The 288,358-nt window shown below is 37.3% G+C and overlaps 1 protein-coding gene and 2 pseudogenes across 1 annotated transcript; 1 reads left to right on the top strand and 2 right to left on the bottom strand.

The window, feature by feature from the left end:
* Positions 1–67,598: 67,598 nt before the first annotated feature.
* LOC143679141 (olfactory receptor 10AG1-like) lies at positions 67,599–68,560 on the bottom strand (annotated as a pseudogene).
* Positions 68,561–95,915: 27,355 nt separating this feature from the next.
* LOC143679140 (glutamine synthetase pseudogene) lies at positions 95,916–97,043 on the bottom strand (annotated as a pseudogene).
* A 17,792-nt stretch (positions 97,044–114,835) lies between these two features.
* Positions 114,836–274,165, top strand: LOC143680355 (BDNF/NT-3 growth factors receptor-like). Its single transcript, XM_077156833.1, is given in 13 exon segments — positions 114,836–114,930; positions 154,225–154,299; positions 154,413–154,484; positions 158,961–159,029; positions 161,829–161,845; positions 161,848–161,901; positions 161,904–161,978; positions 185,102–185,238; positions 185,762–185,894; positions 188,892–189,191; positions 212,788–212,814; positions 215,660–215,760; positions 273,989–274,165. Coding segments are annotated over 13 exon segments (1,332 nt in total).
* The last annotated feature ends 14,193 nt before the right edge of the window (positions 274,166–288,358 follow it).

Genomic DNA, 288,358 nt, shown 5'->3' with positions numbered 1-288,358 from the left:
GCTGACAAGCACCTCCCCTCTCTTGGCAAACTCAGCATGTGGACTCACTGCTCCCCAGGCCCCGTGTGAGACCGGCCCCAAGGAGTGCAAATCTCCTGGAAACATGGGGCAGAACTCACTGGACCAGCCAGGACCAGCATAAGGGGAATGAGAAAACCTGCTTGACCCCAAGGGGAGGAGAGAAAGGAGATGAAGGAAGGATTCAGTGGCCAAGAGGTTTCAACTAGTCTTGATGATATCCTGCCGGTGACTCCTAGGCATTCTATGGACAGCCAATGTTTCTTTTGGGTGGAGTGGAATGGCTGCAGGGAATTACCTCAAACTGTTGAGTGCTGTTTCGAAAGCCCTGACTCTTGAAGATGATCATCGAAAGATTCAACTTTCACAATGGGACTGTGCTTTTGGCAAATCCATTTTTTTCCTGCTGTTCCTTCATCCAGGGTATGGATTGATGTGCAGAAATGGTGTGGAGAAGGAATCAATAAATAATAGAGAGCAGGAGAGGTAAAGCCAATTGTGTATTCGTATATACCAGTGGTGAAGGAGAAGGAGGAAGAAGGGGTATGGCCTGTGTGAGCTGTTTTCTTCCTGTGAGTTCTTCTCGAGGCCTACAAAATGATCACCGTCCTAGCTCCACACCTGTGTGAAGGGACTGGGAGTCGTTGATTAACCACCTGGATGGAAGGCACTGGTGTCAGTGTTTAGGACGAAAATAATTTTCCAAATTCTTAAGAGAGAGTGCGGTTGATAAATAGAGATTTATTCCAAAGTCCTGGCTTTCCCCGGACTGGCACCCTTAGCCCAGGTGTGGCCAGTTTGCAATCATGCGATTCCTCACCTAGGCGGTACTGGTAATGAGTTGCCCGTCACCATCAGTTGAATCAATACATCTGAAAAGAGATGCGATCTGCAGGCAGTCTTCCATCCAAACCCGATCCGCACCTGACGGTGCTTTGCTGCGCAGCTCAACCACAAGCACTCGCACTGAGCCATTTTGGAACTTGGGACTGCGGCTACCCCCTGCATCCCCAGTACTCAAGGCTTGGTAGCGCTGGGCTGCCTTGCCGGTCTTTACCGAGGGTCCCTCCCCATCCTGTTGTGCTTCTCCGGACTCAGGACCTTGTTCACTACTGCGTTTTGCCACGTCGCCCTCGTTCGGCATCCTGCCGGCTCCGTGGCACATCGGTTGTGCTAAGAGTGCTGCACCTTACCACCCTGCCTGCAGCCCTACTCTCTGGGGTCCCTTCCAGCTTCCTAACGCCCCCTGCCAGGCCTACTCCCGCCACTCTACCCACCCCCCACACCCCACGGTTACACCGCTGACTGGGCACTGCTTCTCCCCACCACCGCTCCCAACGCGCCAACGCCCCCTGCAGCTTGACCCACTGAGCTTGGTGCTGCACCCTTCTGGGTCAGGCTCTATCCCAGGACCTGGGAAGCGGTTCAGCAGGAAACCGATCCCTGAAATAGCCACTTCACACCCAGCAGAATACCAGGCAGTCCTTCACACAATAGCCCTTTCTCTTCTGTTCCACCTCCGGTCTTCTCTGCAGCCGGGGATCCTCGTGGCTCTGCTGCCCTCAGCTCTGGCAGGAATGCCCTGCCAGCACCCCATGTGTTTGCAGGCCGGTTGCGCTCTGGGTGTTTGGTGTTGGGCAGTCACCCCCCCCCCGCCACGCCATCATTCCCTGGCAGCGGAAAGCAATGCCTGAGAGCTCGCCACGTTGACTGGTCTCCGCCTGCCTTACGCTCTGATACGTTGGAGCGGTGGGGCTCCGGACCTTCTCTGGCGTTCCCTGATCTGCATTTGCCACCAGTGCCACGGCGGCCTGGATCTGTGCAGTGGGCAGGGCATCCTACTCAGCTCCCCCTCCCCTGGCCCTGACCCCTGATTGACTGCGGCAGACCTTTGTGAGGCACGGTGTGTGGCCCTTGCGTTTTAGATATTTTTTTAATTTTTGAGTTTAATTTTTTGAATGCCAAAAACACCAAATAATCTCAAACATTCTTAACTTATGATCATTCTCTGTCATACATAATCAGTTATTCACAATATCATCACAGAATTGCATATTCATCGTCCTTATCATTTTGTGGAACATTTGCCTCTTTTCAGAAAATGAAATAAAAAGAAAACAGTAAAAAATTTATACTATGATACCCCTTACCCATCCCTTTCATTGATCACTAGCATTTCCAACTAAATTTATATTAACACTTGTTCCCCGTTTTATTTATTTTTTATATGGTCTACCTGTCTGTTGACAAGGTAGATAAAAGAAGCATCAGACACAAGTGTTTCACAATCACTGAGTCCCTTTGTGAAAGCTATATCATTATACAATCATCTTCAAGAAGTATGGCTACTGAAACACAGTTCTACATTTTCAGTCACTTCCCTCCAGTCTGTCCCTTACCTTCTGCCTGCCATTCATCGCCTTTTGTTGCTGACAGTGGCCTCCCCTCTGTTGATCATCTCAGCAGTCTTTGGAACAGAGAGATTACTATGACTCTATACAAAATGCTCCATAGGTATTTTGCACTTCCAATGAGTTCTGTTATTTAAAAAATTCAGAATAGAATTGATTGAAGTTTTTTTCCTGTTTGATAGGTTCCTAAATTGAATGTATCTCTATTTAAATATCCTTGATACATATCCTTTTGTGCTTCATTAAATATTTGATATTGGGCAATAATTTGTCCATCCGTTTTTCAAGCTCATACTTGCATAATTTACGCATTGTTTTGGAATATATTTTCCAAATTCTTCAGATGTTTTGGATAATGGTTCATATGGTGTTGAAGACAAGGCAAGAAATATCACATGAAAAATGCCATGGATCAGTACTTTATCATGTACCTATACATTTGAGACAATCTCAAATTACTGGAAAATGCCAACCTGAAAGAGACTATTGAGGATTTTGAATAAAAAAATTCAATTCAAATGGCATTTTTGTATCCACCTTTTTACAATTACATTTAGTGTGCAAGAAGGTGTTTAGTATTGGGTCACAACTGCAGAATAAAGACATGATAATCTTATAGCACTGCATCCATACAAAATCTGCTTCACTTATTGAAAAGTGGACTACGCGTATTTATCCCTTGACACATAATATCCTTTCCTTTTCTGATTCTTTTACTGAGACATATGTAGGCACCTTATAGTCTGTAAAGTATACAATCAATGGTTCACAATATCATCACATAGCGGTATAATCATCATGATAGTTTTTGGAATATTTGCATCACTCCAGAAAAATTAATTAAAAAACAAAAGAAAAAATCCACATACCCCACAGCCCTTATCCCTCCCTCTCATTGACCACCAATATTGCAATCTACCCAATCTTTTTAACCCCTTAACCCTCCCCCCACTTTTTATTTTTTACCTTTTTTTCTGCTTATCTGTCCATTCTAGGGCTAAAAGGAGCATCAGACAAAAGATTTTCACAATCACAAAATCACGTGGTAAATGCTATATAGTTGTATAATCATCTTCAAAAATCAAGGCTACTGGAATACAGTTCAACAGTTTCAGGTACTTCCCTATAGCCACTCCAACACACCATAAACTAAAAAGGGATATCTATATAAAGTATGAGAATAACTTCCAGGATAATATCTTTAGTCTGTTTGAATTCTCTCAGCCCCTGAAACTTTATTTTTTCTCATTTCTCTCTTTCCCCTCTTGGTCAAGAAAGCTTTTTCAACCCCATGATGCCAGGCCTTGGTGAATCCCAGGAGTTGTGTCCCACATTGCTAGGGATATTTACACCCTTAGAGTCTTGTCCCATGTAGGGATGAGGACAACGAGTTCACCTGCTGAGTTGGCTTAGAGAGGGAGGGTAGATTTGAGCAACAAAAGAGGTTTTCCAGGGGTGATACTTAGAATAAGTTTCATAAGAGTGAGCCCCAAGATGGAAGGTTCAGCCTATTGAATTCATTGTCCACACTTCTTGTGGGAATGTCAGGAACACACCTGGGGAAGTTTTATAGTTCCTCCTTCCTTCCAGGTCTCACAAGGATAATTTGGAAATAGTATTATATCCTCTCTCCAAATTACTCTAGAACATACTGGGACATCACAGTAACATGTATAAAGCAATCAGATCTCACTCTGTATTCAAAATTCCATATAATTATGGGGTTCACACAAACTGACCATATAAGTTACATTAGATAATGCACTATGAAAAATTAAATTTTGTGCAAAATATTCTTTTCTTTTGGTCTCACATTGAAGTTGAAGCTTCAAAATATAGATCATATAATCCTTTGCCCTGTAATGTGATTTACCTCAGTTCTTTCCAGATAACCTTCATTCACACCTCTAGTTGAAGCTAAATGTCAACAAGTGTGGGTTTGGGGGAGGGGTATAGGATTCTTTGTGGAAGACAGTTAAATGTCTTCATATAGATTATGATGGCAAAGGCATGGCTATTTACTTAAGTTCAATTGTATGATACATGAATAAAGCTGTTTAAAAATGAACAGAGAAACAAGTTCTAGAGAAATTTGTGCAAAGATTATCTATTCATTGTTGGTAGGAATGCTGAGATATCAGCTCCTCCAGAGGGGATTGTGATGGTGCCACTAGAGGTTAGGGGTGGGATTAAATGTGACCTTGCAACCCCTTTGTGGGTATATAACTGGAGGAACTGAGAGTAGAGAAATGAATGGACATTTTCATGCTGATATTTATGGTAGCAGTGCTCTTGACTCACAATGGAGGGGGGTGTCCTAATGTTACAATGACTGAAGAATGGAAGAAGGAACTGTCTTTTTTTACAGACAATGAACTACTGAGCAGTTACAAGAAGAAATGAAATGTTGAGGCATACAACCATGTGAATGAAACTCAAAGTCTGTATGTTGAGTGAGATGTCAGAAACAGATAGACAAATGTGCTTCATTCATTTGGATGAGCTATAATATACAACCTCAGAGAACTGAACTTGAGAGTGTGGGTTTTGGTTTGAGGACTATTGTAAAAGTTCCTAGATTGTAAGATCTTACAGATGTCACATATATTTAGGAGTTGTGACTCTTATTTCTAAATTCTGAGATGCTGAACTGTTTGTATATAACCTGATCATCCCCTGAAAATTTGGGTATTTATGTGACACTTGAGACTCAGACTTTGAGCACTGAAGCTTTAAAAGTCAACATTTCCCCATTCAACAGTTGTTTAAAAAGCTGAAAACAATGACATGAATTTCACTAGAGATATGAATGAAGGTGATCTGGATAGAACTAAGATAAATCAGAATATTGGGTGAGAGGTATACGGCACATATATTCAAAGTTCAACTTCATTGTGAAACCAAGGGGAGAGATGTTAATTTGGTGCAAAATTTATATTTTGGGTAGCACATAATCTCATTTAACTGGATGGTAATTTTACTTGAACACTATAATAACATGGAATCTTGAATAGGGCATGAGATCTTATTGGTTTGTTCAGGTTGGTGTGATGCTCTGAAATATCCCTGAGTAATTTGGGCAGAGAATAAAAAAGTCTCCTTGGGGAACTTGGGAGAAAGGAGGAAACATTAAGCATCCCCATCTGGGGAATTCCTGATATTCTCATAAGCAGGGGAACAGCTTAATTGATATGCTGAGCTCTCAATCTTGGGGCTTGACTCTAGGAAGACAAGGAAAGGCTGAGATTACTGATAATTATGGCTGGGAGTCACCCCCAGAGAATTTCTTTTGTTGCTCAGATGTGGCTTCCCTCTCTAAGCTAACTTTGCAGGTGAATCCACTGCCCTCCCTACTATATGGGACATGACTCCCAAGGATTCAAATCTCCCTGTTAATGTAGGACCTGACTACTGGACATGAGACAGGACCTGGCATCACAGGATTGAGAAAGCCTTCATGACCAAAAAGGGGAAGAGAGAAATGAGGCAAAATAAAATTTTAGTAGCTGGGAAATTTCAAACAGAGTTGAGAGGTTATCTTGGAGGTTATTCTTATGCATTATATAAATATTTATTTTTTAGTTTAGAGTGTATTGGAGTGACTAGAAGGAAGTAACTGAAACTTTTGAACTGTGTTCCAGTATACTTGACTCTTGAAGATAACTGTATAACTATATAGCTTTTAAAATGTGACAATGTGATCATGAAAATATTGTGTCTGATGCTCCTTTTATCCAGGATATAGACAGATGAATAAAAAAATGAGGATAAAAATAAATAATAATAGGAGGGTAGGGTAAAAATTGGGTAGATTGTAATACTGGTGGTCAAGTAGAAGGTGGGTAAGGGGTATGGGACATACGTGTTTTTATTCTGTTTTGTTTTTGTTTCTTTTTTCTGGAGTGATGCAAAGGTTCTTAAAATGATCACTGTGATGTTCACACAACTGTGTGATGATATTGTGAACCACTGATTGTAAAATATCTTTTGAATGTATGTGTGTGAAGATTTCTAAATAGAAATATTTGAAAAGACCCACCTGGGAGCATGCCTCAACTGAAGTAACATAATAAAAAATCCCCACCCACAATAACCCTACATCCACAGGAATGGATTAGCTAATCTTTTCTGTGGTATATACAGCTTCAAACGATCACAGGCCAGTTCACAAATAGTTTATTTTTATAGAACTTGTGTCTATTTTTTATATCAGTTCTTGTGGTAGATATTTTAAACTCTGCCACTGCAATTTTGAATTTATGTTTTCCCATAACTATTGTCAATGATTGATTTGCATGGTTTCAAGCCATGCCTTTTGTAATTTGGCATTCACTGGGTGATAAATTGCTATCTGGTAACTACAATAGTAGCTTTGGAGCCCAGTGAAGTTAAAGCACATATGATGAGGAAGTGCGGAGCAATAACACTCTAAGCTACACATGCAATTTAAAAAGTTGCATATATATATATATATATATATATATATATATATATATATATGAGATAGGTAATTAATATATAAAGTACTAGAAAATACTATATACAATATTAGAAAATCACTAATTTTTATTTCATCATATTGTAACATGGAAATTGCAAGTCAAAGGAAAAACAACACCCAAATAATTTTATCTTATTTATTTCTTCAACATGAAACTAGTATGCATTAATATTCTGAAAACATCCATGATCTCAGTGTAAAGTACAAATAGTAAATTGGGAAATATATATAAAACAAATTATAATAGTGTTTAAAACAACTGACAATATCTATATCAGATTTAATATGTACAAATCAAAAGGAAAATCTAAAATCCATAAAAAAATGCAATTCAAAATCAAACAAAGTACGTGAGTCATCAATTGAGTGAATATTAAATTAAAATTATCCATAAGCATTTAAAATAACTGGAATTAGCTTTTATAGAAATGAAATAAAAAGTAAACAACATTGACGCAGTAATCACACTCATCAAACTGAAAAATATAAACATTTCTCAATACAGAATGCAATTAGAATTTATGGAAATGAGTATTCCATGGACTGGACAAAAGGGGTGATTAAGACTCATAGCCTTTTCATATTTAAGTCTGGGAGATGTAAAGATAGATTAATTTCTTTGAATTTTAAAGCATGAAGTCACATATCAATGATTAAAACCACATATTTGTTCTGATTGTAAAGAAGTGTGACAGTTATTAGATGTTAAATGACATAAAAGTTTGATTTTGAATTGTCACATGTCTATACACATAGTCCCCAACAAAATGCAGAGTTCACTATTTTGATTGTTTTTTTCAAGTTCCTTTCCTATGCTTGTCCCAGCTTCAATAGTATATTAATGTCATATGTTTAAATTCCTTACAGACTATCTGGAAGAATCTGAAAAGGAACATGACCTTATTATCACTGCAAAAACTGCCTTCTTTATTGAGTAGGTTTGGGGCTGCCATTTAACCAAGGCTAACCCAATCCACTAAAAGCCTAAGCTATCTTCTTCTTGGGGAAGGAGTTCAGCCTCTGTCACCCCTGGAATGAATTCTGAGCTTCACTGTTGTGTTCTGGGTCCTAAGAGCCAGTCTTCCACAGGGAAGAAAAAGGTCACCTAGCATGCCATATTGTAGAAGGTCTAATCAATAATACACAGAGGCCACCTGAGCTAGGTAAGTTCCTAAACCTATTACTATGTCAGCTTGGAATGTATCTGCTATGGCAGAACATGGACCACTCACTGGTATATGACCTTAGGCAAATAGTGCTCATGGGGAATAGGGGGCTTTTTCCAAGTGGCAGAGGTAGTACTGAAGACCAGGATCTGGGACACTTGCTGGGCCCAGTGCAGGTTCTCAACTGTCCATTTGGGTGGGCATTACAATTACTCTCCCACTCACTGCAGTTGCCAATGTATGGTGATTTTTTTTTCTTTTTTCCCACCATCACCCTGTGCTCCTGAACCAGAAGAGGAAGCATGTAACTGAGAGACTGACCTGATGAGTTCTCACGGACCCCACATTCCAAGGACATCACCTTGTGTCTTCTAATGCATCACATGCTTCCAGGCTAAGCATGCTTATTCAAGATCTTGAAACTGGCTTAAGCCCCACTGATGCCCTGGATGAGTATCTGCCTGCTTATTCCCCTCTGGGCTAAAAAGAAGACTCTATGAGTTCTGCCTAAGAAACTATCCCTGGAGCTGATTTTCATCTTCCTTGAGTTCTCCTTATTTGACATGTTTTCTGATTCTATAGACGGGATGAGAGATGAACGCTTGTACTCAGACATTTTATGAAACCTAGCCCATCCTAGAAACCCAAGGAGCTGATATTGCAAAAAATTTTGTCTACAATATTTCCCATTGTGCCAGAGTTTTAAAAAATGAATGCAATTCCAATGGGCTGGCAATGGTGGCTCAGTGGCAGAGTTCTTGCCTGCCATGCTGGAAAACTGGGCTTGATTCCCAGTGTCTGCCAAATCAAAATAAATAAAAAAAATAAAATGAATACAATCCCATTGTACCAGAGTTTAATATCAGTGAGAATCCAGGTCCTTACCTAGGGGATTCTGTATTATCCCACTTACCCCAGCCCATGTGTCTCCTCAATACAGAAGAGTAAAATCTCACATGCTCTAGATCTTGAGATGTTTCTGTCTTTGAATTTACTTGCCTTAGAATTCCCCTCTTCATCTGTCTTTGATTCTGACCCCAGAGAAAGAGATGACCTTTATGTGACTCTACTCTGAACACACAGAATCCCTAACCCAAATTTGACCCTTACTTTTGGATCATTCTCTAAGCCAAGGCTTGCAACACCAGTACCAAGGATGAAGAAGAATAGTATGGTGCAAGGGAATCATTTTCCAGGATTTCTTAAACCCCCCTTTGGAAGTTTTAAGCAGTTTTCTCTTCCCTCAACAAATTAAGACCCAACCAAAGACACATGACTGTGTCCCTGTCTTCCTGCTTCCCTCCAGTTTCAATACAAACAACATAAATTCCTACATCTCCATTGGATGTAGCTCTCATTGACTGGAGAGAGAGTACCTTGTCTTTTCTTTCAAATGATTTCTTTTCTACATTTGAATGGTATCTTTAAATGAGTTGTATTTACACAGGGGCTGAACAGTGTGTGAGTAGGTTGGGTAGAGAGATAATGAGAGTTCAGATATTAAGTTACTATTCTCATCTAAAAACCCCAAATCATTATCTCTTTTACAAGGCCAGAGTAATAACACATACTGGTGGGATGTAGACTCTTATATGGCAAGTTATGGCTCTCTCCTATTGGCTGAAAAAGTACTTGTATCTTGCCATTCATCAGAGACTCATTGGATTTCTGTACTGAATGTCTCTGGCTGTGGTGATACTGAAGACCCAGGAGTTAAAATATGACTTATATAGGACCCTAGCCTGGGAAAGAAATGAGAGCAGAACTAGAGGTCCAGAGGGGTGGAATGTCAGGGTATTCTTTCTGTCTGATCTCCATTCCAGTTCCCACCCTGAATGAGTTAAGACTTTGTCCAAATTTCTAATTTGTCTTCTACCATGAAATGAGAAGTGGGTGTCACCCAAGGGGTGAGGATACAGAATTGCAATGGCTAGCCACAATGCTTTCCTCTAAGTCAATGAAATACATTTATCATTAACCATATCTTTCTCTCAGGTAATTTTATTCTGCATAAGACAGGAAATTGAAATTTAAAAAATTAGTGTGCATCAAAACCATTAGGCAATTGATCTCTTTAACTCCTGCATGCAAACCCTTGAAAAAAAGAAACTATGCTGAATTTGGAAACAGGTTATCATTTATCTTCTCTAGGGTTCTCTAAGAAACAGAATCAAACAGAAGATATCTGTAAATATATTTATAAAACTGTCTCATGCAACCATGGGGACATAAAAGTATAAGATTTGTATGGCAAGCCATAAGCTGGTAGCTCCAATGAAGGTCTTCAATGAACTCTCAGGAGAGGTGGGCTGGCTGAAGCAGGAAGAGGGATTGTCTCTTCTTAATCCTCCTTACAAGCTTTCCAGTGGTTAGATTAAGGATCACTCATTGCAGAAGACTCTCCCCTTAGCTGAATGTGAATGCAATCAGCTGTGGATGCAGCCAAAGTGGTCATGATTGAAACCTGACCATCCCAGTCCACCCCCTTGTCAACTTGGCAGCTATGCACATCATCTTAAGCCATACTTAATCTCTAAATAGAAAACAATAACAGACACATTTTTCCTCACCTAACAATACTAAATGCCCTGTGTACAACAGGAAATGCATTAAATCTTTCCAGAATAGGTTGCAAATGGTAATATTTCACACCTAAACTTGATATCCTATAACTTTAACACCATAATATGAACAAAGAAGCTTATGTCATATGATAAAGGGGATAAAATAAAGAGGAAAATAATAACACTTGCTTCATTTCTGTCTGAGACTACATCAGAGGTATCCTTAGAGTCCACAATCCTACCAACAGTCTCTTCAAAGCATTCTAGGCCTTCTCTATCAGGCTCCCTGCAATTCATCCAAAATCTTCTCCTCATCCATTTAAAAAGCCGTTCCAACATGTTTGGTATTTGCAAACTGCAGTAGCACCCCACACCTCTGTTCTAATTTGCTGTCTGCCAGAATGCAACATACCAGAAATGGAATGGTCTTTAAAAGGGGGAATTTAATAAGCTATGCATTTACAGTTCTAAGGCTGAGAAAATGTACCAATTAAAACAAGTCTATAGAAATGTACAATCTAAGGCATCCAGGGAAAGATACCTTGGTTCAAGAAGGCTAATGAAGTTCTCAAGTGAGAGGGCACATGGTACACACAGTCAGGGTTTCTCTCTCATCTGGAAAGGCACATGGCAAACATGACATCATCTGCTAGCTAGCTTTCTCTCCTTGCTTCCTGTTTCATGAAGCTCCCCAGTAGGCATTTTCCTTCTTCATTTCCAAAAGTCACTAGCTGGTGGACACTCTGCTTCTCATGGCTATGTCATTCTGCTCTCTCAGAATCTTCCTTATTCTCTAAAATGTTTCCTCTTTTATAGGATTCCAGTAAACTAATTAAGACCCACCAGAATGGGTGGAGACATGTCTCCACCTAATCCAGCTTAACAACCACTCTTGATTGAGTCACATCTCCAGGGAGATAACCTAAAGTTTCAAACCTACAGTACTGAATAAGGATTAGAAGAAATGGCTACTTTTACAAACTGGGATTAGGTTTAAAACGTGTTTTCTAGGGTACATACATCCTTTCAAACCAGCACACCATTCCATTTTTGTATATTGCATTCTGGCAGCTTGCTAACTGGAACACATAGTGAAAAATGCACCCTATCATTTATCACCTTATTGAGTGCAAAAGAAAAGCAGAGACTTCTGAAAGCTGTGATACAAAAAGCAAAGAGTTATGTACAAGGGACTTAGTATAATATTGAATGCTGATTTATCAAGAAATCATGAAGAAATGACAACAGTGGGTTGAAATACTTAATATACTGAAAAGAAAACAGCTGCCAACCAAGAATTATATATCAGGTGAAACTTTCTTTCAGAGAGGTAGGAGATTTCCAGTGCCTGCCCACGAAAAAAAAAAGGTAGGGGAGATTAAGACATTTCCAAATAAACAAAAGCTGAGGCCCCTAAAGCAACTTTAAAGAGAGTTATTCAGGCTGAAAAAAGATACTAAAGAGTGGTACAAACTTGCATAAAGATATAAAGATCTGTTATACACTATGCACTGGCAGCTGACCAACCTGACCAGCTCTGTAATCAGACTCTGTCAACTGATCAATTCAAGCCCCACTTTATATCTGTGTTATGGGGTGATGCTAAATGATCTCTCAGACAAGTGGGATGAATGGGGTACTGCTTATTGTCAGCTCTTAGCAGGACCCCAGTGAACAGATTGCAGTGATTGCAGGGGGAGATTTTCCAAGTCCCTCAGAGAGGCATTCATATTAAACTGGTCTGTCCATCAAACCATCAGACCACCAAAGCTGAACTCAGATGTCACCCCAGTGACCAACTAAAGCACAAGCTACATCTGAACATCAGGCTAAAGCCCACATAGTCAGCATGCACTTGGCTGCCTCCTCTGGCTCTTGGTGGGGAGAAAATCAATATGTGCCTTATCCCAGAATTTCATAAGTCCAGGAAAAGAAGGGGAATGCCAACCACTGTCTTTTACAGATCCTGCTCAACCTTTCTTTTTTGGATGTCAGCATTCCCCTCTCTGCAATCACAAAAAGAGACAAGAAGTCCCAGCTCCAGAATAAAGCTTTAGAAACCCCTTAGATCTGGATGAAGCTCCAAAGCTTCTGCTGCTGTTATTGTCCCTACAGTTAGAGAGTTGACCACCCTGTAATTCCAAGAGACTCAGGTATCAGCTCACCCTCTACCCACACCTCCTTTTCCTGGCCTCCACAGCTCCCTCCCCCTCTAGGTCTCCAATTGCAACATTTTCTTTTGGACCCCCAAAGGCATCTTCCCTTCTGGGCCTTCACCTTCTCTATTGCTGCCTGGCATGCTCACATGCACTGTTCAGGGGGTTGCATCACATCTTCTCACTGCTGCGCTTCAACCAGAAGGGGGTGGGAGTGATGATGCATCATCTGCCATGACTTGAACAAGAGCAGGAGCATCAAGGAGATGAGCATCCTTGTGAGCTTGGGGGATTGATCATCCCCTTTGTCTATCTACAACCTTCTGTAGGTTACAAAGTCTCCCCCAGGACTACTTTCATAGGAAACCATCTCTTGGCTAGAAGCCAACAGTGGGAGGAGAGAGATAGTCGTTATAGTATCACAAATGTACAGAGAGGTTCCTATGGCAAGCAACCTTATCACTGGTTGATGCTCAGGGGCCATGCAGGTGTGGGGGTATGCCCCAGTGAGATTCCTCCAGCTCTGAGGAATTCTCACTCCCAGACAAGCAATGAGTCAATTCTTCTTTGTACACCATTCACCACCCTGTGGTATCTGCTCCATAGACCCTGCCCAGTATGCCTACCTGACACTTGTGTCCCATGTTCCTAAGTCTTCTTCACTCTGGAGGCACTTCAAGCCTTTACCAACCTGAGAACCACACCTGCCTGCACTGTTCATCTCCGTAATTCAGATTCACTTTTGGACTCACAAGGCTGGCCTCAGGGGATACCTACTCGAGGCACTTATGCAAAGCACAGCCTTGGGGTCAGTTTGACCTGGATTCAAACACACAGCTGGGCCAAATGCACAGCTGACCATGTACATTGTGACAGACAGGGTAGTGTCCACTTTGCTCAGAGCCTTAGTTTCTTTGAATGCAAAATAGGGTCAGTTCCCCAACCTCCTGAATGTGTTACGGATAAATTCAGAGGAGTTGATGGTGCCTAAAGAGGAGACCTGTCTGGCTGAATGAGTACATTACTCAAACCTCTGACAGCAGGCTTGAATGACAATAAGGTAAGACAGTGGCTCTTAGTCCCATGTTTGTGGCTGGAATGGGTGAGCTTGAACTGTTGGTGCTGGTGGCTCATCTCTAAAATTCCATAGATTCACTGAGTGTCAGGGGAAGTCTGTCACAACAGTAATAGTGTCCAAACTTTCTCAGGCCTGTTGGTAGGGCCCACCTCCCAGGTCTCCATCCCACTCACTCAAACACCAGCCACACCTTCATCTAGGGACAGACTGGACATCTGATTCAGGGATCTTCTATTTCTTTTTTTTTTTTGCATGGACAGGCATCAGGAATCAAAATCAGGTATCTGGCATGGTAGGTGAGAATTCTGCCACTGAGCCACCCTTGCACCACCCTTTTTTTCCCTATTTTTTTCAGGGATCTTGAAAGCAAGCACAGGAGGATGGAGGAGGAAGAGGAAGAGGAGGGGGCTGCCTGGCTTTCTCATCTGCCCAGAATCACCAGTGCTGCCTGTCACTAGGTCCACCCTGTCATCTGCAGGGGACATCTGAGAACTTGGCCATGTAGAAGGTGAGGAGATACTGGTAACAAACTTGCCACCACCTCTCTTGTCACCAGGATTTCCACACCCACTTGGCCAGTGCCAGAATTGCCCCACCTGGAGGTACTCTGGGTGGCCCCATGCTCCAAGGGCTATGAGTGACACCGAGAAGACCACTGGTGTGTGGCATGTGACCATTGGGATAACAGAGCCATTGGTGCATCACATAAGTGCATGCAGCAAATCAGTGTCATGCCCACCTTTGCAACTGGACTACAGCCACCAGGCATGTCTGCCCCGCACATGTAATCCCTTTAGTCAACCTAGACCACAGGGCCCATAGGTGCATACACTCCCTGGAGCTATGCTGGGAGCAGTGCCCTAGAGCCCACATCTCACACCCATGATTGGCTTGGGTCGAGTTTGGAACTTCTGGAGATGCTGTCCACCCATTCTGACCTGAACCCTAGACCCGTGGGCTCAAACAACAGTAAGACCAAAGCATCCTGCAGCATGGCCCTCCACTAATGACAGGTGACCTTGGCATTGGCACAATCTCATAGTGACAAGATACAATGAGCTCTGGGTCTGTGGGATGTGGGTGGAGGGTGAGGAAACTGTGCCTTGAGCCCAATAACCAGTCACCACCTACATTGCCTGGCCAAGGTAAACAGCCACAAGAGCCTTGGATCATGGAGGAATGGTCAAGGCTGAAACTGAGGTTAGATTCCCAGATGAATACTCCACTCTGGCACTCTCCAAAGGGTGAGAGGTCGTGGGAGAGCCACCAGTCCACACCAACACCCCATCCACACAATGGGAACTTGGCACATCCTCCCTAAGCACATAATTGAGCAGTTCCATGTCCAACTATTTAGTATAAAATTAGGAAACTGAGACCCAGAGAGAGGGAGAGATTGGCCCATGACTGAGAGGTGGGCAGAGTCCAGAGAGTAAAGTAGGGTTTCAGCTTCTAAGCCAAGCTCAAATTCTCCCATGGAGTTTTCAGCACAAGGAGAAACTTCCAGAGCTTGTCTTTGGGCTGGGAGCAAAGAGTAACATCAGACCACTTATCTGATAGATTTTAGTCTGGGAATATTCCTAGAAATAGTTGACTCCTTTCTTCTTTTTACAGCTCCACCCCACAGTCAATTTCAGGGAATCCTCTTTTAGAAAACTGAGGGATGAACACAAGGATTTCAATTTCCTTGGGATCAGAGTTTTTGGTAACTTGTCACTGCTGTCCCCTAACTCAATTGAAGAAGAGGACATCAGGCCTGCCCTCAGCCATCCCAGCATTTTTACATTACGTACACTGAATTGATTAATGGAAAGTCAAATAATTGTATCACTAGAGCCCTATGCCCCAAGGCAACCACTAGAGCCCTATGCTCCAAGAAACTCTCTTCTGGATCAATGTCTCTACTGAGATACTAAGATTTTTTGGGAAAAAATTATTGAACAAGGACAATGCCATGAGACTATTGACATTTGTCATAACTACTCCAAACAGATGGGATTCAGATCCAAGTCAGTCTGTCTGACCTATAACCATGAGGTTCCCCATGCTGTCATGGTCAACTGAGTCAGGAAACCCAAACCAAGACCAGCCCCTCTCCTAGCTGGTTCCAGGCAGAGTGATAGCAGGAACTGGCTCAGCCTTTTGAACAGTGGCCTGTTTCATAGCTGCACTAAGCCAAAGCATCCTTTCTTCAGAAAATTTTAGCAGACTCTGATCCATTTTGCATGTCCCAAACTCCCACTCCTAGCTGATAACTTTCTAGTGCAGCTCCATTGCTGACTAGGAAATTTGTATTTCTCTTAACTGTAACTCACATGCTTTGTTTCACTGATGCTGTATTCTGAAATTGCACCCTATAACTAGCAACTGCTGAATGATCTTATTCATATCCCTTTGTCTGTTTTTACAACCTTGAATTTGGGTGCACTTGCATGTAAGCTACTGAGTTTGGGGGTCCATGTATTTCAGCCCTTTTTGATTAATTTGTCAGCTCAGAGCCAAACACCTCAAATTCCTAAACTGTCTTGCTGAACCAAGACAGCTCTAATCAAAATTAACCCACCTGACATGTGGAGTAACCAAAATATGGACTCACTTTATGCATACTCAGCAATTAGACTATCTGTGACCTTGTAATGTAAAACACCCTTGCTTATAATCCTAAGCTTGTCTACTTTTGTTTGAAAGATATGAAACATTGAAAATTTCTCCAGTTCAGGGGGTCATATTTGTGGAATCTGTCCTTCTGTCTTCACAAGGCTAGCTTTAGCTAAATAAATATTTTTTCTTGTCAAAATCCCACTGTTTACAGATGGAATCAGCACATCAGCAATTACTAACTTTTGGGCTGAAACAGAATGTCCCCATTTACTCATAACTTAATGCAGCATCAAGCATCATGTCAGTGCCAGAGCCTGACTCAGCTGCTCCCATTGCTGGGGCCCCAGCTATTCAGAGAGGGCCCTCCTAAGACCATTCTGGTTGCTGTGCTTGCACAAAGGAGCTGTGGATTGCCCCGAGTTCCTCATCAGGCCCAGGCTTAGGTCTCACCTGGTCGATTAGGCCTCATCCTTAATCCAGGGCAGTTGTCACAACTAACCAGAATCTCCATATTGATCTCTTCCTCACTTCTGTCCAGTGCCTCAAGAGCCTCTCCCTCCTCTTCATTTTCCTCTTACTCATCTTCCCCATAATCATCCATCAGCTGCTTTTCAACCTTGTGAGTGTTGGAGGGCATATCTACAACCAGAAGAAAGCAAGGCCGTGTATGTCTAATACAGGGCTATAAAGGAAGTTCTCAGGGCCCCACAAGGAAATGTCTTAAGGGGTCTGGGGAGTTTGTTTAAAATTTCAATAAAAATAAAAAAAAATCAGGTGTCTTGGTGCAAGCCTTTGAGAAGCTGCTTTTGGATGTATGGGGTAGAACCTGAGAATCTATTGTAATGTGGTGACAGGGGAACCTGAACAGTCAGCTTTGAAATCCACTTCCCCAGAGAGGCATGGACAAGCTATACAGGCTTCATGGATGTCTCAGGAGGATATGCACCATTCTGTATGACTGCTGTGTCCTGGGGAGGGGTCCTGTCAGGGAATGAATAATGCATGTGACAAAAATAAAAGGGGTCCCATGAGAATAAGTCCATTTGTAAATAGGGCATTTTGAAAATGCTATTATTACTTTAGATGTGGACTCATTTATGAGTCGAATCTTTGAAAATACAATTTAGATGAGTTCACGTTGAATTAGTATAGACTTTAATCCATATGACTTAAGTTCATATAACCAAAGAAATTTGACATGGAACCAGAATTAGGGAACCAGGAGAAACCAGAGAGAAAGCAAGTAAGGGATTATCTTGTTATGAAGACAGAAGTGCATCTGAATGCCATAACAGAATGTTACAATCTCTGGGAGAAAACAAGTTCTGCTAACACCTTGAGTTTGGATGCCCAGTCTCCTAACTGTGAGTCAATAAATTCCTGTTATTTAAGTCCACCAGGATTTGGTATTGAAGTATTTCCTCCAAATTAGCCTACCACCATGTCAACAGGGCTCCAGGATAATAGTAGTGGATTACACCTGAGAAAGAGTCAAGATGCAGACTATTTAAGAAAGAGTTTATAGGTAAACCCAAAAATAGCAAGGCAGACACAAATAAGAACACTAGATGAAACTGAGGCATCCAACACCTACAGTTACAGCACACATTAAGCATCATCTAAATCTCAAATGGATAAAGAACAAACCTTACACAAAGGTCAATTTACCTCAGTTATCTTTTACTCCATTCATTATTTCTGATTTTCAACAACAAGAAAATTGTAAATCATGCTAAAAAGTAAAAATAACAGTCTGAAATGACAGAGCTGTTTTAATGAGTTAAAACAAACCAGCTTCAGACTGGAATTTTGTAATTATCAGACTGGGAATTTAAAATAATGATAATAGAGAAATTGTTGAAAGATGGTGGCTTAGTGAGTTGTGGAATTTAGTTTCTCCACAGAGCAGCTAGTAAATAGCCAGGAACAGTACAGAACAACTGCTGGGGCCACATAAGTGACCAGACACACAGTATACACCAGTCTGGACAAGCTGGACCAGCTGTGATTCCAAACAGAACCCTAAGCCCCCAAGCTGTGGAGGCCAGCAACCCTCCCCCATGGGCATGGCGGTCTGGTTCCCCGAGGTGAAAGGAAAGAGACTTTACTACAACAGGGGCTTGGCTCAACCAAGCTCCAATTGCAGAATTAATTAATAAATTCTGACTACTGAAAATAGGCCCCCAGCTCAGATAAACCTTGAATAAGAGCTAAAGGCACTGGGAGTTTTTGCCCCAGCAGAGAGAGGGCAGGGATGATGAAAAACAAACAAACAAACAGAGGCCTTTTTGTCTCAGACAGCAAAATATACTTGTAAAGGGCTGGAATCTAAAAGAAGGGGGGAACACAGCTGGAGATACATAGAGTAAGGTACTAACTTAAGCTCTTGATTAACAGACCCAACAAACAGGGGTCCTGCTCTGAAAAGGAATTTTTTTTGCTTTGTTTTTACTACTTAACAGCTTATTAGATAGAACTGCAAGGCATCTCAGACCCCAACAACCTAGGGCATGGGTGGAATTAGGCTTGCCTAAGAGTCAAAGCAGCAAAGAGTCAAAGCAGTCAAAGGTCAGGTGAAAGGAGTTAATTCCCTGGAGGATGTGCCTTCCCAAGGAGAGGGGTGGGGCCCAGTTCAGGTGGAATCAAGGAATTCAGACCCCAGGGACTGGAAAACTGAAGCAATTAAAGCCAGCCCACCACCTGTCCTGTCTCAACTATGCCCCCAGAACCATGCCCGCAGAGTCTGCTGAAGTTAAAGGCACCACATCAGTTTATGCTGGTGGGAAACTGCAGGCAGACAAGCACCACATACTGGGCAAGACAGGAAAAACACAGAGTCTGGAAGCTTCATAAGAAACTGTCAACCTGCTGGGTCTCACTTTCAGGGAAAACTGATGCAGGTGACTCTTTCTTCCTGAGAGAAAGCCAGTCTGGTCTGGGAAAATTTGACTGGGGTCTATAATATATAAGTAAACTCTAAAGAAAAGCTCCAAATAGGCAGGGCAAGGAACATAAAATAAAGAACTGAAAAATTCTGATAAGTTAAATAAAGCTATGCTAGAGGTATAAAATAAGCTGAACTGAATGTCAAAGAAAAGATAGGGAACAAAGCCATCCAACAAGAAAATCCTAGGTAAAACAGTGAAATTTTTTCAGAATAAACTAATTAAGGAAATCAAATACCTAGACACCAGCAAAAAATAATGTGTCATACTAGGAATATCAAAGATATGGCCCAGTCAAAGGAACAAACCAACAATTCAAGTGAGATACAAGAGTTGAAAACAGTAATTTGGGATCTCTGAAGAGAGATGGAAAATCTCAGCAAAAATCAAATCAGTGAGTTGAGAGAGGATATAAAAAAGGCAATGGGCAAGCAAAAAAGAAGAAACAAAGTCTGAAAAACAACAGAACTGCTGTGGCCATGTCAGTGACCAGACACACAGTATACACCTGTCTGGAAAATCTGGACCAGAAGCAAAAAGACAAGGATGTCCACTGTTACCACTTTTATTCAATATTTGGACATTGGAAGTTCTATTCAGAGTAATTAGACAAGAAAAAGAAATGCAAGACCTCAAAATTGGAAAGGAAGAAGTAAAACTCTCACTGTTTGCAGATGATAAGTTACCATATGTCAAAAACCCCCAAAATCCACAGCAAAGCTACTAGAGTTAATAAAAGAGTACAGCAAAGCAGCAGGTATGAGATCAACACTCAAAAATCAGTAGTGTTTCTATACACTACTAATGAACAGTCTGAGGAGAAAATAAAAAGAAAAATTCATTTACAATAGCAAGCAAAAAATAAAATATTTAGGAATAAATTTAACTAAAGATACAAAAGACTTATCCACAGGAAATGACAAGAAATTGCTAAAAGAAATAAAAAACCTAAATAAATGGAAGGGAATACTGTGCCATGGATTGAAAGACTAAATATAGTTAAGATGTCAAATTCTACCTACATTAATTTATAGATTTAATGTAATACCAACTGAAATCCTGAAAACTTACTTTGCAGAAATAGAAAAACCAATAACCAAATTTATTTCAAGGGCAGGGTGCCCTGAATAGCTAAAAAATATTTTGAGAAAGAAGAATGAAGTGAGAGGTCTCATAGTACATATTACATAGGCATATTATGAAGCTACAGTGGACAAAATAACATGGTACTGGCATAAAGATAGATATATTGACAAGTGGATTCAAATACAGTGTTCATATATAGACCCTCTCATCTATGGACAATTGCTCTTTAATAAGGCAGTTAGGTCAACTCACCTGTGATAGTGCAGTCTCTTCAATAAATGGTGCTTGAAGAATTGGATGTACATAAGCAAATGAATGAAAGAAGATCCATATCTCACACCTTATACAAAAATTAATGCAAAATGGATCAAAGACCTAAACATTAGAGCTAAGACCACAAAACTTTTAGAAGAAAATGTAGGGAAATATCTTACAAAATTTGTAATAGGAGGAGGTTTCCTAGATCTTGCACCCAAAGCACAAGAATTGAAGAAAGAAATAGATCATTGGGAACTCCTCAAAATTGAACAATTTTGTGCATCAAAGAACTTTGTCAAGAACGTATAACCCCTAATGTTGCCATTTTGCATTAGTGTGCTAACTTTGTTACAATTGATGAAAGAATATTAAAATTACACTATTAACTATAGTTCATAATTCATATTAGGTGTATTTTCCCATAAACTTCCCTGTTTTAACACTTTTTATTTGTGTTGTACATTTGTTGTAATTCATGAAAGAACATTTTTATACTTTTACTATTCATAGTCCATCACTTGTAATAGGGTTCTCTATATTATATAGACCTGCATTTTCACTTTTAATTCTTATTCTAGTAACATATAAACTACCTAAAATTTTTTCTCTCAATCATCTTCACATATATAATTCAGTTCTGTCAATTATGCTCACAATGATGTGCTTCCATCACCACTATCTGGTTTCCAAAACTTTAAAAGCAGCCTATTATTGAAGTGAGTATAATAAAATCTCCAACTATTATCATAGACTTTTCCCTTTCTACCATCACATCTATGAATTTTGCATTGCGTAATTTTGGACTCAATTGTTATTGCATATACATATTTATAATTTTTTTTTTTTTTTTTTAGAGAGGGAGGAAAGGAAGGAAAGACAGAGAAGGAAGGAAGGATGGAAGGAAGGAAGGGAGGAAGAAAGGGAAACATTTTCTTGTTTTATTATATTTTGTTTGTTTGTTTGTTTTTTACATGGGCTGGGGCCGGGAATCGAACCGGGGTCCTCCGGCACGGCAGGCAAGCACTCTTGCCCGCTGAGCCACCGCGGCCCGCCCATATTTATAATTTTTATATCTTCCTTTTGAATATAACTTTTATTATGTATAATGTACTTAATTTTCTCTTGAAACCTATTTTTTTTTTCTTTTTTTAAGGAAAGACAGAGAGAAGGAAGGAAGGAAGAAAGGGAAACATTTTTAAACATTTTCTTGTTTTATTGTATTCTGTTTCTCCGTTTTTGTTACATGGGCTGGGGCCGGGAATCGAACCGAGGTCCTCCGGCATAGCAGGCAAGCACTTTGCCCGCTGAGCCACCGCGGCCCGCCCGCTTGAAACCTATTTTGATTTAAATTCTATTTAATCTGATAAATATCATCATCACTCCTCCATTTTCATTATATTTTCATGTTATTTTTTTTAAACCCTTTTAATTCCCTCTTATTGGTGTCCTGGTAGCTGAAGTGATATCTTTTACACAGCATATAGATGGATCCTGCATTAGTCAGGGCTTTCTGGAGAATCTGTACTAAGATATGCATAAATCAAGGGATCTCTTATAGGAATTGTCCCCTGCTACAGTGGAGATTTGCAAATTCGAGTTCTGTAGTTTATTCCACACACTAGAAATTTCAGAAAAGTTGATTTTGAAATCTGACATATCCAAAATCTTTCGGCAAGGCACAAGCTGGTAATTCCAAAGGTGTTTATGCAGTATGGTCTAACAGAAGCAGGCTAGCTGAAGAAAAGGAAGAAATCTTCTGAAATATTCAGTTCTACTTTTGTAGAGGGAAGTCTCTTTTCTTGATTGTAGGTCCACTCAGCTACAGATGCCATCAACTTACTAGTAAGGTAAATACATCTAAGAAATACCCTCACAATAATAATCAAATCAGTGCTGGGTTTACCAAACAACTGTATATCATTACCTAGAAAAATTTACACATGGCATTGACCATCACAGTTACTATTTTATCACAGGGGGTTCCCCTTTATAGTTAATGTGCTTGCTGATAAAGAATTATTTACTGCTGTCATTTATCTATTTATTTTATGGGTGCTATAAATATTATGCTTCTCAGTTTCTCCATACCTTACTTTTTCAAAAAATTTTAGTAGTGTTTTTTGCATAAAATTATGAACACTTTCTTTATTTTTCATATGCATACACAATTACTCACCTATATATTTATATTTTAGTGGCCAATTGCAATTACATGTAAAATTTTAATTTGTAACAGTTTAGATTGAAAAATACCAGTTTAATTTCTGTAATATGCTTTTGCTTTTCTCATGTACATTTTAATCTATATTTTATAATTTTACTGTCACAGATTATATATTTTATCTTGAAATGCATTTTAAAAGAGATTTGCAATTTTGTCTATGCATTTTTATTTCAAATCATCTAGGAAAATAATTTATAAACCAAATAAAAAGTGCAATGATTCTAGCTTTTATATTTATATATGTTAATTTAACAGTGCCCTTTATTTTTTCTTATGGTTTCAATGTATGTTGTCAAATTTTCCCAGCTATAAAGGCAAATACCATACAATGCATTAGCTTAATGACATAAATTTATTGCTTCAAAGTTGCAGAGGACAAAAGACTTGCTTACTCCTGGTCATTTTTGTTCTGGCAACTGGGCAATTCTTGGGTTTCCTTAGCTTTTCCCCGTCTCAGAGCAATTTTTTTCTTTCCCTTTTGTAATGCATTGGATAACAAGATCTGCTTTGTCCTTTGGATTTCTCTCATACCATGTAACTGTTCCCAAGTGGTCCAAAATTTTGATTGACAGTCTAAATATCCAAACCCACTTATTGCAGAAAAAAATTCTTATTGTTTACCTCACTCCAGCAAGCCACACCAGGATTGTGGACAGCAGATACCACAGATTCTTGTCACTCTGTTGGGGGATAGGATAGCAACTGAGATTAGAAAGGCAAAATTTACTAAAATTGAGAGCTTTCATTTCAGCCTTTCCTTGATGGTGCAGGTGATGCAGTAATGTCCATAGTTCCAAAATAATTATCTCAGGAGGTCTCTGGATTTTTCAGTAGTTGCTTTAGGGGAAAAAATGATTCCTCAGCTTTCAACTACAATCTTCCCACAATTACCTCTTTCCATTTTCAATTTGTCTTTCCAGTTTGCATTTTGATTGGCAATGTATGTGAATTTCAGTAGTTTTTCATCTACTCCTGCAGGTGGCAGTGTCAGTTGTTTATTGAATTAAGCCATCCAAACATACACTTAACATAAGTGTAATGTGATCCATTGTGATTTTTTTGGGAATAATGAAAATGTTCTAGAATTGATTGTGGTGATTAACCCATTTTCAATTCGGATGTATGAATCATTATCAATAAATTCATTCAGGATTCTTAATGGAAATCTAGAGTGTTCTCCAACTGAGATTAAGACAAGTAGGACATCTCACTTCTCCATAAGAGTGGCAGGATTCTGGGTTTAATGCAGTGAAAAGTGATGTAAGAGCCAGAGATTAATAGAGTCTCATAAGAGGTTAATCTGTTGGTGGTAAAATACATTCTCAGTTAGTGGTAATTAATGTCTATATTGCATAAGAAAACATGAGGTCAAGTGGGGGTCCTAGTTCTACATAAGTGACAGCATGTTTTGAAGAAGCAGCTTTTATCATATCCAATACTTTGAAACTGGTTTAAGGGTAAGGAATTAGGTTTGTTGGGAACTTTGAAGTTCAGTTTAAAATCCAAAGACTGATCCAGGTGGCTCATGCACACATGGAAAAAAATGGATTTTTATATTTAGGGATGTCTAGGGAGATTGCCAATCATGGAGCTTTCTGCAGGTAACAGATGTCCTGTTCATCTCTGGGCTCTCAGAAGGGGTTATCTTTTGCTGAGGAATTACTCAACACAAAAAGAGATGTTACCATCTCAGAAAAATTTAGTACATATTGTCTTCAATATCCACTTAAAGTTAGAAATTTCCTTTCTAAAATAAGGAGTAGTTCCCCCCTTAGACAGTCATTCCCTAAATAATGGATGGTGATCTGGCAAGTCATAATTTACCTTTTGGAAATTAATATTTCTTTCCTGTAAAGCCTGAGAGAAAATAAATGAAATCATTTTTACAGGCTTCCTTAATAAGTACATTTAAAAAGCATGGGTTTTTCTTGAAAGAAGATACTTTTGTGGCCTTGATGACACAATGAGTGTATGCAATATATTGTAGTAATGAAATATTTATGCACCTGGTTTCTCAGGTCACTCAACCTAACAGTTGGCTGCCTCTGAGTACAAATATGAAGATCTGTACCACCAGATGAGGAGAAAATCAAAGAACAGTTGCTCAAAGTCAAGGTCTCATAACACAAAATGACATCATTTGATCTTTTTGAAGACCCCAGGAAAGTTTGTTCAGGTTGGTGCATATATGACAAGAACCACCATCTCACTTGCCTATGAGGCCAACTTAAACAGCAGGCTTATGGGGCCTATGCCTGTCATTTATCCTTTGGTTATTTTTCCTAAGACTAATGACACTCTTAGACAATACAACACAAAACAGTAACACAAAAGAGAACAAAAATGGATAATAATGTATGGCATGATTCTGCCAAGTATGGCAAATAAATGGAAACCAATCATCAAATCTGCCTTTCAAACTTAGAATATATAGCTGAGGAAATCAATACAAAACAAGAGGAGTTGAGAACAAGTGCAAGTTAGCATGTAAACAGAATATGATAAGACACATGCAACAAGGGGACTGCACAAATACCATACCTGGAGAAATACTAGGGGCCGTGGCAATGGACATGCAGCCCAGATGTCATAGGGATTTCATTGTAACTGGGAAAACACATGAAGATCACACAAAGAGAACATCAAAGACAATTTATTCAGAGCTTATTACAGCATGGCAGTCTGTCACCATCGATTACACTTGGAAGAAGTTGAAATGCATGCAGAGCAGTGGGAAATGCTAGCGTATAAAAATTCAAAGCTTTTTTTGAATTGCACGGATTGGAGGTTTTTGGCATGGGGCAGCTGGAGGCAGAATAACTAGACATGGGACAGCCTATGTGATCAGTTAGGGAAGCATATTTGGATTTCTTTGATTGGCCCTAATTTGTAGGTCAGACAAAAGTTATTAGCTATTGACCAAATCCTGGCTATTTTGGCTCTATTTCCATCAGAATTGTGGTTTACTTCCTGTGTTGATTAATGAATATAGTGGTATAAATTCCTGGATGGAATGCAGAAGATAGTTGTTCAAAGATCTATATCAGGGTATGACCTGGATATTATCACTTTATATATTCAGTCTCTTACAATTTAGTGGAACTAATGTTGTGCTGCAGTGGCAAATCATGACTTTCTGCTTTCAGAATGTTCATTGGTCTTTTTTTCTCAGTTTCACACACATTCATAGACCCACATTCACACACACTCAAAGGGAAACTTAATGCATCTTTACAGATAATTTTTAAAAGGAAAATTTTAATTCTTTGAGGAATTCACTGATGTTTTTTAATGCTATGAAGGATAGAGAATGCAAAGCTGAGGCTAAATGTGAGATACCTGATGAAAACAATAAGCAGAAAAATATGGCAGAAGTAAATTACATGTTCATATGTATTTTGTTATGATAGGTTTGTATAAGCAAATGTGTGCATCAAGGTAGATCATTATATTTTTAGAACTGATACCATATTATTTTAAAATTTTCAATGAGTTCAAATTCATTGATTTTCAATATTCTGCATTTTCCCTATTCTGACTGTCAGGGACTTTTGCCTGTAATTCAGCCACAGAAGTTAGGGGAAACAAAAGGGACACAACTATCCATGGTAACTACCCCTGAGGTTCTTCTTTTTTCTTTAGTATCCATTCATTTCTGTTTTCTCATACTCACTTAATCCTTGGTTACTATGAGTAAATTTCTCCCATTTGTTCAATTAGCTTGTACAACACTTGATCTTGTTTTTAGATGATATGTGAGAGAATCAAATCTTCAAAGTTCTTAAGCAACCTTTAGCTGCTAAAGATGGCATACATCTCAAATTTAATAGAAAGCAAACATTCAGACCAATCCCTACACCATAGGGTCAGGTGATGAGAATGGTAATTTGGAACCTATATTTGTATAATTTATACTCTGCAAATATGCATCTCAGTTCTGGAATTAGGTAACATTTGAAGCATACTGGTTTATAGAGTTTTTTGAGTTAATAATTGACAACAGTACCTGGTTTCTCAGAAAATGTGCTCTCTGTGCTTGATATTTGTGTCTGCTCTAATTCTTCATTCATATATATATATATATAGCCACCTTTGAAAAGACCTCTCTTGCTGAGCCACTAAAACTTAGTCATTTCTTAACCCAGTCCACTACTGTGCTAGTAATAGTGAAGTCAGATGATTCAAATTTTTCCTGATTCTTTTCTCAATGAGATCACATTTTACTTTAGTCAAAATTTACTGAGGTATACACTAGATTTCTGCTTATCTTTAGACAAATATTTCCCAATTCAGTAACTTTTAAACAATGAATCTCTGTCACCAATACTAATTTGGTTAACTGAATGGCAATTGTTTTATCCATGCTCATGGTTCAGCTCATAAAATGTCCAACCAGTCTGGTAAATCCTCCAAATTCCTTCTCCATAAATTCAGCTCCTGCCCCAATATTCTTGCCTGCCACTGTGTACTAACTATTCTCTTCATCTAATTTCCCCTGCATACATGACTCTTCTGATAACTTCTCTCTGTCTATGTCACTCCTGGATTACAGCCTATTATGGATGCTCCACTGTCTACAGGATAATGCCTAGGCTCATTAATGCTGCACAGGGTGCTTCATCACAGTTGGTCTTTGGCACCTTCACCCAGACTATTTCCCATCATCTGGAACTCCTATGAATACCTTGTACAACACCCTTACTTATAGCCCATAGAGGCCAATAATTAATGATGCCTGAAGGTTTTCCTACTGCTTACTACTACAGAACCTGAATCCCTGTCTAGATATTTTCAAGAATCAGGGGCTGCTCCCCCAAACCACCCTCTAAACATATTCTAATCACACACACTCATACATTCATGTACCTTCTCTCCACATGCAAATGCTCACAGCACACAGATATTCCAAATGGATATATAGCTTCTGACTACACACAAATAACAACACATATAGAGTCACTGGACATTTTACCAAGTACCACACCTCTATATACTATCTAACCATATCAAACATCAGTAAAACTCACATGGATCCTGAAATGACCATATACTTCCTCATAAGACACAAGCAATAAAATCATATACCCACACACCTTAACACTACACTGAAAACTTGCATAAATCTCACAATATCCACACACTCTACACATATATGCAAACACTGCCAATTTACACACACATTCACATGAAGAGTTACCAGGATGTGGGTGTATGGTCCATGATCATGGGTCCTCTCACATCTCAGCATCAGCATAGAAATCCATATATTGGTGGGAGAGGAAAAATGTGGACTGTGGATAGGTTACAGTCTCATAAAGTGCATCTCAGCCTTGCAGAGTTAGTTGTTTCAATGGTACATGAAAAAATAGGAGAAGATAAGCATCTGGAATGATGCATAAAAATTAAGTGAAACAAACACATCTTCAAAAAGAATAGAGTGTTTGGTGGTTTGCAACTGTGTGTAACCCAGAAAGTTGTGCTTTTAAAACTAAATTTTCATGTAAGTAAGATATTTTGGTGAAACTACTTAAGTGAAATTGTGATCCACCATTTTCAGTGTGGGTGTTTTTTTCTCATGATACCAATTTTTAAGTTATTTAAAAATATTTTTATTGATATATCTTCTCATGCATAGAGTCCATATATGATGTACAATCAATGGCTCATAGTATCATCACATAGTTGTGTATTCATCACCATGATCATTGTTAGAATATTTGCATCACTCCAGAAAAAGAAATAAAAATAATAAACTCATACATCTCATGCCCCTTACCCCTCCCTCTCATTGACTACTCACTATGGGTCTTAATCCTCTTGCTGGAGTCCTTTATAAGGGAATGAAATTCAGGCAAAGAGAGGGAAAGCCAGGAAATAAGAAGCTTAAGGCAGCAAAATGAAAGTTTAGAAAGGAGGGGCCAACAGACATGGCACTGTGTCTTGCCATGTGACAGAGAAATCCAGGAGTTCTAGTAACTGGTGTATAGGAGGAAAGCATCACCTTGATGATGACTTGATTTGGACATTTTCGTGGCCTCAAAACTGTAAGCTGGAAAGATAATAAATTCACATTGTAAAAACAATGCATTTTATGTTATCTGCTTTGAGCAACTTTGCGAATTAAGCAGAGGGATTCTAACCTGGCTCTGAGGTGAATGCATTTAGGATTCAATGTGTTTCCATTTCAGAGTGGTGATGGAGATTTTTTTCTGGAAAAGCAGACATTTTTTCTGGAAAAATTCCTATTTAATTGCCCCTCTACATAAAAATAAATGATATAGTCCCCCCAAAAATAAAAGGAATAAACAACAAGGTCTCAAACAGGTACTTGTAACAAAATCATATAAGCATTATTCTCAATAGCCGAAGGATGGAAACAACCCATTTGTCTATCACCAAGTGAACAAGTCAATAGAATATGATGCATAAATATAATGGAACTTTATTTCTCCAAATAAATAATGAAGTTATGAGGCACAGAAATTATGGGGTAAAAACTTGAAAATGTACTTGATGAAATAAGCAAGACAAGAAGGGCAAATATTGTATGATTTCACTGATAAGACATAACTTGAAATAAATTTTCAGAGATAGTAGATTAGAGGTTATCATGGGGAAAGGCAAAAGTGACTGCATTTCTTTTAAAAAATATTGTATGTGTATATATGTAATCTATATCATTAATAATAAAAGATGTGCCCATATGAGACTATTAACTAATCCTAAAGAAAGGCACAATGAGTCTAAAAGTAAGGAAAAGTTAACTGTGCAAATGCCAGCAAAATTTGAGGATGAATTAGTAAAATAATTGTTTATGCATAAATTTAGAAAAGAAAGCACAGATGCTTCAAGTCAGTATGGTTTCACTATGAACAAGTGATGATTAATACAAACTTCACTTTTTTATATGGATGGCCAATACAGAATGAAGGCAAATACCTTCATGGCTATCACACACTGGGCCATGTCCAGGGAGAGAGTGGACTCAGCTTTCTGCTCCTCAAGAAACAGTCCAGTGGAAACAATGGACTGCATGCCTGGAAAGGCTGAGAGTACAGCCCCGCGTGCAGATAAGCTATGTCTTGTGTTTCTACTCCACTGCTCCCCAGGCCTATGGTCTGGGTAGTGTACTGTTCCTCTGACCTTTCTTAACCTCAGACTCTTCTTATGTAGAGGGATAACAACTAAATATGAGCAGGCATTGATGTTGACATGAGATATTAGCAGTGATAGAAAGTTTCTTGTTTACAATATATTTACCTAATTCTAAAATGTGATGAGGTGTAAAACAATATTTTTGTATTACTATGTCCTGAATGTGTTATGTAATAAGAGAGCAGTTATGCAAATAAGTGCACTTAGGTTCTTTAGGTCAGGATAAGGCCCCAAAGGGATGATCGCAATGGGGTTAGTCTATTCACCTTGGTTCCTGGGACTGTCTACTAGTTCAACACTTGCCCCCATCACTCCCAGTGTTGCCAAGAAATCTGGATGATATTGGGTAAATTTCTGAGAAGAAAAGAAAAAATTTTCTCTGTGAACTCCAAGTTGCTTGGACTTCTGAGGATGATCAAGAATCTAGATTTACTTTTCCCATTCATGTTCTCAATTTAAATCCCATGTTAATGGGTAGTAAGGTCAGTGACATAGTCACATTTTTTTTAGCATTTAAGTTAATAAAGAATGACTTCAAGATGAAAACTCTTTCCCAAAGTGAAGTAAAATTCTCAGATGAGAAGGAGACAATATCTAAGTCCTCATTGTCAGCATTATTTCCATTGAAATAAATTTTACTCCTTTTATCTTTGAAATTTCTACTATGACTCATGTTATTTAGAAGGGTACCTCTCAATTTCCAAATGTATTTAGTATTTTTAGTTTTTATCATTGATTTCTAGCACAACTACCTTATATTCAGAGAACATGCATTCAATTTAATTCCCCTGAGATATAGTGAGAGTAATGTTGGCCAAGATGGATTAATTTTGGTAAAAATGACATATGTACTTAAAAATAATATTTCTTCCACAGTTATATATAATAACCTCACTCTCTCTATATGTATACATTTATGTGTAGATATAAAATGTACTTATATATAGATATTTCTCTGTGAGATTTAGATGTTTTGATGTTCCTATCTCCTATTCATTTCTGATTTTTTGACTGTTCCTATCAATTTCTGGGAGAGAAGTTTGATAATTCTCCACTCTGCCTGTGCAATTAGTGACTGCTTGCAGACGTGCAATTATTTCCTTTATAAGGTTTACAGCTAAGATTAACCATTGAAAACTGTGATATCACAAAAGGAGGGAGGCAAAGAGAAAGGGGGAGGGAGGAAGAAGTCTGTTGGGAAGGTTCAAAAGTCAGAAAGCTTGGGAAGTTTCCACAGAGAAGATATCTTTGGGAATGGCACATGGTGGTGGATCCGGTGGGGGGAGGGGCATCCTTAGAATGGAGTCGCGTGGGTGTCCACTGTGATGTGCAAGGAGCAAAGACAGGGGATTGGTTGAAGGAGGTGACGTAAAGCGTCTAGCTTGCTAAGGGAGCTGCCAAACAGGAGAAACCTCGAAGTAAAACGGTGCCCCTGTCCAAGACCTCCAGTTTCTCTGGTGAGTCCAGATTATCTTGTTTCATATATCCTCCCAACCTGCTTACCTGTTGATTTACTGACCGCCTTACCTACTGAAGTGAACCCCATCCTCTCTCCAAGCTGGGCCCTGTCCCTTATTCACATGCCCAAATTACTTACCAATGGCCCCTGTCCCTTTTTCCTACAAGAAAACCTCTCATCCTTGCCCCTCGATTACATACACCTAAATTCTGCCCCTGGCCACACCCTCGCTTCATCCCCTTTCCTAGGACTCCAACCACAGACCCCGCCTCCCATTCTCCCATCCTCTCTTGGTAGCACCTACAGGGTTCCCCAGGGGGCCAGAATATTTGATTACCCTGGTGACGCTTCTGGCTTATCCTGCTGGGGTCTCCAGGTCATATATTCTCGAACATAAGTCATCAATGAACATAGCTGCTTTCTTCCTTTTTATTGGACTGTGTTTCACATTATGATTTAAATCAGGTTTTTCTTGGGAGATTTGAGAGGGGTCTCTTTCCTCTTGTATACACAGGACCTCAGCTCTGGTTTCTTAACCAGCACGAATTGACTCTGACCCAATGTGTGCAGGCAAATGTCTGTGTCCACCAGGTCCTGCTTGTTCCACATTCAGGGAAGGTTGAAATATTTGAAATATAAAAATAAAACTTTATGGTTTTAAAAAGAAAAGAACTGTACATATTGTTAAGGATATTGAATTGTATATTTTAAATTGAGGATTTGTATGGTCCATGAATTATCTCTCTGAACCTGTTTTATGAAAAAAGTAAGGAACTGTTTTTTGCTCAGAGTCCCAGACATTACACTTACACATGGAAGCTCTGAAGAAGGTCTTTGTTCAAGTATGTGAATACATCCCATGCGTACTTGCTTCTTTCTTAAGTATATTATTCATATTTCTCAAAGTGTGACAACACTGGAAATGGTTGTATCTTATAATTGGTATTTTCACCACTGCATGAAAAAATATCATTAATTTATCTTCTGTGCTATGTTGTTTCTTTTGTGGTATTAGCAACTTTTGGGTCATACATTTCCTTATATTCCTGGGGGTTGCCTCAGGGGCATTCCTATATGTAGTTCTGAAAAGAAGATGAAAAAATATGGGTAAAATAATTTCCATTTTGGATGTAGTAGCAGTTTCTATTGATCATGCTCTAAAACTCAAAATGATGACAAAAATTGAAAAAGTATATAAAAAGGAGAGGGAAAGCATTGGAGAGCAACCAACCCAAAGAAGATTTGAGCTGCTATATCCCTGAGGCAAAGGAATCACAGTGTAGTGAGCAAAACCTTCTCAGTCTTCTGAGGCCCTTTCCAGTTGTAGAGGTGGGGGCATAGAATCAAGAATGAAAATGGCAGTTGTGCTGAGCTGAGGAGGAAAGGTTAGCATTTAGTCATGGCAAAGTGAATGGAGTTTCTACTTACAGGGAGGATATGGCAAACAAAGGCATGGAGTTAAATAGAAAAACTGATACATTACAAAATAAAACCCATCAAAACAACCAAACCTATCAAAAGGCTGTGAAAGTAAAGAACAGTTGAATAACATTTAAGTGAAGGAAGAAGCATAGGTAGGTGAACTGAAGAAACCAGGCATGTCTTGCCTGGGGGAGTTTGCTTGGTCTGTACACTGAGATGAGGATTCCTGTAGGCAAAAGGCCCCTCCTAGGGGAATATAAACCAGTAAAGCTTTGGATGTGAGGTGGAACCTGGGAGAATCACAAACTCATTCCTGGGTTTCCCCATGGGAAATTTCAGAGGACTGGGAGAATAAAGGCAGCTGTTTGCTTCCTTAAAGTGTTTTGCAGACATGACTCCCATTCGAGGTCCAGAGTGTGTTCAGGAACAGGACAGACAGAGACAGAACCTTGTACATGTTCTTCAGGCTGCCACCAGGCAGGTTGAAAGGTGGTCCCTGTTCTCTCCAAGCCCAGGACCAGGAACCCACACAGGAAGCAAAAGCTGCCTCTGCACCACATGGGGAATGGGTGAGGGAAGGGCTCATAAAGGGCTATGAGGTTTTCCTACCATTTTAAAGTTGCCTTTTTCTTTTATTCTGCATTCCTTTGGTTGCTGTAAATCTTTGACTATTTCCCAGAGTTCACAGTTGGTTGCTTTGGCCAGTATCTGCTTATCTTTCAGTGTTCCTGTTGGGAGACAGGGGTTTGGACTTTTTATTCAGCCATCTTACTCATGTCACTCCCTTGTCAGACAGCACATCCCATGCTGCAATGTAGTCAGAAAACGTGGTAGGAAAACAGTAAGATTTGTCACTGTTATTTTGCCAGCATCTGTTTTCAGATGAAGAAACTTCCTATAGCATTTCAATTATATTTATGAGAAATTATTGCTGAATTACAAAAAAATGGCTAAAGATTTTAATGTTTTCAAGTTAATTTTAGTAATTTATGGTTTCCTAAAAGGATGCATTTTAAATATGTAGATTTTTAATTTAATAAGATGATGCAGCCTACAGTATATTTTGTATAGTTCTTTTAATCTGTTTTCTCTGTCTTTTCTAAGTCTTGATTTTGAAATTTATCTTTAATTGTTTTAGAAAGTATTGAAAGCATTTCACTGTTCTCTCTGCCTATTTCAATCATAGATGTTCAATTTTTTCTGTCATTTTTCTTGGTTCAATCCAATCATCTAGTTTTCTGTTTGATCATCTCCTCCTACTTTTTTTTCACTTTTGTCAATGAAACCCTCATTCCTGAAAGTCTTAACCTTGTCATATAGTTTAATGGGAGCACTGAGTAGCCCATAATACATATAAATAAATGCATACAAATGCATACAAATAAATGGTTTCTTCTGGGTTGGATGTTTATAATGAATGGATTTATGACATGGAGAAAGTGACCAGCAGGAGATGAGTTCTTCTTTCCTTTGTAAGACATGTAGTTTGCCAACTCTTTACCCAAAAGTGAAAGGTCACCTTAGTGTTTCAAAGCATCGAGAAATACATGATACCAACTGAAAGATTCTCTCGTTCAAATCTAGCCTCCAAACCAGAGAAAGGAGTTGAAAACAGAGAGAGAAGCTAGAAAAACTCATGAGATAAGTAATGTTTTATATCTTCTGGCATGCAACAGATTATCAAGGTGGGATGTGGAAGTCACCAATGATCAGAAAACACCCTTTTATTCAGACAAAACCATCACAAAGGAGTCACTTCATGCAGATAAAAGTCTAATCCATTCCCTTTAATTTTAATATAGGGGGCAATTTCTTGATGATCTTCATTCTTGTATTCTTGCATTTATTTTTCATAGATAATTAAATTATCTTTCTCTAATTCATCCTTGAGCATGTGGATAAGTTCACCCATTTTTCATTTTCCATCCCTACCCTGGCATGAACATCTGTAAAAATCCCAGTGACCATTCTGAGGTCAAATCATTTTATCCCACTTTTGGTAAACATGGTATTAGGATCAGATGGAATACATCTCTGCTCAGTGTGTATGTGTACACAATGTTTTGCTAGCCTTTCTCATGAGGCACTTTTTACATGGCTTTGTCTTACCTAGAAAGTCACAACTCTGTAAGAAAGAGTCCACTGACCTGCCTTGCAGAATATTTCCTTGCAGGGTAATGGTTCTTATTTACTTGTAGTCACTGAATCCCTTATGCAAAATTCATTCTAAGGCAATATTCTACATCCTTTTCTAATTTAAGGAATAATTCCTTGGTATGGATGATGTACAAAGTAAACTAAAGCATCAGAAGGGTAGGTTTGGGGACCTATATATAAAAATTCATTCAAAGGTTGAAGGCCTCTGATTTTGTGAAATATTTGTGAATATGTAGGATGTGATACCACCCAAAACAAAATATGAAGTTAATATGACCTATATCTCAGTGTCAAAATTTAATCAAATATAAATATCTTCCTTTCTTCATGTATTTCTGTTTTCTTTCCCTTTACAAGGTTCTTATATTCAAATTTTCCTCCGTATGAAAGTGCATTTTCCCTCAGTCTCCACTCCTGTTTTCAAAATTTATATATTAGAAAATATTATCTCCCCTCATATTATATTTCAAACTAACATTTTGCATGGTTTCATTTTCATTAGGCAGTACTTACTGATTTCTTATAGTGTCCCTCATAAACTGTCTGAATTGTAGTTTCATTGATCCTGTCTGATCTAATCTAGCTAATGGCTCACTTCTTGCTTCCACAATGACTTTCAGTCAGTTGTCTGAATATAAAATATATACCCATGACTTATTAGGGACCAGATTGTATTGCTGCTTTTGTGTATTTCGTCTGTATCTTTAAGGAAAGCACTGAGAACTGCTGCTCCTTTTTAGACAGGGGATGCTCAGTGATCTTGTGTGTTTATCAAGAGCACATACTTCACTCCTGTCAGCTGTGAGGGATGATGATGAATGTGCTACAGAGTTCAGAGGTATTTTTCTAAAGAGGTTTTCATTTGTGTGAACTTTAAGCTTGGTATATGGATTAGTAACAATTATGTTGCAAATTTAAGAATCTCCTAAAACACTTGCAGACTCCAGTTTTTGTGTGAATATGTTTGCCTCTTTTTGTTTTGACTATATATCCCAGGAATTTTAAATTCTTTTGACACTACAATTTAATGGTTGATGCTGATTGGTTTAGGTTCAATACTATGAGATGTCATGTTGAATCCTTGCCAGTGTTTGTTAAGAATAGTGCTTAGAACTAACCAAGGATGTTACATTTTTAGTTACCTTATATATAAGGTCCTCTGTAATGTAAATCTTTTATGTACTTCAAAATCTGACATTATGTTACCTCATTTAGGTTGAAAATGAATGTGGGAAGAATACCTCAATAATTTTAGAAAGTTTTGCTTAACAATATTGCATATTAAATTTTTATTTGAATATTAATCCCAGTATGAGGTAATAAGAGCTGCCTATTACTCTCACTTTAGCCATACTTACTTTTATTTATTTTTTATGTTTGCCACGGAATTTTGATTGCTAGTTTTCTCCCTTTCATTCATACAGTTTGGGTGTATTTTTGGATGTGTTCTGAAAAATTATGTCCAGGTAATTCAAAATTATATTAAAGAAAATTGCACTTCCTATTCAATGTAAATTTGGATTTATATTATTTTCTCAATCATAAATCAGCTTATAAGTTGAAGAATTAAATTATATTAACTAATTTTTCAAAATATTTGCACTATTTTTTTAGGAAAATAGTCTAACAATTTGTTATCAAATATTTTTTCCCAAAACTTATTCAGCTATGTGTTAGATAGTAAACTGCACCTATTATATTAGTATATGCAATTTCTTGAATTTTGACATGTGTATATATCTATGAAGACATCACCATAATCAAGAAAATAATCATATCCAATAAGCCCAAAACAGTTTACATCCTCTATTTTAAACATCCATCCATTCTTTCTTTTCTGATATCCCTCCCTCTCAGGACCTGAAGTATTATTAATAATATTGTATGTTTGGGAATCCTACAAATTTCTAATTATTACATTATTAGGGCAGGATTTTTATATCAGCATAACCATTTTGAGGTTTACATTTATGGTTTAGTCTATTGATACATTTTGTCCTTTCCATTCCTGAATAATATTTCTTTGAATGGATCTGCTAAAATTTGTCTATCCTATGCCTTTGTAAGAAACCTGAGGCTTTTTTCCATCTGATCTTGTTGATTGAAGCATAAACTCCAAAGTAGTACCTCTGCAGGATTCTCCCAGCAGTTGGTTATGATTTTCAACTTCAGGCTGAACTTCTAAAAGTAATCAAACACCTAGCTACTTAATATCACATACTTTTTTTTAACTCTTGCTCAAAAAAGACAAGCAAAAACATTGTGATGTAGTGCTATGGTTTTGCTACTTTTCCAAATTTTATTATGGTGTACTAAAGCAACATTTTCCATTAACAGTTTATTAAACTTAATCACATACCTTTATATCCATCTATCAAGTCATTATATTTTTAGTGCATTTCAAAGTAAATTGCAGACATCAGTAAATTTCAGGAAATACTTCTAAATACTTCATCATCCTGATTATTCACTAGAGTTCAATATTTATTTACAGAATTTTCTTTAATGTGAAATATACATAAATATGTAAATATTAAATGAATATTCATTGAGTTTTATCATATACATACACATGCATAGTACTTTCAAGATATAAAACATAACTTCCACCCAGGAAGTGCCCTCACCCTCTTTTCATTGAATTCTTGCCCATATCATAGCCTTATTTTGCTTGTTCTAGAATTTCATGTAAGTAGAAGCACATTATATATAGCTTTTTGTGTATGTACAAACTCTCCACTCAAAAGGCACAGACTGGCAAAATGGATAAATAGCATGATGGAACTATTTGCTTTTAAAAGGATACTCACCTGAAATTAAAAAACACAAGTGGATTGGAACATAAAGGATAAAAATCATGCAAGCAGTAAATAAAGAGTGTTGGGATAGCTATGCTAATATTATATAAAATACACTTCAGGAGAAAGTTGTTACAAGAGAAAAAGAAGGACCTTATGCACATATAAACAGATCAATTCAACAAAAAGATATAATAATCATAAATATATATAAAAGTTTTGTAGTGAGATTCTACAATTGTTAGAAATGGAACACAGGCTCATGCACACAACAGGAATTTTCAGCAAACGATTTTATATTAGTGGCACAAACAGAACCAATAAGAGGGGGACAAGGGGTCCACAATCATGGCTGAAGTGGCTGAAAATTGCTAAAGGTCGGGATTCACGGATGGCAACTTTGTACATCCCATTTCATATTCAGGAAGGGAGACCCATATATGTGCTACCTGTACAGCACAAAGAATCCAAAATAACAACTAACTAGAATAACAACTAACTACACAGCCCAGTCCAAAAGATGAGGGGGAAGGTATCCCATTGCAGCTTGTCTCCTGGGATAGCCAGAGTGGTTTGGGTTGGGGTCAGTCGCTCACAAAATCACATGCCCTCTCTTTTTCAGAGAAAAGAGGCAAATCTATACCATTTGAGTGCGGTTTTTATCCACTTTGGGGAAGGAGGTAGTGTCACTGAGAATCCCTGCCTTTATTAGGATATGGGGCAGTTTGACTCAAGTTTCCATGCACAAGTTCTGTGTCAGCCTCTCAAAGAGTTAGCAATTTTCCCTGTCTGTTAATGGCACACAATAAAAAGAAAGAGGGGATAACTAAAGATCAGAGGATAATCATTTAGTGTGTTTGTGACTTCCCAGAGAAGAGATGAGAGTTGGTGATGTGTGGATGATGGCTATTTAACAGGTGTCTGTGACTTTCCTAAAAGTCTACCCCTTGGCCTTTCAGCCAGTTACAGCCCAGTCATCTGCCTAATTTTCTGTAATATAAGCTTAACTTTTACCTAGGACATGAAAGAGGAGATGGATTAAGCCTGATGGCCCATCACCTTCAACAATGTTGACAGAACATGCTTGGGAATATGGGCAGCTGCAGCAGATTAAGAAGGCTTCATTTATGCACACAATTACTCCAAGCTGGGTCATCAGGTCTGTCTGACATACTGTCATCCTTGACACCTTGGATTCCTAGAAATGGCAGAGGAGGTCGCACATGGAATCTGTTTGTATGCAGTGCAGCCAGTGGGCTTTCCATTTGGATTTTAGTTATTTCTTGTTCTCTGTTCCCTGAGGCATTAACTCATAAATGACAGGAGATAGTAGTCATAGAAAAATATGCTTCCATGTTGGAAAATGAGGAAGTTTAGGGCAAGATGATTATCAGACATTATTTTGGCTAGTGTATTCCTTCCAGGGAATTTCTCATTTCAGCTTCCAGAGGGACAAAGACAGACAGTCCATCCAGTAAGAGAGTTGTCAGGGTGTAAATGTCAAATCTCCTTTCACAGGTGGCCATTAAATTTCTCCACAATCCCAGGTGCCTGTGGTTGATAGTAGAACTCGAAGTTCATAAGATATCTCCCTACATTTTCCTCTAACTCTCTTATGGTCTTAGACCTAATGTTTAGATCTTTGATCCATTTTGAGTTAACTTTTGTGTAGGGTGTGAGATATGGGTCTTCTTTCATTCTTTTGCATATGGATATCCAGTTCTCTAGGCACCATTTATTGAAGAGACTGTTCTGTCCCAAGTGAGTTGGCTTGACTGCCTTATCAAAGATCAAATGTCCATAGATGAGAGGGTCTATATCTGAGCACTCTATTCGATTCCATTGGTTGATATATCTATCTTTATGCCAATACCATGCTGTTTTGACCACTGTGGCTTCATAATATGCCTTAAAGTCAGGCAGTGCAAGACCTCCAGCTTTGTTTTTTTTCCTCAAGATGTTTTTAACAATTCAGGGCACCCTGCCCTTCCAGATAAATTTGCTTATTGGTTTTTCTATTTCTGAAAAATAAGTTGTTGGGATTTTGATTGGTATTGCATTGAATCTGTAAATCAATTTAGGTAGGATTGTCATCTTAACTATATTTAGTCTTCCAATCCATGAACACGGTATGCCCTTCCATCTATTTAGGTCTTCTGTGATTTCTTTTAGCAGTTTTTTGTAGTTTTCTTTATACAGGTTTTTTGTCTCTTTAGTTAAATTTATTCCTAGGTATTTTATTCTTTTAGTTGCAGTTGTAAATGGGATTCATTTCTTGATTTCACCCTCTGCTTGTTCATTACTAGTGTATAGAAATGCTACAGATTTTTGAATGTTGATCTTGTAACCTGCTACTTTGCTGTACTCATTTATTAGCTCTAGTAGTTTTGTTGTGGATTTTTCCGGGTTTTTGACGTATAGTATCATATCGTCTGCAAACAGTGATAGTTTTACTTCTTCCTTTCCTATTTTGATGCCTTGTATTTCTTTTTCTTGTCTAATTGCTCTGGCTAGAACCTCCAACACAATGTTGAATGATAGTGGTGATAGTGAACACTTGAGAAAAATGTGTATCCTGCTGTTGTGGGATGTAATGTCCTATAAATGTCTGTTAAGTCTAGCTCATTTATAGTAATATTCAGATTCTCTATTTCTTTATTGATCCTCTGTCTAGATGTTCTGTCCATTGATGAGAGTGGTGAATTGAAGTCTCCAACTATTATGGTATATGAGTCTATTTCCCTTTTCAGTGTTTGCAGTGTATTCCTCACGTATTTTGGGGCATTCTGGTTCAGTGCGTAAATATTTATGATTGTTATGTCTTCTTGTTTAATTGTTCATTTTATTAGTATATAGTGTCCTTCTTTGTCTCTTTTAACTGCTTTGGATTTGAAGTCTAATTTGTTGGATATTAGTGTAGCCACTCCTGCTCTTTTCTGATTGTTATTTGCATGAAATATCTTTTCCCAACCTTTCACTTTCAACCTATGTTTGTCTTCGGGTCTAAGATGTGTTTCCTGTAGACAGCATATAGAAGGATCCTGTTTTTTAATCCATTCTGCCAATCTATGTCTTTTGATTGGGGAATTCAGTCCATTGACATTTAGTGTTATTACTGTTTGGATAATATTTTCCTCTACCATTTTGCCTTTTGTATTATATATATCATATCTGATTTTCCTTCTTTCTACACTCTTCTCCATACTTCTCTCTTCTGTCTTTTTGTATCTGACTCTAGTGCTCCCTTTAGTATTTCTTGCAGAGCTGGTCTCTTGGTCACAAATTCTCTCAGTGACTTTTTGTCTGAGAATGTTTTAATTTCTCCCTCACGTTTGAAGGATAATTTTGCTGGATATAGGAGTCTTGGTTGGCAGTTTTTCTCTTTTAGTAATTTAAATATATCATCCCACTGTCTTCTAGCTTCCATGGTTTCTGCTGAGAAATCTACACATAGTCTTATTGGGTTTCCCTTGTATGTGATGGATTGTTTTTCTCTTGCTGCTTTCAAGATCCTTCTTTCTCTTTGACCTCTGACATTCTAACTAGTAAGTGTCTTGGAGAACGCCTATTTGGGTCTAATCTCTTTGGGGTGCACTGCACTTCTTGGATCTGTAATTTTAGGTCTTTCATAAAAGTTGGGAAATTTTCAGTGATAATTTCTTCCATTAGTTTTTCTCCTCCTTTTCCCTTCTGTTCTCCTTCTGGGACACCCAGAACACGTATATTTGTACGGTTCATATTGTCCTTGAGTTCCCTGATCCCCTGTTCAAATTTTTCCATTCTTTTCCCGATAGTTTCTGTTTCTTTTTGGAATTCAGATGTTCCATCCTCCAAATCACTAATTCTATCTTCTGTCTCTTTAAATCTATCATTGTAGGTATCCATTGTTTTTTCCATCTTTTCTACTTTATCCTTCACTTCCATAAGTTCTGTGATTTGTTTTTTCAGTTTTTCTATTTCTTCTTTTTGTTCAGCCCATGTCCTCTTCATGTCGTCCCTCAATTTATCGATTTCATTTCTGAAGAGGTTTTCCATTTCTGTTCATATATTCAGCATTAGTTGTCTCAGCTCTTGTATCTCATTTGAACTATTGTTTTGTTCCTTTGACTGGGCCATATTCTCAATCTTCTGAGCGTGGACAGTTATCTTCTGCTGCTGGCGTCTGGGCATTTAGTCAGATTTCCCTGGGTGTCGGACCCAACAAGGTTGTAAGATTTTTCTGTGAAATCTCTGGGTTCTGTTTTTCTTATCCTGCCCAGTAGGTCACGCTCGTGGCACACGTTTTTCTGTGGGTCCCAGCAGTAAAAGGTGCTGTGGGTCCTTTAACTTTGGAAAGCTCTCGCCGTCCAGGAGGTTCACTAGCCGAAGTGGCTTGGGAGAGTGCCAGCCGGCCCGGGGTCCGAACGCGGGGAGGGTCGCTGGCCACCGCTGTCCGGGAAAGCGCCCATCCGAATTTCCTCATCGGCCCGGGGTGCCAAGCGTGGTGGGAGGGCGCCAGCCACAGCGGTCCACCCGGGAGAGTGCACATTCCCGGGGAGTCACGGGTTTGGAAGGGGCCCCCCCATCACCGTTCTCCGCGGCCTGGGCATTTCCAATCCAATTCTCTCAGTTGGTCTGGGGGGCTGCGCGTGGTGTGGGCACCAACCGCCGCGGTTTGAGGGACCACATGTCCAATTCTCCCAGCCGTCCCAGGAAGGGGGAAGGGAGTGACTCTGGCCACTTGCCGCCCTGCCCAGTGAAGCCCGTGCCCCTCAGTGATCTCACCAGAGCGGGTTCTCTCAGCCAGCCAGCCATTCCAGGATGGGGTATGCTGTCTTTTTTTTATCTCTGTCATGGCTTTGGGAGCTGTTCTGTATCGTTTCTACTCCCCTAGTAGCTGTCCTGGAGGAGAAACTAAGATCCGCGTGTCTTACTAAGCCACCATCTTCTCCGGAAGTCCTCCCACAAAGTACTTTTTGCAGGCTTTAATACATATTGAATTTTCCAGGAATGTAACTTTGCAGGAGGCTGGAGAGTCTCCAGCCCGAGCTCCTCCTGCTGCCGGCTCTGAGTCCAGAGTAGGACGAGGCACCCTCCGGCCTCCTCCCCCTCACCACTTCCCCTTTCCCCCGCAGGGGCCCTGGCCAATTGATTTTGAACAAGGGTGCTAAGCCTACTGAATGGGGAAAAATAATCTCTTCAACAATTTTTTCTGAGAAAAATGGATTTTCATATGTAGACAACCACTAACCCATACTGTAAACAAAACTTAATTGAAAAAAAGGATCAAAGATCTAAATATCAGAACCCAAACTATGAAACTCCTAGATTAAAACACTTTCAGCATCTGGTATTAGGCAATGGTTTCTTATTCTTTGTATCACCAAAAGCACAAGTAACAAAACAAAAAATAAATAAATGTTTTTTATCAATATTAAAACTTTTGTGCATAAAATTACTTCATCAATAAATTAAAAAAACACCTACATGTTGGGTGGACATATTTGGGAGTCATATATCTGAGAAGGGTTTACTATACCAAATATATAAAGTAATCGTACAATTCAAAACAAATAAAGCAAATAATCCGATTAAAAACAGACAAAATATTTGAATAAACATTTCTGCAAAAACCACCAATGGCCAATAAACACATAGAAACACGATAAATGCATAATTACGCTCAACATAATTAGACATTAAGAAAATAAAAATCAAAATAATGAGACACCATTTCACACCAACTAGAATAGCTATTATTAAAAAGCTGAAACTAACAATAGTTGGAGAGATTATAGAGAGAAAAGAACACTCAATCTTTATTGATGGCAATATAAAATTGTGCAGCCACTGTGGAAAGAGTTTGAAGCTTCCATATGACCTGGAAATCCCAATTCTTCTAAGTATGAACAAGAGACGTGAAAGTGCACAGTCATAGTTATATATTGACATCAATGTTCATAGTGACATTATGCACAATTGTCAAAGGTAGAAACAATGCATGTATCCTAAGATAAATGGACAAATGAAATGTGGTAAATACATAATGGCTGAGACACCTTCATTATGAAGGGCTCTTTCATTCTACCAATACATTTTCCCCAAAAACAGAGGTCTCTGTTTCAGAGACCAATTTGATGAAGAAAGTTTTATGAATACTAACATTTTCAGATTACCAGTTGCAAATATTTTCTTTGTAGTTACTATTGTGCATGTTTTCTGTTTTTTCCTTATACTTCCTTGCCCCTATTTTCTTAACATTTTTATTGATATGTAATTCTTATACTATGCAATTCACCTATTTAAAATGGACAACTTGATAATTTTACTATATACACATATTTATCTACCCAGAAAAATAAAATTCATACCTCTTAGCAGTTCCCCATACCACCAATATCTCCCTCCAAGCCATCCCCTTAGCAACTATAATATGTTTTCTTCATAAATAATTTTGTTTATTCAGCAGATTTCTTAAAAATGAAATCATGCAATCTATTGTTACTGATACCGTTCACTTGCATAATAATGTTTTCAAGGTTCAACATGTATCATGTATTAGTACATTATTCTTTCTCATTATAAATTAATATTCCATTATATATTCCATTCCATTTTAAAACTTATTACAAAAGTACAGTAATCAAAACATGGTAAGTCATAAACACAGACATATAAAGAATGGAATTGAATTGATGGTTCAGAAAATTGAATTGATGGTTCAGAACCCTCATGTATAGCCAATTATTTTTTAACAGGAGTTTCAAGGATACACAATTGGGAAAAATACTGTGTAACAATGTTTCAGGGAAAACTGGATATCCACATACAGAAGAATGAAGTTAGTCTCTGAACTCACACTATATATTAAAATTGATTCAAAAGGAAAAAGAACATAAATTGAAGAGGTAAAATTCTGAAACTCTTCAATGAAACCATAGGAAATATTTATCATGACCTTTAATTCAACAATATATTATATGATATGACACCAGAAACTTGAGCCACAAGGGAAAAGAAGACAAGTTGGATTTCCTCAAAATGAAAAAGTCTCATTCATCAAAGGCCATTATCAAGAAAAGATATTTCATTTTTTATTGTTCAAGCTACTGCATGGAAATATACATGATTCTGTGTATCAATATTGCATTCTTCAGCCTTGGCGAACCTGCATATTAGATTTAATATTGCATGTTCTAATTTGCTAGCTCCTGAAATGCAATGTATCAGAAACAGAATGACCTCTAAAAGGTGAATTTAAGTGGTTACTAGTTTACAGTTCTAAGGCTGAGAAAATATCCCAATTAAAACAAGTGTAAAGACATGTCCAATCAAAGGCATCCATCCAGGGAAAGACACCTAAGTTCAAGAAAGCTGATGAAGTTCAGGGTTTCTCTCTCAAGTGAAAAGGCACATGGCAAACACAGTCAGGGCTTCTCTCCCAGCTGGAAGGACACGTGGCAAATATCGCACATGGCTAATATGGAGTCATCTGCTAACTTTCTCTCTTGGGTTCCTGTTTCATGAAGCTACCTGGGAGGCATTTTCCTTCTTCATCTCCAAAGTTCACTGGATTGTGGACTCTCTGCTTCGTGGTCCTGCATCATTCTTTGCTCTCTCTGAATCTCTTTCATTCTCCAAAATATTTCCTCTTTTATACAACTCCAGAAACTAACCAAGATCCACCCAATTGGGTGGAGACATGTCATCACCTAATCCAGTTTAACAACCACTCTTGATTAAATCACATCTCCAGGGACATGATCTGATTATAGCTTCAAACATACAGTACTGTATAGGGATTATTCTGCCTTTATGAATTGGGATTTAGATTAAATCATGGCTTTTCTAGGGGACATACATCCTTTCAAACCAACACATTGCATTTATTGGTTCCTTAAGATTTTCCATCTACAAATCTGTTTTTTTTCTGTGAGTAGAGATTATTTAATTATTCCTTTTTGATGTAGAATCTTTTTTCACTGAACAGAGCCTGCAGCAATGTTTTGAATAAAAGTGGCTAGAATGGAAATCCTTCTCATGTTACTGACCTTAGAGGAAAAGCATTGTCTTTCACCACAGATTTTGATGTCATGTGACTTTTATGTTGTCATTATCAGATTGAGGGAGCTAGTTTCAGATTGAGGGAGCTAATTCTAATTCCTGCTTGTTGATCTTTAAAATTATGAAACAAAAGTGAGATTTTGACAAAATAATCATCTGGGATTTTTATTGAAATTGGACTGAATGCATAGATCAGGTTGAGAAACACTGACACATTTGACAATAATGGGTCTTTTTATCCCTGGATATCCATCCATTATATCCATGGAGATATCTCCATTTATGTAGATTTAACTTGATTTCTTCCATCAAAATTTCATGGTTTGTACATATGGAAACTTTAGTATTTTGTTAGATTCATTACTAAGCATTTGTTTGTTTGATGCCAATTTAAATGTCATTTTGTTCTTAATTTTAAATTCTAATTGGTATTTTTTGTAAAGAGGAAAGCAATAGAATGTTTCTGTTTACTTTGTATCCTAAAACCATTCTATAATTGTTCATTAATTCAATGAGCTGTTTTTTAAAACTATTTGGAATTTTCCACATAGATAATTTTGACTTGTGCAAGCAGACTTTTATTTCTTTCTCATAGATGTGTATCTATTATTTCTGAGTCTTCTCTTATGGCATTGGATTATCTTTCCAGCATTATACTGAATAGGAGTACTGAGAGAGTTATTATTTGTTGCTCCTAATTTTATGGAGAAGGCCTCTAGCATCTCACTGTGAATCTTTCAACCTACATGTACCCTAGAAAAAAATTGTTCTTAAACTTAATCCATTCCTGTGGGTGTGTTAAACTGGAACTTTTGATTAAGTTATTTGTTTAAGATAACTTAGCCCACCTCAACCAGTATGGGTCTTGCTTGAGTTACTGGAGTCCTTTATAGTCACAAGGAAATCTTGACACAGAGAGAAAACTACAGGAAGGATGAAGCTAAACATCCACAGAACCTGGAGGATAATGGACAGACCAAGATATCCCACCATGTTCTTTAGCATGTAGCACACATGTAGTAAACCAAGGTTTACTAATAGGTAGCCCCTGAATGGCATAGTCATCAGGAAGAAAGCATCTCCTTGATTACTGCCTTGATTTAGGCTTTTTCATAGCCACAAACCATGAAGGAATAGATGCCTGTTGTTGAAGTCTACACATTTTGTGCTATTTACTTGAGCAGCCCAGGAAACTAAAACATGCATCATTACGTATGACAGTAATGATAGGTTTTTATAGATATTTTTTATCAAGTTGAGGATATACTCCTCTATTCCTAGTTTACTGATGACATTTAATATGAATGAATTGAAAATAGGTTTTAAATTATAAGAATTTCATGAAATCATACCCATTTCCAATGAAATAGAGAAAATTCATTTCCACATGGATTCATGCCCCTTTTTAATTGCACTGTTATAATTTTACAGATTGCGCCTTCTTACATTACTCATTCCAAAATATTTTGTTATAATGATTAGTTTATGTAAGTGTAAGTATATTATCAAAGCTACAAGAAGAAAGTGTGTGTTTATGGAGTTTCTTATATTAACCTCACTTATCATTTCTGATTTTCTTCATTTCTTTCTGTGAATTTATGTTACTATTTTATGTCATATTTACTTCCAATGCAGCTTTATTCCCATGTCTAGTTATTTTCAGACATGTTTCATTTCTATATATTGCAAGCCAATCCTCTACATCACTAGCAATAATGTGGCTGCAAATTCCACCCACAATGAGATAGTTTTTCTTATGAATTTAATAAAACATTATAAATGAATAAATTCTCTACAAGTATGTGTGTATATGTAAATGGAATGCTTCTTGTAGAAGTACAAATTTGCCATGTGCTTTCAGAAGACAAATCATTGGCGTCTACATAAATTTTAAATCTATTTTATTAATTATCATGAAATTTTTTTTTAGAAAATCTTCACACATATGAACAAATTAAATGTCCAATAACTTTATTCATAATTTACTCATAATATGAAATATATAAGAAGATATTTAAAATATTGTACACATATATTCTGCAATATATGCAAACATTAAAAAGTACTGATTAAGCATTTTAATCAGTATAATGTTAATATAAAATAAAATATATCTTAAACTATATTGGAAGTTCCAGAAATACGTTAAATGAACAATAAGCAAGTAAACTATAGAATGATAAGATTGCTATTATATCAAAATATGTTTTTTGCCCCTTCATGTCACAAATTCATAAGGAAATGACATAAAAGAAATACAGTACAATGTTTCATAATTTAGGCTAGGGAAGAAAAATAGGCTTGAGGAGACCAAAAGAGGAAATTTAAGTTTCTACATTTTTGGTACATTGTATATATTTTTTTATGATAGAAGGAACTATATTCTTTAGTTGATTAAAAAAAGAAGTACTCAAAACATGACATAGTCAGTTTTTTTCAGATACAAGTTCATGAATTTAATTTGTTCCATTTCCTGATGAATTAAAAGTTTCACAATATTCTGTTGAGAGAAGAAACTAGATAAATTATTTCTGCTGTTGATGAGATAGGATCATAACAGGAAACCAATTAGGTAGATAAATTAACTAAATTTGAACCTAATTATTAGAACTTCAAACCCTCAGTGCCCATGATGATATCATTTTCAAGAAAATGAAATCATTTTTAGTATTATTGGTCAATACACTGAAGTAACTCCAATTTAATTAGGTAAATTTCAAGCTCACACAAAATTCAAGACCCATAAATGTATCCTGTGAAACTCTGCTTGCCAGTGAGAGAAAACTGAAACTTGGTAAAATTGCAACAGACAGCAAGAGGCAGCCAAATCAGTAACAGTTATTTATCCAGTGCTTTATTCTTGTTTTGGAAAGTAGCATTTATCAGTTTCATTCTTGGGTTTAAGTTTCACAGCAATTTTTAAAATGTATCTCTGAAATTAGAGTGACTGTGCTTTTCTTAGGTAAACAAATTTCCTGAAACCTATGAACATCTGCAGTAAGTTTCCTTTTGCTGTTAATCTATTTGAAGTAGGTCTCTTGATATGTCCAAGTAGGAAAATTTATTTTACATGCTTAATTCCATCTTTTGAATGAAAATAAAACGGTGCTTATTTTATTATAATTTTGGTTTTTTTAGATCCATGACAGTCATGAACCTTTATTGAATAAAATTTTTTTCAACTCAGTTTGTTTCTGAACAATTAAATCAGATAAAGTATACTTTGTGGTGCATTTGCCATTGTAGAGAGTCTTAAAAGCCAGCTAATGTGGAACCTGAATAACTTGAATATGTAGAACATATATTTATTTGTCATAAGCAATATAATTTGGTAAATGAAAAATCTTGTAGAAAAAATCTTTGTCATCTTCCTCCTCCAACCAACTCCAGTTACCTATCCTATAATAGAGTACAGAAGAGAAATAAGTGATAGCTGCAATTCCTAACATTTTACAAATATATGAGTAAAAAAGTTCACAGGAATCTATCACCATTCAGATATCATTAACACTATTCAAAGAAATGTTTCTACATTTCTCCTATTCTATCAAAGACAAAGGAAACTCTCACCTATGTAGTGGTGAGGGAATCTTTTTTATATCATGCATAAGTTGCAGATTACTATACAGTAAATAAATCTAGCCTATTCTTCATAGCCATCTTAATAAAATTTACTTTGCAGGTATCAATTATGTATGGTTTGCAACATGTGATTAGGGTGAGGCAGGCACTACTCTGATGCCCTTGAAGGTGTTTCTTAATGGTAGCAGAGACCCACTGGTAGAAGCAGTAAAAAGATGAAGATTCTAAGGATGTAATTTAATTAGGAAATTATCACTTTTCTTGTTTCTACAGACAGACTCAGCATGCCTGAGAAATTTACCAACATAACAGAATTCACACTCATGGGATTCCCTAATGACTGGTTCCTACAGACTCTATGCCACTCTCTTTTTCTTAATGTACCTGGCAGCACTGATGGGGAATCTTCTCATTGTCACCCTTACTAGCTTTGACCAGAATCTCCAAGTTCCCATGTACTTCTTCCTGAAGAATTTGTCCCTAAATGATATCTGCTACATTTCTGTCACTGTTCCCAAATTCATCATGAACTCCCTGACCAAGAGCAATTCCATCTCCTTCCAAGGATGTGCCTCACAGGCTTTTTTTTTGTTATTTTCTTTGCTGGTACAGAATATGCCCTGCTTATAGTCATGTCCTATGACCACTATGCTGCCATCTGCCATCCTCTGCACTATGGGGCCATTATGAGTAGAGACTCCTGTTTGCAGATGGTGACAGCATCATGGCCCAGTGGATGTGTCTATGGCTCCATTCATATCACAGGTACGTTCTCTGTCAGTTTTTGTAGACTCAACATAGTGTATCATTTCTTCTGTGATATTCCATTATTGCTTAGACTTTCCTGTTATGGAAAGCATATTTTAGAATATATGTTTATTATTGCTAGCTTCTGTTTAGCATTTGTATGTTTCATTTTCATGATTGGTTCCTATGTTCACATTTTCTCCACTGTTCTATGGTTTCCATCTGCTCAAGGCAGGTTTAAAACTTTCTCCCCCTGCATTCCCCACCTCAATGTGGTGACATTGTTCCTCTCCTCTGGATTTGCTGCATGCTTAGGTTCCTCGTCAAAATCCCATTCATCACTGTACCTCTTTATGTCTGTGTTATACTCTCTATTTCCTCCCACCCTGAATCCTGTCATTTACAGCTTGTGAAACAGGGATTTGAAGGTGGCCTTTGTGAAAATGTTTAGTGGAATAATGGCCCCAAAGATGTAAAGGTCTAAAATGTCTATGATTCAGTTAACTACTATAGTATAAAAAATTATTTGTGTATAGTCACTTATTAAAAATTATAATTTATGATTCAATTGTGGCTGCTACATGGGATTTTTCTTTTTACAATATCTATTTCATATGAGTTTTTAGGACTACCTTATCAGTTTCTAAGAATTGTCAATCCCTTTTTATATCAACAAGCATCAGGCTTAGGGAATATTTATTGTTCAATACATTCATGTTTACCAATACTAATCTTCTGCTTTGAAAAATTCATGATAGTTTCCAAATTGGTATGTTTTGTTTCAATTCCTGGGAGTGTTTTTCCCCATTTTATTCTTGCTGGAATTAAAATGAAAATGAATTTTCATGATTTTTTTTCTCTTTCATTTGTTTATATTGCTTTGGGTATTTTCATAAGCTCAGGATGTTAAGAGTTTTATACTAATATTAGTTCTCTAGAGTAGCATAAGACACATTACTTTCAAAGTAAATTTTGAGATAAATTATGAGCATAATATATTTTTAGCAGATGTTAACAATCATCTATTATGTAGTGATAGTTTTAGGATAAGTGATATTAGATGTCAAATGGCACAATTGTCATCACACAGTGTAAGCTGAGAAAGACTATATTATGATCACATTTTTAGATATTTCATCATCAAATTTTGTATTTCCATATTTTTTTTTATAAATTTACTTACAAACTTAAACAAATCTACTATTAAATTAAATCCTCTGATAATTTGTTCTAAATTTAAATGTGATTCTTTTAAATTTAAAATTCTGGGTTTTAATTTACTTTTCCAACCTTGACTTTATTTATTCTCATTTATATTTACTACTAATTTCTTTCTGAATTTTGATGCATTTTCATGGAAAACAATTTCATGGAAATTTTTTTTGTATTGAGGCCTTTTGACTTGTTTTATCTGCCCACAGCAGTAGTCAGATAACTCATTCTTGGATTGATATTCCCTCTTGCATTATTGTATTGTTTCACTTCTCTCAGTTTGCACCCATGTCCCCAAGAATAATTTTCTAAAGTAAGTAATTGTGTAAAGGCCCTTACTTAGTTTAAACTGTAGCGAAATACAAACTAAGACATTCTATCAATAAATTTCTTAGAAAGTACATTTTTTTCACATCATAATGCTATTTTTAAAATATAAGTAAATAGACAGTTATAGATGTACTCATTGTTTTGAAATAGATTGCTACTATTTTAGTAGTTATAAACATTCAAGTGATAAACTCTTCTCAAAAGTTAGCTATATCCTAATATTTTATGACACTTAATTTCTATGAGAATTTCCATTTTAGTCCATATAAACAGTTTTACTCTCTTGGTAACAAGTGCAAACTGACCTCTGGTAACACGCCTCTATTTTAATATGCACTGGCTGTAGGTGAGTAACCCTTTGTCATCACCTCCACAGACAGCAAGGAGAACAGCCCTGTTAAAATTTGAATTTATTTGATGGTAAATAGGCTGCTTGCTGTTTTAAGTTGGATTTTTTCATTGTTTTGAATTTTAAGATTTTTTTTAACATATTCAATTGCTGTTTTAAAATATTTGGGGGGATTTTGTCTACACTCTTTGGGAGGAATAGTTATGAAACAATAGCTCTCTATCAGCTTGTAAGTATTTTCAATTTTTACTGGCAAATAATTTTGGTAAGTTCTTCTGATACTGCTTCACATTTCTCTTTTATCAGTAAAGGAACTGAAAGAGATTAAGATACTAATGAGTGTTAATTGGTCTGAGGAGGTGGCTTCAGTTCAGATCTCAGATTCCATGGTTCTTATTTTGAAAGGACTTTTTCTCCAATATGTCACTTTGTCTGTCCATTTTAGTCAGGCTTGGAGTGCTTTTGTTCACAAATGTCACAAAAAATAGGCAGTTTTGCATGAAATACCCAAGAGTCCAAACCATCAGAAAAAGGAATGTTTCAAAAATCCTTCTTAGGTAACTGCATTTCTTATCCTGACCTCCATGGGAATCAATGACTGGTTCCATGTTGAGGTAAACCATAGCATGGAGCACCTCTCTCATATGCCAGAAACTAAGAATTTTCCAAATCATCAATTTCAGACACCTGTGTCCTGAAGGGTTCAGTTTTCAGCTTATCCCTTTCCCTCAGAATTGTACCATTAAGCTTGAAGGAGAAACCAGACCATACTTTCTGCATTTCTGTTGGATATCTCCTCAACTAAATATCCAAGTTCATCACTCAAATTCTGCCTTTCATTAGACATCAGAACTCAATTTCATTAAGTCATCTGCCACCTGAAAGCAAAGGTCCCCATTCTTCCAGATTCCAATAACACATTCATCATTTCCATATAAGGCCCCATTGGAAGTAAATTTAATATCCATTTTTCTATCAACAGTCTATTCACAGCAATCTAGGCATTTCAATCAAGTACCTCACAATCCTTTCTGCCCCTCATCTTTACTCAATTCCAAAACCATTTACACATTGTTGGTATTTGCAAGAACAACCCCGACTCTTCTGGTACTAAGGTCTGTTTAATTTTCCTAATCTGCTAAAGCAAATGCCATGAAATATTTTAGCTTAATGGGAATTTAATTCTTGGTTTTGAGGCTACAAGAAAGTCCAAATCAAAGTGATGTTTTCTCCCCAAGACTGTGGGTTTAGAGATTGGCTGTGGTGATCTTCGGTCCCTTAGTTGTCATTGTCACATGACAAGGCACATCACAGTGTCCTGAGATTCTGCTGATGTTCAACTTCTGGCTACTATATCTGTGACCTGCTCTCCCATTACAATGCATTTATATCTCTTATAAAGGGCTGAAATAATAAGATTAATTCCCATCCTAATTGAGGTGGATCACACATTAGCTGAAGAAGCCTTATCCAAAGGTCACATTTACAATGGATTCAAATCTTCAGGAATAGATGTTTTCCTGCTGCCTATGCTGTACATTAATCATCAGTATTTTGCTGATTTTTTCAGCCATGAGAAACTTCACCAGTTTTTTTAGATGTTAAATAAATCAAACCATATCCTTTTATGCTTTATTGTTTGGCTTTATTCATTTCATTAGTACAAAAGTGACTCATTTATAGTGTTAATGTGTAGACATATTTTTTCATTTTGTTTGGTGCATGTGTTTACATTTCATGAATATACTGCAATTTGTTTTTATTGACATTTCCACTATTTCCTATTTCATATCTATTATGCATGGTATTACCATGGGATTTCTGTATATGGGTATGACAATTTGGATTTCATATGGATTTCCTCAATGATTTATAAAATTGACCTTTATTTTTGAGATAATTGAAAAGATCAAAATTCACTAGAATCCATTATGTCAATCAAATGAAGGAACATACTACATCACTATATCATATTTGAAAAGCTTAGGTTCTCCTGGGAACACCATTTAAAATATATAATATTGTATTGCAAACTTCACCTGAGGTAAACTCTGATGGTCTTTTTGTAGAGGTAGAATTTTTAGCTCAATCCAGTTAGTTCTCATATTACTTCCTAAAAATCTGATTTTTATCTCGCTTCTCTTTAATACTGGAATTTTTGTTCATAATCAGGATACAACCCACTTATGTGTGGAAAGGGTGAATCTGCCCCACATGTGTACAGGGCAGGCCTTCTGCCCATTTTTCAGGAAGAGTGCTGGCACCCTACAATTCTAAGACAGTAGACTCTGTGCATAAGTTATTGTCAAGAATATTGCCACTGCCTCATTGTTACATGAGGTTGGAGCCTAGGCCCCAGGGTTTGCAAAGAGTCTGACCACCATCCTAATGCCCTAAGAGGGAAGATTCTGTGCAACAACATTCAAAGAGTGCCTGGCTGCCACCCCAGTTCTTGGAGAGGGTGAAGCCTTAACCACAGTACCGTAGGAGAATAGGGCTGCTTGGCAAGCACTTGGAAGGTGTGGTGCTGCTTTATCAAGCTCAGAGATTTCTTAGACCTTGAAATCTAATCGAGTATTCCCTGAAAGGTTTCAAACTTGTTTCAGACCTATGACTTTGATTTTCCTTCCATTTCCTCCCTATGGGAATGGGAATACTTATCCTATATCTGTCCCCCCATTGTGAATTGGTAGCGTACTGTTCTGTAGGATTCACAGGTCCACAGGCAGAAAGGAATTGTGTCCCAGGTCAAGGTACACCTATAACCAATTTTGGTAAGACTTTGTACATAGCATTATTGTGAAATGTCTTAATAATTTTGAGATACTGTGATGGAAGGAAACAATTTTCACATAGAAAGAACATGCCTTTTGGGGTCCAGAGGGTGGGATGTGGTGGTTTGACGCTGGGTGTACCCCAGGAAAACATGTTTTTAAAATTAATCCATTCCTGTGGTGTGAACCCATTGTAAATAGAACTTATGGATCAGACTATTTTACTTAAGGTGTGACCCACTCAATCAGGATGGGTTTCAAATCTATTATTGGCATTCTTGATAAGTAATGGAATCCATACAAAGAGAGAGAGAGATGAAGATGTAGCTGAACAACAACAGAACTTAGAGATACCACCATGTGCCTTGCCATGTGAGAAACTAAAGACCATGGGGCACCATCAGCAACCCCATAGCACTAAAATCTTTGGTGAAAAAACATTACCTTGATGTCACCTTGATTTGGAATTTCTTTTGGCCTCAAAATCATAAGCTAATAAATTCCCAATGTTCAAATTGAAACATTTCTTGTTATTTGCTTCAGCAGCCTAGGAAATTAAAAAAAGAACCATGAGGTTTATGTGATTTCTTTCTCCAGTTTGACTCACTGTTTCTCATAATCTCTACCTTGCAACTTAATTGCATTCCTTTATAGTACTAACCAGTGAGGATTAGAGGTCCCTCTGAGTATAAAATACCCAGCCTCAGTTGTGGTTACATGGAGGGGGGGGAAGCATATTGTGGCACTGACAGACCAGGAGATAAAATCAGACCTGGTATTCCCAAGCAGTGGAGACCAAGGGGAAGAATTGAAGGTACCAATGACAGAGGGTCATATTCAGAGCTGTGACTGCATTGTCATGTGAACCATCAGATACTCATGTAATAACATCATTCTGTATAGATAAATATTTAATTTGAAGTTGTAACTGTATTTATGCTTTTGGATATCTGATATTCATGATGACCAGTCATTTAAGATTGTGTGTAATGTTAAGCAGAGTTACTAGATAGGCATGCCTAACTATATCTGTGTGCTGAAAGTTAAGGTCATAGTACTATTTCCTTCTAGCAATGTGCATTTTCATATTGGGTGCAAATAAAAATAACAATTAATTAAAATAAATATATTGATTTTTGTCAGAAAAGCAATTTATTACAAGAATTAGTAGATAGGGCAGAAGCTTTTCTGAAGAAGATACACAAATGGCTAATAAAAAATGAAAGGATATGCAGCATCATTAGCAATTAAAAAAATACAAATCAAAACCACCATGAGTCATCACTTTACACCTATAAGGATGGCTATTACTAAAGAAAAAAATAACAAGTGTTGAAAAGGGTTCCAAAGACATTGGAATTCTAGTGCACTGTTGGTGGTAATGTAAAATAGTGCAGCCACTGTGAGAATCACTATGATGATTCTTCAAAAAGTTAAATATAAAACTAACCTTTGAATCAACAACTACACTTCTAGGTATATACACAAAGAAAGTGTAAACAAAGCTGCAAATAGATTCTTTTATACCAGTGTTTATAGAAGCCCATTAATAACAGTGAAAAGCTGGAAATAATGCCAATGCCCATCAACAAATGAAAAACAAACAAAAAGTAGTACCTGCCACAGTTGAATATATTCAGGTATAAGAGAAAATGAATTATGAGAAATGCTGAAACATTATGTCCAGTGTAACAAACAAGGAACATAAGAATGAACATTGAATGATATCACTTATAAGAAATGTCTAGAAAATTTGCAGAGATAGAAAACAGATAAGAGGTTAACAGGGGGTGGGCATGGGATAAAAGAGAAGTACCTGTTTATAAAGTAAACATAAAAAAATAAAAACAAATAAAATAATAGTTTCATCAACAAATCATGATGGAACATACATATACAAAACAATGAGGTTGGAGCTCTACCTCATACCATACAGAAAAATTTAATTCAAAATGGACCAAAGGCCTTAATATAAAGCAAAAACAACTCTAGAGTTCACTGTAAAGCATAGAGAAAATCTTTATGATCTCAGATTAAGAACAAACAAACAAGCAAACAAAAAACTTATATGAGGTGAAGTTTATCCTTAAGTGTCCTGAAAATATTTCTGTAGCTAATATGGTTTTGTAGATGAAGTTTCTCTACATCTCTCATGATGCAGAATAGACTAAAAGTCATAATAACAACTAAATAAGATTCTTTTGAGTATGAAACCAGGACCTATGAAATAATAATTGCATTATATTCTTTGTTACTGTGTCACATATTCAGGCATTTCTCAGGTATTCACACTAAAGATAAATTAACTTAAAAAATACTTAATGGATTACTATAAAGAAAAATTCAAACATTTCATATAGGAATATTTGGAGATGATATCATGTTATCTCATGGCAAAACTAATATTGTAAAAGTATATTATAGTTCTTTAAAATTATGAATTGCATTATCTTTATAAATATATTTATTTTTATATTATCTGAATATAATTTTAATTCTAAGCAGAATAAAGATTTTGGAGTTAATGGATCAAATCAATAGTTACAATCAGAAGAATTAAGTGTAGTAGTATATAGTAATATTACAATTTACAATTTAAATTACTTGTATTTGAAAATTGCTAAATGAGGAAAATTACTTGATAAATACTGCAGAGAAATTTGAGACACAAATAAACAGTGTTTCTCAAATCGAAACATAAAAATCCAGTATTTAATCTTTTGTTATGAAAACATATAGAATGTGAAATTTGCCATTGTAACCGTTTACATTATAAAAATCAGTTGCATTAATTACATTTGTAATGTTGTACTGCCAACACCACGTCCATTATCAAAACTTTTTTATCAACCAAATCATGAACTTTCTACCCATTAAGTAATATATTGGTCATTATTCATCCCTCTAGCTCCAGAAACCACTAACCTATTTTACTTTAATGAATTTTCTTATTTACATATTTTAAATAAGTGTAGTCATGTAATATTTTTCTTCTGTGCCTGGCTTCTTTCACTCAACATAGTTTTATATTATTCCACCATAAAAAATTAATGAAGTTCTAATAAATTCTACAGCATGTAAATCTTGAAAACTCGAGAAAATTAAGTAAAGATAAACATTTATAATAAGGAGACCGTATGCATATTATTATCTGTTGGATCTGTAATGGTATCAATTCTGCTTGGAATGCTTGGTTAAAGAACCTGTGAGGTTGTCTGGTCTTGAACTTTTATTTATTGGTAAGTTCTTGATGAACTGCTTCAGTTTGTTTGCTTGTGGTTGGTTTATTGGGGTCTTCTGTTTCTCCTCAAGTCAGTGCGGGTTGCTTGTGTGTTTGCAGAAGTTGTCCATGTCATCTAGGTTGTCTGGTTTGTTGGCATGTGGTTACTCATAGTGACCACAGGATTTTTGTTTGTTTCTTTGGGGTTGGTGGTGATGCCCACCTTTCATTTCTGGTTTTGTTTATTTGCTTCTTCTTTTTTTGTTGTTTTTTCAACCTATCTGAAGATTTGTCAATTTTGTTGATCTCTGGGAACAAGTTTTTTTTTGCTGTTATTTTCTCTCTCTTGCTCTTTCTTTTTGTTCATTTCATTGGTTTCTGCTCTGATTCTTCATTGTTTCTTTTGGCTTGCTTTCAGATTGGGTTCATGTTCTTTCTTTGGTTAATTCAGTTATTCAGTTAGGTCATTGATTTTGACTCTTTCCTCCTTTTCAATGTAAGTGCTTATGGCTGTGGATTTCCCTTCCAATGCTGCCTTTACTACATCCCATGGGTTTTGGTGTGTTGTAATCTCATTTTCATTCATCTTGAAATGCTTGCTAACTTCTTTTGTCATTTCTTCTTTGAGCCACTGGTTGTTTGGGAGCATGTAGTTTGGCCTCTGTGCATTTGTACATTTTCTTGTCTGCATTTGTTGTTGGTTTCCAGCTTCACTCCATTGTGTTCAGAGTGGGTACTTTATATGGTTTCAATCTTTTGAAAATTATTGAGAACTGTTCTGTGTCCCAGCAGAGGGTCTGTCCTAGAGAGTGTTCCATCAGAAATTGTGAGGAGAATGTGTCTTGATGGTTTGGGATGCAGTGTTCTGTGTATGTCTCTTGGGTCTAGATCATTTGTCCTCTTATTTGAGTTCTCTGATACCTTGTTGAGCTTCTTTCTGGATGCTCTATCTATTGAAGAGAATTTTGTGTTGAAGTCTCCCACTGTTGTTGTAGAGATGTCTGTTGTTCCCTTCAGTTTTGCTTGTATTTGCCTCATGTTCTTTGGGATGTTTGTGGTTGTTATTTCTTCTTGGTAATCTGACAGTTTGTTATATACTGTCCTTCTTTTTCTCCTGTAACATTTTTGCATTTGAGGTCTGTTTTGATTAGTTTTGGTGTAGCTACCTCAGCTTTCTTTTTTATTAAAAAATTTTGTTTGTTTGTTTGATGCTTGTATAGATTGTCTTTTTCTCACCTTCCACAGTCAATCTGTTTGTGTCTTTGGGTCTAGTATGCATCTTTTGTGGACAGAATATGGGTGGATCATAATTTTATATTCATTCTGTCATTTTATTCTTTTGGCTGGGGAGTTTAGTTTGTTGGCATTTGAGGTTGTTATTGCAGAGGCAATACTTCCACTGTTTTGCCCTTTGGCTATTGTTTGTCAGGTCAAATTATTTTCTCTCTTTCAACCACTTATTTATCTTTGCTGATTCTCTGCATTTCTGTGCCCTCTTCTGGGTCTCTCTCTCACCTATTCCTTTCAGCTGGTGGGGCTCCCTTTGGTAGTCTTTGTAAGGCTGGTCTCTTATTAACAAATACTCTCTATTTCTGTTTGTCTCAGAATGTTGTATGCTTTGTGTTGTCAGTTGTTTCTCTGGGATCCTGCTCAAATTTTCCATTTTTTCCTCCATCTGTTCTTTTATCCATCAAATTCAGTTACTCCATTTTCTGTCTCACTGATGCTCTTTTTTCCTACTTCAAAACTGCTTCTGTTTGTTTCCAGTATATTTTTATTTTTATCTACAGTGTATTTTATTTTGATAATGTCTGTTACATTTTAGCCTTTCAAAATCTCCTTTATGCTCTTTTAGTGTCTTCTTATTTTATGTTTTCATACACATTTCCCTTCATTTATTTGAATTAATTCAGTAGATTTGTTTGCATAGCTTTGATTATTTTTTCCATATTCTGTATGTCCTCTGAATTATTCTATTTTTTATTTCAACTTCTTGAGTTTCAATATTTTCTGTGATTTTTTTGTTGATATCTGTTCATCTAACTATCTTGATGAATCTATTCTGAAGTTTGATTTCTCTCTTTATCTAGGGTTTAGTTACTGCCTGAATTTGTTTTAGGACACTGCTTTGACAGTTTGGCCATCTGTTCTAGTTTGCTAGCTGTCAAAATGCAATATACCAGAAACAGAATGACTTCTAAAAGGGGGAGCTTAATAAGTTGCTAGTTTACAGTTCTAAAGCCAAAAAAAGTCCCAATTAAAACAAGTCGATAGAAATGTCCAATTTAAGTCATTCAAGGAAAGATACCTTGGTTCAAGAAGGCCAACGACATTCAATGTTTCTCTCTCAGCTGGAAAGGCATGTGGCAAACACAGTCAGACTTTCTTTCTCATCTGTAAAGGCACATGGTGAACACAGTATCATCTGCTAGCTTTTTCTCATGGCTTCCCATTTCAAGAAGCTCCCCCAGATGGATTTTCCTGCTTTATCACCAAAGGTCTCTGGCTAGTGGGCTCTCTGCTTCTTGTGGCTATGTCATTCTTCACTGGCTCTCTCTGAATCTGTTTCGTTCTCCAAAATGTTTCCTCTTTTATAGCAGTCCAGTAAGCAACTCCACCTTCAGTGGGTGGAGACACACCTTCAGGGAAATCATCTAATCAAAAGTTACCACGCACAATTGGGTGGATCACATCTTCATGGAAACAATCAAAATGCTCCCACCTAGCAATACTGAATGAGGATTAAAGGGCAAGCTTTTCTGGGGTCCACTAGAGATTCAGACTGGTACACCATCCATATTTTTCAGCCAAAACATGGTTGGATACCAATGCAGGGCATGTAGACCAGCTCTGATGGGCCTGGGATAGGATCTGGAGAGGCACTGAAAAGCCCTTCAGTTTATCTGTTCTTTCCAGCTTGCCCAGCTGATGGTACTGTTCAGTGACATGCGGGTTTGAAGCTGTTATGTACCCCAGAAAAGCCATGTTTTTTTTATTTTTTAACATCCAAAGCTTTAATTTGACAACCCATATAAGAAAGTTCTGGGACTATGTCCCAATATAAGGGACCTATTAATGAAATGTAAATAAACAATATTGTAAATGGAACTTTGAAAAAATCAACTGAAAATAAAGGTTGGAGTTTATTTTTCTGATCTTTCAATTCACTTCCACTGATCTATTTGTTTGCCCTTCTGCAGTACCATGCTGTTTTGAGCACTATTGCTTTTTAATAAGTTTAACATAAGGAAGTATGAATATTCCAAATTCATTCTTCTTTTACAGATGTTTTTCCCTTGGAGTCCCTTATCTTATTGATAAATTTGTTGATTGACTTTTCAATTTCTGCAAATAAGGTATTTGATTACACTGAATCTGTAAATCATATTTGGTAGAACTGACATTATACAATATTTAGTAATTCAATCCATAAACATGGAATGCCCTTCCATTTATGTGTGTCTTTTTAAATTTCCTTTACTAATATCTTCTTTGTTTCCATATCAAAGCCAATTACATCTGCATTTAAACTTCTTAGCTATTTCATAATTTTACTAGCTATTGTAAGTGAAATTACTTCTTTATTTCACCTAAACATTGTTTATTACTAGTGTATAAAAACACTAATGATTTTTGCATATTTATCGTATAACCCATCTATATTGCTTATTTACTTATTAAATATAGGTAGACTTTCTGGGTTTCTTCAAGTTTTAAATGTTTTTAGGAACATGTTACCGACAAATAAGAATAATTTTAATTCTTCCTTTCCAATTTGTTGCCTTTATTTCTTTTTCTTGCTTAATTTCTGTCTAGAATTTCCAGTACAGTGTAGTCACAGTGGGTATCCTTGTCTCATTGCTGCTCTTAGAGAGAAAGCTTTCAGTCTTTCATCACAGAGGATGATGCAAAGCATGAGCTTTTAATACACACTATTTAAAATGTGGAAAAATTTCCTTCTACTCCTAGTTTTACAAGTGCTTTTATCAAGAATGGATGATGGATATTGTCAAATGTCTATTCTATACCAATTGACATGATCATATATTTACTTTCCATCATTTTATTAATGTGCTGTTTCTAGGAATTTCTCCATTGCCTCTAGATTATATAATATGTTTGCATAAACTAGTTCTTAGTAATATCCTTGCTACTGTTAGGTTCGTGTATCAAATTGACTAGGTTATGATAACCAAATGTTGATAAAGCAAGAACTGGTTTGATTAATATAATGGAAGTATTTTATGGATTTAAATCATTAGTTAGTTGTTTGTACTTATCAATGATTACATCTATTATAAAAACAAAGGAGATTGCCACAAGAAATTACAAATCTCATCCAATCTTTTCAAAACAAATTACTGATTCAGCAGTCAGAAAGGAGAATTTTTGTCCCTACTTAATCCAGCCAGCTTCTTCTGGGAAATTCACCAAGACCCTCAATGGATTTCCCAGTTTATGACATGTCTTACAGAGTAGGGATTGGCCAATCCTGCAGTCTCACAAGGCAAAACCTATGCAAAATTTCTTAATATTTTTCGATATATGTTTTAGTCTGTGTTCTCTAGAGAAAAGAATCTGAATGTATATAATTGTATGTGTACAAATATATGTATGTATATGTACACATACGGACATATATGGACATAACACTGATAGAACATGGCATGAATGGCAACAGAGATGTACAAAATATCTTCAGACATGGATACTCAAATGCTTGTAAGAGGCAAGACTCAAGTGTATTTGATATCTTAAAAGAGTTTTGTGGGGTTAAAAATATGATGTTGACTGGTCATTAATACATATTTTGTATACAGTTGTTAAATAAAGAGATGAGGTCAAGGCTTCAAATTCCCAGTTTATATGTTACATGAAGGACTAAATGTTTCTATGTGTGGCCTGAAAAAATTTCTTATTTCCTGTAGGCACACCCATGATATTTCTGAAAACCAGACCAAGAGCGTCATTGTTCAAGTGAGACATAAATCAAATTGTAAATTAAATTCCTCCATTTGCATAGTGTCTACTTATAAATTGAGGGCATAGATTGGGAAGTATTTTGATCCTGAAAATTGGAAAGGAGACATATGGGCTTACAATGATGAGAGTATTGACTTGACAGCCTAGATTCTGCTTTGTGCTCATTTCTATATAATGGTGTGCCTGAGGAGTCAACCACCTGAACTCTAGTCTTCCCTGAGGAGTCAGACATTTTGTTCCCATCTGAAGATATATAAAATGATATATCTGTAACTTTCTCACCACAGAAAACAGCCCTCTCACCTCCATTTGAAGGCATAAACTATGTTTCATCTGATGAAACTCTAATGGAATGCTCTGAGGTAGTTGGCTTGAATGACAATTCTAAATCTTCTCATGATACACCCCCACCATTCCTCTTTTCTTCCAGGCCTCTAACTAGACTGAAATCCCCATAGGCCCTGAAAAGGGAGGTACAAAGTGAAGGTAGGCTACACTCCAAAGAACTCTATGATTTATCCAATGTCTATATACATAAATCTGGGGACATTTTGTGGGAATGTTTAATAAGGATATGGGAATGGTGGAAGGAGCATGAAGTTGGGTGAGGCTGAATTTATTGATATAGGCCCATTGAGCTAAAAGTCTGGATTCAGTGTTGTAACTAAAGGGGTTAGAAAAGCTCTAATGGTTTTTTCAGTGGTTGGCTGAAGCATATGCATATCAGCAGCAATTTGGCAAGTGGCCAACTATGGTAGTTATGTTCATGTGTCAACCTGACTAGGTTAATGTGCCCAGTTATTGGAAAAGGAAACAATGGTCTGATTGTTACTGTCAAGAGTGTTTCAGGAATATAAATAATCAGTAAATTGTTACATCTATGGGTAATTACATCTATAATCAACAAAGGTGGCTGTGTCCAGCAAAGACATAAATCTAACCCCATCAATTGAAGGTCTTAAAGGGGGAATTGATGATATTAGCAATCAGAAAGAAGAATTCCTTTCCCTACTTCAGCTAGTCAGTTTATCCTGGGAAAGTACTCTAATCCTTCATTGGAGTTCCCTAATTGCAGCCTGCTATAATGAGTCAGAATGCATTGATCCCCACTGTCATGTGAGCCAGTTCCTATAGTCAATCAATTTTGGTCTATCTATCCATCCACATGTGAGCATGAGTGTGTGCATGAGTGTATGTGTATATTAACAGTTCTGGTTTTCTGGATGATCCTATTACAATCCTTTTCATTTATGCTAGCTTGGTGTTTCCCCCTTCCTATTTCTGCTTAGAGTTAATTCTGTCTTCTTTTCTCATTGTCAATCTAGTTAAATGTTTGTCTATTTTGTTGATCTTTTCAAAGAACCAATTGTGCTTTTCTTAGTTCTCTTTATTGTTTTTATGCTGTTAAGTATAACTGTTCTAGTATTTTTTATTTCCTTCCTTTGTTCCCTTTCAGTTTATTTTGCTTTTCTTTTTATAGTTCCTCTAGTTGTGAGGTTAAATTTCTGAATTGAGTTACTCCTTTTCTTTTTTAATGCAATCATTTAAAGTCATAAGTTTTCCTCTCTGTAATGAGTTTGCTACATCCCATTAGTTTTGGTATGTTGCATTTCATATTCATTAACGTTAGGTTATTTTCTATATTAACTTGTGATATCTCCTTTTACCCAGTGAATTTTCAAGAGGATGTAATTTAATTTCCATATATTAGTGAATATTCTATGGTAACCTCTTTTATAGATTTGTAGCTTCATTCCATTGTTGTAGGAGAAGATTCATTGTATAATTTTATATATTTAAATTTATCAACACTTGTTTTTTGACCTAACATGTCACTTGTCCTGGAGAATGACGTGTGTCCTAGAGAAGTGTTGGTTAGCTGATGGCTGGGGATAAGCGGCCGTACTGAGTCAAGCACACAGCACACAGTCATGAAAAAATGACTCAGGACACAACCCCCAGGGGTGAGTGGAAAGCATCTGCTTTATTGAGGAAGTGCACAGGCTTATATAGGCTGGGAGCATGCAGGGACACGTGTCGGGCTGGGATTGATCACTGTTGTTGCTAGGGTGGAGGGCAGATTTCTGGGATTGGTCACCATTGTTACTAGGGAAGAGGACGGATTTAAGGTTAGTGCCTTTGGCATGAACCACCGCCAGTTCCGGGAAGAAAGCCAGTCGTGGGTTAGGCCATTTTGTGTTGCCTTGCATCAGCCACAGCAGCCATGTTGTCAATATTTTATGGCTTCTTCATCAGGGAAGAAAGCTTCAATTTATTTTGACAAAGGTGAAAAATAAATTTGTAAGATGAAGGATACCTTTTTCAATAAATAATGCTGGAGAAGCTGGGCATCCAGAGGAAAAAGGTCAATATCAAACTAAATCTCATGGCTTTTACAAAAATTCATTCAAACTTCACCACAGTCTTAAACAGAAAATGCAAATTATGCATTCTTTTAGAAAACAATAGGAAAAAATATTCAGGATCCAGGATTATGGGAACTCTACTTAAATTTGACACCAAAAGCACAATTCTTAAAAGGAAAATTCCGTATATTGTACTGTTTTGGTTTGTCAAAGCTGCTGAAGTACAATATACTCGAAATGGGTTAAATTTAACAATGGGGAATTATTAGAATACAAATTTTACATTTCTAAGGCCTTGAAAATATCCAAATTAAGGAATTAACAGGATGATACCTTGTCTGAAGAAAGTCTGCCAGTATTTGGGTCACCTGTGTCACAGGGGAAGGCAAAGTATTGGCATCTCCTGGTCCTTTGCACCTAGGGTCAAAGGTTCAGCATCTCTCTCAGTGGCTTCCTCTTCCAGATTCTGTGGGTGAATCATTATCTCTCAACTTCTTTGAGCTCTGTACTTTTCTCTGTGAGCTTCTCTCAGCTTCCTCTTTTAATTTCTGCATGTGTTCCATCCTCTTATAAAGGAGTAAGCTATAAGTTTAAGACCCGATCTGAATGAGGCAGGTCAAATCTCAATTGAAATAAGAGAATCCATCATGTAATCCACATTAGGTCTACACCCACAAGAATGGATTAAAGGAGCATGGCCTTTCTAGGATACATTGCAGCTTCAAACTACCACATGGACCTCATAAAAATGAAATATTTTGCTTTCTGGGAGAGGATGAAAAATGAGCTACAGACTTGGAGAAATATTTGCAAGCCACATATACAATGAAAGAATAGTCTCTGGATTATGTAAAAAGAACTCTAAATTCTCAACAGTGAATGAAGAAGAAAGGTATTAGCAAATGGGAAAATACATAAAGATACTCTCTCAGATACAGGTGAATCTGCAATGATTTCAGTTATAAAAATAACCAAAAGAATATAAGCCCTTTCCCTTTCCTTCTGCCTGGAGGCTCCAATGAAATAACAAGAACATGACTCAATTATGGATGATATTTTCAGGCATAGTAGAGCAGGAAGTTTAGAACATGGTTCCCTGATGATACCAGAAATTACCCTTTAAATCTCATCCTTCAATCCCTTTGAAAAGGAGATAAATAAAAATCTATCTTGTTAAATCAATATATATTTCTTCTCATACTTGAGAAAAATTTCTCAAGCCAATAATATATGTATTATATGTATGCATTATACAATACTTATGCATTATAAATATATATGTATATTATATTATACAATATATATGTATTATATGTGTGTGTGTGTATTTTAGGACACAAAATGAGAGAGTTAATATATGTATTATAAAACACACAAATGAGAGGGCTAAATCATGTAAGAATTCTATGGAAAAATGGCTTGAGTAATTTTACATAGGAGCAAATTAGATTAAATAAATACATTACTTTTTTTAACCAATGTTTTAAGATTTTTAGATTTTAGCAATAGTTTAAAGTAAGACATAGTAATATTTCAACTTGTATTTATTTATGCATTAAATTTAATCATTCACTCAACAGTATTCATTATTTACTTACTGGAAATTCTGTGCTGTATAGTCAGAGAAGAATGCTAGCAAATACAAGCGCAAAGTTTTAAGCAGTTATTTGAGCAACTAATCTTACATATTTTCCAAAATATTTAAGCTAAGAATCTTAAAAGTTTGGAATCTGTTCATAGACTTGAATGGAAAAATGTGATGCAAACTATTATTTTATATAGGTGATAAGATTCTTTTTATAGACATGTAGCATTGAAAGTAAAATACTTTGCCTAGTATATATTTAAGCACAGTACATTTCAGGCTATGTATCTAAAATTACATCATAAGGCAATAGCTATTTTATTGCCAAAGGGGAAACATAGAGATTTAAATGCTTCTTGGATAACCATGTGACAGTCATTTAAAACAAGAACAATTAAGCTTATCACCTTATTTTTTACATAATAATTTTCTTAATGTTGCTATAACATCCTTGTTCCTAGAGGTGTATATCAAGGGATTGAAAATAGGAGTCACAATGGTATAGAAAAGAGAGAGAAGTTTATCAGTTCCTACAGAATGTTTGGATTTGGGCCTTAGATAAGTGATGGTGGTAGATCCAAAGAATAAAATAACAACCACTAGGTGGGAAGAACATGTGGAGAAAGCTTTGTTCCAACCTTGGCTCTCAGCAACCCCAGAATGGTGGAAATGATTTTGCTGTAGGAGGCAAGTATCAACATAAAAGGGACTGCAATAAAAAGCATAGCTACTAAATAGACAGGTAGCTCATGTGCAGAAGTGTCCCCACAGGCCAGCCTGAGAATGGGAGGAATGTCACAGAAGAAATGATTAATCTGATTAGAATCACAGAAGTCCAGAGAGAAAATCTGACATGTTTCCCCTATCTGGAAAGGGATAGCACCAACCCTGGAACCAACTGCCAGCTGGACACACACCTTTGGTTCATGACTAGAGGGTTAGTGCAGAGGGTTACAGATGGCCACATAGCAATCATAGGACATCACAGCCAGGAGGAAACATTCCGTGATTCCCAGCATAAGGAGGAAGCACATTTGAGTGGCACAGTTTAGCCTAGAAACATTTCTATCCTGAGTCCAAAGGCTCACCAGAATCCTTGGTAAAGTGACAGACACATAACAGATTTCCAAAAAGGAAAAATTCCCTAGGAAAAAATACATGGGTTTCTGTAGTGCAGGGTCAAACCTGGTGATTATTATTATGAGGCTATTTCCAAGTAAAATAATGATGTAAACAATGGAGAACACGCCAAAGAGAAACCTTTGGAGATTTGGAAGGTCAGAAAATACCAGGAGTACAAATTGCATCACTGTGGAAACATTGCCTCCTTCTTTCTTCTCTTCATGTTTCATTTCTAGGAATGACTTAATCAGAAGTAAAATTACTTTACTTTTCTTGTTTTCTGCCTTATGTATAATCTGAATATTTTATGTCCTCCAATTTTTCCAACATTGTATATGAAAAAAAAGTAAATGCCAGTGGCTCTACATGGCCATAAGAAAATTACTCCTTTAGAAAATCTGTTGATTCCCTGTGTCTGCCCATGCAAAAAAACTGTTGCGTTATTATATTTCCTTTTTTATGGTGATGACATAGGTGATTATCAATTTTGTTACCTATCTTAAGACTTGAAATGTCACAATCTGAATGTATGTTCATTTGTAGCAATTATTATGTTCTTTCAGTTGGCAGGCTTTTCTCTTCTCAATTATGTATTCTCTTGTTATCAATTAAAATAATTTTATTATAGTAGTAAGATTTTTAAACCACATAAAAATGTTCTTGATGAATCATACACATATAATCAATGTAAATATGATGACTTTCCTGTAGTATCTCTAAAGTCTTTAGCATTTGCATACCTAGCCTATTTTATTTTAAAAACAATAATGACTGCACCACCAAATATTATGATATGCCATTTATTCATTTAAATTGTGTCTGCATTTGTACATTTTATTTAGATTTTGTACAGGAAGTAAAAGGGAACTTAAGATTCTCTTCCTGGCCAAGAAAGTTCAAGAGGTCAGAATTAGGTTCAATTAGCATCTATGCTCATGCAACTTTAATCATAATATACAAATATTTATCTTGCATTACACACCTATTCTATAAAAGGGATATTGAACTACAGTTCATTTATAAGAGTTTCACAAAACATCCACAGCCTCATTAATATTTTTCTGCTGACCTCATCTGTGCAATTATTCCCTTCTTTGCACACAAGTGAATGTGTGTAAAACATGAGTGTGCGGGTGTGTGATAATCTTTACAATGCATTATCTTATTTCTCCATCTGGAATATAAGCTTCTGACAATATTTACATATATCTTTCTATGCAATGGATATTATATTTGTTGCATAAAACTAGATTTACAACTTCCTGGAAAAATTACAATGGAGTCAGATTGGTGGCTTTTCTGGAATAATTCATAATTTAAGAATGGACTCCAACATAAATCTCAGCCACTCTCCCTTAACAGAATAAAGCATGTATTAATTGTGTGTATGTGTGCTGTGTATATAAAGATATTAAATTCCATTTGTTCCCCTTCACAGGAGAAGCACACTACTTCACTCTTTTCAGGAGATGGTATATTATTTCTATATTAAGTGTCAACTCTTTTAAGGTTACAGTGTCACTTAATAGAAGATACATTCCTATAATTCTGGGCTGAGGATATTAATCATTGATGCTGGCCAAGAGCTCAGTTCTGAAAACAATAGATGCATACTGTCAGTAGCAACAGTCTGCAGAAAAAGTTGGCATCCTGAGGATTTTCTGTGATTGGCTAAATAAAAGCCAATAATAATTTCCTTTACTATCTACAATATTTCAGACTAAGTTCTAAAGTACTAAAGAAATTCATACTTTCTGTAGTCATTATATAAACTCTCCTAATGAAGATTTGATTGTAAGGAACATTAAAGTTAGTGTACCTCAACCTCAAAGGTGGTCAGAAAATACTTGCAAATAGATGACATTTCAAAGATATGATTTGAAGAGTCTAAGACTGTACAAGCCATTCTTCTCTTAAGGATACCATCCTACAAAATTGGAGCTATGCTTTATCATTTATGTAAGTCAATCTAAAGCTTAATATATAGAAGTTGAAGAATGCTTGTTGAATGAATCTCATCTTATGACCAGCTTGCATCATGTACCCCATTTTTATGATGAAACCACTACCTGAAGACTTTCTTTCCCCTTTGCTGTTCTATTCTCTCTTGCTTAGATCCCCTCTCTAAATATTTCCCACATTCCAAAGGGTAATGCCCTTGAAAATTTAACTGAAAAACTACATGTGAAAAACAATTAGCAAGTAAAGGTAACAACAACAGAACATCTATTCAATTATTCAAGAGCAAACAATAATTTATTCAGGTCCTTCTATTGCCCCAATTTTTATCTACAAAAAGGGAACAATTGTGTGGATATAAAATGATATTCTTATATGGGCAGGCACCGGGAATCAAACCCAGGTCCTCGGGAATGGCAGGCAAGCACTCTTACTTGCTGATCCACCATGGCCTGCCCTAAAATGAGATTCTTAATGTAAAGATTTGTAAGGTAAGAAATATAATTATTCCAATTTTATCCAAATTGTGTTTAGCTTTTAAACACAATCTTGTCACAAAAAAAGGTTCTCAAAACTTGGAGCTGTTTTCAGGGAGTTCTGTAAACTGTTCAAAACTTCTGTTTATTCAACTCAAAGAAAATGACTAGATAATTAAGCCCCATGTGGTGACCAAAAATAAACATGAAATATTTGACAAATAAAGGTGTTAGCACATTTATAAAATCATATTTAAGGCACAAAGTAAAATTTAAATTGGTAATTTCACAAACTGGCAAATGCAACTGAGAAGATTTTGTTTTCCTTGAGAATTATTCTCTAATGATAAAAATGAAAAAGGTCTCACTTCCCTAACATTATCAGGTTCATTTATTACAGTACCTAACTCTTAACATATCAGGATTTTCTTTGATATTATTAATAGATATACCCAATTCAATTATGCATAATAGTACCATGCTTGTTAATTAGGTATAACTTGTTTTTAATGAGATACATTCCTTTATTAATGTATGCAAAACACATAAATCCATGCTTAACATATGTAATCACCATATAAATGTTAACCCTTATGATGATGATGGCAAAGATAATAATCTTTGCTGTATTGATCCTTTATGTTACAGAGTGCTTCTCATTTTGTTCCAATTATTTGATCTTAAAATCATGAAAATCAGAAAATTACTAAAGCTATTTGAAAGAGTGCCTGTAATTTTTTTAAATTATGTATTTTTTAAATTTCTGGAATTAAGTATTCTTTGCTGATGCTTAAAATCTACAGAGACAAGCAAAAATAAATTTAGTATTAGACTGAAATAGTTCAGGCATACCTATTTTTATTGAAGGACATTTCATGCTTACCTTTATTGATTGAGGTAAAAGGCAAAGTTAAAACAAGGAAAATAGTGTTCTTTTAAAAGTGCTGATAATTTCTTTACTGAAGTAGATGTCATGTTCTAAAATATAGTCTGCCATAAGAATTAACAGTGCTCTTTAAGCAAAAAAGTTTCTCTGCCCTGGGGATCAGCTCTTTTCCCATGCTAATTTCTAACTGAACTAAACCTTTAAGCTTGCTACTCAAGGAGTTTTGAACAACCAAAAGTGTATCTTGCTATGCATCTACTATATTTTCTCCATCTTTCTTGATCCTAACTTCAAATGTGTTTCATTTGACACCTGGTAATTGAGATTCAATCCCATACTGAAGAGTAGTTTTATGATGTTTTATTCCAGACAAATCCTACAAGCCCTGGAAAAATTAGAACTATGTTTACTAGAGTATGATTAGAGGAAAACTTATAGGCCACATTTAAAAAATCCCTACCCTTTTCTATGTCCAATATTTTTAAGAAAAAAAAGTGATTTTGGGGGGTGCAAGGGAAGTTCAGTGTAGAATTTTCACCTGCCATGCAGGAGACCCAGGTTCAGTTTCCAGCCCATTCACTTCCCTAAAACAAACAAAAACAAAAATTCAACAAGTGGTGCTGCACTAACAAGATACCCAAATGTCAAAATAATGAAATGTGACCCTACCATACAACAAAGAACAAAAAAGGGATTTCACTTCAATTGAAGATGGTCCTCAACATAAAAGAATTCAATGAGGGAAATAGACCCATTTTAGCTACAGGTATGTATTAGTGTAATTTGAGGGTGGTGAACTCCCAAAACCTTTAACCACTTTTTCAGGGATAAGAAACTAAGAAAATTACAATACATTTTAAATTTGCAGATGAAATATTAGGATATGTTGAATTCATTCATTGATCCATTTAACACAGTTAATATAATTCTAAACAGTTCCATTTTCAAACAACATGGGGATTCACAGACTACCCCTGATACCTCTTGTAAAAGCATAAAGAACTTAGCATATAGGGGAGGTTCTGTCTACTTCCAAAGCATGTTTATCCATATATTTCCCCTGTTCAGATCTTAGAACCATCTATTCATAATGAAATTTAAATGTGGAAACCTGTGGAAGGATTTGATCTGAAGGACATCCTTTCTCCTTGAATCAAGTGTTCAAGGCTGAAATTCTTCCCCAAGAATTTGAATCTTAAAAATTCCATGTTAAGTGGGGTCAGGAAAACATTGTTTATATTTTACAACTTCGCCTACTCTTTAAATGGTTTATTTTGTCCAGAACCTAATTTTTCTATAACATACAATCTAACTCAACCACTCTGTTTGGCTTATTTGTACAATTGAAACACTGGAAGCCCAGAATAAGAAAGAGGTCCTTTAATTCTATATAGCTTGATCTAATATGTGGATACATCATGGAATATATTAAGCAGATATTCAGAAATTGCCAAAGTCCTTTGAGGGATGGGAGAAAAAATATGGAGCTATTAAACTTTTCCATCAGGAAATGCCCTGATGCTGTGTCAAAATTTAGGGACACCCAATTCAATAGGCCATTCCATGACTACAACTCATTACAGCACACTGCAGTCAGCAATCCCAGATCATGTCACAATCCTACAGTTTTATTTCTTTTTCCATAATAGGTCAATAGGCAAAATTCTGAGTTCATTGTTGAATTATGTGGTAAAGCATTCTTGTTAGATGTGTTCTTCCAGTATGTTTGTCCCAGTTGAAGTTATTCACTTTGATTTAAGGTTAACATTTCCTCAGTATTAGAGTTTTCACAATGATGAATAAGCTCATCATTGAGGAAATATTTTTCTTCATTCTGTACCCAGGGAATGTTTTATACAATGTGAAGCCTCACATATATTCCACATGTTGCTCTGTGTGTAAAGGGTTTCTCACATTTTTTCAGTAAATAACCACTCCATCAAAATTACCTCTTATTCTTCTAGAGTATTCTCTTTCTGGTAGAGGCTTTTCAATATGTTTTCTGTTTTATGATATAGTGCTGTTCAGAGTTATGCTAGTGGACACCAAAGTTGAAACACTGAAACTTGCCATCATGCTATTTAAGGATATACTATAAGTAAAGGCATTTACACATAGATTACATTACATAGAATTATACTCCTGTGTGGGTTCATTTTTTTAGAGGTTAGGGCTGTGGCTGAAGATACTTCCATAAGCACAAAATATGTATTGAATTTTTTTTACATCATCCAATGGCAGAACAATGTCAAAAGTCTCTCTCACATAGATGGCATTCATATAGTTTCTATCCAGTGAGAGTCTTCTTATGTTGTCTAAGAGGAAAGCTTTGAGTAAAGGCTTTCACACATAGATGGCAGGCATATCATTTTTCCCCAGTGTGAATTCTCTCATGTCGCTTAACATTGCAACATTGACTGAAGGATTTCCCACAAACATGACAGACAAATAATTTCTCTCCAGTGTAAGTTCTCTCATATCATCTGAGGGTAGGACTATCAGTGAATTCATTTCCACATACATGGCAGATATATGGTTTCTCCCCAGAGTGAGTTGGGTCATGTTGTCTAAGGGTAATATTGAATGAAACCCTTCCCACAGAGATAACATTAATTTGCTTTCTGTTCAGTGTGATTTCTCTCATGTTGCCTATGGTTACAATATTGCCTGAAGGATTTCCCACATACAGGGCACACATTGTGAATTTCTTCATGTCTAAGGATAGAACTATCAATGAAGTTTTTCCCAAATAAATTGCAGCCATATGTCTTCTCTACAGTGTGTATTTTCTCATGTTGTCTAAGACCAGAACTGCTTCTGAAGACTTTTTTACATAAATAACAGTCATATGATTTATGTTTACTATGAATTTGCTTATGTTGACCCCAAAATGGTTTGTCATTGAGGTTTTTTCAAAATTGTTTGTTCACACAGGGTTTCTTTTCCACATCAGTCACTATGAAGTGAAAATCTTCTGAATCAGTACTTTCAAGTGGATCCTCTCCAGTTTAAGAAATCTGCTGCTACAAATGTGCACAGAGGTGTTAAATGTGTGTCCACATATATTCGTTAATTCAATTCTCTAGATTAATCATTCAATGGGTTTTCAGTTAGAATTAATCACTTACTAGTTATATAGACATGCTAATTTCTTGTATGCAGAAAATTTCTCTTTTGTGGTGTCTCAACTGCAATGAAGCCCATTAACAAGGGAACACATGACTACCAAGCTGATAGAGAGGTTCCTTACCTGTCAGCCTTTCTTGAGTGAACGTAACTGCTTGTTGGTCCCCTAACTTTAACACTTTCACTTCATTAGAACTGTAAACTTATAACTCATCAAATTTGCTTTTAGGAAGTCATTCTATTTATGGTATATCACATTCTGGCAGCTTACGAACTACCACAGTATATCTCCCTTGATGCCATAGTTTGGACATTTTTATAACCTTACCTCAATTTGGACATTATCATGGCCTTAGAACTGTACATTTGTAACTTAATAAATTATCTTTTTATGCTGGCCACAAATAATTTGTTTTAAGTTTTATGGGTCCAAAGCCAGAGAATTTTGCCTCAGGACAGTCCATGCCTGTAGCTGACTCTGATGATATTTTTTACGGATTTTGATTTTGTATGTATTTGTATTGTTACTGAAATGGTTTGAGATCTTTTGATATTGTTATGGAATGAATGTAATTTGCAATTGGAAAGAAATTTTCTTTATCAGGTCAAAAGGGTGGAATGTGTTGGTTTAAGACTATGTACCTGTGGTAGTTAGATTCAGTTGTCAACTTGGCCAGGTGAAGGCCAAGTTCTGTTGCTGTGGACTTGAGTCAATGGTACATGAACCTTATATGTTTCTGATTACATCTGCAGTTGGCTAGGAGGTGTGCCTGCTGCAATGAATGATATTTGACTTAATAGGTTGGTGCTTAAATGAGAGAGCACAATGCAACACAGCCCAAGCAGCTCAGCATACCTCATCTCAGCACTCACAGCTCAGCCCAGGCCTTTGGAGGTGCAGAAAGAAATCACCCTGGGGAAAGTTGTTGGAACCCAGAGGCCTGGAGACAAGGCCAGCAGAGACCACCCTGTGCCTTCCCACATAAGAAAGAACCTCAGTTGAAAGTTAGCTGCCTTTCCTCTGAAGAACTAACAAAATAAATCCCCTTTTATTAAAAGCCAAACTGTCTCTGGTGTGTTGCATTCCAGCAGCTAGTAAACTAGAATAGTACCCTAGAAAATCCATGTCCTTTAATCCATATTCAATATTGCTGAGTGGGACCTTTCTTATTCTTTCCATGGAATGTGACATGCACAATTGTGGAGGGTAACATTTGATTAGATGGTTTTTTTCCATTCAGAAGTTTCTGTATGCACTCAAAGTGGTGTTGTTTACTGGAGCCCTTTATGAGAGAACCATTTAAAAAAAAGGTTGAGAGCCACAGGAACTGACAGAGCCAACAGAATGTACAGAACCTGGGGAACCCATTGAGATTCCTGGAGAGAAAGTAAGCAGAAAATACCATGTCCCTTTCCAGCTGAGAGAGAAACCCTGAATATCATTGCCCTTCTTGAAGCAAGGTATCTTTCCTTGGATGCCTTAATTTGGACATTTTAATAGACTTGCCTTAATTTGGACATTTTCAGAGCCTTAGAACTGTAAACTAGGAACTTAATAGATTCTCCTTTTTAAAAGCCATTTTGTTTCTGGTATATCACAGCTTGGAAACTAGAGCAAATGTAAGTATAGTAGGGGAAAATGCATTATTTTCTTTGAAGAACTAACATGCAAATCTAAGGTAAGTATTTGGAGATAAAAGACTAGAGCTTTCAGGAAAAGTGGGGTCGAACTTCTAATTGTTGAGAACTAATTTTTATTATTGAACAATCCAGAGGAAAGTTAGGGCTAGGACAGAAAACAAACAAAAATAATTCAGAAGAATCTTGACTTGAAAAGATAAAATGCAAAAAAAAACCTTCCATTAAAACCAACAGGGACATTTTATGAATGATTAGATGCAAAGTAAAATATACTATACAATTTGACAAAACTCTACCATGCATCAGAATCATGAGAGAAATCATAAAACATATCTCATTAAGTCTAACTCCGAGTTTCTGTTTCTGCAGTTCTTGGTTGTGATCTGAGATTCAGCATTTCTATCAAGTTCCCAAGTGATGTTGATGTTGCTGGGGTTGGTGCTACACTTTGGGAACCAGTGGTCTGGAGAATCAGGAACCAAGTGGAGAAAATCTCAATAAAGTGTAAGCAGACATTTGTTGTACACCCTAAGGAGAGTTCACAGGGAAGGTTTATATTGACCTGGGAAAATATAAATTCATTTAGAAACTCCATTTTATTTTCTGTTTATTTGCTGTTTGGCTGAACTCATGACAGAAGGTATCTGTGGGTTTATGGATGAAATAAATTAGAAGGTAAAAAACACAAAAGACCTCAAGATGTATGCAGTATAAAGTAGTAGAAATTAGACTGATAAGATAAATGAAGTTTGTATGAAAATGCTTTGAGGGATAGGAATTATGAAAGATTTGGCCCCCAATATCACTGGTATTGAAAAGATATAGGCTACTTATTTTCTTAAGTCTGTGTTTGCCCTCCACTTTATCACATTTCATTTTGATTGCCTTAGGATAATATCTAATGATTTCTAGCAGAATACAAGCTTTCAGTATTTATTCTGGAGAACCTATGCAGTTATACATAATCTACACAAATACTTTTGCCAAATGTATGTGTGATTTTATGAATGTTGGTGTTTGAACTACAGAAGAGAGAGGTAAAATTGAGAGCAGATCTGCAGATGCAGAAATTGTATTGAGAACATGAAAAAAATCTTAGATTGAAAATCGGTAACATATTTCAGGAAAAACTAACTGCTACATTCATGGACCAAACAGTTATGAAATTAGGGCTCTGAAATACAAGCACATTCCTATTTCTACTTGGCATAGCTACATATTTGGATCCTGTATAGGCTAGTACTATGTAATTATATGTAAATTAAATGAGTTTTAGTAAACAATATTATTTGTTTTTCTAAGGTACAATACTGTACTACAGTTTTAGGCAGGTGGGAGCCACCATACCTTCAAGATCAGAGGGAAGAAATAGACAAAAAGGTGAGAAGAGAACAGATTGGTGGAAAATAAAGGGATTGTTTACTACTCTCAGCCATGTAAATGATGGGGCAGCTTATTAAGAACAGTGACAATAGACATGATGGTGAAGCCTAAGGGCAGCAGGATGAATGACATGGAGAAAAGGGAATGTAGCCAAGCACCTAAGGATCTGGAGATTTTATTAGTACAAATAATTAAATAGGAGATTTTTGTTAAAAACACTTGATTCAATATCAGAAAATTCAACGAGAAGGTAAAAACATTAAACAGCTAGGAAATGCATGTAAATGTTTTGCTGCACAATTCAAATAGTCAGTTTTACTTAGAAATAACTACTAAGATAGGATAATTTCTTTTATTTTTAACTTTTTTATTGTTGTCAAAGAAATCATAATGCAACAAAATGGCAGAGAATATCTGGAAGATTTCTATTGTCTATTTCACTAATAAATTGCCTAAATGTATTAACTAAGATATGACAAATCCTTTCACAATAGTTTACTTTAGGAGACAGGAACTACTTTCTATGTCAACTACTAAAGGACATATTTTTTAAAGGATAAAAACATAGCTCTCATACAAATGTAAACAAACACATGTAAATGGTTTCAACTAATTAATGAGTAAGCCACTTCATTTAGAGTAGAAATCAAACTACCACAAATATGAAGGCAGATAAAGAATGATAGAATGAATTTCCAAATAGATATAAAATGTATCTATATACAAAACAATAATCCATTACAATACCCCAGAAAACAACTGATTTGCATTTATATGAAAAATAATTACTTGCATTATTAACAGTTTTCTACAAGTTCCAGAATTGTAAAATAGCTCAAAAACTGTAAAAGGCACAGATAACCCAGTGCATCAGGGAGGATTTTTTGTATTTTTTGTTCTTTTCAAAGTTTTTCATGCCTTTTTTACTATTACTGGCATAAGGAGAAAAGATGGAGAAATTTTGTCAGGTTTTGTCCAAGAATTATTCTAGATATTCTAAGCTGCAGTAATTAATTGAATCAGAATAATGATCCAATATTAAACTCACACTTTAAATTAATAAAACTGATAGTAAATAATTTATCCCTGGTTGTAATGTTTGAAAGATCTTAGCTGAAATTTGTACTCAGACTGCTCCAAAATCAATGCCTTTTCTCACTATATTGCAATATATAAAATGCAAAATTCCATCTAAGTAGGATGTGAATTTTGGGGCTTCATGCACATGCATTTTAAAGGTGAAGTATTTGAAACAAATATCCTTTACAGGCACACATCCAATGTAGAATTGTGGAGTTAAGTAAAATCAATGACAACCTTATGGTGTTAGTCTAGTGAGGATTCAAGTTTTCTAATAGATAATGTAGGTGAAAGCAGAAAGGGAATTTAAAACCATACATAGGAAAACAGTAAATCACTTCAGTCTTTTCTCAAGTTGTTCACTTGGTGTTTTGGAGAAATTGAAGAACTGTTCAGAGAAATAGGTAACTTTACCTCAGAGACCATGTTTTTCCTCATGAAACCCCTCATGGGGTTTCTGATATTTGGGACACCCAGATTTTGCATGATCTACTGCTTCTGATAATCTACCTTGGCAGCCATCTTAAGGAATCTTGTCATTATCACTATCACTAGCAATTATCATTGGTTACACACCCCCATGTACTACTTCCTAAAGAACTTGTCCTTTCTGGATGTCTGCATCATTTCCATCAGTGTCACTAAATCCATCACTAACCCTGGCTAATCACAGAAGCATCTTTTTCCTGGGGTGTTTTACACAGGTGTTTTTCTTCCTTTCCTACTTAGCCACTGCAGAAGTAACTCTTCTCACAATGATGTCCTATGACCACTATATTGCCATCAGCTATCCATTTCAATATGACCATCATGAACCATGGGACCTGGGTGCAGGCAGTTTCTTTGGTTTAGTAGAGGCCTCAATGCATTTCTTCACAAAGCTTTCACCTTCTCCAAACCCATGAGTATATCTCTTGATACTCATCAGTTCTTCTGTGATGTCACTCAACTCCTGGCCCTTTCTTGTTCTTATAATTTTGGAGAATTGGTAGTTGCTGGGGTCAGTTTAGCATTGGATTTTTCTTGTTTTCTGTTTATTGAGATCACTTATATTAACATCTTCTCCACCATCCTGAAGATGCCATCCAGAAAAGGATGGTCTAAAGCTTTGTCCACATTCCTGGCTCAACTTATTGTTCTGTTTCTCTCTCCTGTTCATTTTTTGCTGTTCACACCCTGTGCCAGTTTGAAAGGATGTATGTACCCTAGAAGAGCCATGTTTTAATTTTAATCCAGTTTTGTAAAGGCAGCCATTTATTCTAATCCCTATTCAGTACTTTATGTTTGAAGCTGTAATTAGATCATAACCCTGGAGATGTGACTCAATCAAGAGTGGTTGTCAAACTGGATTAGGTAGAGACATGTCTCCACTCATTTGGGTGGGTCTTGATTAGTTTACTGGAATCTTATAAAAGAGAATGACAAGAGGGATTCAGAGAGAGCAGAGAATGCTGCAGCACCACAAAGCAGAGAGTCCACCAGTCAGTGGCCTTTGGAGATTAAGAAGGAGAACACCTCCCAGGGAGCTTCATGAAATAGGAAGCCAGGAGACAAGCTAACAGATGATGTCATATTCACCACATGCCTTTCCAGATGAGAGAGAAGCTCTATGTTCATCATGTGCCTTCTCACTTGAGAGAGAAACCCTGAACATCATCGGCCTTCTTGAACCAAGGTATCTTTTCCTGGATGCCTTAGATTGGACATTTCTTGCTTTAATTGGGACATTTCCATGGCCTATAAATTGTTAACTTGCAACTTACTAAACTCCCCTTTTTAAAAGCTGTTCTGTTTCTGGTATATTGCATTCTGGCGGCTAGCAAACTAGAGCAGATTTTGGTATCAGGAATGGGGTGCTGCTGCGCTTTACAAATACCAAACATGTTGGAGTGGATTTTTGAATGGTAAGGGGAAGATTTTGGAGGAGTTGTGAGGAGCTCAAAAGAGAAGGCCTAGAATGCTTTGGAGAAACTGTTGCTAGAAATGTGAACTCTAAAGACACTTCTGATAAAGCCTTAGACAAAAATGAGGCACGTGTTTTTATAGACTGGAAGGAAAGCAAGCCTTGTTTTAAAATTATAGATAATCTGGCAAAGTCTATCAGTGGCTTTGACTGGAAGGCAGAGTTTAAAAGCCATGAATTTGAATATTTAGCAGGAGAAATCTCCAAATTAAATGTGGAAAGCACAGCCTATTTTCTTCTTACATCTTATAGTGACATGTGACAGGAAAGAGATAAGGTGAGAACTGAACTCTTGGATACAAAGAAACAAGAAATTGATGTTCTGGAAAATTCTGGGCTTCCAGGAGGGGAGAGCCTAGAGAGTGGTACCCTATGTGAGGGTTTGGCCAAACAGTCAGCCATTTCAGAGAAAGCCAGGATTGGACATGGAGTTATCTAGGAGGGGATTTGTGGAAACTCCTTATGTCTTATGTGCATGATCCAAGGCTACTGCATAGAAAGCCAATGAGAGTGCTGCGGGACCTGTATAAACACAGCCCCTACCAGCCTAGACTTGGGGGGTTCAGAGAAGGGACACATTGGAGGAAAATAACTTCAGAGGCAAATCCATGGAAGTGGGGTTCTGAAGTCAAGACGCCTTGGGCCAGCAGAGCAGACCCACCCAAGCCCATGGAGAGGGCAATTTAGCCCCAAAGGCAGAGGATGGGCCTTCCACCTCATTGCAGTGGAAGAATCATGTCATGTCAGGCCTTGCAGAGGGTGAAGCACATTCCTTGGGGTTTGGGGAGAGCCTGGCTGCCACCACATGGAGGGTTTAGTGTGTATCCCAGAAATGGTAGAGAACCCAGCAGAAGGTTAAGCCAAGAAAAAAGTGATCCCCTAAATATTTGAAGAGAGGCAGACCTCTGTGTAGGCTTTTGGAAAGGGTGGTACTGCCACTTTCAAAAGCCCCAAAGATAAATGACTCTCAGATCTAGAAATTTAATGGACTTTGCCCTATGGGTTTTCAAAGCTGTTTGGGTCCTGTGACTCCTGTGTTCCTTCCTCACTATGGAAATAGCTATATGTATCCTATGACCGTTTCTTATTTGTATGTTGGCAACAAATAACTTGTTTTGAGTTTTGCAGGTCCAGAACCAGAAGATAAGTTTACCTTAAACCATGCCTGTAACTGACTTTAATAGGAGTTTGTACTGTTTCTCACTTTGTATTTCATTTGTACTGGTATGAAATGGTTTAAGGTTCTTTGTTATTGTGATGAAATTAATGTATTTTGTATATGCAAAAACATGTGTTTTTTAGGGTCCAGAGGGTAGAATGTGTCAATTTGAAAGTATGTATGTACCCTAGAAAAGCCGTTTTGATTTTAATCCCATTCTGTAAAGGCAGCCATTTCTTCTAATCCCTATTCAGTGCTTTATGTTTGAAATTGTAATTAGATCATCTCCCTGGAGATATGACTCAATCAAGAGTGGTTGTCAAACTGTTTTAGATTGAGACACATCTCCACCCACCTGGTCTTGATTAGTTTATTGGAATCCTATAAAAGAGAATTTATAGGAATTAGTTTACTGGAATCCTATAAAAGAGAATGACAAGAGAGATTCAGAGAGATCAGAGAATGTTGCAGAACCATGGAGCAGAGTCCACCAGTCAGTGACCTTTGGAGATGAAGAAGGAAAATGCCTCCTGGTGAGCTTCATGAAATAGGAAGCCAGGAGAGAGAGCTAGCAGATGATGCCATGTTCACCACATGCCTTTCCAGATGAGAGAGAAGCTCTATGTTCATCATGTGCCTTCTCACTTGAGAGAGAAACCCTGAATGTCATCGGCCTTCTTGAACCAAGGTATCTCATCCTGGATGCCTTAGACTGGACATTTCTATAGACTTGGCTTTAATTGGGACATTTCCATGGCCTATGAACTATTAACTTGCAACTTATTAAGCTCCTCTTCTTTAAAATTGTTCTGTTTCTGATATATTGCATTCCAGCAGCTAGCAAACTAAAACACACTTATTTTTTCCTGTCTTATCAGCCTTTAACTTGCTACTGTCAGTGTTCTATACTGTGGTGCCACCCACCATGAATTTCTGGTTTCTTTGTACATAAGAGTTCAGTTCTCAATTCATCTTTTTCCTGTTACATTTTATTATAAGCTGCAAAGAGAAGCCAGGCTCGCTTTGCCACATTTAGTTTGGAAATTTTCTCAGGTAATAATTCTCAATCATAACCTTTAAATTCTAACTTTCATACAAGAGCAGTATTCAATTTGGCCAAATTATTTACCATTTTAGAAAATGGTAACCTTCTTTCCAGTTTGCAATGGCACATTCCCTATTTCTTTTTAAATCATCATCAGAGGTATCTCTAGAGTCTGCATTTCTACCCACAGCCTCTTCAAAGTACTCTAAACTTTTTCTATTGTGATCCTCAATATTCTTCAAAACCTTCCCCTTATTCATTTAAAATCCATTCTAACATGTTTGATTTTTGCAAATGGTAGCATCACCCCATGTCTCTGGTACAAAAATCTGTTTGTTTGGTTCTTTTTGATAAATATTGTTGTAATGCAATATACAAGACGTGGAATGATTTTTTTTTTTCAGAATGCTGATCTTTAATGTGGTCTAATCTATTCTTTTTTTAAATTTTTTTTATTAATCAAAAAAAAGAAAAGAAATTAACACAACATTTAGAAATCATTCCATTCTACACATGCACTCAGCAATTCCCAGTATCATCACATAGATGCATGATCATCATTTCTTAGTACATTTGCATCAACCCAGGAAAAGAACTAGCAAAACAGCAGAAAAAGATATAGAATGTTAATATAGAGAAGATAATTAAAATAATAATACTAATAAAAAATATATATATATAAAAAGGAAAAAGAAAAAAAACAAAAACAAAAGATACAAACACACAAACAAACAAACAAAAAACCATATTTCAGGTGCAGCTTCATTCAGTGTTCCAACCTAGTTAGATTACACCTAGGTATCATTGTGCTGTCCATTTCTGAGTCTCCGTATCTAGTCCTGTTGCACAGTCTGTATCCCTCCAGCTCCAGTCACCCACCATCTCACCCTGTTTCTAACTCCTTCTGGTCTCCGCCACCAATGATATATTCCAAGCTGATTCTCGAATGTCGGTTCACATCAATGGGACCATACAGTATTTGTCCTTTAGTTTTTGGCTAGACTCACTCAGCATAATGTTCTCTAGGTCCATCCATGTTATTACATGCTTCATAAGTCTAATCTTTCTTAAAGCTGCATAATATTCCATCATAGGTATATGCCACAGTTTGTTTAGCCACTCGTCTGTTGATGGACATTTTGGCTGTTTCCATCTCTTTGCAATTGCAGATAATGCTGCTATAAACACTGGTGTGCAAATGTCCATCTGTGTCTTTGCCCTTAAGTCCTTTGAGTAGATACCTAGCAGTGGTATTGCTAGGTCATAATCCATTCTGCCATTCTATGTCTTTTGATTGGGAAATTCAGTCCATTAACTTTTAGTGTTATTACTGTTTGGATAATATTTTCCTCTAACATTTTGGCTTTTGTATTATATATATCCTATCTGATTTTCCTTCTTTCTACACTTTACTCCATACCTCTCTCTTCTGTTTTTTCATATCTGACTCTAGTGCTCCCTTTAGTATTTCTTGCAGAGCTGGTCTCTTGGTCACAAATTCTCTCAGTGACTTTTTGTCTATAAATGTTTTAATTTCTCCTTCATTTTTGAAGGACAATTTTGCTGAATATAGGAGTCTTGGTTGGCAGTTTTTCTCTTTTAGTAATTTAAATATATCATCCCACTGTCTTCTAGCTTCCATGGTTTCTGCTGAGAAATCTACACATAGTCTTATTGGGTTTCCCTTGTATGTGACGGATTGTTTTTCTCTTGCTGATTTCAAGATCCTCTCTTTCTCTTTGACCTCTGACATTCTAACTAGTAAATGTCTTGGAGAATGCCTGTTTGGGTCTATTCTCTTTGGGGTGCGCTGCACTTCTTGGATCTGTAAATTTAGGTCTTTCATAAGAGTTGGGAAATTTTCAGTGATAATTTCTTCCATTAGTTTTTCTCCTCCTTTTCCCTTCTCTTCTCCTTCTGGGACACCCACAACACGTATATTTGTGCGCTTCATATTGTCATTCAGTTCCCTGATCCCCTGCTCAAGTTTTTCCATTCTTTTCCCTATAGTTTCTGTTTCTTTTTGGAATTCAGATGTTCCATCCTCCAGTTCACTAATTGTAGCTTCTGTCTCTTTAGATCTACCATTGTAGGTATCCATTGTTTTTTCCATGTTTTCTTCTTTGTCCTTCACTCCCATAAGTTCTGTGATTTGTTTTTTCAGATTTTCTATTTCTTCTTTTTCTTCAGCCCATGTCTTCTTCATGTCCTCCCTCAATTTATTGATTTGGTTTTTGAAGAGTTTTTCCATTTCTGTTCGTATATTCAGCATTAGTTGTCTCAGCTCCTGTATCTCATTTGAACTATTGGTTTGTTCCTTTGACTGGGCCATATGTTCAATTTTCTGAGCGTCATCCATTATTTTCTGCTGGTGTCTGGGCATTTGATCAGATTTCCCTGGGTGTGGGACCCGGCTGGTTGAAAGGTTTTTCTGTGAAATCTCTGGGCTCTGTTTTTCTTTTCCTGCCCAGTAGGTGGCGCTCGTGGCGCTCGTCTGTCTGCGGGGCAGTCGACCCGGGAAACTGCTCGTGGAGGCGGGGGTCGCTGGCTGCCGTGGCTTGGGGGAGTGCCGGTCCAAATTGCCCAGCTGGTCCGAGACGCCAAGCGTGACGTGAGGGCCCCGCTCTCCAATGTTCCCAGTCAGACCGGGGAGCCACGTGCGTGGAGGGGACCCCAGTCACCAGCAGCGGGAAAACGCGCACCCCTCGGGTATCTCACCACAGCGGATTCTCCCTGCCCGTTCAGCTGGAGACGTGGAATGATTTTTAAAAGGGGAATTTATAAAGTTGCAAATTCTAAGGCTTTGGAAATGTCCAAATTAGGTCAAGGCTATAATAATGTCCAAATTAAGACATCCATGGAAAGTTGCTGTCATGGTCAATTTCGTATCTCAACATGGCTAAGTGGTGGTACCTGTTTGTTCGGTTGGGCAAGTGCTGACCAGTCTGTTGCAATGAGGAAGTTTCATAGTATTAAATCATGATCACATCAGCTACATCCACAGTTGATTCCAGTTGTAATCAGCCAAGAGGAGTGTCTTCTACAATGAGTGATGCTTAATCTAATCACTAGAAGCCTTTTAGGGAGCATTCAGAAGAGACAGGCTCTGTTCCTGATTCGGTTGGCAAGCCTCTCCTATGGAGTTCATCCAGAACCTCCATTGGCATCGTCAGCTTCACAGCCTGTTCTGCAGATTTTGGACTCTGCATTCCCATGGTCATGTGAGCCAATTTTATAAATTTTATATTTGTAAGTGTTCCCTGCTGATTCTGTTTCTCTAGTGAACCCTAATGCATCTTGGTACCAAGAGTGGTTCTTAAGAAACAAAATCTTGAAAATGGGTCGTTATGAATGTTTTTTAATCTGGCTGGACCCAAAGGGCCAAAGGACTCTGGTTCCCATAATCAGAATGGCACTCCCAATCCATGGAGTGAGTTGGCAAAAGAGATAGTCAAAATATCAACATTCAATTCTCCTAATCCTTCACTTGTATGAAGCCAGGCTCTGGGGGATAATGTTTTTGGCACCTTTACAGAGTTTTGTGGAAGTAAGAGGTATGGAGATGTTGGCTAGTTGTTGTTAGATACACTGGATACATTGAGGAGTAAAAGGGATGGGGTTAAGGCTTCAAACAAGAAGCTTAAGCTCTGTCTGACATATGTAGAAGTTTATATGAGTATCCTGAAGGGAAATCTTATTTCATGTAGCTGTAGACTTGAGATCTCTAAAAATCAAACTCAGAATCTCACTGTTAGAGTAGTAACTTTTCACAATAAGCTGAAATCTCATTCTTGCATGGTGTCTGCTGTTAAAGTGACGGCATTGATTGGAAAAGAGTGGGACCTTGAAAAATGGGATGGTGACATATGGATTGATAATGATGTCAGTGAAGAGGTTGAAACCCTAGATCATGTTGAGTCTTCTCTAGATAACCTTGCAATAGTGTGTCCTGGGGACATAGCCACCCCACCTCCAGCTTGCCTTGAGGAGTTTGCCATGCAATCTTATCCTGAAGGGATTAGCCCTAGAGTGGTCAATTCTCTTTCACCAGATGAAACTGCAAATGAAGGCCCTGTAGCAAATGACTCTGAAGATATTTCTAATTTTTTTCATGACCCACCCCCACCACACCTCATTTCTTCCAGACCTATAACTAGACTAAAGTCCCAACAGGTCCCTAGAGGTGAGGTACAAAGTATCACACATGAGGAGGTACATTATACCTCAAAAGAACTGTGTGAATTTTCCATTTTATATAGACAGAAATCAGGGAAATATGTGTGGCAATGGATTTTAAGGGTGTGGAATAATGATGAGAGGAATATAAAGCAGGATCAGGCTGAATTTATTGATATCAGCTCTGTTGTAGTTTGCTAGCTGCTGGAATGCAATACACCAGAAACAGACTGGCTTTTAATAAAAGGGGGTTTCTTTTGTTAATTCTTCAGAGGAAAGGCAGCTAACTTTCATCTGAGGTTCTTTCTTATGTGGGAAGGTTCAGGGTAATCTCTGCTGATCTTGTCTCCAGGCCTCTGGGTTCCAACGACTTTCCCCAGGGTGATTCCTTTCTGCACCTCCAAAAGCCTGGGCTGAGCTGCGAGTGCTGAGATGAGGTATGCCGAGCTGCTTGGGCTGTGCTATGTTGTGCTCTGTCATTTAAGCACCAGCCAATTAAGTCAAACATCTTTCACTGCAGCAGGCAAGCCCCCTATTGACTGCAGATGTAATCAGCAACAGATGAGGTTCACATACCATTGGCTCATGTCTACAGCAACAGAACTAGGTGCCTTCACATGGCCAAGTTGACAACTGAATCTAACTAACACAGGCCCACTAAGCAGAGACTCTGAATTCAATGTTATAGCTCGAGGGGTCTGAAAAGGTACTAACAGTTTGTTTGAATGGTTGGTTGAAACATGGGTCAAAAGGTGAACAGCATTATCTGAGGTTGAAATGCCAGAACTGCCATGGCATAATGTAGATGAGGGGATCCAGAGGCTTAGAGATATTGGAATGTTAGTGTGGATTTATCATGCAAAGCCTGCTCTTACACCCCAGGAATGTCTGGAGGATGCACCTTTTACCAGAACAGTGAGAAATAAATTTGTGAGACTAGTACCATCATCCATGAAGAGCTCTGTAGTTGCACTTCTCTGTAGGTCAGATATTACTGTAGAAACTGCTGTCACTGAACTGGAATCCTTAAACACAATGGGGATGACTGGATCCAAAATTGGCAGAAATCAGGTGGCAGCATTTAATTGCCAAAGACAGCATAGACATGGCTATTATAATAGACAGCAAACTCAAAGCAGGAGTCAAAATTATATGACTCACAGAGATTTGTGGCATTGGCTCGTAAATCATGGGGTACCTAGAAATACAATAGAAGGGCAGTCTATTAAATTCTTGTTTGAGCTGTATAAACAAAAGAGTTCTAGTTCAAGTGAGCAGAAGTCTAACCTGAATTACAAAAACATGGGGTCACAACCCCTTAATCAATTTCCAGACTTGAAACAATTTACAGACCCAGAAACCTTCTAATGAAGGGGAGGCCAGGTCCCTTTGGAGGAGAATGCTGTTACATTGCCACAAATTTATACTGTTAATCTTCCTCAAAACCTTCCTCAAGAAGACTGACAACTTTTTACCAGGGTAAGATGCATTGGGGAAAAGGAAGTGATCAGATATTTCGGGGATTATTAGACACTGGTTCAGAATTGACATAATTCCGGGGACACAAAATGTCACTCTGGTTCACCAGTCAGAGTGGGGGCTTATGGAGGCCAGGTGATCAATGGAGTTTTAACTCAGATCCATCTTGCAGTGGGTCCATTGGGCCCCTGGACCCATTCTGCAGTTATTTACCTCGTTTCAGAATGTATAATTGGAATTGACATAGTGAGTAACTGGCAGAATCTCCCATTGACTATTTAGCTCATGCAGTGAGGGCTATTATGGTGGGAAAGGCCAAATGGAAGCCACCAGAACTCCCCCCTACCTAGAAAAATAGTAAATCAGAAGCAATACTGGATTCCTGGAGGGATTGCAGAGATTACTGCCACTCCCAAGGACTTGAAGGATGCAGGGGTGGTGATTCCCACCACATCCCCATTCAAAAATCCTATTTGGCCAGTGCAGAAAAGAGATGGGTGTTGGAGGATGATAGTGGATTATCATAAACTCCACCAGGTGGTAACTCCAATTGCAGTGCTGTTGCAGATGTGGTATCATTGCTTGAGCAAATCAATTCATCCCCTGATACCTGGTATGTAACTACTGATCTGGCAAACATTTTTTTCTCAATAGCTATTACTAAGGACCACCAGACAAAGTTTTCTTTCAGTTGGCAAGGTTAGCAATATATTTTCATTGTCCTACCTCAGGGTGTATCAACTCTCCAGCCCTATGTCATAATCTTGCCCACAGGGACCTTGATCATTTCTCCCTCCCACAAGACATCACACTGGTCCATTATATTTATGATATCATGTTAGTCAGACCTAGTGTGCAAGAAGTAGCAACTACTCTAGACTTACTGGTAAGGCATTTGTTCATCATAGAATGGGAAATTAATCCAACAAAAATACAGGGGCCTTCCACCTCAATGAAATTTCTAGGTGTCCAGTGGTGTGGGGCATGTCGAGATGTCCCTTCTAAGGTGAAGGATAAGTTCTTGCATCTGGCCCCTCCTATGACCATGAAAGAGGCACAATGCCTATTTCGTCTCTGGATTTTGGTGACAATGTATTTCTCATTTCGGTGTGTTACTCCAGCTGAGTTATCGGATGACCAGAAAAGCTGCTAATTTTAAGTGGGGATGTGAACAAAAGAAGGCTCTGTGACAGATACAGGCTGCTGATCAAGCTGCTCTGCCACTTGAGCCATATGATCCAGCAGATCCAATGGTGCTGGAAGTGTCAGTGGCAAATAGAGATACTGTCTGAAGCTTTTGGCAGGCCCCTATAGGAGAATCACAATGCAGACCCTTAGGATTTTGGAGTAAAGCCTTACCATCTGCTGCAGATAACTACTCTCATTTTGAGAAACAGCTGTTGTCCTGTTGCTGGACTTTAGTAGAAACTGAACACTTAACCATGGGCCAGCAAGTTACCATGAGACCTGAGTTGCCTATCATGAGCTGAGTGTTGTCTGACCCAGCATGCCATAAAGTTGGGTGTGAGTAGCAGCACTCTATTGTAAAATGGAAATGGTGTATACGAGATAGGGCCAGTGCGTGTCCTGAAGGCTCAAGTAAGTTGCATGAGGAAGTAGCCAAAATGCCCATGGTCTCCACTCCTGCCACATTACTTTCTCTTTCCCAGACCAGAGCTATGGCCTCTTGGGGAATTCTTTATAATGAATTGACTGAGGAAGAGAAAACTTGGGCCTGGTTTACAGATGGTACAGCACAATATGCAGGTACTACCTAAAAGTGGATAGCTGCAGCAATACAACCCCTTTCTGGGGTGTCCTTGAAGGACAATGGTGAGGGGAGTCCTCCCAGTGGGTAGAACTTTGAGCAGTGCACCTGGTTGTTCATTTTGCTTGGAAGGAGAACTGATTAGAGGTGCATTTTTATACTGACTTATGGGTTGTTGCTAACGGAATGGCCAGGGACTTGGAAAAACCATAATTGGAAAATTGGTACCAAAGAGGTCTGGGGAAGAAATATTTGGATAGACCTTTCTGAGTGGGCTAAAAATATGAAGATATTTGTGTCCCATGTGAATGTGCACCAGAGGATGATTCCAGTAGGGGATGATTTTAATAAATCAAGTGGATAAGATGACCTGTTCTATGGATACCAGTCAGCCTCTTTCCCCAGTAACTTCTGTCATTGCCCAATGGGCTTATGAGCAAAGTGGTCATGGTGGTAGGGATGGAAGTTATGCATAGCTCATAACATGGACTTCCACTCACCAAAGCTGACTTGGCTACAGCCACTGAACAGTGCCCATTCTGCCAGCAGCAGAGACCCACACTCAGCCCCTGATATGGCACCATTCCCTGAGGTGACAAGCCAGCTACATGGTGGCAGGTTGATTACATTGGATCATTCACTTCATGCAAGGGGCAGCAATTTGTTCTAACTGGAATAGACACATACTCTGGATATGGGTTTGCTTTCCCTGCATGCAATGCTTCTGCCAAAACTACCATCTGTGGTCTTACAGAATGCCTCATCCACTCTCATGTTATTCCACATAGCATTGCTTCTGATCAAGGAACACACTTCATAGCAAATGGAATATGGGAATGGGCACATACTTATGGAATTCTCTGGTCTTACAATGTTCCCCATCATCCAGAAGAGCTGGATTGATAGAACGGTGGAATGGCCTTTTGAAAACTCAATTACAGTGCCAACTAGATGGCAATAACTTGAAGGGCTGAGGTATTGTTCTCCAGGAAGCTGCATATGCTCTGAATCAGCATCTGCTGTATGGTGCTGTTTCTCCCATACCCAGGATCCATGGGTCCCAGAATCAAGGGGTGAAATGGGAGTGGTACCACTCACTGATACCCTTAGTGATCCACTTGGAAAATTTTTGCTTCCTGTTCCTGTGATCCTGAGCTCTGTTGGTCTGCAGGTTTTAGCTCCAAAAGGGGCAGTTCTTCCACCAGTAGAAACAACAATGATTCCATTGAACTGGAATCTAAGACTGCCACTTAGTCACTTTGGGCTACTCATGCCCCTGGATCAACAAGCCAAGTGGGGGATTGCATTATTGTCTGAGGTGATTGACCCTGACTATCAGGGGGAAACAGGACTGTAACTACACAATGGATGTAAGGAAGAGTTTTCTTGGAATATACGAGATCCCCTAGGGCATGTCTTAGTACTACCATGCCCTGTAATTAAAATCAATGGAAAACAACAACAACCCAATAAGTAGCAGAAATGAAGGTTTGAGTCACCCCACCAGGCAAAGAATCACTGCCAGCCAGAGTGCTTGCTGAGGGTAAAGGGAACATGGAATGGATAGTGGAAGAAGGTAGTGATAAACATGAACTATGGCCACATGATCAGTTACAGAAATGAGGACTGTGGTGCTGTTTTGTTACTGTTGTACAATTTAAGTTGTAAGATTTCAAGTTTAAGAATGAATATTACCCAAGGACTTGCACCCTATTCTGGAGAGATTTAATATTTTTCCAGTTATATGCAGGACAGTTGAGTATTGTTAGGTGAAAGAAAAAATGTGAGTTTTACTGTTTTTTATTTAGAAATCAGGTATGGTTTAAGGTGATATGTATAGCTGCCAAGTTGACAAGGGGTGGACTGTCATGGTCAGGTTCATGTGTCAACTTGGCCAAGTGGTGGTACCTGTTTGTCTGGTTGGGCAAGTACTGGCCTGTCTGTTGACATGAGGGCATTTCATAGAAGTAAATCATGATCATGTCAGCTGCATCCACAGCTGATTCCATTTGTAATCAGCCAAGGGGTGTCTTCTACAATAAGTGATGCTTAATCTACTCTCTGGAAGCCTTTTAAGGAGGATTCAGAAGAGATAAGCTCTCTTCCTGCTTCAGCTGGTGAGCTTCTCCTGTGGAGTTCATCCAGACCCTCCATTGGAATCATCGGTTTCACAGCCTGCCCTGAAGATTTTGGACTCTGCATTCCCGCTGTCATGTGAGACACTTTTATAAATTTTATATTTGTGAGTTTTCCCTCTTGATTCTGTTTCTCTAGTGAACCCTAACTAATACAGTTTTACCTTGGCTCAAAAAGGCAGTGATTTTCAGGGTGGCTCTCTCAGCTGGAACGACACCTGGTGATATCTGCTAACTTTTTCTCCAAGCTTCCCTGGGGGCATTTTCTTTATGCATTTCCAAAGGTCTCTGGCTGTGTGGGCTCTGCTCTCTATGGTGGCTATGTGGCTTTTTTTTTTTCAAAATATTTCCCTCTAATAAGCACCCCCACCTTGAATGGGTGGACACACATTAGCATGGAAAACAACTAATGAAAAGTTACCACCCACAATTGTGTAAGTCACATCTCCATGGATCTCACCCAGCAATATCGAATGAGGATTAATGCACATGCATTTTCTGGGGTACATAATAGCTTCAAACTGGCACCGAAGGCATGGAGGTATGTCCCAACCAAGAGCCCAGCCACCAGCTGGATGTAAGTTGAAGATTCATTATGTTGGTGTATTATAAAAAGTGGAAGATCAGTACATACCTATCATAGGCCATCACCCAGAGGAGATTGTCCACTTTCCCAAAGGAAATGAAGAACAAAAACTGGGTGAGGAAGTCTGAAAATAATGGTCTTGGTATCTGTCAAGTTGTTCACTATCATTTCGAGGGGCTGTAGTGGTAGTATAACATATTTCACAAAGGTCAAGTTGTTAAGGTAGAAATACATGTGAGAGGAAGGTGGGCTAGAGTCATAACCAGTGCCCAAGATGATAAGCATGTTCACTGTTTTTGGTGACTATATACATAGAGAGAAAGAGCACAGAAATGAGTCATTGTTGCTCTGCTAAGATGGAAAGTCTCAGAAGGGTAAATTCACTGATGGGTGTGAAATTTCTGTTTCCACTGTTCAAATAAAGTCTATAATGACAAATTACTAAGTGTGTAGACTAGTAATTTCAAACCTCTCTTATTTACAAGAAAATGTATGTGTGGATGTGTTGGAGAGAGAGTGTGTGTGTTTGTGTCATAAAGCAACATCCAGGTTTAGCTGGCTTGAATGCTTGCCAATTATACCTGCTGTTTGTGATATTCATATTTTGTGTTTATTAATATTCACATAGACATTCTCTTTGAACCAATCTCAATTTCCTTGAAGAATAAGTGTTTCTTCTTTTAAACTAAAATGCAAATTAATTTCATAAGATCTGTTTAGTTTTACAGCACCAATTATGTTCATTTCTCCATAGTAATCATAAAATAAGTATTTCACTTAATATACTTAATTTGTTTATTAATGGTAGAGTCATACTATTCAATCTGTCCCACTAGAAATATTTACTTTTAATGAGTTATTATCTTTACAATTAAAATTTTATATCCATTTTGTCAAATCTCTTTATTAACCTTTATTTCCTATGTTAGAATAACTTTTTGTTACTGATTATCACAAATCTAGGTTTCTTCATCAGGGTGAATATTGCTTTTAGTTTCATGTTGATCTCTTGATATAGAGTATGCCTGACATGTTAGATCATCTGGATCCCAGTGCTTGTGGATTGGGCTTGACACCACTTTCTCAAAGCAGCTCACACACACTGAAGGAGATTCCAATATCTCTCACACCTAACAAAACACTACATAGAGCCTCTTGCTCTCCACAGCCCTTAATGGGACTCCCAAATAAATGTGTCTGATAAAAGTATTTTGGGACTTAAAATTCTAGGTCTTCTGCTTCATGTTGATTCCTCCCTCATTATTAAGCATTTAAAAATTTGACCATTAATCTTTTCCCTTATTCTAAATCAGATTTTCCAATTTTGGATTTTACTCTTTATTATTTATTCCATCCATTATTTACTTATTATTAATTCATGTATGTCCTGTCCCTAGAAAACAACTTTTTCAAACTAAAGTTTAATAAACTACTTGGCATTTTGTGTGTGTGTTGAAATTAATACACAACATTAAAAAAGAACCTGAATGCAAGTCTACTTTTACCTCTGGACAAAGGGCAAATCTGAGAAAGAATTTTTTCATGGAATATATATTTTTTTAATTTTAATATATCAAAAGCCCTGCTTTAGTGACATGCTATCCCTACCGGAAAATAACCCTAACACCCCCTTGTTGGTAACATAAAGCTTAAGTTGACCAGCCAACTCATATTGCTAACCCCTGTGTGTAAGCACGTGTGTGTTTTAAACCAGAGCCACGAGGCTCACATCACTGCTACAGCTAAGTAACCTGCTCCCACCTGTTACCAGACCAATGCCTGGCCCATTTGGAAGGGTGGCAGGGCACAATGAAACTCCAAGTGGTAGCAAGCAAATAATGGCCCCAAATAGCCAATTTTCCAAGCAATGCCTCACCCACCCCCACTCGAAAGGAGGTCCTTATTTCTACCCAGACTACTTGCATCACATTTGCCTCCTGGTCATTAGAATGGTTTTCTCCTCCAGAAAAGCACACGTATCCACACACCCATATATATAATTTTTTGTTTGTTTTTACATTTAAATATAAAAATACTACTCTGCTTTGTGTTATAAATGGAGGACCAAGCAATAGAAACTTTTTCTTCTTAAGGTAGGGCTATCCATCAGTTAATACTCAGAGGTTTGTCTTCAGGATAGGGCATTTAGCCTCAAGTGAGGGAAGCAAAACATCAAGAGATCAAGGGCATTTTCCTCCTAATCCCCCTAACCCTTTCCCTTCTTTACTAAATCTCACCTCAAAAGGAAAGTTGGTTATCATCTTTTCTTAAAAAAATGGAACCTCCCCACCCAAGGGCAGGGAGGGTGTATTCTCAGCTAACTACAGAGTAAGTCAGGCCCCCCTCACCTTCAGCTACCCTCATGGAAAAAGTCCTGCTTTCCCTTCACAGATGCTGTGTCCCGTGTGTGCCTACTGAACAAGCACACCTGATTCAAATGGAAACATTGGGTATTGTTGCCCCTCCCTCCCTTCCCCTCCCCACTAAGGTACTACTTCCTCTGTCTTCCAAAGCTTCTGTGACTAGATCAATAGGGGCGTGGGGTGGGTGTGAAGAGATTAAGAACTTGACTCCCTCTACCCTGGCCCAAAAAAGCAAGAGTTATTAACTGGGCATGAGGAATAAAAAAGACCTTGATATTCTGTCCTTTGAGTTACAGTTAGTAGGACAACTGGGAGGGTGGAGAACCGGGAGTGGGATGAAGAACTGGGAGGGATTTGACAGCTGGAGGTTTAGTCCATTTAGTTCTTGTACTGGAAGGGCTCGTCTCTGGTCTTGTTGAGCGGACACATGCATATGAGGGCTTCTATCACTGCGAAGGGGTCGCAATTGGCAGAGGGACGGTGGTCTTCAAAGTAACCCTTCTTATCCTGGCCGATGGGCCAGGGAATGTGGATACTGGTGCCATGGTTGGCCACACTGGCAGAGAAATCATTGATGTTGGAGGTTTTGTGGAACCCATTTAGGTGCCGGGCATTGTCCAGGACCCCCATGGGGTCATAGGTGTGGATGTGGTACTGGTGCCACTTACTTAGTTTCTCGATGGACTCCTCAATGTACTTCAGACCATTGTCTTCTCGCATGGCCTTGGTGCTGAAGTTGGTATGGCAGCCTGCACCGTTCCAGTTCCCAGGAATGGGCTTAGGATCCAAGGTTGCTATCACACCAAAGTCTTCACATACATGATGCAAGATGAAACGGGCCACCCAGAGATGATCTCGCATGTCAATTCCTTCACAGGGTCCTACCTAGAATTCCCACTGGGCAGGCATGACCTCAGCATTTGTTCCTACAATCTTGATGCTGGTGTACAAGCAGGCCCGATACTGGGCCTCCACAATGTCTCTGCCATGGGCTTTGTCTGCTCCCACACCACAGTAATAGGGGCCCTGGGGCCCAGGGAAGCCATTGAAAGGCCAGCTGAAGGGGTGTCCATCTGTCCCCATCAGGGTATATTCCTGCTCCATTCCAAACCAAGGGTGTTGGTTGCTCACCATGTCCATTATCCATTTACAGGAGTGCCGTTAATTCATCTCTGCAGACTTTCAGTTGTACTTGAAAACTTCACAGAACACCAGCTTGTTGGGGTCCTTGCAGAAAGGGTCTTGGAATATGGTTACAGGCCTGAGATACATGTCACTGTTGGAGCCTTCAGACTGAAAAGTACTAGAGCCATCAAAATTCCACTCAGGCAGCTCTTCTGTGTGCTTAGGCTCACTGTCCAGGGTGCGAGTCTTACAGCACAGTCCTTCCCCAGTGCCCTCGATCCAGATATACATGACTTGGACCTTCTCGCCCTGAGGCAGCCCCAGGTAGAACTGCTTGATGCCTTTGTTCAAGTGAAAACTTGCTAAGGTGGCCATGGTGGAAGGTGTTCTGTGCAGCAGGCAGGGCAGATGGAGCGAAGGCCACGAGAATGAAGTGAGAAGAGGCTGGGTGTGCAGGTCACATGCTGAACTCTTCTCTCATTCTTGGCTCTTCCATGGAATATTCTTGATTATGATGACTTAAATTCTTAGAATGTATTTTTCTTTTGTTTTTGTTGTCATATTTTTTCTCCTAATTCTTTTTCTCAACCATGTGATTTATTAATATCCAGGGAATTTATAACAATTATTAAAGACTGCATCATCTGGCTCACTTTTTCTTCTCTATCATCATTCCTAGCAATGATTTATGTAGACTCAAAAACTCAACTCTGGATTTGGCACAACCCCAAGATCAAAGAACACACTTAAGGTACAGAGTCAAATGTGAGTTTTATTAGGACTTATGGATAGGAGAATGTCTCCAGAAATGGCAGTCTAGAAAATTAAATCAGGGTACTGGAAAATGAAAGCAGCACCCCACAAAGATGGTGGTACAAGGGGAAGCTTATAGGGGGTTAGGAAAAATACATTCCATAGGGTATGAGAGTAGAGCTTCAGAAGGTTTCCATGAAACAGGGGTCTGGAGATTTGTTATTAGCAGTGCTCAGAGGAAAAAAGAGTTTTAATGCTTTACAAGATAAATGGTTTATAACAGAATCTGCACATTCATTCATTCATCTCTGAGGAGGTCTGTTTGGACTGACTTTTATCTTCTCTCCCAAGTCATGTAGGTGGCTACATGCAGAAACTTACTGTCAGTATGGAGGGGGATGTTGGGCTCTGGGTCTCTGTAACCCCCCCATGAAGAAATTCTATTGATCACAGGGCAGAGGCAGACATTGCATCTCCAGTGCACAGCAAAGTATAACAGACAACAGAACACTAGGAGTCATACATACAGAGATAAAATCCCTACAAAGAAATGAATCTACAGATAATTGATACATGGTATGTATGTGGCCTTGTATATGATTTAAAACTTCTGAAATATTGTTCTAGAATATATATGCTACAGTGCACATTAATTAAGGCATTGGTTCCACCTTGTGTTGCAGTGAGGATATCTAAGGCCATTGTATTTTATAAAACTAATTTTCTAAGTTGTGTTGTTTATTCATATCTATATTTATATCTATATCTTGCAATTATTAAGTACTTGAAAGTGTGATTGGCTAAAGCTGCCACATATTTTTCAGTAATTATTGCAGGTCCATTCTGTGCAAAAATGGCTAAAGGATAATAACACCATGGAGCGTTTTTTATTCTATATCTTGCTTTAACCATTTCCCAATTACTAGGTGTATGGGGTGAAGAGTCATATAAGGTAGTGTTAATATAGGGCTGTGCCCATATACAATATGCTGTCCAGTTTGGATTAGTAGGGCCAAACATATTGCCCACAGGTCCATAGCCATACTTTAGGAGAAGGATATGCCTCATGTTGGTTGAAAAAAATTGCCCATTTACAGTTAAGTTACAAATTAGAGTACTAATTTGTAGCTTAACTGTAAAATTACACATTTGGGGGGTAGCCAGCCTGCATCATAAATTCCATCAAGTCATTCCATATAGACCAGTAACAGTCTGCTATTATAGCTTCTGCCATCAGCCATATTAAGCCATTATATACTGCACACCCCAATTCAGGTCAGGCTTGTTCATCTGTTCCAATATAAGGGAGAAGATGTAAGCCCTGGTCTCATTATAGGATGGTAGGTGGATTTTAATTTTAAATGAAGATTTTCTTTTCCAGATTTTCTGATGTGCTGAATTCTGCCAGAGCGGGAGGATGTTCCATGTAGTCCAATTTCCCAGGGTCATGGTTGAAGGAAGGCCAACAGCACCCAAAGATGGCAAGTCTGTGCAAACCTAGCATTAGGTTCAATTGTGGGCGTGAGTTATCACTGAATCCTTCTGTAGAAAGGTGTTTTCTAGGGTGCTATGTTTATTGGGAAAAATAAGAGTTTGAACAATATACTTACTAAAGATCCATTGCTTGACATCAAATTACTAGGCAAAGGAACATTATGAGGAGTTTCTACATAGCAGATATTCTCTTCTTGCAAATTCTGAGAGTTCTCTACTGTTACATCAACTGTTAATCTTGATATAAGAAGGGCTGCATACTCATGCATAAGGTTGCCATGGTCATAGCAGGTTGCAGATTGGTGATAAAGATTTTAATACACATTATCTTTATAAATTGAGGACTCATTATAATATTTTCAATGACTCCTATTCCTGAGGGCCTTAGGATTCTTAACTGGTGTGGCTGCATAGGCCAGCATCAATGCCATATGGCCTCATTTACCCTATTTTGTATGGCCTGAGGCACAGACAACAAGAAATAATTTTTATTTCCCCTTTTCAAATGCAATGTGTTGGGCTCTTTTACCTATATTCTCAGGACCTGCATTGGTCTATCCATCAGCATTTCAATGGGAGAAGGTACAGCAGCCTAAGGCTTTGCATTCCAGCAAATTAAGGCCTGATAGAGTCTCTTTGTTCACTGCTACAAAGATTTCCTAACATCTTTTAGCTATCCATTTAACAAACTATTCATTATTTCAATAAGGCCTGCACCTGAAGGTGGAATGTCCACATGATGTTCTGATCCAGGGTCCATGAATAGGTTATTTGCCCAGTGAAAGTGATTTCCTAATTGTTGTTTGTCTCTGTAGGTATGCTGTACAGAGTGTTCATCCTTTCCAAATGGTGGCTGTTGGCTCATGGTTTGCCTTCCTATGTGGAAAGAAAACAAAAGGCCTGTAGCCAAGACCCTGGCAGTAAAGTATACTTCACCATCTCCAAGAGTGGAAGGGGATCCACTTTCCACCTGCTCATCAGGATTTGTGACCAGTTAATAAGTCCCATCTGGTGTTGTAGCCTATGTGGTTGATGAAGGGAACACAAAGGAATGCTGGTATGTGATTGGCAGCTGGAAAACCTGGGCCAGACCCCTAACGGTTTGAATGAAACCATTGCACCACTTCCATGGCTTCAGCAGTACTGCTCTGAACACATGGACACATACATACTCCCTGAACATTTTGAGAATGGCTCTGAAAGTTTTGGAAGTGTGGACAGGGACATGATAAACAGTTACTTATCATTATTGACAGGCATCTCAGAAGACTTTCCGCAAGTCTTATCCCCAGAAGGTGTGACCTATGACTACCCATTGTTCCTGCTTCCACATTGCCACCCAGGTCATAAAGCCTTTATAAACAGCCTGTCAGTACAAAGAGTTAGCACATCTCCTGGTCCAGGAACTATTACCATCCATGCTGCTTTTTACCCAATCCATTGAGTATTTTGCATAGTGCCAGTCTCCCACCATACACTGTCAGTACTGGGTTGTACTGCCACAGCTGTCCATGTGGGAGGCTGCCCACTATTAGATCCATCACTGTACCAAGCAGACTTGGGAATGGTACCCATGCATTCTGTTGAAAGGATTTCAACAGCTTTTTTTAGGTCCAGTAACTTTAGCTTTTGTGTCATATACATAGGACACTGGTCTAAGAATCTCATGCATTTCTGCACACACAGAGCTGATATTGAAAATGCTGCACTGTAACATTTAGACTTTCCATTTTATCAGTGTACTCAGTTGGGCACTGCCAAAGTGTGACTATAAGCCATGTCTGATACCCACCTCTGAATAGGGATGGCCATTTTCAAGTGTGCATTTTTGCATCAGTCCTTCCATTTGCAATAGGGCATTATATATGGCAAAAAAATGTGTTCTAGTTTTCTAGCTGCTGGAGTACAACAGACCAGAAATGAAACAGCTTTTCAAAATAGGAATTTAAAAAGGTACAAGTTTACAGTCCTAAGCCCATGAAGTATCACAATTAAAACATGTCCATTAAATAATGTACAAATTAAGGTGCCAACAACACATTACCTTCACTCAAGAAAGGCCAATAAAGTTCAGGGTTTCTCTCTGTACTATAAAAGACATGTGGCAAACATGGAAATGCCTACTAACTCCCTCTCTGGGCCTCTTGCTTCATGAAGCTTCCCTGGGGATGGATGTTTTCCTTCATCTTCAAAGGTCACTGACTGGTGGACTCTGGCTCTTGTAATTCTGTATCTCTTTCCAAAATGTTTCTTTTAAAGGATTCCAGTAAACCATGCAAGACCTACCTGGAATGGGTGAAGCCATATCTCCATGGAGATAATCTAATCAAGCTTTCAATTTATAGTACTGGATAAGGATTAAGAAAAAAACCTGCCTCCACTTGATAGATTAGGATTAAAACATGACTTTTCTAGGGTACATAATCTTTTCAAACCAGCCAATATCACCCTCTGGGCCCTAAGAAAGACATATTCTTCCCATATACAAAATACACTTACTCCATCACAATATCAGAAAGGCCTTAAAGAATTTCAGTAACAATACAAATGCAACGCAAATAAATAAACAATACAAAATTTCATCAAAGTCAGCTACAGGCATGGTCTGTCCTAAGGTAAAATTCTCCTCTGGTTCTGGATCTGTAAAATTTGAAACAAGTTATTTGCTGCCTATATACAAAGGAGGAATAGCCATATGATAAATACCTCCACTTCCATAGGGAGAAATTAGAAAGAACACAGGGATCACTGAACCAGTTTCAAAAACATACAGGGAAAACTCCTTCAGATTTCAAAGTCTGAAAGTCATTTATCTTTGGGGCTTTAGATAGCTGCAATCCCACCTTTTCTAAGGGTCTATGCATGGGCCACCTCTCTCTGAGTGCAAACTTGGGAGACATTATAGAGACCACCTTTATCTCAGCTCCACCTTCTCACAGCAGTGGGGCCATACCTTGGCACTATGAATCCCTAGGGCACATACCCAACCCCTATATATTGTGACAGCCAGGCTCTCCCCAATCTCAAAGGAATGTGCTCCACTGCCACAAAGTGGAAGAGCCATCTTCTGCCTTTGAGGCAAACTCACCCTCTCCAAGCACTTGGACATGTCCACTCTTCTGGCTCAAGGTTCCTTGACTTAGGCTTCATCTTCCATAGTTCTGCATCTGACGTTACTCTATCTTCACATTATCCCTTTTCTGAGCCTCCCAATCAGGGCTGGCAGTGGCTCTCTTATACAAGTCCCACAGCACTCTTGTTGGCTTTCTATTCAGCAAACAAGGATCATGCACATTGGACAGCAGGAGTTTCTACAAATCCTTCTTGGGTAACTCCATTTCCAATCCTGGCTTTTTCTGAAATGGCCAATTTCCATGTATGGTTAAATCCCCATATGGGGGCACTATTCTCTGAGATCTCCCTTCCTGAAAGCCTAGAATTTTCTATGATATCAAATTTCTGGTTTCTTTGCATCCAAGAGTTCAGTTCTCAGATTATCTCTTTCCTGTCACATTTCACTATAAGCTGCAAGGAGAAATGAGCCTTCATTTTCTACATTTAATTTGGAAATCTCCTCTGCTAACTATCCACGTTCATGACCTTTAAAATCTGCCTTCCAGCCAAAACCAATAGTCAATTTTGCCAGATTATCTGACATTTTAAAACAAGTATTGCCTTCCTTCCAGTTTACAATAACACATGCTGCATCATCTCTGTCCAAGTCCATATCAGTGGTATCTTTAGAGTCCACATTTCTACCAATAGTTTCTTAAAAGCATTAAAAAACTTCTCACAATTCCTCCAGAATCTTTCCTTTATCCATTTAAAAATCTGTTACAATATATTTGGTATTTGCAAACCATAATAGTACCCCACTTCTCTGGTACCAAAATCTGTTCTAGTTTGTTAGCTGCCAGACTGCAATATGCAGGAATGGAACAGCTTTTATAAAAGGGAATTTAATAAGTTACAAGTTTACAGTTCTGAGGTCATGAAAAGTTCACAATTAAAGCATGTCTATAAAAATGTCCAAATTAAGGCTCCAATAAGATGTTGCCTTCACTGAAGAAAGGGCAATGAAGTTCAGGGTTTCTCTCTCTCCTGGAAAGGTTCATGGTGGGCATGGTGATGTATGTGTGCTTCCTCTCCAGGCCTCTTGCTTCGTGAAGTTTCCCCAGGGGGATTCTCCTTCTTCATCTCCAAAGGTCACTAGCTGGTGGAATCTGGGTGTCATCATTCTGTGTCTCTTTTCAAAATGGTTCTCTCTTTTAAAGAATTCCAGTAAACTAATCAAGACCCACCTGGACTGGGTGGAGCCATATAAACATGGATATAATCTAATCAAGCTTCCACCCTATAATGTTGAGTAGGAATTAAAAGAAAAATCTGATTCCACATGATGAATTAGTATTAAAACATGGCTTTTCTGGGGTACATAAAATGCTTTCCCAGGGGGCTGTACTTTAGTTTTTCACTTTTCCATAATTTTCAGCAAAATCCAAGGGACATACATTTAGTATGTTGCCTCTGACACAGCTGACACCTAATGCCAATATCAGTGAAGGCTACATCCAATTCCCAAGGCAGGTGTGGATCTAAGCCCACCATTGCTTTTGCCTATGCTGTGGGTTTTTTTGCATTATTAAAGGCAGCTTGATGGCAGTTATCACATTCTCATGAATGACCTTGCTAATCCAAATAACACACTTTTTAACATTTGGACTACGTGAGGACAAATGTTCTCCAATAACCCAATAACCCAAAGAGAGCCATTAGTTGTTTTGTTGTTTTCAGACTGGGGAAAATTGCACCTTGTTAATGAGAGAAGAAGGTGTATTTCTTGTCTTACCTGACCATACAACACCCAAGCATTTGACAAAGCAGCCACAGCCATGCAGCTTATCATAATTGACTGCTCACCCCTGAATTTCAAGGTGAGAAAGAGTTAGACTGGGCTTCTTTTAATGCTGAAAGAGAATTATTGGATAACATCACATCATCAATATGGTGAAATATTGTTACACTTTCAGTAATTTTCCACTTAGCAAAGCCTTTGCCATAAGACCATGGCAGATTGTCAGGCATTGTTCACAGGCTTGGGGAAGCACAGTAAAAGTCCATTACTTTCTTTCTTCAGTGAAGGAAATGCATGCTGGATTGGTTTTTCTAGGGAGATAATAAAGAAAACATTAACAACATCTCAACAAACCAGCAGTGTTCAAAGCAGTGGTGATGTTACTTTGCTTAGCTCCTGATAATATACTATTATATGTCATGTTCCATTACACTTTCATACTGGCCATACAGGAGTATTGAAAGTTTTGTATGGGTATTATTGCCCCCCACCAACTCTTTTATAGTGTTTGAGATTTCTTGGTGCCCTCCTGGAAGTGTATATTGTTTTTGTACACATGACCCTCTGAGGTGGGGTTACTTTTACAGGGGACAACTTAGCTTGTCCTTTAAGTACTGCTTCAATCACCTTGCTAAGAGAGTCATAACATTCATATTTCAACCCACAATGCTCAAGGTAATCTAGGCTTTATCTGTCATGTTCTTCATTTTCTGTCATTTCCCAACATCCAAGTTGTGTTTTACAAGTCCTACTCCAATTTTTTATACTAATGTCTGTATTAATTTCCTTTTCCTGCTGGAACAGATTACTACAAAGATAATGGTTTAAATAACAAAAGTTTATTATTTTATGATTATCAATTTCAAAAATATGTAATCGGTCAAACTGGGTAAAATCAGGATTTCAGGATTGTTTTGCTTTCTGGAGGCCATAAGAGAGAAATTGTTTTCTTGCCTTTCACAGCTTCTAGAAACCACCCACCTTCCTTAACTTTTTTTTTTTAATTGACCACATTTGAGGGTAGTCTTCTTTTGTAGGCTGCATTTTAAAGATGGTTAGAGCTAATGCATCCTCATAATCCAAAGAGTCTCATGTGGTTATTTTTTTTTTAATTTTTTTTATTAATCAAAAAAAAGAAAAGAAATTAACACAACATTTAGAAATCATTCCATTCTACAAATGCACTCAGTAATTCTTAGTATCATCACATAGATGTATGATCATCATTTCTTAGTACATTTGCATCGATTTAGGAAAAGAACTAGCAAAACAGCAGAAAAAGATATAGAATGTTAATATAGAGAAGAGAATTAAAATAATAATACTAATAAAAATATATATACATAAAAAAGGAAAAAGAAAAAACAAAAACAAAAGATACAAACAAACAAACAAACAAACAAACAAACAAAAAACTATATTTCAGGTGCAGCTTCATTCAGTGTTCCAACCTAGTTACATTACACTTAGGTATTATTGTACTGTCCATTTCTGAGTTTTTGTATCTAGTCCTGTTGCACAGTCTGTATCCCTTCAGCTCCAATTACCCATTATCTTACCCTGTTTCTAACTCCTGCTGTTCTCTGTTACCAATGATATATTCCAAGCTGATTCTCGAATGTCGGTTCACATCAATGGGACCATACAGTATTTGTCCTTTAGTTTTTGGCTAGACTCACTCAGCATAATGTTCTCTAGGTCCATCCATGTTATTACATGCTTCATAAGTTTATTCTGTCTTAAAGCTGCATAATATTCCATCATAGGTATACGCCACAGTTTGTTTAGCCACTCGTCTGTTGATGGACATTTTGGCTGTTTCCATCTCTTTGCAATTGTAGATAATGCTGCTATAAACACTGGTGTGCAAATGTCCGTCTGTGTCTTTGCCCTTAAGTCCTTTGAGTAGATACCTAGCAGTGGTATTGCTGGATCGTAATCCATTCTGCCATTCTATGTCTTTTGATTGGGAAATTCAGTCCATTAACTTTTAGTGTTATTACTGTTTGGATAATATTTTCCTCTAACATTTTGCCTTTTGTATTATATATATCATATCTGATTTTCCTTCTTTCTACACTTTACTCCATACCTCTCTCTTCTGTCTTTTCATATCTGACTCTAGTGCTCCCTTTAGTATTTCTTGCAGAGCTGGTCTCTTGGTCACAAATTCTCTCAGTGACTTTTTGTCTATAAATGTTTTAATTTCTCCTTCATTTTTGAAGGACAATTTTGCTGAATATAGGAGTCTTGGTTGGCAGTTTTTCTCTTTTAGTAATTTAAATATATCATCCCACTGTCTTCTAGCTTCCATGGTTTCTGCTGAGAAATCTACACATAGTCTTATTGGGTTTCCCTTGTATGTGACAGATTGTTTTCCTCTTACTGCTTTCAAGATCCTCTCTTTCTCTTTGACCTCTGACATTCTAACTAGTAAATGTCTTGGAGAACGCCTATTTGGGTCTATTCTCTTTGGGGTGCACTGCACTTCTTGGATCTGTAAATTTAGGTCTTTCATAAGAGTTGGGAAATTTTCAGTGATAATTTCTTCCATTAGTTTTTCTCCTCCTTTTCCCTTCTCTTCTCCTTCTGGGACACCCACAACACGTATATTTGTGCGCTTCATATTGTCATTCAGTTCCCTGATCCCCTGCTCAAGTTTTTCCATTCTTTTCCCTATAGTTTCTGTTTCTTTTTGGAATTCAGATGTTCCATCCTCCAGTTCACTAATTGTAGCTTCTGTCTCTTTAGATCTACCATTGTAGGTATCCATTGTTTTTTCCATGTTTTCTTCTTTGTCCTTCACTCCCATAAGTTCTGTGATTTGTTTTTTCAGATTTTCTATTTCTTCTTTTTGTTCAGCCCATGTCTTCTTCATGTCCTCCCTCAATTTATTGATTTGGTTTTTGAAGAGTTTTTCCATTTCTGTTCGTATATTCAGCATTAGTTGTCTCAGCTCCTGTATCTCATTTGAACTATTGGTTTGTTCCTTTGACTGGGCATATCTTCAATTTTCCGAGTGTCATCCATTATTTTCTGCTGGTGTCTGGGCATTTGATCAGATTTCCCTGGGTGTGGGACCCGGCTGGTTGAAAGGTTTTTCTGTGAAATCTCTGGGCTCTGTTTTTCTTTTCCTGCCCAGTAGGTGGCACTCGTCTGTCTGCAGGGCCCACCAGTAAAAGATGCTGTGGCTCCTTTAACTTGCCAATCCGAATCTCGCAGTCGGCCCGGAAACTGCGTGTGAAGGGGGGGTCGCCGGCCGCCGTGGCTTGGGGAAGTGCCGGTCCAAATTTCCTAACTGGCCCGAGATGCCAAACGTGGTGGGAGGGCCCCGCTATCCAACGTTCCCAGTCAGACCGGGGAGCCACGTGCATGGAGGGGACCCCAGTCGCCAGCCACCCTGGCCGGGAAAACGCGTGCCCCTCGGGTATCTCACTGCAGCGGATTCTCCCTGCCCATTCAGCCGTTCCAGAATGGGGTACGCTGTCTTTTTGGTCTCTGTCGTTGCTCTGGGAGCTGTTTCGTATTGTTTCTGTTTCTTAGTTGCTTTTCTGGAGGAGGAACTAAGACCCGCGGGTCTTACTAAGCCGCCATCTTCTCCTTCCTTAACTTTTGAGCTCTTCCTCCAATACCAAAGCCCACAATGGCAGTTTGAGTCTTTTTCACATCACAACATTCTGTCACTCACACTTCTGTCTCCCTCTTTCACTCATAAAGACATAGTTGCTTACATTGGGCCTATCCAGATAATCTGTGATAATCTCCTCTATCAAGTTCTGTTGATTAACAACTTTAATTCCACCGGCAACATCAACACTCCTTACTATATACCATAAAATAGCAACATATTTCAAGGGATTTTTAATTGTCAGCAGGACACAGGCAATGGCTGAATCAAGAAAAACATGAGAAAAAGGTAAGGAATTGCACAAAATAGCATTATCTACCATGCAAAATGGAAAGTGAGACCCAGCTCAAGTGCAGCCCTCCTTCAGAGATCTCAGGCTCCAGGGACTAAAAAATGAAAACTGCTTGAGCTTTTTCCTGCCACAGCCTCTGTCTTAGCTACATCTTGGAGGGGAGAGTCTGCTGAGAATTAAAGGCACTGCATCACTTTATGGCAGTTGAAAGGTGAAGAATAGCAAGAGCCCCTGCTGGGTAAGATAAGAAAATCACAGTTTCTAAAGGATTCATATGAAAGTTTGACAACCTGCTGGGTCTCACCCTCAGGAAATCTTAATCATGATTACAACCTCCTTCTGAGACCTAGGCCAGTCTCATCTTGGAAAATTCTATTGGGGCCAATTATATCGGAGGAGACCCTCCTTGGTGAAGGTTCCATATAGGCAGGACAAGGAGCAGAAAAACAAGAGCTGACAAATTTCTGATCAAACGGAAGCTATGCTAGAGGTCCAGAATCTGCACCAAAGAACAGATTGACACCAAAGCCAAACAATAAAAAAAACCCTAGAGAAAAGAGTGAAAATGACCTCCAGAATAAACTAAGCAAGAAAATCACATGCTTTGGCACCAATAAAAAGTTATGATTAATACTAAGAAAAATGAAAATATGTCCCAGTGGAAGGAAAAAACTAACATTGCAAATGAAATATAGGAGTTGAAACAACTAATTAACAATGTTCAAACTGATATGTGAAATCACACAAAGAATAAAATCAATGGATTGAGGGAAGATAAAGCAAAAGAGAGGTAGGATATAAAGAAGGCATTAGATGACCATAAATAAAGAACTTGAAAAATTGAAACAACAGATGGCAGAACATATAGGAATGAAAGAAATGATAGAAAAGATGAAAAACACAATGGATATCTACAATAACAGATTTGAAGAGGCAGAGAAAGGATTAGTGAACTCGATTAGTGAACTAATGGACATCTGAAATCTTACATAGAAAAGAACAGATAGGGAAAGGAATGGAAAAACAGTAGCAGGGTCTCAAGGAGCTGAATGACAGGATGAAGTACATGAATTGACATGTTATGGGTGTCTCAAAAGGAGAAGAGAAGGGAAAATGTGTAGAAAGACTGATGGATGAAATGATCACTGAAAACTTTCCATCTCTTATGAATGATATAAAATTACCAATCAAAAGACAGTATATCCCAAACAGAATAGATACAAATAGACCTACTCCAAGTCAGTTATTAATCAGATTGTAGCAGGCCAAGAAAAGAGAAAATCTTGAATGTATCAAGAGAAAAGTGATCCATCACATACAAGGGAAGCTCACTTATATTCTCTGTGGATTTCTCACTGAAAATTATGAAGGCAAGAAAGCAGTGGTATGATATATTTAAGATACTAAAAGAGAAAAATTACCAACAAAGAATTCTATATCTAGCAAAGCTGTCCTTCAAAAATGAGGGAGTGGTGAGCTATAGGTTCTGTACAAGTTAATGTTATACAATGATGCATTTCAGAGTATTTGGGCAGAAAATGAAAAAAAATGTTTGCAAAGTCCCTTGAGGGATTAGAAAGATAGAACTATTAAGTCCTCCCCCCACCCCTGGGAACTCCTGACATTTTTATAAAGCAAGAGGGTCTCCCAATTTAATAAACCAAGGCCTCAATTCTGTAATAATAAACTGAACCTATTTAGGATTAGTGTTTGAGAGTCATCTCCAGAGAATCTCTGCTGTTGCTCAAATGTGGTCTCTCTCTAAGCCTAATTCCTAGCTTCCCCACAATGTGGAACATAATTTCTAAGGGTGTAATCCTAGACCTGGCATTGCGGGACATAACTGTCCCCTGGCATCATGAGATATAACTGGCCCTGGCATCATGAGATATAATTGGCTCTGGCATCACAGGATTTAACTATGAAACATAAGTTCTGAGGATGAACCTGGCCCTGACATCATGGATAAATTGATGAAAAGGGGGAAAAGAAACAGAGTTGCAATGGATAAGAGATTTCAAATTGAGTCAAGAGGTCATTCTGGAGATTACTCTTATGCAAGTTTTAGCTACATGTTGCAAACTGCCACAATGTGGCATACACCAACTAACAGTGTTTCTGCAATTCCTGAAAGATATCCTATACTCTAAAATTGTACTTATTCAGTTTGTTTCTCAAAGACTCAAACCTCTAGATTGTTCCAATGCCAGAGAAACTCTGAAACCCAGAGATACTGAAGTTTCCAAGAATAACAACTGGTTTCATTGGTTCATCCCTTTGCCCCTTAATAACAATGACCCTTTTCAGCCTTGAAGCACTTAGAAGAATCATTGCCCAGATATTCCTCAAGATTGAGAGATAATTATCAAATGAGAAAGAAGAATTGTAACCAAGGGTTCAGGATTTAAGGGAAGATTTTGATTACTGAATCATTATATAGATAGTCCTTTTTCCTTTCTGGGGTATTGGAGTAGACAGAGGGGAATATTTGAAAGCCCTAAGGTATATTTAAGCTCCCTGGATATCTGAAATGATCGTAAAAGCCCTTACCTTGTGCCATTGTGACTGTAAGAGCCATTAAGCCCTTTGTCTGGTCATTCTCTTGTAGGACAAAGGCCCTAATGTTAGTGAAGTTACCCATTAACTACTTCCTTCTTTGTGGTTTACGGCTTTAGTACTGAAATCATAGCTCTATCTCCCCTCCTTCAGCTTATGTTCTCCTATTGAAATGGTAATGATAATACTGTCTACTTTTCTGCTTTGAACTTGCTGTTCAAAATGACCTTGCTGAAATTCTTAAAAACTTGGATTCCCTAAACTTGGGGATACAGATTTTGAGCTGCTAGGCCATCTGCTCCCCTACTACATGCATAGTAGTAAACTCTATTTTAAAAAAATGAGGGAAAATTCAAAATATTTTCAAACAGACACTGAGTGTTTGTGAATGAGACCACTTCTATAAGAAAGAGTAATAAGAATACTATAGACAGATAGGGAAAGACAGAAGAGAGTGGTTCAGAGAAGACTAGAAATGATGACTGTCATTATGGGTAAAAGGAAGGAGAATGAAAAAATAAGATATGACATACAAGTCCAAAAGACAAAGTAGTAGAAGAAAGCACTGACTTAACATTAATAACATTGAATATCAGTGGATTAAATTCCCCAATCAAAAAACATAGATTTACAAAATGGATTTAAAAATATGGCCTATCTATACAGTGAGTATAAGAGGCTCACTTTAGAGCCAAGGACAAAAATAGATTGAAAGTGAAAGGTTGGTAAAAACAAACAACAAACTGAAAAGAGTGGATGTAGCACTATTAATATCAGACAAACTATACTTCAAATTTAAAACAGTTAAAAAAAGACAAAGAAGGATGCTGTCATGGTCAGGTTCATGTGTCAACTTGGCCAGGTGGTGGTGCCCAGTCATCTGGTCAGGCAAGTTCTGGCCTGTCTCTTGCTATGAGGACCATTCATGAACAAAAATCATGATTACATCATGTGTATCCACAGCTGTTTGCATGTGTAATCAGCTAAGGGGAGTGTCTGATGCAGTGAGTGATGCTTATTCTAATCAGCAGAAGGTTTTAAGGAGGATTCAAAAGAGACAGTCACTCTTCCTGCTTCAGCCAATCAACCTCTTCTGTGGAATTAATCTGGACCCTTCATCTGAGTCAACAACTTCACAGTCTGCCCTATGGATTTGGACCTTTATATCCCCATAGTTGCCCAGCCAGCCTCTCCTGAGAGTGCATTGAGGACTTTCATCAGAATTACCAGCTTGTGTCCTGCCCTACAGAACTTGGACTCTACATTCTCTTGTTTATGTGAAACACTTTTATAAATTTTATATCTCTATAAAATAATAGCTTTAGGTGTTCTTTATTGTTGAAAGGAATGGTTTTGATTGGGGTTTGACAAACCATGAAAGGTAGTAATGTCTAGCTGAAGCTTGATAGCCTCTGAAATCTATTTGAACTCTCTCAGCCACTGATAACTTATTTGCTATGCTTCTTTTCCTCCTTTTGGCCAGGATGGCATTGTTGATCCCACAGTGCCATGGCCAGGCTCATCCTGTCAGTCATATTCCATGTTGCCAGGGAGATTTTCACACCTGGATGTCATGTCCCACATAGGGGAAGAGTAATTGTTTCACTTGCAAAATTGGGCTTAGAGAGAGAGAGACCACATCTGAGCACCAAAAGAGGTCCACTGGAAGCAACTCTTAAACAAACATATAGGTAGGCTAAGCTTCTCTGCTATATAAAGTAAGTTTCACAAGAGCAAGCCTCAAGATAAAAGGCTTGGCCTATTGTCTTGGGAGTCACAAATGTTGAGACAGTATAAGGAGTTTCTCCGTTGGTAAAGTTTAGCAGTTCCATATTTTTCCTCCCATCCCTCAAGTGATTTTGCCAACTTTTTTTTATTATCTGCTTAATATACTCTAGGATATATTTGGGCACTATATTAAGCTGTACATGATTACAGGCCTTCATTCCCATTCTGGCCTCCCTTGTGTCTGGGTTGTTTAAATGATCTACCAGGCAGATTGAGTTAGATTGTATGCTGCAGAAAATTTAGGTTCTGTACAAAACAAAGCTTTCTTCATTTAGTCTCAAAGAGTAGGTGAAGTTCTAAAATACAGACAATGTCTACCTTACCCTTGTATTCTGAATTATCTTAACCATCTTCATTCTTATCGTAATTGAAGCATGATTTATTTTTCAGTTTCTTTAACAGTTGCTGCATGTGGCAATGCTGATCTCAAGAGCTGCAGACTTTCTATTCTGTGTCTTAGGTGTTGCACAGGTATCAAAAGTCCCAGGGAAATATAGATTATACATATATAGCACAGCCTCTCAAAATCTAGAAATTGACAATTACCACTGCAGATTAAATATGACTGCTGTAAGGGCTTACAATCAAGGCCTCTGTTTTCTTATAAGTATTTTCTAAATGATTCTGGACGATATTTGTTCTTTTGTTTCAGGCTTATTTTGAATAAATGATGACCCACAGGTTCATTCACAATGTTGTATGCCTCACAACTTCATTCCTTTCTCCAGTAGAACAATATTGATTATATATGCACACTATCATCTCCCATTCTACCTTACAGTCAGTGTATCTTTCAGCCACCTCCATCCACTGGACATCATGTATAATGTCCAAAGTTAACAGTCATTTAACACTCTTAATTTTACACAATTTTTATTGCTCCAAAGATAAAAGTAACTGATAATCACACATTCATAAAATAGAAAATCCAAACTTCTCTTTAACTCTTGTTCTAACCCATCCCCATTTCTTACCCCTGGTATTGCTGTGTTACTGTTGAAATCTTCCTGTGAAAGATTCCATAGCATGCAATAGCAGTTTTATCCCTATACCCCAATATTATGCCATCTTTGTACAAGACTCATACCTCTGAAGTGTTTCTACAAGAACTCATTTATATTTTTAATGTTAATCAGTAAGACACATGGGTCTGTACAATCCCTTTCAATGATGTTCACCTTCAATATGGAAATATTACTTCAATATGGCCCTCACTTCTCTCCATTCCATTACATTTAAGTTTAGTGTCATTAGTTAAGTATTCACCCATCTCTAGATTCTGTATCTCCTTTGGTTCCCTATGTTCTCTATTATAAGCTTCTGAGTTTACCCTCACCATGATCATCAAAACAAAATCATACAATATCTATCCCTTTGTGTCTCACTTATTTCATTCAGTAATATGTCCTCAAGGTTCATCCATATTGTTATGTGCTTCAAGACATGATTTCATCTTACTGCTGCATAATATTCCATCATATGCTTACCACACTTTGTTAATTCACTCATCTGTTCAAGGGCACTTGGATTGTTTACAACTTTTGGTGATTGTAATACTGCTATCAAGATCAGTGTACAAATGTCTATTTGTGTCACTGAATAAAGCACTTTTTTTAACTTTTCAAAGAAGAAACCATGGAAAATGTTTTTACCCAGTTTAAAAAGAATAATAGAAAATGAATTCAAGATCCTATGAATTTGAAGGAGAAAGTCATATCATTTAAAAATAATGAAGGCATATAAGTTGCCTAAAGAGTGTGAAAGCTAGATCCAAGCCCCAGATTCTTTCAAGATTTAGGTAGAGTCAAGAGAAAGATGTCCTCACCTGACCCTATTCTATCAGGATGTCACTCTTTCCTCAAATATGTCCCATTCACCCCATAGAGCCCATTGAGTCACCCACCTGCCATCCTCAATGACTAACCCTTCCACCCCACCACCACATATGCTGATTTAGTCTGACTTATTTCCCTTTCTATTGAGCACTGGTGCAGAGAGTTCATCTCCACAGTGTCCCTGTGGGTAGGCATCTTCTGCTCCAACACTCTCAGGCCTGGAGGACTTATGCTTGCTCATTTAAGCCTTCTCCTAAGGATAGCTATCTGGCAAGTTTGTTGTTTACAACTTCTCACACTCTGTTCTCCCGAAACTGTCTTTCTTTTCATCATTCACAGACCTTACCTTGGAAACACCCTGAATTCTGCGACATGGTATGTAGAAGATTCTTTTACCTTCAGTTTATTCCTCAGGAGCTCCTGGATGTAAGGGTTATGAGCAGAGATATCTCAGTGTGGTTGGAGAAAGAAGAAGAGACAGGATTATTTCCAAGACAACAAAGGCAAGACTGTGAACTCAATTCTCAAAGAATTTTAGAGTGACCTGATATTGAACAGGACACCCCAGAGCCCCTTCATTCTTGAGCACTGACAAACAACCAGAGCATTTTTATGGAAAACCTATGAAGGCTGTGGAGCCCACTGTTCCCAGACCCAAATCAAGAAATGCCCTGAGGGCCAGTGAGTTTGGAAGTTCTCAACTTATCAGTGAAGAATTGTTCAATCTAAAGATTTGAGTCACTGATGAATGTCCCACTCCACCAAGCTTTCTGGGGGAGCAAGAAGTAGGGAAAACAAATATTTTTAGGGAAACCAAATCTTTTTACCATCTTGATAGAGAGTCAAAGCTCCAACTGGAGGGAAAGCCACAGAACCAGTCTCCTGGTTGTGCTGCTGAAGAGTTCATCAACTCAAATAGCTTTTCTTCTGGGCACTCTTGAGTCCCATATCCTGAGTCTATGCAGTGGAAATATGGCCACTTTTCAGGGTCCTTACTTCTACCTGGAGATTACAGAGAAGGGCCTGGTGAAGCAGGAGGACAGGGATCCTAAAGTTCAGATCTCTTGGTGGGTCCAGGACATCAATTGAAATCTAAATAGGAAAAAGAGGACCCTAAAATGCACATCTGGAGAGTACCTAGAATCGTATGGGGACTTAAAGCCCTCTCTTGCCATAGGGATAATGAGCCACCCTGCCCAGGCCAGGGGATCCACAGAGACCCTGGTACTCCATTGCACATGAAAAAAGGGGAAAAAACTCTCCAAAAGGGATTAGCCATATATTACAGGAATTTGTCTGTGGAGAAATGGGAACATTTAGCAAGATATCCTGAAACCAAACAGTGAGTTTTTCTATACCAGCGACCATGTCCAAGCCATCATCCCTCTATTTTTCCCACTGAATGGTGGCTCCAAGCAGAGCCCACCAATAGGTATCAAGAGTGCCATGTCCTCCACATTGTTGTCACTACTTCCCATGGTTATGCTTTATGGGGTTTATCTCCCCCATTCAATCATAAATCCTCCTTCATCCAAATGTCACATTTACTGTTCTTTCTACTTAAAGAAATTACTTGTTCAAATAAAAGAGTGTCAAATCACATTTGGGTGGAGATTTAGAGTATCCCAATGGCTTTAACTTAGATAAGATAAAAGGGCAGGCAGAAGCCCAGAGCCTTTAGAAGTCCACAGAAGGGGAGATAAGGACTAGGAAATAAGCTACGCCATGTTCCTTTACTGCAAGGAATCAGCACACCAGTGACCTAAGACTCAACCCAAACCCCATGCACCTGAACCCCATCACCTGCTCCCACTTCCCACCTGCTCCAACTCCCGATGCTCAAAACACTCCCACCCTGCCAACCTCTCCCATGTACACCCACCCCAAAGCCCCACTCCAAGTGCAGCTCAATCTTTCTCTCATGTTTTTTGAGCCCTACCTCCCAATCACCAGTTATAAAGGCTGCTGGTGCTTACCTGTGTACCCAGGCTACAATTGCCCCCAGCCAATACAATCATGGTGCCTCACCTCACCTGCCCTGAAATCTGTGTCCTGGTGCATCAGTTTATTGCCCACCCATCTCCATAAGTGCACATGTTCCCCAGTCACACTGACCCCAGTTCTAGGAAATTACTGACTTGCACAACCAGCCACATCTGACCCCAGCCCATGCAGGTTCAATGCCAACCCGCTGACTTAATTTTGTACATGCACACAAATGGCCCCACATCTTAGACCAGTGCATACTAGGTCCACGCCCCCAGACATGGGCACCCACACATGCTGCTGGTCACCCACACTAACATGTATCAGCATAACATCCCCCAAATGTGCCTAAACCAGTGCTGTAACACATCACTGCATTGTTGTGTCCCACCCCATAACCTGCATCTGTCTTCACATCTATCCCACAAAAACATATAAATGTTTATAAATATTCAAAGTATTTATAAACCACAAAGACAACAGAAGATCACCGTCATGGTCAACTTCATGTGTAAACTTGGCCAGGTGGTGATTCCCATTTGTCTGGTTGGGTAAGTGCTGATCTGTTTGTTGCTATTAGGATATTTAATAGAATTAAATCATGATCATGTCAGCTGTGTCCACAGCCAAGGGGAGTGTCTTCTGCAATGAGTGATGCTTAATCTAATCAAATATAAGAATCACTGGTGTCCCAGAAGGAGAAGAGAAGGAAAAAGGCCTAGGAAGATTAGCTGAGAATATAATGAGGGAAGACTTCCCAAACCTTATAAAAGACATAAAAGTACAAGCCAAAGACACTCAACAAATTTCAAATGGAATAAATGTAGATAGCCATTCTCCAAGAAATATATTTATCAGTCTGTCAAATGTGGAAGAGAAGCAGAAAATCCTGAAAGTGGCAAAAAAAACCCTACTACATACAGGGGAATCCATATAAGATTCAACTCAACTGGCACAATGGAGGTGAGAAGGCAGTGGTGTGATATATTTAAGATCCTGAAAAAGAAAGACTTCCAGCCAAGAAATCTGTATCCAGCTAAATTGTCCTTTTAAACTGAGTGAGAGATTAACATTTTCACAGACAAAGGGAACCTGAAAGAATTTGTTAGCAAGAGACTGGACCTACAAGAAATATTAAAGGAAGTTCTTCAAGTTAAAGAAAACATAAAAACAGGAGAGGAGGTCTGGAGGAGGCCACAGAATTTAAGAGTACCAGTAAAGGTAACTTAAAAGATAAAAAAAAGATAGAAGGAAAAGAATATATAGATTTGAGGAATAAAATCCTAAAAATAAAATGGTGGATTCAAGAAATGCCTTTTCAGTAACAACTTTGAATGTTAATGGACTTAACTTACCAATTAAAAGATAAAGATTGGCAGAATGAATTAAGAAATATAATCCAGCTATATGCTTCTTACAAGAGACTCATCCTAGACACAAGGATACAAATAGATTGAAAGTGAAAGGATGAAAAAAGATGTTGCACACAAGTTGTAACCAAAAGAAATCAGGAGTAGCTATGCTAATGTTAGTAAAAAGACTTTAAATATAAAGACATCATAAGAGACAAAGAGAGATACTATATATCAATTATAGGGACAATTCACTAACAAGAAATAACAATCATAAATGTTTGTGCTCCCAATCAAAAGAGTTCCAAAACACATAAGACAGACATTGGCAAAACCAAAGGGAGTGAGAGATGCTTCAACAATGTCTGTAGGAGACTTCAATACATCACTGTTCTCTATAGATAAAATAACCAGACAGAAGATCAACAAGGAAATAGAGGAGCTAAACAATTTGATAAATGAATTAGACCTAATAGACGTATATAGTTCATTACACACTAAAGCATCAGGATATTCATTCTTCTCTAGCACTCATGGAACATCTCCAGGATAGATCATATGCTGCAGGACAAAACAGGTGTTTATACATTTAAAAACATTGAAATTATTCAAAGCCCTTTCTCTGATCACAGTGGAATGAAGTTAGCTATCAATAACCATCAAAAAAATGAGAAAATTCACAAATATATGGAGATTAAATAACACATACATAAACAACGAGTGGGTTAAAAAGAAATTGTTAGGAAAAAAAGTAAGTGCTAAAGAAATCAGTAGCTATCTGGAGATGAATGAAAATGAGAATACAACTTATCAGAACTTACACACAAGCAATAACTTAACTGAGGAGTCAATTAAGGAAAAATTCCATTCAAAATAGTCACTAAAAGAATCAAGTACTTAGGAATGGACTTAACAAGGGATGCAAAGGACCTGTACAAAGAAAATTACATAACATTGCTGAAAGAAATCAAAGATCTAAAGAGATGGAAAGACATTTCTTGTTCATGGATAGGAAGGTTAAATATAATTAAGATGGGATGGGCAAGGTAGTTCAGTGGCAGAGCTCTAGCCTGCCATGTCAGAGACCTGGGTTCAATTTCAAGTGCCTGCCCACGTACCAAAAAATTATATATATATATATATATATGTCAATTCTACCCAAATTGATCTACAGATTCAATGCAGTACCAATCAAAATTTCAATAACCTACTTAGAAGACTTGGAAAAGCTAGTTACCACTATCATCTGGAAGGGAAAGGGACACTGAATAACTAAAAGCATCCAAAAAAGAGTTAAAAAATTGGAGGATTAACTCTTCCTGACTTTAAAAACTTATTATAAAGCCACAGTGGTCAAAATAGCATGGTACTGGCACAAAGAAACATTGAACAATGGAATCAGATTGAGAGTGCAAAAATAGACCGCCAAATCTATGATGAAGTGATTTTTGACAAGGCCCCCAAATCCACTGAACTGAGACAAAATAGTGTTTTCAATAAATGAACATGGGAGAACTGAATGACAATAGCCAAAAGAATGAAAGAGGATCCTTACCTTACCCCTTAAAAAAATTAAGTCAAAGTGGATCAATCACCTAAATACAAGAACTAGCACCATACAGCTTCTAGAATAAAATATAGTGAAACATCTTTGAGACATAGTAATGGGAGGTAGCTTCTACATTTTTCACCCAAAAGACAAGCAAAAAAAGAAAAACAGATAAATGGGAACTCCTCAAGTCAAATGCTTCTGCACCTCAAAATACTTTCTCAAAAAGGTGATGAGGCAGCAATGGAGAAAATACTTGGAATCACTCATCAGACAATGGTTTGATATTCTGTATACATACAGAAATCAAAATCATGCAACTCAACAACAAAAGAACATTCAACATAATTATAAAATGGACTAAAGATATGAATAAGCATTTTTCTGAAGAGCAAATACAAGAGGCTCAAAAGCACAGGAACAGAAAATCATGACCAAGAGTTCAGTGAGATACCACCTCACACCTATAAAAATGGCTGCTTTAAACAAACAGGAAACCTCAAATGATGGAGAGAATGTGGACAAATTGGGAAGCTTATGCAATGCTGGTGATAATGTTTAATTGTACAGCCACTATGGAAGACAGTTTGGCATTTCTTTAGGAAACTAAATATCGAGTTGCCCTATGAACCAGCAATAGCATTATTTGGTATATACCACAGAAGAGCTGAAAGCAGTGACATGAACAGACATTTGTACACCGATGTGCAAAGTAACATTATTCACAATTGCCAAAAGATGGAAACAACCCAAATGCCCATCAACAGAAGAGTGAAATAACAAAATGTGGTTTATACCTATGATGGAATATTATGAAGCAGTAGCAAGAAATGATGCTCTGAAGGACATGACAAAATTGATAAGCCTTGAGGACATAATGCTGAGTGAAATAAGCCAGACATAAATGGATACATACTTTATGGCTCCACTTTTATGATCATGGTAAAGGTAAAATCAGAGGCTTATAATACAGAATATAGGGGAATTAGAGATATATAGGGATGTGTGAATGGTTAGCTAATGAGATTGAACATAAATATAAGGGAAATTATAAGTTAAGATGGTTCTCTAGTGGTCTATAAGTAATGTTACCATATTAAATGAGAACAAGATTGAAAGTGGTGGTATAGACCTATGTGCCCCAATAATTAACACCAGAAGTATAAATCAGCTCTTGCAAAACTACTTAAAAGGCATAATTCATGCACAAAGAGTGTTTATGTCCAGAGTACAGGGGAAAACTGTGACTGCATGCTATGGGCTATGTTTAACCACCTACTCTTTGAGACACACCTGCTCTTTGATGACAAAGGAAGAAAGCTTTATTTTGTTTAGAACCTAAATTTTCTGTAGCAAATAATCTAACTCACTCTATGTGAACAGCTCTCTGAACAATTGGAACACAGGCAGCCCAGAATAAGGATGAGGGCCTTTTATACCATATAACTTCATATAATGCCTGGATACATACTAGAATATATTAAGAAGATAAGAAAAAAAATATTGGCAAAGTTACTTGAATGATGAGAGAAAAAATGTGGAACTAAAACTTTACCATCAGGGATTCCCCTGATACTGTGTCAGACATTAGGGATGTCCAAACCAATAGGCCAAGTCCTTGGTCATGAGGCTTACTCTTGTGAAGCTTATGCAGGTAGTGGGGAAGCTTAGCCTACCTATAGATATGCCTACAAGTTACTTCTGGAGGACTTATTTGTTGCTCAGATGTGGCCTCACTGTCTCAAACCCAACTCTGCAAATGAAATCATTGCCCTCCTACCATGTGGTACATAACATACAGGGGTGAAAGTTTCTTTGGCAGTGTGGGGGGTGACTCCAGGTATGAGTTCAGCCACAGCATCATGGGATCAACAATTCCATTGTGACCAAAAGGGGGAAAAGAAGGGTAACTAATAGAGGGTCAGTGTCTGAGAGAGTTCAAATAGAATCAAGAGGCTTTACTCTGGAGGTCACTCTTATGCAGGCTTCAGTTAGATATTGCTACCTATCATAACTTGCCAGATCCCAACCAGAACCACAGAGAACACTTAGGAAAATATGTAGGATCCTGCAATAGTCCCATGCCCTAGTGTGACTTTCCAGAAGCCTACAGCTTCCAGGGGAATCCATGGACTAGATAAGTCCTGAGGCTTAGAGGGCCCAACCTCTCCAGAGTATTGGCTTGTTCCATTTCCCTACCCTTATTGTTGGCATGAAGGGTTTAGAATGGCCATAGCCCAAATACCCCTAAAGAGTGGGATAGAAAGTTCTGATGTTATGGTGGAGCTTACAGAGAAGGTAGGATTTAATGAATGAATATGATTGCTGAATAATTGAATTGATGCATCTTTTAGTCTCCAGTATTTTAGAGAAACTAGAATGAAAAACCTAAGCTTGTGTAATTGTACTCCATACCAAACAACTAATTGTTGTGCTGTGCTTTGAAATTTGTTGTTTTTTTGAATGTATGTTATTTTTTGCAAAAAAAAAGAAAAGAATCAATAATGATGGTAAAAAAACTATTTATTCCTTCTAACTTCTTGTATTCTGGAGCATCTAGAAGGAAAAATATGATAGGATGGTATGGTAGCCCTTGACAAACTCTAGGATGTGCCCTATGACTACTTGTTAAAGAGTGCTTTGACAATGATAGCTTTTTTTCCCTTTGTTTTGTATATGTGTTATACTATACAATTAAAAAGCTTAAAAAAGATAGAAGGGCAACTTCAATGCCTATTAAGTCCCTGATTGATAAAGGCATGATAATGAATGGCCACTTCCGAGGGCCCCTATATCCACCTGTAAGTCAGTGGGAGTGACCTGGGGCAGAAAGAGCACACAGCACCTTGAAAGGGCCAGGATTCTTGCTTAAGTAAAGATTGCAATGAAAAGTTCCCATCATTAGAGAATGTTGGATTAAGGATCTCCCTTGTAATAGGGATAATCCCAAACAAGAATTAGGGACCAAGAACCTGATGCCCTAAAAGGGACATGATCTTCAAAAAACCAACCACCAAAAGTGGGTCAGCCATAGTATGGTGGATCTGTTTATGGAGAAGTAGGAATAGTCACCTAGCTGTCCTGAAACCAACTTAGTCAGAAACTATATCCCAGTCATTGCTTTTCCATCCTTCCCAGTAAGTCTGCCTCAGATCTTACCAGCAGGTGATTGATATTTCCTTGAACAGCTTTTGTTATTCTTCGCTAGTGGTACCAGCTATAGGTGGAACCAAATTATCCATTATTCCCCTTTGTTATTAGACACAGTAGCATTCCCCAAATAACTTGCTTGAAAATTGTAGTTCAATGGTTTTGAGCTGAAGTTACATGTTTCCATTTTTTATAGGGATAATGTAAGTAAATAAAATGTGATTAGAACTTGTTGAAGCAGCAGTTTACCCTATCATTTAAAAATGGAATACCTTTCAGTATCTATTTATGGCCTGGACAGTGCAGTTGTTGAACCCTAGCATAACATTTTAAAAATATGCAGAGAGATTAATTCAGAGGTTGGATATTTTTGTTGCTTTTTCTGCATGCATTATTTTAAGCTGTGCTGACATTTCTTTTTCAGAGGCATTGTTTGAAACTGTTTTATTAAATATCTTCCCATTATGGTATCTTTTCATACTCTTTACCCACTAATGTAAGCTATATTTCTCTATCTGAAATGTTTATCACACCTGCCACAAACTGCTGATAACTGGCAGCTCCTGTTATCTGGAGGTGTTTATACCTAGCAGTAGTAAATTAAATTTTAAACACAATACCATTGTTACATATAAATGGAATTCAAGAGTAAATCCTGTTGTTGGAATTATGTAACTGGCCCTTTAATTCCCAACTGCATCAAGTGCCAAAATGCATTGCAAAGGACAAGTTCTGTCTCACCCAAGTGTTAAAAGGCATGGTCTAAATAGGTCAGGTATTTTTTTACTGCACAGGTTTTGTAAAGATCAATGACTGTCTTTTTTTGAGTTTCTTGGGTGGTATTACCTGAATTTGAGGATAATGTTTGAAGATCAGCTTGATATTTTATGTCTTAATGCAACACAAATAGAATTTGCAACTTCTGCTGTCAAATCCTCTGTGTCCGATTTATTATTGGCCTGGTTAAACAGCTGTAATGCTGTGTCATTAATACATTGATTTTGGCCCTCTTACCTTAGTAAACTTTGCCATTGCAATTAGTTGTAGTGGAAAAAAATCCTGGCATTCACAAGGATTTGGTGAAAGGCATCAGCTTTTATTCCTGTGATGTTTACTTTTCCTTCCCTCCATCAGGGGTTCTAGAACTTTGGATTGTTCTTTACATGCGTTTGAGAACCACAGAGTAAATTTTGAGTGTGGCTACATAGGCCATGTTAGACTTGTTAATAAATAAGGCAGATTAATTTACATCATTCATTATTTAATGCAACTTGCAAGCTGAAGTTGAAAACATTTTGTCTTCAGAGTGAAGATATTTACAGATGTCAGCTCAGCACAGCAATTTGAAATCTTTTTTAATTTTATATCTTCAGTCTCTGCAATATGGAGATTTTTATTACATTGGTAAAACAACTGAAAAGCCTGTGAACTTCTGACACCACTTTCTTCCACCTCCCCCTCTCCATCACCCATCATCGACTGTACAAGATGTGTTTGGATTTTTTTTTCTCAAAAAAGTGATATTTCCTTATAGAAATTCAGAGCACTATAGTTAAAAGAAGAGCCTGGGCTATATGCTATTAGAAACAATTAATGGGAAACTGAGACCGTGTGCTCACAGCTCCCTTGCTCTGAGTTTAGGTCCGTTTAAATTCTTTCACTGTTTCCATCCATAAACCTCTGTTTGTGTCTGTTTAGATATTCTCTTGTAAAGAGGTTTTCTAAACTGAAAAGTTGGCTGAACAGCTGAGAGTTGAGGTCCCTTTCTCCCTAGGAACATTCTGTATAATCTCTTTGACTATTTTTGGTCATAGGAGTATAAACCCTAGAGTTTTTGTTTAGCTGGGAAAGGGAAGTTTAAATTTCTTTCTTTCCTTTTCTTTTATTCTTTTCCTTTTTTTCTTCTTCCCTTTTGACTTGGATACTAAGTAAGTACCTCCAGTTTTAACTCATTGTTCATCTTGCTGTTAGGGAATGAAGCATTGAACAATTTATTATTGATACCATACACTGACAAGACTTTATGCCTTAGGCTTACTTTACTCTTTACCACTTGTCTAGAGAGCTTCTTGTAGGTTCAAAAGTAATAGGATAGAATGTGACATTAAACTTACTGCCCCTTGGAGCAAGGCAAGTTTTTGTTTGTTCTTGATATCTATACAAGAAGATTTTGGGGAGAGATTATTTAGGCATGGACAAGCCTTTTACTTGCATGATGTGTGTGTGTGTGTGCATGTGTGTTTGTGTGTGTGAGACAGAGAGAGAGAGAGAAGGAGAGGGGGGAGAGAGAAAGAAACCTTGAACTTTGGGTTATTAATGGCTGATTGATCATTTTCATATTCCACTTGGTTGGGCTATTTTAAAACATAAATCCCACCCTGAACTCCCAAACAGCAGAGATCTAAACCTTGCAGTGGGCTGGTAATTTTAGCTCTACATTTGATTGCAGATTGATCTGCATTTAAAATAGCAAATATCCCACATAATCAGGGTGCCTTCTTACCACTTACTTTGCTCTCTGGAGTGTCCAAAAAACTAAGAAGTCATAAATATGATCTAGGAGATGAATAAGTGAATGTTGGTGAACATCATAAGTCCTGCAAATAGCACAGAATTATGTAGAGATACTAAGTTCTTAACCTTACGTATTTTTTCAAAGAAAATTATGTTATGGAAAATGGGAGTCAGAAGACCTGAGGAGAAAGTCCTATCTGCCACTAATTGATTCCCTGATCTCGAGGAAGGCTTAATGTCTCTGGGCCTCAGCTTGCCTGATGTAAAATAAGGGCTTTGGATGTGATGCTCAGACATGTTTCTTCTGGCCGTGAAGTTCCACAAGGGCTTCAATTATGAAGATAATGCAGTTTATACATCAGCTATGAAGCAGGGGATTGGTTTATGGGAATCCAAAGACCTTTGGTGTCATAGTGTCATCCATGCCATGTTTTCTTTGTCCACTCTGAACTTCCCCAAAGCATGTCTTTTTAACTGTGAACTTCTAATAACACTGGTAACCTGTTGGTGTTGCACTAATGAGTCCCAGGTCACATGTCAGTTTTCACAGGGGTCATATAGAATCAGAATCATAGAAAGAGAGTGAATCTTAGAAGTACTCTGCTCCAACCCTGCTTTGCATCAGCTAAGAGTTGCCCAAGGTTATGACTCATTAAAAGCTTTGCAGGGCTAGATGTCCTTTCTCTCAGCATTCAAACAAAACCCTACTGCCTCTACTTTAGGATGACTCCTCCTCTCTGTTCCCCATCCTCAGATTGAGCTCCTAACCCCCCACCACCATTTTGAAAATATAGTAGGATGGGGTCGAGGTGGGAAGATAAGCTAGTGCCTCTCCAAGAGGCGAAGTAATTGAGCTAATGATCCCAAAACAATAACCTTATCCTCACATGGGAAGAAATACATTTTTGTTTTTTCTAGGTTCCTGCAAGCTTTTTTTTTCCTTTTTTAATTCCATGACTTCCATCTCTCTAGGCAATTCATACACAAAAGTTGCGTTGCAAAAGAAAGCTTTGATAGGTTACCAGCAATGAGGACTACTAACTCAGTTCTGCTTTGCTGTTTTGGCTGGTTGGGGATAGAGTGAGGGCAGGACAGACAGAAGATGAGGCTAGGACCCCTGCAGTCTGCCCCAGCCAGGAGTGGTCATAGAAGTGAAGGAACCCATAGCCCTTTATACAAAGTCTGTGTTAACTCTCATGGAAGACCTGTGGCTAGAGACTGCTTATTCTTTCTTGACTTCTTTTTATCCCCCTGACTTCCCAATGCCTTGATATTGATGACTGAGCTCAGTGGCTGAGCCAGTGAACAAACTTAAGATTGTTGACTCATGTCCAGAATTCATCCTGCTGCCTTTTTGCCTGTGTCTGCTCCCAGACTTTTCCCATTTTAACAGCACTTCTGAAATATACCACTGGTCCTGTGCAGGGCTTTTCCCCAGGGACCTCACAGACACTTAATGGACATCTGCTCATTTAGGTTTAAAGCACCACTCTGAAGTAGGTGGGCAGCTTTTGATAACCTCTGAGGGATTGTCAGGTTAACTGTTTGCCTGGGGCTCTCTGGTCAAGTAGAGTATAATTCAGGATAGGGTTCTAGCTAACCTCTTGGTTAGGGTTCTGTGTGCTTAACCACAGTTGCCCAAATTTGGCCTGAAGAGCCCAGGTGATTCTGGGAGAGGTTGAGAGATTTAAATAAATGTTTAAAGGTTAAGCATCATGGTGTTGTGACAGGTAGATTGGGGCTTCATCTCGTGACTTTCCCTTCTTCCATCCCTCTGCCCCCCATTCACTCTACTGTAATCTGTTTTATTGTTAAGAGATGAATGGTTAATAATATAACAACTTCTTGAATAAAACTATAGCACAAAGATGTGAATAATCACACACTATTTAGAGTCCCTTTTTTCTAGTGAATAAGGACCTGTTGCTGTCTAGTACCTTTCTGAATGTTGTCAGAGCCCAACAATTCTCTGGATACATCTACATACAAGCATACAGAACTATAGTTATGTATGCATGATGTGTCTATAAAAATATAAAATACATATAAAACCCCACTGTGCATGATATTTTCAGATTTAGTTACCTACAATTGTAGCATTTTCCTAATAATTGAGGCTTTACTTCTTTAATTCACATGAGTTTTCATTTTGTTTTAACCATTCCAGATCATGAAGCCCATGAGTATTGTGTATCAACTCAGTGTTAGCCAACCTGGTGACTCAGAGATCCATTATATCTACCTGCCGATTCTTTGCTCAGTTCACAACCTGAACAAACACATTTTGTTATAAGTAATGAATATACGTTTAAAAACAGTTTTATTGAGATGAATTCACATATACAATCCATCTAAAGTGCACAATCATTGCCTTCTAGTAAATTCAGAGTTGTACATTCATCACCACAATCAACACTAGAAAATTTTCACCCTGGAGAGGGTTCACTATGTTACACAGTCCCATGTTTTATCCTCTGGCTTTCCTTCTAGTGACATATATGACCCTAAACTTTCCCTTTTGACCACAGTTGTACCATATATAATAACTGTTAGTTACACTCACTACAATGCACTCCCACCACCTCCATCCATTTCCAAACATTTATAATCAACTCATTTCATATTTTGCACAAATTAAGCATCACCTCCCCATTCCCTGCCCCCATTCTATCATTTGGTGGCCTATGTTCTAGTTCTTAATACCATGGGATTGCTAGTCATATTTAGTTCATATCAGCAAGGACATATAATATTTGTCCTTTTATGTCTGATTTATTTCACTCAACATAATGTCCTTAAGGTTCATCCACACATCACATGCATCATGACTTCATTCCTTCTTATAGCTGCATAATATTCCATCGTATGTATATACCCCATTTTGTTTCTTCCATTCATCAGTTGGTAGACAACTGGGTTGTTTCCATCTTTTGGCAATTGTAAATAATACTGCTATGAACATTGATGTGCAAATGTGTATTTGTGTCCCTGCTTTCAGTGCTTCTGATGTGTACCTAAGTAGTGGGATTTCCAGATCATCTGACAGTTGTACACCTAGCCTTCTGAGGAGCCACCCAACTGCCTTCCACATATCAGTTAGGTGTTTTTGAACAATTTTACATTAAAGTAATTTAAACCAAAGGGTATTAGAATTATGCCTTTCAACTGAAATCCAGTACTCTTTAAAGAAATAGGATCTTCTAAATTCTAATCTTTGTAAGAGAAGTTGCTTCTACTCAGTGGACCCCAGAGTCTTTTGCTGTGATGTGGAAGATAAGGCTGCATTTGAATCTTCTGACTCTTGCTCACCATGGGGGATAAGTTGATACGCTTCCTGGGTTTGGCTTACTTATCTCTGCAATGCATGTGCCTGGGTGGGGGAGCATTGGGCAAGAGAGTTGATGCAATAACCTCTAAGATTATGCTTGTTCTGTTTTCTGCAAGGTATGATAAAAAGCAATTCCTTTTGAAAAATAAAATAAAACACCCTCTTTTTTGTTTGTTCCTGTTTTTATTTCAAATCTCTTTTGCCACCACCCACAACTCATAGAATGCTGTGGAATATTTTCCTGGGATGTTTCTCTTGCACTTCTAGGTTTATCCTTCTTCCTTTGTGACTCTTCACTATCCTTCCTCTGTTTCTGTTGCTTTTATTCTTCTTTTCCCTACTCCCAAGTCACAGATGCATGCACTCAGTCAGGTGTTGGGCTGTGTCTTAGTTTGCCAGAACTTCTATGACAAATAACACACACTGACTCACTGGCTTAAGCAACAGGAATTTATTGTCTCATGGTTTGGGAAGCCAGAGGTCCAAAATCAAGGGGTTGGTAAAGCCTTTTCTCCTGGAGCCTGTATGGCTGTGGTGCTGGCTTGTGGTAATTCTTGAGGTTCCTTGGCTTATGTCTTTGCCTATGTCACATGGCAATTTGCTTCATTCTCTGGCTTCTTCTAGCTTCTGGTTTCAGCTGACTGTGTCTGAATTTTCTCTCCTTATAAGGACTCTATTCATGTGGATTACAGCTCACTCTTATTCAGTTTGGGCTCACCTAATAGGATCTATAAAGATCCTGTTCACAAATGAGTCCACAGCTGTCTCACCTTAATATATTCAAAGATACTATTTCTAAATGAGTTCACATACACAGAAATGCAGGTTAAGAATTGAACATGCCTTTTGTGAGGTACATGATTCAATCTCCCCAAAAACTGCAAAGCCACTTCAATAGGTTGTGAAGAAATTTTGAGTTGCATGCTCTTTTCAGGTAGGTATCCTGTGCTTATACCACCATCATTTCAACTAAACTCTTGTGTACAAGGTTAAAAAGAAGCCTTGCTTGTAGAGATGGGATTTTGGGTTCTGAATTAAATTCTGAAGTAGCAGGGTCTGTGATTTTTGGTGAGCCATTTGACCTCACCAGTTTGAGTTTCCTAATCTTAAAACTGAAGCTTGGGATCTACATGGAGGCTAATCCCTTGAAGACTCTGTGGTTCTGAATCAATCAGGCACAGCACTAGTGTTTCCTTTTCTGTTCTGGAATTCACCTTTGCTTCCTCCCCAAAGGCCATAAGAGCTTGCTTTGGTTCTCATGGTGGTTAAGCAGCAGGAGTCCTATGTGTGGGTTTTCTCCAAGTCCAACTCTGCCTGCATGGTTTTCAGGTTCCCTGTTCCTGCCATTCTTGATGGAAGTGCTTCCAGGGTTTCCCACAAATACAAACAAGTCCCATACCCCCTATCATTTTCTTAACATATACTGCCTCCCTGCCCTTTAAACAATTACAAAACCAATCCAGATATTCATATCGGATCAGAAATTCTATCGCTGTGTGTTCATGATTTTTTTCAGCCCACTCCTGGTCCATTTTTGTGGACAGTGCTCCAGAGGATTTCTTAACTGGCTTGCCTCTTTTTTCATTCTTCCCCTTCTGTGATACCCACAGTGGAAGTTTTCACCTGGATCAAATCATTTTCCCCATTAATTTTTCTTTCCATTCTAGCTGGTGTAGTTGACCATGTGTTGCCTGATTGTCATGTAGGTTAGGCTGCCTGCCAGATAATTCAGATTTCCTGCAAAACATTAGTTCAGTTCCACCAACATTTATTGTGGGCATGGGGACATTACAGGCAAATAAGATACTGTATTGAGGGCAAGGAGTCCCTAAGTAGCTTATATGTAGTGGAAGGGACAGATGAGTAAACATCTAATTTTAATATAATGTGATGAAGACCATTGGACATGTGGATAAAACCCACATTAGCATTGTGTTTATTTTGTCCTCAGCCAAATATGGTGCAATTGCAAAGAGTGTTTCCTCCCAAGTTGTGTATATAGTTTTCATTGTTTAATAGTGGGAGGCCTAGATGTAGCAATTGAATGTGAGAAATCTGTTACCTCTGCTTCCTATGGTGGCAGTAAACCAACTGAGTGTTGATGGGCTTGTGGTTTCATCCAGTCCTATTCCACTAGAGTTAGCTGTCTGCCTCTAAAATCATTCTTTATGCTTTCCTTTCTAAAAATTTTATGATGGAAAGGACAGAGCATCTTTTAACAGAAGCTGGTCACTCTACTTCAATTACAGATCCACCCTCTTATTTCCTCTATCAGTGACTTTTCCTCTCTCAACCTATATTTTTTGTCTCTTCCTCTCATTTGGCATTAAATTTTGGAATTTAAGCAGGACCTGGTATCTCCCATTTTAGAAAAGTATTCCTTTAACACTATTCTCTCTCATTCTTTCTCTTCCTCTTTGATTACTGTCTTTTCTCCTCTTCTCTTCAAAGCCAAATCTTAGAAGACTGGTTTCTACTCATAATGTCTATTTCTTCACCCAATCCAGCCTCACTCCATGGCTTTAGGAAACTCATGCTTACCAGTTCCCAAAGACTTTCATGTGTCTAAATCCAGGGCACATTTCCCTGTCCTGATTTTACTTGACTTCTTAGCAGAACTTAATTTCATTACTCATACACCCATCTTGAAGCATTCTTTTCTTTTGGCATTCTTGTCCCTGTCCTGCTCTTTCCTTGTTTGTCCCCTATCTCTCTGGCTGCTACTTCTTAGTCATACCTGTGGGCTCCCTTTTCTCCTCCCTTTAAAGCTGATGTCTCATGAGCTTCTGTCCTAGGTCTGCACCTCTTCTTGGGCTGTACCTGTGACATGCCACTTTCACTCATGACTTCAGTGGCTTTCTTCATGTTATGATGTCTTAATCTATGTCCCCATCAAATATCAGTGGTGCCTTTGGGCACTACTTATTGAAAATCCCCTCTTGGATACATTGTTGTGAGTCCCACTCAACATTTCCACAATTAAATTCCTCATCCTCCTCCCAAACCTATCTCCATTGTCCCTATCTTAGTTTCCCAGGGCTGCTGTAATAAAGTAAGACAAAGTAGGTGGCTTAAGACAACAAAAATTATTCTCTCACATTCTGGAGGCTAGAAATCTAAATAAAAATGTCAGTGTCATGCTCACTCTAAAATCTATAAGGGAGAATTCTTCCTTGTTATTCTCCCAGCTTCTAGTGTTTGCTGACGTTCCTTGGATTGTACAACTCTAGTAGCTGACTTGTCTTCACCTAGTCTTCTCTCACTGTCTGTCTGTGTGTCCAAGTTTTCCTCTTCATGTAAGGATACTGGTCATATTGGATTAGGGCCCGCCTGAATCCAGTTTGGTTTCATTTTAAATTAATCATGTCTTCAAAGGCCTTATTGTCAAATAAGGTCATGTGCTTGGGACTGGGGGTTAGGAACAGCGAATATATCACTTTTGGGAGACAATGCAACTCATAACAGATGGCAACACTGTGTCCACTCAGCAATACAAGTCATAAATCTTGACTTCTATCTCTAACTTCTACATCCACTCAATTATTAATTCTTGCCAATTCATTTTCCTAAATAGTTCCTAAATTTGTCCAATTCTCTTTATCTCCTCTGCCACTGTCCATTCATTCTTTCTTCCAACAAAGATTAATCGGGGTCTATTCTGTGTCAGGCACCAGGTACTGGGGATGAGGTGGCAAGAAAGGTTGATCTGGGCTCTTCTCTTTACAAAGCTTGCAGACTGGAAGGGGAGAAAAACACCAAGAGAGTACTTATACAAAATAATTGAACTCATGTTGTCATCATTTTTTTTTGCCTTTTAAATATTTTTATTATAAAAACTTAACATACAAACATATACTCTTGACATAAAACCATTCCATACATGGTGTACAACCAAGGGCTCACAATATCATCACGTAGTTGGTTCTTCATCATTTTTTGAACATTTGCAAAACAAATAAAAAGAAAAAAGAAAAAACTCATACATACCATACCCCTCACCTCTTCTTCTCATTGACCACTAGTATTTCCATCTACCCAATTTATTTTACCCTTTGTCCCCCTTATTATTTATTTATTTGACAACCATCATCTTTTGCCAAAAATAATGTGACAGCCTCCTAATAAGTATCTCCTCCTGCAGCCTTGCCCCCTTTCAACCCATCACCTCACTGTAGCTGCCATGGTCTTTCCAAAAGCTGATCTTACCATATACCTGCTGATAATTGATCTGTGGTTCCCCATGTCTTTTAGGATAAAGTCCAGAGTTTTTGTTTTTGTTCAGGTTTTTTTTTTCTTTTTCTTTTTAGTAGTTGTCAGCTTGTTGCTGTATAACATGGCGTGGAACTATCACATGGACTAGAAGCCATATATTAGCATAACATTCACTTTTTGCACAAGCAGATCTATAAAGAACACATTATAACTGAAATCTTGCTCAGTGATCTTGGAATTAGAGCAAGGGCACTTAATTGCGCATTTAAAATGTTAAGTGGCATTAAGCTAAGCTTGCCTGAGGCATCCATTTCCATAACGGGAGAACCTTCACAAAAGGAATGTAGAACTTGAAGTACTTTGGCCCAGACCTGTGTTCTCTGGATGGACACTCCTTTTCTTGCTTTCATTCACTGTCCAGCACCAATTCTGTTTGACATTCTTCCTTTGGAAAGGTTAATGCCTTTAACGAAGACTTGCTTGAGCCTAGGAGCCTTTTGGATTCTTTAAAATGAGTTTGCATATCTTTCCTTTGAAATGAATTTATTTCATTATATGGAATTTGTTAGCAATCAACACTTTTTTTGAGATGTAAGATTTGAATGTGGTAATGCAAACTCTGCAAAGGGATGCATCATGAAGTTATCACCTCACATAGGACCCCAGTTCAACCTTCCTCTCTCAGATGAGTGCTCTACCCATTCTTCTGTAGCTTGCTGGTTTTCACTTAACAGTGTATCTTTAAAATGTTTCTCAGCTTATGAACAACAAGCATTTTTTTAGCAGTACATAGCAGCCTATTTGTTTAACCAATCTCCTATTGAACAACTTTATCTGTAAGTTTTTTCATGTATGTGTGATTTTATCTGTCAGAAAAATTCCTAGAATTTGAATTGCTGGCACATTTGTAAGACATTTGTGATTTTGATAGACATTGCCAACTTGTCTTGCAAAGAGGTCATATCATTTTATTCTCCCACCAAAACTGAGAGTGCCCTTTTCCCTACAGCAAAACCAATGCTAGTAGTTCTCAAACTGTTTTTTGTTGATCAGGTTCCTGGGAAATAGTAACTCACCATTGTTCTATTCTGCAATTTCATAATTATGATTCAAGTTGAAAGTTGTTTATTTATTTATTTTTTTATGTAGGTATGTAGGTCATTTATATTTTTTTCTCAGTGAACTATGATGTCATATCCTGTAGTCATTTTTTTTTTCTATTGGGTCTGGTCTTTTCAAAATATTGATACATAAACTCTCTTTAACAGTAAGAAAATTTGTGTTTTATCTAAAGTTTCACTTATATTCTGATGTTGATTATGTTTTATTTCTTAAGGCAGAATTTAAAAATTTTTCCTTCTGAAGTTTATTGTCTTTTTAAAGGCTTTTATGTTGTAAGTGTGGCTTACAACATAAAAGATATATGTGAAGATAGAAAAATAAAAATATATATGTGAAGATCTCCTCTTTAAGAGCATTAAATAAGGCTACTATGTTTTCTTCTACTACTTTTATTATAATTCATGTTTTTGTACTTAAAACTTTATTCCTTCTGGATTTTTAAAATATAAGGAGTGAAGTGACAATCATTTTATTTGTTTTCAAGATAGCCAATCATTTAATCAGGTCTCTCAACACCATTTATTATAAAATTCTACTTTCCTCTAACTAATTTGATAAAACAATTTGGTTATATGTGAAGAATATCTTTCCGTTTGGGCCTACTATCATGTCATTCTTGTTTCAGTAATCAGTCTGTCTATTAATATACCAGCACCAACTTTTATTGCCTAAAAGTTGATATCATTTTATCCTACTTGGAGTACAAACCTAATTATCCACTTCTCTTTCAGAATGTCCAGAACTATTCTTGCAGGATCATTTTTCCACATGAATTTTAGGAAAGGCTTGCTTATCTCCCCCCACAATAGATCAGTATTTTAATTGATTTTTATGTTATAAAAACTTCTAACTTCTTAATAAGTGTCTGAAAAGCCCCATGTCCTCAGTTTCTAAATCATTTTTCTAGCTCACCTGCAGCATCTCTCTTTCTTCAATGCTATGATACAGCCGCTGTAAGCTTTCAGTTCCTCTACTGGGTCATACTTGACTTCTGGGCTTCACCCTGGCTTTCCCCACTACCTGGAACACCCCTGGCTTACTACTGCTGATCCTCTGGGCTGAAGCCCTGACGTCATTTCCTCTGCCTCCCCACATCTGGAATATGTGCTTTTATGACTCCCTGTTTTTCCCAAACACAGCACAGTCCATTTCTTATCCTAAGGGCACACTGTGTGCCAATCTGTGCTCCCCATTAGAACATAAACTCCATGAGAGCAGAGACCATTTGGATCTTGTTTACCACACCTCTGCACCTAGCACCATATCCTGATTCTGTAGTGTACACACACACAGATATACACACATGCACACACCTAGGTACACACACACACCTGAAAATCCATCATTTAGACTATTTTTTAGTAGGTCTCTGAGCCTCAAATATGTAAACCTCCAGCTGTGGAGGTTTCCTAAAGTCATCAGGTCAAGATGTTTGCTAAATGAATAATCTTTATGGAATTAAATAGTGCAATGTTATCCCATACATAGTAAGAAATGGATTCATTATAGAGACAGAGCATAGCTTGAAAGGAAGGCAAGTTGATTATATATCCAACAAGAAAGAGGGACAGGGAAGAAATGGGATAATGAAACAAACAGAGGAAGAGAGATGCAGAACAGGTGAGCTGTGCAGTGGAGATAAATCCAGGGAAAAGGAATCATTCCAGGGACATCTGATTGCAAAAAAACAGAAAAGTCAAATGAGGAAGATTTGTGCCATTTCTGCTATGTAATAGCTAATAAAAGATATACCTAGGCTCAATTGTAGTTTTCTGTGCAACTGCATTTATGGTCTGTTCTAGTTTGCTAGCTGCCAGAATGCAGTATACCAGAAATGGAATGGCTTTTCACAAGGGGAATTTAATGACTTTCTGGTTTACAGTTCTAAGGCCAAGAAAATGTTCCAATTAAAACAAGTCTATAGAAATGTCCAATCAAAGGCATCCAGGGAAAGATACCTTGGTTCAAGAAGGCTGATGAAGTTCAGGGTTTCTCTCTCAAGTGAGAAGGCACATGGCGAACACAGTCAGGGCTTCTCTCTCAGCTTGAAGGGTACATGGTGAACATGGCATCATCTGCTAGCTTTCTCTCCTGGCTTCTGGTTTCATGAGGCTCCCCAGGAGGCGTTTTCCTTCTTCATCTCCAAAGGTCACTGGCTAGTGGACTCTCCGCCTTGTGGTGCTGCAGCATTCTCTGCTCTCTCTGAGTCTCTCATTCTCCAAAATATTTCCTCTTTTATAGGACTCCAATAAACCAATCAAGACCCACCCAAATGGGTGGAGACATGCTGTCCCTTAATCCAGTTTAACAACTCTTGACTAAATCACATCATCCAGGGAGATGATCTTATTACAGTTTCAAACACACAGCATTGAATAGAGATTATTCTACCTTTATGAAATTGGATTTATATTAAAACATGACTTTTCTTAGGGGGCATACTTCCTTTCAAACCAGCACATGGTCCTTCACTTAAAAAGTGATTCTGGTGTGAGATTTCAGATGTGATTTATCCTTCTTGTAGTGTGGCTGGTACAGGCTATTCATTTTCCTCAAAGAACTGCAGACATCAGTGTGTCAGGTTCAATTTAATACATGTAACCTTGTGATTTTGCAACCTTATTGCATTGGGTTGATCCTAGGAATGTTTCCTGTTTCATTAGATTTACAGTACTTAATGCTATCAAGCATCTGAGAAAATTTTATGGTTATTTGCAAAAGTGATCATGAAACAACTGATAGACATACGAAATTGGAAGACTTCTAAAAATAGAGGGGGGAGGTGTATAGGCGAACAGATTGTGTTGAATAATTCAAAAATTAATCCAAATAGAGATAATTCTCACTCAAGATAAATAACATTGATTTATTTATGTTTATGCTCTACAGTATGTTCATAATATACATACAAATGAAAATAATTAAGACTCTGTATATATTTTGAAATCTTAAAATCTTAAAAAGGAATGGGCATTATAGAGCCAATGTCATGTTGAATACCGATGTGAAAAGTCTTATTTTTGGTTGAGTTATTGGCTTTCATGATAATCCTGAGTTACCCTCTGAGATTGAACTTCTTAGCCATCACATTCAGGCGTTCAGGAAATTGCTCTCTCACCAATAAAAAGTATCTTCTGGAGCTTTACTGCCTGGTGCTTTGACCATGCTATTGAGTCTTTTACTTAACCTAGCCTACCATAGAATCCACTCCCTTACTACTGTCCTTACATTAGAATTTTTTAAAACATTTTTTATTGTAAAATGTAACATGTAGACAAAAAAGCAATAAATTTCAGGGTATATTGTCATAAGTAGTTATAAAACAGACGTCAGTTAGTATGGATTACAGTTCCACAATTGTAGGTTTTTCCTTCTGGCTGCTCCAAGACACTGGAGACAAAAAGAAATATCAATATAATGATTCAGCTGTTCTACTCATTTGTTAAATCCTGCCTTCTATGTTATAACTCCTCCTTCTCTTTTGATCTTTCTCCCACTATTTGGATATTTGGGCTATGCTTATTGTAACCTTTTCCTCTTGGAAGGGGTTGTTGATAATATGGGATAGGGGGATGGAGCTAGTTGATGTTCTGGAAAGTCTGGGCCCTCTGGATTTCAGGACTTATCCTGCCTAGGCTTGGGGCTGCCGTGAGGTACAGAGTGGCTTGCTTCCTCATTCCACCTCCCTGTCCATGCACTGCTGGGGTCTCCAGGCCTCTGTCTGGAAAGGGAAGTGGTAGGCTCTATGCATTAGCTGGATGGGCTCTATGTGCAGGGAAAGCAAGTTTACTGGCTTCTGGACTCCAGAGCTCCAGGCTTCAGAGCTGTGGGCTCATCTCCCAAGCTAGCTGTGGTGGCAGGCACTTTCCTGGTCACAGCGTCTTTTTCCTGGTGAAGTCTAGACATTGCCCACTAACCTTATTCTCTGCCTCTCAATTCCACAGCTTTTTCATTCAGGACCTCCTTATATAGTGGAGAAGACCCTCTCAGGTCACTTGCAACCTGGAACTGCTGTCCTGGTTGTTTTTCTGTCACTTCTTTAGTTGTTTCTTGGAGCAGGGGTTAACTCAACCTATCCTATTCTGCCATCTTCCCAGAAGTCTCCTTTTCATTGGATTTTATATCTATAGATGTATAGATATGTATAATTCACAGAGCAATAAATTTTCTGTTGAAAAAGTCATCTTTTCCCAGGGATACCTGAGATAGAAGACAGGGATCTGATTTTTATACATGTGTGTATTCATTGCTTGATTGATACATTCATTTTATTCATCAATCAATTAAATATTTTCTTCTTCTTCCTCCTTTTTTTCTTGTATGCTATATGGCAGGGTCACATTTCATTCTTTTCCCCTGTGAGTAGCCTGTTATTGCAGCACCATTTTTTGAATTTTGCTTGTCTGTTTTTGTTGGCTTCTTTGCTTTGTTTTTTTGGGAAGTGCATGGATTAGCAATTGAACCCAGGTCTTCCACATGGCAGGCAAGAGTTCTACCATTGAACTACCCTTGTACCCCCTTAAATATTTTTTTTTACATGGGCAGGCATCAGGAACCGAACCTGAGTCCTCGGGCATGGCAGGCAAGCATTCTTACCTGCTGGGCCACCGTGACCCACCCTTAAATATTTTTTTAACATGTCCTTACACTGGACACTTTTCAGGTTCCTGGGTATTGAGCCTTAGGTCAGGCTCTGCCATTTGTATGGCCTGAAGCAAGGATATAAATGAAGGCCCCTCAGTCGGATCATGCCCACCCTTCTCTCCTCCAGCAACAACTCAAGAGGCCTCATGTGCATGTTTGCAGACAGCCCAGTTGCACATCCAAACTCCATCACCACCACCATAGACATCCACTCAGGCTCTATCTGACCCTTGTGCCTAGAAGTGTGCACATCCATGGCCTAGTATACCCTCAGGAGGACAGACACAGGAAAGAGCCTGCACAGGCCCTGGAAGTGGACACAGGGCCCTTTGTTTGGGCAGGAAATTCTGAAATCCTGGGTATGGGGTCAAGATGGATGGGTGTGATCTCCAGGTAGGAGCATCTTGTCCCTGAGGGCTCTTTGCCCCATGTGGACAAGCTTGGTTGGAAGGGTACTAGAGTGAGGCCCTCTAAAGCCTGGTGGGACCCCACGACCCAGAGCTAAGGGCACTACTGATGCAGCTGATCAAGCTTCTGCTGCATCATGATTCTGAGCTGTGATGTTGATCTGAAACAGAGGGAGTACAGGGTCAAGCTGTGGGAGTGTGCAGCAGGATAGCCATGCCGGGGGAATTCTCCAGCATGGAAGTCCATGTTTCCAATAAGGACAACATTGCTGCATTTTTCTCCTCCTTATATTACAGCCAACTTTGTGATTTTATGACAAGCAAAGCCTAGACTTATCCCCAGACGTTCGTGGGAATTGTTAAATGTCATTAGCTACCAGCTTTCACCTTTGGCAAAATTCTTTGTACAGATTTTTATGTGGCCCTTCAAAGGTTTGAATCTAAATTTAATGCTTCCAAAATCAGCTCATTATGGCTAAATAATTTTTTCACTGGCATCCTGGGAGGATCCTGAGATTGAAAACTGTGCCCAAAAGTCCCTTTCCATATTATTTCTTTTCCAAATTGAAAAATCACTGGATATGCCCATTGACACAGGTGGTTGGATTGATGGATTAATTTTTCATTTTCTCTGGGAGTTTGTGGGGAAGAGGAATGTGGGACATGAGGCAGCACTGCTTGGTGGGTGTGGCAGGTTGAGTTATAATCCCGCCAAAACACATATTCTTAATCTGCGTTCCCATGGGTGTAAACTCATTGTAAATAAAACCTCTTGAAGATGGCCCAGCTAAACAAGAGAGGCTCTTAATCAGATAACTTTAGTCTTTTATAAGCAGATGAAATTCAGACATAGTCAGAGAAAGCCACAGCTAGGAGTCAGTAGCCAACAGGAACCTGGAAGGAAAAGGAGAGGATGTCTCCATCTGATTTACAGCTGAGGAACCCAGGATTTCTTGCCACTCAGAATGCTACCAACCCCAGGACGAAACAAGTCTTCTAGCCTCCAAAACTGTCAGCCAATACATTCCTGTTGATGAAGCCAACCCATTGTGTGGCATTTATCATAGCAGACTGGGGGAACTAAGACAGTGGTTCAGCTGTCTATGAAGTTAGATCTGCTAATTTGGACTAGTTACTGAAAACTCTCTGTGCCTCAGTTTTCCTGTCTGTAAAAGGGAGATAATAATAGAACCTACCATATAAGTTTCTGTGGTTTTAAAATGTGCTGTGTGTAAGATGCCTATGACAGTGCCTGACACATAGGAAGTGCTCTACCATTTTTGTTTTGTGCTGCTTTCCTTGATTGTAGTTTGGAGGGGAATAGATCTCTGTAAGATTGGGGGAGGACTGGAAAGCAAAAGATCTACCTGGAGTATGGCACAGAAGGGAGCTGTGATCAAGAGGACAGATGTAAAATGCATTCTCTTTATTGCAACTGTGACATTTCATTCTTTTGTTTTGCCGTTGTCTTGCTCTCCAGTGCTCAGCCGATAGGGATACTAATCATTTGTGTGCTGAGCAATAATGGGTCATGTTTAGCCACTCTTATTCAGGTCATGGTCTTCCTTCTTGGACTTTAGTTTGTTAGTTCATTCTGGCTCATTTTATTCATCTAGGTTGTTTTCTAGGAGTCCCCTAGACTCTGGGAGTTATTAGTTGGCTTGTACTCAATTTTCTCTTCATTAATTGTCTTTCTCACTCTTTTTAATTGCAAAGTCTTTTGCAAATATACATCTTTTTGAAAAATGATATATCCCTTGATTTAAAAGTTTTGACTGCACATTTGTTTAGAATTTTAGATGTACTCACTTTCTTTATGCAAACTGACTCCTCTTTATTGTTTGTAGCCTTGTATGACTATCATGTTTGGGATCCCTTCCTAACAGTATCTTTGATACTGATTAATACCATAGAAAGTAATCTCTAGCCTTCTATGGAAGTGATTAAAGGTTAAATGAGAAGTGAAACCAGTGGAAATAAAATTAGACATGTCCCTCCCATTCTAGCCCTCCCTTACTCCCAGCCTATAAATGTTGGCTGAAAAATTGTGCCAACATCAGAACAGACCTTTTTAGATATCCTAAAGATTTACCATTTGAATCATACTTTTTTTTTTGACTTTATGCCTGATGTTCATTTTTCTCTATGTCAGATTTATCCCGAAGCTGGAACTGAAATAATAGTTCCAAAAAATGTCTTCATATGGAATGGTTTGGTCTGACTGGAGGCCAAGAGCTTTCAAAACTACATGCTGCTGTGATTAGTGTTGAGTTGAATGCTTCAGAGAATTCTAAGGCCTAAGGTTCATTCTTGGTGGCTCTTCCTGACTAATAAATGAATCACTGCTGGGAAAGAGGGAAACAGCTTTTGTTTTTGTTTTTTTAATAGTTTATATATTGGATCATGCTGCAACATAAAAAAAAGTCTTAGAGGAAATAATTAACTAATTTATTTATTGAAAGCAGCTATAAGATAATTCTATAGTATTAGCATCTTGCACATAATGGCCACTTGATTTGAGTTGAGTCAATATTAGAGATGCCACAAGTAATCAATTTAGCATCAGTATCTGAATGACTGATAATTATTTATACAATGAGATTAATATAGTAAAAGTGAGGGAATAGGAAATGAGAAACTAAAATAAAATAAGACAACTCCGACTAATTCAAATAACTGACATAGTTGTCATAACCAAGTGTAACATTTGTACTCAACTTCCTGGCACTGAAAAGAGAAACTCATTATTAAGAAGGAGAATGCCTACTAATTCCACAGGAACACAGCTTTGTCTGGTACTAAGTTCTGAAAGGAATTTCTTTTATAAGGACAATGAGTAATGTCAGAAAGCACAGTTTTTGTAAAAAAAAATGCAGAAGTACATTTCATTTTTTTCTTTCTGAGACAGCCAGTGAAAGTTGGGGGGCAAGTGACAAGACAGCAATTCTGCAATGAGGCTAATATGGTTCCAAGAATTTAATCTCCCAGTGCCACAATTTAAAAACTGAAGCAAACTCAGGATTTTTGATGAAGGAGACAAAAAAGTCCCCCTCGACTCTCAGTCCCAAATACCCTGTGTGCAGCCAGGCTTTGATACAAGCCAGACTGCAGATGATTTGAGGTTGTCCCCTCTTACCACAGCTTGGAAAATTTTATTCTCTGTGGCTGGGTAAAGCTTGACCCATTCCCTCTGGAGACCAGACAAGCAGATGGTGAGGCTGACATTCTTTTGCAAAGACAAAGTAGCCCGTCCTGTGTGCTTGTCCAAGTGGAATCCACCCATCCATGTACCAGGGAAAATTGCAGAGTGACCAGCAGGTAGATTTTGGCTTATGGTGAGAAAGCAGCTCTGAGAGTGCCCCAAATCATGAATGATCTGTGGAGTTCTGTCCCACAGAGCATTGCAGAGATGGTTTTTGCCTAGGAACTGGTAGCATCAGGCATGACTGGACAGCTCCCCAGTCATGGGCAGGGCTTCTCTGGGCCCCCGTGGTGCCTCCGAGCCTGAGAGGAATGGTCCCCTCATGGGCCTGCCAGGATGCATTAGCTGCCACATGTACCGCAGTCACTGAACAGGTTGACATGTGGCCCATATTAAACAATGCTAGGGTACACCTGCAAATAAACATTTAGTTTTCAACATAAACTAAGCTTCCTTCTTTTTCTTTTCCTACCTTTTTTTAAAAAATATTTTTATTGATAAAACATACAAACACAAACATTCTTAACATGCAAACATTTCATACATGGTGTACAATCAGTGGCTCACAGTATCATCATATAGTTGTATATTCATCACCATGATCATTTTTTAGAACATTTGCATCACCCCAGAAAAAGAACTAAAAAGAAAAATCTCATATATACTATACCCCTAACCCCTCCCTTTCATTGACCACTAATATTTTCATCTACCCGATTTATTTTAACCTTTGTTCTCCTTGTTGTTTGTTCATTTTTTATCCATATTTTTTACTCATCTGTCCATGCCCTAGATAAAAGGAGCATCAGACACAAGGTTTTCATGATCACATAGTCACATTGTAAAAGCTATATCATTATACAATCATCTTCAAGAAACAAAGCTACTGGAACACAGCTCTATAGTTTCAGGTACTTCACTTTAGCCACTCAAATGCACCATAAACTAAAAAGGAGATACCTATATAATGCATAATAATAACCTCCAGGATAACCTCTTGACTGTGTTTGAAATCTCTCAGTCACTGACACTTTATTCTCATTTCTCTCTTCCCCCTTTTCATCAAGAAGGGATTCTCAATCCCTTAACGTCAGGCCCCAGCTTATCTTGGGATTTCTGTCCCACATTGCCGGGTAGGTTTACACCCCTGGGAGTCAGGTCCCATGTAGAGAAGGAGAGGGGCAGGAGTTCACTTGCAGTGTCAGCTTAGAGAGAGAGGCCACATCTGAGCAACAAAGAAGGTTCTCTTGGGGTGACTCTTAGGCCTAATTTTAAGTAGGCTTAGTCTATCCTTTGCTGGAATAAGTTTCATAGGGGCAAATGCACCAAGATTGAGGGCTTGTAAGCCTCCTTCTTGACAGTGGTTCAGTATTTGGGACTATTTCTGTCTGGGGGCTCTTTATGGTTTAGTGTGGTAAAACCATGTCATGGTACATGGGAACTTGACTTCCTATTTATTTTGGCAGGTTATCATGGCCTATAGAAAATCCTAAATGTAATTTTGAAATATATAATGATATATATATATATATATATATTGCATGTATAATATGCATGAAATATAAAAGGATGTCAGGTAAATTAGTTGGAAGGAAAACCAATTATTTTCCCAGAAAAATACATACCATGTGCTTCTTGTAGGCATTTTATTCATACACTGAGTATGACATTTTATTTGGCTATGTCTGTATCTGTCTTAGTTTTTTTATTTAAACAACAGAGGAAGTTTCTAAAGGTTCTAGAATAGGTAAAAGTTGCTTTTTTGAAAAAGAAATTAGGTATTTTAATTGTAGTCTGTGTGATTTTACTTGATGAGACTCATGTTAGGGATCTATATGCTTGGAGGTGACAAATCAAAGTAGGACAAGGTTTGGACCACTGACATCTTGGAGACAATTCCTAATAAGAATGAATGGACCAGTGAGATAGCTGAGGTCGGAGTATGTGACACAACTGCAGGAGCAGCTGCCACTCAGCTTTTCTGACTGTTGCCAGGAGGAAATGCTGGGTCCAGTTGGGCAGCCTCCCTCCAACTTTTTTTTGAGAGAATATGGAAATTCAGATTTTTAAAATGTAATATCTTTCAATTTTGAAATGTTATTGACTAATAAGAGAATTTTAAAAAGCCAAAAACAAAAAACAACCTGTGTTGATTAGAGTCGACCACATGCTGTTCATTGTCACATTCAGTTGACTGGTTCATAAGGTTTATGGGCCACATTGCTTGTAGGCTGGGGTTTGAGTCCATGTCAGGCTAAACTTGCCATTTCCTGGTGGAGACTAATGCGTTTTGTGTAGAAAGCCAACCCTAAGTGTTTTTCTTTGCATAATTAATTGTTCTCATCACACATTGTGGTGCTCCTTGTTGGAAATCTATGATAAAGACTGATAAGAAAAATGCAATACAAACACTCATAGAGAGACCCAGAGTATAATTTTTCTTCATAATATTTTGCTGAATTTTTTCTTATAATTTGTATGCTGAAGAGAACTGAGACATCATCAAGTCCACATTTTCTCTTTCACAGAAGCAGAGTAAGACTCAGGCACCAGCTGGTTAGTGACCAGGCCAGGCTGTGAACCCCAGCCTTCTGCTCTTTGCTGATAATAAGTGGTATTAATTGAGTTACTCATATGTGCAAGGGCAGTTTTCTAACTTTCCCAACATCCCCATGTGCAGTTATTGTTCCTTCAATTTACAGACATGGTAACTGAGAGCAGAGACTTGCAAAGTCTCATAGCTAGTAGCAAGTGAGGCTAATGGAATAGGTTTATCTCATACAGTATATGATTTAGTATTTTCTAGGTGCTTGGATTCTTAAATTTCCAGGATATTTGGGGTATTCCATGAAACTGCAGTTCTCAGAGTTTGGCCATGTGCAGGTTTCTGGAGGTTATTTCTCTCCTATTTTTGCTGTACTTAGATATAACACGAGACCATCCCATAAAGTTTCCTTGCTTCTTTTCATCAACTCTTTTGTTTTTAGTCCCTGATTACTTGTGAATGTCCTTTATGGAGAAAGTTTAGAAATGGTTCCTTTTTGAAGGTGCTGAATTTACAAGTCCAACCTTAGCACCATGGCTTAGGTAGATCATATTCAGGATCTGTTTTGGTAGCAATGTGACCTTGCAGATATGACCTGGAATGACTGTGCCTCAGTTTCCTCTTTGGAGAAATGGAAACAATCATAGCACTCTCCTGGTAGTATTGTCGTGTTATGGCAGACAACCCCAGCCTGGCACAGTTAGCCCTCCATAAAAGGGAATTGCTGAGGTGTTTATGTCCCTGACCAAAAAAAAAGCTGGAAGTGCTGATGCTGAATGACATATACTGATGTGCTATTTGGACACAGGTTTTGGATATGGTTAGTTGGTCCATGCCTTCAGAGTTAGGGCAGTGCTCCCTTTCTTAAGAATGGAGCTACAGATTAAGAGGGTCATATCTTGAATCCTGCTTTAGCTCACAGCATTTCCCCTGGGCCTACTCATGGATTAACTCTCAGAACTCTTTAGCATTTTTTGTTGGCGAACTAAAGCTGCCTAGCTATGAACTCAGGGAACCATGGTATTTTTTAAGGTATTATTACATTTCCTTTGAAAGAAATCTTATGGTAGAGAGAATTCTATCAGAGTTCATATGTCTCAATTTCATGGATGCAAGAGGTAAAATTTGAGTTCTGTCAACTTTTATCAATGTATCTACCTATGTATCTGTCATCTGTCTTAGCAACCCATCCATCCCTCCATCCATCCATCCATCCATCTGTCCATCCATCCATCTACCCATTCATCTGTCCACCCTTCCACCCACCCATTCATCCCTCCATCCATCCATCCACCCATCATGGATGGACCTAAACACAAGAGTTGATAAAAAGAAGCAAGGAAACTTTACAGGATGGTCTCATGTTATAGTTAAGTAGAGCAAAAATGAGACAGAAATAATCTCCAGAAACCTGCACATGGCCAAACTCTGAGAACTGCAGTTTCCTGGAATACCCCAAATACCCCAGGAATTTAAGAATCCAAGTACCTAGAAAATGCTAAGTCATATAGTGTATGGGATAAACCTATTTCATGTGATGAGTACCCTTTCCAAGAAGCTATAATTAAAATGTTTTTTCCGAAATTTTCTAGAATTACTTCTTCTCTCTCTTTTTTTTCTCAAAAGAAGCCACTTATAAGCTTTTTATTAAGTCTAAGAAGAGGAAATTCTTTACTGTAAAGAAAATGTCTTAATAAAGGTCCTGCATGTCAATTTGAGACTGGAAAAGCTTTGATGCAAATACAAAACAAGATGACAAACAGTATGGACTTAGCTTATGTTTTGATTCTCTACCTGTTGAGTTTCAAGAACTGATCTCAGTGCCCTTTCTCCATTATGCCTTAACTTTTATCATTGAAAAAAATAAATAAGCAGTTGAAGAGGTGTGTGCTTGTAATCTAAAGTCCCATCTAGATTGGAAAAAAATTTCTTTCAGAATTGGCTCTCTACCCCCTAGTTATCATCTTGACTTGTTTCATTGGCTTCCACATATTTTATTTTATGTTATTTTATATCCTCACAATCTTCATTCAGTATTTAGTGTATATCTCCCATACAGGTGTATGTATATGCCTTATCTTTGCAGTGGGGTTATAGAAACTTCAAAGGAGGGTCAGGTACATCTGGGTGATTGCTTTGGAGTCAGGTCTGTGCCAGGAAATGGGTAAAGTGGGGTGATTAAGATGTCTATATCTGGTGCGCTCACAGTTCAGCTGGGGAGTCAGATAGGTTTATAGAAAAATAGCAATTGTTAGTACAAAGTATGCCCCCATTTCCTTTAATTATTAAGTAAAAATGTAAGAAGTACATCAAATGCTAAAATATGCTTTCTAGATTGATGAAAGAAAAAGGTTCTTATAGGGTCCTAGGAGAGATTTAGGTGAATTAATTGAGATGTCGCTAGAACATGGGACCCAACTTCTAGGGCAGTAGATGGTGGTGTTGGGATTTAGTAGAGGTGAAAAATAATAGTGCTGCAACTCTCATAAAATGAGGTTCTAGCAAGAGTCCTATATATGGACTGGAGAAAGGAAGAGGGGTATATTCTGGTCAACACAGGATAGTTGAAGGCCAGCAGTGATTCCAGACAAATGGTTGTTGGAGGGGAGAGCTGGTGAGACTGGGAAGCTGAGGAGTTAACTCAGGGAAATTCTGAAGAAGTATGAAATTGAAAAACCAAATGCACCAAATCACTTTGTCACTCTGTAAAGATTCCTAAACTGAAGTGAAGACAATATCAGCAGGTCAGAATGGGGGAAGCTTAGTTTTCCATGAAGGCCCAAAGCTCTGCTGATCTCATGTGAAGACTCCTATGAGACAAGCTTTGGCACATGGACTCTGGGACCTAGCTGCCTTTAACCCCACAGGGCCTGAACATTCTAGAACAGTGTGCATAGGTGAGAGGAGGTAGAGGCTGTCATGGAGAGGAAGCATGTGAGGAAGGCCTGGGACAAAATTCTGTGACTTTCCCACTGTTTCGTGGGGAAATGAAACCTTGCTTAGAGATGTGATTTATTAGGCAAAACTTGACTTTGTATAGCACCCACAGAGTTTACAAAACTTTGCCCTAATAGATGAGAAATAGTCTTTGGGGGAAAGTCTGCCTTATTGCCTGTGAGGCAAGTCTTTAGTGTATCTGTCCTGACCTTCTTCCTAACCCTGGATTGGTCCCCTCATTGCTGCTTTTCTGATGAGTGACAGAGAGATGAGGAAGCCAGAAAGGCCTGGTATTGCCAAGACCTGAAATGGAAATCACCAGTAGGGGGCAGCCCAGCATGCACCTCAGTTTTCTGGTTCCTGTCCATAGTTTGCAGGGCAGGAAGCAGAAGACCATACACTATCTTCCAGGGAAACAAGAACTTCAGCGGGGTGTAACTTGTCTACTCACTCACTGAGAAGCCCTGGGTCCAGCGTCCTTGCAGACATTTCACTTGGCTTCTTCTCTTTCTTTTCTCTTCTCCTTCCCTGCCTTCCTCTAACCTCCCCTCCCCTCTTTCCTCTCCTCTCCTCTTTCCTCCCTCTCCTCTTTCTTCTTCCCTCCTCTCCCTTCCCCTCTCCTCTCCTCCTCCTTTCCTCTCTTCCATTTTTTGTCTTGTTACAAACATTTTCTCTTTTAATAAAAATGTGGTTTAGTAATTTAATCAAATACAGTTTAATAGTTTGTTTCATTATCCCCATACCCATTTCCCTTTTCCTGAGATGATCTTCCTTGCAATGCCATTTTTAAAAAGTACTCTAAGAGATTATTTTAAACCTTGGCTTTATTTAGTATTGTATATTATACAATATATATTATAGTTATATTTATTTTATATTTCTATTCTTATGTATTTTATTATTTTAAAGACACTTTATATATACGTACCTTATTTTGAATAATATATGGTATTGTTTTAAAAACCCACACAAATTGCTTTATATTATATTTATGTTTATATATGCATATGTGTGCATGCATATGTACTTATCTCAGTATGCAATTTGGCTTTTTCTGCTCAAATATGTAGATCTGATTCATTCTAGCTTATGTATTTACCACACTTTATTTTTTTGACTGTTGAAGGACAGTTGGATTGCATCCACATTTTGACTCTTACAATGTTACAGTGAATAACTCTTGGTCATGTCTCTTTGTGTGAACATGTGAGGATTTTTCTAGGGTGAATACCTAGAAGTACAATTGCTGGATCATAAAGCATGCTCATTTATAATTTTCCAGAACATCAGCAAATTGTTCTTTAAAGTAGTTATACTAATTTTCACTCAATCCAACAATGTAAGAAAAATTCCCCACATCCTTACAAATGCTTTATATGGTCAAACTTTAAATATTTGTGAATCTGATGGGAGAGAAAGGATATGCCATTGTTGATTTAATTTGCATTTCTTGGTGAGTATCTTTTCATTTGCTTCTTGGCCATTGGATTTCCCCTTCTACAAATTACCTGTTATTAACTTTATTGTCTTCCCTTCAAGTCTTGTGAGTCCCCACTTAATGGTAGCTAAGGAGAGTTTCTTACAGGGCAAATTCAGGAGCCACTTGTAACTAGCAACTTTATTTTGAGCAACTCTATAGATGATGGCTTATGAAGGGGAATTCTTAGGATCTTCTACTGAGAAGCATTTAGCAAACTTTTAGACTAGTTCTACTGTAGGTGCTTCCACTTAAACCAAGGGAAAAATTCATTTAATTTATCCAGGGCATTTCTGCCTTTACAATGGGAGGGTATTCACTAGTGACCATTTTCATGATATCACATGGTACTTTTCATGTTTTTTTTTAGCAAAATCCCCTGTCCTTAGCACTAAGAACAGTTGTGCTTTGCTGTGGCTTATTTTCATTTCAGGAACAGAATGATTTTGCCATGAACCATATTTATCCCCTTTCTCTTCTTTACTTAGGTATTTATGACTAGAAACCTTAGAAGTAAACTTGTGACCCTTTTCTAGCAAGTATATAGACCATTCAAATATGCTTTTTAAAACCTAATTGCTAGCTCCATTGATGTCTCTACCCTTGCTTTTGTCTCCACTATTCCTTCCTTTTTAAATATATCAACTTATATTTTATGGAATATATCATGGCTGTGTATAAATTAAATACATGATAAAAATAAAATAAAGAGCATGTTTCAGTTTGCTAATGCTGCCAGAATGCAGTACATCAGAAATGGATTGGCTTTTACAAAGGGGATTTATTAGGTTATAAATTTACAGTTCAAAGATCATGAAAATGTCCATATTAAGGCATTAACAAGAGGATACCTTCATTCAAGAAAGGACAATCATGTCTGGGATTTCTCTGTCATGTGAGAAGACACATGGTAACATCTGTTGGCTGTTTCTCTGATCTGTTGTTTTTCAGCTTCTGGGTCTTGTGGCTTTCTCTCTCTAAGCATCTAAGGGACTTCTCTTAGCTCCTCCAGAGCAAACTCTGGATTTCATCTCTTAGCTTCCTTTGGCCCTCTCCAGGTTCTGGCTATTTATGTGAGTCCTTGCCTAACATCTCCCAGGGTATTTCTATCTTCATCTCCAAATGTCTGTGTCTTGGTTTCATCTCTTTGCTTTCCGTGTCTGCTCTGAGTTGTCTCTCATAAAGGGCTCCAGGGAAGCCTTTAATGGATGGTGTCATATCTCCATGGAAACAACCTAATCCAAAGGTCCCATGCAATAGTAGGTCTGCCCCCACAAGATTGGGTTAAAAGAACATGCTTTCCTGGGGAACATAAAGGCCTCAAACCAGTACAGAGCATAAATGACTAAAAGAAAAATTAATGTTCAAAATAAATTATTTGTGCCACAGACACTGGTTAAGTGCTTGTGGCATGTCATGACCCTGCCCTAAGCCTGGAGGATTCAGTGATGACCTGGGAATCCCAAAGGAGCTGAAGAGCACTGAGTGACTTAACCAGTGCTGTTTGTTAACCATAATGAGTAGACAGGCTTGCCTGGAAACCCACAGTATGGTCCTCAAGGAAACCTTACCCACATTATCTACTTTTTTTTTTTGCTGCCAGTTCCATTGGGAGGGAGGGATGGGGCACTACAAGGCAGGGCTCTCTGGAATGCATTTCTTATGTGATGTAATTTAGAAAGGTGAGGTCACTGGGGTCTCTACTGAAAATGTTAATGGCATGAAAATCTTGGGAAAAAATTTACCTAAAGTATAATAATTTCGAAACATTTCATAAAAGCCTAGTGTGAGAGTTGTTGTTTGCTCCTTATTTGGGTGGCAGGAGGAGAGAATGGAACAAATCCTTCCTGTACATCAGTATATTAAAGCACCAGCTGCTAGATGGAGGGGAGAACTGGGGTCTTTCAGGAGAAGATGCCCTTCTGTCTCAGAGGTTGCTTTCTTATGTTAACAGTAACGATCTTCCTGTGGGTCTCTTAAAAGTTATTTCTTTCTGGCTTAATTTTGTTCCCCTAGAGCATTTACTTATTTTATTTTTAAGATTTGTTTTATGAAAACAAGGGCTCAAACCCTTCTATCATCCTTCCTGTCTTTTCTTTTTGGGTGGGCGTGGATTGGGTGTGGGGAACTGTAGGTGCTGTATCCTCTCCCTAAGGTTAATGTTAGTTTCATTTTAACTTGTGTCTACAATAGCAGAGTTACATATTTATTTTCAGTGTCTCAATTGGAATAGGTTATGTATCTTGACTCTTTTTCATTAAGGGCACAATGAAGGCACTCCTGTAGTGCCTTTGTAACTCCACCTGTTGTCTGTCTGTCATACTTCCTTCCTTCCATCCATCCACCCATACATCCTTCTTCCTTTGATTATCTATCTTATGCAAGGCACTTACCAGGTGCTGTGGGGCATAATCAGATTCCAACAGGGCCTGACTATGTTCAAAGAGGTTAAGATCTAAAATAACTGTGTGTGGTACAATAGCATATGGGAAATTACATGATGTTAGTTTTAATGGCTTTTGTTATATTACTAGAGATTTTGTTTGTTCCAAGAAACAGAAATCCATTCGAACTGGCTTTTGTTTCTTGTATGCTTTAGGTGAGGGTCACATTTCATTATTTTTCCATCTGAGTATCCCATTGCTGCAGCACCATCTGTTGAATTTTTGTTGTTTGTTTGTTTTTTTCCTTTGTTTTTGGGAAGTACTTGGGCTGGAATCAAGCCCATTTCTCCTACATGGCAGGCAAGAATTCTACCATTGAACTATTCTTGCACTCCCCAACTCCGCACCATTTCTGACTAATTTTAGGTCTGTGACATCTTGTCCCAGGGCTAGCTGGATCCTAGAGCTCAAGTAGCATTTTCAGGGTGCTGTCTCATTTTGTATCACTGAGCTCTTTCTTCCATGTGCTGAGCTCTTTCTTCCACGTGCTGATTTCATTCTTTTTTCTTTTAACTTTTTTATTGTATAGTATAATGTATGTACAAAGCAAGGAAATAAAAAAGTAAAAGTTTTCAAAGCGCTCTTCAAAAAATGGTTACAGGACAGATCCCAGAGTTTGTCTTGGGCTACCATATGATCCTCTCAGAGTTTTCCTTCTAGCTGCTCCAGAATATAGGAAGCTAGAGGGCTTAAATACTTCTTAATCATCACAATCAGCCTTTTTTTCCTTCTTTGTTTTGTGAACATAACATATATACAAAAAAGCTATAAATTTCCAAGCACAGCACCACAATTAGTTGTAGAAGATTTTTCGGACTTTGACATGGGTTACAACTTCACAAGTTCAGGTTTTTACTTCTAATTGCTCTAAAATACTGGAGACTTAAAGAGATATCAATTTAATGATTCAGCATTCATATTCATTTGTTAAGTCCTATCTTCTATGTATAATTTCACCATCACCCTCGATCTTTCCATACCTCTTTTTGGGGTTGTGTGGTTTATGGCAATTCTAAATTTTTGCTATTGGAAGTGTAACAACTAATATAGGGTAGGGGGTTGGAACTATCTGATGCTCTGGACAGGCTGGGCTAGGTTTCAGGACTTATCTGGACCAGGGACCCATCTGGAGGGTGTAGGTGTCTGTAGTTATTCTAGTGCCTGGAACCCTTGTGGAATCTTATATATTGCCCTAGGTGTTCTTTAGGATTGGCTGGAATGGTCCTGCTTGGGGGTTGTAGGTTATGATAGGTAGCATGGTCTACCTGAAGCTTGCATAAGAGCAACCTTCAGAGTAGCCTCTCGACTCTATTTGAACTCTCTCTGCCATGAATACTTCATTAATTACACTTCTTTTCCCCCAATTGGTCAGGATGGAATTGTTGATCCTATGTTGCCAGGTCTGGATTCATCCCTGGAGTCCTTTCCCACATCGCCAGGGAGACTTTCACTCCTGGATGTCATGTCCCACTTTGAGAGGAGGGCAATTTCACTTGCAGAGTTGGGCTTAGAGAGAGTGAGGCCACATCTGAGCAGCAACAGAGGTCTTCCAGAAGTAACTCTTAGATGCCTAAGGTAGTCTAAGCTTCTCCACTACCTACATAAGCTTCACAAGAGTAAGCCTCATGATTGAGAACATGGTCTATTGATTTGGGTATCCTTAAGGTTTGACACAGTATCAGGGGATTTTCTGATGGTAAGGTTTAATAGTTTCATAGTCTTTCTTCCCTCCTTCAGAAGACTTTGCCAATACTTTTAGATTATCTGCTTAATATGCTGTAGGATGTTTCCAGGCATTACAATAATCTATACAGGATTAATGACCTCTTTCTTGACTTCATTCTTGGATGGACTTTTTCCTTATAGGAAATGTTTTTTTCAGTGGAAGCCCCAGGCAAGTGCCATCCTTCAGCTGTGATTACAGAGAAAGCATCAATTTAATCCTAGGGAAAATTCTCTTTGTCCTAGTTGGGGCAACATGCATGTCTATAGGTAGTCATCAAGGCCAAGGGGATGAGTGTTTTGTCCAGTCAAGGTCACCAGTCTACTTCTGTATTTGAGGGATTAGAAGTGGGGGCGAGAGGTGGAGTCCTACAGGCAATGTTCTAGGACCATGTGGGGTTCATGAAATGTGGTTCCTCAAGGAAAAAACTGGTATTGTTATTTAACAAAAGTGAAAGGAGGGGACATGAGGCTTGAAAGAGAGGAGCAGGGAGGAAAGAAGGGAAGAAAATCCACTTTGATGCTTAGGACATCAAAGGAAGGATGACCTGCTGTTCTTGGGATGTGAGGGATGCTGTGATTTTTCTTGTATCATGGTGACATCAAGATCTTGGAGGCTGTCAGGATAAGAGTGATACATGTTTGAGAGGTGGTGAGTGCATTTCCAAGTTATTTTCACCTCTGTACACAAGTGATATCTTGAAAGGGCAGGCAACCTTTTAAATTGTTAGTTTGAAAGAAGGGTGAAAGATCAGAGAAAAGTGAAACCTGAGGAACCTGTGCCCTTGGTCAATTGTAGTTTCTTCTCAGTCACACTCAGTTTTTCTCCCCTTGTTATGTTATGAGAAAATGAGGGGAGGGGCAAGGATGGGGGATGGGGATATTGCCTTGAGCTCCTTAGGAAGCTTGGATGGAAGTTACCCATTCTTTCACATTGCCTGCATTCCGGGTCATTGTTTTTTTACTCTCTCTGCTTTTTTTTTTTACATTTTAATTGTGAAATATATCATATATACAGAAAAGTGATTAATTTCAAAATACAGTTTATCAATCAGTTATAGAGAAAATTTCAAAATAAAGCATGGGTTATAGTCCCACAATTTCAGGTATTTCCTTCTGGTTATTCTAATACTAGAAACTAAAAAGAAATAGCCATATAATCCTAACTTCTCTGTTACAGTTCTTTCCTCTCATTTGATCAGACTCTCAGTCTTCATGGACATTTGGGCAATGGCCATTTTAACTTCTTCATGTTGAAAAGGGGTGTCAACATTGTGAGGTGGGGGAATGCAACTAAGTTGATGCCCTTGGAGAGACTGGTGCCTCTAGGTTTCAGACCTTACCTGGCTTGGGAACAATCTGGAGGTTTTATGTTTCTGAAAAATTAACTTGATAAATAAAACTTTTAAAGAGTCCTAAATAGAGCCTTCTGCTTTCTTTAGAGTTTTCAGGAATACTGTTGGTTGGGGTTTGGCAAACCATGGCAATTTGTAATATCTGGGTGAAGTTTGCGTAAGAGTAACCTCCAGAATGACCTTTTGACTCAGTTTGAAATCTCTTAGCCACCTATACTTTTTTTTGTTTCATTTCTATTCCCACTTTGGTCAAGAAGGCCTTATCAAACCCACAATGCCAAGGCCAGGCTCATCCCTGGGAGTCATGTCCCATGTTGACATGGAGACTTTCATCCCAGGATGTCATGTCCTATTTAGGGGAGAAAGTAGTGAGTTTATTTGCAGAATTTAGCTTAGACTCTCTGCTTTTTTACAGTTACATTGCAAATCAGAAAAGATTAGAAATCATCAATGAAGATGACGTTGAAGCTTATGTTGGACTGAAAAACCTGTGAGTACTCAGGACTTGTATATATTATCTCAGAGATTTTCTTGTGCTCTGTTACAGTCAGGTGAATGTTCACTGGTTGGTTCTAATATGCCTACAATTTTGTGTTGTCATAGGACTATTGTGGAGTCTGGATTAAAATTTGTGGCTCATAAAGCATTTCTGAAAAATGCCAACCTGAAGCATGTGTGAGTAAATTTGATTCATTTGTTTCCCAAGACACAATTCATTCAACATTTTTCTTCCCTCTGTTTGTTTTCCTTACTCTCCAAAGCTAAACTCCCCCCTTTTAAAGTCAGTGTAGCTGTGACAATAGTTTAGAAGCATTCACTTTGATTTTGTTAGATTTCTGAATAGCTGCAGAGGGGTAATTTGAACGGCCTGTTTATTCTCTTTCATCAGTTTCTGGGCCATTTCCATCTTGGACAGAGCATTAGGCCAATAGCCAGGAGTCTGATGTGAAAATTATGTCCTGATACAGCGTCTTTGATTCTTTTCCTTGGAAGCATAACATGCTCCCTGGAAGACATCAAACTTATTGGCCTTTTTAGGTAACTAAAAATTGCTAATGTTCCCTGCTCTCCATACACACACCCAATAGATATACTTTTGAATCTTCATTTTCCCAAAACTATTTGCCATGGACTGATAAAAAGGGAGAAAAATCAATCATGGGGCATGCCAAAGGTTTGGATGATTATTAATAACAGGAATAAATAATATGAAAAGCCATGTTGTTGGGTCATAGACTGAAGTCTAATGGAAATATGGGGAAATAAGAGCTACTAGATTCCTTGCTGCTAAATCCTGTAATATGATGGCACACTTAATCAATAAAGTATGCCCTTCTTGAGAGGTTTCTTCATTAAATAGAGGATCACCCAAGTAAAAAACGTCTGTGTACCCCTAAGGTCAGATTAGACTGATACCCACACCTTAAGTTTTCAGTGGGAGTTTCTGACTGAGGATTGTTGCCCAACATTCACTGACTCTTTTGGGTTTTGCCACATTCTTTTTTCAATGATACCTTCTATGCATTACAGTTTATAGTTTCATATAAGACTCTCACCTGCATTAGCATGCTTGATGTTTATGACAATTGGTAAAGAAGATCTTTGTTATTCCCATGTTGTGGAAATAAAATAGACAAGAAATTCTGAGCATATATGCTTGCAGGATACACTATTTCAGCAATGTCTTGCAAAAAGAGCATAGGAAATGAAATTGTGTCATTTCTGTAATTAGAGAATCAGCCCTTAAAGGTTTCTCCTCTTGCTTTTCTTGGGGAGAGCAGCTCCCCAACTGTATTCCACACCAGTTGTGAAAGAAATTAATCTCAGAGCACAAGGCCTGGGCACTATATCGAGATTTGTTGGTATTAGGGAAGACCTTCACTTCATAAAGTCAGTATTGTTACTTATTATTTTATGGGTGGCACTAAAAGTCCCTTTTAAAAAATAGTCTGTAAAAGTAAAATATAGAATTTTCAACAAAAATGTGGTAAAAATCTAAGGAACTTTTATTAACACATTTCACTTAAATGCTTTTGGTATCATCTCTGAAGTCGGTTTGCCTGTACAAATCTGACGTCTGCATAGGCCTTGATAGCATAAACAAGAGAGAAATTGGATAGAAAAAGAAGGCAAAATGCTCTAATGCAGTCACTTAAGTGTAATGAATGACCTCAATGGGTAAGTTCGGGTATTTTCATTATAGCTGAGCTTAGACCTAAATTACTCAATGACCACATTTCACTGGCTCTTTTACATCACTTTTCTTAGTGTTGTGATTTGTACATTAGGCTATGGTTAATTGTAGCTATATTAAGAAATTTAGTTATTATTTTTCAATGCCTCTTATATTTCCCCTATTTTATTATTGCATATTTTTATATGAATACCAAAGCCACCTTTGGTATTTTTCTTGGTGTTATATGGTAGATGATTTCAGTGGTATTCTTTGTGCCATACACAAAGTCAAATATCTCCCTTTGTCTCCTAAAGAGTTATCATTTGATTTTTCAATATCCAAAGAGCTATCATTTGAAAACTGGAAACTAAAGTGAAAACCATTGGGCTTCCCACTCACAGATAAAGCTGCAAAACCTATGTTGATATGTGCAGCCATTGTCAAATAGTAGGATGGAATGAAATTAGGCTACTACTTTGACAGCTTTGAAGATGTGGGAAAATGTCACTAAGCTTCATATATTCACATTTGAAAAAGTTTTCCAATTGCCAAAATATGAAATTAAATCAGGTAACTTGCCTTTGGGGATGACAGAGAGAGAGGAGGGAATCAAATTATGTGTCTGCCTTTCCAGAACTTAATTCCAGTCCCCTGAGTGACAACTCCAGGGAATGACTGCATCTCCCCTGATTTCCCACATGTAAATCACACTTGTACCTCAAATATCAACACAGAGGGATGAAAACGATAAAGTATTAAGGAAATGTATATAGAAACTGTTTTTCTCTACTCCTGGAGTACTCTGATCATCTCCCCAAGTTTCCTCAACCATATAGAAATGTGCAGAAGAGCATTCTATTGCATTTCAGATTTTATGGATACTCTGTCATCACTCGTCCTCCTACCCATATTTGTGTGGCCTCCAGAGCCCCTATGACTGGTCTCTGAGTTTCTTAGTCTTTAGTTCCTGCCCAGCACCAAGGATTCTGAGAAAAGCCAGTATTTGGGCTTCCAGAGGCTTTACAGAGGTGTTCCTTAGCAAAGTTCTACAATCAAACGGTAAGAGGATTGTTGCTTCTTTTCTTCCCTTCCTCCTCTTTTTTGGCTTTTGGCCCCAGTAATAAGTGTGGTTGATAAAACTCATTTTGTTCTTTGGCACCTCATCCTTCTCTGTGCTGGGCTGCTGGGAGCCTGACAGAGGCAGCTGCTTCCAGAGCCCACACTCAACTCACTGATGGCAACAACCTTCAAAATAAGCTTCCTCTTTCTTTTGCCTCCTCTTTCCTTCTTCAGGAAGAAAAGCAAGTTTGTTTGTTTGTTTTCAGAAGAATGGGGATTTCTTATTAAGCTGGAAACATCTGTGTCCCAAAGACCATGGAAAAGACAGACAGACTGACTTCAGTTTATTATGCTCCAAAGCAACTCATTCTTAATTCACATTCCAAAAGAAATGATTTATGTGGGCACATTCTACAACTTCCGGGCAGATTAGTTTTCTCATGTGGGTGAGCACTTGACACTCACTGTGAGAAAGAAGATGCAAGTGTAGAAGGAAGGGTGGTATTCTTGTGTAGGTAGGGGTTTGGATGCATGGAAAGCTCAATATAGAATTCAGCTGGGAGTTAGACACACGTTCTTAAATTATGACACACTAAATACGGTAACTTCTTTACTCATGGGCTGACGAGCCTTAGCTCCTGCATTACCTCTTAGGTTTTAACCCCTTGCTAAGATGACTGCTCAGACACAGAAGAATACTTTAACTGATGATTTCTTTGGGTACTTATTATTGAACTCCTGCCTAAGGGTTATAGCATTGGACATTTTAAAAATAAATTCAAACAGCAAACAAATTCACCAAGATTGTGGCTGAATTTCCCAGCCCACAGTCCCATAGCACTGATCGTTGGAAACCTCCATCCATTGAATAAATTTGCCTGTTTGGAGCAGGTCAGTCAAAGTCATTATTATTATTTTTTTAATCACAGACATACCATCTTTTCATTGTCTGGTTGGTTTAAATCTCAAGATGATATGCTTTCAGAATGGTTCAAGAAGAAAATGGACATCTTCCTTTTCTGTATCATGTCATCTTATGACCAAAATTCCTTCTCTGCACATGAGGCCAGCATACCCAACATCACATTTATTCCAAATACACAGCTGGACATTTTGTTTACTTGGCACTTACATGAGCAAAGATGTTTCTAGGGAATAGTTCCCAGTTAGGCCACATTGTTTACTCTGTAGGGAGAGCCACAGCTAATTTCTGTGTTTGTGTTCCTTTGCATGGCTTCCCAATGTCTTTGAATTTCTCTCCAGGTGGTAGGTTAAAAAGGGACTGAGCACTGTGTCAGCCTGTTGCAGTGCTTTTCCTTAGTGTGTTTACTCTTAAAATGCAAATAAAGACTGATTCTTTAGAGGTGTTTGTTGTGGAATTCCCCAGTTACCTAGAAGTCATATATATAGACAATCTCCGCAGAGTTTCTCAATCAATAGGTTTGTTGTATCCTATAAAGACACGTTAAATTTTGTCAATATTCAGAGAGTTTTGTGCCATGTAACTGCAAAATATCTATGACACCCTTTAGTTTTAAAGTATCTTTCCCCACTCATCAAGTTTCTAGTCTTTTATGTAGTTTCCTGTTAATTGAAAGTTCAGAGATCTGCAAGAGGTATATAAAGGCTTTGAATTGCCATATGGAAGATAAGTTTTGGGTAAAAAAGAGATTAAAAATAGACATTTTAATTAAAAAATGTGCCCTCCCTCTTCCTAAGGTAAGGCAGAATTGTAGAAGAGACTAGTGGAAAAATTAAGCTATCACTCCAGGTGTAAGAAAGAAAATATTGGATCTAAGTAAGGCATTTAAAATATTCAAACAAAATTACATTTTGAAAAACAATCTCTATTTGAATATTTTAATCCTGCAATGTAACATTTCAACTTCACATTTAATGCTTTTTATTCCTTTCAGCAATTTTACCCGAAATAAACTGACAAGTTTGTCTAGGAAATATTTTCATCACCTTGACTTGTCTGAGCTGTAAGTAATGATTTTCTGTGGCATTTGGGGGAAATTTTTCAAAGAAAAGTGTGGTTAAATATATTTTTAAAAATGAGTGATGATGCAGACCTATTTTTATAACAAAATTCTAGAAAAATCCTTTTTCAAACTGACTTCTTGTCCTTGAAATTGCTTGATGGTTTGTTTTGTTCTCATGAAAACATGATTCAATAATAAAATAGAATTCTTAATAGAAATATATTGTTTCTGATGAGTTTTAAATATTATTTTTACATAAATGATTTGTTTTCTAATGATGGTAAAGGGAACTTCACATTAAATGGTGATGTGTTCTGTCCAGGCCCTAAAGTAAAGCAAACCCATTCAAAAAGAAAATAATTGCCTCAACTCTTATTTATTGGAGGAGAGGTATCCCTTCTCCCTACCCACCCATATTTATGAGATTTTTCTTCTAGGTCTGCCACTACATTCAATATTTATCCCTCTGTCCTAATTTCGTCTGCTGTAAAGTGATAGGAAAAATATTGCAATGTGTTGATGACTAACAGCCAGCATTTCCAAGGATGCTCAATTCTTTGTGTCATCACCATGAAGCAAGCATGATCTGTCATGATTCTTATGGGTAAGGCATTCAAAAGAACCCTAAGGCAGAGGTGTCTGAGGATAGAGAAGAGCCCAGATGAGGGCTTTTGAACTATAGGCAATAACTTTTGCTTAAACTAAATGTTGCCTGGATTGACTTGTAGGGTCTTTTTACAGTAGTCCATCCTTATTCACAAGGAAATTGTACAGATTAGAAAATGCCACTAGAGTTGAGACTGATAAATTAATCAGTAGTAATGGTGGTAACAGGGCTTGGCAATTGGCAGTTATTTGGAATAAAATGAATTCAGGGAGTTGAAACACCTAGTGTTTCTTACAAAGATTAGGCATGAAAAACCAAAACAAGATATGGGGGCCAGAGTAGGATATTCAGTTTAAAAATTCTGGTCTGCACGGAAGACTGCTGATGGATTAAAGACTAGAGCTCTGATTTCAAAGTCACTTGTCCCAATATCCTCCCTATAGCATATTTAATCAATTCATTTAAAAAATGTTCATTGTTCACCTACTACAAATCAAACAGACATGACAATTGCTGGAGGATACAAAGAGAAAAATTTCTGTGTTTCGGAAGGCTGCTGTCCAGTGGAAGTGATGGAAACCTAAAAAAATAAGTGTATTGCCCTCTACCAGTCACAGAAAAAGGAATTTGCAGAGTGAGCTGGAGGAAGAAACAAGATGCCTGCCCATGTTATGTGGTCAAGGAGCATGACTACAATATTTATAGTTGAATGGTCCCTTCACTTTTTGTTTTTGCATGGGCAGGCACCGGGAATTAAACCCGGGTCTCCAGCATGGCAGGCGAGAATTCTGCCACTGAGCCATCATCATACCACCCTCCCTTCACTTTTTAATGCCTTCTGCTAATTCAATTATACTTTCTTTTAAACAAGACTCTAGCTTTTCATGCACTTAGAACACAAAGGAAATCTTCAGTGAGTAGGGCTTAAACAAATTGTGTACCTCTCCAACATTGTGTTCCATACCCAGTAGCACCAAATCTTATTTTTGTGTTGTCAGAGTACTCATAGGTAACACACAGACACAAATTAAACAAGTCTACCATGACCATAATTTCCCCAGAGAAACTCCTAGAAAAGTCTCCAGGGATGCTGGAGATTCTTAGAACCTGACCAGAAAACCACAGGAGTACATGATGTTGCAAAGCCCAGGTCCTGTCCTCAAGGAAATCTCAAGAATTGTGGTTGATACCAGATAGAGCCTATGTAACAATTTTAAATGGCCTCGTTTAAAGGCTCATTACCATAAAATCTTGAAATAGGCCACAGAGCATTATAAATAAGCATTTAAAGATTCTTTTCCTTGTGGTTTTTATTTTCCCATTGAAGGCTTCCTCTTTCACCAGTCTCTGGGCCCAGGAGTCCAGGCAGGTTCTCTGAGGCTGAAGCTGTGTCATCTCTTTGCAGTCCCCCCCACCAGGGGTTAAGCACTCAGTTCAGAGCTCAATTGCCCTTGCTCTCAGAAACCCTGAGCCTGCTGTGTGTGTGTGTGTGTGTGTGTGTGTATGTGTGTGTGAGAATGTGAAAAAGAGAGAGATTGAAGGTCAAAAGGCCAAAATCTCTCTTCTAGGCTCTCTCACACATTCACTCCAATTTTCCCATATCATTGAAACTGGACTTCAGTTTCACAATGCAGCAGGTGGAAATGTAACCTTTTGATACTTATGTTTTTTCCTTAGCATTGTACTTACAACCTTGTTTCTAATTAAGACAAAATTGTTTTGCCCCTGTTGAAGTTTGACCCTACCAAAGGATAATACATTTCTAGCCTGGTCAGGAATACATATGTGAGAGTTCCTGAAAATTTATCATTGGTCTTTTCATTTAATATCTTCCTAATTGCTATACAATAACCACAACAAAATTGCTATGAGATCTTATGGTCCCGTCTTATGAGATATCCTTTTCTGTCCAATATCATAACTATTTCTGTTCTTATCTTGCTTCTCCTGTTGTTCTGTACAGTCTTACATAACTTTGCTTCCTTTAGCTTGTATGATGATCTTTGCACATAGCAGCTCAGATAGTATTAGATAAAGGAATGAATAGTAAGTACTGTCATGCTATGAAAGTGGGTATGAGTTCCAAGCATTCCTGGCTAAAGAGAGTTCATAATTTTATAGGATTTCATTAAAACTGGTATAGTTAAAATGAAAAGAAGAGCCTAATTGGGCTTCATTTTTGTTTCATGTAGGATTCTGGTGGGTAAACCTTCACATGCTCCTGTGACATAATGTGGATCAAGATTATCCAGGAGGTTAAATCCAGTTAGAGACTCAGGATTTGTACTGCCTAAGTGAAAGCAGCAAGGATATTCCCCTGGCACACCTGCAGATACCCGATTGTAATTTACTTTTAAATCAATGAATTATAGTTGCTATTAATTATTCTAATTACCTTGTGTGGTAGGGAATCTGGAAAGATTACCTCTGCCCAAATTTTCTATGGTGTGCCACTGATGTCTTCAGGGACTGCACATTTGTGTGCAGTGTGGAGAAATCAGCTGGAAACAACTTTGTTGACTATATTTGCAAGTAGAAGACTAGTTCTGAGCAGATGATTTTAAAGTGCATAAATTAAAAATACACTGTCTCCTTTGTCAATTTATCTATCCATCTATCCATTCATCCACCTACCCATCCATCCATCTATCCATCCATCATCCATCCCTCTAAAAAATTTTTCTTAGCATGTGGTATTTTGTTGGTCACATATATGGTTGGTTGGGGCTCAGCCCCTACAGATGGAAGGATCCCATGGTGAAAAAAGTGCCCTGGCAACATGAGAAAATGCAATTCAACCCCGCACACTCCCTGAAGCTTGCCTTATTGCCTGATGACTATCTCTTGATGGGACACTATATGCAGGCCACTTGGGGTGCTTTCCCCCTTGTCTGGATTTAAAATCTCCTTCTGTTACTGTCATCCTCCAATCCTCTCCTCAGCAGTTTTACCTCCAGAAATTGAAATGGTACTGTATGCTAACATCACAGGTCCATGTGAGTGCCATTGTGTTTACAAGGAAGGAAAACCCAGTGTACTGGTTCGGATTTTATCAGTAAGGGCTTCTGTGACACACCTCTATAATAGCCACATGTGCTTATTATTCCACCACTGAAATTTTAATCAGTCAGCCAGTCCATCAGTCTGCAAACAATCATGGTTATTTTCTGGCCTCATGGCTGGTAACACAGCAGAAAACCCTAGAACACCTGGTTCTTGTCTGCAAGGAACAAAAACTTACCTGTATCATCCAGGTCATTGTTTTCAGAAGATTCTACTGTTTGAGGTCAATTTTTATTTAAGAAATATATAGCTGCTGCGTGCTCTTAATGAGGAATGTAATAAAAGACAAGGCAAGTGTTTGTTTCTTACCCCAAGGTGGCTTAGAAGACAGCACTTACCCTTCCCGTGGACCTTTCTGCCACAAATAAGGTCCTTTGGCTTCATGGCTTTGGAATGGAGGAATCAAGCTTTGTTCCATTACCAGCCTTCCTCAGCTTTCTAGCCAACACTTTAAAAAAACACACTTTTAATATATATTAGTTTCCTGATTGATAAGAGGGTGACTCTATTCTGATATAAATCCATCCCGCTGCAAGAAATTGCCTAAAAGGAAAAGAAATTCAGCACTGAGTCACCTGACCTTTTGGGCAGCACCCAAATCCCAATAACTCTGGTGACCACATTGGTTTCTGCAACCACTGAGAAGAGAGAGGAAGTGGCTGCTGACTATTGAACTGGTTTCACAAACTGCCTCATGATAGACATTTTCTTTGCCCCTGCCTCAGACAGCCCACTTATTTATTTATTTATTTATTTATTTATTTATATACTTTTTAAACTTTTTTTATTGTATAGCATATAGACAAAACAAAGAAGAAAAAAGCAATAGTTTTCAGAGCACTCTTCAACAAGTTACAGGGTAGATCCCAGAGTTCGTCATGGGCTACCATACCATCATCTCTGATTTTTCCTTTTAGCTGCTCCAGAATATAGGAGGCTAGCAGGAATAAATATTTTTTAATCATCACAATCGACTTTTTTCTTTTCTTGTGAAAAATAACATAAATACAGAAAAGCAATAAATTTGAAAGCACAGCACAACAATTAATTGTAGAACAGATTTCAGAGTTTGGTATGGATTATAATTTCACAATTTTAGGGTTTTACTTCTAGCTGCTCTAAGATTCCAGAGACTAAAAGAAATACCAATTTAATGATTCAGCAATCATATACATTTGTTAAACCCTACCTTCTCTGTATAACTCCACCATCATCTTTTTTTTTATTAATTAATGGAAAAAAAGAAATTAACTCAACATTTAGAAATCATACCATTCTACATATGCAATCAGTAATTCTTAACATCATCACATAGATGCATGATCATCGTTTCTTAGTACATTTGCATCGGTTTAGAAGAACTAGCAACACAAATGAAAAAGATATAGAACGTTGATATAGAGAAAAACATGAAAGTAATAATAGTAAGAACAAAACAAAACAAAACAAAACAAAACAAAAACCTAGAGCTCGGATGCAGCTTCATTCAGTGTTTTAACATGATTACTTTACAATTAGGTATTATTGTGCTGTCCATTTTTGAGTTTCTGTAACTAGTCCTGTTGCACAGTCTGTATCCCATCAGCTCCAATTACCCATTATCTTACCCTGTTTCTAACTCCCGCTGAACTCTGTTACCAATGACATATTCCAAGTTTATTCTAGAATGTCAATTCACATCATTGGGACCATACAGTATTTGTCTTTTAGTTTTTGGCTAGACTCACTCAGCATAATGTTCTCTAGGTCCATCCATGTTATTACATGCTTCATAAGTTTATCCTGTCTTAAAGCTGCATAATATTCCATGATATGTATATACAACAGTTTGTTTAGCCACTCGTCTGTTGATGGACATTTTGGCTGTTTCTATCTCTTTGCAATTGTAGATAATGCTGCTATAAACATTGGTGTGCAAATGTCCGTTTGAGTTTTTGCCCTTAATTCCTTTGAGTAGATTCCCAGCAATGGTATTGCTGGGTCGTATGGCAATTCTATATTCAGCTTTTTGAGGAACCACCAAACTGCCTTCACAGTGGTTGCACCATTTGACATTCCCACCAACAGTGGATAAGTGTGCCTCTTTCACCACATCCTCTCCAGCACTTGTCATTTTCTGTTTTGTTGATAATGGCCATTCTGGTGGGTGTGAGATGATATCTCATTGTGGTTTTGATTTGCATTTCTCTAATGGCCAGGGACATTGAGCATCTCTTCATGTGCCTTTTGGCCATTTGCATTTCCTCCTCTGAGAGGTGTCTGTTCAAGTCTTTTTCCCATTTTGTAATTGGGTTGGCTGTCTTTTTGTTGTTGAGTTGAACAATCCCTTTATAAATTCTGGATACTAGACCTTTATCTGATAGGTCGTTTCCAAATATTGATTCCCATTGTGTAGGCTGTCTTTCTACTTTCTTGATGAAGTTCTTTGATGCACAAAAGTGTTTAATTTTGAGGAGTTCCCATTTATTTATTTCCTTCTTCAGTGTTCTTGCTTTAGGTTTAAGGTCCATAAAACTGCCTCCAATTGTAAGATTCATAAGATATTTCCCCACATTTTCCTCTAACTGTTTTATGGTCTTAGACCTAATGTTTAGATCTTTGATCCATTTTGAGTTAACTTTTGTGTAGGGTGTGAGATACGGGTCTTCTTTCATTCTTTTGCATATGGATATCCAGTTCTCTAGGCACCATTTATTGAAGAGACTGTTCTGTCCCAGGTGAGTTGGCTTGACTGCCTTATCAAAGATCAAATGTCCATAGATGAGAGGGTCTATATCTGAGCACTCTATTTGATTCCATTGGTTGATATATCTATCTTTATGCCAATACCATGCTGTTTTGACCACTGTGGCTTCATAATATGCCTTAAAGTCAGGCAATGCAAGACCTCCAGCTTCGTTTTTTTTCCTCAAGATGTTTTTAGCAATTCGGGGCACCCTGCCCTTCCAGATAAATTTGCTTATTGGTTTTTCTATTTCTGAAAAATAAGTTGTTGGGATTTTGATTGGTATTGCATTGAATCTGTAAATCAATTTAGGTAGGATTGACATCTTAACTATATTTAGTCTTCCAATCCATGAACACGGTATGCCCTTCCATCTATTTAGGTCTTCTGTGATTTCTTTTAGCAGTTTTTTGTAGTTTTCTTTATATAGGTATTTTGTCTCTTTAGTTAAATTTATTCCTAGGTATTTTATTCTTTTAGTTACAATTGGAAATGGGATTCGTTTCTTGATTTCCCCCTCCGCTTGTTCATTGCTAGTGTATAGAAATGCTACAGATTTTTGAATGTTGATCTTCTAACCTGCTACTTTGCTGTACTCATTTATTAGCTCCAGTAGATTTGTTGTGGATTTTTCCGGGTTTTTGATGCATAGTATCATATCATCTGCAAACAGTGATAGTTTTACTTCTTCCTTTCCAATTTTGATGCCCTGTATTTCTTTTTCTTGTCTAATTGCTCTGGCTACAACCTCCAACACAATGTTGAATAATAGTGGTGATAGTGGACATCCTTGTCTTGTTCCTGATCTTAGGGGGAAAGTTTTCAATTTTTCCCCATTGAGGATGATATTAGCTGTGGGTTTTTCATATATTCCCTCTATCATTTTAAGAAGGTTCCCTTGTAATCCTATCCTTTGAAGTGTTTTCAACAGGAAAAGATGTTGAATCTTGTCAAATGCCTTCTCTGCATCAATTGAGATGATCATGTGATTTTTCTGCTTTGATTTGTTGATATGGTGTATTACATTAATTGATTTTCTTATGTTGACCCATCCTTGCATACCTGGGATGAATCCTACTTGGTCATGATGTATAATTCTTTTAATGTGTTGTTGGATACGATTTGCTAGAATTTTTTTGAGGATTTTTGCATCTATATCCATTAGAGAGATTGGCCTGTAGTTTTCTTTTTTTGTAATATCTTTGCCTGGTTTTGGTATGAGGGTGATGTTGGCTTCATAGAATGAATTAGGTAGTTTTCCCTCCACTTCAATTTTTTTGAAGAAGTTGAGGAGAGTTGGTACTAATTGTTTCTGGAATATTTGATAGAATTCAGATGTGAAGCCGTCTGGTCCTGGACTTTTCTTTTTAGGAAGCTTTTGAATGACTAATTCAATTTCTTCACTTGTGATTGGTTTGTTGCAGTCATCTATGTCTTCTTGAGTCAAAGTCGGTTGTTCATGTCTTTCCAGGAACCCGTCCATTTCCTCTAAATTGTTGTATTTATTAGCATAAAGTTGTTCATAGTATCCTGTTATTACCTCCTTTATTTCTGTGAGGTCAGTAGTTAGGTCTCCTCTTCCATTTCTGATCTTATTTATTTGCATCCTCTCTCTTCTTCTTTTTGTCAATCTTGATAAGGGCCCATCAATCTTATTGATTTTCTCATAGAACCAACTTCTGGTCTTATTGATTTTCTCTATTGTTTTCATGTTTTCAATTTCATTTATTTCTGCTCTAATCTTTGTTATTTCTTTCCTTTTGCTTGCTTTGGGATTAGTTTGCTGTTCTTTCTCCAGTTCTTCCAAGTGGACAGTTAATTCCTGCATTTTTGCCTTTCCTTCTTTTCTGATATAGGCATTTGGGGCAATAAATTTCCCTCTTAGCACTGCCTTTGCTGCGTCCCATAAATTTTGATATGTTGTGTTTTCATTTTCATTCACCTTGAGGTATTTGCTAATTTCTCTAGCAATTTCTTCTTTGACCCATTCAGTGTTTAGGAGTGTGTTTTTGAGCCTCCACATATTTGTGAATTTTCTGGCACTCCGCCTATTATTAATTTCCAACTTCATTCCTTTATGATTGAGAAAGTGTTCTGTATGGTTTCAATCTTTTTAAATTTGTTAAGACTTGCTTTGTGACCCAGCATATGGTCTATCTTTGAGAATGATCCATGAACACTTGAGAAAAATGTGTATCCTGCTGTTGTGGGATGTAATGTCCTATTAATGTCTGTTAAGTCTAGCTCGTTTATAGTAATATTCAGATTCTCTATTTCTTTATTGATTCTCTGTCTAGATGTTCTGTCCATTGATGAGAGTGGTGAATTGAAGTCTCCAACTATTATGGTATATGAGTCTATTTCCCTTTTCAGTGTTTGCAGTGTAATCCTCACGTATTTTGGGGCATTCTGGTTCAGTGTGTAAATATTTATGATTGTTATGTCTTCTTGCTTAATTGTTTCTTTTATTAGTAGATAGTGTCCTTCTTTGTCTCTTTTAACTGTTTTACATTTGAAGTCTAATATGTTGGATATTAGTATAGCCACTCCTGCTCTTTTCTGGTTGTTATTTGAATGAAATATCTTTTCCCAACCTCTCACTTTCAACCTATGTTTATCTTTGGGTCTAAGATATGTTTCGTGTAGACAGCATATAGAAGGATCCTGTTTTTTAATCCATTCTGCCAATCTATGTCTTTTGATTGGGGAATTCAGTCCATTAACATTTAGTGTTATTACTGTTTGGATAATATTTTCCTCTAACATTTTGCCTTTTGTATTATATATATCATATCTGATTTTCCTTCTTTCTACACTCTTCTCCATACCTCTCTCTTCTGTCTTTTTGTATCTGACTCTAGTGCTCCCTTTAGTATTTCTTGCAGAGCTGGTCTCTTGGTCACAAATTCTCTCAGTGACTTTTTGTCTGAGAATGTTTTAATTTCTCCCTCATTTTTGAAGGATAATTTTGCTGGATATAGAAGTCTTGGTTGGCAGTTTTTCTCTTTTAGTAATTTAAATATATCATCCCACTGTCTTCTAGCTTCCATGGTTTCTGCTGAGAAATCTACACATAGTCTTATTGGGTTTCCCTTGTATGTGATGGATTGTTTTTCTCTTGCTGATTTCAAGATCCTCTCTTTCTTGATCCTCTCTTTCCTCTGACATTCTAACTAGTAAGTGTCTTGGAGAATGCCTATTTGGGTCTAATCTCTTTGGGGTGCACTGCATTTCTTGGATCTGTAATTTTAGGTCTTTCATAAGAGTTGGGAAGTTTTCAGTGATAATTTCTTCCATTAGTTTTTCTCCTCCTTTTCCCTTCTCTTCTCCTTCTGGGACACCCACAACACATATATTTGTGTGGTTCATATTGTCCTTGAGTTCCCTGATACCCTGTTCAAATTTTTCCATTCTTTTCCTGATAGTTTCTGTTTCTTTTTGGAATTCAGATGTTCCATCCTCCAGATCACTAATTCTATTTTCTGTCTCTTTAAATCTATCATTGTAGGTATCCATTGTTTTTTCCATCTTTTCCACTTTATCCTTCACTTCCATAAGTTCTGTGATCTGTTTCCTCAGTTTTTCTATTTCTTCTTTATGTTCAGCCCATGTCTTCTTCATGTCCTCCCTCAATTTATCGATTTCATTTTTGAAGAAGTTTTCCATTTCTGTTCGTATATTCAGCATTAGTTTTCTCAGCTCTTGTATCTCATTTGAACTATTGGTTTGTTCCTTTGACTTGGCCATATTCTCAATCTTCTGAGCGTGGACCATTATCTTCTGCTGCTGGCATCTCGGCATTTAGTCAGATTTCCCTGGGTGTCAGACCCAACAAGGTTGTAAGATTTTTCTGTGAAGTCTCTGAGTTCTATTTTTCTTATCCTGCCCAGTAGGTGGCACTCGTGGCACACGTTTGTCTCACGTGTTTGTAAGGTATCCGCCTGGTCACCGATCTCCGCGGCCTGGGGATTTCTGATCCAATTCTCTCAGTTGGTTCAGGGGACCACGCGTCGTGGGGGCATCAGCTGCCGTGGCTTGAGGGGACCCTGTGGCTCCTTTATTAATTCCCCTAATGGTGTTTGGTTGGACCCAGTCCCTGCCACTGTCTAAAATTCCCTCCTCTCCCTGGAGGGGTGTCAGTCGCCGGCCGCAGCAAGCCCAGGGAATTCGCCACCGGATCAGGAAGTTGCCTGTGGGGGAGGGGCGTCAGTCACTGGCCGCTGCGGCCTGGGGAATTCCCCACTGGACCAGGAAGCCGCCTGCAGGGAAGGGCCACCGTGGCTTGGGTAGCCCTCTGATCCGAGACTCGTAGTCAGACCAGGAAGCTGCCCGCAAAAGAGGGGCGCCGGCCGCTGCGGCTTTGGAGACTTGCCTCTCCGAGACTTTCAGCTGGCCCAGGAAGGAGGGAGGGAGGCACTCCGGCCGCCACAGCTGCCACTGCTTGGGCAATCACGTGCCGCTCAGGGATCTCACTGCAGCCGAGTCACAGAGGGCCGACCTCCAGGAGGGGCCCTGATGCTTCCCACACCCAGTGAGGACTGTGTAGATGCTTCACCTCCTTTCAGTCACCGTCTCCTGCCCCTTCTCTACCCCACCCAACCCATTCTTTTGCAGGATCGCCCACTTATTTATTTATTTTTAAACCAGTCCATTTAAAAAAAGAATATATTTGACTGTATTGTCTTGCAAACGTTCAGTAAATGCCCCTCATCCTTCATGTGTTTCAGGAGATAGATAAATAAGGAGTGAGCAGGTCCTAAGTTTTTCTGTTTGCCAAATTTCAACAATTTTTCACATCTCTTTCTTTAAGTTAGTCAATGAATTGTGTGTGTGAGAGTGAGACTTTCCATCCACTCTCCAGAGAGTATGCAGTTTTATTGATTGATTAGAATTGAATAGAAATGCATGCAAATATTCACAATTAATTTAATTGTAAATGAAGGTTTTGAAAGAGCTACATTATAAAAGAATGTGCCAGATGAACTGGCAGACTTGTTTTTCTATCACTTTAGAGTTCTTAAACTTTTTTATCCTTCCCTGTTAATTTTTCATTTCTTTCAAAGGATTTAAGCATATTTGTAGTTACACAAATGGTATTGATACATTTTGCTGTAAATTTTTTCTCTGTATTTTGCATGAAGATTGTCTTCTTCTTGCTTGTGACCATTTCAGGCCAGTAGCCACAGATCTATCATATTCTTTTTAACCACTGCATGGTATTTCATGCTAGAATGTATCATAATTATATTAACTGTCCCACACCGATGGACTTTTGTATTATTCCCTATTTTTGATTACTATAAAAGTGTTGCACTGAACATCTTTGGACCTATGTACAAATGCATAGATTTCTCTAGGGCATCTGGTAGGAATCAGAATTTATGGTTTATGTAGTGTGCATATTAATAATTGGCTATACCAATTTATAGCTGCACCTCAAGGAATGCCAAGATATTAGCAAACTTCATATTTGTTGTTTCTTTAAAGAAATGGTATGCCATTGCTTTTTAGTTTGCAATTTCCTGATTGCTGTTGAGTAGTGTTTTGTATGTTTACTGGACATTTGTGTTTATTCTTCAATGAATTGCTTATTTATCCCTTTGCCCATTTTTCTGTAAGGTTTTTCCCCTATTCCTTTTCTTCTGTTAATAGTGTTTTTGCTTAGATTTTTTCATAATGGTTTGAAAGTTATAAATTGTATTTCTGTTTTTAAAAATATACTATGCCAAAATAGCTACTGCACATCTTTTAAACATATATTTTCTGTAAGTGACTAGAAATAGCCAGTACCTCTACCCACCCACCCTTCCCCCAACAAGGCAAAAAAAGATACTTTTTTTTGCATGGATAGGCACTGGGAATGGAACCGTGCCTCTGGTATGGCAGGCAAAAACTCTGGCTGCTGAGTTGCCATGGCCTTCCCAAGAAAAGATACTTTTTATTCCCACTGTTTCCTCCTCCCATTTCTGATTGTTGCCATCTGGGATTTTTATTTTTAGTTACTTAAAATTTTTGAAGATTTATTATTTCTGTGTATAACATTGATTCTTGTATCCTAATATTTTCTCTTGGATTGGCCCTCTTTTTTTACTGGAGTACATCCTCTATCACTTCTTTCAGAAAAATTTAAAAGGTAGATTCCATGCTGTTGTCTGGCTAAAAAGGCCTGTATTTTTCCTTTTTAGTGGAATTGGCTGAATATAAAATTCTGGTCTCAAAGTAATTTCCTCTTACATCTATGAAGATATTGTGCAACATTTTTTTAATTTCCACTATTGCTGTTGAAAAGCTTGATATTGGTCTGATGCTTGGTTCTTGTGAGGTAATCTATTTTTTTTCCTCTAGAAGCTTTTAGGATTTTCTCCTCATCCATATTATTCTTAAATTTCCTCACAATGTAACTTGCTTTTGTTTTTTAAATTTTACTCATTCTGCATGGCATGCAATGTGCCCTTTTAACATGAGGATTTGTTTATTCCATTCTGGAAAGATTTTCTTACTTATTTGCTCTGTGTGTTCTTACCATTTATTCTCACACTCAGGAATTCTCTTTAGATGGATATTTCAACTCCTGGCTCTATCTTCCATACCTTTCAACTTTTAAAAAACACTTTCTGTTTTGCTGAACTTTTGTGCTGCCTTATGAGAGAACTGGTCTTCAGGTTAGATGCTTTGTTTAAAGAATAGATTCAAGATTAGTTGGTTTTCCTTTTAGAAGTCTGTGAATTTTAAAAGCATATCTGTTGTCACAGATTCATTGAGTTCATCTTATTTCCACCTTTTTTTCTGGGGGGAGGGGGGAGGAATGAAACATTCTGAATGGGGTGAGAGTATCGTTCTGTGTGCTTTATCATTGTAAGTCAGCAGTTCACCAAGGACCTTGGTCCTTGCACTTACTGTGTAACTGATAATACCTTAATTTTTCATAAAAAAGAACTCCTGGGTTTTGTTCCTTTATGGGGTGGGTTCTCTCCTCCTTTAGTATTTCATCATATAGGTTTTATACAGAGAACACATTTTTGACATTATAATATACAAATATGCATGCTCTATGGTGTCCAGTGTGTTCCTTGGAAATCATAGGAATTGGATAAATGTTTGCCGAATTGATCAATTAATAAACTCATCAACCATATTATATTAGTGATTAGATCAAACCATATATTGTAATAGAATGGTGACAAATATTTAAGTTAATTAAAAAGAACCTAAATATTTATATTATTTTAACCAAATTATCCCAAATGTTAGCATTTTATAGTTCCCTTTTAAATTTCTATCATCAATATATATTGTGAGGCTCTTTGTTCTTTTTGCTTAAAGCTTCTTGATTAAGCAAGTGTGGAAGGAGGGGCTGGGAAGTTTAGTTGTGCTATTCCCATTAGCAGCACAGTCAGAATGCCTCACAATATTTTTCTAACAGTCTCCTCCTGCTGTGAATTACTGTAAATTTATTCATGCTGTGAAACATGTTATGGTCTGTTTCTCCACAAGGCTCTTCTAAACCTTAGAAAAACTTTATTAATTGCAAAACTGCAAAACATATGCATGTAAACTTTTCGTGTTAACTAGAATAATGGGGTGTCAAGAATACTGATTTTGAAGACTGAAACTGAATCACACAAGTGAAAATGAAAAAAAGAAGTTGTTTCATCAGGCTGTGCAAATTTCCCATTCCATACTTCTTTTTGTATTTTTAAATGAAATTATCACCTAGTATTTAAAATTTGTTTGCACTCAATTTCTGTATATTTGGTTGGTCTTCAGTTATTAGTCTTATGGTACATGACTTTTAATCATCTTTCTTGATTGGATGGGATTATTAAAGAATGCTGTACTTTATACTTTAATTTTTTAATTCTATTATTATGCTTTAAATCTTATCTGGAAGAGAGCTTCTTCAAGAAGTGTACAGAATGCTCTGTTCTAAGTAGACTTGGAAAATATATTTAAGAAAAACAGTACTCCTCTGAGTAATACCAAAACAATTCCTCAACTCATTTTACTAGTAACTAGTTACCATGGAGAATGATAGCCCTGCCATGAATTCAGTATGGTAGGTTCAGCTGATGGATAAAACACTAGACAGTTACTATATAAAAACTCCCTTAAAGGATCCATGGATTAAAATCAGACCTGCCTTTATTATCCTTGTAATTTTTAACTACAATCACAATTTTCCACTTTTTTTAACCTTTCAACTTTTGGGGTAGAGACCCTTTAAGATATATCAACAATACTCTCTATGAAAGTGAATGGCTGTTCATAGGTGTATGGAAGTAGAGTCCCAGTTCCATGAGTTAAATTGATTGTTTAATGATTTCTTTGAAGATTTACTTTTGGTTTCATCCATAGTTTGTAGTCAATGAGTCTGTTTAGAATATTTGTACATACTCCTTTTTTTTGTTTGTTTGCTTTAAACTGAAAGAAAAGACTGATAGCAATTCTGCTCCACTAGCATTCATAGAAGATTAAGAGGTGATGCTACATAATGGCTTTAGTGTAAGTTAGATTCGTATGAAACATTTTCTTAGTGTGTTAACTGGATTGATTATTTTCTGAAACAATTTTACAAAGTTGGCTTTAGTTTACTGCTATGTCTTAATTTTAGTAGAGAGCAGGTTTTAACTAAAATTAACTAAGGCACACAGTAGACTCTTGCTTTTCTTTATCTTTTTAGAATGCAAATGAGGCTTTTTTTTCCTAAACTGTCAGCTGTTTAGATCTTTAAGTTTAGAAGTTTTGTGGCTGTTGTCACTGTCATGTCATGGCTCACAGAAGCTTAGAAGCACAACTTCCAATTTGAACTTTGAATGCCACTTTGCTAATTTTCTGTCATTTTTGCAACCAGGTATAAAACTGCCACCTCTAAATAGGTCAGGTGCATTCTGGCTTCATTTCTGGTTGCAGGATAAATCTCTTTATGAAAACAAGAAGTAGGAAGATATGGCAAGAAAATAAAAGGGTAGAGGGGAAGGTTATGGACTTTTAATGTTTTTTTGAGAGAGAATTAAGAGAAATTTCAACTCTTCATTTGCTTTATGTCCTTTGTGAGTGTGCACAGAGAAGTGAGAGGAGAGGTGATAGCAAGCGGAGAAAAACATAATCCACATGAGTACGTGGATACACTCAGACTGATGATCCCGCACGAAGTGAGCAGGGTTCAGAGTCACTGAAATCAAATGAGAAAGAACACAATCTGGACTTCCTGGTGAAAACAAAAAAGACTCAGATTGATTCATCTCATTGATCACAAAGCATATTTAATATTCTTAAGTAGCAAAGGGTTAGTCTTCCTCAGTTATTAGAATGTGAGGACACAGACTCTGAGCCAGTGCTGGAAGGGCCTGGTCAGTGCGGCTGACCCTAGATAAATATGTGCTGTGAGGGAAGTGTGGGTGGGCCAAGGAGAGCAAGACAGTGGTGAAGGCTGTGGAAAGAGCTTGAGAATACCAGGAAAAAAATGAATGTGCAATATGAGAGTCTAAGTAAAGAGATAGAAATTTTAAAAATATACCAAACAGGAATACTGGACTGTTTCCTGTTTGGTATATTTTTAAAATATACCAAGTGACTGAAATGAAAGATCCCTGGGAGGGTTTCAAGACCAGAATGAAGCCAGCAGATGAATGAATCAGTGAGCTTGAAGACAAGATACTTGAAATGGATCAGGCTGAGAAGCACAAAGAAAGAAGGAAAATGAAAAATAGGGTAAGACAGCTATATGATACCATCCAGCATACCTATATAAGCATTATGGGAGTTCTAGAAGGAGAAGAAAGAGAAAGAGGAAAACAGATTGAATAGTTAAAGGAATAATGATAGAGGACTTCCCAAATTTAAAAAAAGATATGAATATGCACATCCACAAAGCTCAGAGAACACCAAGCAGGATAAACATGAAAAGAAAAACACCCCATGCGCTGGTTTGAATCTATTATATACCCCAGGAAAGCCTATGTCTTTTAATCTACTCTTGTGGGGACTGAGCTTTCATTGGGTGGGATCTTTTGACTGGGTTTTTTCGAGGGAGATGTGGCCCCACCTATTCAAGGTCAATCTTAATCTGCCTGTTGGAATCCTTTAATGGAGAGGTATTTTGGAGAGAGTTCAGAGATGCAAAGAGACAGAAATGCCCTAGGGAATCTAACAGAGAAAGTAGTGTTCAGAGACGTTTTTGAGACAACCATTGAACCCAGAACCAGGAGAGAAGGGCTAGAAGACATTGACATGTGCCTTCCAATGTCATGGAGGAACCCTGATGCCTGTGGCCTTTTCTGAGAAAAGGTCTCTTACTCTTGGTGAATTAATTTGGACATTTTCGTGGGCTTAGAACAGTAAATTTGTAACTAATAAATCCCCATAGAAAAAGCCAACCTATTTCTGATATATTGCATTCTGGCAGATTTGGCAAACTGAAGCATGCCATGGTATATCGATCACACTATCAAATGCAAAGGATAAGGAGAGAGTTATGAAAGCTGCAAGAGAAAAGCAACATATTCAATATAAGGGGGTCCCAATTAGATTGGGTTCCAATTTCTCATCAAAAATCATGGAGGCAAGAAGGCACTGGGTTGAAGTATTTAAAGTAAGAAGGTAGAACAATGGCCAACCAGGAATCTTATATCCCACGAGACTGACTATCAAAAATGAGGAGAGATTAAGACATTCTTAGAGAATCAAAAGCTGGCAAAGTTCACCACCACTAGGCTGGCCTTACAAGCAATGCTAAAGGGAGTTCTTAAGATGGAAAGAAAGGGACACTAGACAGTGGTTCAAAGAAGCACACAGAAATAAAGATCTGTGGAGTAAGCTTTGGGTAATTGTAAATGTTAATACCATTATATTGTTTTTTATGTAACTCCATTTCTTACTTCCTACAGGTGCTAAAAGGCAAATGTATAAAGTAATGATAAATCTATGTTTTTGGACATACAATGTATAAAAATATAAGTGGGAACGAGTACAAAAAATGGTGGGGGACAGATGGGTACAGGAAAAGTATATGTGCATACTATTGAGGTTAAGTTGGTATCAGAACAAACATAATTGTTATGCATTTTAGAGTGCTAAATTTTAACCCAATGGTAGCCACAAGGAAAGCAAACAAAAAGTATGTCTGGATATAAGTGACTCAATATAATTCAAGACAAAGAAGAAATAAAACAAAATAGGCTTTAATAGAAGTGAGAAACAAAACAGACATAAGATTTAGGCTATGTGGCAAAATGGCAGAGGAAAGTCCTGTATTATCAATGGTAACTTTAAATGTAAATGGATTAAATTCCAATCAAAAGGCAGAGATTAGCAGAATAGATGAAAAAGTGTGATGCAACTGTATGCTTTCTGTAAGAGACTTATCTTAACGTCAAAGATAGAAAAAGATTGAGGATGACAATATATACCGTGCATGAAATAACCAAAAGATAGTTGGAGTAGCTATGTTAATATAAAATAAAACAGACTTTAAGTCAAAAACAGTTGTGAGGGACAAAGATAGTCATTATGTTCTGATAAAGAGGACAATTCAACAGAAAATGTAACAATTACAAATATAAAAGTACTTAACAGCAGAGCACCAAAGTATATGAAGCAATTAATGACAAATTTGAAGGGAGAAAATTGATGATTCTACAATGACAGTGGAAGATTTTAACACCCCACTCTCAGTAATAAATAGAACATCTATCAGAAGTTCAAAAAAGAAGAGTTGAATGATATATTAAGCCTATTAGACCTAATAGTCATATATAGAGCACTACACTCAATGAATACAAAAAACACATTCTTCTTAAAAGTGGATCATGTACCAACAAATAAAACCCCAAGACCAGATGGCTTCACAGGAAAATGTTACCAAACATTCCAAGAAGACTTAATTCCAACTCAAACTCTTCCAAAAATATTGAAGAGGAGGGAGCACTCCCTAACTCATCCTACAAGGCCAACATAGCCCTCATACCAAAATTGGATAAAATTACCACAAGAAAAGAAAACTACAGACCAATATTTCATATGAATATAGATGCAAAAATCCTCAACAAAATACTAGCAAACTGAATTCAAGAGCATATTAAAAGAAGTGTACACCTTGATCAAGTGGGATTTGTCCCTGGTAGGTAACGTGAGTCAACATAAGAAAATTTATTAATGTAATACACCATATTAAGAAAATGAAGGGAAAAAATCCCACATGGCCATCCCAGCTGATATAGAAAATTGACAAAATACAGCACCCTTTATTGATAAAAACATGTAGAACACTAGGAATAGAAGGAAATTTCCTCAACATGATAAAGGACATATCCTATATGAGAAAAACCATATCTAACATCCTACTTGATGAAAGATTGAAATCTTTCCTTCTGAGATCAGGAACAAGGCAAGGAGGCCCAATGTCACCATCATTATTCAATATTGTGTTGGAAATTCTTGCCAGAGCAGTTACGCAAGAGAAAGAAATAAAGGACATACAAATAGGAAAACAAGAAGTAAAACTTCCCCTATGTGCACACAATATGATCCTATATACAGAAAATCCTTAAAAATCCATAACAAAGCTCCTAGAGCTAAATGAACTCAGCAAAATGGTGAGGTACAAGATCAACACCCCCAAATCAGTAGTGTCTCAATACACAAGCAATGAACAATTGGAAGAAGAGAAATTCCACTCAAAATAACAACTGAAAGAATCAAATATCTAGGAATAAATCTAATTAAGGAAGTGAAGGACTTGTACACAGAAAACTACAAAATATTGCTAAAAGAGGTTAAAGAAGATCCAAATAAATGGAAGGATAGTTCATGTTCATGGATTGGAAAACTAAATATTGTTAAGATGTCAGTACCACCCAAAGCAACTGATAGAGTCAATGCAATCCCAGTGAAAATTCCAACAATCTTCTTTGCAAAAATGGAAAAGGCAATCATCAAATGGAAAGGTAAAAGGCCCCAAATAGCTAGAGGTATCTTTGAAAAAGAATGAAGTTGGAGGATCTCACTTCTTGATCTGAAAATTCATTACAAGGCCACAGTTATCAAAACAGTATGGTGCTGGCACAAGAACAGACATATAGACTAATGGAAATGAATTGAAAGCTCACATTCATGGCCAATAGATTTTTGACAAGGTGTAAAGACCACTCAATTGAGAAAGACTAGCCTCTTCAACAGATAGTGCTGGGAAACTGGATCTCTGCAAAAATAGAAGGAAGATTCCACCCCTACCAAACACCATATAAAGAAATCAGCATAAAAATGTATCAAAGGTCTAAATGTAAGAGCTAAAACTATTAAACTCCTAGAAGAAAATGTAGGGATGCATCTTCAGGACCTTGTGTTAGGCAATGGTTTCTTAGACTTTATAACCAAAGCGTAAGCAACAAAATAAAAAAAAATGGGACCTCATTAAAATTAAAACCATTTGTTCCTCAAAGGACTTGTTCATGAAAGTAAAATGAAAACTTACCCAATTGGAGAAAATATTTAGAAGCTACATATTTGATAAAATATTAATATTCAGAATATATAAAGAAATCCTTCAACTTTCCTACCAAAAGGTAAGCAACTAATCAAAACATGTTCAAAAGACCTGAACAGTCATCTCTCCAAAGAAGATATACAAATGGCCAGAAAGCACATGAAAATATGCTGAACATCATTAACCATCAGGAAAATGTAAACCCAATCACTGGAAACCATTTCACATCATTAGAATGGCTGCTATTTAAAAAAATGGAAAATAACAAGTGTTGAAGAGGATACACACAAATAAGAACACTCCTTCATTGGTGGTTACAATATAAAATGGTGCAGCCACTGTGGCTGATAGTTGGGCAGTTCCTCAGAAAGCTAATTATAGAATTACCATTATAGAACTACCATCCTATTTCTAGGTATATATCCAGAAGAATTGAAAGCAGAGATGTGAAGAGAGATTTGTACACTAATATTCATAGGGGCATTATTCACAATTTCCAAAAGTTGGAAGCAACTCAAATGTCCATCAATCAATGAATGGATAAATAAAATATGAAATAGGCATACAATGTAATATTATTCAGTCATACAATGGAATATTAATCAGCCATAAAACAGAATGAAGTCCTGACACATGTGACAACATGGATGAACTTGGAAGATATCATATTGAATAAATTAGCCAGAAACAAAAGGACAGTTATATCATCTAATCAGTTATATCATCTAACTGATTTGAAATAATTAGAGTAAGCAAACTCATAGAGCCATAATCTAGAATATAGGTTATCATGGGACACAGTGGGGCTAGGGAATGGGAAGCTAAGGCTTACAATACATAGGGTTCTTATTTGGAATGAAGGAAATGTTTTGATAATGGATGGTGGTGATGTTAGCACAACATTGTGAATACAATTAACAGCACTGCAATAAATATCTGAATATGAATAGAAGGACAAATTTCAGATTATATATTGTAATAGAATTAAATTTTTATTAAAAAATTTCATGGAACTGTACTACACAAACAGTAAACCTTAAGTTAAACCATAGACTTTAATTTACAGTACAATTATAAAAATGTGCTATCATCAATTGTAACAATTGTCCTACACCAAAACAAGCTGTTGATTTGGGGGTGGTATATGGGAATCCTGTATTTTGTACATGATTGTTCTGTAAATCCACAACTTCTCTAATAAAAAAAAATCCTCCAAAATCAAATGGAAAAAATAAAACTTTTGGACATCAAAAAATAAAAATATATCATAATTTAAAGAAATATTTATGTACTCAAAGAAGCTTTGAGAGTGGAAAATTGATGGAAGTTAAATGGGTTCTTGACAGCAGAATTTCTCAGAACTTCTGATATGTAATGTGCATTTTCAGTGTTCAAGAGTTATAGCATTTCCTATAGCTTTTTTTCTGTTTCTTTAATTTAAATCCTTTTACTCCCAGAAACTCACAAGAAATTAGAGTTCCACAGAACACACTTTGGGAGAAGTTTGGTGGACTCAGTAACTGCTCAGGCCCCTGTTTGACTGAAGAAAAATAGTTGTAGAAACAAGTCTATTGAACAATTGTTCAACACCTGCTTTCTGAATGCTTGTTCTTCAGAGGGTGTCTGTAGAACTCCAGAGATGCAGAGACAGTACCACCCGGGATCTTGTTAGAAGTGCAAACTTGCAGTCTCCACCTCAGACCTACCACATTTTTGAAAACATCCCCGATGATTATTTGCACATTAATGTTATCAAAGCCCTGGTCTAAAGAATGTTAGTGATTGCACTGATGGCTGATGATTTTCCCTGAGGCCTACAGGAACACATGTCTTTCCTGAATCCAACCAGGGCAGGAGATGTTGACAAGGAGGTGTCTGTCTGTCTGGAAAGTTGGTTAGTTCTTATCTCCAGTGAGGCATCCCAAATGTGAAAGAAGATGACTATGATGCTTAGAATCAGACCTCATCATTGTGGTGCTCTTGGAAGCATTGCTGGGCATTTGCTCTGAACTTGCTCTGATTTCAAATCTTATTAAGTCAGGAAGTAGTGCCTGGCAAATGGTTTATCCTGCCTTGGCTGTCCATGCTTTCCAATTCATTTTAATTGTGCTAATTAAACCTCAAGTGATATTTCAAGTACAGATTTTTTTTCCATTATTGAATCTTTGGCCAGCATATTAATGCTGTAGAATTAATATGAGTCAGATGCTTACTCATTTGTGGACGACTTACATTTAAAAAATCTAGACTTGACCAATTTTGCACAGATTCCTTCGGAAACTGCTATAACAGAGTGATACAATTTCACTGTAAACAAATAAGACTAACTCTTCTCTCAGAAATAGACACAAAATTATTTTCTACATGACCCAGATTCCTGGATCATGGCTAGAAATTATGGTTATGATCTGTGCTAAAATGTTTATGTGCAGCCTAGGGAGGTGTTAGGGTGCAGTGGTGAAGACCCTGAGCTTTGGGTTCAAATTCCATGTCTATGTGTACTTAGGTGACCTTGAAAAACATATCAACTTTTCCAAAACTCATGTTCTTCATTAATGAAATGAGGTCAAAATGTTTGCATTCTACTTTCATTGTAAGGATTAAATAAAACAGTAATTTAAAAGCACTAGACAAGATTACCTGGTTCAATAAATGCCCAGCAAATAGCAATATTATTATTACTATAATTAGACAAAACATTTTTGAGCTGTTAATCATATAAAGTTAGGCTTGATAAAAAAATGATATTAGATTTTATGAAAAAAATTAAGATTATGACATAGCATTCTCTATTGAGAATCTCTTTATTTTAATCTTCCTGTGCTCAGAATTTGCAAACTATTGAATATTACAAAGGGTAGAAAATTCATTCCATGGGTTAGTACTTGAGGTACTAAAGGGGCCTCTTCATGTGTCATTGGTGGGTCTGACTGGTGAAGGAGGTCATCCTGAAAACAAGCCCCATGGCAGGCCCCTACCCCATGGCCCTTCCAGAGCCTGCTACATGAATCTATAAGGACAAAAGAAATGGGAGAGGACTCCTCAAAGTACAAAAATTTGGTTTTGGCAAGCCAGAAACCAAATGGATGAGTAGTCATTGAGGGCTCCCAAGTTGTCAATGGAGAATGTCAGGGAGAAACTTAGTTTATATTATAGCATTGCTACAAGGCTTGGGAAATGATAGTGAAGGTAGGGCCAAATGCAGAAGAATGCTTGAATGCTTGTAAGAAGTAGTTAAACCCATTTTCATTCTGTACAGCCTGGATGACTGCACCTCTGCCTCCTCAGCTGAAAACTAGAGGTTTATTCTTTACAGAGGATAAAATAGAGGTTCTGAGGAACTCCAGGTAGAGGTTAGGGTTAGGGTTAGTGCTAGACTGTGGAAACCATAGAGAAAGTGGGGAATTTACATACTGAATGTTGATATTTCCAACTTTTTCTGTCTCCAGACAGAATACTGGAAGAGGATGACCTAAAGAATTTGACAAGTTACTCCTACAAAAATAAGTTAAAGATAATAACATGAAGTGTGTCACAATAAAAAGGACAACTATACTGTCTTACAGTGAAGCCAACAGTTGATAAGCTTGCACAAAGTTTCTAGTACCCTGTTCTCAAAGATGTATAAACAGTGTTGGATCACCAAATGTACGAGAAAATCTTATAAAAAACTTATAACATGAAAGACAAACTCAAAAATTCAAAGAGGAATAAAAGTTGCAAGAAATAAAATATATATGGAGAGAAGAAAACTTCAAAAGAAATTATCATTAGTACCTCATAGAGCTCAGAAGAGATGTTGCATACACAAAACAAAATCAGGATATTATACAAAAGAACATCAGGCAACAAAAAAAGAGACTTGGATACTAAAAATATAGTGGAGGAATGAAAACCTCAAAAGATAGATTGACATAAAACTGAGGAAGTCTCCTCTGTGTAGAGAAAATAGACAAAAGATGGAAAATAGAAGAGAAAAGATTAGAAAATTGAATGGCCTGTTCAGAAGGTCCAATATCCAAATGATAGGAGTTCCAAATGGTATGAAAGTGTCTCATCATAATTGAATTGGAATTGCTTTTTTAATTATACAAATATTAGTGGTACATCCTACAACTGATGTTGTCTTCAGTTAGGTGAAATGTGGTAATTATTACATATTATAATGTCCAGATATAAGTAGACTCTATAAATCTATAACATATGGAAAGATGTGAAAATGGAGAGTGTATTGAATGTGGAATGGTAACGTGGGGGAGGGTTGGCATTCTGTTTGGAAGTGAGCCAAGTTCTCATCTTCCATCAAGGAAGATCAGTAGATGATGAATGTTAAAACAAGATCATCAAGGAGTAGCAATGTAAGTATGGTGTTGAGTGACCAGGTGAGCAATACCAAAAGAAGAAAAGAGATGAGTGCCTAGGAAACAGGTAGTAGAAGTGCACAGACAAGGTGGGACTACTGTTTTTTATACAGTAGGTTGAGTATTTTTTCACATAAAATTTTTTAGGATTATAGTCTCTTTGAACTAGGTGACTAGATTAAAATACAAAAGAAAATAGAATACTTTTTAAAAGTCCCCTAGATCATACCACTGACTTCAAGGAGATTTTTCTTTTTTCTACCAATTAAGCCCATTTATTCTATCTTGTCTTGGCAATTTCTTAACAAACTGGAAAGTCCAGTCATCACAGAAGTTATCACTGAATACTAGAGCTAGAAGAAATCTGGGGAGCTTTCTAAGTGAACTGCTTTGCTTTATCAAGAAGATGACATACTGAGAGAGGAGAAGTGACTCCAAGTAGTCAGTTGGAAGGAGCCAGGTCTATGGTCCAGGGCCTAAAGTTCATGATTCCCTGTTCCAATGCTTGTTCCTATTTACTGAACTGCCTCTTGATCATTGCTATATGTTTTTATCATCCTTGGTAGCTCGGTTCTTAGGAGCTCAGTATTGCATTTTGTAGCCCTTTCCCCATGGTGGGAATGTCATGAGCCAGACACTAGACAAACTTTGTTCTATTTGATTTCAGTAATAAAACACAAGGCTTTTGATGGTGAGGGGTGCACCATAAAAGATGGGTTTACCCATAGTAATGTGAAGATGGCAGGTCAGATTCTATTAGGTGGGTGGGCAATTGCAATTTAACAGCTGTTGAAGATGAATTGTCTTTTCCAACCTTGGGGTTACTCCAGAGTTAATGATGTATCCTAGTTCCATGGGACACAGCTGTTGGGGTGGATGCAGCCATGAGCAGAGTTTCTGATACCAATGAAGTGACCAGCCTGAGTTGGCAGGATCTGACATACTGTTACCATTCAGAGACCCATCTTACATAAAAATTATTGTAATTATTTGTGGTAAAAAGAAGTGTGGACAACTAATAAATGTGATTAGTTCAATAAAGTGCTAGCAGGAAAAATAAAGAAAAGCTAGTTTTTTAAACACAAAAGTATAAAAATGATGCTTTCCAGAACTTAAGTTTTATAATTTCATCAGCTAATACGTTCATTCTCCAGATTTTTCAAAATAAAGAATTTTTCATTGGAGTAAGGGTCCATATACCTTCTTTCATCATATCATAAATAGGATGACCAATTTTACCCACATTGTTTAAGTGTGACATATAGTTTTGAAACATTTTAACATTGTGGTGATTCAAGTCTCATGTCTTCAAAAACATTTTGAAAACTACATTTTCTCCAATTGTCTGGCTTTTTCAAAATCTAGGTCTGGTAGTGGATCTGATTCATAAGACTTAATGCAAAAATGGATGCATCTCATGTGTCTGTATTCTTGACAATAAAAAGCAGAGGGGAAGAGCCCAATGCCTTTTTATGTGTAAAAAATTGGATTAGCAATGGTAGAATGGAAAAAATAGACATAGTTCTATAAAATAGAATTTTTAAAATAAAGAGTTATTCTGCAATAATATTTTGAAGATGCGTGTGAAATCTTTTTCCAAATCTTATTACTGAACTTTTTTTTCTCATTAAATCTGTAGAGTTTATCAACATGACACTTCTTCAGTTCAATATAATTCAGCCTCAAAAAGTGAATAACACTTGATTTTAAAGCATGGGACTACAAAGAGTGTTCTGTTTATTGCTATTCCTTTATTATTATTATTATTGCTGTTCTTTTGATGGTGCATTTAACGATGTGTAGATGTTTCCATTTACTTTTCTTGTTCCACAGGTTTGCCATCAGCAAATTTGGCTGCCCCTAACCTCACTGTGGAGGAAGGAAAGTCTGTCATGTTATCTTGCAGCATTGTGGGCAACCTCATTCCCAATCTGTACTGGGATGTTGGTAATCTGGTTTCCAAACATATGGTAAGGCTTGTGTTTGTCTTTGTTAATAGAGAGACAATAAGGAGGTCTCAGAGTTTGGGAGACTGTATTAAACTTAGCCATGCTCATTTAATGTTTCATAGTCACATGTAGACATTTAAGGCAAGTTTTTGATAAGCATTTACTTTCTATTGATTCTTAATGAACAAAGACTAATTAATGTATTTTAGTTATGTATACCCAATAGACCGAAGAGGCTCTATGTCCCTAGTGAGCCCTTTGTGTCATCATAAGCAAGGTGAGTGACTCTCCTCCGGGTCTTTTCCCTTGGTGTAAGGTAGGTAGGAATTCAAAGAGTAAATCAACTTCACAGAGTAAGCAATTGAAACCTAGTGAAATAGAATAACTACTGATTTGCTCCTTTGCCTGTGCCCAATTCAGGCAGGGAAACTTCTCTAATGTCATGCATTTTATTTTTCCTTTAGTTAAGAGAAGAAACCCTAAATCTTGTTACTTGGGGATTGAGTCTAATAAAGATTATTTTTGTCTGTTAATTCATTTGTAGAATGAAACAGGCCAAACACAGGGTTCCTTAAGGATAACAAACATTTCATCTGATGACAGTGGAAAACAAATCTCTTCTGTGGAAGAAAATACTGTAGGAGAAGATCAAGATTCTGTCAACCTCACTGTGCATTGTAAGTAATCAGACCGGCCTGTGTGTTTAATATCAAATCTGTCATTTGGGCACCCTGGGTGCTGTTGAAGTTTGTTTTAAAAAGTATATGCAGGGCGGGCCACGGTGGCTCAGCGGGCAAAGTGCTTGCCTGCTATGCCGGAGGACCTCGGTTCGATTCCCGGCCCCAGCCCATGTAACAAAAACGGAGAAACAGAATACAATAAAACAAGAAAATGTTTAAAAATGTTTCCCTTTCTTCCTTCCTTCCTTCCTTCTCTCTGTCTTTCCTTTAAAAAAAAAAAAAAAAGTATATGCAGTGTTTTGTGCACACTTAATTAAGAAATGTTTATCTGCCTCTATCACTTGTTCTATATTTGCTTAATTTCTCTTTGCTCATGCATTGTCTCTTTCTTTTGAAGATTCTATTAGTTCATCCCGTGCCTTCCCCCCTGTCTTTTTCTGATAGGGCACATTTTGAACTCTTCATCATGCTAATAAGTTTTAGTTGAAATTCTGATAAATTTCCAAATGTTTTTTTAACTCTGTAAAATAATGGGAAGCTTTAAAATTATGATACCTAAAGTATTTGCTGTCTGCTCATAAAAACCTAATTGCACTGTTGATAACATAAAACCTCATTAGTTTGACATCACATTTCTGTGGGAAGGTAAGAGGGGTCTTGCTTAAATTAATGAAAATGGAAACTATTAATACAAATAATAGCAGAAACATTGCTATTACTATAATTTTAAATTTCTCTATAGACTGAAATTAAGATATAAGATATGAATGCTTCATATTTCAGCATATATGCATTGTTTTCCAGTATTCTAAATAGTATATCATACTGTGTTACCATCCAGATTGTGATGTTCAGTGCAGACTGGCATTCAGTAAAGATGACATATGCACTCCACATCCCTGAAAATTTCCCTGCTGGCATGGTATAAATTCATGAGGTTTGGCTTTGTTTGGATTAGGGTGTGGATGAGAAACATATGAGTGTGCATGCGTTTAAATATACATACAAATTACACCCATGTAGACACATGTCCATAGTTGGTGTCGATATGCTGCTTAGCATGCACTCCTAGTACACACTGCATTTAGTATGTGATTTTTAAAATGTGGGTGGCTGAAACCATCAATCTTTTGTTGCTATTAGAACCATCCCCATGCCCACTGGGTACTAGATTCATATTTTCTCATCATTTGGACACATCAGTGTTATCCCCAAACAAATGCCACCAGTATCCAGCTTTATAACCTTAAATCAGTACCTCCTGCAAGTTTAGGATCCTTGAGCATGGTGGTTGGAAAAAGTGGGTTCTGGGCATGGGGTTTGGCTGAGCTGGTAGGTATGGGGGAGGAAAGTGTGGTCCCTACCCACCCTGGGGTCCCTGTTGTGATTGATTTGAAGCACAGACTCATAAGTTTGTGTATTTACATGTGCACCTTATAATGGGCACAGAAACATGACCCCATTGTGTTTAAATAGAATTTGCATAGATCAAATCATACATTAAGAGTTATTTTACTTTCCAAACCATTTTAAGGGTGCTTATGACAGATATTTGCTAAAGCAAACAGCCGCACATTGTAAATTTAGATTTCACAATGTTGCATTTACTTAAGGTGAGGGACCTTGTTATACGCGTGCAGAGTTCAGAAATTCCACCTACTCATTTATGAGGAATTTTACTGGTATCTGGAAATCTTCCTATAGATTATGCAAATTAATTAGACTTTTAAAATCAGCTTTGCTACTTCTTTGGTAGGATTCTGGAAGGAGATAAGAGTGTAATGGCAGATTATCAGCTTTCTAATAAAGACAAACTTGAGTTTTGCTCAGTTAATGTCTCTCTGGTTGCAATCAGCTGAAGGGTGGACCTTTATCTCTCCAGGTTTAGCTAAATGGTAGAAGAAAGAAGTCATACAGGATATTAACAATTGACATAGCTATTGCTGGGACCCCATCCAGAAGTGAGTGTATTAGAGGACTTACTGGTTTCAGATTTTTTCCCCCTTATGTGATGAGCACATACAATCAAGAGATCATAATGAGAGGTAATAACTCCTGGGTTAGGCATTGCAAAACCCAGATTCCAGTTCCAGCTCTGCCTAGCTCTGCAACTTTGTGAGTCAATTAATTTCACTGGACTTTGGTTTCTTTGCCTGAAAAAATTGATGCTCATAGATTTTGAATTTCCTGATTCTGTAATTATCCAGTAGGACAACGTAAAAATAAATCATGATTTGGGATTTGAGATACCTTCTCTTAAGATGAGTCCTCTCTTTAAATATGCTACTTGTTAATGCTTAAACTTGAAATAATCTCTGGTCTGCTTGATCAGGTCTAGAAAAGAACCCAGACATGTAACAGATCAAAATATTGACCCTGTGCATCTAGAATCTTACAAATAGACCTTACGAATTAAATGTGATTCTTTACAATTGCATCTCTTATTGACAATAGTGAAAAAGTATAAACTTACCATATTTTATAATAATCCATCAGTATCAGTAGCAACATTCTTTACATTGATCGGGTTGATCTACTTTGGATAAGTTCTTTCAGCTCAGAGCTTTGGACAAGATTTGCAAAGTCATTTTTGTTGTTGGTAGTATCATTTAGAAAAGAAACCCTATAAAATTAGTATCCTTCATTGTTCTGGTGATGAATCTATAGAAACTAAAGTCAACCTCAACTGAACCTTCTCATTGTCAGAGCCTTGTGAATCTGTTTGGAGTTGGCTCACACTTACACTGAATAGATTTGAAAAATGACTGCAACACACTTAAGTAGAGTAGAGAAAGCAGTCCCTCTGAAGTTCTCTGTGGGGAGCTGCACCAATGTTGATAATACAAAATATTCATGGATTCCAGAATTACTGGTTATGTGTTTTCTTAAACCAAACAATGGTTGAAGAACATCCCCTGTCGATGTCACAGACATCTAGAGATGGGGAAAATTCTGAGCTTCCTGATATCATTAACTTTCTCTCTTTCAATTTAGTTGCACCAACTATCACATTTCTCGAATCTCCAACCTCAGACCACCACTGGTGCATTCCATTCACTGTGAAAGGTAACCCCAAACCAGCTCTTCAGTGGTTCTATAATGGGGCAATATTGAATGAGTCCAAATACATCTGTACTAAAATACATGTTACTAATCATACAGAGTACCATGGCTGCCTCCAGCTGGATAATCCCACACACACAAACAATGGGCACTACATTTTAATAGCCAAGAATGAGTATGGGAAGGATGAGAAACAGATTTATGCTCACTTCATGGGCTGGCCTGGAGATGGTGAGTATCTAATGTTTTTTCATCTGGGCATTATATAGGATCTATCAGTCAGCTTTTCCCAAAATGTTGTGCATAATAATAAGCCACCCCCAAACCCCATGGCTCAAAACACTATTATTCATTCTTGCTCATGGATCTGCAGGCCAGCTGGGGTGGTTTTATTCCAGATGCATTTATCGTGGGGTGCAAGATGAAGTATCAGCTGCACATAGGTCTGCTTCTTCAGTTCAGGGTGGGCACACTGTCCCTCCTGCCTCTATTCTATATGGCCAAAACAAATCATATGGCCACAGCTAAATCAAGGGACCTGGGAGAGGTGAAGGAGGCATGAATATTTTGGAATGATCATTTGATCTTTACAGGGTTACTAATTAATGTGTTTGGGTAGTTCATGAGAGAAGGGTTGTCATTATTACTGTTCTTCTTGTTGTTGTTATTATTTTGTCTAAAGTGCAAAACCATGAGAAGATGAACAGTGTTTGGTTGACCCATGGCATATTTATATTTTATTTTAGCCCTTTATCCATTTGGAACACAGAATTCTGCTTTCTCATCCATGGATGAGCAGTCAATATCCTGGAATATTTTTGCTTAGCTGGGATGAATGAGATGAATCATCTTTTCCTTTTGGATCTTTCCTTGTTTTTTCTAAGGTTGAAAGTTCCCATCCAACTGATGGTTTGGTGGGGAGAAAGGTGGCTAGCATGAGGGGTCCACTCTGTGGACAATGGGATAACTTCAGTGGGAGCCCCAATATCACAGGGACATTGGTTATGACTTTAACTACAGATCCTGTTATGCAGTGAAGTAGTCTTACCTGTTCCATCTCTTTGCCACAAGACTTGCTACCATTGCAGAGACTAAGACCCATGTTTAGTTTTGGGACCTGTACATGAATAGAATTCCTCACCATAATAGCTGTGTTAATCAAGGTCACATGAAGATTACTTGGCAGAGAGAAGGGGCAATAGAAAGTTGGAGGCCAGTGAGGCAGGGGCTGCTTGGAGAGTCTGTACCTGTGTGACTTACAGAGGCAGCCTTTCAGAGACCCAGGAAAACCACATTTGCAAAGTGGTAAATGGGAATGCAGTAATTCTCACCACATAATAATTCTCCCCATTACCCCGGCATTTGCTAAACAGCTTTTTAAATGCACAAGCTTCCTTGGCATGTTCAAAACATGATTTGAATTATAGAAATGTGATTTACAAACAGTCCTTCAGAAGCACATAAAACAAGCTCTGTTTGGATGCATTACCCAGGGACCCCTGGCAGTCATTGTCTTTCCCATTAAATCTTCCTCTTAATTGAGACTTTACCTGCATGGCTATGTTTGCTGTAGTAAATCTCTAGATGACTGTGTTTCTTGTATGCTTAAGGGAATAACAGCTTAGAGTTAAACTCAGGGTACTCCAATTTGGGAAGACTGCCTTTTGTGTGTTTAATAAATTCTTTATTTTGGAATAATTGTGGATTTACAGAAAAATGATAAAGGTAGTACAGAGAGTTGCCAGATACTCCTTACCTAGATATCCCCATTGTTAACATCTTACATTTTCAAGTTGTATTTGTCAAAATGAAGAAGCTGCCATTGTTACTTTACTATTAACTGATCTTTGGACTTTATTTGAATTTAACCAATAGCTCCTTTTGAAGTGAAAGTGAAACTTGATTCAGAGTGAAGGTCTGGAGTTTAAAAACCATCAGAAGCTATATCTGTGCTCTTTGACACATGCCCAGTACTGTCCATGTAAAGGCAGTAGCTTCTATTTTAGATGGGATTTTGATATAGCTTTCTTTTGAACATTTCTGTATGGTCTCAATATTTGATATAGCTGAACTCCTCTTATCCATGTGACCTCATTTTTGTTGATTGATTCTGTTAGTTTTTTTTTTTTTTTTAACAAACACTTCCCCTATCCCTTCTCCCCATTTGTGATGACCTCTGATCTACCTTCTATCTCTGCAGATTTTTTATTTCTGGTCATCTCTAGTAAGTGACATCATACAGTCTTTGCCCTTCTGTGCCTTGTTTGTTTTACTGAGAATATGTTTTCAAGGTTCTTCCATGTCGTGATATGCCTCCTAACTTCATACTTTCTTATGGCTGAGTAATATTCCATTGTGAATAAGCACCACATTTTGCTTATCCATTCATTTGTGGATGGACACTTGGGTTGCTTCCACCTTTTGGCTATTGTAAATAATGCTGCTATGAATACTGGTGTACAAGTACCTATTTGAGATCCTGTTTTCACATTCTTTAGGTATATCCCTAGGAGTAGAATTGCAACTCATGTGGTAATCCTATAGTTAACTTTTTGAGGAACTACATCATTTTACATTCCCACCAATGGTGCATGAGAGTTACAGTTTCTCTGCATTCTCACAAATGCCTGTTATCTTCCATTTTTAAAATAATGGGCATCTTTATGGGCCAGCCACAGTGACTCAGTGGCAGAGTTCTCGCCTGTCATGTTGGAGACCAGGGTTCAATTCCCAGTGCCTGCCCATGTTAAAAAATAATAATAATAAGCATAAACAATAGATATCTTTGTGAATATGAAGTGATATCTCATTGTGGTTTTGATTTGCATTTATCTAATGGCTAATGATGTTGAGCATTTTTTCATGTGCTTATTGGCCATTTGTACACCTTCTTTGGAGAAATGTGTATTGAAGTGCATTGCCAATGTTTTAATTGAGTTGTTTATCCTTTGTCATTCCATTGCAAAAGCTCTTTATATATTCTTGATAGTAAGCCTTCATCTGATCTATGGTTTATAACTATTTTCTCCCATTATATACGTTATCTTTTCATTTACTTGATAATTTCCTTTGATGCACAAAAGTGTTTCTATTAGTTTTAACCTAGATAGTGATGGAAAGGAATGTTTTTTGGGCATGAGAATACCTTGAAGCATCTCCAGTATTTCTCTTAAAAGAAATAATGATTTATTTGTCAAAAATAAAAATTAAGTTAAACTTTATAATGATGTTCTACCCCTCTCTCTTTCCTCTTTTTTGTTCAGTTTTTCATTTATTTTTATTAGGTCTTTAAAATATAAAATATTTGCTTTGGGGAAATACTTTTTTTTCTTTCTAAGTATTTACTCAGAGACCAGCTATGAAGGAGTAATAAATGAAAGTGGAAAAGAAGACTTGGCCCAGGGTGATAGTGGATATAAATGGCCCTAGTGGATGATAAAACAGTGTGACCAATTATAGATTGACCTTACTTGCTTTGTGTGATAGAATCTTTTTTTTATTAATTAAAAAAATTAACTAACACAACATTTAGAAATCATTCCATTCTACATATGCAATCAGTAATTCTTAATATCATCACATAGATGTATGATCATCATTTCTTAGTACATATGCATCGATTTAGAAAAAGAAATAGCAAGACAACAGAAAAAGAAATAAAATGATAATATAGAGAAAAAATAAAAATAAAAATAAAAAATACAAAAAATTATATAATAAAAAAACAAAAAAAACTACAGCTCAGATGCAGCTTCATTCAGTGTTTTAACATAATTACATTACAATTAGGTAGTATTGTGCTGTCCATTTTTTTTTTTTAGAAATCATACCATTCTACATATGCAATCAGTAATTCTTAACATCATCACATAATGCATGATCATCGTTTCTTAGTACATTTGCATCGGTTTAGAAGAACTAGCAATATAACCGAAAAAGATAAAGAATGTTAATATAGAGAAAAAAATAAAAGTAATAATAGTAAGAACAAAACAAAACAAAACAGAAACCTATAGCTCGGATGCAGCTTCATTCAGCGTTTTAACATGATTACTTTACAATTAGGTATTATTGTGCTGTCCATTTTTTAGTTTTTGTATCTAGTTCTATTGCACAGTCTGTATCTCATCAGCTCCAATTACCCATTATCTTACCCTGTTTCTAACTCCCGCTGAACTCTGTTACCAATGACATATTCCAAGTTTATTCTCGAGTGTCGATTCACACCATTGGGACCATACAGTATTTGTCTTTTAGTTTTTGGCTAGACTCACTCAGCATAATGTTCTCTAGGTCCATCCATGTTATTAAATGCTTCATAAGTTTATCCTGCCTTAAAGCTGCATAATATTCCATCGTATGCCTATACCACAGTTTGTTTAGACACTCATCTGTTGATGGACATTTTGGCTGTTTCCATCTCTTTGCAATTGTAAATAACGCTGCTATAAACATTGGTGTGCAAATGTCCGTTTGAGTTTTTGCCCTTAATTCCTTTGAGTAGATTCCCAGCAATGGTATTGCTGGGTCGTATGGCAATTCTATATTCAGCTTTTTGAGGAACCGCCAAACTGCCTTCCACAGTGGTTGCACCATTTGAAATTCCCACCAACAGTGGATAAGTGTGCCTCTTTCACCGCATCCTCTCCAGAACTTGTCATTTTCTGTTTTGTTGATAATGGCCATTCTGGTGGGTGTGAGATGATATATCATTGTGGTTTTGATTTGCATTTCTCTAAAGGCCAGGGACATTGAGCATCTCTTCATGTGCCTTTTGGCTATTTGTATTTCCTCCTCTGAGAGGTGTCTGTTCAAGTCTTTTTCCCATTTTGTAATTGGGTTGGCTGTCTTTTTGTTGTTGAGTTGAACAATCTCTTTATAAATTCTGGATACTAGACCTTTATCTGATATGTCGTTTCCAAATATTGATTCCCATTGTGTAGGCTGTCTTTCTACTTTCTTGATGAAGTTCTTTGATGCAAAAAAGTGTTTAATTTTGAGGAGTTCCCATTTATTTATTTCCTTCTTCAGTGCTCTTGCTTTAGGTTTAAGGTCCATAAAACTGCCTCCAATTGTAAGATTCATAAGATATCTCCCTATATTTTCCTCTAACTGTTTTATCGTCTTAGACCTAATGTTTAGATTTTTGATCCATTTTGAGTTAACTTTTGTGTAGGGTGTGAGATATGGGTCTTCTTTCATTCTTTTGCATATGGATATCCAGTTCTCTAGGCACCATTTATTGAAGAGACTGTTCTGTCCCAGGTGAGTTGGCTTGACTGCCTTATCAAACATCAAATGTCCATAGATGAGAGGGTCTATATCTGAGCACTCTATTTGATTCCATTGGTTGATATATCTATCTTTATGCCAATACCATGCTGTTTTGACCACTGTGGCTTCATAATATGCCTTAAAGTCAGGCAATGCAAGACCTCCAGCTTCGTTTTTTTTCCTCAAGATGTTTTTAGCAATTCAGGGCACCCTGCCCTTCCAGATAAATTTGCTTATTGGTTTTTCTATTTCTGAAAAATAAGTTGTTGGGATTTTCATTGGTATTGCATTGAATCTATAAATCAATTTAGGTAGGATTGACATCTTAACTATATTTAGTCTTCCAATCCATGAACACGGTATGCCCTTCCATCTATTTAGGTCTTCTGTGATTTCTTTTAGCAGTTTTTTGTAGTTTTCTTTATATAGGTTTTTTGTCTCTTTAGTTAAATTTATTCCTAGGTATTTTATTCTTTTAGTTGCAATTGGAAATGGGATTCGTTTCTTGATTTCCCCCTCCGCTTGTTCATTGCTAGTGTATAGAAATGCTACAGATTTTTTAATGTTGATCTTGTAACCTGCTACTTTGCTGTACTCATTTATTAGCTCTAGTAGTTTTGTTGTGGATTTTTCCGGGTTTTCGACGTATAGTATCATATCGTCTGCAAACAGTGATAGTTTTACTTCTTCCTTTCCAATTTTGATGCCCTGTATTTCTTTTTCTTGTCTAATTGCTCTGGCTAGAACCTCCAACACAATGTTGAATGATAGTGGTGATAGTGGACATCCTTGTCTTGTTCCTGATCTTAGGGGGAATGTTTTCAATTTTTCCCCATTGAGGATGATATTAGCTGTGGGTTTTTCATATATTCCCTCTATCATTTTAAGGAAGTTCCCTTGTATTCCTATCTTTTGAAGTGTTTTCAACAGGAAAGGATGTTGAATCTTGTCAAATGCCTTCTCTGCATCAATTGAGATGATCATGTGATTTTTCTGCTTTGATTTGTTGATATGGTGTATTACATTAATTGATTTTCTTATGTTGAACCATCCTTGCATACCTGGGATGAATCCTACTTGGTCATGATGTATAATTCTTTTAATGTGTTGTTGGATACGATTTGCTAGAATTTTATTGAGGATTTTTGCATCTATATTCATTAGAGAGATTGGTCTGTAGTTTTCTTTTTTTGTAACATCTTAGCCTGGTTTTGGTATGAGGGTGATGTTGGCTTCATAGAATGAATTAGGTAGTTTCCCTCCGCTTTGATTTTTTTGAAGAGTTTGAGGAGAGTTGGTACTAATTCTTTCTGGAATGTTTGATAGAATTCAGATGTGAAGCCGTCTGGTCCTGGACTTTTCTTTTTAGGAAGCTTTTGAATACTGATTCAATTTCTTTACTTGTGATTGGTTTGTTGAGGTCATCTATGTCTTCTTGAGTCAAAGTTGGTTGTTCATGTCTTTCCAGGAACCCATCCATTTCCTCCAAATTGTTGTATTTATTAGCGTAAAGTTGTTCATAGTATCCTGTTATTACCTTCTTTATTTCTGTGAGGTCAGTAGTAATGTCTCCTCCTCCATTTCTGATCTTATTTATTTGCATCCTCTCTCTTTTTCTTTTTGTCAATCTTGATAAGGGCCCATCAATCTTATTGATTTTCTCATAGAACCAACTTCTGGCCTTATTGATTTTCTCTATTGTGTTCATGTTTTCAATTTCATTTATTTCTGCTCTAATCTTTGTTATTTCTTTCCTTTTGCTTGCTTTGGGATTAGTTTGCTGTTCTTTCTCCAGTTCTTCCAAATGGATAGTTAATTCCTGAATTTTTGCCTTTTCTTCTTTTCTGATATAGGCATTTAGGGCAATAAATTTCCCTCTTATCACTTCCTTTGCTGCATCCCATAAATTTTGATATGTTGTGTTTTCATTTTCATTCGCCTCGAGGTATTTGCTAATTTCTCTAGCAATTTCTTCTTTGACCCACTCGTTGTTTAGGAGTGTGTTGTTGAGCCTCCACGTATTTGTGAATTTTCTGGCACTCCGCCTATTATTGATTTCCAACTTCATTCCTTTATGATCCGAGAAAGTGTTGTGTATGATTTCAATCTTTTTAAATTTGTTAAGACTTGCTTTGTGACCCAGCATATGGTCTATCTATGAGAATGATCCATGAGCACTTGAGAAAAAGGTGTATCCTGCTGTTGTGGGATGTAATGTCCTATAAATGTCTGTTAAGTCTAGCTCATTTATAGTAATATTCAGATTCTCTATTTCTTTATTGGTCCTCTGTCTAGATGTTCTGTCCATTGATGAGAGTGGTGAATTGAAGTCTCCAACTATTGTGGTATATGAGTCTATTTCCCTTTTCAGTGTTTGCAGTGTATTCCTCACGTATTTTGGGGCATTCTGGTTTGGTGTGTAAATATTTATGATTGTTATGTCTTCTTGTTTAATTGTTCCTTTTATTAGTATATAGTGTCCTTCTTTGTCTCTTTTAACTGCTTTGCATTTGAAGTCTAATTTGTTGGATATTAGTGTAGCCACTTCTGCTCTTTTCTGGTTGTTATTTGCATGAAATATTTTTTCCCAACCTTTCACTTTCAACCTATGTTTATCTTTGGGTCTAAGATGTGTTTCCTGTAGACAGCATATAGAAAGATCCTGTTTTTTAATCCATTCTGCCAATTTATGTCTTTTGATTGGGGAATTCAGTCCATTGACATTTAGTGTTATTACTGTTTGGATAATATTTTCCTCTACCATTTTGCCTTTTGTATTATATATATCGTATCTGATTTTCCTTCTTTCTACACTCTTCTCCATACTTCTCTCTTCTGTTTTTTTGTATCTGACTCTAGTGCTCCCTTTAGTATTTCTTGCAGAGCTGGTCTCTTGGTTACAAATTCTCTCAGTGACTTTTTGTTTAAGAATGTTTTAATTTCTCCCTCATTTTTGAAGGATAATTTTGCTGGATATAGGAGTCTTGGTTGGCAGTTTTTCTCTTTTAGTAATTTAAATATATCATCCCACTGTCTTCTAGCTTCCATGGTTTCTGCTGAGAAATCTACACATAGTCTTATTGGGTTTCCCTTGTATGTGATGGATTATTTTTCTCTTGCTGATTTCAAGATCCTCTCTTTCTCTTTGACCTCTGACATTCTAACTAGTAAGTGTCTTGGAGAACGCCTATTTGTGTCTAATCTCTTTGGAGTGCACTGCACTTCTTGGATCTGTAATTTTAGGTCTTTCATAAGAGTTGGGAAATTTTCAGTGATAATTTCTTCCATTAGTTTTTCTCCTCCTTTTCCCTTCTCTTCTCCTTCTGGGACACCCACAACACGTATATTTGTGCGGTTCATATTGTCCTTGAGTTCCCTGATACCCTGTTCAAATTTTTGCATTCTTTTCCCGATAGTTTCTGTTTGTTTTTGGAATTCAGATGTTCCGTCCTCCAAATCACTAATTCTATCTTCTGTCTCTTTAAATCTATCATTGTAGGTATCCATTGTTTTTTCCATCTTTTCTACTTTATCCTTCACTTCCATAGTTCTGTGATTTGTTTTTTCAGTTTTTCTATTTCTTCTTTATGTTCAGCCCATGTCCTCTTAATGTCCTCCCTCAATTTATCGATTTCATTTCTGAAGAGGTTTTCCATTTCTGTTCATATATTCAGCATTAGTTGTCTCAGCTCTTGTATCTCATTTGAACTATTGGTTTGTTCCTTTGACTGGGCCATATTCTCAATCTTCTGAGCATGGACAGTTTTCTTCTGCTGCTGGCATCTGTGCATTTAGTCAGATTTCCCTGGGTGTCGGACCCAACAAGTTTGTAAGATTTTTCTGTGAAATCTCTGGGTTCTGTTTTTTTATCCTGCCCAGTAGGTGGCGCTCATGGCGCACGTTTGTCTGTAGGTCCCACCAGTAAAAGGTGCTGTGAATCCTTTAACTCTGGAAAACTCTTGCCATCCGGGAGGTTCGCTAACTGAAGCAGCTTGGAAGAGTTCCAGCCGGCCCGGGGTCCGAACACGGGGAGGGTCGCTGGCCGCCACAGCCCGGGAAAGCACCTGTCCGAATTTCCTAGTCAGCCCGGGGCGCCAAGCTTGGCAGGAGGGCGCCAGCCGCTACGCCCGCCTGGGGGAGTGCATGTTCCTGGGGAGTCACGGGTTTGGAAGGGGGCCCCCCATCACCGTTCTCTGTGGCCTGGGGATTTCCGATCCAATTCTCTCATTTGGTCTGGGGGGCCGCGTGTGGTGTGGGCGCCAACCGCCGCGGTTTGAGGGGACTGCCTGTCCAATTCTCCCAGCTGGTCCGGGAAAGGGGAAGGGAGTGACTCCGGCCACTTGCCACCCCTCCCGGTGAAGCCCGCACCCCTCGGCGATCTCACCACAGCGGTTTCTCTCAGCCATCCAGCCATTCCAGGATGGGGTACGTTGTCTTTTTTATCTCTATCATGGCTTCGGGAGCTGTTCTGTATCATTTCTACTCCCCTAGTAGCTGTCCTGAAGGAGAAACTAAGATCCGTGCATCTTACTAAGCTGCCATCTTCTCCGGAACTGACAATATATTTATAAGATTTGTATCCATAGCATACAGAGAGTGACCTTTCTTTGAATTGTTTCTTTTCCCTCTTAACCTCCTTTAAAACTAAAGAAAAATAAACAGATAGTAAAAAATATAAATCATTTCCCTGCTGATTTAAAGGTACATACCATGTTAAGAATAACAGGCCAATTTTTACTTTATATTCCTACAGTATTTTTGCTGTCCTCAACTAGAAATTGATGAAGAAGTTTAACTCTCACAATTCTTTTTGATGCTGTGAAGTTTAAGTTACTGTTTTCATTTTCAGTTGTTTTGATGGGATTGTTTTTTTATTTTTTTTTATTGCAAGGTTCCTGGATTTCAAGGAAGTGGGCAACCTGGGCTTTCCCTAAAGCTGGTGTGCCTTCCACATATAGCCAGGGGAATCCCAGCAGCAACTTGGCTGTCTCTTAGAGATCCTCATTCTGCTCAGAAATGAACTTTCCATGTGATGGTTGTTTTGCTTAGGAGTTCATGGTTGGAGATATATAAAGAAGAGTTTGAAAAAATTAAAACATTAAAAAAATCACCTTTACTATGGTATGTGTGTATCTACTGGACTTAGGAGCAGACACTCGCTTGCTGCTTGGAGAAAGGATGGGTAAATGGGTCTTAAGACAACACTGGCCCAGGCCAAGAGGGCACCATTTACAAGGCATGAGGCTCTGAGTTGGGGACTTGACAGAGTGAGGCTTAGCTGGCCAAGACGCCCATTTACAGCCTTCTGAGAGTTTGTGATGATGTAGGCTGTGCCACAGAACCAGATGTGGTGCTGGTGTGGAAGAGCAGCTGTTATCAGAGCTTTAGATGTCAGCAGGACTCCACATATCAAGCCAAAGCCTTCCCCATCTGTTAATCATTGGAAACCTGGCTAGTTACTGAGGATGGGAGAAAATACTTTCCCAGGCTCTAAATGTTGATTGATCATTTTGGAGTTCATGTTTAGAACTGAGTTCAGTTCTAGCCAGTTTGCATCACAAAATGCAACTTTCATCTTTAGACTGAGTTCTAGAGAACTGTAGTATTTATTTTTCCAGCACACTGAAGAATACACCTTGTGCCAATCAAATTGCAATTGCACATCATTGTTGTTTTCCCTTGTCCATTTAAAATGTATTCACTAGGGGTAATTTCCCCAGCTCCTAGGATAGTACCTTACTGCTGGTTGTTTCAAATTAGAATTAATTAGGGAGTTTCTGTTCCCTTCCCTTCCCTCCCATTGTATTTTTCTTTTGTTTCCTTTTCTGTTTTCTTCTTTTCATTCCATTCATGTATTTCACTTCTTTTCATTTTTAATGCATGTTCCTGAGGTCCACCTTTAGCAATTCTGCTTCAGCGGCTTGAGATTTGTTTGGGCTCTGGCATTCACCTTTAGCAATTCTGCTTCAGTGGCTTGAGATTTGTTTGGGCTCTGGCATTTTTTATTTTTAAGATCTCCAGGTGATCTAGTGTACACTGATCTAGATGAAAATTCTTGACTGGCCCAAGATTTTTCTACTCAGTGTTAGCAGACAATTCTGTATCTGATCATTTTAAGTTGCAAACATAAGTCTCAAAATGGATATAGTGTGTCCTATCTTAGATAGAAATCAAAACTCAGGCTTCCTCTAACAGCAGATCTTTCTTCTCTTCTCCAAGTTCTGATTGACTGTGTAGTTTAGGGGGCCAGATCTTGCTAACAAAGCCTCAGGCCCCTTCTGCTCAGGTGGAAGAAGATGAGCATGACAGGATAGAGAGAAGTTTGCTAGCTCTTGGCTTTGGGTTCTTGGACCTGATAATGCTCAATGCTGAGACACAGGCTTTCTCTTCTGGATACTTTGTGTGTTCCCTGGAAATTCTTCTCTTTGAAATCCTCTCTCCTACAGATCTCATGACATGGGCAAATGCTTCTCTACTATAGATGGTGGCTTGTAATTCCTTCCTCAGCTTCAAGGAATGCAGCTTTATCTCATTGGGGCCCCTCTAACTCTCTAGATGACTTCATCGGAAAGAATCCATTATTTTCCACACAAGCTTTCTTTCAAGTTACTTATGTCTGGTCCACAAGGAATACTCATGGTCCGTTGTCCTGAGCTTTTGTGAGCACAGGCCCAACCCACTTGCCACCTGCACCTTGCTGCTGCCTTAGCCTTCTTCAGGCATTTGTCCTCTGAGCCTTTTACTTACTGAGAAAATAGTTCAAGTTCTTAGAGCAGTTCCATGGAAGTCCCCTGGTGGCATCTTGGCATGACAACACTTCTCCCCAAAGAAACTTCTATTAACATTCTTCCTCTTTCTCTCCTCTTGGGCACCTCTTAATGTCCCAGTGTGAATCAGAGGTTTCAAAGTACACAGATCTGGTTCTCAGCCATTTCCTTTGTGATTTCTACTTATGAGTGTCTCACATTTACTTTGTTGTCAGTTACTGAGGCAGAAAGAGTCTCATTTATCCTCTTGTTACTCTGGAATCTTGGTATTCTGAAGGCATCTACAGTCCATGTAAGCAAACTGATCTCCTCATGCAATTCCTTCCAATGGAACATTCTACACTGATGGAAATGTTTTTGTCTGCGCTATCCACTATAGTAGCCATGAGCATTTGAACTATGTTTGATGAGACAGAGAAGCTGGATTCTAAATTTTATCAAATTTTAATGTAAACAACTACATGTGGCTTGTGGCTGTCATATTGGGTGACACAGTCCTTGAGTTTGATGCTCTGAAAACAAAGTTTGGAGGGTTCAGTTGAGATACTAAAAAAACAGGAAAGATGGTGGCAACTTACATCATTGAACTAAAAAAAAATGCCTGGCAAAGAGCATCGTTTATGGTGGCTTCATCATTTTAAGGATTCTCAACAATGAAACGGATGCATTACAGGTTTCAGAGATGCAGTGTAACTTTGCAAGCAAAATTTATGTAAGGAAAGGTCGGCACATGCACATTGAGCCAACACTTACAGTGGCCTGATCTGGAAGCCTAGGTATGGAGGGATATAGCATACATCCAAGAATGGATCCTGGATCACAGTCTCAGAAAACAGCATAACATTCCTGCTGCTCAGGGTGGGAAGTTTAGCCTATTAGACAACTGTCAGGAAGGGCAGGATTCATTCTTCAAGAGATAACATTGTAGCTCCATAAATCTAAATGCTGTTCTACACCACAAAAGGCAAGCAGGGAGAGATCTGTTTTTGCTAGAGGCACAGCTGGTGCTGCAGAAGAATTTGTGGATGCAAAAGATCAAGCTGCCTGTTAGCTGGCACTCTCATCTTTGAGATAAGAAGCAATTAGCCTGGTTGTTGTCAGCTTCCCAGCTTTCTGTAGTCACACTGCTTGGTGTTTAAGTGATGATTTATCTCAGTTTAATATTCTGAGCTTTCCATCCTTCTGTAGATCAATTTAGACTCTGGAGAACAAACACTCACCATGCTGAGAGCCAGCAAAAATTTGAACTTGGGTTTCCTGAGGTTTATCCACTCTGGGACTGGCAAGTAGACCTTATAAGGCAGGTCTTATAAGCCCAGGAAGTGATGGGCTGGGGACAGCCAGAGAGCTGGGGAATACCCATATAATAAAGGCATTCAAATTCAGTTTTTTCTTTTTTTTACTATCAGGCTAAATGGAACTTCTCTGTGCTGCATTGTGCTCAGAGGTCATAGCTTCCAGTGCTTATTCTTACTCTGTCCACTGTACTAAATTATTCTCCCTTTCAAACCTCTTTTCACTTCCTTTAGTTCTGCTTATTTTTCCTGCTTTACAGATAAGGGAGTTAAGGCTTAGAAAAGTGATAAATCTGCCCAAATAAGCCAAAGGAAGAAAAAGATGGGGCTGAATTAGTGAATCTTGTCTGTCTGACTTCGTCCTTAAACCCAAACATTTCACTCCTGAGATCTGTCCATGAGTGAGGAAAAAAAAACAAGGCACTGTGCTACTCACAGCAGTGCATAACAAAGCTGGAGACCACATAGATCCTGCAAAGCTGGAGATAAGGTACATGACTGGGGATATAAAACACAAACTCTCCCCCCAAAAGGAAAAAAAAACCCAATAACCCATAAAACAATAAAAGATGTAGAAACACTAGGGCTTTCATCCCATCCTTCGCTCCTATTTGCGATTGCCTTCAACCCTTGTGGTTGCATAGAGATCAGCCTCTAATTCCCAGGAATGTCCCACTTTGGGGCAGGCCCATCCATTTAAATTATGAGCATTATTCAGATGAAGATATGTACACTAATATCTACATATAGGCAAGAAATAATATGAGGCACTTCTTTGAATATTTTTTTTCATGAAAGCTGAATGAGCAGATACTAAGTTGAAAAAGTAGAACCTTTAAGATTTTACTTTTTAATGAGAACAATATAAAATTTTAGAGGTCACTTACTGTTAATCCAATTGACTCGTTCAGATTTGGTGTTTGAATTTGGAATTTTCAGCATAGTTCAGTTCCATTGTTTAAAAGGAAACTTTGGCATCATAGAAAGGGTTTGGACGCATGTGATTAAAGCATGAGTTTCTTCCTCTACTGACTGTAGTTTTGAACAATTTTCTTTACTACTCTGAACCTGTCTTTCCTTCTCTATCAAAAGTGGGAGTCCAGTCCTACTGTAGATGTTGTAAATGTGAGTATACCTGAAAGGTCCTAATTCAGTAGCAGACACCTGGTAGGCAGGTGTTCACTCGATAAGCATCATCCTTTTTTAAGGTGGGTACAGAGAGTAAAAGCATGAAGGTTCAAATCCACATCTTGCTTCCCTTTGTGTTGATGCTCTGTGACCATTAAGGAATTTTTAGACAACATTGACCTTGCCCTTCTTATACAGAAGCTTGAGCCTACCCAGAGGAGAGCCTCAGGACTCTGCCATTTTACTATGTAAGCTTTCTAGATGTGGCCTTACCAGGAGAAAACATTAAGACCACATTTGGTTCCCAAGGAGGGAATGTAAATGTAAGGTCTCTCTTGTACCTAAACTCTTTCTCCCTTTCCTTTTCCCCATTTGGAATAGGGCCCAAAGATATGCCTCTGGCCTCCCTTTTCACTATCCCCAAAGAATTTTGCAGCCATGGCCAGAGCTACCTCTATTTTTGGCTATCCAGCTATTTTTAATTTGGCTGTATGTTTCATTGAAAAGTTGTCCTCCTTTTTGCTAACTGGGGCCTTAACTCTCATAAAACTTTTCAGTTTGTTGTAAACCAGTGCTTCCTAAAAGTTAATATGCATTCAGATCACCTGGAGATGCTGGTAAAATGCAGATTCTGATTCTCTAGGCCTGAAGAAGGGCCTAAGACTGCATTTCCAGCAAGTACTCAGTGCTGATGTCGCTGGTCTGAAAATCACCCCTTTAATAGTGAGGATGGTATATTCCCTTCAGGTTATCACTGCCCCTCAAACCTGAGAGAGCCCCTAGAAGAATTACCAGGCATCTGTCAAGATTAGCTCACTGGTAGTCCCTGAGGAAATCAAGTAGTAATAATGACAAAATTATAGAAGAGATGATGCTCAGAAAGAGTTCTAATTAGTTTTGGCTAAATGTAGGGTAAATTCAGTACAGGCTCAAGAAGGCCTGGAAGAATGAATGACAATTAGAGAAAGCAGTTGCACACACGTAGACAGAGAGGTGGGAGTGGGTGGGCATCATGTTGGAACCTGGAACCTTTGTTAACATCTGGTGTTTTAATTTCCTGGGCTGCTGAAAGCAGATACCACAAAATATGTTGGCTTTGAACAATGGGAATTCATTAGTATAGTTTGGAGGCTGTGAGAATGTCTAAATGCCAAAGATTCCACTATCTTCTATTTAGCTTACAGGCCAAAAATAAAGATTTGCCTAAGATGAAATTGATCCACTCCATGGCTGTCATTGGAATTTGATCCTACATATAGAAATGTTCCTTTGTGAACATGAAATGGAGTGTTGGGAGACTGAGTGAAGATTAGAAGTGGTGAGATCTCCTATACCCCTTTTAAAGCAGAAATTAATGATGGGTGTGGGAGTGGGTGGGCATCATGTTGGAACCTGGAGCCTTTGTTAACATCTGGTGTTTTAGTTTCCTGGGCAGCTGAAAGCAGATACCACGAAATGTGTTGGCTTTGAACAATAGGAATTCATTAGCTTATAGTTTGGAGGCTGTGAGAATGTCTAAATTGAAACATCATCAAGGTGATGTTTATTGACCAAAGACTGACTGCCTGCAACCCTTGGCTCCTCTGCCACATGGGAAGGCACACAGAGGCACCTGCTAATCTCTCCCTTCTCTTCTGGGTTTCATTACTGTTCTAGTTTGCTAGCTGCCAGAATGCAACACACCAGAGATGGATTGGCTTTTAATAAAAGGGGATTTATTTCATTAGTTCTTCAGAGGAAAGGCAGCTTTCAACTGAGGTTCTTTCTTATGTGGGAAGGCACAGGGTAGTCTCTGCTGGCCTTCTTTCCAGGCCTCTGGGTCCCAACAACTTTCCCTGGGGTGATTTCTTCCTTCATCTCCAAAGGCCTGGGCTGAGCTGCGAGTGCTGAGATGAGGTATGCTGAGCTGCTTGGGCTGTGCTATGTTGAGCTCTCTCATTTAAGCACCACCCAATTAAATCAAACATCATTCATCACAGCAGGCACGCCTCCTAGCTGACTGCAGATATAATGAGCAACAGATGAGATTCATGTACCATTGGCCATGTCCACGGCAGCAGAGCCAGGTACTTCACCTGGCCAAGTTGACAACTGAATTTAACTACCACAATTACTTTCAGCTTCTTGCTTCCATGGTGTTCTCTCTTTTTGTCCAAATTTCATTCTCTTATAAGGACTACAGTAAGAGGATTTAAACCTACCCTGGATCACACTTCAACTGAAGCAACCTCATCAAATGGTCATACTTACAATAGGTTTACAAGCACTGGAATGGATTAGCTTTAAGGACATGACTTTCTGGGGTAGGTATATACAGTTCCAAACCACCACAGATGGCAAAGTTTCCAAGTGCTTTGAAGTTCAGATATTTCCATAAACAGGAAAATGTTTGCTCTTTAGGAGCAAGTCCTCTCATCTTCATCATTACCCAAATAATTTAATGTGTTAGTCTTGGAACAAACTCAGTCAAGGCACTAGATGATAAAGTACTATTGGCTTAATGCTCCACATTCTTTAGACAGTGCATAAAGAATGTCTCTATGGTCTACTCATTCAGGAAGAATGTCATGGTTTGAGAACACACATCTACACCAGCAGTGGGAGTTAGTGACTTATGCTTCCTAATGCAAAAGCAGTTGTCACCTATACAAAATGCATGCCAGGAGCAAACTATAAATATTGGTGGAGTTTTCCTCAAAGTTTCTTACTCCATGCCATTTTATCAAAAGACTCATGGTGTCTGCATGAACTACGACTCTCTGAGCACTTAGAATTATCCTAAACTGACAGATTTAGATTTGAATTACTTCATCTAAAGAACTTAAGGAGAAGAAATTTCTCCAAATATTATACATTAAGAAAATGTAGAGACCTGTTTGGTATATTATGTGAAAGTTCTTTGGGTGATGAGGTGCAAACACAGATTGCAAACCAGCCAAGAATGCATGAAAGGACAGCTTTGTTAGATCAAAGGTCCTGGAGTGGGAGAGGGGAGACTGATGGCAGCAGAGGAACCCATTGGGACTGGGGGAGAAGCCCACGTGGGTCCTGGGCTCTTGCTTTCCTTATGACCCACAGGGGATGGGTAGGGCTTTCTCATGGATACTGGGGCTTAGAAGATTCAAACTCTACAGCATGAAAAGCAGGAGCAGCAAGGCCCTTTGGGGAAGCTGAGAGCAGCATTTTACCATCCAAGCCATAGGGAAGTACCTGCCCTGTTAGTAAATTATGTGGCATGAGAAGGCAGAAGCTTCAAGGGGCCTTTTGGAAAAGAAGTGACGAGCAGCTCTTATCATCTGTGCTGGTTTGAAACTGCTATGTTCTCCAGAAGAGCCATGCTCTTTTAACCCAGTCTTGTGGGTGCAGACTTACTATGGGTGAGGCATTTTAATTAGATTGTTTCCATGGAGATGTGACTCTCCCATCCAAGTAGGGTCTTACTTAGTTTACTAAAGTTCTTAGAGCTCACAGAGGGAGAGAGTGCGAGCTCAGAGCCAACACAGAAAACAGAAAGTTGAAACCAAGACACAGACATTTGGAGATACTAAGCTAAAAGATGAAATCCAGAGTTTGCCCCAGAGAAGATAAGTGAAGATCCACAGAAGCTAAGAGAGGAGGTCACTGGAACCAGAAGTTGAAAGAAATGAAGCCCAGGAGCCGAGGGCCAGCAGATGTCACCATGTGCTTTCTCATGTGACCAAGAAACCCTGGGTGCAATCCATCTTTCTTGAATGAAGGTAGTATCTTCTTGCTGGTGGCTTAATTTGGACATTTTCTTGGCCTTAGAACTATAAATTTGTAACCTAATAAATCCCCTTTATAAAAGCCAGTCCAAAAAAAGGGGGGGGCAGGCTATGGTGGCTCAGGAGGTGGAGTACTCATCTGCCATGCTGGAGATCCGTGTTCAGTTCCTGGTGCCTGAAAAAAAAAGCCAATGCATTCCTAATATATTGGATTCTTGCAACTTTAGCAAACTGAAAAATTATCCAAACCATGTAGAGTTGCATGCTAATTGTGGTGACACCCAGGGCAGGGCTAGCTGGTCATTCAAAAAGGGAAATTTATGACTAAGCTAGACAGGAAGACAAAGCACAAAATGTAGTTTCTTTTGTGCCTTACAAGCTCTTCTGTCCCAGCCCTTGACACCAACACACACCCTGCTTTTTCCTTAAGCCATTTTTCAGGGCCCATTTCTTGTCATGAAAGTGAAAGAAAGCAAGTTCCACCTGCTGTTCTTCCTTAAATAATCAAGAAATGCATGGCTTGGCCATAGACTTAAAATAATCATGATAATTAAGGTTTATACTTAAATGACTTAAATCTCAGGAGTACCAATGTTAATAAATTCTGCTTTTCAAGGCTCCTGGGAGGTGCCAAAGTAAATGCTATTAACCTTTCTGATTGTATTGGAGACTCGGTGGTTACAGAAAAAGTGAAGACACTCTCAATGTTAATGCTAGATAGCAAATTAGTGGTTCAGCCAGAAATGAAACCCAGCCATCCAGAACCCCACTGTTTTCAGGTCCCAAGTTCAGCCTCCATTCAGAAAGAAGAAAATAAGGACCTGGAAGTGAAAATGTGGGTTGGGACACACTGTTGACAAAGCAAAAACCATTGAGTTAAAATGAATAAATCTTTTGCTATTGCTTTCTCATATGGAATCCTTTGAACTATTTTTCAAGATCACTCTGGAGTTTGCGAATAGAATTGAAAGAGAAGTGCTTTGTTTTGCTTGTTTCTCAATAGGGCATTAGAGGGAGACTTAAAACTTTAATGGAAGGAAACAGATGGGTCTTCCTGATCTCTGTCAATGTTTTCATCTTAGCACCTGAATGGAAAATGAACCCTACTTTTGGGCTCTCCCTTCTCCCACAAATTGTTTTCATCCTACAAATGTGGTTCCTCCTTATGTTTAGAGTCTGACAGATGCAGAATTTAACTTGATATAAGTAAGATATAAAGACCCTCAGCTTAGGTTATTTTGTGTGGAATTAAGAGCTTGATGAAATGCTTTGGTTTGATATTGTTGTGGAGAAGGGTGATTTTAGAAGCCTAAATGTGCTAAGAGTCTGTCCTTATTCAATAAGGAGCTTTGTCAAGACAACCTCTGTGGCTAGAATAGTTTCTAATGTTCTTTCACTTGGAGTGCCTGGTCCTCTTCCCATAATTCCTGACTATATTTGTTAGGGCAAAAACGAAGTCACGATGAGTGTAGCACCTTAAAATGCTCTGCAAACCTTCAGAAAATAGAATCTTAACATCAGACAAGCAGAGATTCATATTTGACCGTGCTCTTCTTTTATTTTGGAAGAAGTCATTGCTTCTGTGCTTGAGATGTGGAAGTATAATTTGCTGTTTATTTGGAATGCTACTTCAGTGGGGTTTTATGGCATCCCCATATCTCCATATTTTATTCCAGAGATTCTTAACATGAAGCTTTAGTACTTGATGCCCTTTCCTGTTACCTTAATCTGAGCTTTCTTACTTTTGGGGAGCTACTGGATAGTATTGAAGAAAGCATAAATCTTTCCATATCCCCACAATAAGTGCATTCTTGAAACTGATGCTATTCTTTTCTCTTCTGTTCATTTTCTTTTCATTGGATTGTTTCCCTCAGAGTCAGTGTTTGTCTTTGCTCATTTATCTTTTTGTTCTGAATAGCTCCAACAGGAGTTCCTAACTTTAAGAACCACTAGTGATATAGAATGAACATATATAAATTAAAGAAGAGGAAATAGAGATTAAGCTAAAAATGATAGGAGATTTTCAAAATTAGGCCATTTCCAGAAGTCTGAAAAGAAAATGATAATTTTTTTCTGTGTCTGCCTTTAAAATTATATTACTAGCTATCTCACTGTTGGAGTGTAAACATCATAGGAGGTTTTGCTTAACTGACAAGTTGCTAGCAGCAAAATTCTGTTCTTGATGAGCTGGGGTCAGCTGGAGTCACATAACCTCATTTTTCATAAACTCTACATTTTGTGCTTCCTAACTTGTGCCATGCTTCCTCAACCTTTGTATGAGAAGAGGTGTGTCTCTTTTGGGGCTACTCTACCCTCATCAGGCCAACCACAGTATTCTAGGGAGAAAACAAAACCAAAGCCCTGATATTCCTCCCACAAGGACTTTATGCTGGTTCCATAATCTTGCACTAAATTTGGCCATTACTGATAATGAACATAAAGTGACAATACTTTGCATGCAGCTAGAAAAATGAACTCTGGAAAAAACAGTCCTTTTTGGAAAAGTTTAGATGTTGCCTAATGGTTTTGCTGGTGCACTTGGTAGGTAAGGCATGCAGTGCTATAATTCTGATAAGTCTAAAAATGACCTGCTTTCAAGGGGTGCAAGGGAAGCTCAGTGGTAGAATTCTCTCCTGCTGCGCAGGAGACCCAAGTTTGATTCCCCACCCATGCATGCCCCCCCAAAACAAGCAAAACAAACCAACAGACAAAAAAATTCAACAAAATTGTGTTGTAATAATGAGATACTCACATGGTAAGATAAATGAAACATGACCCCACCATACAGCATACAAAAAAAAAAAAAGACCCGCTTTCTAGGTTTGGAGCTTAAGTATTTGTTTTTGGTCTCAGTTTTTTTCTGTACATCATTGAATTGACTCAGAGCTCTTGGATCTCCCTGGGGGCCCTGTGTGGGAAAGATGCTTGGGTTCACCTTTTGGATGATGCCCATTTAAACCTGTATGCCATGCATACTCACTAAGGCTGTTTAAATTTGTGTCTTAGGTAGATGTGGCTGAGACTGCTCAGAGCACTTTTGCCGTTCTGTGCACTGTTGACTGTGGGACTGCTTCTCCCTTGTGCAAGGCCCACTCATCAGTACAAAGTGCTGACCAACTCATCCCAGTTTGCCTGGGACTTTCCCATTTTCAACACTGAAAGTGCCATATCTGAGAAAAGCCATCTGTCCTGGGCAAGTGGAAACAATCTTCTCAGGACTGTCCCAGCTTTAAAACTTAAAGTTGAGTATCTCAGGAATTGCCTTAGTCCCAGGCAACTGGTATGGTGACCCATACAAATAAAAGTCCACATACCAATGTCCCAAGTCAAGAGACATACCTATGTCCTAAGTCGAGTTAATGGATTGTTACATAAAATTGATTCTATCCTTTTACCTTGATAAATATAAGTTCATAACACTCTGCAAGGCTGGGTTTGAAGTTGGAATTCTCAGGCTCAGTTTTCCATGCTCAAGCCCTGTGCTTTAGGTAAGGCTGACCCCAGCCATGACCCCTGCCTATAGCTCCCATCTCTACCTTGAGAGACTTCACAAGTGTGCTAGGTCAGTTCTTACCCCCTTTGGGTCAGAGGCCAAAGAGCTTTCATATTAATGATGTGGCCCTTGGGTTGATATATCTAGGGGAAAGAACTGACCAGGGCTAAGAAGTGGGTTGGGTCATTTTAGGGAGAAAATTCCAGGCACCTGGAGGGAGGTCTAGAAGTGAGAGGTGGACTGTGCATGGGTCTATGCCCTTGCTGATTCAGGTTGCCTTCTTTGAGACATGGGTGGAAGAGAGAATGGATCTTCAAAAGTACTTGGTGTCCAGGTGGGCCACAGTAGCTTAGCAGGCAGAGTTCTTGCCTGCCATGCTGGAGATCCCAGTTCAATTCCCAGTGCCCGCCCAAGCAAAAAAAAATTGAAAAGTACTTGGTGTCTGAGCAGTTCAAGGGATAATTGCCCATTTGTGGTTCTAGAACCTTTCCTTTGGCAGGAGTAGTAAATCCTCTCTGTGTGGGGACATCTTTTGGATGAGGGACTGTGTAAAGAAAAAGAAAAAGGGCTTCAGAGGACAGGTGTGTGCCATGCAAATGACATCAAGAGGACTGCCACTGGCATTTCCTCCTGCTTTATTCACTGTGTGACCCCTCAAATTGTAGGACAGTCTTCGAGTCTCTTCTCTGGCCATCACCTCAATCACAAATAATACTGAAAATACATATTGATATATATAGCTCAAAATGACATGGCATTTGGGATAATCAAAATATTGTTGAATGGAATCTGTGAATTCACATGAATTGATGCAGAACCACCCTGCCTGCATGTATAGGTTATGAACTGCATAAACTCAGGTGGTGCCATCCATATAGAATACATATGGATGGCACCCCCTAGAGTTGTGCAAAGCGTGGACTGCACAGCATCAGGCAGCATCCTTGAATTGAAGTGCCTTGCCATTCACCTAAGTTTTTCCCTGAAAAAATATATGTTCTTCTGGTTAAAATATGTTCAATTCTAATTTGAACATTGTGGCCACTTTTATTTGGTTCTTTATTTATACTAACCTTGATGATTTACTAGGGGAATACATGGACAGAAAACTGGCTCAAGTTCCACTTTATTTTAAAATAGATATTTTCTGCAAAGGGTTTAGGTGTGAAATGAAAAATGAGTAAGCTTGATGGTTGACAAATTTTACTTGTACGTGTGGATGAAAACTCATAGGAAATAACTTTGGAAATTCACTTAAATGTTATATCAAAGTTTACTTTTATTTCAAAGTAAGCATTTACATAGAAGGTCAATTAGCTTTGATTGGAAAATAAGTAACAAGTATTTTAGTCACAAGTTCTTGTTGTTAATTTAAAAAAGTATTTTAAATGTTTTTGGCATTTTTCATGGAGATACCCTAAAACAAAATATTCTAATCTCGGTGCCTGCAGAGTAAGCCAAAAAATTAAGGTGGTGTACTATTGCATATCTCTCTGAGATGGCTTTATTTATAACCGCTTATACATAAATGATTTCAGTAGAAAAGTATATTTTATTTTACCTGGTTGGCTTAAAGCAAAGATAAGATTTACTCAGTGTTGGAAGCTTTCTTGAGGACCAAGTAGAAAGAAGAACTGTTTTAGATGCCATTATGGAGGTGGTTAATAATATGTTCATGAATGAAAATGGACCTGCCAAAACATGGTTTGAAAGTAATCCCTTAAACTATCAAAGAATAATAAAGGTGATATGAACATTGTTATTTGTCTCTCGAATAAAAGTAACAAAATTGCTATTAAAATGGCCAATCATATAATGAAGTATAAAAAAAGAAATGATCATAATTTGTTGATTGAAGTTTTTCTAGCCAAAATGATTTGTGATTTCTTTTTATTCTTTTCTTTTCTTTTTTGAAGGGAGGCTGGGGGCTAAGGAGGGAGAGATATAGCTGATGGGAAACCAATGAAAATTTCAGGTTTTATTTGTCTGTCCTGCCAAATAGTCTGTTCAATCCTAAAAACCTTGAAGTGTATCTAGCTCATTTTAGTTGGTATAAGTTAGTTCTTTATTAGCCAAAATGCATACTTACAGATCTTTGTGGGTTTTTTCTTTATTCTCTTTTTTTAGGAGAAAACCCTGATGTCATTTATGAAGGTAGGTATCATGTTTCCTTTATTTTGTTTTTTTCTTTTCAAAATGTTTGTCTAAAATAAAATAAGTCAACAGAAAGAAGACCATTAAGTTAAGCTAAATATATGCTTCAAGCATTACATATGCCAAAATAATATTTCAAAAAGCGTTCAATATTGATGGCCCTTCTCCCTTGATATTTACAGTGCCTGTAAATAGCACTTTCTCATTCTGTGTTCTTGGAAGTAGTAAATCCGTTCTGCTGTAACAGACATTTGGTTTCCATAATTAGAAACTAATTACCTGTTTAAAAGCCATGACTACAAAGAAAAAGGAGTTGTATCTACTAGTCTGTTTCTGGATAAAACAGATAACCTAATTCAGAATTATGTCTCTTTTATAATAAAGTTTGGCTCACCTCAGAGGTAGGGCAGCTCAACCATTTCATCAGGAGCCCAGCTTCGCTTACCCCCTCCACTCCACTACCAACTATATCAGCTTTGTTGCAGGCTAGTTACCTTTACAGGTGTAAGGCAATGTCAGCAGAGGGGCTACTAAAAGACCATTACACGGGTGTGGAAAAGGGAAGAGCTTCTGAAAAGCGTTCCAGAAGAGAGATAACATTCCCAGAGGCCCCCAGCGAGTCCTCCTTGTATTTTATTTAAGACTTAATGAGGGCAGGTCATGGTGGCTCAGCAGGCTGAGTTTTCACTTCCCATGCCGGAGACCCAGGTTCAATTCCCGGTGCCTGCCCATGCAAAAAATAATAATAAATGAAAGACTTAATGGGTCACTGTTCATTCTTACCCCATTATTGATTAGAGAGTGGTTAACCCTTGACTGAATGGACCCCCCCCCGGAGGTGAGGTTAGACTTCCTTAGGAGATGGGCTCACTGGGCAAAGAATGGACACTTGAACAAAATGGGGTTCTCATAGGAATGTAGAAAGGGAGAGACTGAAAGTTGCCCAGTATTAGCTTTTGACCAGATATCTCACCTCTATTCTGTTATTTTTATTGAATGCCAGGGATATTTCACTAGGAGTGAAAAACCCACCTTTAACAGATTTCAAAACCAGCTTCATGATCAGGGGGCCACTGTGTGGGGAGATGTCAGGCTAAATTTTAAGAAATGGCTTGACAATTAAGACTGATTAAAAGTCATATTGATTAAAATGTTCTATTGATGTGCTTATTCTAGAAAATATTTTATATATTTATAGATATACATTTATATTTTATTTTTCTATAGAATTATTTTGGAGTTTTATATTGACTATGGCTGTGTGTATATTTAATTTGTGCTAATTTTAGCTAGAGAATTATATTGTCTTTACCTGCTTTATACATATTAAGTTGTATTTTTGCAAGCTGTGGTTTGGATGATTGTGTGCATGTGACTTGTATATTTTTGTTTTCATTCGTACAGATATGATTTAAAGAAAGAATGTCTCAAATTGTATCATAAGGCTGAGGTGGTAAGGGATGAGGGGGTGGTGGTGGTGGAAAACATTTGAATTCTGATTTTATAGTTTAAACTTTTGGGGGGACTCTCTAGTGACTTAAGCACTTTAAAACTGTCATCTTCTCAATGGTTCAGGTCTCAATTTTGGTCTTTTGGCAAAAGTGTCATGATAGTTAATTATAGATACTTTAATTATTTAAATTTTAATTGAAGGAAAAACAAATTATGTCTGTTAGTGTGGGATTGAAATTAATACATTGCACTTTATTCAAAATTCAGAATATTGTTCTGAAATTTAAAAAAGAACAGAAAACAGGAAATAAGTGCTTTCTGTTCATTCTGTTAATTCACATTCAAAGGAACACTCTGATAGTAGAAAAAAATTAAATTTTTGGCCCCGAGCCCAGCCTAACATTCCTAATTAAGGAAATATAGACTTAGGGACAAGAAGCACTTACAATGGTCTCTAAGTTAACAAGGTAGCTTGCACCTTATCTATTAGCATTAAAATTTGAAAAAATTGCAAAAACATTGTCTTTAAAAAGGTTACCAAGAATTTTTCATGACCTTTTCTTGTGTAGATGCATAAAGAAATATGTGTAAAAACATGACTGTTCATAAAATATCAGTCCTATATTTCCATGCCTGATTCATTTGTACTAAAATTGATTCCAAAGGTAGCAATTACATTTGAGACATGGTGAAATGAGAATGCATGCTTACAATTCTAAATATTTTGTTGGCACAATGCCTTATCAATTAATAATTCTGAAATGGAATCATTAGTAATTCAGAACTCTTCAAAAGTTCATTTGCAGACCAAAGCTCCATATCCATGCTGATCGCACATTCCATATTGAGTGTCTGCCTCTTACCCAAATAAGATATATCTGCCCAGGGAATAGGTATTGGCAATATCAAGTCCAGGTTCACATTTAAACTCTGCCAGTCCCTTGTCCCATGACTGTGGACTAATCATCTAACTTTCCTTGGCTGACATTCTTCATCTGTAGACCTGGAGGTTAGACTAAATTTCTAAAAACCCTTCCACATCTGTAAATCTATAACTCTTGGATGATCAATTCTTCTTAGTATTTATTTTAAATGCCATCAGTAAAAGGATACTTTCCATTTCCAATGACAACCTGGCTTAGAATTTGACCCCAAAGCATTGATATGAAGATCTGGGTTGAATAAATCTCAAGGTTTTGTACCCTATGAAGCAATGGATTTAATGTAGGCAGCCAGATCCTGCATTGTCCATAGCCAGAGAATCCATGGTTTGGAAACTTGGTGACTTGCATTGCTTTATTCTGTATCTTACTGAGATTCTGTGTTCTTGTGATTATTGACAACCTAATGACAACATGATGGTGTCTTCTCTTTCCCCTTTATTCAATTTAAGATTATGGGACAACAGCAAATGACATTGGGGACACCACAAACAGAAGTAATGACATCTCTCCCACAGATATGGCTGACCAGTCAGGTTGGAAGCATCTCTCAGTGAGTGTGATGAGTTCGTGTTTTGTAGATTGATTCTGAGCAGACTGGCTGCTTCTATGTTGAAGGAATGAGGCTACTTCCATGGGTGTCCTTCAACAAGATATTTCATTATTCTGATGGAAACAGAATGGATACAAACATCTAAATATATTATAAGATTCTAGATAGCCCTTGATTTACTTACATCTTCTTTTGTGGGTTACTTTAATTGTAAGTGGTTCCTATTGCAAATGTCTGTCCTTTAAAATGTTGTTACTGGGAGAGCAAGAAATTATCTTTCCTGTTCAGGGATATGCAGACTTAATCCTGTTTTCCACATCCTCATACCTGTGTTCTTAATTTTTAAAATAAAAGTTGGATTGCATACTAAATGTAAGAGTCAAGAGTTCCAGAATGGACTATGAGAAGGAGGATATTTTAAAAAAATGGAATAAAATTCAGTTCCATACTTAGGAACTTATACCTCAGTCAAAGACTTGAGATGTGAATACTAATACCTAAAATATAAGTAGAAAATGAGCAGTGTGATGAGAGAGGTAGAAACAGAGATAGAAGCATTCCATCCCTTCTAGCTGGGAGACTTAAGGACAAGAAGAACTTACAATGGTCTCTGTAGGATGGTTGGAATTATGATATACAGGAAAGAGAGGAGAGGTCATTTAAGCACTTGAAGTGGTTTGTGTGTGTAAGGAACCCAGTGGGCATGTGTTGAGCCCACAGGTAACCCAGCTACTGAAAATTCTGTGCAACCTTCAGTTTTCTCTCCTTATTGCAAATGATAAATTTAAACATTGAATCAGCAAAAGTCAATGATGTTGGCATGGAAGAAAACATACACACTGCTGTCTCTTTCTAGTATGGCTGCTGGAAGGCAAGATCGATGAAAATGTTTGTTGAAAGTCTGTGCATTGTGACTCCATCTGAGACCCTTGGAAGTAGGCATAAGAAGTGCAAGACAATGCTTTGTATAATTTAAAGAAAAGTTACAAATTATGGATGACTCCTGTATTTAATACATAAACAGTCCTGACCTGAGACAAGGTCCATGATCTAGAAGATAAGTTTCAGGACTCTGAATCTGATACAAAACCTAGAGTTGTTGTCAGCTCATTCAGAAGACAGCTTCAAATGCTGACTTTTTTGGTCCAGCAAGTGGCCCTAGCATAACTTGCCACCTTTGAAGAGGAGGGCATTTCACCTTGTCCTATCCTTCAACATCTCAGACAGAAAACAAGTCATGTCACCTAGGCTTGTCTTCTGCATAAGAACTACTCCTCCCCAACACATGCCCATGACCTGCAACTCTGTATTTATCCCACAAGCTGTTTTTGAGGAGATAATTTTTCTCACCATCACAGGAGTCTTGTTAATGAAAAACTTTAAATTTAGAACTCCTTTAGTATGCTTAAATGTATGTTTGTTTATGGATAGTTGGCTATTTTCAGAAGTAGAACCACTTATGATTCCCCAAGTTGTCTTTAACATTTTATAACAATGTTATAGAGATATTATTATCTCTGTGTACACTGAGGACAAGGAGGCTTGGAGATGCGAACCATCTAGCTCCAGCTCTTATGACTGGTAAGAGCAAGGTGTCTTGCTATAATAAGGACCTATGTCTTCTGAATCCCAGTCAATTACTTCCCAAAGTAGGTATGAGACTCTATGTCGTTACTGCAGAGGGGTTGTACAACTCAGGGCAGGTCCTCTGATCTTATGTCATGGTTAGGGACACGTGTCAACTTGGCCAAGTTGTGGTACCTGTTTATCTGATTGGGCAAGTGCTGGCTTGTCTGTTGCAATGAGGAGACCTAGGATTAGGTCATGATCATGTCAACTGTATCCACAGCTGATTCCATTTGTAATCAGCCAAAGGGGAGTGTCTTCTACAATTAGTGATGCTAAATCTAATCATGGGAAGCCTTTTAAGAAGGACTCAGAGGAGACAGGTTCCATTCCTGCTTTGGCTGGTGAGCCTCTCCTGTGGAGTTCATCCAGGCCATCCGCTGGGGTCGTCGGCTTTGCAGCCTGCCCTGTGGATTTTGGAGCAAAGACTTACCATCTGCTGCAGATAACTACTCTCCCTTTGAGAAACAGCTTTTGGCCTGCTACTGGGCCTTAGTAGAGACTGAACACTTAACCATGGGCCACCAAGTTACCATGAGACCTGAGTTGCCTATCATGAGTTGGGTGTTGTCTGATCCACCAAGCCATAAAGTTGGGCATGCACAGCAGCACTCTATTATAAAATGGAAATAGTGCATACGAGATAGAGCCAGAGCAGGTCCTGAAGGCACAAGTAAGTTACATGAAGAAGTGGCACAAATGCCCATGGTTTCCACTCCTGCTGCCACATTACCTTCTCTTTCACAGACCAGAGCTATGGCCTCTTGGGGAGTTCCTTTACAGTGAATTGACAGAGGAAGAGAAAACTCGGGCCTGGTTTACAGATGGTTCAGCGCGATATGAAGGTACCGCCTGAAAGTGGACATCTGCAGCATTACAACCCCTTTCTGGGGTGTCCTTGAAGGACAGTGGTGACGGGAAATCCTCCTAGTGGGCAGAACTTCGAGCAGTACACCTGTTTGTTCATTTTGCTCGGAAGGAAAACTGGCCAGAGATGCGTCTGTGTACTGACTCATGGGCTATTGCTAATGGTTTGGCTGGATGGTCAGGGACTTGGAAAGACCATAATTGGAAAATTGGTGACAAAGAGGTCTGGAGAAGAAGTATGTGGATAGACCTTTCTGAGTGGGCTAAAAACATGAAGATATTTGTGTCCCATGTGAGTGCACACCAGAGGGTGACTTCAGCAGAGGAAGATTTTAATAATCAAGTGGATAAAATGACCCGTTCTGTGGATACCAGTCAGCCTCTTTCCCCAGCAACTCCTGTCATTGCCCAATGGGCTCATGAACAAAGTGGTCATGGTGATAGGGATGGAGGTTATGCATGGGCTCAGCAACATGGATTTCACCCACCAAGGCTGACCTGGCTACAGCACTGCTGAGTACCCAATCTGCCAGCAGCAGAGACCCACACTCAGCCCCGATATGGCACCATTCCCGAGGTGACCAGCCAGCTACATGTGGTAGGTTGATTACATTGGACCACTCCTTTCATGGAAGGGACAGTGATTTGTTCTAACTGGAATAGACACACACTCTGGATATGGGTTTGCTTCCCCTTCATGCAATGCTTCTGCCAAAACTACCATCCATGGGCTTACAGAATGCCTTATCCATCATCATGGTGTTCCACATAGCATTGCTTCGATCAAGGACACATTCACAGCAAATGAAGTGTGGGAATGAGCACATGTTCATGGAATTCTCTGGTCTTACCATGTTCCCCATCATCCAGAAGTAGCTGGATTGATAGAACGGTGGAATGGCATTTTGAAAATTCAATTACGGTGCCAACTAGGTGGCAAAAACTTGAAAGGCTGGGGTAAAGTTCTCCAGGAAGCTGTGTATGCTCTGAATCAATGTCTGCTGTATGGTGCTGTTTCTCCCATAGCCAGGATCCATGGGTCCAGGAACCAAGGGGTGGAAATGGGTGTGGTACCAATCACTATTACCCCTAGTGATCCACTAGGAAAATTTTTGCTTCCTGTCCCTGCTACCCTGAGTTCTGCTGGTCTACAGGTTTTAGTTCCAAAATGGGGAGTGCTTCCTCCAGGAGAAACAACAGTGATACCACTGAACTGGAAGTTAAAATTGCCACCTGGTCACTTTGAGCTACTTATGCCTTTGGATAAGTAATTGTCTGGGGTAATTGACCCTGACTATCAGAAGGAAGTAGGACTGCAACTACATAATGGAGGTAAAGAAGAGTTTTCTTGGAATATAGGAGATCCCCTAGGGCATCTGTTAGTACTACCATGCCCTGTGATTAAAATCAATGGAAAACTGCAACAACACAATCCAGGCAGGACTACTAACGGCTCTGAGACTTCAGGAATGAAGGTTTGGGTCACCCCACCAGGCAAAGAACCACGGCCAGCTGAAGTGCTTGCTGAGGTTAAAGGGAACATGGAATGGGTAGTGGAAAAGGAAGTGAAAATATGAACTTTGACCACGTGATCAGTTACAAAAATGAGGACTGTAATGCTGTTTTTTTCACGTTATACTATTTAAGTTGTAAGATATCAAGTTTAAGAGTGAATGTTGCCCAAGGATTTGCACCTTATTCTGGAGAGATTTAATGTGTTTCCAGTTATATGCAGGACAGTTGAGTATTGTCAGGTAAAAGAAAAAATGTGTGCTTATTTGTTTTCATTTGGAAATTGAGTACGATTTAAGGTGATATACATATATATAGGTGCCAAGTTGACAATGGGTGAGCTGTCATGGTTAGGTACACGTGTCAACTTGGCCAAGTTGTGGTACCTGTTTATCTGATTGGGCAAGTGCTGGCCTGTCTGTTGCAATGAGGAGATTTCATAGGATTAGGTCATGATCACATCAGCTGCATCCACAGCTGTAATCAGTCAAAAGGGAGTGTCTTCTACAGTGAGTGATGCTTAATCTAATCATGGGAAGCCTTTTAAGGAGGACTCAGAGGAGACAGGTTCCATTCCTGCTTTGGCTGGTGAGCCTCTCCTGTGGAGTTCATCCAGACCATCCATCATAGTCGTCAGCTTTACCCCCCTGCCCTGTGGATTTTGGACTCTGCATTCCTGTGGTCACCTGAAACACTTTTATAAATTTTATGTTTGCATGTGCTCCCTGTTGATTCTTTTTCTCTAGAGAACCCTAACTAATACACCAGGTATTCTTTTTTGTGTCCCTGCTTGAGGCTGAATGTTTCCCCTTGGCTGTAATGGCTTATGATCACTATGCTGTTATACAGCTTCCTCTAAAATAAACTGTCCTCATGAATCAGAAACTGTACTCATGACTGTTGCTTCCTGGATCTTGGAATCTCATGATGGGATCATTGTGTTTGCAGCTACTTTGTCATTCTCTTACTGCAGATCATTGGAAATTCATCACTTCTTCTGTGAGGTAGCTGCCTTTCTAACTTCATCCTACACAGACACTTCTTTCTTTGAAAGATTGTTTTCATCTGCTGTGCAGTGATGCTAAGCTTCAAGTCTTTCAGGTTCTCATATGCATGGGCTTTGGGGAAAGGCATTGCTAGACTTTCACAACTTGCTCCTTCCCCCAGCTGTGGTTGGACTTTCCTGTGGTGCTGCTCTGTTCATGTACATGAGATAAGCCTTAAACCATACCTTTAACTATGACATGGTGATGTTGGCCTTCTATGACTCCTCACTCCCATGCTCATATGTAGCCTCCCCAACAAAGAGGTATCCAGTGGACTTAAGAAACTATTCAGAAAAGGAAAGTTTTTTGTAATTCTATCAAACACCTTTTAAATGATTTTTATTATAAAATATAACATACACAAAGGAAAAAAGCAATAAGTTTCAAAGCATACTCCAACAAGTAGCTACAGAACAGTTTCCAGGGTTTCTCATGGGCTACCATTCAACCATTTCAGATTTTTCCTTCTAGCTGCTCCAAAACACTAAAGACTAGAAGGAATATTAATATGGTGATTCTGCAGTCATGTTCAATTATCAAATCCTATTTTCTCTGTTATATCTCCTCCTTCTCCTTGATTCTTCTCCAAATCTATATGGATCTTTGGGTAGTGTCCTTTTTGAGCTTTTCATGTTTAGAAGGGGTGTCAACACTACAGGATAGGGAAATATAATTAATTGATAATCTCGGAGAGGCTGAGCCCTCTGAGCTTCAGGACTTATCTGACCTAGGAGCCCTCTGGGAATTATAGGTTCCAAGAAGGCAAACGTAGTGCATGAAACATTTATAGAGTCTCAGTTTAAGCCTTAGGTGTTCTTAAGAGTCAACAGGAGTGATGTTGGTTGGGGATTAGCAAACCTTGGAAATTGGCACTACTTAATTGAAGCTTGAATAAAAGTAGCCTCCTGACTCCATTTGCACTCTCTTGGCCACTCATGCCTTATTTTATTACACCTGTTTTCACCCTTTTGGTCCAGAAGTATTGTTGATCCCATGGTGCCATGGCCAGAGTCATCCCTGAGAGTCATGTCCAACATTGTCAGGAAGATTTTCACTGCTGAATGTCATGTCCCATGTATGGGGGATGCTAATGATTTTCCTTGAAGTGTTTGGCTTAGGGAAAGAAAGAGGACATCTGAGCAAAAAAAGAAGCTTCCTGGAAGCAACTCTTAGACTTCATTATGGGTATTCTTTGCCTCTCCCCTACAGAAATAAGTTTCACAGGGTCAAGCCACAAATTCAGAGCTTGGCCATTTTTAATGGAGTCCCCAGTTTTTGAGAGCATACCCAGGCCTTTCCAGATAAAAAAGTTTTACAGTTCCATGGATATGTATTCCCCCTTTGGACCCTCAAGGGGCTCTACCAATGCTTTTTAATTATCAGCCTGCCATAGCCTGAGATGTAATCCTGGTATTACTTTCAGCTATAAGAAATACATGGATTCATTCCTGTTCTGGATTATGAGTTTGAATTGCTTAAATCAGCTATCCAGACAGGTTGATGTAGACTATGATCTACAGAAAATTTAGGTTCTAGACATAATAAACCTCTCTACCATTGGTCCCATACTGTAGGTGGTGTAGTGTACTTACACTATTGTCTTTAACCTGTATTCTAATTTACCTTAGACCCAGACAGATTGGATTCATTTTAAACTCTAATCAAAATCTGATCTCTTTATTGGTTCCCTCAACTGCTATTATATATAGCTTTCCTAACATTCAGGGTTGCAGTACTCCATGTCTGGGTCTTCAGTGTCACAGTGTTTCTCCAAGTTCCAAAGAAATACCAGCTGATACACAAATAGCTCAGTATTTCAGAATCCAGGAATACATTTAAAATTTCTAAGTGTGGCTGCTATAAGGGACTAACGTCCAGACTCCCACTTTTATATCATTATTTTCTGAGAGACACATTATCATATTTGTTCTTTCAAACAACACATTTTGTCCACAAGGCTTATTAAGTTCATTGTGTCTGTGTTGACATCCTTCCTTTTTTTAGCTGCACCACATTCCATCATATAACTGTATCACAGTTCACCACTCTGCTTCTCAGTCATTGTACTCTTCAGCTCCCTCTATCTATTGAACATCATGGATAATGTCCAAAATAAACAACCATGTCTTATAGCATCCTTGCTTGTCTGTACAATCATCAGAATTCTCAGTTATAGACAATTTTCACTGGTTCATAGTGAAAAAGAACTTGCAAATGCAGTGTCACCAACTATCAAATCTGAACTATACTTTATCATTTGTCCCTTCCACCCAATTAGTTTTGCCTCCTAGTGCTGTGGTACTGTTGATATCTTGCTGATAACTGTTGACCATAGCATGTATTTTTAGTTTCTCCCTACATCCCTCTACTATTGGCTGTATCCACTATCTAACCTTTGAACTAGTTCATGTGCAAATGTATTTATAACTGCAGATTTAATCAGTGGGATACATTCCCTTTCAATCATATTCACCTTCAATATGAATTTTATATATAAAACTGCTAATTAGTTACCATCACTTCTATCCATTCCCTAGCATGCAGATTCAACCTCTTTGGGTTACCTGCCATCTATTTCTAGCTTTTGTGTACCTCTAGGTTTGTTATATTCTACAGTGTAAACTTTGAGATGACCTTTACCTGTGTCATAATAACAATATCATAAATAGCTATCCTTTCGGGCCTGACTTATTTCACTGAGGGAACATCATTTTATTTCCTATGTGGCCAGCACTCCATCAGGAAATTGGAAACACTTGAAACATTCATTCCTGCTGGTCTATTTTTTCCATGTTTTTTTTTTGTCAAATTAAAAATTTGTTGTCCTAATATTATAAAAAAAATGAGTACAGTGAGCTGAATCTAAATATTAGCATACACTGCTTCACTTATATGAACTTATCTTATGGCATTGATTTTTAGCTGTCGGTGGCACCTGAATTAGAGTACTTGCCTTTCATATCAGGTTTAAGAATTAATGGTCTTTGCCACACCCAAGGAGTAAAGGTTGGATTTGTTCCATGGTTTATGATGAATGTTTCTTTGTTTACTGATTATTTGCCTGCCAGTACTGTTTTTAGTTTCATCTCTCTTCACTCCAGGTTATTGACTATTTTATTCCTGAATCTTCTCAACTGCATTCCCAAGCCTGTAGATGTGGGACATTAAGTATCAGCACATCTTCACATCAAATCTCATGTCTATAAAATCTCTTTGAAATTCCTCATATTATAACCTCTCTTTGACAATGGATAATATTCCAGATAACAGATCTATTTGTTTTTACTGAACGAACTTCATCTCCATCATGATTATTGAAAAAATAAGCACACTATCATTTCCTGGAACTATTAATCATAAACATTTATATAACTCATAAAATGATTGCTTAATAATTATGTCACAAAATTATTTATGCATTACAAGATGAACTTGCAAAGGTTTATTTGAAGGTTCATGAGACCTAAATCTATTTAAACCAATTTATTTAATGTGTCACTGGTACCAACTCTTTGATGAATTCCTTGATGTAAGCAAACTGTCATCATGGGTTGCACTTTATGTTTTTAAATCCTCTATAGGTTTCAAAGTTAATCAAAATGATTTCCAGCTCCATGTGGGCTACCTTGTTTTATCTATACATAATTTTACTGCAATGATCATTTATTTTTAATATTCTATTTCTATATAACTGTTTTAACTAAATTGGACTTTATTTTTTAAGCACATGTGCTATGAATTATAACCTGTTGCATCATTTAGAACATTATAAAATGTTTTGAGGCAAAAAGAACATTCTTGATGTGAGGATTGTTTGTTTGGATTTTGGGAGTGAAGTTTATACACCATAAATTCAACTGGTTAACTGAACAATTCAGAGATATTTTGGAATATTTTAGAATGTTCAAATAATTCTTCAAGCATCACAACTCATTTCAAAACAATTTCTTCATTTCAAGCAAAAAAGTTATAGTAATTAGCAGTCATTTCACATTTCCTTGGCACTAGCCCCTGATTATCACTAAACTATTTTATCTCTTTGGTTTTCCTTATTCTGGATATTTCATATAATTGAAATTATACAATATGTGACCCATAATGACTGGATTCTTACAATTATGGTTTCAAGGTTTCATCAGGTTGAAGCATGCATTAATGCTAAATTTCTCTATTTAACTAAATAATATTTTACTATGATGTTATACCACATGTTGTCTCTTCATTCATAGATTGATGTACATTTCAGGTGTTTCCACTTTTTAGTTATTATGAAAAATGTTGTGATAATATTAGTATACGGATTTTTGTATGGACCTGTTTTCAAATCTCTTGAGTGGATTTATGAGTAAAATACCATGAGCAAATTCATGAGTCATATGCTAACTCCATGTTTAATTTTTGAGGGATACAAAAATGTTTTCCACAGTGGCTGTAGATCATTCCCACCAGCAGTCTATAACAGTACTGACAGCTACACACCCTCTCAAGCTCTTATTCCCCATTTTTCATGTTGCTTTTATTTGTTCATTTTGTTTTGGTTATAGTCATCAACCAAAATACATATAATAACCTTCATCAGTTGAAATGCTTATTTCTTATAAAAAACCATGGAATTGTGACAGCAGTGGGATGAAATATTTAGTGTGCTCAAAGTAGAAGAAGTTTTCAACTAAAAACTAGTGGTTGTCAGGTGATACCATGTTTGTATTTAGTTTGCATTTCCATAATGACTGATGATGTTGAGCAAGTTTTCATGTGCATATTGTCCACTTGTACAGCTTTTGAAGAGAAATTCCCATTCAAATCATTTGGAATTCATTGTTCTTTTAATTATTGATTTGTCAGAGTTCTTTATATATATGGATACTATATTAATATAAGATAAATTGTTTGCAAATACATTTTACTTTCCAAGAGTTGTCTTTCTACTTTATTGATGGTGTATCTGGAATCTCAAAAGTTGTCCATTTTAATGTAGTACAATATATCTATTATTCTACTATTGCTTATGCTTCTGGTGTTGTCCAAGAAACCATTGTCAAATAGAAGGTTTCAGGGATTTACTTTTCTCTTTTCTTTTATACAGTTTTGTAGTTTTATCTCTTGTATTTAGGCCATTATCCATTATGAATTATTTTATTGTATGCTGTATGTTATGATACTGTGCCAACTTTATTCTTATTTTTTACCCTTTTATTTTGAAATACATTCACATTTACAGGATGCTTTAAAAAATAACACCAACTCTATACAAAGAATTCTAAATTATCCCTACATACCCAGATCCACCAATTTTAGCATTTTGCCGTATTTGTCATATTTGTATCTATTCATTCATCTATTAGTCCATCTAGCTCTAGCTAGCTAGCTGGCTATCATCTTATATGTCTATCATCATCTGTTTGTATAACTATTTATTTATCCAGCTATTTTGAATGCTTGCCTGTTTTATATATCATGTTCCTTGGATACTTAATACTATGTGCGCATTTCCTAAGAACAAAGATAGTCACATTTGTAACCACCTTAGGTGCAGTCATCAAGTTTAAACATTTAATATCATTATAAAGCTTTCAGTCTATATTGCAATTATTTTCAAATACACCAATAATGTTCTTTTTGAACCTTTTTCCTCTCTTGTTAGTTCTCACATTGGATCATGTATTGCATTTAATGTCATTGTTTCTTTAGTTGCTCTTTATTTTAATTGTGTGAACATACATACAATATAAATTTTCATACCTCCACACTCCCATCTTTGCCATTCAGTGGGTTTAATCACTCTCACAATGTTGTGGTATCATCACTACCTTCCGTTAAACCTAATTCCACTGATGCCATCTCCAGGCAACCTGTACTTGAGCTCCTGTCCATATAAGCTTGCTTATTAGCTGATATTTTCTTTGTAGTTATTAATATCATGAGTCTGTAACAATCACATTTGCTTTGATGTCAACTGAAATTCAATAGTGTACACTGTTTCTATAACATTCTGTCCCTACACCTTAATTTAGTTTTGACACAAATTACCTATTTACATATTAGAAGTTCAAAACCATTGTAATGATTTATCATTACATGTTATAAGTTTGTCTTTTACAGCCTGTAAGAAGAAAAAATGGAATTACAAACCAAAAATATAATAGAAATAATGAAAAGCAACCAAAAAGAGTTGAAGACCACAGAGACCAACAAAAATTTAACAATTCTGAGGATTTCAACAACAAATTTTATCTGGCCCAAGAAAGTATCAATATACTTGAAAGTAAGATAATTGAAATCATTCAGTGTGAGGAAGAGAAGGAAGAGAGAATGAAGAAAAATAAATTGAACCTGGAAACCTTTGCAACATATCAAATGTGCATCTATTCATTGTGGGAATCCCAGATAAAGAATAAAGAGAAAGAGAATTAATTCAAAGAGGTAATAGCTGAAGCCTTCCCAATTTTAATGAAAGACATGAGTACACACATCCAAGTGGTGAAGTGATATTCAAATAGGAATAAGCTAAAATAGATCTACACTGAGTTCTTATGTTCTTACAGGCTGTAAAAGACAAACTTATAACATGTAATGATAAATCATTACAATGGTTTTGAACTTCTAATATGTAAATAGGTAATTTGTGTCAAAACTAAATTAAGGTGTAGGGACAGAATGTTATAGAAACAGTGTACACTATTGAATTTCAGTTGACATCAAAGCAAATGTGATTGTTACAGACTCATGATATTAATAACTACAAAGAAAATATCAGCTAATAAGCAAGCTTATATGGACAGGAGCTCAAGTACAGGTTGCCTGGAGATGGCATCAGTGGAATTAGGTTTAACGGAAGGTAGTGATGATACCACAACATTGTGAGAGTGATTAAACCCACTGAATGGCAAAGATGGGAGTGTGGAGGTATGAAAATTTATATTGTATGTATGTTCACACAATTAAAATAAAGAGCAACTAAAGAAACAATGACATTAAATGCAATACATGATCCAATGTGAGAACTAACAAGAGAGGAAAAAGGTTCAAAAAGAACATTATTGGTGTATTTGAAAATAATTGCAATATAGACTGAAAGCTTTTAATGATATTAAATGTTTAAACTTGATGACTGCACCTAAGGTGGTTACAAATGTGACTATCTTTGTTCTTAGGAAATGCGCACATAGTATTAAGTATCCAAGGAACATGATATATAAAACAGGCAAGCATTCAAAATAGCTGGATAAATAAATAGTTATACAAACAGATGATGATAGACATATAAGATGATAGCCAGCTAGCTAGCTAGAGCTAGATGGACTAATAGATGAATGAATAGATACAAATATGACAAATACGGCAAAATGCTAAAATTGGTGGATCTGGGTATGTAGGGATAATTTAGAATTCTTTGTATAGAGTTGGTGTTATTTTTTAAAGCATCCTGTAAATGTGAATGTATTTCAAAATAAAAGGGTAAAAAATAAGAATAAAGTTGGCACAGTATCATAACATACAGCATACAATAAAATAATTCATAATGGATAATGGCCTAAATACAAGAGATAAAACTACAAAACTGTATAAAAGAAAAGAGAAAAGTAAATCCCTGAAACCTCTATTTGACAATGGTTTCTTGGACAACACCAGAAGCATAAGCAATAGTAGAATAATAGATATATTGTACTACATTAAAATGGACAATTTTGAGATTCCAGATACACCATCAATAAAGTAGAAAGACAACTCTTGGAAAGTAAAATGTATTTGCAAACAATTTATCTTATATTAATATAGTATCCATATATATAAAGAACTCTGACAAATCAATAATTAAAAGAACAATGAATTCCAAATGATTTGAATGGGAATTTCTCTTCAAAAGCTGTACAAGTGGACAATATGCACATGAAAACTTGCTCAACATCATCAGTCATTATGGAAATGCAAACTAAATACAAACATGGTATCACCTGACAACCACTAGTTTTAGTTGAAAACTTCTTCTACTTTGAGCACACTAAATATTTCATCCCACTGCTGTCACAATTCCATGGTTTTTTATAAGAAATAAGCATTTCAACTGATGAAGGTTATTATATGTATTTTGGTTGATGACTATAACCAAAACAAAATGAACAAATAAAAGCAACATGAAAAATGGGGAATAAGAGCTTGAGAGGGTGTGTAGCTGTCAGTACTGTTATAGACTGCTGGTGGGAATGATCTACAGCCACTGTGGAAAACATTTTTGTATCCCTCAAAAATTAAACATGGAGTTAGCATATGACTCATGAATTTGCTCATGGTATTTTACTCATAAATCCACTCAAGAGATTTGAAAACAGGTCCATACAAAAATCCGTATACTAATATTATCACAACATTTTTCATAATAACTAAAAAGTGGAAACACCTGAAATGTACATCAATCTATGAATGAAGAGACAACATGTGGTATAACATCATAGTAAAATATTATTTAGTTAAATAGAGAAATTTAGCATTAATGCATGCTTCAACCTGATGAAACCTTGAAACCATAATTGTAAGAATCCAGTCATTATGGGTCACATATTGTATAATTTCAATTATATGAAATATCCAGAATAAGGAAAACCAAAGAGATAAAATAGTTTAGTGATAATCAGGGGCTAGTGCCAAGGAAATGTGAAATGACTGCTAATTACTATAACTTTTTTGCTTGAAATGAAGAAATTGTTTTGAAATGAGTTGTGATGCTTGAAGAATTATTTGAACATTCTAAAATATTCCAAAATATCTCTGAATTGTTCAGTTAACCAGTTGAATTTATGGTGTATAAACTTCACTCCCAAAATCCAAACAAACAATCCTCACATCGAGAATGTTCTTTTTGCCTCAGAACATTTTATAAACATCTCTCATGAAAATTATTTCCTTCATGATTGCATAGTACTTCCAATATTGCCACTGAAATTAACTGAAGAGAGAATTCTTTAAATATTCATGAGATTTAGTAATTTTATTTATGCCAAAATTCTTAACACTTTTTGTAAATTAATATGGGCAATGCAAACTTGGTTTTTTATTTATTTTTATTAGAAAAGTTATGCATTTAGAGAAAAATCATTCACAAAACATGGATCTGCCACATAACCACTCTACTACTAATTCCTTACAATAGTGTGATACACTTCTTATAATTGATTAAAAAAATTATAAAATTTTACTATAGGCTATAGACCCTGGTGTCCTCAAGGGTTCAGTCTTTGTATTGCATATTTCTAAAGGTTATTTTCTTTATTTTCTTCTGGTATCATATATACAACCTAAAATTCCTCTTTTTAACCACATTCAACTATGTAATTAGGTGCATTTCATTACTTTCTTGATGTTGTGCTACCATCACAATCATGCATTTCAAAAAGTTTTCATCATTGTGAACTCTATACAATGTAAGCATTAACTGCCCACCCCTATCCCTCCTTAGCTTTGGGTAACATATATTCTAGTTTCTAACTCTATGAATTTTCTTATTAAAATTATTTCATATCAGTGAGTCCATGTAATATATATCCTTTTGTGCCTTCCATATTTCACTCAACATGATGTCTTGAAGCTTTATCCAGTTGTCATATGTATCAGGACTTCATTCCTTTATATAGCTGAATAACCCTCCATTGTGTATATATACCATATTTTGTTTATTTATTTATCACTTGATTGGGCAATTGGGTTGCTTCAATCTTTTAGACAAATGTAAATAATGCTACTATGAAAATTGTGTTTAGATATGTTAGAATCAACGCATTCAAATCATTCAGACATATACCTAGACATGGGATTGTCAGGCTTTATGGTAATTATATACTTAACTTTTTAGGAACCTCCAAACTATCTTCTAGATTGGCTGCACCAACTTAAACTCCCACCAACAGTGAGTGACTGCTCCTGTTTCTCCACATCCTCTCTAATAATTGTCATTTTCAGTTACTGGAATAGTAGTCATTTCAGAGGGTCTAAATGCTAGCTCTTTGTGGTTTTGAAGTGTATTTCCCTAATGTCTAATGACGCTGAAATCTTTTTATTTGCTATCTTGTTCATCTTCTTGTTACAAATGTCTCTTTAAGTGTTTTGCCCATTTTTAATTACATTATTTTCCTTATTATTTTTGAGTTGTAGGGCTTACATTTATATTCTGGATATTAAACCCTTATTGGATATAGTTTCTAAATATTTTAACTTATTCTTTAGGATAGTCTTTTTATTTTCATGATAAAATCATTTTAGGCACAAATGTTTAATTAGTATATATATTTTTTAATTTCAATGAGGTTATATTTATTTATTTATTCTTTTGCTACTTGTACTGTGGGTGTAAGTCTAAGAAACCATTGCCTAACATCCTGAAGATGCTTCCCTAAATTTTCTTCTAATGATCTTATTGATACGGCTAACAAATTTAGGAATTTGATGTGTTTTTAATTGACCTTTAAACATGTTGTTAGATAAGGGCCTCCTTAATCTAATTCATTCTTTTGCATATTCATCTCCAATTTTTCTAGCTCCAGTTGTTAAAGAGACTATTCTTTCCCAATTGAATGGACTTTACATCCTTGTCAAAAGTCAGTTGGCTATAAACATGAAGTTTGATATTTGAACCCTCAGTTTGATTCCATTGTTCTATACACCCGTACAGATGTATAGAATATTTATCTCTAGAGGTGTGTAGAACTTGTGGCCATAACATGCCATTTTGTTTACTGTGACTTTGTAATAAGTTTAAAATCAGAAAATGAATTCTCTAACTTCTTTCTTTGTTTTTAACATGGCTTGACTATTTGGGGCCCATTGCCCTTCCATATAAATGTGAGGATTGGCTTTTCCACTTTTATAAAGAATGCTGTTGGAATTTTGATTGAGATTCATTAAATCTGCAAATTGCTTTGGGTAGAATTGGTATTTTAACAATATTTAGGTTTCCAGTCCATGAACACAGAAAGTCCCTCCATTTATTTAAGTATTTGATCTCTTTTTAGCAATGTTTTATAGATTTCTGCATATAAATCCTTTATATTCCCAATTAATTTTAGTCATAACTCTTTTATTCTTGTAGTTTTATTATTATTATTATTATTATTATTATTATTATTGCATGGGCAGGCACCAGGAATCGAACCTAGTTCTCCAGCATGGCAGATGAGAATTCTGCCACTGAACCATTTTTTAGTTATTTTTGTAAAAGGGATTTTTTCCTGATTTCATGACATTGTTCATTACTTGTGTGTAGAAACACTACTGATTTTTGCATGTTGATCTTGTATATTATCACTATTCTGAATTCATGTATTATTTAGGATTTTTTAGGATCATGTCACCTGCAAATAGGGATGGTTTCACTTATTCTTTTCCAAATTAGATGTTCTTTATTTCTCTCTTTTGCTTAGTACCTGCAGCTATAACTTTCAGAACAACGTTAAATAACAGCAGAGTGATGGAAGTGGGCATCCTTGTCTTTTCCCTGACCTTAGAGCTCTTATCAAGAAAGGATACTGAATTTTATCAAATGCCACTTTTGCCTCAATTTAGATATTTTGTTTTTTTCTTCATCCTGTTAATGTGGTGTATTGCATAATTGATTTTCTTATAATGAACCATGCTTGCACAAGTGAGATAAGCCACATTTATCATGGTGCATAATTCCTTTAATGTGTTATTGACTTCAGTTTTCTAGTATTTTCAGGATATCTGCATCTATATTCATAAGGAATTTTGTTCTGTAGTTTTCTTTCCTTGTCCTGTCTTTATCTATCTTTGATAGAAGAGGATAATGGACTGATAGAATAAGTTCCTTCCTTTTTTATTTTTAGAATAGTTTGAGTATAATTTGTGCTATTTCTTCTTGGGATGTTTGGCAGAACTCATCTGTGAAGCATCTAGACCTGGGATTTTCTTTTTGGAAAGTTGATGATGATGAATATTTCAATCCCTTTACTTGTAATTTATATCTTGAGATCTTCTATTTCTTCTAGAGTCAATGTAGGTTTTCTTGTGTTTCTAGGAATTGGTCCTCTTCATCTAGGTTATCTAAATCACTGACATATAGTTATTCATAGTATCCTCTTAAAATCACTTTTATTTCTTAAGAATTATTAGTACTGTTCCTTTTAATTTATGATATTTGCTTGTTTGTATCCTGTCTCTTTTCTCCTTTGTTAGTCTAGCAAAATTGTTTATAAATCTTCAATTTTACTGATACTGCATAGTAAAAACTCTAGGTTTTGTTGATCCCATTTAGTGCATTTTTAAAATGCATTATTTCATTGATCACTCTAATCATTGTTTGTCTCATTCTTTTTGCTTACTCAGGGTTACTTTGCTCCTCTTCTTCCTGATCTTCCAATTTTTAGGTTAGGTCTCTGACTTTATATCATTCTTCTTTTTATGTCGACATTTGTAGCTACAGATTACCCTCTTGGCACAGTCTCTGCTGCATCCAATAAAATTTGATATATTGTGTTTTCATTTTCATTCACCTCAGTATGTCTCCTGCACTCTCATGATTTCTTCTCTGGCTCATTGATTATTTAAGTGTACTTGTTTAATTCCACATACATGTGGATTTTCCATTTTCCTCTGTGTTATTGATTTCTAGCTTCATTCCATTGTGGTCAGAGAAGATACATTTTATGATTTCAACATGTTTTAAGGGTCCTGGAGAATGATCCATGGGTTCTCAAGAAGAATGGGTATTCTGCTGTTGTTGGGTGAAGTGTTTTATATATGTGTGTTCGTTCTGATTGGTTTAGAGTTTCATTCAAGTCTTGTATTTCCTTATTGATCTTCTGTCCGGATGTTCTATCCATCATTGAAAGTTGTGAATTGAAGTATTTTACTGGTAATATGAAGTCATCTATTCTTTCCTTCAAATCTGTCAATGTTCACTTCATGTATTTTGGAGCTCTGCTGCTAGATGCATGTATATTTATAATTGTTCTGTTTTCTTGTTGAACTGACCTGTTTATGGTTATATAATCACCTGATGTTATTTTCATAAAATTTTTGGACATAAAGCCTATTTTAATGGATATTAGTATAGTTTCCCATCCTCTCTTTGACTTACTACAGGCATGATATATTTTCTCCATCCTTTCACTTTCAATGTGCTTATATCTCTGAATTTATGGTCAGTCTGTTATAAACAACGTTTTGTTGGCTCATGCATTATTATGCATTCTGCCAATCTTTGACTTTTGGCTGGAGAGATCAATTTGTTTCAATTCAAAATATAATTATGCAGGAATTTCTCCTGTCATTTTCCAATTTTTTCTTAGTAAGTCAAAATTTTGATACTGAATTCTTATATTAGTGTCAACTTTCATGTCTATCTGTTTTTTGTAGTTTACCAATTTGAGCCTCTTCTCACTTCATTCTGAATATAGTTTCAATATTTGTTTGTGGTTACTATAGTGTTGAATTCAACATCTAAATCTTTAACAGTCATATTTGATTTACTTCATCCTTAAATTCAATAGCATACACATACATTATTCCTATAACCCCCATTACTCCATGATTTTTCATTCTTGTGTAAAAGTGTACTTTTATACATTTTATGTCCAAAATCATATATTTTTTATTATTTTTATGAATTTACATTTTAGCACCTGTGTGAGGAAATATGTAGTATTACATATTAAATATACAATAGAATAATCCTGGCATTTTTAATTACCCATATAGTTACCTTTATCAGATGTCTTTTTAGCTTTATGACATGTTGATTTGCTCTCTGATGTTCTTTTCCTTCAGGCTGAGAAACTTTCTTTATTGTTACTTGAAGCACACTTCTAGTGGTAAGGAACTCCCTCAGCTTTTGTTTATCTGGGAATGTCTTAATCTCCCTCATTTTTGAAAAAAAGATTGACAAACAAAATTCTTGGTTGGTTATTATTTTCTTTCAGCTTTTAAAATGCTCTGTACCACTTCCTTTTTGCCTTCACAATTTCTCATGAGAAACTGACACTTAATGTTATTGAGACTCCAATATACATAAATTTTCCCTTACTCTTATTCATTTCTTATGTTCCTCATATCCTTTAGTTCTTTCTCCATGTAGCCCTTCATCTTTTTTGGCAATATTTAGCATAATTCCTTTCAAATCTTGGTTCAATAAGTCCTCAGGCTGGTCTTATTCTTTGATGGTTTCTTGATCTTTATCTTGTACATTTTGGAAAGGCCATCATCTCCTGTTTCTTTGTCTTGTGTTCTCTGGTTGAATAGTTTACTTTTTAATATTTTAAAGTGTTACTGCTAACTTTGGAATTTAGTTCCTGAGTCATGTGTTCCTTAAGTGTGCATCCTACTTGTGATATGGCAGAGAATTTCTGAATCTCAGAAGTAAATTGAAACAAACCAAAGCAGATGATATCTTCCTCAGGCTTTACAAATTGGTGTTGTTTTGGTTCATTGTCTCTTTCAGAGCTTAGCCCTCCTATCAAAACCAGACCAAGGCAAATGCAAAGTGCAGAGTCCTCTCTGTCTTGTTTTAGCCTGGTTAGAGTCTAGAAGCTTGCTTATTTTTCTGGGGTTTTTCTTCTCGGTGGACCTAGAAATCATCCTCTGTATCAATCACAGTTTACAGCAGTTAGGTGGTCATCCTCTCTGCTCTCTTTGAAATAGACATTTACTCTCTTCTGGGTGCTCTCTTGCATGTCTTAATTCAGTTAGCCCTCTGTCTCAGTCATGATAAGTTGCTTCCTACATTATCCTGTCTGCAAGCTTCTTCCCAACCTTCAGGAACAAGTCTGGGAAGGTGAATATGAGATCTTTTCCCCATCTCAATACCTCATACTAAAAGATTCACACTGACATACATACACCCAATTTTGTCCATGGAGGCCACTCTGTTTCCTCTGGAATAGAGTCAGTGATCCACACACCTGGAATGCAAGTTATCTTAAACCTGTATGATGGGGGTGGGAGAGGAGTCAGCAAAGTTGCCAGGAGCTTCTTCTATGGCTTTTGAAAATCTGTTTGAAAAGCACTTGCCAGTTAATCCACCTTTTACCTGTTTTCCATAGTTTTGAGGATGGTGATTGCCTTTAGGTTCCTTAGTTGCCTTTATCCAAGTGGGGTGTAAATGATGACTGTCCTCAGAGCTGGCATTGCATGATCTGAAATAGGTAATCAAAAGCAGTGATCAACAAAGAAACCAAATTTCACCGGAATTTAGAGAACTTGGTCTTTTCTCCTTCCTTCTCAACAGCAATCTGCTCCAGGGGCCTAAGTTTCTGTCCCTGGTGCTGCCTGCCATGAGGCTAAGAGATGGGGTATTGTAGATCCTGCAGGTAAGGTAGAAGCCATTGGTGTTTACTGTGATTTAACAGTCTCATCCCCCCTCACACTCTGGATGCTGCACAGTGTTCCTTTATGCTATGGAGTTCCAAAATAGTTGTTTCAACAGTTTCTGGCAGTTCAATAGTTGTTTTGTTGAACATATTGATTTCAGGAGCTTCCTACACTACCATATTCCTACAATATTCTCCCAATGCACATTTTTAAAGCATAATTAATTTCCTAAGAAAGAGATTGAGTCAGGCATAATATGTTTTCTGAATATATTTCTGCTTTTATTAGTCCAATCTCATTTGCTCACCCAATGAAATGATCAGCCACTAAGTGAGACCCTTAAATCATTGCAGCCATCTTTACAAATTCAGACATGAAAAAGAGAGAGACATCATGAAATAACATGTAGTTTACTTTAAAACAGCAAAGAAAAAGCTCTGCTTTTACAGTGGTGAACTCAAGTATTCCTCCTTATAATACTGCTTTTCAGAAACCACCCATCAATCACATATCATATATATATTTTCCTCCCATAGGGACCTCGCATTCATCATTTATTTTTTTAACACTTTGAGAATTCCCTTACTTCTCTTATCATTTCAGTACTAATTCGCTATTCAAACCTATTTTTTGTTGTTTTATTTTTATTGTGAAATAATATATATACTAAAAAAAGGCGATACATCCCAAAGTGCATTGTAACAAGTAGTTACAGAATAGATTTCAGAGTTGGGCATGCATCACAGTTCCACAATTTTAGGTCTTTCCTTCTAGCTGCTTAAAGACACTGGAGACTAAAAGAAAACTGATATAAATTCTGCACTCATATTCATTTGTTATGCCCTATGTTCTCTGTTATAACTCTCTGGCTCCTCTGATTGCTCTCCCAATTATTTGGGATATTAACTATAGGTCTTACAAGACTCCGAATATAGTTGCATTCAATGCTAAGATTTACTATAGTGAGATATGTATGATAACCAGTGGAATAACATGAATAATAAGGATTGTTCTAGAATACATGTGGAGGAATCCATATGAAGTTTTCCTTCTCTCCATCTGTGAGAGGTCACCAGGACTGCACATTTCCATGAGCAACCAAAAATACAGGCAAATGTATGTAATGTCTTACTGAGAGAAGTCCATTATAGACTCAATATCTGAGATTTTTATTGGAGCTGGAACATAGGTATCCTCTGCCATGAATATTTCAAAAGTCCCATCTGGTAGAAGGAAATCATGTACTCTGCATTAACCATATTGTTACACAAGTATTATACAAATGTTGTAGGCTCTATGAAGCACATTTACAATTTTGCTGTTGACTGGAAACACTCTGAGACTCACACTCCTAGCTGCAATTGAAGGGTCAATCTTGGAAGTAAGCCTTTCTAAAGACAGCAGGCTCAGACCTGCTATGTTAACTGCACAATGCTCAACTTCATGTTTTCAGTATATATAAATTGCTCTTACAATTCGATAACAAGAACTAAAATAATTCAATTGTTTTGGTTTCCTGATGCTGTTGGAATGCAATATACTAGAAATGGACTGGTATTTAACAATAAAAATTTACTAGCTTACAAATTTACAATTCTAACAGCTTAAAATGTCCAAATTAAGGCATCAGCAGGATGATACTCTCTCTGACTACTAGCTGTTGTCATCTGGGACCCTCTGTCATATGGGAAGGTTCATAGCTTGCTTCTACTGATCCTCCACTACAAGGTTTAGGATTCTGGTTTCAGTGGATTCCTCTCTGAGATAGCATGGGTTCTCTTTTAGCTTCTCTGGGGCTTATGTCTGTGAGCATCTCTTAATTTAATCTCTTAGTTTCTGTATGTGCATTATCCAGTTATAAGGGAATTATCAAGAGGACCAAGACCCACTGTGAAGGTGGATCACATCTCAACTGAAATAACCTAATCCAAGGTTTCCACCCACAATAGGTCTTCACCTTCAGGAATGGATTAAAACACCTTGCATTTTCTGGGATATCTAACAGCTTCAAATTTCTCACCAATTTAAAAGGTGACAAAATTTTGAAAGGGTTTTTCACCAAAAAAATATAAAATATGATGGATAATTCTCACAAATATATATTTAAAATTTCTGGACATGAATGCATTGCTTCTGATTCTATTAAAGTAAATTATGAAATTACTCTAGGGTGTATGAAGTAATGGAGATGTTTCCTTTATAGAAGATGGGTTTTGAGGGATTTTTAGTAGACACAATAAGCTTTGGTAATTTTGGTCATGGGTTACATTATTAAAGAGATTTGTTCATTTTTCTGGAAAAATATTGAAGTGCATGTTTTATTTGTATATTACATACTTCCTCAAACAATCCAATTTTTAAAACTTGAGTGATGTAGGTAAGTAGTTTTTAAGAGAAAATATATAGCATCGTGTATAACTATATTAGTCAAGGTTCTCTAGGAAAACAGAACCAATGGGAGATATCTGTAAAAATGGAATTTATAAAGGTGTCTACACAATAATGGATATGGAAGAGTCCAAAATCCATAGGGCAGTCTGTGAAGCTTGCAGGTCCAATGAAAGGTCTTGAAAAACTCCACAGGAGAGATTTGTTGGCTTAAGAAGCAGTGAAAAAGGCTCATATCTTCTTTGATAATCCTGAACTGATTGGGTTATATCATTTGTGGGAGATGTGCCTTAGATAAATGAAGATGTAATAAGCCAAATTTACAATCAGTTCACTGATGATTTAATACACCAAGCCTCTGGTTCATTACACAGCAGGGAAATATGCTTGCAGCAATGGTTAGGACAGTGCTCGCCTGACCAGACAACTGGCCAAGGTAATACCAAAACTTAGCCATCAAGGTCCACCTTTGTCAAATTGGCAGCTGCACACATCATGTTGAAACATGCTTACATTTCAAATAAGACACAATAGCAGAAATACACATCCCCTAACAACATTCAACTGTCCTTTGTACAACCAAAAATGCACTACATCTCTACAGAATATTGTGAACTTCCTTAGGAAACATTCATTCTTAAACTTTATATACTATGACTTAAATACTATAACATGAACAATACAACTTATGTTATATGATAAGAGGAAAACAAGGTATTTTCTTATGCACAAATACAATCATACTCAAAGAAAACAGGGAGTAAATATTCATACCTTCACAGCCCTCACATCTATAACTGGTCATTTGGTTGTAATTCATATTGATTACTACCTTATTCTACTACCCATTCTATGCCCATTGCACTCAGCAAGCACTTCAGTTAACCATGGTTCTGTGCCAGTTTAGGCTAACCAAAACTTTACTACTGAAGTTTCTGGGCAACTGGTGGCCCTTCCAGGATGAGGTTGCTGCAGTTTTTCATTGACTTTTATCACAAGGTATGGTATTATGAGAAACACCCCAGGGGATCTTCTGTATTCCAGGTAAACTCTCCTATACCTCCATTGCATAGTTGCAGCCCTATTTCACCTTCATAGTTAGGGTCAGTCACCCCAGATAGTGCAGTGTAGTAATCTCCTTCTATAACTGTTCATTCAGTGGCATGAGAAAAACAAAGTGGATAATTGTCAGTATTTACTGACAGTTCAATGGAATCACTCTTGTGTCTCTTGACAGTAGTATACTTCCTTTTGGAACTATGAGCTATAGACCAGCAGAGATTAAAGATTCATGGAGAGGAAGCAAAAAAATTTCTAGCAGATCACTAGGGGTGATAATGACTGGTGTCATTCCAATTTCCACCTCTTTAATCCTGTACCTGTAAATCCTGGCTGTGGGAGAAACAGCACCTTACAGTGAATGCTTGAATGCTGGTTCAGGGTGTATACCACCTCCTGCAAAGTAATGCCAACTTCTTGGCACCATAACTGGGTCTTCAAAGGCCATTCTACTGTTTTATCAACTCAGTGCCTCTGGATGATGGGGAACATGGTAAGACCAGAGAATTTCATAACTATATTCCCATTTGCATTCTTCATTTGCTATGTAGTGGTTTCCTTGACAAGAAGCAATGCTGTGTGAAATATCATCATGATCAAAAAGGCATTCCATAAGTCTATGGATGGTAGATTTTGTGGAAAAACTGCATGCAGGAAAGGCAAACCCATATCCAAAGTACGTGTCTATTCCAGTTAGAACCAATTATTGCCCCTTTCATGATGGAAGTGGTCCAATGTAAGCAACTTGCTACCAAGTATTTGACTAATCACCTCAGGGAATGGAGCCATATTAGGGAATGAATGTGGGTCTCTTCTGCTGACACATTTGACACTGAGCAGTGACTATAGAAATTTGGCCTTGGTGAGTGGAAGTCCATGTTGCTGAGCCCATACAAAACTTCCATCACTACCATCATGCCCTCTATCTCATGAACTCATTGGACAACTGCAGGAGTGGTTGGAGAAAGGATGACTTGCATCCACAGAATGAGTCATCTTATCCACTTGATTATTAAAACTTTCTGCTGCTGAGGTCACCCTCTGGTGAGCATTTAAATGGAATGCAAATACCTTCATATTTTTGCCCACTCAGAAATTTCTATCTGCAAGCCTCCACCTAGATCTCTTTGTCACCAGTTTCCCAATCATGCTTCTTTTAAGTCCCTGAACATACTGACAAATCATTAGCAAAAGCCAATGTGTTTCAGTTCCTGGTGTCTGCCCTGCAAAAAAAGAAACGAACAAAAAACCAACAAATCAGTATACAAAAACACCTCTGGCCAGTTCACATTCTGAGAAAAATGGCAAAATGAACAATCTGGTTCACTGCTCTAAGTTCCATCCACTGGAAAGAGTTCCCCTCACCACTGTCCTTCAAGGACATCCCACAAAGGGATTGTAGTGTCGTAGGTGCCCACCTCTGTGTGGTATCTGCATATTGTACAGAACCATCTGTAAACCTGAGTTTTCACTTCCTCAGTTAACTGACTGCAAAAGGCCCTAGATCTGGGAAAGAGAAGATAAGGTGGTAAGAGTTGGCATCATGGGCATTTGACCCCAACTGCTCAAACCCTTTTTTTTTTTACAGGGACAGACACTGGGAATCAAACCTGGGTCTCCAGCATGGCAGATAGGAACTCTTCCACTGAGCCACCATGACCCACCCAAACCCTGTCTTTTATATACTATTTCTATTTTATGACTGAGTGTTATCATACATGACAAACTTTATGGCTTAGTGGGTCAGAAAACACACAGCTCATGACATGAAACTCTTATCTCATGAAAACTTGGTGGTCCACAGCTAATTATTTAGTCTATTAAGCCCCAGTAGCATGCTGAAAGCTTTTTCTCAGAAAAGGAGTAATTATCTGCAGTGGATGGTGAGGCTTTACACCAAAATCCTAAGGGTTTACATTGTGATTCTCATAAATAGGCCTCCTAAAGACACCAGACAGCCTCATTATTTGCCACTGACACTTCCAGAACCATTAGATCTGCTGGATCATATGTCCCAAGTAGCAGAGCAGCTTTCACAGTCACCTGGAAATGTCAGAGATCTTCCTCTTGTTCTGATTCCCACTCAAAGCTAACATCTTTTCTGGTCACTCAGTAAATGGACCAGAGGAGCACACCCATATAAGGAATATGTTGTCTCCAAAATTGAAAGAGACCAACTAGGTACTGTGCTTCTTTTTTGGTCATAGGAAGGGCCAGATGTAACAGTTAATCCTTCACCTTAGAAGGGATATCTCAACATGCCCCACAACACTGGACAGGTAAAAATCTCACTGAGATATAAGGACACTGTGTTTTTGTTGGATTTATCTCTCATACCCTGACATGCAAATGCCCTATCAATAAGTCTAGAATATTTGCTACTTCTTGATCAGTAGGTCTAATCAACACGAAATCATCAATACAGTGGACCAGTGTGATGTCTTTTTGGAGAGAGAAATAATCAATCTCCCTGAAGCCTGTGGCCTAGGGCTGGAGGGTTTTTGTACCCTTGAGGCAGTATAGTGAAGGTATACTGAAGAGAGTTAAGGTACACTTCTGGTCTTGACAGTTGAATTCAAACTGTTTCTGGTGGTCCTTACTGACAACTATTAAGAAAAATGCATGTACCTGTTCATTAGCTGCATAACAGATGCCAGGCAATGTGTTGATTGCTTACATGTAGAACATCTGGAACAGCAGCTGCAATTGGAGTCACCATCTGTTTAAGTTTACAGTATTCACTGTCATCCTCCCAAGATTCATGTCATTGTCTGCACAGGCCAAGTAAGAGGGTGTGGGGAGGGTGGGAAGCTCCACCATGCTGCTTCAAGTCCTATCAGTGGTATGATCTATATGCAATCTCTCAGTAATCCAGTACAGCTTCTGATTCTTCTTTTGCTAGTTTGGGCGATCTATTTGCATCACTTGGCTTTCCTATCATATAGTCCTCACGAAAGATTCGAATAAAGTGTTGGGATCCTGCCATTTGCTAAGCACATTAATTCCTATCAGACATTTTTTTTGCATGGGCAGGCACCAGGAATCATACCTGGGCCTCCAGCGTGGCAGGTAAGAACTCTGCCTGCTGGATCACCATGGCCCACCCATATTATACATTCATGAACTTGAGAAATGACTACAGAACGGGTCCAGGACACAATGGACTCACTGTGAGATGGATTTGAGTTGAAATTTCATCACCTGACCTCCATAAGCCCCTAATCTGATTAGTAGACCAGAGTGACATTTTGTGTCTCCTGGAATTATTGTCATATCTGAGCCAATGTCTAATAATCCCTGTAATATTTGCAATGTCAGATCATTTCTTCTTCCCCAGTTCACAGTCAGCCTGGTAAGAGGCCATAGTTCTCCTTAGGGAAGGCTGGAAGGAAAGTTAACAGTGTAGATATTGAGCAGTGGAGCAGAATCTTTGGGGCATTCCCCTCATTTGATTCACTCTAGGTCTGTAAAATGCCTGAAGTCCAAGAAGTGCTTAAGGGTGTGTGCCCCTCTCTCTGTTTTTCTAATTCAAGTTAGAATTTTGTTCATTTTACCTAGAATTCTTCTGCCTTTACAGCTCAAGCAAGAATTTAGTAGATTGTCCATCTAATTTACTTCCAGGTATTCCACGATCTACAAGCCAATGCCACAAGTCTCTATGTGTCAGATTATTTTGACTGCTAATTGAATCCACTTTCCATTATGATGGTAATGCCCACCTTGTCTATGCTGATTAATTGTCACCATATGACTTCTGTCAACTCAAAATTATATCATGCCCACCGTGTTTAAGGATTCCAGCTGTTCCTACAGTAATATCTGACCTACAGAGAAGGGCAACTACAGAGCTTTTCAGGCTGATGGATCTAGTATCATGAATTTAATACTCATGGTTCCATTGAAAGATGTGTCCTGTGAACATTCCTGGGGGATATGAACAGGTCTCCCATGATAAATCCACTGTACATTCCAATCTCTCTATGCCTCTGGTTCCCATGATCTACATCATACCAGGACAGCTCTGGCATTTCAACCTCAGTTAATGTCAGCCATGTTTTTAAATTTTATTATTTTTTTATTTATGTATTTATTTATTTTGCATGGACAGGCACTGGAAATTGAATCCGGGCCTCTGGAATGGCAGGTGAGAATTCTGCCACTGAATCAACATTGCATCACCTTCAGCCACCTTTTTATCTATGAGTGTAAATGTCCTTTTAACCCCTTAAGCTGCAATACCAAATACAGAATCTCTGCTTAGTGGGCCCTATAAGAAATTCAGCTTAATCCAACTTTATATTCCTTCCAAAATTATCCCATAACCTTATAATCCATTCCCATACATATTCCCCTGATTTATATCTATATGTATTGGAAAAATCATGTTATTTTGGAGTATAGTGTACCTTCTTATGGATCATGCTTTGTACCTAACCTCTTTGGGCCAGTTGGAATTTTATTCTAGTTATAGTTCCTGAAGGAAAGAGAGGTGGTGGTGGTGGTGGCTCATGAAAGCAGATGGAAGTATCTTTCAAGCCCATTACTTCAGGGCATCCCATTGCAATATCATCTGGTAAAACAGGATTAGTCATTCCAGATAGAGGGGTGATGGCTGTGGCACCAGGAAAGTGACCACATGATTAGCAGGCACTGAATAGTTAATATCATTAGGAGGAGGCTGAGTAACAGACTCATCTGGGCCATGTAGAGGCCAGGAAGCTGTTTCTCCAAGGAAGCTGGAGGTTGGGAAGCTCATTCATCAAAACAGTCCATTACAGGTCTGTCTAGCAAAATCTCAGCAGATTCCCTGGATTACATCTCCCCATTGCCATCATTATCAAGCCATATGTCACCATCTCAAATTTAAGGATCCCAGTCTTTTCCAATCAAAGCCTTTATGTTAATAGCAGAGAGCCTGAAAGGTTGAGATTTTAGTTTATGTTGTAAATCTGCTACTCATATAATGAGACTCTGAGTCTAGTTTACAGACATTGGAAATTTTCAACCATAGGAAGCAGTATTTTCTTTCAGGGCACACATGGAAATTTTACATCATTCTATGCAATGCTTAAGTTGCAAATTTGAAGCCTTCAGCTGCTCTCTTTCCTTCATAAATGTGTCCTGCATATATAACAACAGCCAGGCAACATCACTGTACCTATTAATTCCATCAAAATCCATAAGGGTGTCAAAAATACTCTCACACAAAGCCTTGTCTCATGTGAGTGTACAATTAGCATTATCAAAATGGTGATATTTTGCATATCTTATGCCAACTCACCCCATGGACTGTCATTCTATGACTATTTGAAGCAGTCATTAGTGCCATAGGACTAAAAAAAGTGAAAAGCCAATTATGAAAACACATTTTTAGATTTGGTTTTTCAAGAACCACTCCTGGTACCAAGCTTATTAATCAAGGCTCTCTAGAGAATCAGAACAAACAGGAGATATCTGTAAATATGGGATTTATAAAGGTGTCTCATGCAACCATGGGAATGGAAGAGACCAAAATCTGTAGTGTAGTTTGTGAAGCTGCCAACTTTTATGAAAAGAATTGATGAGCTCCACAGGAGAGACTCACTGGTGTAGGAAGCAGTGAAAGGTCTTTAAAGTCTTCAAATGATTATATTTGTGGGAGAACACTCCTTAGTTCATTGAAGACTTAACAACTATAACTGCAATCAAATGACTGATGACTTAATACACCAGCCTTCTGTTTTATCAACCAGTCAACCATGAAATATACTACAGCCATGGTTAGACCATTGCTTGCCTTACCAGACAGCTGTGCACATCACCTGGCCAAGTTGAAACCAGAACCTAACTACGACAATGTGCTTTGTAATGTTAATTGTGTGCTATTATTTATCATAATGTAATTATTTTGTGAAAAAAAAACCAAAGCCCATGTTTCTTTGATTTTTTTTAATTCAAAAGCAATTTGAAATAAGATGTTTAACTGAGATTAAGCACATATAGAATTGATACAAAATGCCTTGTTATGTAAATTCATAAAAATGCCTATTATGTAAATTACCAGTTTGTGATCATAGCCTAAACCCATGGCATACTTCCATCAGCAATTTCACTTTTAAAAGCTCAGGTGATGTAAATAAGTAGTTTTTTTGAAGAATGTATATAGTATTATATATAATAAAAATAAATATAAATAATAAATTTAGGAAAAACTGTAAAAATGAATATTTATCTGACCAAAGAAAAATAATCACAGCAAAACATATCCAAAGGAACAAGAAGAAATGGGACAAAAAAGTGCAGAACATATAGACATGCAACTAATAGAAAGCACAAAATTGGATGCTCCACAAAGCTGAAGGTTAGTTTAATAAAATACACAAATTGAGATGGATCAAAATACAGTAAGAAAAGATAAATGAAAATATCAGAACAACAAAATGATACATAAACACAGATTATGCATTCATTTAAAAGATGTTAACAGTATATTATAATCATATTTTTCCATAAATTTGAAAACATACTTCAAATAGGCAAAGTTGAGTAAAAATATTTCAAATATTAAACACACTCTTTGACAACACACATAGTGGGATGTAATATATATATATGTTTATATCTCCCGCAGGACAAAATTACAACAAAAAATGTCAAATTATATTAAGTAGCCATGTTTTCTGTAATAGTGTTTGTATTATTATCTTGATTCTCACTTATTATCAAAAAAGCAGTAAATAATTTTGCTAATATTGAAAAGAACCAAGATTTTTAGCATAGGGGTAAATCATTTAAAATATAAAATCAATTTAAGTAAAAATCTGGAATTTTTTTATTTGAATGAGAAATGTAATATATAGGGCTAATTTTGTCTTTTTAGATAAAATATACTTTCTGACTCTTTGTTGTAGAAAAATAGAAGCCATGCTGATTCAGTAACTATGAGCATCATAGTTCCACAAACATAGCAGATTGAAAGGGCTTCACTAACCAAATATAGTATAATTTAAACATAAAAAACCCAACAGTGCTTTAAGATATATATCAGTTTAAAAGAAATTTCCTAGTTCTTAATTTGCCCCCACCACTAAATATATTATTTACCACCTGAAGACCATTTATCTTGGGTTCTGATTATGAATTATATCCATTTAACAAAATGATTATTAGAGAAAGATTCATTAGAAAATGCAGGGGAAATGACAGAAGAAATATCTTCATTTTACCTCTTCTGATAAAATCATGAATCTAGGCAATAGCCATCAATGACTGCTCATAATTAATCAAAACCTTAAGCTGGAAATTTATAAGAAATTATTCAAACTGACAATAAGTGAATCCATAGTTCAAATTTGGGATGAGTAAAAATGAGTCAAGTGAAATCATGACCACATGATTAGGTGAAATAAAAAATACACAGCATCATCTCTGAAATTTTCTTGATAGTACCATTGAACCAGAACCAGAAGCTCACTAAGGAGGGGAAAAAATGAAATGATTCCAGACAGGAATAATCAGTCAAATATAGAATATGTGTTATTCTATAGAACAAACATCTCTAAAATTGCAATAGCACTATCATAGAGTGGTGACAGTCAAGCTTGCCTTAGCTTAGGATTCCCTAGAAGCAGACACTAAGACAGCAATTTGAAATAAGATGTTTAACTGAGATTAGGTGCATACAGAATTGATACAAAATACCTTATTATGTAAATTCATAAAAAATGCCTTATTATGTAAATTACCAGTTTGTGATCACAGCTAAACCCATGGCTCACCTTGGAGAAAGTGTGTAAATAAACTCCTCAGAATTGACCCTGCCAATCACAGAAGCACATGGACCATGATTGACTTCACCAATATTGTTTGAGACCATCTCTGTTAGAATTTTCATTCTCTAAAACATCCAACCTGTTACACATTGAGAGAGTGACCTTCCTTGCAGTTTGAGCTGATGTGGGTGGGGCTCAGAGCACAAGCAAAAGATTCTTATATAAGAAGCAAGAGTCAGTCTCCACACCCACCCATTACAACACCAGCAACAATCCAGTGTTTTATATCTTGATCCAAATATGCCCATTTTAAAAATGAATTATCTTTGAGATAATCAGAATGATTCCAGACTGTGGAAAAGTTAATAGATGACATTGTGGAATTACTGTTAGCATGATAAGTTTTCATTTTCATATAAAATGGGGTGGTGACTTTTATTTAGAAATGGTCCATGATAAAGTAGTGAAAATATATGCAATATTTGCTTTAACTAAGTCCAAAGAATTAAGTTTCTGTAGTTGTATTGTGGAGGTGCAGAGATAAAACAAAATTCACAGGGTTCAAGTTATGTCCAAATTATGTCCAAATTCCAGCAAACAAAGCAAAACAATCTAAGGAAAACCCTCTCTTCTTGAGTTGACCTTCTCTGATCTCTTCTAAGAAAAATACATAAGCAGCTATTTCATAGAAAAGGACATGCAAATGGTTGATAAGCATCTGAAACAATGGTCAAGGAGGAATTTTAGCATGATTCAAATGGAAAAAATAAAATATTAAGAAAATATTTCATGTCCATGAGTATGTGCATTGGTTGAATAATGTAGCATTGCTCAAGAGAATGAAAACTGGCATCAGTGCCATTGGAAAACAATTGGGCACTACCTTGTATATGAAAAATTCACTTTTCATACAATACATCATGTATATACTTGTGTATGCATCCAAGGAAGATTTTCTCCAAGTACACTAGGATACATATAAAGGAATGTTAAAAAACACACTTCTTTACAGAGGAAATCTCAAATGATACATCCAAAGAAAAATAGATAAATAATTTGTGAAGTTTTCAAACAATGGAATATATTATAATGGTCAAAATTAATTCACAGCAGTAATCCAAAGAATAAACAAAAGAGTAATGTGGGGTGGGCCACAGTTGCTCAGCAGGCAAGAATGCTTGCCTGCCATGCCAGAGGACATGGGTTCAATTCTCAGTGCCTGACCATGTATAAAAAAAAGAGTAATGTGTATACCTGTAATACAATGCCAAAATAGTACATTCAAGAAGGTTAAATTCTGCATAAAACTTTAAATATAATATTATAAAGCATTAAAATTAAACAAAGTTTTAAAAATATCTATGGTGAGATGGGATATAGCTAAATGGAAAGGGGAACAAGGTGATACTGTACACAAAGTTCAGGATGGGGTTTATTCTGGTAGGGGAAGTAATGGAAATGAAGTATAAGAATGGCACATTTTGGTTGAAAATTTCTGTTAAGTTCCTAGATTTCATATTGGGTGATAAGTCTATGTGTCCTTTTTAAAATTTTTTAGCTTTTTATTATTTTGAGAAAAGAACATATATACAAAAAACAATAAATTTCAAAGCACATCATGACAATTAATTGTGTAACAGTTATCAGAGTTTGGTACAGGTTGCAATTTCACAACGTTAGGTTTTTACTTCTAACTGCTTTAAGATACTGGAGACTAAAGGAAATATGGATACAATGATTCAGCAGTCATGCTCATTTGTTAAACCTTACCTTCTCAGTATAACTCCACCATCAGCTTTGATCTTTCTCCCACTCTTTAAGGGTATTTGGGCTATGCCCCATTCTATTTTTTTCATGTTAGAAGTGAATTCAGATAATATGGGATGGGGGTTGGAACTAGATATTCTGTAAAGGCTGGCTCCTCTGCATTTCAGGACTTACCTGGACCCATCTAGAGGTTGTAGGTTTCTAGAAAGTGACTCTAGTGCATGGAAACATTGTAGAATCTTATATAATGCCCTAAATGTACTTTAGGATTGGCAGAATGGTGTTGGTTGGTGTTTGGCAAGTTATAAGATGTAACACTGTCTAATTGAAGCTTGCACAAGAGTGACATCCAGTAGCCTCTAGACTTATTTGAACTCTCTCAGCACTGATGCTTTATTTTTATGCTTCTTTTACCACTTTTGGTAAGAATAGCATTGTTGATCTCATAGTGCCAGGGCCAGGCTCATTCCTGGGAGTCACTCACATGTTGCCAGAGATGTTTTACTGCTGGGAGTCATGTCCCATATAGAAGGGAAGACAGTGTTTCATTTGCAGAGTTGGGCTTAGAGGGAGATTGGCCATATCTGAGTAACAAAAGTGGTCCTCCAGAAGTAACTCGAAGGCATACCAAAGGTAGGCTAACCTTCTCTGTTATATACATAAGCTTCATAAGAGCAAGCCTCAATTTCAAGGGCTTGGCCTAATGATCTGGGTGTCCCTAATATTTGACACAGGATCAGGGGTTTCATAAGTGGTAAAGTTTAATACCTCCATCATTTCTTTCCCTTTCCTCAAGGGACATTGCCAAAACTTTTTGATTATCTGCTTAATATACTCTGGGATGTATCCAGGCATTACATTAAGCTATTCAAGATTAATGGTGCTTATTCTTATTGTGGGCTCCCTATGCTTGGGTTGTTTAAATAATCTATCCAGACAGGTTGATTTAGATTATCTGCTACAGAAAATTTAGTTTCTAGACAAAATAAAGCTTTCTTCCTTTGTTCTCAAAGCATAGATGTGGTTCTAAAATATAGACAATGTGATCTTTATCCTTGCATTATGCAATTCCTTAATTCCAACCTAAATTCTAGGTTATACATATCTAAAACAGTCTCTCAAAATCCATAAATAACAATTACCACTCCAGACTAAATGTGAGGGCTATAAGAGCTTACAATCTACGACCCTGTACATATGCTTTTAAAATAGTTAAAAAAAACTACCAAGAAATATTTAAGAGAAGTGGAAATTTGAGAGGATCTTGCAAGAAAATGTTACACATCAGAGATAGGCAATAGTGAAGACTCAAATCAATGGATTGGTGTTTCAAAATCTTTTTTTTAACATTGTTCTCCAAATTATCAAATGATTTAATGTAATCACAAACAAATTCTCAAACTACATCATGAGTGTAACTGGCAAGCTATGAACATTTTCATCTATGAAAAATGCCATGAAAATAGAAAACAATCTTAAGGTCATGGAAAAAATTTTCAGGAATTACCCTGACTATAATTAAGACAAACTAACACTATAGTTGTATTAATGGGCAGAAGTGAAATTTCAGAAACAAACTTCCATACTCTGGATTCCCCCAAAATAAAGCCCTGGTAATAATTTGCTTCCACTGCTATTTTGCAGTGGATTGCCTTTCCAGGGAAGCAAGATTTTATAAAACAAAGAATGAGGCTGGAAGGATAGAGGGATGACCTAGTGATATGTTACCAAATAAATCTCTGCTAAATGCAACTGATGATTTTAACCTCATAGAACCATCTTCCAAGATCCATATAAGCTGATAAACTTTATCAGCTTTATACAGTCCCCCACTATCCAAAATTTTCCCTGTGGGAAATCATCACCCCACATTTTTAGGTTGCACATTCATAGACATTGAGTGCTCTGATATTTGAATCCTTTTGAAGGAGGCCAGATAAAGGGCCCCAGCACAGACAGCACCAGAATTGTTCAGCAGGTGACAGAATGGCTCATAGAATCACAGGTGGTGCACTAGAGGGATGTTGTGGATTGAATCAACCACCACAAATACATGTTCAAGCTCTTACCTCCAGTCCTATGGACATGAGTCCATTTCTAAACAGGATCTTTGAAGATGTTATTAATAAAGGAGAGGGTAAACCAAAGCAGGATTGATCTTAATCCAATATGAAAGAACTCCTTATAAAAAGATGAAATTTAGAGGCATTAAGGGACAGAGATAGAGATAGAGAGACATGGCCTTGTGACTGAGGCAGAGATTGAATTATGAACTGCCTAAAAACCACTGACAGAACATTTAGATACTGGATTATTCATGATGTTATCAACACCTTAAATTTGGATGCCAAGTTTCCAAAACTGTGAGAAAATAAATCCCTGTTCTTTAAGCCAGCCAGTGTGTGGAGTTTTTACAGCAACCCTGGAAAACTCTTGTAATTCAGTATTCAAGAATTAATAAGCAATTATAGTTTATTTATATAAATGCTTTTTTTGGTTTCTAGCATATTATAGAATACCTAAACCATTGAACATTTCAGAACTATAATATAGATGCATGTTAGCCTTTTAATATAATCAGAAGGCAAAATTTCTGATATTGTAAACCACTGAACTATAGTATTGATGACTGTTAACCTTTTGAAGTAGCCAAAAGCAAATGCCTGCAACTGTATAACTCACTGAACTGAACCCAGATGCCTTGAGGTTTTGATGATGATGCCTTATTTTGAAATTGCATAATCATGGCTTTAAGTATAAGGCCTCATGATAACTCATGACTGGGTCTACCTGTATCACTTACTTCTTTATCACTTTGAAGTCTTGAGTTCTTATAGACAGCCTCTTAATGTTATAATGAAGAAACCTGAGTTAGCCCAGAGCTTATTCACCTCAATTACTAGGCTATCATACAAGACAACTTGGCCAAATACCTTACATGCGCGGTAGCTTAAACCTTATACTAAAGGTGACCTAAACCTTATTATAATACTAAAAATCATGCCTGTAATTTTACATCCACCATATTCTTATACATATTCTAAGATTAAGCATGTAAACAATCCATGCATGCCCAATAATTAGACTAGCTCTAACTTCATTATCTGGAGCTCTTATACTCATTATCCTAGATGTACCTGCCTTTGAATACTACAAAACTCTCAACGTTTTTGAAGTTCTGAAGACAGATCTGAGGTTTCCACCTCCTATTCTTCTTATTCCTATTGAATTGAGCTTGCATGAAATGAGTCTACTAAATATATAGGTAACTTTGACAAATTAATCTCTATGTTTACTTATAAGGAATAATAAAACTTACATGCACTTAGATCCTAGAAGTATGCTCAAAATGAAGATTGTCTCTGAATTTAGTGAGAAAAGGGCAAAGAGAAATTTAGTATGATTAGCATCTAGTCCACATATTTAAACAACTAAATTGGAGAGTAGAAAGAAACCAACCAACAAATCCTGTTTTTGAAAAGTATTTGACTGCCTATCATTTACCAATTTGCATATTCCTCTCAGGAAGGCCATCAAATAGGGGTTATAGAGAAGAAAATCTGAGAATTTGAGATTCTGAATCCTTGCATAAACATCCTTATCATTTACACTAGCCTACACTGTCATTGTTCTTCAGTGCTGCATGGGAAATCTATAATTGGAAATTAATAAAGCAAATTGAATTATAAGGTGAAAATGATCTCACAAATAGAATAGTCCAATAACCACAACTTTTTGTTTATAAATATAACAACTGAGTAAAATTATTGGCCACTGGGTTCTTGTTTAATTTCTTTAAATCCTTGCATATTAAACTATTAAGAAACAAACAGAAGCTAGGAATAACAAATTTCCCCCAAACATTTTATGTGTGAGAGTTTGCCGCATAATCCCACCCAATCACCAATGGGCTTGTTGAGCTACAATTTGTGTGCATTTCAATTTAAATACATTCTGAAATATGTTGATTGAAATTGTATATATTCTATTATTCAATATATGTTTAATGAAATTTGTAGAAGTATGTTAAAGGACACTTGGATTTTCAACCAACTGAAAGCCTATGATAATCCAATCCCTAAGGGGATAAGAAGTCCTCTAAGGAATACACAAAGCTTAATCCTAGAAACTATGTGTCTCTGGGGCAAGTGTGAGAGGCAAGGATGTTAATTGGAATAACATTGTTAAGGAGCTTATTAAATTGGACATCTGGGATTGTTACAGAAAACTTTTAATGAGTTTTGTTTGGCAGAGCTGCACCCAGGGAGTCTTGTTAAATAACTTCCAAATTAACATGTGTTAAAAGTTTATATAATCCCCTTGAAATTTCCAGTTAATTGGTTCCTTGATCTATTAAAGGGATTGAGGACATTCCCAATGATCAAAAAGGACCATTTTTAGCAAGCTCAAAGGACACAAAGTTGAGTGGTCATCATGGTGACACCTGACAGAGAAGTAAGTCTCAGAGCAGTACACTTAATTCCTAAACTGTACATCGGACCAGTTAACAGTAGCCCACCACATTTGTTGTATGATGATTATCAGTTATATGATAAAGAAAGGTTCCTGCTATCCTAAGATAAAGGATTATGTTAAATTGGATTAACTCAAACTCAGAAGCAGAAACTATTAGACAGATTTATGTATTGAACAAAAAGCACAAATACCCATTTAAATGTACTCATGATATTATTGATTGTAGGGGACTGGTGTATTTATGAAACAAATATGACAGATATACCCCTTATAAGAATATGCTGAAAGAATTATTTCATTATCACACTTTATGATGGACACTATATATCCATGTGTAGAGATCTTTTAAGTTTAAAGACTCTCAATTAAATAATTATGTAAAAATTAATTTTACAGTGACTTATCAATCTTCAATTAGACACAGATGATACTTTTCAAAGTCATAGCACTTTCATAAAAATTAGAAATGCTTATATTTTCTTGAATATTTCAAATATAAAGCAAGAGTAGGAATGATATCATTGTACTTAACATCTAGGCTTATTTTACTCAAAATCACATGATGTTTTTCCTAATACTTTTTAAAAGAAAAATAAACTACAGAAAAAAGAAAAGCCCCTGATGCTTTTCTTAATCCCATACCTATTTCTACCTTCTACTGCTCTAGCAGCAACTAAAAACATAATAAATTTAGTATTGGTCAATCACTATGTGTGGTGAATACTAAGGGTTTTCTCACTCAAACTCCATTCTGTCATCCTTCAAGTCAAAAAACTACAAACACAATATCCCAGATTTATTTGTTTGCTTTTTATCCACATGTTTTAGTTGCTTAGATAGTCAGAGGTCCACTCCTGTGATTTGAAAAGGGGAATGACACTGACAAATGGTAATACTGCCTCCATTTGATAGGAGCTGGTATGAACCAAAATAATGAAAGCTGGAGCAGTCCACATTCTCTGTGCATCTTTTTAGTATCCATTTTCACCCTTTCTATAGGAAAAGTTTCCATGGTGGATTGATTCTGAATTATGCTGAGGTGGGAGCATGGGAAGATTCTGTAGAAATCCCTCACCAAATTCCCTTAGTCAAAACCTTCCTGTTTAATTTCCTGTACTGTAGCATGACTGAGAAATATAATGCCTGGTGTAATTTTCAGTAAAAAATGTATAAATACACAAGTATTATTTTATATTAATGAAGTATTTTAAAAACAATCATAAGATATTCTATACATATTATTATGAAGCTTACACTTTTATACATTCATTTAATGTAAATATATAGGATAGATGTATTTGTACATAATTCATTTGAATTGCTGAATTATATACCACATTTAAATTTCTATCATAAATATTTAACAGTCTCTGTTAATAGGTATTTGAGCCATTCCTACAACCACTGCAAGCAGCATAGTGCTTGAATCTTCTTATGCAAATCTCTAGATATCGAATTTGTGCATCTCCTACCATTACTGATGGGAAGCATATATAAAGTATGTAATAATTTCATTTCCCATTCTATCAGAGGTGTTCATAAAGTGCCAAATATATTCTAGAGAATAGGAATGATATTGATCTAACATTTTGTTCTGGTTTGCTAGCTGCCGGAATGCAACACACCAGAGACGGATTGGCTTTTAATAAAAGGGGATTTATTTTGTTGGTTCTTCAGAGGAAGGGCAGCTAACTTTCCACTGAGGTTCTTTCTTATGTGGAAGGCACAGGATGGTCTCTGCTGGTCTCCTCTCCAGGCCCCTGGGTTCCAACAACTTTCCCCAGGGTGACTTCTTTCTACATCTCCAAAGGCCTGGGCTGAGCTGCAAGTGCTGAGATGAGGAATGCTGAGCTGCTTAGGCTGTGCTACCTTGTGTTCTCTCATTTAAGCACCAGCCAATTAAGTCAAACCAGTCACTCATTGCAGCAGACAAGCCTCCTAGCCGACTGCAGATGTAAATCAGCAACAGATGAGGTTCACGTACTATTGGCTCATGTCCATAGCAACAAGACTAGGTATGCTCACCTGGCCAAGTTGACAACTGAATTTAACTAACACACATTTTATGGTTGTTTACAAATAATTGGATGAATTTGTCATGTACTGATGAATTTCCTGTAAATTGTCTTGAATTCTTTAGAAAGATAATCATATCATCTTCATAACTTGATAAGATTTTCCCTCATTTACAATAATTGTATATCATATTTATTTTAAATGTTTCACAATATTATTTAATACCAAAATGCAATGTCAAATAAAAGGTTAAAATAAAGATAATGTATATAATAGTGACTTTGCACTGAATTAAACCTTCAAATTTCATATGATGGTGTATTATGGTGTTTGTTATTATGTTGAGTAAGTTTATTTCTCTTTGGATTTAGCTAATCATTATTTTTCAAACAAATTTAGATCTAAATTGTTCTGAATACTTTTTCTACTTCATACGATTTCACTTAAATAATCTCTTAATATGATATAATATATTGAATGGAATTCTGATGCTCTATGTCAATTCATCAGAAAAAGAATAAACTAAATGTCATAAATAAATAAATTTAAATAAAATTAAAATGTAACTACAAAAAGTTCTTTCAATATGGGTCATTTATTTCTAAAACCAAGTGCTAGAACCATAAAATTTCTCAAAAGAAGGTAAGGATATTCACACCCAAATATATGAAAGACAAAGTTTTCTTCTTTTACTGCTCTCCTAAAACATATGATAGATTTTTTTCCTTTCATTTTTGCTAAGAACATGCTGTACAATCATCTGAGCCTCATGTCTGCTGGAGTGGAATAGTTTGATTGTCTATTCAATTCTTTTCAAAGTTATTGGCTCATTTTTGTATTCTATTTCATTGAGTACATTTTGTACTTTTTTTAACTTTAGAAAAATGCCATCCATTTATTTGGTTTAAAGATTTTTGCAAAAATTGTTGAGAAAATTTTCTTAGGATTTTTTATGAAACACTGAAATTTTTAGCCATTTTTTTTACTTGTGTGTGCATGTCTGCCAGTATAGTCCATATTTACTCTAATAGCATGATTGGTTTCATTAGAAATGTATTTCCATTATTCACATTTAATAAGAACCATATTTTAATGATGTTGGCCCCATCTATTATTTAATATTTTATTAAATTCTGTTTTATCTCTATCATTTTAATTTTTTAATAATTCACCTTTAAATGTTTAGCATATTGTAAGTTCTTTCACAAAATATGAATTATTTAGCATTATATTTTAAAGTTTCCAAGATGTTAACAAGTGTCTTTTGAGTTTTTAATTGTAGATTTTAATTACACAATTTTCAGAAAAGTTGTTGGTCTTTATCATTATTTAAATTTCTGCTATTTTTCTTGATTATTTTCAAATTTTGCATTTTATCTATGAACTGTAAGTAATTTAATTTTATTATGTTTATTATATACTTATGTCTGGTTTCTTATTGTTAATTTGTTTCTCAATACATTCAGTCATATGTTTGGCTTAATCTGCTAAATTGTTTTGATGTCACTGTGAATTTATTATTTCCAGTTTAATTCAGTATTTATAAATTATATTCTACCAGAATTCTTAGGCAAGGAAAATAAATTAAATCTATCAAAATTGGAAGAGAGGAAGTAAAATTATTTTTGCTAACAAATAATGTGATTTAATATGTATTAAATCAGAAGCAATCCACAAGAAAATCATTAGAGCTAAAAATGAACTCAGCAAAGTGGTGTGATGCAATACCAACATGCAAAGACCAATTTATTCTTACATTCTAGCAAGAAATAGCCCAGAGGGGAGATTAAAGAAAAAAATCCATTTACAATATATCTAAAAGAATGAAATTCCTTGAGATAAATTTATATAAGTATAAAGAAGACTTTATATTTAAAACTACAAAACATTGCTGAAATAAGAGCTAAGTAAATGGCAAGACATATTAGGCTCAAGGGTGAGGAGAAGTAACAGTGATAATATGTCAGTAGTACTCAAAGGCAAATGCAAATTCAAAGCAAGCTCTATTAAATTTCCAGCAGCTTTTTATGTTTAACTTTTAAAGAAATTGGGAAACTGACCCACAAGTTCATTCAGAACTTCAAAGAGCAATGAACAGCTTTAATAATTTTGAAAAGAAGGGCAAGATCCATACTTCTGGGTTTCACATTGTATTATAAAGCAATGATAATCAAAGCAGTGTAATACTGGCATAAAGATAAACAAATATATGAATGGAACAGAATATAAAGTGCAGAAATAGACTCACACATCTATGGCAAATTGATTTTTGACAAAGGAGTTAAATACATGCAGTAGGTAATGAATGACCTCTTCAGCACTCTGTTTTTTAAAACTGGATATCCATATGCAGAAGAATCAAGGTAGACCCCATCTCAACAAGATATCAAAAATCAACTCAAAATGTGTGAAGGACCTAAATATAAGAACTACAACTATAAACCTCTTAAAAAATAGTGTAGAGGCAAATCTTCATAACCCAGAATTGCACAATGGATTCTTACAGATGACTCCAAAAGCAGAAGTAACAGAAGAAATATTAGATGAATGCAATTTCATTAAAATGTGAGCATTTTATGCAGAGAGGAACATTATCAAGAAAGTGAAAAAACAACCTACACCGGGACAACCAAATCAATAGGCTGAGCCCTCAATCATGGAGTGTGCCCCTATGAAACTTATCCATACAAAGGATAGGCTAAACTTACTTAAAATTAGGCCCAAGAGTCACCCCCAGAGCAACTCTTTCACTGTTCAGATGTGGCTTCTCTCTCTCAGCCAACACAACAAGCAAACTCACTGTCCTCCCCACTCTATGTGAGACATGACTCTGAGTGTAAACCTCTTTGGCAATGTGGGACAGAAATCTTAGGATGAGCTGGGACTTGGCATCAAGGAATTGAGAAAACTTTCTTGACCAAAATGGAAAAAAGAAATGAGACAAAAAAGTGTCAGTGGCTGAGAGATTTCCAACAGAGTCAAGAAGTTATCCTGGATGTTATTCTTATGCATTTATATAGATATCCCATTTTTAGGTTATCATATATTAGAGTGGCTAGAGGGAAGTACCTGAAATTGTAGTGCTGTGTTCCAGTAGCTTCATTTCTTGAAGATTATTGTATAGTGATATAGCTTTTGCAATGTGGCTGTGTGATTGTGAAAACCTTGGTCTGCTGGTCCTTTTATCTAGGAGCAGATGAGTATGGACAGATGATTAAAAAATATGGATAAGAAGTAAACAAATAATAGAAGGAACAAAGGTCAAATTAAATTGTAGATTGAAATACTAATGGTCAAGGAGAGGGTAGGGTAAGGGGTATGGCCTATATGAGTTTTTTTCTTTTTTCTTCTTTCTTTCCTTTGCTGAAGAGATGCAAATGTTCAAAAAAAATGATCATGGCAATGAATACACAACTAGGTGATGATATTGTGAGCCATTGATTATAACCATGTCAAAAATGTTTGTATGTTTGTTGTTTACAACAATATTTTTTTTAAAAGGCAATTTACAGAATAGGAGAAAACAGTTTCAAACTTTACACCAGATAAGGGCTCAATAGCCAGCATGTATAAAAATATTTACAATGCAATTGTAAATATTCTAATATGCTAGGTAAACATAAATTATTTATTGTTATATGTTATATATCCTTGATGGATTATTTCATTGACTTGTGTATAACCATGTCCTTTATACCTGTCTATCCATGTATTAGTATGATACAATAGTTCTTTTTATTGGAATATTTATAACACATATTTCCCATTTCTTTGAATATAGTTTGTGTTTCTGTTTAATGCCCCATTTCTCCATTATCTGTTTAAACTCCTTCTCTAGAGTTTAATGATTTTTTATCTGTTTTTTTCCTGCTGATATTTCAGATAGTACTTTTATTCATTCTCCATATAGACCCATCTTGTCATAAAAAAATAAAACAAGTACTTGTTCAGCATTTTGTTTATCACTGCATAAATTCACTACATGATCATTTCTAAGAAATATGGGATTATATTTAGACAGAATATAGTTATTATATTCAGTCATTAACTAAAGAATATTTAAGACAATTTTAATGAATTTTCACATTCACAATCTTTTTGCTTCACCCATGCCTCTCCTTTGAATTCAGATTTCTCCTTAATGAAGTTAGAGACTTTTCATCTGTAATGAGAATCTGTGAATGTGAAACTCTGTCAATATTTTTATTAGAAAATACATTTTCTTACTCTCTTTTTAGATGGTCATATACATGCATATTAATTATTTTACTTGAGCAATTGGAATGGGGATACTCTATAATGCAGCTGTCACTGAGAGTTAGATAGTTGGAAAAAGTGCTCAATATAGTCCTTTATCTAGAAAATGCTTAGGATAGAATTTGGTGGCTACAATTGTTTATTATAAATTTCATTCAAGTGGCTTTGATTCCTTTCAAGCCTAAAAGTCCACACTGGCATTATTTGCTGTAATTAATTCCAAAAGTGTACTCCCTGTTCCTGGTTTTATTAATGAAACTTTCCAGCTCTACAACATCCAAAGCATGAGGAAAATATCTTTGGCAATACCAGCACCTTCTTCACTTTAAAGGACCAATTCAAAAACCTGAATGACCAATAGAGCAAAGGGCCTAGAAAATAACAGGCTATATACACCACACAAAATAAAGCAGACGATCTTTATTTTAATGAATCCTGTGACCTTTTACTTAGTTTATTTTCCTTCTTTTTCTTGTTTTCTTCTGGACACTGGACACTTCTTTGTCTGTTTGTATATAAAAGCTCTGTATTAGCTAAGGATCTCTAGAGAAACAGAATCAGCAGGAGGTATCCATAGATATAAAATTTATAAAAGCGTCTCAGATAACCATATGAATGTACAGTCCAAGGTCTGTAAGGCAGGTTGAAAGCTGGTAACTCTGATGAAATTCCACAATGAACTTCCAGTTCCTTACATGTATCCCTGTCATAAAATTCACCTTTGCATTAAGACAAGGAGACTTGTTTGTATGCTTAATCAGGAATAAGACCTAACTATTGAAAGCTGTGTTATCTGACAGTAACAATTTGGCAAGCAAGCCAGGACCCTTACTGCTTTACACACATCCCTGATACATGCCCTGTGAGTTGTAGAGTCCCCGTGAACCACTCAGCACTTTGCCTAGCAGCTTCCTGGGAATTTTTCCTGGAGGAGCTACACTGGAGGGTCCAGTTGGATGTAACTGCTGGGATAAACACAGGCTTATCTCTGTGAAGGTGAAATTGCAGTCACACTCTTCCTTTTCTGGGTCAGTGTGTGATCTTTTGTTTGTCATGATTATTTTTGTTTTAATTAGCTTATTGCATGAAAAAGTTATTGAGTTGATACAGGCATTGTGCATGCAGACTCAGTGGGTTTGATCCCCACTATCCATGACCCTATATTTGTGATTGTCCTTTGATTCTGTGCAGTTGTAACTTGTCCAGTTTGCATTTGTGTGGAGATCCAGTTAAGTTTGAGAAGCTCCTATTCTGACATCCTGTCTTTGTAATTTCTGTTATATTGTTCACTCATGGGAAACTCTCAAATTGTGCCAGCTATGTTTCCCTTGGGAAATATTCTTATGATTGTTCTAAATTTGAAAAGCATCATTGAAAGAATGGACTATTGATACATTGTTGAAATTCTTGTTGGCCACAATATACATTTAGTAATGAAGTGGAGTAGCCAGAAAATAAGACTCAGGACCTCCAGTTGATTATCCAATTAGAAATGCATTGCAAGAAAAACAAGAGACTGGAATAAGTGTCTTTCATTCAACAATTTGTGTGATTGCATAAAGATAAAAACATTGTAAAAAATTTAATTTACTGCACCTTAAGAGTAGTAGGAGATATAGAGTTGACACCTATTGCAACAAAGAGCAAACATATAAAAGACTTGAAAAATCAAAATTATTTAAAAAGAAATCACAGAATGAGTTCCAAAGGGAAAAGAGGTTGATATTAAAAGACTTACATGAAACCCTCACATGTGATAAGGATCCATTAAAAGATCTGCTCAACTCCATATCCCCTCAACCTCCTCTACTATTGGTATAGATAGTATATTCATAGTCTCTGGCATCTGGAGGGACAACACCCCTTGAAGTAGTTTGGCAAAAATGCCATTCTCACCTCTGTTGTCTGTGAGCCTGGCCAAGCTCCCCAGCAGTCCTTTAGCACCACCATATGTTCCTATTGAAGGAATGAACTCCCCATCCCAGACCCATAACTGTGCAAAACAAAAGTAATTTGCTAATATATTGAGGTGTCCCTTTGCAATAGGTTGATAATATTTTAATAGCCAGGCAAGCTGTGGAAGATTCAGATGCAATATTATTAATACTCTGAACTTTCTTAATGCTAAGGGATATGAAGTGTCTCAGTAAAAGGCAGAAATTACGAAGCCTCTGTAAAGTATTTATGGTATTCATTCTCCCAGGGTCAGAGTGCACATCTGCTGATAGGTGCAAAGCCTTGATGAATATATCAGCCCTTAAGAAAAATAAATTACTATAGAAATTTTTAGGAATGATCATTTTCTGCCACATCTGAATCCCCAACTTTAGGCTTATTGCTAAGTCTTTGTGTGGTGCTGTACAAGATTCAGACTGTAAGCATTAAAATGGACTGGAGAATGAAATCAGCCCCTTCATACATAGAAGGAAAGTTGGGCACACTCCAGCTTTGGGACTGCCTGATGTGCACCAACTTTTGATCTGTTTGTAAACAAGAGGAAGAATAGGGCTTGGTGTTCTCACACAAATCTCTGGGGAGTGCTGACAATCTGTAACATATTTTTAAAGCTGAACTTCATGACATAGGGATGCCATCTCACCTTCAGGTTGTGGCTGCCACTTGTGCCATTTTGCAGGAAGATACAAAATTTACCTTAGTTCAGGAAGTTGATGGACACAGCACACCACAAAAATTGTGGTATCTCTGCTTGAGCAGAAAGTAGGTTACTGACTAAATTCAGCAAGCTAAGAAAATATCGAGCCATATTATTTGATAATGTAACCTGAACTCTTAAGCTCAACAATTTTAAATCCAGCTACACTGGTGCTTGAATCCAAGGGACCTGCTTGCATGACTGTGCTCAGGTGATTCAGGAAGTGTCCTCTAGTTGGCCAGATTTGGGGACACCTCTAAATGAAAGTGATCTAGAAATGTTCATGGATGAGAGCAGTTTATGGTCCCTGGATATCAATGATCAGAATATGCCATAGTAACTATGACAGAGGTGCTGGAACCTAACCCCTACTGCCAGGTACATCAGACCAAAGAGCTAAAATCATTACTCTGAACCAAACATTAATCACTGGACAAGGTAAAAAATAAATATCTATACACACTCTCACTATGCCTTTTCTGTAATGCATGCTCAATGCAAAACATGGGAGGCAAAGATCACTTTTAACCACAAATAATAAAGAAGTTAAACATCCAGAGAGCATATGAGCTTTATTAGAAGCTGTTTTGTCACCATAAAAACTTTCTATGATGTATTTTTGGGGTATCAAACATATATCTAGCAATAAAGGGAATCATAAGGCATATTTGGTAGCAAAGCAACTTCTAAGACACTCTTTGAACCCCAAAGCAGGAAGAATTAGCTCTTGTCCAGCTTCCAACATCTCATCATTCACATAAACTTATGAAACAAAAGATTTAGACAAAGCTAAAATAAAAAGAAAGAATTTAATGGTAAGTCAGAAGAAAAATGGTGGCAATCAAAATGTAGCCAAGCTTTGCTATTGTAAAAGTAGCAAAACTGTTGCTGTCAAACTTGCACCAAGAAACTCACTATAGAAGAAAAGTCTTTGGAAAATAAGTGAGAGGGTGTATTGCAAAACAAAAATATCAAATAAAACATAAAATAATAATGAAGTGTTTCTCTTAGAAACCACTGTCAAGTGGAAAAAATGAAAAAAAAATCATACATTAAAAAAGATTGCTACAATATGTCAAGAAATTAACACCAACTGGGGCAAAGTATTGCCTCTTGCTTTCCTTAGAATCAGGTTTAAGTCCTTTAAAAATAATTTATGGATGCCCTTCCTCAAAAATGCAACGAAAATATGCTTTTGCAAACATGCATATGCAAATCCTGTACAATAAACTGTAAAGAGATGCAGTCATCTCCTAAAGAGTAATAAAGTTAATTTTGAATTTGCTTACAATGGACTTTCTTTCCCTACAGCACTGTTTTACATTTTTACAAACTGGGAAACTGAATATTATTAATAACATGGAAAAATGCATCTGAAAGGTCAGTTTACCCTAAGTGGAGGGAATTTATATCATATTGGTAATCACTTACTCTTCTTTGAATCTACAGGGTGTTAAGCCTTGGATTCATCACTCAAAAATTAAGCCAGTCTTACACACAGAATTCAAAGAAGATGTTTCCTACTCATGTTCCCCTGTTAATTTAAAAATATTTCCATAAATTGCCTAAAACAGTGTAATAATTATGATTAAGATGCAAACCTTTTGTTTTTCTGTATCCTATTTTGTGCAAGAGAATATCTTCCTAATGTGGAATGCAACAGTAGCAGCTCCCCATCAAAAAAAATATATATGTATATGATTGCATGGTTCAGTAATAGATGATCACCTTCCATGCAGGAGATCCAGGTTCAATTTCCAGACCATGCATCCCCCAAAAATGATTTCTAGGTATATTTATTTGTCTACCACTGAAAGCACTGGTTTGCCTAGGTAATCTTACCTTTCTCACCACAAAATTGGTCTGACTAATTAATTTTAATTCATCCTAAAATCCACTCTTGCACACATGTTGGGACCTTCCAAGACCTGGTCTGGGCCCTTGCAGAAACACTTAGAAGAGTCTTCAGTTTAATTTACTGCACTCTAAGACAAATAATTTAATATGCCTGGTTTTAAGTGTGATAACATCATCTCCTCTTAGAAAAATGAATGACTCAATGTAAAACCATTAAACTCATGTCATCTAATCCCAGAGCTAGCCTCTGAAGGGAAAATATTCCAGCCTATTTGACTTGAATTAGAGTTGTATGGCTCTATAACTTCTAGCCATATTTGCCTTATACTTGAATAAGGAAATGTGCTCTATGATATCTCTTTTTGCCTAGGCAAATACTTAAATCTCTATCTAAAACTCCAACCAAGAACTCAGCACATTAAATAAAGAAATAGCTCAGATAAGAAAATAGAATGGTGAAAGTAGGGCAAGATGGTGGCATAGGAAGGTCTATTTCTCTAGGACAGATGGTAAATAGTCAGGAAGTATCTGGAGCAACAGTTTGGGGGACTGGCCACTCACTGCACCAGTGTGGAATGAGAAGAAGGGCCAAAATCAAAGTACAGAACAGTAAGTAATGTTTCCCAAAACATGAGACCTGGAGCCCTTCCCCAGTGGAATAGCAGGTTGTTTTGGAAACACTTCACCATGGGAAAAAGAAGCAGTATCTATTAGGACAAGGCAAGGAGAGCTCAAGCCAGCTCCAAATATAGATTTAATTAATAAATTCACACTGCTTAAAACAAACTTCAAGCACAAGTAAGCATAATGCAAAGATGAAAGTAACCCTGGGGTCTCTCCTGGCAAAGAGGAGGTGAGGCAGCTGAGGAGGAAAATAAAAGAAAACAGCAGCTTTGGAGCTGGCTGAGCTCAGAATACTGGAAAAGTGCTGTGTTCCAAGATAAGGGTCACAAACAGCTAGGTACCACCTCCCACTTTTGATGTGCAAATTTGAGGCCTGTTGACAGGCTCAGAAAAGTATTAAAAAATATTTTAGCAGGCCATTAAAAAAAGCCTCAGACATTTTAAATTGTCAGCACTGACCCAGGAAAGGACAAAGTTAAGATATATCTAGAGGCAAAGTAAATAATCAAATGACAGAGATAATATATCTAAAGGGTATATCTACACCAAGAAAAGTGGGGGAGGGGCTTAGTCCAAGTGGCAGCCCTCATTTAGGGAATTCAGACCCCAGGGGCTAGAAAACAGAAGCAGTATAAGCCTGCCTTCTACTTCAGCTCTGTTTTGCTCATGTCCTGGCAAGGACAGGGTCTGCCCAGATTAAAAGATGCCTTATGGGGGTGGGGAGCTGTGGGCTGAAAAGTACCCCCTGCTGGGCAGGAGAAGAAAGCTCAAAGTTAAGAGGCTTCTCAGGAAAGACTGGAAATCTCTTGGTTCTCATCTTCAGGGAAACTTTATACTAACTACGTATCTTCCTCAGATCTGCACATATTTTGTCTGGTAAAATCTAATTGCAGTCATCATACCTGGGAAGTTCTTCCTCTAAAAAATGTTCAATGTAGGCCAAGGAAGAACCAGTAAAACATGAGCTGAAAAATTCTGAGCAGTTAAACAGGAGCTTTGCTGGAGGTCAAGAATAAATTGAAATGAATGATAACAAGAGATAGAGAAAAAACAAACCTGAAAAAAATGAGGTTAAAGAGAGAAAATGATCAGAAAAAACTAATCAAGTAAATCAGGTGCAGAAAACAGCAAAAAAATCTCAGCATATTAGTTAGGATGAAGATATGGCTCAGTCAAAGGAAAAAACTAGTGCTTCAGATGAAATACAGGAGTTAAATGACTTATTAAAGATGTCCAAACAAATCTTCTTAATCAACTCAACAAGTGGAAGGAACATCAAAATAGATGAGAATATAAAGAAGACATTGGGAGACATAAAAAAGAACTTGAAAGCTTGAAAGAATAAATGGCAGAATTTATGGGAATTAAAGTAACAATAGAAGAATGAAAAACAAAAAGGAGACACACAGCATTAGTTTAGAAGAAGCAGAAGAAAGGATTAGAGGATTACTGGACAGGATATCTGAAATCCTATACACAAAAAAGCAGATGGTTGAAAAGAATGGAAAATATGAGCAGGGTTTCAGGATTGAAAAACAACAGGAAATCCATGTATGTAAATATTATGGGAGTCCCAGAAGAAGAAAAGAAAGGAAAGGGGCAGAAAGAGTAATGAAGAAAGTAATCACTGAAAATTCCCCATCTCTTATGATAAACTTAAAATTACAAATACAAGAAGCACAGAACAACCCAAAATAGATCTGAATAAACCTAGTTAAAGATACTTACTAATCAGGTTGTCAAATGTGAAAGACTAAGGGAGAATTCTGAAAGCCACAAGAGAAAAGCAATCCATCATATTCAAGGGTAGCCCAATGAGACTATGTGTGGATTTCTTGGCAGAAACCATGGAAGTGAGAAGCAGTGTATGATATATTTGCTCTGAGAGTAGTAAAGCACCAATGAAGTGTTCTATATCCAGCAAATTGTACTTTGAAGCTGAGGGAATATTTAAAATAATTACAGACACTGAGAGATTTTATGAGCAAGAAAAAAAAAGAAACACTAAGGAGAGTGCTATAACTAGATAGAAAGAGAGGATAGAGAGGATTCGAGAAGAGTAGAAATGAAGATTATCAGTAAGGGTAAAAAGAGAGGAAAAAATACATGACACATCAAAATCCAAAAGGCAAAATGGAAGAAGAATGCCATGCCTTTAAATTAATAACATAAATGTCAATGGATTAAGCTCCTCAATCAAAAGACAGAGACTGGCAGAATGAAATGTAAAGAGCAGGCCTATCCATATGCTGCCTGCAAGAGACTCACTTTAGGGCAGAGGGCAAAAAAATGGTTGAAAATGAAATACTGGAAAAAGATATTTCATGAAAAAAAATCAGTAAAGAGTGGAAGTAGCTATTTTAATATGAGGCTAATTAAAATTCAAATGTAAAACATTAAAAGAAATGAAGAAGGACATTAGTAATAAAAGGCACAGTTAGTCAATAAGACAAAATAATCACAAATACTTATGAACTGAGCCAGAGTGTCTCATGAGAAACACAATGACAACACTGAAATGAGAAGTACATGCCTCTACATAAGTTGGAAACTTCAACACAATACCCTCACCAATGGATAGAACATCTAGACAGAGGATCAATAAGTATGTTAGTTTTCAAGCTGCCCAAGAGCAATATACCAAAACAGAAATGACTTTAAAATGGGGAATTTAATAATTACAAATTTACAGTTCTAAGCTTATAAAAATGTCCAAATGAGGCATCCAAGGAACACTACCTTAATTCAAGAAAGGTTTGTGGGTCAGGATCACCTCTGTTGGCTGAGTAGTCACATGGGTGGCATCTGCTGGTCCTTTGCTCTTTGGCCCATTACTTTCAGCCTCTTTTCCTCAATTTGCTTCTCTTGGTCTGGCCTTAATCACTTGGCTTTCTTATCTCTCTCTAGGTTCTGGCTTGCTCAACATCTCATGGCAACATCTGCTGGGTTCCAAATATCAAAACATCTGTGTCTTTGTCTCCACATGTCAGCATCTGTGTCCACTCTGCTCTGAGGTTTCTATCAGCTCTGTCATTTATTACACTGTCCAGAATATTTCCTTTTTAAAGTGTTCCAGTAAAGTAATCAAGACCCACCTTGAATGGGTGGACTCACAACTCCATCTAGTCAGAAATCACCCCACATTTGGGCATGTCACATCTCCATGGATGTAATGTAATCAAAAGTTTTAAAGCAAGAGTAGGATGAAAAGAAGTGGCTGCCTCCAAAAGATTGGATCAGTTTAAAATATGGCTTTGCTGAGGTACATAATATTTTCAACTGGCATAATAAGGAAACATTTTGGATACTATGATAAATGACCTAGACTTAACAGATATTTATAGAATGCCACTCCATAATGACAGATACACATTTCTTTCAAGTGCTCATGGATCATTCTCCAGGACAGTCCACATGTTGGGTGATAAAGCAAATTGCAATAAATTTTTGAAAACTTGAAATTGTACAAAATACTTTCTCAGATCATAATAGTATGAAGTCAGAAATCAATAACATGTGGAAGGATGTAAAATTGTAAAATATATTGAAGCTAAACAACACACTCTTTGGAAACAATTTGGTCAAGGAACAAATTACAAGAAAATTCAGTAAATATCTTAAGAAAAATGAAAATGAAAACACAACCTAACAAAATTAATGAGATGCAACCAAGTCAGTGATTAGAGGGAAATAACAAAGACTAGCAGAATTAAATGAAACTGGAACATGAGAACAACAAAGAGATTCACAAAACCCAGGACAACTTCTCAAAAACATCAATAAAATTGATGTATACTTAGCTAGGCTGGCAAGCAAACAGAGAGGATGCAAATAATGAAATTACAAATGGGTTGTGCTACATAACTACTGAGCCCACAGAAATAAAGGAGATAATGAGAGGATATTATGAACAACTATATACAGAAAAAGTAGACAACTTATATGAAATGGGTTGCTTCCTAGAAGAGCATGAACAACCAGCACTAACTCAAGAAGAAAGAGATGACCTCAAAAAATTTTTTAAAGTAATCACCACAACTTCCCAGCAACAAAATTCCAGGACCAGATGACTTTACATAAGAATTCTATCAAACATTCAAGAATGAATTAGTCTTTTCTGTTCAAACTCTCCAAAAAAATTGAAGAGGAGGGAAAGCTAGCTCATACTATAAAACCAATCTCATGCTAATACCAAAGCCAGACAAAAATATTACATAGAAAGAAAATCGCAGTCCAATCTTTTAATGATATGATGTAAAAATTCCTCAGCAAATACCTGCAATAAAATCTGTTGCAATCTTTCAGCAACCCTGCGAAATGAGACACACAGACACACAAGATGTACAATGATGCAGCCCGAAGACTTCAGCTGCTTTATTTTATATCCTTTCTCACAGCTCTTTTGCTGACCAAGCCTGCTTTTCAGGATATTACTCCCTACATACAAGAGATAGCTAAAAAGACCTTGGGGCTTAAGAAAAAAACAAACATTCTGTCCCTATCAGACTGTCCTCTAATTAAGCAGATAGCAGTCCACAGTTACTACTGATGCCACTCTGAAGCCAGTCACTCCCAATAAATTCCAAAGGTTTTCTATTAACCCTTGGCTCCTACAAAAATCCAGTGTCATTTGAAATAATTGTACACCATTACCACACGGGCTTCCCACACACACAATTTTTTGTTTTTGCATAGGAAATCCAGGAATTGAAACTAGGTCTCCAGCATGGCAGGTGAGAACTCTGCCACTGAGCCTCTGTTGCCTGCCTTCCCCCCACTTTTTTTTCTATTTAGTACATGGGTTTTATTTCAGGAACGAAAAGTGATTGAATGCAAAAGTTTATTAATGTAATAACCACATCAATAAATCAAAGCAGAAAAACCACAGGATCATCTCAATTGATGCAGAAGTGTCATTTAACAAAATTCATCATCCTTTCTTGATGAAAATACTTAAAACAATAGGAATAAAGGAAACTTTCCAACAGGATAAAGAGAATATATAACATCCCCAAAGTAACCTCATACACAATGGGGAAAACCAATAACTTTCTCTCTAAGAGCAGGAAGAAGATAAGATGCTACCTGTCACAAATTGTTAGTCACCATGTGCTGGAAATTTTGACAAGAGCAATTAGGCAAGAAGAAAAATATAAAAGGCATTCTAAACTGAGAAGAAAAATGTATAACTCTTAGTACTTGCAGATAACATGATCCTACATATAAAAATCCTGAAAAATCTACAGTAAAGCTATAAAGTCTGCTAAATCAGTACAGCAAATGGCCAGATATAAGATCAACACTCAAAAATCAGTAGTGTTTCTGTACAACAAAAAGGAGCAACCTGTGGTGATAATCAGAATAAATTCCATTTACAATAGCACCAAAAGATTCAATATTTAGGAATAAGTTTAACAAGGCACAAAAGATCTATACACAGAAAACTACAAGCAATTGTTAAAAGAAATCAAGGAGGACATAAATAAAAGAAAGAACATAATTTGCTTATGGATTGGAAGACTGAATACAGTTAAGATGTCGATTCTTCACAAACTGATTTTAGATTCATTGCAATTCTAATTAAAATTCCCACAATTACAATCCCACTTTGAGAAAACCAGTTATGAAAGTTATTGGTAGTCAGAGAATAGTTAAAACATACTGAGAAAGAAAATTGAAGTGCAGGGCTAGAACACTGCCTGACTTTAAAGCATATCACAATGCTACAGTGCTCAAAACAGCATCATACTGTCTTAAAATAATATATACTGGCCAATGGATCAAATTGAATGGTCAGAAACAGATATTCTCATCTATGGACAATTTGATCTTTGACACAATTCAGATACAGCAAGATCTTCAACAATTGGTGTTTGGAGAACTGAATATACTCATCCAAAAGGATGAAAGGTACCCCCATCTCACACTTTCCACAGAAATAAACTGAAGTGCAATCAAGGACATAAACATCAGAACTAAGGCCATAAAATTGTAAGAAGAAAAAGTAGGAAATTATCTTAAGGATCTTGTGACAGGAGGTGGTTTACTAACCCTTACATAAAAGCACAAGAAATGAAAGAAAGATAATTTGGATGTGCTCAAAAGTAAGTACTTTTGCCTTCAAAGGACTTTGCCAGCAAAATAAAAAGCAGTAACATAATGAAAGGCAATATTTGGAAAGAACATATCAATAATGGTTAAATACCCAGAATTTATAAAGGGATCCTACAACTCAACAACAAAAAGATGAACAAACCAATTTTAAAAATTGACAGAAGACATCAACAGATACCTCTCTGAATAAGAAATACAGATGGCTCAAAACATGAAATATTCTCAACTTCACTTTTGATTAGGAAAATGCAAATCAACAACAAGATATGATATGATCTCACACCTACTAGAGTAGCCATTATCAAAAACAAAACAAAATGAAACTATACTGTGCTGGGAGGATGTAGAGAAATAGGTACATTGATTCACTGTTCTTGGGAATGTAGAATGGTGCAACAACTCTGGAAGGCAGTTCAGCAGTCCTCATCCAATTTAATGTAGAACTGCTATGTGATCCATCAATTACATTACTAGGTATATACTGGAAGGAACTGAAAGCAGGGACATGAATGGACATTTGCACACCATTGTTTATAGCAGCATTATTCATGATTGCCAAGAGATGGAAACAACCCAAATGTCCATCAATCAAAGTGTGGCTAAATACACCATGGTGTATATTTTTTAGGTCAAAACATGACATTTCTAGGGACTCCCTGATACAGAAGATGGTATGGTTTTGATGAATAGTATGAATGAAAAAAATACATATATATTGCATTTGAAATAATAATGCTTATACAGCTCAGTGGGTCACTTGGCAACACCCTTGCTTGACTGTATTACTGAGCAAAACTAAATATATATGCATGTGTTTTATGTAATATACATGATGGAATATTAGATAGAAAAGATGAATAAAGTCATGAAGCATGAAACAATGTGCATGAACTTTGAATACATTAGGTAAGTGAAATGGCAAACACAGAAGCACAAATACTGTATGGTTTCACTAATATGAAACAACTATAAAGAACAAATTATGAGAGTTAAATTTGAGAGCATAGGTTATCAGGGGATAGAAAGGAGATGGAGTTTGGGCACTTGATGCTGAAGGACTGCAGAAAATTCAACAGAAGTGATTGAGAGGTCAAGAAATGGATAACACAATGTTATGTGATGGCTGCACCATCTTGTAAGTATATTGAACAAACTGAGGGTGAATATAGTTGAAAAAACAGAAGGAATATTGATAAAACTAGGACTTTATAACATAGCAAAACTGAAGTGGAAATGATTGTGAATAAATGTATAAATAGAAGAAAGTTTTACTTGAGGGAGAGTAATTGAAGGTCACCATTGTAAGGTGCTTAAAAAGGAGAGGGTACATGGAAAATGACAATTAATGCAAACTAAGGTCTAAAGTTAATATTAACCTTGCAGCATTTTTTTATTTCATTAATTGTAACAAAGGCAACATGCAAAGATAAATGTCAATATTGACAGGAATATAATGGAAGGTTATGGGATTCCTGTTTTTGATGTTGTTCATCTTCATTTTTTTTTCCTTTTTTCTTTTTTCTCAACTTCTCTCTATGGTGATAAATGGCAATGTTCTCTTATAGAGGGTGGTGGTGAGTGCATAGCCATGTGATTATAATTTAGGGAAAACTACATGATTATATTGTATGGAAGTGGAATAGTGCAGCTGCTGTGGAAGGCAGTGTAGTGGTTCCACAGGACACTTAATATTGGATTGACACATGATTGCACAGTCCCATTGGTAGATGAAACTTGTAAGTACCCAAAACAGGGACGTCAACCAGGAATTTGCATACAGCTGTTAATGGCAGTATTTTTTCATGCTTAGCATTGTGTGGAGGTGGCCTAAGGTTACACTGATAAATATTAGGGCAAAATGTGGTATATACATATACTGGAATAATGTGCAGCTACAAGAAGGAATGAAGTCAGGTAGCATGCAAGTCAGAATCAACCTTGAGGCACAATGATCAGTGAAATAAGCCAGAAAGAAAGGAAAAATAATTTATATTGTTACTAAAATAACTAATTAAAATGAGCAACACTGAGAATTGAATTTGAGTGCATAAGCCATCATGTGATGGAAAGGAAATGATTTATCAATTTATGAATAAGAGTTCAGAATGTTCAAATGAGGAACATTGTAAAGGTTCCTAGATTTAAACTCTTACATTAGCCACATACACTTCTGAGTTTTAATTTTGTTTGTTCCAAATTCAGAGGTTCTGTGGTCTTTGTATATAACCTGGTAGTTCCCTGATACATTGGGTATTGGTGGGACACCTAACACTCAGAATTAGAGTTCTGTAGTTCTGAAAGCCAGTATTACTCCATAAAATAACTGCAAAACAACTGAAAAATATATCAGTATACAATTATATATGTACGGAATAGAACTGTTTACTACTAAGGCAAATGAAACTACAGGGTAAAGGTTGCTATCATCTATATTAAAATTTCAGCCTCTATGTAAGACCAAAGTTAGAGATTTCTATTTGATAAAAAATTTACACTTTCTGTAAGATCCTATCTAATATAGCCTGTATTCCACAATTATTTTTAAGGAATAAAAATAAATAAGAGGGAAATAAATGTTAAAATAAATTTAGATGGAAATGCTAGAGATCAATGACAGGGAAGGGTAAGGGGTATGGTATGTATAAATTGTTTTCTGTTTTCTGTATATTTCATTTTCTGAATAGATGCAAATGTTCCAAGAAATGATCATGATGATGAATATACAACTGTGATGATATTGTGAATTACTGATTATATATGCAGAACAGAATGATCAAAAGTTAAGAATGTTAGCATTTGTTCGTGTTTTTGGTACTAAAAAAATAAAACTGAAAAGTTAAAAAAAAAATAAAAACGCATGGGGCCACAGCCCCTGTGTCACAAATGTCCTTTGCACTCAGTTGGGAGGAGAGCCCACATCCCAGCCCGGGCCCCATGGCACTGGCAGCAAATGCGGGTCAGGGAAACCACAGGGAGGGTCTGGTGCAACACCGCTCCAACTGGTCGTGGCTTCTGGCAGGCGGAGGCCAATAAGCACAGCAAGCACGAGTGCAATGATCTCAGCTGACAGGGAATGATGCCGATGGAATTCCTGCCTGAAACCAAACACCCCAAAGCGCAACCAGCTAGCGACAACTGGGGCGCAGGATGGGCTTTACTGTCAGAGCTGAGGGCAGTAGGAGCCATGAGATCTCCATGACTCCTGAGAGAACCGGAGGTGCACAGCCAAAGTCAGAGGTGTTGTGTGAAGGTCTGCCTGGTGTCCTATTGGATGCGACCTTTGGGCTTCAGGGATAGGTTTCTGCTGAGCCGCTTCCCAGGTACCAGGCTGGAGCCTGGCCCCAAATGGTGCTGGCCCAGCCCAGGGGGCCAAGGGGCAGGGGGCGCTGGAGGTTTGGGAGTAGGGGTGGGGAGAAGCTGCAACAGGCAGCGGTGTGTCCGTGGGTAATGCAGGGTGAAGATAGCATCAGGGTTCAGCGTGGCTGGGGAGGGGTCAGGGTGCTGGAAGGGATCCAAGAGAGTTGGGCTGTATGTAGGGACACAACATGCACAACCCCGAGTTTGTCTGATGTGGGGCGGTCAGGGTAGGAGGCTGACAGAGGATGATGCTGGAACAGTGTTGGTAGAAAGCAGGGCCCTGTGGTCGGTACTGGACACTAGGTTGGGGAGGGCCATTCGCTGCAATGCCAGTGAGACACCACAGCCCTCCTCAACCTCGGCTGTTGGGATTGCAGGTGGTGGTCTCCGACCTCAAGTTCTTAAATGGTTTCAGTGTACATGCTCGCAGGTAAGCAGCAAAGCTAAGCAGGGTCAGGCATGGTTCAGGCTTGGATGGGAGACCGCCTGCTGTTTGCACCTGTGTTCAGGTTTCTTGATTCTATAGGTGGTGACAGACAACTCATTACCAGTATTGCATGGGTGAGCAATCAAATGATTGCAAACTGGCCAGACCTGTGCTGAGGGTGCCAGTCCAGGGAACGTGGTGACTGTGGAATACATCTGTATATGTCAACTGCACTCTCTCTAACTTTTTGGAGAATTATTTTTGTCCATAAACATTGACACCAGTGCCTGCCATCCAGGTGGATAATAAATGGCTCGCAGTATCACCACCCTGGTGTGGATATAGGACTGTGATCATTTGGTAGAATATGAGAAGAATTCATAAAAAGAAAAGAACTCATACAAGCCTTGCCTTTTCTCCCTCCTTCTCATTCACCACTCTGTATATACAGATACACAATTTTCTTTACCCTTTCTGCTCTCTGCTCTCTATTATTTCTCAATTCTTTCTCCAAAAGTTTTTGAACATCAATCCATACCCTGGAGGAAAGGAGCAACAGAAGAAATGGATTTCCCAAGACCAGAGTTGCACTATCAAATTTGAATCTTTCAATGATCATCTCCGAGAGTCAAGAGTTTGGGAACTGTACTCAACAGTTTCAGGTAATTCCCCCCAGCCACTTCACTCCACCATAAATGAAAATTGGATGTCCATAGAATGCCTAGGATAACATCAGGACTGCTTGAAATCTCTTGGCCCTGAGTCCTTCTTTTGTTTCATTTCTCTCTTCCCTTTGGGTCCAGCAGGCTTTCTCATCCCTTGATGCTGGGTACAGCTTCTTCAGTGAGTTCTGCCCATATTTACAGGGAGATTTGCACCCCTGGTAGCAGGTCCCGACATGGTAGGAGGGGAGCAGTGGTTCTCTGGCTGCGTTGGCCAAGAGAGGTGTGAAGCCCTTGAGAGCCACAAAAGGTGATGACTGACAGTATGCAATGGAGAGGCTGGAGGGAAGTGCCCGAAAATGTAGAGCTGTGTTCCAATAGCCACATTTCTCGAAGATGATTGTATAATGCTATAGCTTTCACAATATGACCGTGTGATTGTGAAAAACTTGTATCTGATGCTCTGTTTATCTACCTGATCAACAGACAGGTATGACATATGGAATCAAAATGAATAATAGGGGGAACAAATTTTCAAATCAATTTTATTTGGCAATGCTAGTGAGCAATGAAAGGGAGGGGTAAGGGGTATGGTATGCATAATTTTTCTTCTAATTTCTTTTTATTTCTTCTTCTGAAGAGATGCAAATATTCCAAGAAATGATCGTGATAATGAATATAGAACTATGTGATGATATTGTGAATTACACATTATATACGTAGAACGGAATGATCAAATTAGGAATGTTTGTGTTTCTTTGGTGTTTTTTGGTATTGAAAAAAAGAAAAGAAGACAAGAAAAAAAAGAAAGCATCAGAGGAGGCATAGTCCCTGCATCACAAAGATCTGTCTAGTCAGTGGGGGGAGGGGTTGCGGGAGGTAGAGTTGAGCAGGAAGCCCCGTCCACTGACCAGCACGCTAGTCAATGCAGCGGTGGTGGAAACTGTGGGTCAGGAAACCCCAGAGAGTGTCCAGTGCCCAATGGCTCCAATGGGCCGGGTTTCTCACAGGTGGTGGCAAATCCTTGTGTCTGATGTTCCTTTTATCTACCTTGCCAACAGACAGGTAGAACATATGGAATAAAAATGAATAATAGGGGGAACAAATGCTTAGATAAATTTAGTTGGAAATGCTAGTGATCAAAGAAAGGGAGTGGTAATGGGAATGGTGTGCACATAATTTTTTCTGTTGACTTTCAATTTCTCCTTCTGAATAGATGCAAGCATTCTGAGAAGTGATCATGATGATGAATATGCAACTCTGTGAGGAAATTGTGAATTACTCGTTCTATACGGGAATGGAATGATCGAAATAAGAATGTTTGCATTTGTTTGGTGACTTTCGGTATTTGAAAAAAGAAAAAAAAATAGCAGGGTCCAGAGCCCCTTGCATCTCAGAGGTCTGTGGCAGTCAATCGGGGCAGGGGCCACGGGTGTGGATCTGAGCAGGAGGCCCCGCCCATTGACCAGCCAAAACTAACCGCCTGCCCACCCACAGCACATAATCTCACTATTTGCACCCCATGTGAATTCAAATTCACAAAAGAAAGAATGAGTAAATAATAGAAAATTTGAATTGGATCCCAGGAAAGTGGTGTGCAACATGAAATGCACAAATAAAGAATCACTGGTGTCCCAGAAGGAGAAGAGTAAAAGGCTAGGAAGATTAGTTAAGGATATAAAGTGGGGATGTTTCAAACCTATAAAAGACAAATATGCAAATCAAAGAGTCCAAATGAACACCAAATAGAATAAATCCAAATAAGCCTACTCCAAGATACATACTAATCAGTTGTCAAATGTTGAAGAGAAGTAAGGAATCCTGAATATGGCAACAGAAAAGCGACTCATCACATGCAATAGAAACTACATAAGATTGTTTTGGACTACTCATGAAGCACCATGGAGGTGAGAAGGCAGTGGTATTAGATATTTAAGATCTTGAATGAGAAAGACTTATAGCCAAGAATCCTGTATCCAGCCAAATTGTCTTTCAAATATGAGAAACAGCATGGCCCATTGGCTCAGCAGGCAGAGTTCTGGTCTGCCATGCTGGAGACCCAAGTCTGATTCCTGGTGCCAGCCCATGCAAAAACAAGTGAAGAAGAGGTTAAAATTTTTACAGACAGATAAAATCTGAAGAAATATTCCAACAAGAGATTGGCTCTAAAAGAAATACAAAAGGAAGATCTGTGGGTTGAAAAAACATGACAGCAAGAGGAAGGTCTGGAGTAGGACACAGAATTGAAGAGTACCAGTAAAGGTAACTTAAGCGATAGAAAGAGAAAGAAGGGAAAGAATATACAGATCTAACAAATAAAATCCAAATGACAGGATGGTAAATTCAAGAAATGCCTTTATAGTAATAACTGTGAAATTTTAGAGACTAAACTCATCAATTAAAATACATGTTGTCAGTTTGGATTAAAAATATGGTCCGTCTATATGCTGCTTTTAAGAGACTCATCTTTGACTCAAGGATACAAATTGAGTGAAAGGGAAAGTATGGATAATTTATTCCATGCAAGTTGTAACCAAAAGAAAGCAGGAGTAGCTATACTAATATCAGACAAAGTAGATTTTACATGTAAAGTCATATAAAAGACAAAAAATGATAACACTTATTAAGAAAACTGACAATTCACCAAGAATAAATAATAATCATAAATTTTTATGTTCTCAATTAAGGCACTCCAAGGTACATGAAGGAAACATTGGCAAAAGTAAAGGAAGAAATAGACTTTGCAGCAATAATAGTGGGAGAGTTCAATATACCACTCTCTCTTATAGATAGAACAACCATAGAGTGGATCAACAAGTAAACAGAGAACATAAACAAGTTAATAAATGTATTAGATCTAACAGACATATATAGATTGTTACACCCCAAGACACAAGGAAGTACACTTTTCTATATTGCTTATGCAACATTTTCCAGGTAGACCATACACTGTGGCAAAAACATGACTTAAGAAATTTTAAAAAGATTGAAATTATTCAAAGCAGTTTCTTGGATAACAATGGAATGAAGCTAGAAATCAATAATCACCAAAGAAACAAACGTTTTCAAAAATATATGGTGATTACGTAATGCACTCTCAAACAATCAGGGGGTGAAAGAAAATTGGCTAGAGAAATCAGTAAATACCTAGATATGAATGAAAATCAGAATACAATATATCAGAACTTATGAGATCTGGCAAAGGCAGTGCTGAGAGGGAAGTATATTATGATAAATGTCTATATTTAAAAAGAAGAGCAAACATCAAGGACTTAAGTGCTCAGGTGGAGGAACTAGAGAAAGCACAACAACCAACCCCCAAACAAATAAAAGTAGAGAAATAACAAAGATTAAAGCAGAATTAAATGTATTTAAGATAAAAAAGAATAAAAAATCAATAAAATCAAAACTTGGTTCTTTGAGAATATCCAGGGACCCTAAATAAATTTTAAAAATCATAAGTGTACTGTAAGCAACTATATGCCAAAAACTAGACAACTTACATAAAATGGACAATTTCCTAGGAACACATCAACAACCTATACTGATTCCAGAAGAAATAGAAGGTTTCAACAAACCAATCACAATAAAGATTATCACTAAGTCTTCACAAGTCTTCCTTCAAAGAAAAGCCCAGGGCCAAATAGCTTTTCAGGGGAATTTTATCAAACATTCCAGAAAGAAGTAACGCCAGTCTTACTCAAACTCTTCCAAAATTTTGAGGGAGAAAGACTACCTAACTCATTTCATGAAGCTACCATCACTCAAATGTCAAAAACAGGTAAAGATGCTATAAGAAAGGTAAACTACAGACCAATCTCCCTAATGAATGTAGATGCAAAAATTCTCAACAAAATGCTAGGAAATCAAATCCAGAGACACATTTAAAGAATTATACACCATGAACAAGTGTAGGTTTATGCCAGGAATGCAAGGGTGGTTTAACTACAATAAAATCAATCAATATAATACAGTAACTTAAGAAATCAAAAGGGAAAAGTCACACAATCATCTTGAGTGATGCTGAAAAATACTTGACAAAATTAAGCAACCTTTTCTGATTAGAACACTTCAAAAGGTAGCAACTGATGGGAACCTCCTCAGTATTACAAAGGGTATATATGAAAACCCAAGTCCAGCCTCTTACTCAGTGAAGAGAAACTGGAAATCTTCCCCCTATGATTCAGAATAAGATGAGGATGACATCTTTCACTATTACTATTCAACACTGGACTAGAATTTGTAGCTAGAGAAATCAGGCATGGTAAAAAAATAAAAGGCATCCAAATCAGAAATAAAGGAGTATAACTTTCATTATTTAGGTGACACACTAGGAAAATCCTGAAAGGCCCAAGCAAAGGTTCTTGAGGTAATAAGTAAATTCATCAAAGTGGTAGGATACAAAATAAGTGTGCAAAACTCTGCAATGTTTCTATGAACAAGCAATGACCAACCTGAGATTCAATAAAGGAAAAACATTCATTCAAGGTACCAACTAAAATAATCAAGTATCCAGGAATAAACTTAACCAGAGATGTAAAGTACCTTCACACTAAAAACTTCTTAACATTGGCAAAATAAATCAAAGAGTATTTAAATAGCTGCAAAGATTTTCCCTGCTCATGGAAAGGAAGGTCAAAGGTAGTTAGGATGTCATTTATAGCCAAATTCATCTGCAGATTCATCACAATATTAACTCAACTTCAAATTCTACACTGAAGACTTGGAAAAGCAAATTTAAATTCATTTGGAAGGGAAAAATACATCAGATAGTGAAAAATTACCTTTTAAAGAAGAACAAAATGAGAGGTTTAAAATTCCTGATTTTAAAGTGTATTATAAAGCCACAATTGTGAAAATTGTACTGAAACAAAGATAGAAGTATTGACCAGTGTAATCAAATCAAGAGTGTGGAAACAGACCACCAAGTCTATGGTCAACTGGTATTTGACAAGGTCTCCAAATCATTGAAATGGGACAGAATAATCTTTTCAATAAATAGGCACAAGAGAGGGAAATATCAATAGCCAAAAAATGAGAGGAGAACTTTACCTTACACCCTATACAAGGATTGACTCAAAGTGGATCAAAGACCTAAATACAAGAACCAGTATCATAAAACACTTAGAAGAAAATATAGGGAAACATCTTCAAGACCTAGTAATAGGAGATAGGTTCCTAAACTTCACACCCAATGAAAGAAAAAATAAATGTAACACCTAAAAATCAAATGCTTCTGCACCTCAAGAGACTTTGTCAAAAAGTGAAGAGACAGACAGCTCAATGGGAGAAAATGTTTGGGAATCACACATCAGGAAAAGGTTTTATAACTTGTACACATAAAGAAATCACACAACTCAACAACAAAAGAACAAACAACACAATTATAAAATAGCCTAAAGATATGCCTAGACAATTCTCCAAAGACCAAATGCAGATGGCTAAAGAGTACATGAAGAGATACTCACTTTCAGTAGCTATAAGGGAAATGCCGATCAAGGTTACAGCGAGATATCACCTCACAGTTATAAAATGGCTGCTATTAAACAAACCAGAAACTGCATATGTTGGAAGGTACCTGGAGAACATGCAATACTTCTGCACTTCTGCTGGGAATGTATAGTGTTACAGCTGCTATGGAAGGCAGTTTGCCTCTTCTTTAGAAAACCAACATAGTGTCACCTTATGACCTGGCAATACCACTATTCTGTATATACCCAGAAGAGCTGAAAGCAATGACACAAACAGATATTTACACACCAATGTATGGCTTATAGTAATGCCTAGATACATCCCAGAGTATGTCCAGTAGATAATTAAAAAGTATTGGAAAAGTCCCTTGGGATGGGAGAAAATGTATGGAACTATTAAGGTTTGCCACCCAAGAAACTCCTGATACTGTCCAAATATTAGGGACACCTAAGTCAAAAGGTCAAATCTGTTTCTTGAGGCTTGCTCTTATGAACCTTATTTATGTGGCAGAGAAGCTAAGCCTACCTGTAGTTATACCAAAGAGTTAGTCCCAGAGGACCTCTTTTGTTGTTTGGATGTGGCTTCCCACTCTAAAATCATTACCCTCTATCCTATGTGGGACATGATATCCAGTGGTGAAATTCTCCTTGGCAACATGGGATATGAATCCCAGGGATGAGTCTGGCCCTGTCACCATGGCATAAACATTGCCTTCCTGACAGTAAAAGGGGTGAAGGAATGTAACAATTAAGTTATCAGTGGCTGAGAGAGTTCATATAGAGTTGAGAAACTATTCTGGAGAGTATGCTTATGCAAGCTTCAGCTAAATATTACTGTTATCAAGGTTTCCCAATAAAGCAATTCCTGTCAACTCTACAGAAGTACCAAGACCCTATCTGAGGTTCTACAAAAGTTTCATGCACTATGATTACTTTCCAGAAACCTACAAACTTCAAATGAATTCCCAGGCCAGATAAGTCCTGAAACTGAGTAGCCAGCCTGTCCAAGAATATCCACTACATCCATCCCCCTCACCCATATTACTGACAGCCCTTCCCAATATGAAAAATTAGAATGGGCATGACCCAAATACCTATAAAGTTTGGGAAAAGTATCAAGGTAGAAGGCAGAAATGTAGCAGAGAATATAGGACTTAAGAAATGACTATGACTGCTGAATCATTATATTGATATTTCCTTAAGACTCCAATGTCCTCTGGCAGCTATAAGAAAAAAATAAAATTATGGAACTTTAACCCATACATAACTCTGAAAAGTGTTCTAAATCACTTCTTTCAATGTACTTAGAAATTTATTGCCTTTCTAAATATATTATATTTCATAATTTTGAAAATGTTTAAAAATAAATCTCTAAATATATAGGAAAATGTGAAGAACAGAATTAGTATATAACTAAAAATCATTATAAAACAATTCCCCAAGAAGAATTTTACAAGACACACACAGAGAAAAAAGAGCTTTATTAATAATTATAGGCAAGAACATTAGTAACTGTTAGAATTCTAGTGATGTATACTTTTCACAGAAAAAATTAATAAAGAAAATTATATATGCAAAATGGCATATTTTAATTTTTTGTGAACTGGATTTACATATACAGTCTTATGTAAGCACAGATGCTTATTTGCATATATATATTTATCATGCTAAATGTACATTACTGAATATTTGAGAAAATTACATCAAGAAAAATTAACCATATGCCTGGACCCATTATTTTCACTTTTGAACATTTATAAGGAAAAATTCCATATAAAGTGGGAATCCCATTCATATATACATATATATACATTTGTATATATGCATGCATTTTGGTTTACATCTACATGCATATAACCATACAAATATTCACATAAACATGTACACATTCACATACGTGACTATATGCATATATACATGTGTATATAGATAAATGTATAAATATTAGAATGGATATGGATAATGAATGAAATAAGATTTTAAGTATATTACTCTATAAATTAGGCCAAATTTATGTAGTCAACAAGGTAAATATTGTTAAATAATATTACATACATGTGTGCTTCTAGAAATTATTGAGAAAGCATATTTCCAAAAAAGTAGTTAGAACAGAAGAAAAATATATCTTGTGTTATTCAAAATTAAAAGCTACATTAAGAGTTGGGAAATTATTTTATAAACATGGTGCTCTTAGTGTTTTTAAATAATGTTACAATCTTGTCTTCCTTGTTGTTTGCTAGCACCTGCAAATTTGGGTATCTTCTGACATGGAGTGTTCTGTTTAATAGTTCTGTGAAGTACAAATAAGGCTCAGCCAGAAGAAGTGAACTGGTCTAATATAAATTTATTAAGAATAGGTTGAAAAAAATTGCCTATGAGTTGTCTCCATAACAGTGGTAGCTTGGCTATTTATTGTATGTTGGCTTTCCATTACAGCAATACCTTTCTGAATATGAGGTCCATCCTCATGTCTTCTTATTAGCTACCTTTTTAAAGGAGATTTACCTTCCAAAACTTTCCTGAGGGCTTCAGCCACTTCTTTGTTTCTAAGACTGTAATGAGGGGGTTGAGCATAGGAGTGACAATAGTGTAGAAAACTGAAACAATTTCATCCTGCTCAGCAGTATGATAGGCTTTAGGGAGAAAATATTTGATAATGGCTGTGCCATAGAAAAGAGATACCACAATCATATGGAGGAACATGTAGCCAAAGCTTTCTTCATCCCTAAATTTGTCCTAACTTCAAAACAGAAGAAAGTATTTTCCCATAAGAGGCCATAATGGCAGATATTGGAATGAAGAAGAACACAACACCACTGATAAAAAGTCCATTTTCATAAAGAGATGTATCAGCACAAACTAGTTTCAGGAGAACTGGTACCTCACAAAAGAAATGATGGATTTCTCGGAAGGGGCAGTATGGGAGATTCAGGGTATATATGACATGGATCAAGGCATTGAAAAGAGCAGCAATCCAAGTCCCTGCCACCATTAAGGCACAGACTGTAGGAGCATGAGAATTGAGTAATGGAGAGGGTGACATATAGCAACATAGCGGTCATAAGCCATGACTGATAAGAGAAGGCACTCTGATCCAAAAAGGGTCGTGAAAAGAATGAGCTGAATCCCACAGTTAATGAAGGAAATGGTATTCTTTCCAGACAGGTAATCTATGGCTATCTTGGGACAATAGTGGAGCTGTATAAGAGGTCCATGAGGGAAAGTTGGCTGAGAAGAAAGTACATAGCAGTATGAAGTTGAGAGTCCAACCAAATGAGAATAATCATCATAATATTCCCAACAAGGGTCACAAGAAACATCAATAAGATGAGAGAAAAGAGGAGATTGGGGGCTTGAATGTGGTAAAATAGCCCCAGGAGAACAAAGTCAGTTCCAATGGTCTGATTAGTCCATCCCCCATTCTTCTCTTCCTAATTCATTATCCTGGAGAGATCAGACAAAATCTTTAATTTAACCACAAACTGGCCCAACTCTCACTTTACTTTGTGCCAACTTCATTATCTTTAGAGATATCAAGTAATTGTGCATATTTAGAGTGAAGCAAATGAACAAGAAATATAATCAGTATTTTTCCAAATGTGTTCTCTAAAAGAAAAAGCTCATTTAATATTCTTTACTTTGAAATCAACATGGGTAACTTTATTTTACTTTTTTTTCATTTGAAAGCTGAAAACAGACCATCAAACAGGGACAAGAGAAAACCCATTATAGAATCAGATGCCTTTTGTGGAGGACTCAGTAATTTAAATCCACATGTTGGGGCCCAGGTCAGTTTTTTTATGAAGCAGGCCTCTGATTGCTGGCAAAGCCACTTCAGAATAACCTTGAAGACATGGCCCCTTGGTCTCCTGTGGAATGAGGTCTGGTCTGGGTTGCACCTTATCTAATCCAACCTTAATGTGGGAAAGTTCTGCCTCTGCAGTTTCAAGCAAGATAATTGATATTCACTCTGTTCTCAAGAAAGAAATGTATCACTTTTCATTACATCAAGCACATTCTTATGTATTGCACTGCCTTATCTAGAACGCTATTGTTAAGCAGTATAAAATAAACTTGCACTGACTTCCCCCGGTCATTGTGTTCAGTCAGACGAACCACCTAGCCCCTGCTTTCTCTTAACTCTGTGTTGTGTTTTTTCTCAATCTCCCACTGCCCCTTCTGACCCTGTTTGGACAGTTGCTTGAGCTGGACTCAGCATCCACACATGTAAAAGACTATTGATGATATGACATACTACAAAAACAATGGAAACAGTCAAGCAAAATCTGCAATTAGTGATATAATTTGGCCAGAGGGCTTGGTGAGGAACTTCATCAGCACTTAATACAATAGACCTCCATAGTGAAGGGGGAAAAAAAGCACACTCTCTGAGGGGGAATAACCTAGTCTACAGAGCAGTAAAAGGAGAGAATATCTACCAGCTCATATACTAGTTTGTGCAAAGAATGAAGAGTACATTGGATGAATATGCTAATGTATAGGCATCAGATGTTCCTTGAAAAATGGGTCCCAGAAAACATGACATCTATTACAATGTCAAAAAATGAATTTCACTTATCACAAAAAAATACTGGACTCTTTCCTCAAAAAGTGTAATCAGAGGCATTGTCACAGTCTAGTGCTACTTCTTAGGGTTGAAAACATGTCCATCTATTATGATGCTCTATCCAGGAATTTCATATAATTCCACATAATTGACATTGATGCCTTAACAAGTATGTGCTTTGGTTTATAAGATTACAGAATTACATGAGCTATATTTATTTAAACATATGAAAGCTTATATATCAGTTAAGTAGTTCTAAAAAATATGTACTGAAACTTAAAAGAACTGATGATTAGAAAGTGTTTCAAAACATGGGGTGGAATCATTTCTTAAACACAGGGAAACACTTCACTGATAAAAATATATGAGTTCTGACTTGTATTTCAATAATGTAGTTGTTTACTTTAGAATTGTGTTTAAAAAGTTCATATGAAATGACCCTAAATAAACATAATTAAAATGTAAAGTACATACTATTTTAAAATGACAATATGCATAATTTTTAAGTTTTATTTTCAGTTGATATTTTGAAAATTGAGTACTTATTTAACCTAATGAAACATTTTCTTCAAAGAAGACAACTCAATCAAAAATACAAAGTCCTTACCTCAGAATCCCTTTGAAATTTGTTCTTATACTTTCTTTACTCCCAGTGTTTGTGAAAGTATATGAATTTTGTTTCCAAAGTAAGGATGAAGAGAGTAAAATATGTTTGATAAGAAAATCAGAATAAGAGACATACAGAGCAGTTGAATTCCTGAGAGTGAATTATTTTTGTCTAAATATACTTACTTTACTCAGTATAAAGTAATATTTAAGGAATGGGGTCAGTCATTCTGAATCAGTGGCACTTGTGTCAATGAGAGAAATGCAGATGTAAACTAGGTAAGATATAAGGAATACAAGATAGTTTATTATTAACAGACAATGTTGCCATACATTAGTCATTTCTAAGTTTGATGTACTCCACCCTACAAAAATGGTTTTAGCAAGGCATCCAGAGACTTAACACAGTCAATATGAATTTTGAAGATTGTTCTACTCTTAATTGCCAATTCTTCATCCTTTTCAAAAACTAACTTGATATATGATCCTCTAGAGTAACATGCCTTTAGGAAATAAATATAGTTTGTTCTTGTTAGTGCATTCAAAAGTACAAATCCAAATGTAAAGAGGTAGACAAGGTCACATACTGTGGTTTCAGTTCTAACATAAAATGCAACCTTATGTCATTCAAGTATATTTCATATTGCTCCATAATTTGAAGAAAATATTGTTTTTCCTACCAATATATTGACATACAATTAATATATTACTACTTTTCAACAATGTATGTTTTGATCTTCAGAATCAGTTTACTCATTTGAAGTAACTGATAGGATCTCTGATTTTGAAGGCTCATAGGTCCATCCATCATTATCTCAACTAATTAACTTGTACATTTTTAAGTCCTATTCATAATAATTATGTTATATACAAAATTACTGTGCTTAAATGATACTGGGGTTGAAGAATCTGTTTTTGCCATGTATACTTTATTTTTCTCATATGAACATATCAACTTGTCATGAAATATTCAACTTAATAAATACAACTTTCTTCCAATTAAAGATTTTTAAACTAATTCTAATTTGAAAACATACAGGGAATTAAATGCCTTAAGTAAATATTTTTTCTGTCCATTTGGAAGTTATTCAATGACTATGAATTTTGATATATTTGTTTATTTCCATGAGACACCATTTCTGCACTTGCTATTGAAGAAACACTGAAGGATGTATGGTATCAAACACAAGCAAAACTGATATGAAAGATCTGCTCAATTTCATTTATATTTATACTGACTCAGAAATTATAATTGTTTAATAGGTAGCATTATCTTTAGCTATGCTGCAGAAGCACAGCTGATAATATAGATTGAATTAGCTACTTACATAAACAATAACATAATCATGCTTATTATCATTTGAAACTCTTTTGACTTAAAATATTTTAAATATTTCTAATTCCTTTTCAGAATTATTTAAGTATATTCTATCTTACCTTTTATATGTTATCTCAAAATATCACCAGAACTCTATTTATATAAAAAGAACTGCTGCGCAAATAATATCCAGATAAATTCTTCTTACTTTGATGTCAGGGTCATATATTACCAATGAACTAAGGAGGATAAGTGCAAAATGAAGTTCCCTACTACAGAGGTTTGGTCCAATTTATCATTCTACCTGCACTGCCTTCAGAGAAAATGTCCCTGGCTGCTCCTCTGTTCCCAGAGGCATACCAAGCACAATTTTTCCATTGTCCTTCAACTGCCCAAATTAAGCAAATGTGTTCCCATGGAAGTAAGCAACAAAAATAACAATCAGTCACATAAGCATTCATTTACCAGCATGCTAACTCCATCTGAGAACTGGAAAATTGCAGTGGTGAAATCTCATGGCAGAATTGAACATTTGCTGCCTTGAATACAGAGTCAGTTGGCTTTAATCCTGGCTTCACCAAACATTACTGAATTCAGATATGCTACTTAACTTTTCTTTCCTCTGGTTCTTCATCTTCAAAATGAGAATTATATGGGTATGCATGTTACAGGGTTTTGTGGGTAAAAGGTGAATTGATTAATACAAATCTTGTGAAAGAGTGCCAGTTGTATGGCAGACATTAATGCTTTATACTTTAAGGATGAGTTTTCTGAATTTTCTGCACTGGTTTAATGAACAGTAAGAATTAATAATGTGTAGTTTCATTTGTCTAATAATCAAATATGAAAATTAGAAACTTGT

The sequence above is a fragment of the Tamandua tetradactyla genome, chromosome 4, assembly GCF_023851605.1.
Source record: "Tamandua tetradactyla isolate mTamTet1 chromosome 4, mTamTet1.pri, whole genome shotgun sequence".
NCBI classification, from domain to species: Eukaryota; Metazoa; Chordata; class Mammalia; order Pilosa; family Myrmecophagidae; genus Tamandua; species Tamandua tetradactyla.
The sequence above is the reverse complement of the archived record's forward strand: the minus strand, read 5'-3'. Positions and strand labels throughout refer to the sequence as shown.